Below are 282,406 nucleotides of genomic sequence, written 5' to 3' on the forward strand. Positions count from 1 at the left end.
CTTCTGACAGAGCTGGTGTAACTGAGTCAGTTTTGTAGGCCTGCTTGCACGCACATGCTTTTTCAGTTCTGCCCACAAATTTTCTATGGGATTGAGGTCAGGGCTTTGTGATGGCCACTCCAATACCTTGACTTTGTTGTCCTTAAGCCATTTTGCCACAACTTTGGAAGTATGCTTGTGGTCATTGTCCATTTGGAAGACTAATTTGCGACCAAGCTTTAACTTCCTGACTGATGTCTTGAGATGATGCTTCATTATATCCACATCATTTTCTTTCCTTATGATGCCATCCCTCCTGCAGCAAAGCACCCCCACAACATGATGCTGCCACCCCTGTGATTCATGTTTGGGATGGTGTTCTTCTGCTTGCAAGCATCCCCCTTTTTCCTCCAAACATAACGATGGTCATTATGGCCAAACAGTTCTATTTTTGTTTCAATAGATCAGAGGACATTTGTCCAAACAGTACAATCTTGGTCCCCATGTGCAGTTGCAAACCGTAGTCTGGCTTTTTTATGGTGGTTTTGGAGCAGTGGCTTCTTCCTTGCTGATTGGCCTTTCAGGTTATGTTGATATAGGACGTTTTACTGTGGATATAGATACTTTTGTACCTGTTTCCTTCAGCATCTTCACAAGGTCCTTTGCTGTTGTTCTGGGATTGATTTGCACTTTTCGCACTAAAGTACATTCATCTCTAGGAGACAGAACACATCTCCTTCCTGAGTGGTATGACGGCTGCGTGGTCCCATGGTGTTCATACTTGTGTACTATTTTTTGTACAGATGAACGTGGTACCTTCAGGTGTTTGGAAATTGCTCCCAAGGATGAACCAGACTTGTGGAGGTCTACAATTTCTTGGAAATCTTGGCTGATTTCTTTTGATTTTCCCATGATGTCAAGCAAAGAGGCACTGAGTTTGAAGGTAGGGCTTGAAATACATCCACAGGTACACCTCCAATTGACTCAAATGATGTCAATTAGCCTATCAGAAGCTTCTAAAGCCATAACGTCTTTTTATGGAATTTTCCAAGCTGTTTAAAGGCACAGTCAACTTGATGTATGTAAACTTCTGACCCACTGGAATTGTGATACAGTGAATTATAAGTGAAATAATCTGTTTGTAAACAATTGTTGGAAAAATTACTTGTGTCATGCACAAAGTAGATGTTTTAACCGACTTGCCAAAACTATAGTTTGTTAACAAGACATTTGTGGAGAGGTTGAAAAATGAGTTATAATGAATCCAACCTAAGTGTATGTAAACTTCCAACTTCAACTGTAGCTAGTTGTCCAATGGTGCAATGGAAAAAATAATAACTTGCTTATAGAAGATGAGTGTAGAATGGATAGGGGGGTTTCCATTATCCCAGCCACACATCTTCCAAAAATGTAGAGGAGTCACTTAACGCTCAGTATTTTTAGCTAGGGCGAACGCATGTCAAATCTGGCCCCCATGTCTCTCTCTTTGTCTCTCTCTCTCTCTCTCTCTCTGAGCCCTGACTGGTGGCATCTGCCCTCTCATATCCCCCTGAGCTGCCCACACCCTAGAGAGGTGGAGCCTCCATGTCCTTTTGCATTTGACCTGGGTGAGGGACCAGTAGCACGGTGAGTCTCTTTGGCCGAGGTGTCTGCTGCCCTCCATGGCCCAATGATCCAGCAACCAAACCCTTCCTAACACCTGCTGGTCTGACAAGTATCAGGTCGAAGCTACCTAGAGGCCTGGTTACCCTTTCTGCGGTTTCTACTGACCACTAAGAAAAACAAAGATTTCTAACCTCAACCCTTTCCCTTTGGATCCGAGACGAGGCGGTTGACGACACCAACCATGGCTGATAAACTGGGTCTGGCTGTGGGGGATGACACGACGTCCATCATGGCGTTATTGGAGCGTGTGGCGGGCATCATTGACAACGTGCAGACGTGTCAGACACGTATGGAGGAGAGGCAGCTAGAATTGGAGAACAGCGTCAAGACCATCCAGGAGGACGTGGTGAAGCTGACGGTAAACCACGCTGCCACCAGCAGCACAGTGGACAAGCTGCTGGAGAAGACGCGGAAGGTCAGCTGCCACATCAAGGATGTCCGGGTACGGGTGGAGAATCAGAACATCCGTGTCAAGAAGGTGGAAATAACCCAGGAGGAACTGTTGGCCAAGAACAAGTTCCGGGTTGTTATCTACCAGGTAAGCCCATTCAGCCAATGTCATTGCTGTCAGAAGCAATGGGTACTCACCATTGTCATCTTCATCCTCTAACTGGTTATTTAAGGATCATACTCTCAAGAGTTCTAGAAGGATGTGGTAAATTGTTCAAACTCATGGACTTTAGTTGAGATTTTTCTGGCAGAAACAACATGGAGACAGGGGGCCTGAAAGCATCTGTTAAAATTGAGGGTGTTAAAAGTGAAATCAACGCATGGACTCTTTTAGATGGTTGAATGGTGCAGGCTTAATTTTACTTTGGCCTTCAAAGCTAACAGCTGCAAGCCTGCCGTTGACCTGATTATTTCAGGGCCTGAGTTGCCTTGACAGGACGTAAGATAGTGCAGTCTATTAAAAGGTTAGATGCTGCACTCAAGAATACGAATCTATGTGGCAGATTGCCAATGGCGATACGGAGCAGTCACGGACGGGGTGGAGTGGATCTTGGCTGCCATTTTATTTCAGACTCGAAAAGAAAGGGGGAGGTCAAATAACAAAGAACAAAATGCTTTTTCTATAAACAAACTGGATTCACTGGCAGCTGCATAATCAATGAAAAATATGCAGTTTGGCATGCAAGTGTGTGTGTGACATACAGTACTAATGTTAAATAAAAAACTACTGCTTTGAAGGCATCCAATGAGTTGATTTAATTCATACTCTCCCTTCTATGAAAATGGATGCTGTAATGAAAGATGACTCTAAAACCGGATCAATTTTCAAACTTTTTAACACCAGTTTTTACTCAAATGCATTACAGATAATGTTTTATTTTATATTAATATTACCACTGGTGTTTATCATTTTTGTATTGTGAAATTACTACAAACAGTAGTTTCTAGAAGTTACTTCAAATATTTTGGTAACAGTACGTACTTATGCTGTTTCCCTACAGTCTTGAAGTAAATACCAGGTAATAAGTGGGCTGTAAAGTGATACCAACTTAATTATACTAATTGCTCAGTACTCAATTTTGCAATACTTCAACTAACGTTTGCCTGGTCCAGAATGGGTCATACGGTTAAGACACTTCCATTCCATTTTTATGCTAAAGGGGAAGTGAAAATGAAACATGATAGGGAGGTTTAGGAATCAAACAAGAAGTGGGGACATCTGTGGCATGGTTACAGGAATGTTGGTTGATTCTCTTGGTATACTGGGATTGACTAATTCACCACACTGTCTGCCATTCTGCGGTTGTGCCATTTAGTGACCACTAGGTGCTCTTTTTATGTCATCATTTATATGAAAATTGGTAAATGCAAATTAGAATTCAAATGTAGCATTTTTTTTTTATAAACTGCACAAACCCAACATGTACATGGTTAGTGATGATTCACTTACATTTAGATCGGTATAAGGGGATTGAAAGAAAAAGATTATGGATGGAACTAATCTTCCTAAATTTCCCTTGTAGCCTAAACCTGCAGTGGCACAGATTTATCAAATCAAATCTTATTTGTCACATGCGCCGAATACAACAGGTGTAGACTTTACTGTAAAATGCTTACTTACGAGCCCTTTCCCAACAATACAGAGCTGAAAAGTATGAACGTTTGTAAAAAAAAAATAAAAATTAAAATGAAAAGATGAAGGAAATACAGTGGTAACATAAAATAACAACAACAAGAGTACTGGTACCAAGTCAATGTGCCGAGGGTACGAGGTAGCTGAGGTGATTGAGGTAATATAATTGACAATGTTTCGTCTCAGCAAAAGAGATGGCTCTAATGTTGACAACACATTAAAGTATCTCCCAATTTCTTTAGAGAAATAAACTGTAAAACAAGTTACTTTCTTGACAGAAATCAGCTCGACGTACTGTAAGGCAGTTCATGAATATTAATAAAGAACACCCTCTTTGTTTTTCCAGCTAATGTTGGGCAAGAGAACATTAAAATGGCAAAAAAAAGACTTATTTTGAATTTAAGTCAGAATATAACACTAATAGAACAGTCTCGCTCTCTCTCTCTCTCTAATAATGAAGAGCACCTCCAGTCTTTGTAAAGGGGTCTGCTGTTATTTGCTGGGTCTAAATGACAGCTGACAACATTATTCAAAGTTATTATACAAGGTTATTCTGAGAGCCTGCTGTGCACAGGGTTCTCTTTCTGTTTTTATTCTGAGAGCCTTTTCCTGTCAAGGCCCTCACCTCCTAATAAAGTATTAGGTATGAGGCTGTGATTGTCAATAAACCTCTCTTAGAATTATATGAATGCAAGGGAATAAGTAAGACATATTATTAAGTAAGAGAAATTAGTAAGTAAGACCAATTAGTAAGTAAGTAGGTAAGTCAGTCAGACAGTATGTAAATAAGTAAGTAAATATATAACTATGTACAAAATTATATAGTTTATACAGAAAATGAGGGAGGACATTCTCAGAATGATGTCCTCGTGATAGGGCTGTTATATATTGAAATTGTATTTAATAGACTTAAAGTCATTTCTTTGGCTTCATTTCGTCGAGTTTTATTGGGCTTGGCCTATCATAAAGGTTTAGCATGTAATCCTACGTGTGTGAGGCTGTAATTTTATGAAGTCAAAGGTTTGAACTTTTAGTGTAAGTGTTTAGATCAGGTGTTCTATAATACGTAAGAGGCATATTAATGATACAGTACATTAATAGTAGTAATATTTCATATAGCAAATGGTACATGCCTCGTTAGAGTATATTGGAACAGCACTGCAACTCTGAATTCAGCATTGGAAGAAAACGTCCTCACCCATAAATGGAACTTGAATAAGTGTAAGGCTTTGGCATGATACTTTGAAATTCAAAAGTTTTCAGACCACTTGACTTTTTCCACATTTTGTTACGTTACAGCCTTATTCTAAAATGGATTAAATTACTCTTTTCCCTCTTCAATCTACACACTATATCCCATAATGACAAAGTGAAAACAGGTTTATATACATTTTTGCTAATTTATAAAAAAAAAAAAGTAAGTTAATGCTTACAGCTGACCGCCCAGCCAAACTGAGCAATTGGGGGAGAAGGGCCTTGGTCAGGGAGGTGACCAAGAACCCAATGGTGACTCTGATAGAGTTCCAGAGTTCCTCTGTGGAGATGGGAGAACCTTCCAGAAGGACAACCATCTCTGCAGCACTCCACCAATCAGGCCTTTATGGTAGTGGCCAGACGGAAGCCACTCCTCTGTAAAAGGCACATGACAGCCCGCTTGGAGTTTGCCAAAAGGCACCTAAAGGACTCTCAGACCATGAGAAACAAGATTCTCTGGTCTGATGAAACTCTTTGATCGGAATGCCAAGCGTCACGTCTGGAGGAAACCTGGCACCATCCCTACGGTGAAGAATGGTGATGGCAGCATCATGCTGTGGGGATGTTTTTCAGTACCAGGGACTCGGAGGCTAGGATCGAGAGAAAGATGAACAGATCAAAGTACAGAGAGATCCTTGATGAAAACCTGCTCCATAGCGCTCAGTATCTCAGACTGGGGCGAAGGTTCACCTTCCAACAGGACAACGACCCTGAAAATAGCAGTGCAGCAACACTCCCCAACCAACCTGACAGAGCTTGAGAGGATCTGCAGAGAAGAAAGGGAGAAACTCCCCAAATACAGGTGTGCCAAGCTTGTAGCGTCATACCCAGGAAGACTCAAGGCTGTAATCGCTGTCAAAGGTGCTTCAACAAAGTAATGCGTAACGGGTCTGAATCCTTGTGTAAATGTGATATTTCCGTTTTTTATTTTTAATACACTTGCAAACATTTCTAAAAACCTGTTTTTGCTTTGTCATTATGGGGTATAGTGTGTAGATTGATGAGGGGAAAAAACTACTTAATCCAGTTTAGAATTGAGGCGGTAATGTAACAAAATGTAGAAAAAGTGAAGGGTTCTGAATACTTTCCGAATCTATGTAACTGCCATTCAAACACATGAAACAGTTGATGTATAATGTTAAGATATGTTGTTAAGACATGGTTTTTCTCTTGTGAACATTTCTTGAAAGGATGAATGAGCTGGAGGCCCATGGAAAACGTACTGAAGCATCTCCAATTCCCAAATAACTTCAAGCAGGAGAGGGAAACGAGAGACCCAAGTGAACCAGTACACATCTGATATATGCCAAAGACTATCAAACCAGTTCTCATTAAAAGCGTTATTTAATGAACACATCTAAATGAATGGTGCTAAACTCTCAGGTGACACAATGCTGTATCAAAACCTTAGTCTTTCTACCCAACTTTTGACATGTTGTGAAATACTGTAGGCCTTTATTCTATAAAGTGCATACATTTCGAATTATGTAATAAATTATTATTTTTGAAATATCATTAAAGTCTTGTGTTTTCATAGAATATTAGAGGCCAATAACTTAATTCTGAGATGCACGTAGAACATAATTAATTTACATTTTAGAATGGAGGGTGTTTTTTTTTTAAATGCTGAAATCATACTGTTATTAAGTGATTGTAGGTGGGGAAAAAACAGCCAATTAGGGTCAATCTGTGAATTTTTGTTGACTTGTCTTATTAACCCTTTCAGTCCCGAGACCCCAGCAAAAATCTCCTTTTCATTGACTTTCATTTATCTGCATGTCCAGCCTTTATATTTAGCCTCACAGTTAAGTGTTTTACCATTTTCTTTTCAGGACAACCAGGGCTACAAGTACAACTCAAAACAATTTGACATAAACAGTTGCATTCATAAGTTTTATTGACAAATGTCAATAAGAAAAGGTCAGCCAAAGCAAAAACCTGATCATTTTGTATTTATTTATATGAATGCTGTAAGTACAGAAATTGTTTGCTAACTGGGAAATTAATATCCAACTAGTCAGAGACAACTGTGCAGAGTTTGGTGTTTAAGACAGCAACTATGTGAGCTTATTGCAGTATTATATACGCCATGTCCTGGGATTTCCTATGATCTTCTATGTAGAAGAACCCCTTACCTTCTAATGACTCTTGTGTAGCTTGTGAGCATCATAGAGCAGAACATGTTACATGTGCATGTTCGTGAGAGCCTTTCAATTATAGTTTTTAATAGCTTGTAGCTCAAGTCATTCAAAAGTCTGTAGCTCAAACATCACACTTGAAAGGGGTTAGAATTCCAATTCGCGCCGTCATCATGGTGGGACTCATTGGGTTAACAGATATACAGTCCCAAATAATGGTTTGAACCAAATTCACTGATTAACTGAAGCTCACAGTGTGGGCTGGATACAGTGTTGGGTTGCAGATACCAATTTAGCTGCCATCTATGGTAATTCATAAAATTATTTATGGTTCTTGGCAGTGTCTTTCTTCATGAGTGGCTTCTCTCATTTCAAACATTGACTTTAATGAGTGAAGTACTGTATGAAACCTGAACCCATTAAATAACTGAGTTATGGGGACACGCAGCATTAAGCGAGAGCAGTTGGTCTATGCTTCTCAGGATTGTCAAGAAGTCAGATTCTTCATTCAACAACTAAGGCAAAAACGTCAATATTATGGCGGTCATTCTCCTCCCAACATCGATCAAGACTTTTAATTTCGGTCTTTATTTTCTATGTATTCAACCTCAATACTATTGCAATCCTTCTGTCAGAGCTCAGATGTCATTAAACCTGAAACAAAGTGCTACCACTTGATATTACAGATGTATACTAGCAGGCAGACAAAAAAAAGAAATGTTTTATTGTCACACACACTGGATAGGTGCAGTGAAATGTGAGGTTTTACAGGTTACAGATGTATACTAGCAAGCAGACACACAAGCGCTTTTGTGTATCCCTTTGGTTCTTTTGAGGTGGTTCTGAGACACTCAACCTGGTTTCTGATCTCATTACAGGGTGACAGTGAGGTGCCAGCTGTGGCAGCCGGAAAGGAACCCAAAGGACCCAGTCAACCCAAGGAACCCAAACCGTCGGCGGCCGAAGTGGAGCCAGACCACTTTGAGCTCCCCCCTGAGTCTGATGAGGAGTACATGGTGGTGGAGGAAGCCTCGTCCACGGCCGCCAAGATTAAGAAATCAGGCCTGAGCCGCATCGAGAGCTTCAAATCTACCTTCTCCCGCGCGAACATGACCAAGACGAAAGAGAACATGAACAGCAAGGTTGGCCAGATGGGTGAGCTCATCGTATCGACTGAGCGCCGGGAGAAGATCCGCCAGTCCGGCGAGAGGCTCAAGCAGTCCGGCTCGCGGCTCAAGGAATCTATTGCCAGCCATGTGCCAGCCAAACTGAAGAAGGAGAGGACTGTGGCAGAGGGCCGGGAGGGGGCCGAGGGGGTCACTGAGGATGCCGCACCCATCCCACCACCCAAGGGACGCAAATCCGCAAGCCCTGACCTCGCCTACACGGAGGTGACCAAGGAGGCTGAGGATGGAGAGGGTGAGGTACCGATAAATGATGTCAAGCAGCTCTCCTAAAACAGCGGTCAAGGAAACTGAAAAACAACATACATGTTATTTTTCCTTTTTTTTATTTTTTTGGATTTGCCTGTGACCCATAGTCCCAGTAGTCCCGGTCCCAGAAACAGGCCAGTTAGGGTGTCAACACGATGAGTTTATATAATCCACACACTCCTGTAACATTTGGAAGTCATCTTTGTTTTGGGAATTCAAGGATTTATATAGAACAAGTATATATATATATTTTTTCTTAACTTTTTCCTGTTTACATTAGACATGGACATGGACATTCAAGTATGCAAAACAAATAAACTGAAAAGAATTATAGCAAGTTTGTGGGACTGGACATTTTCTACAGACTTTCAACATCTTCATAATCAACATACTTACAATATTAAGGGACATTCAATTGTCGTTAATTTGCATGTTGAAAGGCTGAATATGGGATGTTAAGGCTAAACCACTGAAATGATGGAAGTTGAAATTGAGTTTTGGTATGAATGGTTTAATTAAGGTTAATGTTACATATGCAAAAGAATAACTTGACAGAGAAATGTCTTGTGTGAAGGTATGTGAAGAGTGATGAGCTTTAGGACTGCATGATGTCAATTCATGCCCGCCGAACCAGAATTCAGTGAATAGATGAAATTTCTTGTGCAGTTTTTGCAGAGAAAAACTAAAATCAGCTGTTGTCTGAGGAGTAATGTTTATATAAACATATATAACAAGTATATATCATTTCATAGGAAAATGGGTTAATTTCTAAATTGGGCCTTGGTAGCTCAGTTGGTAGAGCATGGCACTTCTAACACCAGGGTTGTGGGTTCGATTCCCGGAACCAGACATACGTACAGTGTATGCACGTATGACTAAGATAAAAGCTTCTGCTAAATGGCATATATTATTATATTATATGAAAGGGTGGGTGAGGAAACTACTGTGCATTAAGTCAAATATCTATGGATATGACATTTAAAAATATATAAATAATTAGCTATACAAATGGCCAGTAGGAATAGACATTTTAAGTACATAATTTAACTCCCTATGGACATAAGCAGATTCCTGAATATTTGCATATTTTGCTCATTTAGTATTGTTTAATATATGAAGCCATTTCTAGATATTTTTTGCTGTTATAGTGTGAGTGATTTGGCATGACTATAGATATTATTTCATGAAGTTGAGAGGAATTCTCTTGAGTTTATGCCACTTAACATATATAGGATGAATTTTAAGCCTCTCTGCTGCTAAGGAGAGGTAACACATTGTGCATGTTATTATCTTATTCAATTGTCCAATACTCTTGTTAACTGTAGATTTTGTTTCTATTCAATGAACACAGTTTAAAAAGGTCTAAACTCGGTGCGGTACTACAGTAACTGTTGCTATGGTAATTATTTGTTACACGTCCAACATATGTTAAGATAGTAGACAAGATAGTAGTCGAAAGCTTTTGTAAATTCCCATAAAACGTGTCGTAACAGCTTATGGCAACCACACTCGTATTACAACACACATAACCCAGTCATAAGTTACAGAACTGTGAGAAAAAAATTACTGACTGGCATCCTTGTTTGCTATGCTATGATTTATTACATAATTATTAAAATGTTATAAAAGTGTTATTACTATAATGCTACATGATGCTATTCAAATGCTTTTTGACAGGGTAAAGTGTCAGAGGGGTTGATTTTAGTGGATAAATTGGAATAGGGGAAACAACTATCTTTTCTACAGCACTTCATCAAATAAAATACCAGGATATGATGAGTTATTCAAAAACAAGAATTTCTATACGACTTGTGCATTGTTTACATCTACTGGTATTCTTTGAAAATATGTTTAATAAAAATTCCAAATATAGTAATTTGGCTGCACAAAATACTAGCATTATTGATTAATCAATTAATTTGCACTACGTAGACAAATAGTAATTCTGAGAAATCACTTTGAATTAGATAAACACACACATTGTCGTCATTGTCATATTCAGTATGTGGTTGAGACACACACACACAGTCACTCATTCACACACTCACACATGCACCCCTACCTATCCACTGCCTCCCCCCACACAAACATGTTTTGCAAAACTAAAATGGCTACCACTTGAAATGAAATTTCCACTCATTTGCAGTCACAGAGCAGAGCCACTCCCCTCAGAGTCCAGTGGTCAGGGGACTGGAAGGTGCGCAGCAGCAGGGAGAAGATGAAGGTGAGGTCTGTGCGTCTGGGTTTCTTATACACGGGACAGGGGTACAGGCTTATCCCTTGCTGACGCTTGGCATCGGAAGCCAAAGTGCTGATAGCATAGACGTGGACCACAGGGAGGACTGTGAAAAGGACCTGGAAGTGAAAGACGGGGGTGAGACTCAATAGGCTGGTTTCTAACAACTTCAGACTCAATGGAAATTCATTACAGACCTGGGTCAAATACATTATGTCAAATACAATTAATCAAGGTGCACTTGAATTTAGAGTTTTCACTTTCGGGACTATTTCATTGGTATGATCGTATACATTTTGTTGTTGTTGACAGCACCCAGGTCTGGTTCATTCAAAGTTTTTACCATCGATCTTAGTGAAGCAAATAATAATGAGCATAAATATTCCCAGTGGAAAATGAGATAACACTACATGCTAACCTTTGGAGGTGACTCTGTGAGTTTGGCGTTTCTCTTGTCCCACCCTGCCCCGTCCAGGAAGAGTCCGTAGATGTAGACTCCCCCCATGTCGTCTGGCGGCGGCGCTGTGACGTCCTCCCTCATCATCCGAGTGACATCGTTGTGCAGGACGACAGTGTCCAGAGCCCAGCCTTTGGCCAGGTTCATCCTCGTGGTCTCCTGCCTCATGGCAGTCAGAAAGCCCTATAACAAACCACACACAGTTTATCATGGCATGACTTTGAAAACATTTTTGCTGGGTGCTTTAAAAGAACACTCTTCAAAATCATAACATTTATATCATAACGTAATATACATCATTCCCAGGTAATACATAAACAGTACAAGTTCCACACGAAGTACTGTAACCAGATATTCATTGGTGTGACTGCCATGTCTGCTCCACCTCTGAGCTTGTACATTTGCAGTACGTGACTCGTTTCAAGAAAGTAGGCATATGTCACGGGTCACTATTTCACAGGAGAGCCATTTGAACGTGAAGTCGTTTTCATTTTAAGTTAAAACGTGTACTGTTAGCTATCAAGCTAGCTAACGTTAGCTGGCTGGCTCACTAGCTAACATTACATGTATGATCTTATTATTTGTATCTCAGAGCCATTTGCTTTGCTAGTTATAGCCTAATGTTAGCTAGCTAACATTGAATCTGGTTGAATAGCTACCTGCAGATTCATGCAGGGTAGTAACATCATGAGTTGTGATTATGGTTAATTGTTTACCTAGCTAGCTAGCTAGCTAGCTACATGTCTTAACAAAAGACTCCACTATGCAAGTAACCATTTCAATAGAATGTCACAGCAACAACTGTTGATAGATGTAGCTGGTAAATTCACTCTGGCTAACTACTCCGATTTCAGAGCACTCTCGTCTGAGTATGCCAGAGCGCAGAATAACTGACAAATTTACAAACGCTCAACACCAGTTGAATATGTCTGGTGTCAGTAAACGTTGGCAAAAAAGCATAAATTGTTGCCAGCAGCACAGTTGCAGTCACCAACACTCTGGATAACATAAAAACAGCCTAACCAGCTCTGCTAGGGTGAGTAAAATAGTCAGTGAGCTGTTCTCTCATTTGTGTCTTGAAGTAGCTAGCCAACGTTCGCCAGTTAGCTTGGGTGCTTGACTGCCGTTGTTAGGACAGAACACTCAGATCAACCCTTAAAGAGTTGGGTGGGGCTAAAACTTAAGAGGGTGTGAACGATGCTGAAGGGGTGCAGACAAAGAAGAGCTCTCCAGTAGGTACCAAAACATTCAAAGGCCATTTTCTCAAAGTTTATCAACTTTCAAAGCAGAATTACTTTCCCATTGTTCCTCAAATGCAGTGTATGATATACCATTGTAGCTCTGTGTCTCTGCTTTTATCCAATGTAAAGAAACACAATTTCAAATATTGCTACATGAGACCGAATCAAGGCGGTCGGTCACGTATATCCTACCTGTGGGTTGAAGAAACCAGTGAGCCAGAACTGGTGGGGCCGTCCACTGGAGATCCAGGTATGAAACTGCTGGTTCCTCTCCAGTAGCTCCGTGAACCAGAAGCCCAGCGTCGCAGAGTCCCAGCTGATCTTCCGCCACAGCTTGGGGATGCGGGCGTCATATATGCTGTCCAGGGCATCCCTCAAATCCTCTGACATGATAATGGTCCCTAATGGTAGATAGTTTAGTTCAGGGACTTGAAACCTATAACCAGACACAAAAGTCTCACTTCGATTTTGGAGTAGAGAAAATTTTTAGAGACTTACCATCAATGGCCAGTTTCAGATCAGTGAGGGTACTCCGTACACAGCCTATGATTCGCTGCATCCGGTCAAGCTCCTGCCGCAGAAAGATGTTCATGGGCTGGAAAAGGCCCATTTTCTGAAGATGAGTTCTCACCTGAAGCACAAAGTAGAGGGGACCTTATTATTGATGTAGTTGTTCAGTTGATCTGTGGTACATATGGTATCTTTACAGAGCCAAGATATAACAATTGTTGACCCCAACCCCTGAATGACACAATCAACCTTGTCCATGTCTGGTTGGTTACCTCATGTGGAACGTAGTCTGGTGGCAGCTTGTCCAGCATCTCGTTGGCCAGTTTCTGGACAGTGGCCTCTCTTGTCTCCCCTCCCCCTCCTCCACTGTCCTTGGGTTGGATATTGATGATGGTGCTTAGGATCTCATTGGCCATGTTTGTCTGGTACGTAATGTCAGCATTAGGATGAAGACCGAATACCTGTTGGTCACACAACTGTGATTAGTATATGTGTTGTATGTTTGAGTAGAGGAAAATATGTTTGTTGCTCCAGTGTGAATGTAGCCTATTCAAAAAGAACCAAAACCTGTCTAACATGAACTGTCTGCTAACTGCAAGCAGAAAATAACGATGTAGCACTAATGTCACACCAATAACATCTCTCCCCCCTCTTACCTCTGGCGAGTCGACCAGCGGCAGGGTCTCAATGTGGAGCAGGTAATCCGGCACATTCTTGGCTTTGGGTATAGTATAACCCTTGTAGAAACAGAACTTGTCGGCAAATGTGCTCTCGCTGAACCACACACGGGTGAAGGTGTTGAGAAGGTGTTTGTCCAGATCGTCTGTTACCCGGCCACCATATTGGACCTCGCCCAGCATATAGCGCAGGCAGCTCCAGTTGACGCCACGCTTCACGTCCAACTCATCCAGGTGGTTCTGGACAAACTGCATGCTGGAGGTAAAGTCTGCCTGGTTGAACTCGTACGGGATGTTCCAGCCCAGGGGGCCAAACTTACGCCTCTCCTGCATGGAGAAAAACCAACACACATGAGATTGATAGAGAGATTGATGGACATCATTGATTCATCCATTAATTCATTTATTTTCACTGGGTAAAATATCATTATAAGTAATAACTGTACAGAGGTACAGAGGCAGAGCACTACTAAGAACAGAGAAATACTGAGGCAGAGCACTAGTAAGAACCAGAGAAATACAGAGGCAGAACACTAGTAAGAACCAGAGAAATACAGAGGCAGAGTACTAGTAAGAACAGAGAAATACAGAGGCAGACTACTAGTAAGAACAGAGAAATACAGAGGCGGAGTACTAGTAAGAGACAGAGAAATACAGAGGCAGAGCACTAATAAGAACCAGAGAAATAAGAGGCATATCATTAGCAAGAACCAGCAAAATACAGAGGCAGAGCACTAGTAAGAACCAGAGAAATACAGAGGCAGAGCACTAGTAAGAACCAGAGAAATACAGAGGCAGAGCACTAGTAAGAACCAGAGAAATACAGAGGCAGAGCACTAGTAAGAACCAGAGAAATACAGAGGCAGAGCACTAGTAAGAACAGAGAAATACAGAGGCAGAGTACTAGTAAGAACAGAGAAATACAGAGTCAGAGTACTAGTATCTCCACCCGGCACAGCCAGAGGACTGGCCACCCCTCATAGCCTGGTTCCTCTCTAGGTTTCTTCCTAGGTTTGGGTCTTTCTAGGGAGTTTTTCCTAGCCACCGTGCTTCTACACCTGCATTACTTGCTGTTTGGGGTTTTAGGCTGGGTTTCTGTACAGCACTGATATATCAGCTAATGTAAGAAGGGCTATATAAATATATTTGATTTGAATTTGATTTAGTAAGAGCCAGAGAAATGCAGAGGGAGAGTACTAGTAAGAACCAGAGAAAAGGGAAGGAAAACATGGAACAGTAGATGGAAAGACTGTTATTGATGTGAACGCTGAAAATGTTAGAGAAACAACAGCCATTGGGGATATGGGTATTTAATATGATGGTATGATATGCGGATATAGATGATTATGATACGGGGTTGAATCGGGTTTGAAATGATGTTGTTTAGTCAGACCTGAACAGTAGTGTGGAGGAAGGCCACAGCGTATAACAGAGGTCTCCACTGGGGCAGGTTAGTGATATCCAGCATCTCCTGAGTCACACCGTTGTAGGTCCTTTTCAACCCTGCTTTCATACCTGGACACAACATAAGACCACAAATCTGGTATGACACAAATTAATAATACGAAGATACTGTATATGCCATGTTCATCAATCCAGATTATGAAAGTTAACACAGAAGAAGTGGTTTACATATACCTTGAGGAGGCTCATTGGTGAACTTGATGGAGGACTGCAGGAAGTTGATGGGGAACTTGGGGTGGACCTCGGTGGTCAGCCACACCCTACAACTGCTGTGGATGTTTTCGGAGTTGGTAACCGACTCCAGCAGCTCGTCCAGGAAGTCCAGGCCCAGGTGGCAGTTCTGGAGGAGGAGCCAACCTCCGTCAGCCATACTGTTGGCCAATAACCTGCGAGCGTGCACTTCCTGGCCCTGCCCCATGGAGATGGGTCTGCATGGTGCTCCCTACAGGTACACGCCGCACACAACATCAGCAAAACAGTCAAATAAATACAGTAGAAAACAGGAGTAGTCTAGGAGTAGGCTTAATCTAGGTCTGAGAAACTTGCCACTCAAGTTACCTTTGCTTTTGCAAGCCTCTCTATGTTCTCTGTGGGGTCGGACCCCATAGACAGGAAGCACACCATGGGAGTCCTCTTGTCACTCTCCGCCCACATGGACTCCATGTCCAGAATGACCCCCTCGGCGTACTTAGGCCCCAGCGACTCAGCGATGTAATGCCGTGCCTGGAACAAAAACCAAAGGGATTCACCAGCTAACGTGGCGAACACAGGCTATACCACTACAGCTGAGGATTTTCAACACGGAAATGTTTCATTAGCTTTGGATAATGCTTTAGATAAATCTATGGCTTTATTGGAGGTTTTCATTTTGTCGTTATTGAAGTGGCAACATTTGGTGGATCAAACTGGGTTCTAAGATGACAGAGAACTATGAAATAAAAACCTACATGTTTGAATCCACCTATTTTTATTTGTGAGAAGTTTATATTGCAGGGTGATAATTATATGGCCAATGGGGAAATGATTTTATTCTGATCACATAGCAATAACCTAAAGCAGAATCATTGACATGTTGCACAGAGGATCTGCAGCCTAGCAGCATAGACAGCAGTACTGTACAGTGGTTCTTCCTTTAAAAGTGAGTCGCATTCTATTAATAGAGATGATTAGAAACGCGTTGGCTGAAGAGACATAGACAGGTAGTATTCAACACCACACTGCCCAAAAGGAGAAGAAACATGTCTGGAGAACAAAACATTCGTTTTCAATTGAATGTGGAAAATGTTTGTTTACAGCACAATGTATAGTACATTGAGTGCATACATTTGTGTTCAGTGTATGTGATCCCTGCAGGACTTCAACCCACAACCTTGCCATTACTATCACCACAGCCACGGTCTTACCAACTATGTCACTCCACTTCCAGGAGCATGTAGGGTGATTCCACACCAGCGTAAGTCAAAAATATATGGTATCTGAAGAGGGCATTTTAGGTCTAAAAGGGCCTAAAATGGCCACTTTCATCATGATTTTCTCAAAAATGGTTTGTGATACAAATGTAAAAAACATGTCAAACATCCTTCCGCCCTATGAAGTTTCTATGTAAGAATTTCCAGAACAATCTGAGATACAAACAATATTTTGGGGCTACGCTGGCATGGAATCACCCTGTAGGTTTGTGGAATAGTCCTTGCCAGTTGTGGAAAAAGCACCAAATTGTCATACTTGAGTAAAAGGAAAGATATGTTAATACAAAATGACTCAAGTTAAAGTGAGTCACCCAGTAAAATACTACTTGAGTAAAAGTCTAAAAGTATTTGGTTTTAAATATACTTGTCACGATTCTCGTCGGTAGAAATGGACCAAAACGCAGCAGGCATGCGGTTGTTCATTTTGAACATTTATTCACTCCAAAATGAACACAAAAATAACAAACAGAGAACGAACGATAAACTGACAGTCCTGTAATGTTGACATACACTAACACGGAACAATCTCCCACAAATGACAAACACACCCTAATATATGGGACTCTCAATCAAAGGCAAATAGACAACACCTGCCTTCAACTGAGAGTCCCAACCCCAATTAACCAAACATAGAAACAGACACACTAGACTCAACATAGAATACCTGAAAACCAAACAGTGCCCAAAAACCCCGGAATACTTAAATCAAATGCCCCTTCAACAAACACACCACCCCGAACCACATAAAACGAATACCCTCTGCCACGTCCTGACCAAACTACAATACCAATTAACCTTATACTGGCCAGGACGTGACAATACTTAAGTATCAAAGGTAAATGTAACTGTTAAAATGTACGTAAGTAAGTATACAAATTAAAAGTATAAATCATTTCAAATTCCTTATATTAAGCAAACCAGATAGCACCATTTTCTTGTTTTCTAAATTACAGATAGCCAGGGGCACACTCCAACACTTTAGTGAGTCCACCAGATCAGAGGCAGTAGATGACTAGGAATGTTCTCTTGATAAGTGCGTGAATTGGACCATTTTCCTGTCCTGCTAAGCATTCAAATGTAAGGAGTACTTTTAGGTGTCAGGGAAAATGTATGGAGTAAATAGTACATTATTTTCTTTAGGAATGTAGTGAAGCAAAAGTTGTGAAAAAATAAAAATAGTAAAGTAAAGTACAGATCCCCCCCAAAACCTACTTAAGTAGTACTTGAAAGTATTTTTACTTTAGTACTTTACACCACTGGTCCTAGCTTAGTAGATATTTGGCAAAGGGCCTCAAACTCAGTTTCCACCTGTCATGCGTGTCAAAATGTAATCAGCTGCCTCCCCTTAGTACGTACATGTGGGTAGAATTTCTAAAATGGAGACCTCAGATCAGATTTGACATGGGAATTCAGTGCCTTAGCTCCTCCGGCTGTCCAAAAGTGGGGAGAAGTGTGACATTTCACAAAAGGTGGGAAAGTACCACAGCCTAACCCTACTTCTATGCCTATTCATTTTAATAGAGTTCCTGCATACTTTGTGCCAAATTCATTTAGAACTTGTTGAAATATTATCGAAGCCATTCAATTTCGCTGATATTAAATGATGATAAAATGTATTCACTTTGGTTTACTGATGTAAAACTAGACATTGTACCATCAACAGTTCTTTGTCTTGTTTCTTCAGACAAACATAACATTTACTCAGTGTTTGAAGGATTTGGACCCACCCTACACAGTCTGGTTTGTGTAACTTGGCAATGGTTTGGTCGAGAAGGAGAGATGGTGGATTTGGTCCGCTATGCGGACTGTCAGCTGTTCGCTCATTTCAGAGAGGCTTTTTATAGTTCCCTCCCAAGTCAGAACTGAAAGGGGAGACACTTGTCTGTAACGTACGCATTTGTAAATGATTACAGTACACCTGTGCTTTTCTCTCTCTCTCACCATCTTCCCCAGAGTTTCTACGGTTACTAAATAAATGAACTTGTGAAATTACATCACTCAGCAAGTCTTAATTTAGATTTGAAAAAAAAAGGTAATTTGCTCTTGAATGGTATGACAAGTTTGAGGCCAGCACGTTTATTTGACATTTTAGTCGTTTAGCAGATGCTCTTATCCAGAGCGACTTCAGAAGCAATTAGGATGAAGTGCCTTGCTCAAGGGAACATCGATAGATTTTTCACAGAGTCGGCTCTGGGATTTGAACCAGTGACGTTTCTGTCACTGGCTCAAAGCTCTTCACTGCTAGGTTACCTGCCACCTTTATTTCTGGAGCACTGTGCTTGCATAAAAATATTAAAAGGTACCATCCAGACTCAAGGAAAGATTAATAACGTTTGGGTTGTTCTGGGTCAAAAGCTTTTGCTCTATGTGGGAAATTACATTTTATTGAAAGGGTAAATACAAACTAGTATCTTGAAAATACACGGATATGCATTTCTTCTGTTGAAACAAAAATATATTGTTGCCGATAACACAGGAAGTGTTGATTGAGCAGACACTGACCCAATTCGTACGTGAGGCCTAAATAACAACAGATAGGCACACCCACCTGTGCAATGGTCCGGTCAGGGCACCAGCTCCTGATCAACAATAACTTCCTGAATGTGTCCAGCATGCTGTCGTATCCGTCAGGCACCGGGGCCTCCTCGGGGGCAGGCTCGTCGAACCAGGCCCTCCAGGAGCGGTCGTTGTGGGTGACCTGGGTCAGCAGCTGGGTGAAGGGGTGTACGCTGGACAGCTGGACCAGGTTCAGCCACGTAATGTCCAGGATCCAGCGCCGCGGCTTGGGTTCCACAGAGTTCAGATCCAGGGCTGCACCTCCTAGGAGAGGAAGAGATATATTCCATATGTGTATAACTATACACTCATTTGAAGTTCTAAATATGTGTAAGATCTTCTGTAATGCATGGTGCACAGTTAATATCCTTACTACTCATGGTTTAATAATGATCGAATTGAATAACGGCAACAAATGTAAGAGAGAGATAGTGAGAATTATTAAGCTTCCCATATGACGACGCACTGCCGATTTGTAACAAATCTCACATCTCAATTTACACAAATCTAAGTGGGGTTGAGGGTGAAGAAGCACATTAAACTCAGAGGGTTTGCTTAGTGAATACTGGGTTCATTTTAAGATGGAAGCATGACGGATAACAATTCTCTTTACTGTAAAGGTTGAAAACTAGTCAATGTTGGAAATAAGAGGAACTGTATGCAAATACAATAAGAGCAGTACATTATACAAATACATTATAGCAGTCAAAGAAAGTCCTAATACCATTGGTGTGTGAGAGGGGGAACTCGAGGGGCTAAAATAGATCTGGATGCATGCAGTCAGCAGTGTGATGTAAGCTGAACTAGGGCTGGGGTATTCAGTTACCCCCCTTGTGGGTGGGCCAAGTCGCATGTGAGACACACTATGAGATACCCTACATGGGTGATAAGAGCAAAGTGATGGGTGTCACTCTTTTCGTTGTGAAAACACATTGATATAGGTATGTGTGATTGGTAATGACAGATATAAATTGAAGGGTTATGTTGAAATTGTCTTTTTTAAATCGCAGATAGGTGACCAGGAAAATATAGGCTCTAGGGTACAGTTAGGACTCACAATTTATCCTGGCCAGGTCATGTGGTCAGTCTTACTATAACCTAATCATAAATCATACACGGTAGTAGTCAGGTAGGGATAAAACTAGTTTCCGTTATTGGAATGCTACTGTTTAAACTCATTGCTTCTATGACAGGTTCTGAAATCTTAATCTTACAGCAATAAAAATTGGATGCAAAAACAAAAAAAAGGTGTGCTCTATTTAGCTATCAATGTCATTTCCAAGTTGGATGTCTGGGAAGTTAAAAAAACATCAGCCACATTCATAAAAACATCAGCCACATTCATAACAAATCAGGAGGTACTGAAACAATTCAACGTTAATGTGATAAAGGTCTGAAAGTTGCAATGGAAAATATGAATGTAACTGGCTGAACCTTTGATGAAGGTTTGAAAGTCGCTGTGGGAGATGTCCCTGGCCTGCAGGTCGACCTTCAGGGCCAGCAGGAGGGTGAAGAGGAACTTGTGATCCTCATACAGGCCTCTAGCTGTATATCGAAACGCCTGGTAGGTCAGAAACTCAATGATGTTGAGGATCCTTTTAGAGGTGATCTGGGACTTGGTGGATTTCTCCATGGATGAGTCGAAGATGCCCAGGAACTGGCGGAGGGAGGTCTGGTACATGATGTTGACCAGGCTCATCTCCACTATGAGGAAGTACAGGATGCTGCCCCGTGTGGCCACCGGACGGTACTCCTCCCTGGCCAGATTGATCTTCACCTCGGTATCGGCTGCCACCTTTAGCTTCTCACTCACCTGTTGGGAACATTTTAAGCACAATGTTGGACTACTGTGTCACAAATCTGAGAACATTTAAATCAATACATATAGTGGAAATACATATAGGTATTTCTAAAAATGTATTTAAAAAAAATGATGCTCTTGCATGTATTCATTTCTTTCATACTTCATAATTGGAAAGAAATCATGCACATTTGGCCAATCCAAAACACACAGATACCTCCTCTGCTGTGGTCTTGGTGACTCTCAGGACCTCGATAAGGGACTCGTCCTCCACCAGAGAGCCCTCAGTACTGGTCAGTCTGTACAGGAGGTTATCCTCCAGCTCCTGCATCTTCCTCTTGTTGGAAGTCACTTCCTCCAAGAGCTTGACACGCTCCGACTCCAGCTCCTGAGAGAGAGAGAGAGAGCGAGAGAGACAGAAACACACACACACACACACAGACAGAGAGAAATAAGCATGTCTTGTAAGAGCAAGGAGGTACTTGAATTTCTTTGAACTCTGAATAAACTCTGTGTGACTGACAGCTGTATTTGACTAGCTTTACTCAAACAATATGAATGGCAACCCCAGTTATGTACTCGATAAGTAGACTGCATAAATGGGATCCCTGTACCTGTTTCTCTATTTGGATGACCCGACCAAGCAGCTGGTCCTCCAGGCCTTTGAGAGTGACAGTGAAGTCCACCACAGCAGTCTTAGCACTGATCTCAGGAGTGTAGGCCGGGTTAGCCAGCTTAGTGGTGATATAGAGGGTGAACTCCTTCATCACATCCACCTCTTTGTCTCCTACCTTCACCTGGGGACAGGACAGGCAACAGAGGGCTGGAAGAGATACTCTATGAAATGGCAACAGAGAGCCGGAGGCTTGTTGTCATAGCACGGGCATCTTGGAGCCAATATGAAAAACGATTACGTTCATATCCCCATAGAGCTTAATAAAACAAAAGGGGGTCGAAACTAGAGCAAAAAATTACAGTTTTCCAGGCACTATTATAATTACCTATCAAATAGTATTTGCAAACTATCAGCTGTGCAAGCACAAACATGACTCCAAGATGTTTAACTCCAAGACAGCACAAACCCTATACATCTACATTGATGACAAAAAGCAGCATATTACTTTATACGTGGAGCCAGACTTGATGAAGTTCTTCTCCAAAATGTTGTCCAGGGCAGGGTCTAGCTCCTCTCCTACGTCCTCGATCAGTAGGGGGCGCCCCAGAGACATGCTGTCCTCCAGATGGGAGCGGAAGTACTTGTGGTTCAAAGACGTCACCTGAAACAGTCAGTAACAGACATGGTAATATAAACCTATGTTCACTTCATGGTTTATTTTTATTGTTTTATACAAAACAGGTAGGGTCAAGTTCATTTGGATTAAAGAAATGTTGTCTGTTTCTCCAGACATTTATCTCATACAGACTGACTTTTTATGGGTGAGATAACTGTAGCTACTCAGTCCTCGTTACCTCTAGCTCCCTGTCCTTCTCACGGTTCTTGATCCAGATCTTTCCCTGGCCTTGTGGGTCGATGAGGAGGGGGTAGCGTGAGGCCTTGGTGACGATAATGCCGTTCTGGATGGACAGGTCGTCATTGGGTAGGCCCTGAAGGTTCCACTCCCCCACAGTGGCATTGTCCACCAGCATGCTGATCACATTCAGCTCCTACAGCGGTTATGGTCAATTCAAGGTCAATTCCAGTATGGTCTCAAACAGCACAACTAATCAGCTCAATGTGATCATTTTGTCCAATGATAATATCAAATGTAGTGACTATGTACTAACATCATTGTTACAAAGTTAAGACCTTGTATCTATATGGACAAATGGGACAAGAACAGTGAAGAGTGTAGCTGAGTCTTACATCACTGTAGGGGATGTGGTGGCTGCTCATCTCCTTTCTCCAGAGCTGCAGCAGTAGGTTGCGGTATTCCTGGTTAAAGGGACCAGCGTAGGACAGGAAGCCAGTAGCCAGCAACACGTCCCCAACCAGGTGTCTGATCTGAGTCTGGAACAGGGCGCTGCTCTCGGTCCAGCGGATCTGACAGACAAACACAACAAGATAGACGCATGGAGATGTCAACAACAATAAGGCATGACAGTTTGAGGAGTTGGCTAAAGCGCCTCACCTTCTCACCACCAAGCCCGTCGATTAGTGCGGTGGCGTTGGCCATCTTGCGTCGGCAGACCGTGGCGTCGTCCATTAAGGTCTGCTTCTCCCTCATGGCGGCGTCATAGAGCGCCTGCACCTCATCCAGCTCCCGCTGCTTAGCGTCTAGCTGCTCCTGGGCTCGGGACAACTCCCCCTGGGCCACACCAAGTCGGGCCTCCTGCAGGGTCAGGTTGGCCTGGGGACATATTTAAAATAATTGGTTAGGTGAGTAACCTTGTTTGAGAACTGAGGACTTGCGTTAGCTCCCTGAGCTAATGACTAGGCTGTATGTAACTCAGTGGGCTAACACAGACTTGCACAGTAGTGTGCAGAAGACCTGGGTTTGTACCCAGCCAGTCAAGGGGGGGTGAAGTGCAATGGAAGTGGTCGCGTTCAAAAGTGTGGTGTCACTTAGAAATGTCCTTGCTTTTGAAAGAAAAGCAATTTTTTTGGTCAATTTAAAATAACCACAAATTGATCAGAAATACAGTGTAGACATTGTTAATGTCGTAAATGACTATTGTTGCTGGAAACAGCTGATTTTAATGGAATATCGACATAGACGTACAGAGGCCCATTATCAGCAACCATCACTCCTGTGTTTCAATGTCACGTTGTGTTAGCTAATCCAAGTTTATAATTTTGAAAGGCTAATTGATCATTAGAAAACCATTTTGCAAAAATGTTAGCACAGATGAAAACTGTTTTTCTGATTAAAGAAGCAGTAAAACTGCTTTAGACTAGTTGAGTATCTGGAGCATCAGCATTTGTGGGTTCGATTACAGGCTCAAATTGACCAGAAACAAATAACTTTCTTCTGAAACTCGTCTATTCTTGTTCTGAGAAATGAAGGCTATTCCATGCGAGAAATTGCCTAGAAAGTGAAGATCTCGTACAACGCTGTATACTACTCCCTTCACAGAACAGCACAAACTGTCTCTAACCAGAACAGAAAGAGGAGTGTGAGGCCCCGGTGCACAATTGAGCAAGAGGACAAGTACATTAGAGTGTCTAGTTTTAGAAACAGACCTCAACTGGGACATGTCCTCAACTGGCAGCTTCATTAAATAGTACCCGCAAAACACCAGTCTCAATGTCAACAGTGAAGAGGCCATGGATGCTCTTGGCAGAGTTGCAAAGAAAGCCAAGTCTCAGACTGGCCAATAAAAGAAAAGATTAAGATGGGCAAAAGAACACAGACACTGACAGAGGAACTCTGCCTAGAAGGCCAGCAACCCGGAGATGCCTCTTCACTGTTGACATTGAGACTGGTGTTTTGCGGGTACTATTTAATGAAGCTGCCAGCTGCCAATACTCCTCTTGCTCAGTTGTGCATCGGGGCCTCCCACTCCTCTTTCTATTCTGGTTAGCGCCAGTTTGCGCTGTTCTGTGAAGGGAGCTGTACTCAGCGTTGTACGATATCTTCAGTTTCTTGACAATTTCTCACATGGAATAGCCTTCATTTCTCAGAACAAGAATAGACTGATGAGTTTCAGAAGAAAGTTCTTTGTTTCCTGTCCATTTTGAGCCTGTAATCGAACCCACAAATGCTGATGCTCCAGATACTCAACTAGTCTAAAGAAGGCCAGATTTACTGCTTCTTTAATCAGGACAACAGTTTTCAGCTGTGCTAACATAATTGCAAAATGGTTTTCTAATGATCAATTAGCCTTTTAAAATTATAAACTTGGATTAGCTAACACAACGTGCCATTGGAACACAGGAGTGATGGTTGCTGATAATGGGCCTCTGTACGCCTATGTAGACAGTCAATTGTTTTTAAATCTGCCGTTTACAGCTACAATAGTCATTTACAGCGTTAAAAATGTCTACACTGTATTTCTGATCAATTTGATGTTACTTTAATGGACAAAAAAATGTGCTTTTCTTTCAAAAACAAGGACATTTCTAAGTGACCCCAAACTTCTGAACGGTAGTATATATAATTGTGTTAACTCCCTGAACTAATGCCTAGGCTTTGGGTCAATGGGCCAACACAGTGTTAAAGACCAGAGTAAAATCTTTCTCAACCTACTTTTGGTACATATCTATACAGTATATTCCCTTCAAAGAAGGGTCCATGGTTGTTGAGTAGTGTACCTTCAAAGGGAGGACCTCTTTGTTAATGGAAAAGAAGTCCTTCATAGCTTCAGTCCAGGAGCAGAGGCCAGCCACGTTACCACAGATCCTCTTGGCTGCCTCCAGGTTGTAGTCCTCCATGTCCAGGTATGGTGCCAACAGCTCCACTACCTCCTCAGTGATAGAATCCTGGTGACGTGAGAGTACAAGAGTAAACACATGCATTGGAAGTGATGTAGGGGCATAAGTCGTAATGGAAAGTACAGAAAACTGGAATCTGACATCCGTTATGTTGTAATTACATGTTCTATTACAGGGATATTCAACTTCAGGCAAGGAAGACAGAAAAACTGTAATTCTGATGTTCCGTCTCTTTTAAATTAGGGGCACCAGGTAAGTGGGCTATCTGGCCAATTAGTTCATTTGATAAACATCTATTAAAAGGCTCATGACAGATTGGACAGAGGAAGGTCAGTCAGTCATATCAGACGGCATGTTGTTTCACAATTCCAAAAACACCATGTTTCTCTGAGTGTTTATGGGACAAAGGGTTTGATATCAGGTTCCTTGACTTCACTGGCACCTCTGTTTCTATTTCACACTGCCACACAGTCACTATGCGGGGGCTATCCCCTGGCGTCCATATTTCACTGCCTGGACAGCTTTCCTAATCCCCTCATAAGTAAGTGATTGTGTGTGTGTGTGTGTGTGTGTGTGTGTGTGTGTGTGTGTGTGTGTGTGCAGACAGTTTGGGGAAAAAAAACTCTAGAGAGTGAATGAAAGTGCTGTATTGAAGCCACAAATACTGATAGACAGTGAATGACAGAGTTGTATTTATAACCTAGGCTAGTAATGATCTGAGAAGGGGCTTTACTTTGAAACCTGTTAGCTATACTGTAGGTGACACATTTTAGAAAGAGAGTCCCCATAGGGTTAACACGTCTCAGACTGACAGCTTTAATCAAGCTGCCCACTCAAGAAAAAGCTTCAAACTGTAAGCAGTGCCTGCAACCTGGTTCAGGTTATCAGCCAACCTACCAGGGTAGTTACAAACAGCACAGGAATGAAATCATCAACATGTATTGATGACATCTTTTCTAATGCTGCAGAAAGTTGCTTGAAAGCAGTATCCAGATCCATCGGATGTAGTGATCATAATATAGTAGCCATGTCTAGGAAAACCAAAGTTCCAAAGGCTGGGCCTATTATAGTGTATAAGAGGTCATACAAGAAGTTTTGTAATGATTCCTATGTTGTTGATGTAAGAATATCTGTTGGTCTGTGGTGTGTAATGACGAGCAAACAGAGACTGCACTTGACACATTTATGAAACTGCTTATTCCAGTTGCTAATAAGCATGCACCCATTAAGAAAATGACTGTAAAAACTGTTAAATCCCCATGTATAGTTTAGGAATTGAAAAACTGTATGGTTGAGAGGGATGAGGCAAAAGGAATGGCAAATAAGTCTGGCTGCACAAATGTGACTAAACTGAATAAAAAGAAGAAGAAACTACACTATGAAACCAAGATAAATGATATACAAAAATGATAGTAAAAAGCTTTGGACCACCTTAAACAGATGGCTCACTCATCACAAAACCAACTGATATTGCCAACTATTTTAATGATTTTTTGGCAAGATTAGCAAACTTAGGCATAGCATGCCAGCAACAAATGCTGACACTACACATCCAAGTATTTATGAACAAATTATGAAAGAGAAGCATTGTAATTTTAAATTCCATAAAGTTAGTGAGGAAGAGGTGAAAAAAGTATAGTTGTCTATCAACAAGACAAGCCACCGGGGTCTGACAACTTGGATGGAAAATTACTGAGGATGATAGCGGACGATATTGCCACGCCTATTTGCCACATCTTCAATTTAAGCCTACTAGAAAATATGTGCCCTCAGGATTGGAGGGAAGTAAAAGTCATTCCGCTACCTAAGAGTAGTATAGCCCCCTTTACTGGCTCAAATAGGCAACCAATCAGCCTGTTACCAACTCTTAGTAAACTTTTGGAAACAATTGTGTTTGACCAGATACAATGCTGTTTTACAATAAACAAATTGACAACAAACTTTCAGCATGCTTATAGAGAAGTACAGCACTTACGCAAATGACTGATGATTTGCTGAGAGAAATTGATAATACAAATATTGTGGAGGATGTTTTGTTAGACTTCAGTCTGGCCTTTGACATTATCAGTCATAGTCTGCTGCTGGCAAAACGTATGTGTTATGGCTTTACACCCCCTGCTATACTGTGGATAAAGAGTTACCTGTGTTACAGAACACAGAGGATGTTCTTTAATGGAAGCCTCTCCAACATAATCCAGGTAGAATCAGAAATTCCCCAAGGCATCTGTCTAGGCCCTTTACTTTTTTCAATCTTTACTAATGAATTGCCACTGGCTTTGAGGAAAGCCAGAGTGTCTATGTATGCGGATGACTCAACACTATACATGTCAGCTACTACATCAACTGAAATGACTACAACACTTAACAAAGAGATGCAGTTCGTTTCAGAGTGGGTGGCAAGGAATAGTTAGTCCTAAATGTTTTTAAAACTAAAAGCATTGTATTTGGGACAAATCATTCACTAAACCCTAAAACTCAACTAAAGCTTGTAATAAATCATGTGGAATTTAGCAAGTTGAGGTGACTAAACTGCTTGGAGTTACCCTGGATTGTAAACTGTCATGGTCAAAACATATTAATACAACAGTAGCTAAGATGAGGAGAAGTCTGTCCATAATAAAGCGCTACTCTGCCTTCTTAACAACACTATCAACAAGGCAGGTCCTACAGGCCCTAGTTTTGTCGGACCTGGACTACTGTTCAGTCGTGTGGTCAGGTGCCACAAAAAAGCACTTAGGAAAATTGCAATTAGTTCAGAACAGGGCAGCACGGCTGGCCCTTGGATGTACACAGAGAGCTAATATTAATAATATGCATGTCAGTCTCTCCTGGCTCAAAGTGGAGGAGAGATTGACTTCATCACTGCTTGTATTTATGAGAGGTATTGGGGTATGCATTGGACACCCATGCATACCCTACAAGACATGGCACAAGAGGTCTCTTCACAGTGTCCAAGTCCAGAACAGACTATGGAAGGTGCACAGTACTAAATAGAGCCATGACTAGATGGAAATCTATTCCACATTAAGTAACTCATTCAAACAGTAAAATTAGATTTGAAAAACAGATACAAAAACCCCTTATGAATCAGCAGGGACTGTGAAGCAACACAAACATAGGCACAGACACATGCATACACACACACATACACAAGATAGCTACGCACTATACACACACGTACACATGGATTTTGTACTGTATATATGTGGTAGTGGTGGAGTAGGGGCCTGAGGGCTCACAGTCTGAATGTATTGTAATGTTTTTAAAATTGTATAAACTGCCTTAGTTTTGCTGGACCCAAGAAAGAGTAGCTGCTGCCTTGGTAGCAGCTAATGGGGATTCATAATAAATACAAATACAAATGCCTAGGTCCATATTCAGATGTAGGATCTTAATTTTATTACCCTGTTGCAGTAGAACTTTCCTGCAATGCAGGAAATGTAAAACCTGTAGTGTATTTGAGGTTTAAAAAGGCTTCTGAAGTTTGTCATTTCCACTTTGACATTTCAAACTTTGTTTTCCCCTGACAAAAAATGTTTCGACCCCTACAAAAATGTCCATTAATTATAATCCAAATAATAATTCACAATTCCTGTTGCTGCAGGATTATTTTCCTGCTGTAGCAAACTGGCTCAAATTAAAATCCTCCATCTGTAGATACAGTACATATGACTCTGGCCATACTGTTCAAGGCAGACGTTAACCTGTTGGAGCTAGGGGGCAGTATTTGCACGGCCGGATAAAAAACGTACCCGATTTAAACTGGTTACTACTCTTGCGCAGAAACGAGAATATGCATATAATTAGTAGATAATTAGTGGCTCTCAGAAGGCGCCAGAAAGTGGAACGTCTCTCCTGCCTCTGGGCGAAAAACAGCAGGAGATTTTGTGAGTGGTCAGGCTGAGAACAGTGACACTGGAGACGCGCGTTCAGGAGAATTCTCCATTTTTTTCTTTCAGCCTTTGAATGAATACAACGTCGCCCGGTTGGAATATTATCGCTATTTTACGAGAAAAATAGCATAAAAATAGATTTTAAACAGCGTTTGACATGCTTCGAAGTACGGTAATGGAATATTTAGAATTTTTTTGGTCACGAAATCCGCTCGCGCGTCACCCTTCGGAGGTATTTCAATATAACTATGGATTATTTGAAACTAAAACAAGATTTGTTGTTGAAGTAGAAGTCCTGGGAGTGCATTCTGACGAAGAACAGCAAAGGTAATCCAATTTTTCTTATAGTAAATCTGAGTTTTGTGAGGGCCAAACTTGGTGGGTGTCAAATTAGCTAGCCGTGATGGCTGAGCTATGTACTCAGAATATTGCAAAATGTGCTTTCACCGAAAACCTATTTTAAAATCTGACACCACGTTTGCATAAAGGAGTTCTGTATCTATAATTCTTAAAATAATTGTTATGTATTTTGTGAACGTTAATCTTGAGTAATTTAGTAAATTCACCGGAAGTTTGCGGTGGGTATGCTAGTTCTGAACATCACATGCTAATGTAAAATGCTGTTTTTTGATATACAGTGGGGCAAAAAAGTATTTAGTCAGCCACCAATTTTGCAAGTTCTTCCACTTCAAAAGATGAGAGAGGCCTGTGATTTTCATCATAGGTACACTTCAACTATGACAGACAAAATGAGCATTTTTTTTCCCAGAAAATCACATTGTAGGATTTTTAATGAATTTATTTGCAAATTATGGTGTAAAATAAGTATTTGGTCACCTACAAACAAGCAAGATTTCTGGCTCTCACAGACCTGTAACTTCTTCTTTACGAGGCTCCTCTGTCCTCCACTCGTTACCTGTATTAATGGCACCTGTTTGAACTTGTTATCAGTATAAAAGACACCTGTCCACAACCTCAAACAGTCACACTCCAAACTCCACTATGGCCAAGACCAAAGAGCTGTCAAAGGACACCAGAAACAAAAATTGTAGACCTGCACCAGGCTGGGAAGACTGAATCTGCAATAGGTAAGCAGCTTGGTTTGAAGAAATCAACTGTGGGAGCAATTATTAGGAAATGGAAGACATACAAGACCACTGATAATCTCCCTCGATCTGGGGCTCCACGCAAGATCTCACACCGTGGGGTCAAAATGATCACAAGAACGGTGAGCAAAAATCCCAGAACCACACAGGGGGACCTAGTGAATGACTTGCAGAGAGCTGGGACCAAAGTAACAAAGCCTACCATCAGTAACACACTACACCGCCAGGGACTCAAATCCTGCAGTACCAGACGTGTCCCCCTGCTTAAGCCAGTACATGTCCAGGCCCGTCTGAAGTTTGCTAGAGAGCATTTGGATGATCCAGAAGAGGATTGGGAGAATGTCATATGGTCAGATGAAAACAAAATATAACTTTTTGGTAAAAACTCAACTCGTCGTGTTTGGAGGACAAAGAATGCTGAGTTGCATCCAAAGAACACCATACCTACTGTGAAGCATGGGGGTGGAAACATCATGCTTTGGGGCTGTTTTTCTGCAAAGGGACCAGGACGACTGATCCGTGTAAAGGAAAGAATGAATGGGACCATGTATCGTGAGATTTTGAGTGAAAACCTCCTTCCATCAGCAAGGGCATTGAAGATGAGACGTGGCTGGGTCTTTCAGCATGACAATGATCCCAAACACACCGCCCGGGCAACGAAGGAGTGGCTTCGTAAGAAGCATTTCAAGGTCCTGGAGTGGCCTAGCCAGTCTCCAGATCTCAACCCCATAGAAAATCTTTGGAGGGAGTTGAAAGTCCGTGTTGCCCAGCAACAGCCCCAAAACATCACTGCTCTAGAGGAGATCTGCATGGAGGAATGGGTCAAAATACCAGCAACAGTGTGTGAAAACCTTGTGAAGACTTACAGAAAACGTTTGACCTGTGTCATTGCCAACAAAGGGTATATAACAAAGTATTGAGATAAACTTTTGTTATTGACCAAATACTTATTTTCCACCATAATTTGCAAATACATTTTTAAAAAATCCTACAATGTGATTTTCTGGATTTTTTTTCTCATTTTGTCTGTCATATTTGAAGTGTACCTATGATGAAAATTACAGGCCTCTCTCATCTTTTTAAGTGGGAGAACTTGCACAGTTGGTGGCTGACTAAATACTTTTTTGCCCCACTGTAAATATGAACTTGATTGAACAAAACATGCATGTATTGTATAACATAATGTCCTAGGAGTGTCATCTGACGAAGATCAAAGGTTAGTGCTGCATTTAGCTGTGGTTTTGGTTTTTGTGACATATATGCTTGCTTTGAAAATGGCTGTGTTATTATTTTTGCCAGGGTACTCTCCTGACATAATCTAATGTTTTGCTTTCGCTGTAAAGCTTTTTTGAAATCGGACAATGTGGTTAAATTAACGAGAGTCTTATCTTTCAAATGGTGTAAAATAGTCCTATGTTTGAGAACTTTGAATTATGACATTTTGTGGTTTTAAATTTGGCGCTCTGATTTGTCACTGGCTGTTGAATAGTGTGGGACGATTTCGTCCCACGTACCCTAGAGAGGTTAAAGATTATGTCCTTGTGCCGCATGGCTGAAAATTCCCAGTTAAAGCCTTGCATGGAAAGGAAAATGGCTGGTTATATCGAGCCTATATAGTTGGTGTAAATCAATGGTTGCCAACCGGATCGATTGCGATCTACTGGTCGAGCTTCAAGGCATTCCTAGTCGATCACCAAATATTTCTGTAGAAAAGCCAACAAACAATAAAGGCTTGCGCTCCTTTTTTTAAATCGTGTTGAGCTGTAGGTGCACTTGATTCAAAAGCTCTGCGCACCGAATAAGCAAAGTGTTCCCATGAGACAAACGCCGGCTACCCAGCGGACCGGCAAATCTGTGACTGAATCGAGTGCACCAACTGCGCTGCCCAATTGGTTAGCTCACATCACCGTGGCTACAGAGCTTCCATGACCCTGGCCACAGCCAAGTTTAATAGGCTACTAGTCTACGTAAGATTTAATACCTTTTAAAACCATGACCACAGAGAGACTGTCAGTGAATTCAGCAAAGAGCTGGTGTTTTTATGAGTGAGTTCATGTTTAAGTTGATATTCAACACTGTCACAGTTTTTATTAAACACTATTACAAAACGTGCTTCTCCGTACTTCCGCTCGGGCTGCAGCTGCAATGAATGAGTAGCCAAGTATCGTTGTGTCGATTTTGATATGAAGGAATATTTAACTTTCTCTGGTCATAGGAACAACATGAATTTGTGCATGAAGCAGATTCGGTGCGACTCAAGTTTCGCCATCAGGTGGAAGACGGTGTCCCTTCTCTCTGGTCAGTCTCACCGGAGGAAAGGAAGGAGAGAGCAGGGACCATGAGAGGCGGTCATCCAACTCGGAACTCCAAGTCGGAAACTCTGGCATCTTTCTAGAGCTCCGACTTTTCGACCTGAAGATCATTGACGTTTTGATTTGACCTTGTTGACCATCAGATGCAGGTACCATCAGTCCAGTAAAATAAAAAAGCGAATTATTTCAATTCATGCTCACAGTGCCTCAACAGTGCTAAACCAACTGATCTATTTTGTTATCAAAGCTCGAATTTTTCAATATAATATGGTCTGATTAACAATATTGGCAGGCCAATCATATAGCCAATATGCTGTGATAATGTATTAGGCCTACTGCCCAAACCTCATTCCTACAAAACTGTTTGTGTGAGGTTAATGTAAAAAAAAATCAGAGCTGGAGATCTCAGCTGCTTTTTGACTGCAAAAGTGATCTTGAGGTTGGTGACCACTGGTGTAAGTCTATGTGACGTCTTAAGACTTTTATAACCACTCGAGAATGCACTTGGACAACTTGAATTTGATCATTTAAGACTGATTAAATATGCCCATACATCTTGGAACCTCTTCACCCTTTTGTATGGCTTACCTTACTAAAGTTGACCAGCATGCTGACGAAGCCAGACTGCTGCATTAGTTTGAGGGCCTCGCTCCACGAGGGCCGGGGGCAGGGTCTCTCTGGGTCCTGGGTGACAGGGTCCACCCTGCGCTGGAACAGCAGCAGCACGGCATCCATGATGCGCATGATCAGGTGTGGGGGCTTGCCCAGTTTCCTCACTGTGGCGATGTCCGCAGGCTTGATGGTCTGGGGAAAACAGGACATTGAAAAAATAATTCTGATTTCCCTTTTCAAATGGCTTTCATTTTAGTCACTTGAAACACTCAGTTAGCTTGGGGTTGGTGGCCCCATAATGGTGCGGGACCTTTACTGTACTAATGGTGCGGGATCAGTACTGTACTAATGGTGCAGGATCATTACTGTACTAATGGTGCAGGGACATTACTATACTAATGGTGCGGGGACATTACTATACTAATGGTGCGGGATCACTACTGTACTAATGGTGCGGGATCATTACTGTACTAATGGTGCGGGATCATTACTGTACTAATGGTGCGAGATCATCACTGTACTAATGGTGCAGGGACATTACTATACTAATGGTGCGGGGACATTAGTATACTAATGGTGCGGGATCACTAATATACTAATGGTGCGGGATCACTACTGTACTAATGGTGCGGGATCATTACTGTACTAATGGTGCGGGATCATTACTGTACTAATGGTGCGGGATCATTACTGTACTAATGGTGCGGAATCACTACTGTACTAATGGTGCAGGATCACTACTGTACTAATGGTGCAGGATCACTAATGTACTAATGGTGCGGAATCATCACTGCAATAATGGTGCGGGATCATTACTGTACTAATGGTGCGGGATCATTACTGTACTAATGGTGCGGGATCATTACTGTACTAATGGTGCGGAATCACTACTGTACTAATGGTGCAGGATCACTACTGTACTAATGGTGCAGGATCACTACTGTACTAATGGTGCAGGATCACTACTGTACTAATGGTACGGAATCATCACTGCAATAATGGTGTGGGATCATTACTGTACTAATGGTGCGGGATCATTACTTTACTTCGACTGATAAGATGGACAGAAAAAGCAAACTCAACAATGTAACAAATCCTATTCTCACCTGCAATGCGGTCTCTGCGGCTGCTAATGCAGGCTTGGCTGCCTCTAGCTTCCTCTCGGCCACTTTCTTATCGGCTTCAATCTCGTCCACGATGGCCTGAGCCTTGTCCTTCACTTTCTGAACCTGCATCTTGACCTTCTCGGCCGCCTGGGCCTTGGCTGTTACTTCCTGTAAGACACCGTCAGCCTTCTTGGAGGCCACCTCCAGCTCCTGTTCCTTAACAGCCAGCTCCTTGGACAGCTGGCTCACAGACTGCTCTGCCTCCATCAGCTTGGCCAGGCCTGGGGAGAGTGAGATTATGTCAGGTGGTGAAAAAAAGCTTTAATGACGATAAACAAGGTGTTATAGCCATTCACTTATAATAAATTAATACTGTCTGTCAGTGCAAAAAGTGCAACAATGCACTTGCTACAATGTCTTCAGCTTTGCTCCAGTGGTGCCGTAGTACTATGGCTGACCCTGTAAAACAACACATTTCACTGCACCTATGTGACAATAAAACATATATTTGTTTTTGAATAGTTTTACCTTACCTGTTTTCATGCGCTCAGCAAGCATGCCCACTTGAGCGATCTTCTCTGAGTAGATGATCTTATAGCCATCGATGAAGGACAGGTAGGACCTGGGCGTGACGTAGGTCTGACGGCGGAACCGTTCAAAGTACTCTGTGCACTTCTCGGCCACCAGGTCCTGAAAGGTCCCCATGGTGTGGACTACACTCTGCTTAACTTCCTCAGAGCATTGGAACGTATACTGGGACAGAAAGTGATGTGCGACTGCCACTAGTGCGTCCCGTGGCCAACGCTGGAACCAGTCAATAGTACAGCCCGATATCAGACCTGGGAACTTGAGGGCTCTTGTTCGGAACTTCTCCCCCACCGGCGAGAAGCACAACACCACGTGCAGGTTGCTCCTCACACGCGACAGGAAGTAGTCATAGAGGTTTTCGGCGGTAGGTGGGCGGCGAGGGTGCTCGCGTTTCATGGCTGGGATGAGGTCCTGGGTGATTTCATCGACTTCGTCACGGGCGAACAGGTTGGAGACTTCGCCCGAGGCCAGCACATTGTTCATGTACTCCAGGAAGGACTCCTCCTTGATGTCGTTGTCGGTGAAGATGAAGGTGACCCCTTTGCCCTGTTGTCCGGCGATGCGGTACAAAGACTTCAGGTCCTCCATGAGGTTGTTGGTGTTGTACGTCCTGTCGAATGAATGAGATAAACAGAATTTTCTTCACACCAACTCCAGTTAACAAGATTAAATCAAATGGTAATCCACTATTTCATCTTCTAAAATCTACTATGGTACTGTCATTAGCCTATCGAAAAAGGTACACGGTTTACCGCATGTTCCACTGATCTATTTAGATCTGTGATTATCAATTCATTTACCTGTGATTATCCATGAATTAGATCTGTGATGATCAATTATGTGATTAGTAACCCAATCTCTCTGTAACTGAATACAGAGTACAGAACACAGGATCCAGACCAGGGTTGGGAACCACTGGTTAGGATGTCTTTATGATGATGATTAGGGTTTGGGTGTCTTTATGATGATGATTAGGCTAGTATCTAGAAGGCCAACCTGGTCAGGATGATTTGAAAGCTCTGGTATCCAGCGATGAAGGAAGCCAGGCGGGTGAGGCTCTGCTTCCCTGAGCCACCCACCCCCACTAAGAGGGCGTTCCCTTGAGGGGTGCGGACGATACGACTGATCTTCATCAGGTGGATCATGGCATCCTGCAGGGCGATAAAGAGAAGGAGCATCAGCCAATAGGAATACAGAGCTACTGCAGAATACTACTACATGTTGTTGAGTGAAAACATGGTAGTGTATTTGTGTGTAATAACGTGTCAGTCAATAATGACAATGGCTGAAGCTACCGAAAGATAGGGGAGTATGCCAACTGGTAAATCCCATAATACGGGATACTTAAGCAATAAGGCGCCTCGGGGGTTTGTGGTAGATGGCCAATATACCACGGCTAAGAGCTTGTTTTATATACAACTCAAAGTGGAGTGCCTGGATACAGCCCTTAGCTGTGGTATATTGGCCACATACCACAAACCCTAGACGTGCCTTATTGCTATTATAACTGGTTACCAATGCAATTATAGCAGTAAAATAAATATTTTGTCATACCCGTGGTATACAGTCTGATATACCACGGCTGTCAGCCAATCAGCATTCAGTGCTCGAACCACCCAGTTTATAATTTAGAATAGAACGCTAAATTCACTGTTATCCTTTTCACACTGTCAAGCCAACCAGAACAGTACTGTACAGTGTCACTGACCAGGTTACTGATGGATTGGTTGGCTCGTTTCGGTAGTGTGAAAGGGTTAATACTGTAGTTTGTTTTTACCTTGAAGAAGACCAGGTCCATGGCACTGCCTCTGACTGCCTCGTTGTACTGCAGTTGGAACGTGGCGAGGCGCTCCGACAGGGCCTGCAAGGACGGGATGGGCTCATAGACCTTGGGGGCCTCCAGCTCCATGTCCTCCGGCTCCTCCCCTGTGGTCTCGGGGGCATCCTTCAGGAAGTCCACAAAGTAGGCCTCCCACTGGGGGTGCTCTATCATGGCTGTTCCATGCTCCTCCACTGTAACCTAAGGGAGACAGCTCTCTGTGGTTGGTAACCAGTTTGATAATGTGTTTAACAATGCGAGTAAGATTGATGTTTAAATATAAATATGTTTTCAGAAATATAGTGAGAAAGATGTAGTGTTATTAAAAGTAAAATATGAAATCAAAACACGTGTTATTCTATAATGAAACTAAGCCAATTTCAAAAAATATATAATTCTAAAATGTGATATTCAAATGCCTAAGTATATGTCCATCTTTTATAAAGTAACACCTGTTGAGAACAGGACACCAATTCAAACCGCATAGCAGAGGATATATGAACAGAATCCACACTCCATACCCACCTTCTCCAGCATGCTGTCAAAGCTCTGTCTGTCCTTGTGGTCAATGAAACGGTCAGCAATGACCCGGGTACACTCGTGGTGGAAGAGTGACGCCAGCACCTCTGGCCCCTGGCACACCTCGGTCCTCACCGTTAGAATACCCTGCCAGATACGACTGAGGTCCCGCAGGTTGAAGATGTAGTGGAACTTGGCTGGGGAGGGCAGCATCTGAGGATGTTACATAAATGGATGAATGAATTAATCATTCATTTTTTTGCAACACGGCCTACACCCCCGAAGCACAAGCAGCAGCACAGTGGCAAGGAAAAACTAATCTCAAGAGGAACCAGACTCCCTCCATCCTCCTCTGGCTGTGTTAGGTATGTCACAGTACTGCACCTTGGCTTTGACAGCTTGCCACACCCTCCTAGTTGTTGGCACCAGGGCGCTGGCCAGGGTGCACACCTCCTCAGGGAAGCCCCTCTCGGGGCAGAAGTAGCCCTGTGCTACAGTGCAGAAGATCTTGTCGATGGAGGAGTTGGAGGGCAGAGTGCAGTTGAAGGTGCTGAACTGCCTCTTGAGGCGCTGAGGCACGTCGTTGCGCCCGCCTCCGGGGTGGATCATGGCCGCCACCAGCTGAACATCCACCACGCTGGTGAACTCCCCTGGTCTCTCCAGGCTGTAGAAACCACCCTGCTCCATCAGCTGACGCACTATCTCATTGGTTATCTGTTGGATGGACACACAATCTCATTGGTTATCTGTTGGATGGACGCACAATCTCATTGGTTATCTGTTGGATGGATGCACAATCTCATTGGTTATCTGTTGGATGGGTGCACAATCTCATTGGTTATCTGTTGGATGGGTGCACAATCTCATTGGTTATCTGTGTGCAAGCGACAGGGAGATGAGATTACAATTTCTTAAGAGAAATAATACAATATTTTGGTAAAGTGTAAATAAAGCCAGGCTCATGTTGATAGCTACGATCAAAATTAACATCTGGATTCATGTTACAAAATGGCACTAACCTGGTCACCCCACTCGTTGATAACGGGCATGTTGATGTCATCCACAAACACAGTCATCTTCTTGCCTGCCGGCGGCCCGTAGGTGGAGCCCATCCTCTTGTCAATGTAGCTCTCTATGGTCCTCTGGAACATACTGGGCAGGGTTGCCGAGGAGAAGTTTAAGCTCTTGCTCAGCTGAGTTTCAGGATCAAACTTACTGGTATAGCCCTGCAATGGAACGACTAGGATTGAGATCCTATAAAGAGGTATTATGGTCATAGATAGTCATAAAACCCACATCTACATTCACAAATCTATATCTCAGACCTTGATCATGACGGTCTTAGCGGTCCCCTGTTCCCCGATGAGCAACACGGCTTTGCCTTGTTTCATGATGGTCTGCATCAGGAAGTCTGTCCTCACGTTGTCCACGTTGGGCACCAGGATAGATGAGTAGTCCGGGACAGAGTCTGTGGGATACTTGTACTCTGGCACCTGGAGGTGACGTCATCATGCAGGGAGAGAGTAAGGATTAGTGGAGTGATTGATTGATCAATTAACAGCAACAGCACAAGCCATACCTTCTTGGACCAGTGCTCCCACTGGCCACGTTCATTGACCATGAACTCAAAGATGGTCTGGTCTCCTTGGGTCTGGGGCAGGTCCAGAGTGGCAGGATGTGCCTCTAAGAAGGCCTCCATCTTGGATCTGTCCTCCAGCTCCAGCAGAGCCCCCACTGACCACATGACAGCAAACACAAAGAGCCGTGATACATCCCCCTGAGTCTGCTTTTCCTCCACTGCAGGAAGTAGACCCTGGAAAAAGGTTCCACATTGAGCTTTGGCTTTTAAATCAACACTTCAGCCATTGGGGTGGACATGTCTATTGAATTCAATGTTATTGTCATAATAGAGGTATTATGACTAGTTCAGTTTGATTAAAATTACATATATTTCTAAGAATAAATAGGTAAAATATTTGAATTTCAAGTGTGCCTTTTACAGGATTTCAGTGTGGCTATTCTGCTTACCTGCAGAAGGTCAATGGTCTGCTTGATGTACATACACTCCAGGATGGGCATTTTGGGAGACACAGCAGTCAAGACAAAGTTGATCAAATCCTGTACAGGGAATAAGGTAGAGAGACTCAGCAGATTCAGGAAGACCACAGAGGATTATTCTCATGGGAACAAATGTCAGCAAAGTGTGTGTATGCCTCCATACTGCATGTGTTTGTGTCTCTTTCTGGGTTTGACCTTACAGTAGGAAAAGAGAATGGAAGTACAGTATGATATTCAGACAGACCTGGAAAACACTATGGAAGCAGCCCAGGAGCACCTCTGCTTGCTGTGGTGGCACCCTCTGGAGCCAGGCCTGAAGGATAGGCTTCCAGTCCAGCACAGAGGAGCTCATGAACACCATGCCATTGCGGGACACTGTGGCCGGGGAGGCGTTGTCGATGTTGTGGGGCTCAAACACCACCTTACAGTTAGGCGCCATAGGGATGCGGTCACCATTAGCCAGGGTCAGGGTCTTGTTGTCGTCCAGGACTGAGTTGAGGTTTTCAATCCAGATGGCGTCCACAGGGCCGTCCAGCACGATCCAGATGTGCTCCCCCTTGGGGAGAGAAACAGTTAAATAGAATAAAAATGAGAACTAGTACGACAACCATCTGGCACAGATAGTCATAACTCATAACTAATTGTGAGGGGCATAATTGGAGGAGCCTAATGGGAGGGATATGTAACCTGAAAACTAGCTGTTTTTGGCAGAGGAGGGCGATCCAAAAACCCCACCCATGCAAACAAGCGGAAATTTCAAACCGCTCTTACAGTAAAATGGCATTATCATAATTTTCACAATTTCACAGTATTATTCCATACTCATAGTGTGGACATATATATAAAATACAGGAAAATCACATTTGACTGCACTGCCCCTTTAACTTCAGAGTACACCTAACTACAGTGAGCGCCAAAGGTATTCGGACAGTAACACTTTTGTGTGTCTAACTTTCTCACTCATCATTATTCACGATTCATTCAGGATTATCCATAATCATGGTACCATCCATATTTATGTAGAAGTGTTTAGAAACATATTCTATTCTTATTTACAATAAAAGTGACTCCTAAATGACACAATACATTATTTACCATTCATTTCTATTGGGCACAAAATAATCTGAAACACAACCAAAACAAAAAACAGTAAATGCATCCAACAATTTTGTAGAGTCACAAGCTTGATGTAGTCACTGTGTGCTATAAATATGGGATCAAATACTTCATTTTTTGACTAGTTTGATACACATAACTGAATTTGACCAAATACTTTTGGTCCCCTAAAATGGGGGGACTATGTACAAAAAGTTCTGTAATTTCTAAATGGTTCACCTGATATGGATGAAAATACCATCAAATTAAAGCTGACAGTGTGCACTTTAACTTCATAGTCCTCATTGTATCATTTCAAATCCAAAGTGCTGGAGTACAGAGCCAAAAACGACAAACAATGTGTCACTGTCCCAATACTTTTGGAGCACACTGTAACTAGTACAGCATACTGAAGGCACTACCTTCCATCCCAACTCTATTGACCTTGCTGACCTTCTTGGCTTTAAGCGTTTTCCTCCACAGGGTTGAGAAGACCCCATCAGTCCAGTCGTTGGTGGCTACATCCAGGGTACCAAACATCTGGGAGGCAGTAATGGCCTTGGGGTTCATCCTCATCTCTCGGTGAGGGGTGCCACAATCCAACATGGCCCTCATCAGTGTGTGGATGCACGTGGTTTTTCCAGCTCCGCTGGGGCCTAGTGTCATCATACCTACAGGCGAGAGAATGAGATCAACACAGAATGAGAGAAAGAGAAGGGGCTGTGGCCTGCAGAGGAATATCAGTGTGTAGAGCAAATGGTTCAACCTAGTTTGCACTACCTGTTACAACTGCTTATGGCACGTGTTATGACATGCATTAGTCTAATGCATGCTTTACAATAGAGGGCTGTGGTAAAGCAGGGATAGCCAGCTCCAAGACCATAAAATGCCAGGTTTTTATTATTTCCTCCTAATCAGAGACTGATTTAGACCTGGGACACCAGGTGAGTGCAATTAACTAACTGGTAGAAGAAAAAAAACAGAATGGTTTCGGCCCTCCAGGACAGGAGTTGCCAAACCCTGTAGTGAAGAGTCACTGACCATGGCAAACACCAAACTATCTCCATTACAGCTTTAAAACAGAAGGTTCCAGTGCACATTGACTGACTGACTGTGGCGAACACCAAACCATCTCCACTACAGCTGTAAAACAGGTTTCAGTGCACATTGACTGACCGTGCCCGAACACCAAACCATCTCCACTACAACTGTAAAACAGAAGGTTCCAGTGCACGTTGACTAACTGTGACGAACACCAAACCATCTCCACTACAACTGTAAAACAGAAGGTTCCAGTGCACGTTGACTGACCGTGGTGAACACCAAACCATCTCCACTACAACTGTAAAACAGAAGGTTCCAGTGCACGTTGACTAACTGTGACGAACACCAAACCATCTCCACTACAACTGTAAAACAGAAGGTTCCAGTGCACGTTGACTGACCGTGGTGAACACCAAACCATCTCCACTACAACTGTAAAACAGAAGGTTCCAGTGCACGTTGACTGACCGTGGTGAACACCAAACCATCTCCACTACAGCTTTAAAACAGGTTTCAGTGTACATTGACTAACCGTGACGAACACCAAACCATCTCCACTACAGCTTTAAAACAGAAGGTTCCAGTGCACGTTGACTGACCGTGGTGAACACCAAACCATCTCCACTACAGCTTTAAAACAGGTTTCAGTGCACATTGACTGACCGTGCCCGAACACCAAACCATTTCCACTACAGCTTTAAAACAGACGGTTCAAATGCACGTTGACTGACCGTGGCAAACACCAAACCATCTCCACTACAGCTTTAAAACAGAAGGTTCGAGTGCTCGTTGACTGACCGTGGCGAACCCGCTGGGTCTCGTAGAGCTGCACCAGTTTGAGGACCCAGGGCTGGTGAGGTATGAGGCCAGCCTGCTGAGTCTGGGTGTGGATGGCAGCCTCCAGGTCGGGGTAGCCTGCTTTGTCCAGAATGATCCCAGGGAACAGGTCGTTGATCAGACTCATGAACAGAGGCTCGTCCTCATCCACCTGGTCAGAGACACAGGGATTTTGTTCATTTTTTTACCATAACAAATGTAAATCATTCATGTGAATTCATAAAATCATTGAGGATGACACAAATTCAGATACTTCTAGTTTCAGTGTGAAGGATAAAGGTGAAGTACCACTTGGATTGTAGGGTAGAAGAAAACTTGACTGTACCAGTTTGGAGAGGTTCATGTCGCGCAGCACCCGCATCACTACCGTTTTCTCTGGCTCAGTGGGGTTGGACCTCTTCACTGAACCCAGTGTCCTCAACACTGACAAGATGTTCCTTAGCCCAAAGTCATAGTGGACCTTGAAGAGCATGTGAGAGGAGACATTTATAATCAATCTGACTGGTGACCAAAGTTTTTGATAAGGATTGATTACAAGTGTGTACTGTCTATGGTGCTACTGTGACATTTTGACCTTTTTTTATTTTATTTTATTTCACCTTTATTTGACCAGGTAGGATAGTTAAGAACAAGTTCTCAATTTACAACTGCGACCTGGCCAAGATAAAGTAAAACAGTGCGACACAAACAACAACACAGAGTTACACATGGAATAAACAAGTCAATAATTCAATAGAAAAAGTCTATATACAGTGTGTGCAAATGAGGTAGGATAAGGGAGGTAAGGCAATAAATAGGCCATAGTGGCGAAATAATTACAATATAGCAATTAAACACTGGAGTAATAGATGTGCAGAAGATGAATGTGCAAGTAGAGATACTGGGGTGCAAAGGAACAAAATAAATAAATAAAAGTATGGGGATGGGATTGTTGGATGGGCTATTTACAGATGGGCTATGTACAGGTGAAGTGATCTGTGAGCTGCTCTGACAGCTGGTGCTTAAAGTTAATGAGGGAGATATGAGTCTCCAGCTTCAGTGATTTTTGCAGTTTGTTCCAGTCATAGGCAGCAGAGAACTGGAAGGAAAGGCGGCCAAAGTAGGAATTGGCTTTGGGGGTGACCAGTGAAATATACCTGCTGGAGTGCGTGCTATGGGTGGGTGCTGCTATGGTGACCAGTGAGCTGAGATAAGGCGGGGCTTTACCTAGCAAAGACTTATAGATGACCTGGAGCCAGTGGGTTTGGCGGCGAATATGAAGCGAGGGCCAGCCAACGAGAGCATACAGGTTGCAGTGGTAGGTAGATATGGGGCTTTGGTGACAAAACGGATGGCACTGTGATAGACTGCATCCAATTTGCTGAGTAGAGTGTTGGAGGCTATTTTGTAAATGACATCGCGAATCGGTAGGATAGTCAGTTTTACGAGGGTATGTTTGGCAGCATGAGTGAAGGATGCTTTTGTTGCGAAATAGGAAGCCGATTCTAGATTTAATTTTGGATTGGAGATGCTTAATGTGAGTCTGGAAGGAGAGTTTACAGTCTAACCAGACACCTAGGTATTTGTAGTTGTCCACATATTCTAAGTCAGAACCGTCCAGAGTAGTGAAGCTGGACGGGCGGGCTGATGCGGGCAGCGATCAGTTGAAGAGCATGCATTTAGTTTTACTAGCATTTAAGAGCAGTTGGAGGCCACGGAAGGAGAGATGTATGGCTTTGAAGCTCGTCTGGAGGTTAGTTAACACAGTGTCCAAAGAAGGGCCAGAAGTATACAGAATGGTGTCGTCTGCGTAGAGGTGGATCAGAGAATCACCAGCAGCAAGAGCGACATCATTGATGTATACAGAGAAGAGAGTCGGCCGAGAATTGAACCCTGTGGCACCCCCATAGGGACTACCAGAGGTCCGGACAACATGCCCTCCGATTTGACACGCTGAACTCTGTCTGAGAAGTAGTTGGTGAACCAGGCGAGGCAGTCATTTGAGAAACCAACCACCTTGATATTACCTGCTTGGAGAGCTGCTCTTCACACAGCTTGTACAGGGTGTAGAACTTGCGGCTGAGGACTTGGTTGTCACGGAAACCAGCGCTGGCTAGCTTCACCCTCATGATGATGGCTCTGTCTGGAACCATCATGGCCACCGTACGGAACTGGATCTTCAGGTTTTCTGGAAGCTCCTGGCGGCCAGCATATCCAGGGTTCTGCCATTTGAGAAGACCAGTAGAACAGAGATAATAGGAGACATAACATTGACAATTGACTCAAGAAGGGATTAAGTAAACCAAGGGGCCTCCCGAGTGGTGCAGCAGTCTAAGGCACTGCATTGAAGACCTGGGTTCGATCCCTGGCTGTATCACAACCGACTGTGATCGGAAGTCCCATAGGGCGCCTCACAATTGGTCCAGCGTCGCCCGGGTTAGGGGAGGGTTTGGCAGGGGGGGGCTTTACTTGGCTCATCGCGCTCTAGCAACTCCTTGTGGTGGGCCGGGGGCCTGCAGGCTGACCTCAGTCGTCAGGTGAACAGTGTTTTCTCCTACACATTGGTGCGGCTGGCTTCCGGGTTAAGCGGGCGGGTATTAGGAAGCGGGGTTTGGCGGGTCATGTTTCGGAGGATGCATGACTCAACCTTCACCTCCCGAGCACATTGGGGAGTTGCAGCGATGAGACAAGATCGAAATTGGGGTGAAAAATGTTATTTAAAAAAATAAGAGTGTACAAACCACACTAAATCATGTCTAGTAAATCTTCCTTTCACAGTTGGTATTTGAACCTTACATGCATGTAGCACAATGTTAGTGAAAATGTGAAATGTGATATTCTCTCACCATGGTTAAGAAGATGCCAAACTCTCTGTCCATTTCCACCAAGTCCCCATCCGTGAAGATAAACTGTGTCTTCTTGTTCTTTTTGCACTGCAACACTATATAGATCTGCTGGGCTGCTACTGACAGGACAGGGAGCTCGATGCGGTTGAACTCATCGAAGCAGCCCCACGCACCTGACTGAGCCAAACCTACAGATAACGTTTGCTCTCCGTTTATACCCTTTATGTACTCTGCATAATTCCATATGCTATGGTGGTTATTTTTAGGAAATGCTTCATTTAAAGGGGCCGTACAATACATATGTCTTTGTGACACATTTAGTAAAACCCTCATAACCTCTTCATGTGTGTCAGAGCAACATTCATAACAATGTTTTATGAGTATTGACAGATCATATTTAGCTTTGATTAATTGTCAAGTCAGAGACCTTTCCATGTTATCTCCCCATGGACAAGCTTTAGTACCTTTATAGATTCGTCCTAGCCCTCTATAGTCCATCTGGTCAGAGCAGTTGAAGACGACAACGTACTTCCCCAGGCAACGGCCCATGTCTTTGGTGGTCTCGGTCTTACCAGTGCCAGCCGGCCCTGCCGGGGCTCCGCCCATACTCATACCCAGGGCCTGGGACAGGGTGATGTAACACCTAGTGGAGTCCGAACATGTCAGTCATCATTGTGCTGATGGTCAAATCAAATCAAACTTCATTAGTCACATGCGCAGAATACAACAAGTGTAGACTACCGTGAAATGCTTACTTATAAGCCCTTAACCCAACAGTGCATTTCAAGAAGAGTTAAGAAAATATTTACCAAGTACACTAAAATAAAAAGTAATAATAAAAAGTAACACAATAAGAATAACAATAACGAGGCTATATACAGGGGGCACCGGTACCGAGTCAGTGTGTGAGGGCACAGGTTAGTTGAGGTAATTTGTACATGTAGGTGGGGGTGAAGTGACTATGCATAGATAATAAACAGCGAGTAGCAGCAATGTACAAAAGGGGGGGGGGGGGGGGTCAATATAAATTGTCCGGTGGCGATTTTATTAATTGTTCAACAGTCTAATGGCTTGGGGGTAGAAGCTGTTGAGGAGCCTTTTGGTCTTAAACTTGGCACTCCAGTACCGCTTGCCGTGCGGTAGCAGAGAAAACAGTCTGGAGTCTCTGACAATTTTATGGGCTTTCCTCTGACACTGCCTATTGTATATGTCCTGGATGGCAGGAAGCTTGGCACCAGTGATGTAGTGGGCCGTACGCACTACCCTCTGTAGCGCCTTATGGTCAGATGCCGAGCTGTTGCCATACCAGGCGATGATGCAACCGGTCAGGGAGCTCTCAATGGTGCAGCTGTAGAACCTTTTGAGGATCTGGGGACCCATTCCAAATCTTTTCAGTCTCCTGAGGGGGAAAAAGTTTTGTCGTGCCCTCTTCACGACTGCTGTGGTATGTTTGGACCATGATTGATTGTTGGTGATGTGGACACCAAGGAACTTGAAACTCGACCTGCTCCACTACAGCCCCGATCCAGATGTTAATGGGGGCCTGTTCGGCCCACCTTTTCCTGTAGTCCACGATCAACTCCTTTGTCTTGCTCACATTGAGGGAGAGGTTGTTGTCCTGGCACCACACTGCCAGTTCTCTGACCTCCTCCCTATAGGCTGTCTCATCGTTGTCAGTGATCAGGCCTACCACTGTTGTGTCGTCAGCAAACTTAATGACGGTGTTGGAGTCGTGTTTGGCTACGCAGTCGTGGGTGAACAGGGAATACAGGAGGGGACTAAGTACAGTGTTAAGAATCAGTGTGGCAGACGTGTTGTTACCTACTCTTACCACATGGGGGCGGCCCGTCAGGAAGTCCAGGATCCAGTTGCAGAGGAAGGTGTTTAGTCCCAGAGTCCTTAGCTTAGTGATGAGCTTCGTAGGCACTATAGTGTTGAACGCTGAGCTGTAGTCAATGAACAGCTTTCTCACATAGGTGTTCCTTTCGTCCAGGTGAGAAAGGGCAGTGTGGAGTGCAATTTAGATTGCGTCATCTGTGGATCTGTTGGGGTGGTATGCGAATTGGAGTGGGTCTAGGGTGTCCGGGAGGATGCTGTTGATGTGAGCCATGACCAGCCTTTCAAAGCACTTCATGGCTACCGACGCCTTGAAAGCGGCTGCTCTAGCCTTTAGCTCGATGCGGATGTTGCCTATAATCCATGGCTTCTGGTTGGGATATGTACGTACAGTCGCTGTAGGGACGATGTCGTCGATGCACTTATTGATGAACCCGATGACTGAGGTGGTGTCCTCCTCAATGCCATTGGATGAATCCCGGAACATATTCCAGTCTGTGCTAGCAAAACAGTCCTGTAGTGTAGCATCTGCGTCATCTTACCACTTCTGTATCAAGCGAGTCACTGGTACTTCCTGCTTTAGTTTTTGCTTGTAAGCAGGAATCAGGAGGATAGAATTATGGTCAGATTTGCCAAATGGAGGGCGAGGGAGAGCTTTGTATGCATCTCTGTGTGTGGAGTAAAGGTGGTCTAGGATTTTTTTTCTCTGGTTGCACATGTAACATACTGGTAAAAATGTGGTAAAACTGATTTAAGTTTGCTTAGTTGTTGCAACAAACCCATACTTGCAATGGGATAAGATCTTTTCAGCCGTATTGTCTGCGCCGGTATGCATTACAGTAGATATCTTAGATCTGGTTTCCCAGAGATTTCTCCTGAATCATCATTGAATATGCTTTTTTGACCAGACTCGGCTTAATCTGTGCTTTGGGAATCTGCCCATAATATGTCCCAGTAAGACAATAACACTATAATACAAGCAGGAGTTTCAGAGTAGATAGAATACCATTAGTGTAATTATTAAAGACCTGTCAGTGAGAGGGGTGATGACCAGTCTGTCGGTACAGCCCAGGTATTCATTGCAGTAGCTAAACTCCACGTCAGTGATCTGGATTATGCATCTGTCCTTGTCCTCGATGAAGTAGAAGCGGGATTGCTTCTGCCACTCAAAGTCTAATGTCGATCGGATGTTCATTCGCACCTGAGTGATATTGGGATGTGGATTTAGTCATGGATTACGTTTATATAGTATAACCAGAGGGAGACTCATGCAAAGCTTAATAAGATACCTTATGAAATGCCCAGTGAATATTCTAGAGGTTGTTCATGGAAAATGTGCCCCCTTTCTTACTGAAAAATAGGTTGTATAAATGTTGCATTGAAAAGAAAATATGGCATTCCAATATCTTACTATTGCGGGGCTTTTGCAAAAAACACTATAAGGCTTCTAAGATAATGAATACATCAACTTGTATGTGGTTGGGGTTAAGTCTTATCAAAAATATGCAGGGTTCTTTGAAAAAATGGAAAAGGGACGCTCACCAGGTCGTCGAATATGTCTTTCTGATGCACATGGATGGTGATCAGAGTCTCATACTTGGTGCGTTCATTCCTGGTCAATTCTCGAGTGGTCATATCAATCAGCTCGTTCAGGATATCCCCAAACTTTTGATTGGTAGTTTGCATGATCTGTGCAATCAAGTCAAGAAGTAAGAAGAAGAGATTATTCAACAACGTATCCACACAATCAAATTTTAGAAATAAAGCTACTTCTTGTCTAGAGGTGAAGATTCTGGCTCCCGAGTGGTGCAATGGCCTAAGGCACTGCATCTCAGTGCTAGAGGCGTCACTACAGACCCTGGTTGGATTCCAGGCTGTATTACAACCGGCCTTGATTGGGAGTCCCATAGGGCGGCGCACAATTGGCCCAGCGTCGTTCGGGTTAAGGTTCGGCCAGGGTAGGCCGTCATTGTAAATAAGAATTTGTTCTTAACTGACTTGCCTAGTTAAATAAAGGTTAAAAATAATAATAATGCAATTCCCTTTCAGGTACAGTATAACCACATTCTACAATATATACTTTGCCCAGTATAATAGCACCAATGGAATGGTCCCAAAAGTGGATGCTCCAAGCTAAATCAAGCACACCTCAAATACTTGCAAGTATCTTACATGTACAGTAGTTGAATGCCCAGATTGTTACCTTTTTGTCTCCCTTGCTGAACCCCAGGGCTTCCTCTGCATCCCTGGTCCAGATCATCTGGATGCCCAGCAGACCCACTTGGGCTGGGAACACAGACTGGAACTCCACCAGCTTTAGTCCTGCGTCACTGATGGACATGTGAGCCTGACGGATAATGCCATGGATGGTCTTCCTCACTCTGTCCAGCAAGAGCCCCAGCCAGGCTTCCACATTTCCCTATCGGACACCATCAGAGGACAATGTTCAGTAATGGATCTGGGCCTCATGATTAGTCTACCAATGAACATATAAAATAGATGGATGATCAGGAATCAAAGCAGAATGGCTTTTTATTATGGGAATAAGAAACGTTCATTTTGTATTGAAACGTATCTGAACAGCAATGCCAAATGTGAGTCACGCATTGAGGAGCATTGCCTTCAACTCAGCAGTGTGTACAGTAGGTTAAGTGTACCTGAGCTAAAACAGGTTCAGACAAGTCTACTGTCTCTCCCTCCTGGGACTGGAAGCTTAGGATCTGGTCATAGTTCTTATCATGGAAAACCACACAGTTCACATTGTCGAAAAGACTCAGCAGATGAGCCTGTACCCAAAGGAGAAGACAAGTTACAGTTTGAGAGAGGTTTAATTTGTGATAATGACAAATGATAGAACTAGAACCTCACTACATTTGATTGATTTTGATTGATTTCATTTTATGCAGTCAAAAAACATCATGCAGACTGCACAGTTACACATTGAAACAATAGTTAAAACACCAAGCAATTAATACATGTGGACACCCCTTCAAATTAGTGGTTTCGGCTATAGCAGCCACACCCGTTGCTGCAGGTGCTTAAGCTTAACTTTCTGAACATTCGAGACGTGTAGTCCACTTGTCATTCCAATCTCCTTTGCAATCTCCTTTGCATTAGCGTAGCCTCTTCTGTAGCCTGTCAACTATGTGTCTGTCTATCCCTGTTCTCTCCCCTCTGCACAGGCCACACAAACGCTTCACACCGCGTGGCCGCTGCCACTCTAACCTGGTGGTCCCAGCGGCACGACCCACGTGGAGTTCCAGGTCTCCGGCAGCCTCTGGAACTGCCGGCCTGCGGCCAACAAGGCAGAGTTCATCTCAGCCTATGCTACTCTCCAGTCCCTCGACTTCTTGGCACTGACAGAAACATGGATTACCACAGATAACACTGCTACTCCTACTGCTCTCTCCTCGTCTGCCCACGTGTTCTCGCATACCCCGAGAGCATCTAGCCAGCGGGGTGGTGGCACTGGAATCCTCATCTCTCCCAAGTGGACATTCTCTCTTTCTCCCCTGACCCATCTGTCTATCTCCTCATTTGAATTCCATGCTGTCACAGTTACCAGCCCTTTCAAGCTTAACATCCTTATCATTTATCGCCCTCCAGGTTCCCTTGGAGAGTTCATCAATGAGCTTGACGTCTTGATAAGTTCCTTTCCTGAGGATGGCTCACCTCTCACAGTTCTGGGTGACTTTAACCTCCCCACGTCTACCTTTGACTCATTCCTCTCTGCCTCCTTCTTTCCACTCCTCTCCTCTTTTGACCTCACCCTCTCACCTTCCCCCCTACTCACAAGGCAGGCAATACGCTTGACCTCATCTTTACTAGATTCTGTTCGTCCACTAATCTCATTGCAACTCCCCTCCAAGTCTCCGACCACTACCTTGTATCCTTTTCCCTCTCGCTCTCATCCAACACCTCTCACTCTGCCCCTACTCGGATGGTATTGTGCCGTCCCAACCTTCGCTCTCTCTCTCCCGCTACTCTCTCCTCTTCCATCCTATCATCTCTTCCCTCTGCTCAAACCTTCTCCAACCTATCCCCTGATTCTGCCTCCTCAACCCTCCTCTCCTCCCTTTCTGCATCCTTTGATTCTCTATGTCCCCTATCCTCCAGGCCGGCTCGGTCCTCCCCTCCTGCTCCGTGGCTCGACGACTCATTGCGAGCTCACAGAACATGTCTCCGGGCAGCCGAGCGGAAATGGAGGAAAACTCGCCTCCCTGCGGACCTGGCATCCTTTCACTCCCTCCTCTCTACATTTTCCTCTTCTGTCTCTGCTACCACTCTAAATTCCAAGCATCTGCCTCTAACCCTAGGAAGCTCTTTGCCACCTTCTCCTCCCTCCTGAATCCTCCTCCCCCTCCCCCCCCCCTCCTCCCTCTCTGCTGATGACTTCGTCAACCATTTTGAAAAGAAGGTCGACGACATCCGATCCTCGTTAGCTAAGTCAAACGACACCGCTGGTCCTGCTCACACTGCCCTACCCTGTGCTTTGACCTCTTTCTCCCCTCTCTCTCCAGATGAAATCTCGCGTCTTGTGACGGCCGGCCGCCCAACAACCTGCCCGCTTGACCCTCCTCCTCCTCCTCCTCTCTTCTCCAGACCATTTCCGGAGACCTTCTCCCTTACCTCACCTCGCTCATCAACTCATCCTTGACCGCTGGCTACGTCCCTTCCGTCTTCAAGAGAGCGAGAGTTGCACCCCTTCTGAAAAAACCTACACTCGATCCCTCCGATGTCAACAACTACAGACCAGTATCCCTTCTTTCTTTTCTCTCCAAAACTCTTGAACGTGCCGTCCTTGGCCAGCTCTCCTGCTATCTCTCTCAGAATGACCTTCTTGATTCAAATCAGTCAGGTTTCAAGACTGGTCATTCAACTGAGACTGCTCTTCTCTGTGTCACGGAGGCTCTCCGCACTGCTAAAGCTAACTCTCTCTCCTCTGCTCTCATCCTCCTAGACCTATCTGCTGCCTTTGATACTGTGAACCATCAGATCCTCCTCTCCACCCTCTCCGAGTTGGGCATCTCCGGCGCGGCCCACGCTTGGATTGCGTCCTACCTGACAGGTCGCTCCTACCAGGTGGCGTGGCGAGAATCTGTCTCCACACCACGTGCTCTCACCACTGGTGTCCCCCAGGGCTCTGTTCTAGGCCCTCTCCTATTCTCGCTATACACCAAGTCACTTGGCTCTGTCATATTCTCACATGGTCTCTCCTATCATTGCTATGCAGATGACACACAATTAATCTTCTCCTTTCCCCCTTCTGATAACCAGGTGGCGAATCGCATCTCTGCATGTCTGGCAGACATATTAGTGTGGATGACGGATCACCACCTCAAGCTGAACCTCGGCAAGACGGAGCTGCTCTTCCTCCCGGGGAAGGACTGCCTGTTCCATGATCTCGCCATCACGGTTGACAACTCCATTGTGTCCTCCTCCCAGAGTGCTAAGAACCTTGGCGTGACCCTGGACAACACCCTGTCGTTCTCTACTAACATCAAGGTGGTGACCCGATCCTGTAGGTTCATGCTCTACAACATTCGCAGAGTACGACCCTGCCTCACACAGGAAGTGGCGCAGGTCCTAATCCAGGCACTTGTCATCTCCCGTCTGGATTACTGCAACTCGCTGTTGGCTGGGCTCCCTGCCTGTGCCATTAAACCCCTACAACTCATCCAGAACGCCGCAGCCCGTCTGGTGTTCAACCTTCCCAAGTTCTCTCACGTCACCCCGCTCCTCCGCTCTCTCCACTGGCTTCCAGTTGAAGCTCGCATCAGCTACAAGACCATGGTGCTTGCCTACGGAGCTGTGAGGGGAACGGCACCTCCGTACCTTCAGGCTCTGATCAGGCCCTACACCCAAACAAGGGCACTGCGTTCATCCACCTCTGGCCTGCTCGCCTCCCTACCTCTGAAGAAGCACAGTTCCCGCTCAGCCCAGTCAAAACTGTTCGCTGCTCTGGCACCCCAATGGTGGAACAAGCTCCCTCACGACGCCAGGACAGCGGAGTCAATCACCACCTTCCGGAGACACCTGAAACCCCACCTCTTTAAGGAATACCTAGGATAGGATAAAGTAATCCTTCTAACCCCCCCTCCCCTTAAAAGATTTAGATGCACTATTGTAAAGTGGTTGTTCCACTGGATATCATAAGGTGAATGCACCAATTTGTAAGTCACTCTGGATAAGAGCGTCTGCTAAATGACTTAAATGTAAAAATGTAAATGTTAATGTATAAAATCGAGCACACAGCCATGCAATCTCCATAGACAAACATTGACAGCAGAATGGCCTTACTGAAGAAGGAAAGGGATACCTAGTCAGTTATACAACTGAATGAATTCCACTGAAATGTGTCTTCCGCATTTAACCCAACCCGTCTGAATCAGAGAGGTGCGGGGGGCTGCCTTACTCAACATCCATGTCATCAGTGCCTGTGGAACAGTGGGTTAACTACACTGGGGTAGGAGGCAGATTCGGAATTTTGGATGAAATGCGTGCCCAAATTAAACTGCCTGCTACTCAGGCCCAGAAGCTAGGATATGCATATACTTGGTAGATTTGAAAAGAAAACACTCTACAGTTTCCAAAACTGTTAAAATAATGTCTGTGAGTATAACAGAACTGATATGGCAAGCGAAAACCTGAGGAAAATCCATCCAGGAAGTACTATTATTTTGAAAGGCTGTTTTTCCATTGAAAGCCTATCCACCATACAAAGACTTAGGACCCAGTTCACGATCTCTATGGCTTTTTCTACATGTGACCAGTCTTTAGGCATTGTTTCAGGCTTTTACTCTGAAAAATGAGGGAGATACAGCACTTTCAATGAGTGGACAGTGGAAATTTCCAGACACGAGTCCTGCGCGTGATTGGGAGCGCACCTTTCTTGTTTTTCCTTTTCTATTGACGAAGCTTTTGTCCGGTTTAAATATTATTGATTATTTATGACAAAAACAACCTGAGGATTGATTTTAAACATCGTTTGACATGTTTCTATGAACTTTTATTGTACTTTTTTGACTTTTTGTCTGGGTGTTGAGAGTGCGCTTTGTGCCTTTGGATTACTGAGGTTTTTGGACATAAAGAGGGACATTATTATGACCAGGTGTCCACATACTTTTGGCATGGTAGTGTATCTATGGTATCTATGGCCATACCAGACATGGAGAAACAGTAGAAGAAAATGTTGCCCTAACGTAACCCAGCCATAGAATGTTTTTAGTTTGTCCAGTCCAGTACCTGTATGGTGTGGGAGTCTGAGGCCTGTCCCAGGATCTCCAGTAGAGCAGGGTCGGAGACAAAGAAGAACCGAGGGAACACAAGCCTCTTCTTCTCCAGATAGCCGCTCAGAGACTTCTGACACACCTCCAGCTGCTCCAGAAGATGGGGCAACAGCTGGCTGAGGGTCTCATCCCCCACACAGCACTGCACCACACCTGTCACCTCGTGGGCTCGCTGCATGATCTTCTGCCAGGACTTGTCAATGTTCTGGAACCTCTTGGCTTCCTATATGGGACAGATTTAGTGGCCATATCCTTACTTGAGTAGCCTGGAATCCACACTAAGTTCCAATTGAATCCACATTCAAGTGAAACAATAGTGAATCAACAGGTAAACAGGGCATGGTTCAGCTTGTTCTGACCTGGGGCAGCTGCTTAGCGATATCCCCTCCGACAAATACGGCCTCCAGGTAGATCCACAGGTTCTGAACCGTCAACCATTTCTCTATGACCTCAGTGGTGTTAGACAGCTTCAGCACCCACTGCTGGATGGAAGGCTTGAATGGGGCATTATACCTGGGAAAGTATAATTTCACACATGTACAGTGGGTATTAATGCACGTGTGAATTGGAAATGTGTTTTTTGTTGCATATCCCTGAGACACCCTTGGAGAGTGGGGTCACGGCCAGAGTCTGCCATTATTAACAGTGACCTTGGAGCAATTAGGGTTAAATGCCTTGCTCAAGGGCACAGATAGATTTTTCACCTTGTCGGGTCAGGGATTCGAAATAGCAACCTTTCGGTTATTGGCCCAATTCTCAAACCGCTACGCTACCTGCCGCTCAACCGCTATGCTACCTGCCGCCATCGACAACTATCTGTATGGTCACCTAGAAGAGATACAGTAAACATTGAATTTAATTCTGAATTAATGTCTGATTACTAATAATATGGTACCTGGGTTCGAAACCCAGTTGATCAAATCAGACATGAGGGTGTGGTGGTACCTACCGGTTGCTCATGAGCGAGGCCAGCACCATCAGACTGTCCTCCATGAGGGCCACCTTCTCTGCAGTGTCAGTACCCTTCAGTAGCAGTTCCCCCCGGTTCCTGAAGGGGGCGAAGGTGAGCGTGTGACTGCTCCACTCTGCCACTACGTCTTTCAGTTTGGCCTCAATGTCCCTCTCCTTCACCGCGCTGATGCACACATCCTGTCCAGATAAACACAGTACGCCTAATTCTATTTTACAAGTATATTGTTTGCCCATTTTGGTGAGGTGATTTGGTGACATAGTACCTCAATATCCTCTTTGTATTTGAGCAGTGGTGCCTCCATGATGTTTCTGAGGGCAAAGCTCTCCGACTCCACCTCAAAGATATGACCTGTGAGGTCACTCAGGCGGCTCCAATGCCTGGACATCATCGCCTGAAAGGGAGAGGGGATTGAAAGGGACAAACTTCAGGAAAAGCAATATGAGTTGTAGATGATTAAATTAAAGGTATTGTTTCACCTTGTTAGCCATCATGTAAAGTAGGGGGCACGTCTCGTTGAAGTCATCGATTGTCTTCTTCAGGTCACTAAAGGCTTGCCACTCCTTCAACGCCTTGGGAAGTTTCCGGATTCTTATGGAAAGTGGAAAAATAGAGTAATCACAATGTTCACAAGGATTAGTCAGCAACTCAATTTGAACTGTTATCTATCGTTTAGATTATTTTCCAATACAGCATATTGACATGTACATATCACAGTCCATGGGATTCTACCTGTTCTGGAAATCCTGCAGTTCATTGTTGATCTTGTCTATGTTTAGGTCAGCCCATTGGATATCATAGTAACTAGTGACACTTTCAGTGACAGAGTTGTAGAGCGTGTAAAGTTTCGACAAAAGACCCAGCTCTCTTTTAATTCTCTGAAGATCGGGATATTCTGTTAATGAGAGATATTAGCCATATTAGCCTAGTCCTGAATCTCCATTGAATGTGTTTTGAAGTCCAAGGATATGTAAAATATGGGTCCAGGAAACAGTGTATTTCAATATGGATATGAATGTGAGAATAGTCACCGTTAACTGAGAGGCCGAATAGCTCCTCCCCTCCAGAGTAGGTAACATATTTTCTCCACAGCTCATTGAACTGGGCCTGGAAGCTCTGCAGTCTGTCGCTGGCTTCATCTGGGGTCAACCCCTCCACTCCAGGGCCACTTGATGAACATAAAACATGTGGATTACAGGAATCTATCAACTATTGAGCAAAATGTCTGAATGGAAAAGATAACTGTATTCTACCTTTTGTCATAATCTGAGTAGTAGATCTGGACAGAGTTCTGGAAGGTCTCCACCCCTGACAGTAGGTCTGCCTTCATGGCAGGTTGAATCTTCACCAGGGTGTTTTGGGTTTCCATCACCTTTTGATGGACAGTGAGTGAGACATCTCACTTGCTCCTTTTTTCTGATTAATTTACAGTTAATGAACTAAGCAGACCAGACCAAGCTGCTAAATCATTGGTGCCTATGGGAGAGCCAGCCCTTAAAGGTCCAATGCAGCCGTTATATATCTCAATATCAAATAAATTCTGGGTAACAATTAAATACCTTACTGTGATTGTTTTCAATTAAAATGGTCAAGCTGGCAGAGAGGTTTGGAACTCTTTATCTTTAGTCTAACTAATTTACTGCCTGGTGATGACACCAGGCAGGCCAAAAATCCATCCTACTTAAAGATGTGGACGTTTCAGGCGGTCTTATCAAACAGCTCTTACACTAAAGGGCATTATCATAATTCTCACCATTTCACAGTATTATTCCAACTGCATGGTGTGTAAATATATAAATATAAAACCAAGGAAAATCATGTTTTTGAATGCACTGGGCCTTACAGCAGACAGGAACCGTGACATAAATAAAAATGGTAAACGGCCTTCATTTATCCACCATCATTGACTCATACTCGAGAGAGAGAGAGCAAGAAGGGCATGTTCATCACATACTCAGTGGTTTGCTGCCCTCTACTGCCACATGTACAGAATATATATCTTGGTTGGCTGCAACAACTACCACAGTCGATGTATGTGAGTCTTAAACTTTGTCAAATTCCAAATTCCTTTTCTTATATTTTGCCTCAGTGGATTACAAGATGAATGACAAGCCATGCAGAAATCAAGAGAATGTTTGGCATCAGAAACCACACTCCACACAGGACAAGTGAATAGAGGAACAATAAAATGTCAGGTGAGAAAACGTGACATGTGAAATACATGACAGGTTTCATTTTCCACCCACCAGTGCATTGAGGTTCCTCCAGGCGTACGTCAGCCCGTCCACCTTCTCAGCATTCCCGTCGCTGAAGATCAACTCGTGGCGGTTGAGCAGGGCAAATGACTCCTCCACGGGGCCGATGGTGGCATCTATCCGGATCTCTGCCTCTCTGACCTCTCGGAGAGAGGCCATGGCTCCCCTAACGTCCTCCAGGTCTTCGACAGGCCTCTGGAGCCTCTTGGTCAGGCCGTCCACAAAGGAGTAGATGTCGGCCATGTCGGCTGAGGCCTGGCTGTTCAGCGCAGCTCCAAAGGCCCGTTTCCAGGCACGGCACTCCTGGGTCAGGGAGAGCTTAAGGTGGTCTGTGTGGAACAGGACTGAACCCACAGTGCAGGAGGCTGGCAAGTCTTCAATCTGAGCTTCCATTTTCTGCATGAGGTGAGCAAGTAACACATCAAACAGATCAAAATCTAATGACACCCATCCAATATGTAAAACAATGAGTGAATGTCACTAACAGAGTAGGAGGAAATCTGAGTGCTGAACGCTGGGAGGGATGGACTGGTCTCCAGGAAGGTTTTCACTTCCTCCTCTGGGTCCTGGGGAGAACAATACGAGTCATGTTATATAAATCCGAACGGTCGAATATGATCAAATCATATCAAATCATTGTATACAGTACATCAATTCATCGACATTGTGTCTCTCTCTTTCACTCTTGGCTTCGTACATCCTGGCTCTGGTAGAACTTGAATACTAACGGATCATTCAAAGATGATGCCACCAGCATTCTTTTATGTATCGCTAACATTTCCAGCCCAGCAGACCTGATTCCACAGGGTGGAGAAGTGATGGAACTCCTGCAGTACGTCCTCGGCCTCGGTCCTGAGGGAGGACACGATGGAACCCAGCTGGATGACGGCCTTGGTGACGTCCTTGTGCTCGGCCAGCTGCCGGTCCAGGGGCTTGAGGACCAGCTGCTTGGTCAGGGGGCCGTCGTCCCCAGCGTCCCTCACTGCAGCCTGCTCTGCCTGGGGAGGGGCACAGGGAAAGACCCCAATTTGGATCACTTCTTACATTCAATTTCTGAACAATATTTAAGGTAGGAATAATTATAAGAAAACAATATGATAGTAATACCATTCAGGAATCTTTAGTTGAATTATTTTATTTATTTATTCCACCTTTATTTAACCAGATAAGTCAATTGAGAACCAATTCTCATTTACAAGACGACCCGGCCAACAGTGAATATGACAACACACAATACCACTAAAAATAAATAAAACACACTATATGGAGAAAAGGTACAAATTCATCAAATATACAACAATAAGAAATATTCACAGTGGGTTAGAGCAGAAAAGTCCAAGGCAACACCGCAGACGTAATAAGCAGCAGATACATCGACCAGATAGCAAGCATACCTGAAGCTGCTTGTGATGTAGATGGGAAAATGTCCATAGTGGGATTTCTGTAGCCATTGACAGCACAATGCTCACAACTTTGTTGACAGTACTCTGTGAGACACAAGCAAGGGACAAAAACAGAGGACAATGCCACCATACTATGTGATTTATCAGTGGAAAATAATTGAATATTGAAGAGATAGCAATAAACACACTAATGTGTATATTCACAACATAAAATAGACTTAAATATATATATTTTCCATTAATCTTTTCTATCCAATTTGCCAACAAACTTTGATTGTGGACTATTTCTTTAAATGTGTCAAGGAGTACCTGGATATCCTCCAGACTGGGCTTGAGGACGATGTTGGGAATGGCCAGCTGAATAGAGGCCTTGAAGAGAGGAACCTGGACCTGTGGTCGACTCAGGTACGAGGATGACTGGTACTTGGAACTCGCCACATGAAGCCTTCGCCTCAGAGAATCAAGGGATGACCTTGTAGCTATGAAAATGTAAATGATTATAGGAAAACATACGTCAGTTTAGGGCAGTTTTGGTACTCAGTCAAAAGCAACTAACTATTATTACCAATGTGTATTGTTTTCATTAAATTGTTGCATTTGAATTAATGTCTTGGTTTGATTAAAACAGAGTTGATCCCAACCCCGACGACCTCACATAGGTAAAAGAACAATCGGAAATCTCACCTTTGACCAGGGCCTCTGTGTTCCTCTGGCACAGTTGAGCCATCAGGTTGTAAAAGCAACAGGCTAGACATGACTGACAGCGTGTCTTCTGTTTAGCATCCGGGTGTAGACACTGGAGAGACCCCTGGATCAGAGAACACTGAGGCGTTATACAAATGCTCTATCATTGTTGACAGGTGTAGTTGTGCGTTTACTGCTAATGTAACAGAGGTGGTTTCTTGAACCACACTTGTGTGAAAAGTAACTTTGTCCCGAGACCTGAAAACTTGCGCTGTTCCCCCGAGTCAGTCACACTAACCCACCTCTAGGTTGACTACTTCTGCTGGCGTCATCCTCTTTTTCAGCTCATCAGTCATCTCGTACATAGACATTTCCACTTGTTTACTTTGGCTGCAGTGAAACCAAGATAAACAGCTGAAGTGAAACTGAGCAAACGTTTCAAACAATGATACCCTGTTGATTTGATCAATGATGCTGTTGTTGGTAATGGTAATAGAGAGACGATTACTCTGAAAACACCAATCATTTATTTTCCTTTGTCTGTTGGTCACTTGTTGCAAGTCCATATCAAACCATGTAATGACACTAAGATTTCACATATTGGACTAACCCAACATCGGCATAATTGACCTTTCTGTATAATTTGTAGAGCTCAGTCAGCACTCACACGCTCAGTGCCTTCCCAGCAGACCTCACAGTGTCCTCAGCTTGGCTATGAAAGTTTTGGGATGAAACGGGCATATCCTCGGGCAGCACCAGCAGGGCAGTGGATGACATGGCCTGTAGGATTCTCTCAATGCGACACTCCAGTGTATCCATGGCAACCTTTGCAACTTGCTCCAGTTCTTGCAGTACTCCATATACATTCTCTATGACTACAAGAAAATGACAGTCTGTTTGGTTAAGTCTGAATATTACTGAAAGAACACAATCCCGAATTCAATGCTTCAATCCAGCCCTGCAGTAACACACCTGATTCAGATATTTAACCCAATCATAATCCTCCTTATGGGTTATGATTAGCTAAATCAGGTGTATTACCTCAGGGTTGGAACAAACGCCTGCACACATACTGTACAAACGTCCCCAGGACTGGAATAGGAGAACCCTGTCGAATTTTACCAGTAAACTACAGAGTGTTTCTCTCACATCTGTCAGTGTTGAGTGATGTCCAGGAGAGAGTAGTGAGCCCTGGGGAGAGAGAGTTCTCCACGTGTCTGATGAAGGGCTGCATCAGGGGGAGGAGGATGGGAGGGATCCTGGATAAGACTGCTTCAAAGTCCTGCAGCATTTCCTGTAGCCTGGGACAAAGGGATTTCACTATTAAAACATCCTCTGTGATACCAAGGGCATTTTTGCTTCAACTTTTTTGCTTCAACTTCAAATAGACATGTATTGTACATTAGACCCATAGTCAACACCTGATCACCAAACCTGGTCCTGGGAGATACAGAGTGTTTTGGTTAAGTTCAACACTTGATTACTGAAGCACTTGATTCAATCAGTAATATCTCACCTGTTTTGCTGGGCCTTCAGCTCGACTTCTTTGGCACACATATTCAGGATCACCGTTGGGACGGCGATGCCAAGCTTATGCATGCACTTAGCCTCATGCAGAACCTCCAGGACCAAGGAGTCAAGATTAACATATATTGTCTGGGCAGACAAGAATCACAATATTGAAGGGTGAGTTAACAGAGAGAAATTGGAGAGGGTAGGCATGGCGGTTAAGAACGTTGGGCCAATAACGTAAAGGTTGCGGGTTCGAATCCACGAGCCAACTATGTGAAAAATCTGCTGATGAGTCCTTGAGCAAGGCACTTAACCCTCATTGCTCCTGTAAGTTGCTAAGGATAAGAGCGTCTGCTAAATTACAAAAATGTTAATGTAAATCTCAAATTTACGCTTATATAATGTTGACATTATGAAAAATAATGCAAGGTGTTGCCTAGTTCTATAGCTTTGGCCTCTAAGTAAAAGGCCATTGTCTGAATATAATGTCGACATTAGTGGCACTTTGGAATGGGCAGAACCTTTGTTTCTGGGTCTCTGACGAGCAGCGATGCATTCAGGCCGTGACGGCCCATCTCCACGGCTTGGCTCCAGCCTCTGTGGTACAGGAGCTCGTACTCAAGGAGAACGGCGGCCATCTTGTTATAGCTTCTGATCACCTTCCTCATCTCAGGGGTCTGCCAGACAAAAAGAGAAGCATGAGTCTCTGTAACAATATCTACACTAGCATAATGCTCAAAATGAAGCAATGTACTGGGCATGCATTCTAAACATAATGAGAGTATAGATGAAACTGTCTTTTTCTTTGGGGACCATACAAATTAGGTACTGTAGATATCACATTTCATTGATGTCACATTACATTTAATTTCCTTTGATTTGCTTCCCACACAAAAGTATGAATCCAAAAGACAAAAAAAGTGTCAACCCAAAGTATCACCCAAAGTATCACATCTACCTAATTTAAGGTTACATATGAAACAAAACAATTGAGGAAATGTTATTGAAATTGGAAAACACTACCTTTAGAATGTCCATTTTGTTTTTCAGGATAGACATAGGTAACTCAATCTTTCGGAATAGTTGCTGCGACCACATAATCTTCCCTGCAACCTGCCAGAGAGAGAAGCATTTTAAAACCTATGAAGACCAAAAATACTCTTGACATTCTGCATGTGCTGTCCGTGTTCTTCACACTGTATTTGTTAAGTATGCCTTAAATGTCTGAAAAGGGATAAATGCATTAGATCAGGGCTCTCCAACCCTGTTCCTGGAGAGCGACCCTCCTGTAGGTTTTCACTCCATCCCGGATTGTATCTAACCGGATTCATCTCATCAACCAGCTAATTATTATAATCAGATGTGAAAAAAATACAGGAGGGTTGCTCTCCAGGAACATGGTTGTAGAGCCCTGCATTAGATCCTATTTCATACAGGCTTTGACATTAACACCATAGTCACCCCACATCAAATATAACTGAGGAAGTGCTGCATAGCTCTATGGGCAGCCAGCAAATGTGTGAAATGTATTTTGCAGTAGCCACAGAGGTCTGAGTACATTATACTATAACAAAACAGTGAATGTGTAAGTTGAATGCTGGAAGAAAAACACATAATTCATCATGCTTTTATCATGAAATGCTACCAATTTGCTATGTGCAGCACATTTACGAAAAGTTGGACTACATGGACTCACAGGAGGCATGTTTCGAGGAATGGGAGGATTGTCCTTCTGCTTTTGATAGAGCTTCCTGACAAGCTCCAGGTCTCGGCTATAGCGCTGCAGTACTGCCATGTATTTGTCTGTGAGATCCAGCTGCTTACCGACGCCATTCTCAAACTTAGAGAGGAGGTCAAGCATTCGCTCAGTCTAATGGTAGAGAAAGAATTCAGCAAAGTGAAAGGTGACGAATCATCATAGAAACATGCTTTACATTTCGAGATTAGTTGGTACCCGTCGATGTCATAGAGACTTTTGGATCAGTGAGAACTCACGGTTAGTGACTGCTCAAACCAGGTCACTAGCAATGACTGGAGAGACTGGAAGAGGCCTTGGATCTGCAACTTGAACTCTGTGTAGTCACTGTCAAACTGAGCAAAGAGCAGGATCTGTAGCACTCGTACAATTCAGAGACAATTTAATACAACGCTTTTGATCAACTTAAAACCCTCACAGAAACCATTATATTACAATTTCATGGAGTTATGGCAGTTGTAATAGCCAGATTGATCAATTGGTATTATCGTCTGTTTTTACAACCAGCACTTCATCATACATTTGATATTAAGGACTCAATCATGGACACTCTCACTCTGTTTTCTGACTGGCTGCTTGCGCTGCTATTATTTGTTGCCTCTATCTGTCCATTTGGCTATTTAGTAGTGCTCTGCTACTTGTATTGTGGTCTGACACTTTGTCGTTTTCTCTTGTTCTGTTGTCTGCCCCTAACATTGTTTGTGCCATGGTGTTTGTTGCCATAGGACTCTCTTCATGTAGTGCGGCGATGCCTCTCTTGTCGTTATGTGCTTTGCTTCCATTGTCTGTCTGGTGATGTATCTGTACTGTTGCCAAGTGTCTTCCGTCTGTGTTTTATTTTTATCCCCGCCCCCTGCCCCACAGTAGGCGTTATGTCTCTTGCCAGGCAATCGTTGTAAATGCAATGTTTCTCTTAATTGACCTGCCTGGTAAAATATAGGTCAAATAAATAAATAAAATAAAATAGTACCTCCAACTTGCGGTGGTCAAGCACATTGTAGGTCTTGGACTTGGTGGTGGTCACAATGGTCTGATAGCGAACAAAGATCTTCTCGATCCCCTCCACTTTCATGTGTTGCAGAGATGCAAGGTCCTCCAAAATGGAGGCCATGTCTGCAATCTTCTCCAATCGCTTGCAGAATGTGTCAAATTTGCCAAAGATGTAATTCTCACTGCAGTGACACAGATGAAGTGTTTATTTGAGGTGCGCTCAATTAGTTTTTGAACTATTTTATTGGTAAAAAAAAAAAATGTTTTTACATGTCACTGAGAATAGGAAAAGATAAGCATAGGTAATTAACCCGGATCTAATTTCTCCAGCAAGCCTGCTTTTTAGTTTTGTTTACCTGAACTCAAACTGCTTGTCGCTGGGGTTGTCCCGAAGCTTCTCTCGCACCCTCTGGAAGCACAGCTGATACTCCTGGTTGAGCTGTGTGCATTCTCTGATCCTCCTCAACATCTCGTTTCTGAGAGGAGACATGCCGTAGACGTCCTTCAATAACACTGTTTCATATGCTAACAAATAAGGCATAGAAATCCTTCCAAAGTGTGAATAATATAATTATACTATAATGTTTATTTCGCAATAGTTGCTTGGCACAGTCGTAGGTTTACTTTACTTAAGCACAATGTTTTTAAACATACCCTCACGTGCATCACCATAATTGTTGATTAGTTGGAAGCTAAAATGTAAAATGAACTGCTTTCATTTGAATTTCCTCTAGAATAGACAAATGTACTTATGAATGAAGCAACATTTTTCAGAGTAGATTTGTCCTGAAATATGAGCATAGTACTGCAGTTTACAGAGTCTTGAGTTGGAAAGCAGGGCCACTTTCTGCAAGAAGTTATTGGGTGACTTGTAATATTGCTTGCATACCATGACTGTGCTGAAAAATTGCCTGCATCCCTAATTCAATCTCAGAGGCTTACTTACTTTACGGAAATAGGTCGAAACGGTTTTATAGCTGCAGTTTGTTAGATTGCAAAATAAATCAATATTTTTCATTCAGGGTTTAATTTGTCTCACATGGAGATCGATTAATATGGGGTATATTTATGTGTATAATGTGGTATAATTATGGCATACAGTATATATACAGTGGCAAGAAAAGATATGTGAACCCTTTGGAATTTCCTGGATTTCTGCATAAATTGGTCATAAAATTTGATCTGATCTTCATCTAAGTCACAACAATAGACAAACACAGTGTGCTTAAACTAATAACACACAAATTATTGTATTTTTCTTGTCTATATTGAATACATAATTTCAACTTTCACAGTGTAGGTTGGAAAAAGTATGTGAACCCTTGGATTTAATAACTGGTTGACCCTCCTTTTTGCAGCAATAACCTCAACCGAACATACAGTTTTCTTGCCACCGTGTGTGTGTGTGTGTGTGTATATATATATATATACACAGTTGAAGTCGGAAGTTTACATACACCTTAGCCAAATACATTTAAACTCAGTTTCACAATTCCTGACATTTAATCCTAGTAAAGATTCCCTGTCTTAGGTCAGTTAGGATCACCACTTTATTTTAAGAATGTGAAACGTCAGAATAATAGTAGATGATTTATTTCAGCTTTAATCTCTTTCATCACATTCCCAGTGGTTCAGAAGTTTACATACACTCAATTAGTATTTGGTAGCATTGCCTTTAAATTGTTTAACTTGGGTCAAACGTTTTGGGTAGCCTTCCACAAGCTTCCCACAATAAGTTGGGTGAATTTTGGCCCATTCCTTCTGACAGGGCTTGTGTAACTGAATTAGGTTTGTAGGCCTCCTTGCTCGCATACACTTTCACTTCTGCCCACAAATGTTCTAACAGGATTGAGGTCAGGGCTTTGTGATGGCCACTTCAATACCTTGACTTTGTTGTCCTTAATCCATTTTGCCACAACTTTGGAAGTATGCTTGAGGTCATTGTTCATTTGGAAGACCCATTTGTGACCAAGCTTTACCTTCCTAACTGATGTCTTGAGATGTTGCTTCAATATATCAACATAATTTTCTTGCCTCATGATGCCATCTATTTTGTGAAGTGCACCAGTCCCTCCTGCAGCAAAGCACCCCCACAACATGATGCTGCCACCCCCATGCTTCACAGTTGGGATGGTGTTCTTTCGGCTTGCAAGCCTCCCCCTTTTTCCTCCAAAGATAACAATGGTCATTATTGCCAAACAGTTCTATTTTTGTTTCATCAGACCAGAGTACATTTCTCCAAAAAGTACGATCTTTGTCCCCATATGCAGTTGCAAACCGTAGTCTGGCTTTTTAATGGCGGTTTTGGAGCAGTGGCTTCTTCCTGTCACATGGGTCGTGAAATGGAGACCAAGACGCAGCGTGGATAGTGCTCATTTTCAATACTTTAATGACACTTGACAAAATAACAAAACGACCAACACAGTCCCGTCAGGTACACTTAGACTAAACGGAAAACAACTACCCACAACCCCAAAGGAAAAACAGGCTGCCTAAGTATGGCTTCCAATCAGAGACAACGAACGACACCTGCCTTTGATTGGAAACCATACCCAGCCAAACATGAAAACCAACACATAGAAATAGATAACTAGAACAAACCCACATCGAAACAGAAAACCCAAAATACATACAAAACAAACCCCCCCCTGCCACGCCCTGACCATCTACTATGGCAAATGACCTCTTTCACTGGTCAGGACATGACAGTACCCCCCCCCCCCCCGAAGGTGCAGACCCCGACTGCACACCAACCAAAACCCCACAAAAACAACCCTAAACAAAAAGGGAGGGAAGGGAGGGTGGCCACCGTCCATGACGGTTCCTGTGCTATACCCAGACCCTCCGCCAATCCTCCAGCTACGGAGGTGGCTCCGGCTCCAGCCGTAGCCCCAGTTCTGCCCGCAGATCTCTCTGCTTCTGGAACCCTGACCTGTGGATCATTACCAGAGGTTCTGCGCTGCCGACCCCGCTGAAGGCTCTGGGTTGCAGACCACCGCTAAAGGCTCTGGGCTGCAGACCACCGCTGAAGGCTCTGGGCTGCAGACCACCGCTGAAGGCTCTGGGCTGCAGACCACCGCTGAAGGCTCTGGGCTGCAGACCACCGCTGAAGGCTCTGGGTTACAGACCACCGCTGAAGGCTCTGGGCTGCAGACCACCACTGAAGGCTCTGGGTTGCAGACCACCGCCGCAGGCTCCGGACTGAGAGGCGTCGCCGGAGGCTCCGGACTGGGAGGCGTTGCCGGAGGCTCCGGGCTGAGGAACGTCGCTGGAGGCTCCGGGCTGAGGAGCATAGCTGGAGGCTCCGGGCTGAGGAGCGTCGCTGGAGGCTCCGGGCTGAGGAGCGTCGCTGGAGGCTCCGGGCTGAGGAGCGTCGCTGGAGGCTCCGGGCTGAGGACCGTCGCTGGAGGCTCCGGGCTGAGGAGCGTCGCTGGAGGCTCCGGGCTGAGGAGTGGAGGGCGCACTGGGAGATGAGTGCGCGGAGCCGGCACCGGACGTGCTGGGCCATGGAGGCTTACTGGAGGTCTGGTGCTTGCGGCTAGCACAACCCGTCCTGGCTCAATGCTGACACTAGCCCGGCAAGGGCGGAGTGCCGGCACAGGACAAACTGGGCTGTGCTGGGGAATGCGAGGTACCGTGCGTGGAGCAGGCGTAGGATATACTGGGCCATGGATTTTCACTGGAGGTCTGACGCTTACAGCTTGCATAACCGGTCCTGGCTCGAGGCTAGCCTTAGCCCGGCCAGGGCAAAGCGCTGGCACAGGACGAACTGGGCTGTGCTGGAGAATGCGGGGTATCGTGCGTGGAGCAGGCGTAGGATATATTGGGCCGAGGAGCCACACTGGAGGCCAGATACGTTGAGCCAGCGCACTTTTACCTGGCTGCTGGCTAACTGTCACACGACAACGTTGAGGAGCCTGTATCGACCGCACCGGGCTGTGAGTGCGTATGGGCGACATAGTGCGCATTACTCCATACTGCAGAGCTCTTCCCTCTGTGCGTCTGCTCCGTCGTGCCCTTTCCACCAGTCCCTCTCTCCGGAATCTAGCTTCGTAATCCGCTCTTGATTCCCCGACTGGCTCTGGTTTACTCCATGGCTCCCTCTGAAATGCCTGGGAAGTTAGGTCAGGGTTCCCCCCTGACCAAGCCAAACTCCCCTTATGCCCCCCCCCCAATGTTTTTGGGGGCTGCCTCTTCACCTCCTCAATTGGAGGATACAACGCCTCGTAATACCATCGTTCCCTCTTAGCTTCTTCCAGTTCCTCCTTCAGGCGCTGGTACTCACCAGCCTGGCTCCATGGTCCCTTTCCATCAAGGATCTCCTCCCATGTCCATGACTCCAGGTACCTCCTCTCACGCTGCTTGGTCCTTTTATGGTGGGTAGTTCTGTCACATGGGTCGTGAAATGGAGACCAAGATGCAGCGTGGATAGTGCTCATTTTCAATACTTTAATGAAGACACTTGACAAAATAACAAAACGACCAACCCCAAAGGAAAAACAGGCTGCCTAAGTATGGCTTCCAATCAGAGACAACGAAAGACACCTGCCTCTGATTGGAAACCATACCCAGCCAAACATGAAAACCAGCACATAGAAATAGATAACTAGAACAAACCCACATAGAAACAGAAAACCCAAAATACATACAAAACAAACCCCCCTGCCATGCCCTGACCATCTACTATGGCAAATGACCTCTTTCACTGGTCAGGACGTGACACTTCCTTGCTGAATGGCCTTTCGGGTTATGTCGATATAGGACTCATTTTACTGTGGATATAGATACTTTGTACCTGTTTCCTCCAGCATCTTCACAAGGTCCTTTGCTGTTGTTCTGGGATTGACTTGCACTTTCACACCAAAGTACATTCATCTCTAGGAGACAGAACGCGTCTCCTTCCTGAGCGGTATGACAGCTGCATGGTCCCATGGTGTTCATACTTGCGTACTATTGTTTGTACAGATGAATGTGGTACCTTCAGGTGTTTGGAAATTGCTCCCAAGGATGAACCAGACTTGTGGAGGTCTACAATTTTTTTCTGAGGTCTTGGCTGATTTCTTTTGATTTTCCTATGATGTCAAGCAAAGAGGCACTGAGTTTGAAGGTAGGCCTTGAAATACATCCACAGGTACACCTCCAATAGACTCAAATGATGTCAATTAGCCTATCAGAAGCTTCTAAAGCCATGACATCATTTTCTGGAATTGTCCAAGCTGTTTAAAGGCACAGTCAACAAAGTGTATGTAAACTTCTGACCCACTGGAATTGTGATACAGTGAGTTTTAAGCGAAATAATCGATCTGTAAACAATTGTTGGAAAAATTACTTGTGTCATGCACAAAGTAGATGTCCTAACCGACTTGCCAAAACTATAGTTTGTTAACAAGACATTTGTGGAGTGGTTGAAAAACGAGTTTTAATGACTCCAACCTAAGTGTATGTGAACTTCTGACTTTAACTGTGTATATATATATATATATATAAATAACACACACACACACACACACACACAGTACCAGTCAAAAGTTTGGACACACCTACTTATTCAGGGGTTTTTCTATATTTTTACTATTTTCTACATTGTAGAATAATAGTGAAGACATCAAAACTATGAAATAGCAAGTGACCTGTTTCACGGGTCACTACTAATGTAAACTTTTTTTTATAAAAATGCGTATTTTGGCAGAAATGCCTTCTCAAACATGTGAACTTTTATATGCCTTAATAACAAACTTGTGTGCCACCTGGAAATACGAATACAATTGTTAAATACAAGCCTAGTTGGTTTAGCCATGGAAAAAGTGAGCAACCTTCCCGCTAGCCATGATTGGTTGAGATAATGAGTTGGCTGGACATGCCGAGAGATGAGTTTGGATTGGTCTGCCATATAGAACGCTTCTGTCGATTTCAGCTGGTTAGTATGTCTAGGTAATCCTGTCTAACACTGCTTTTTTAAATGCATCTCTTTTTGGAGGACTGAGTTTTGAAATCAGTGGAATTCGAGTATGATAGCTAAGGAGATGGAGAAAACACCTGTCTCTGGATTACGTCTTCAAACTAAGGGCAACCATCGCATCCGACAGGAGACGTGTCCAACAATGAATGATGTATACGGGTAAGATAGTCTAGCTAGATACATTTTCAGATATTACACGTTTCTAATTTTGACAGAAAGAGCTATTTGCTTGGTTAGATATAGTTTATCAAGTTTATCAACTTCCAAAGCCAAATTTCTTTCCCATTGTTCCTCAACTGTAGTGTATGATATACCATTTTGTAGCGCTGCGTCTCTACTTTCATCCAATGTAAAAAACACAATTTCATATTTTGCTACATAAGACCAATTTGAAACCGTCAGTCACACACATATGGAATCATGTCGTAATCAAAGAAGAGTTAAACAAATCAGAATATATTTTAGATTTTATATTCTTCAAATTAGCCACCCTTTGCCTTGACGACAGCCTTGCACACTCTTGGCATTCTCTCAACCAGCTTCATGAGGAATGCTTTTCCAACAGTCTTCAAGGAGTTTCCACATATGCTGAGCACTTGATGGCTGCTTTTCCTTCACTCTGCAGTCCAACTCATCCCAAACCATCTCAATTGGGTTGAGGTCGGGTGATTGTGGAGGCAAGGTCATCTGGTGCAGCACTCAAATAGCCCTCAAAAAGACCTTGGTCAAATAGCCCTAACACAGACTGGAGGTGTGTTGGGTCATTGTCCTGTTGAAAACAAATTATAGTCCCACTAAGAGTAAACCACATGGGATGGTGTATCACTGCAGAATGCTGTGGTAGCCATGCTGGTTAAGTGTGCCTTGAATTCTAAATAAATCACTCACTGTGTCACCAGCAAAGCACTCCCACACCATCACACCTCCACCTCCAGGCTGTGTAAGGGCTATTTGAACAAGAAGGAGAGTGATGGAGTGCTGCATCAGATGACCTGGCCTCCACAATCACCTGACCTCAACCCAGTTGAGATGGTTTGGGATGAGTTGGACCGCAGAGTGAAGGAAAAGCAGCCAACAAGTGCTCAACATATGTGGGAACTCCTTCAAGATTGTTTGAAAAGCATTCCAGGTGAAGCTGGTTGAGAGAATGCCAAGAGTGTGGAAAGCTGTCATCAAGTCAAAGGGTGGCTACTTTGAAGAATATCAAATATATTTGGATTAATTTAAAACTTTTTTGGTTACAACATGATTCCATATGTGATATTTCATAGTTTTGATGTCTTCACTATTATTCTACAATGTAGAAAACAGTAAAAATAAAGAAAAAACCTTGAATGAGTAGATGTGTCCAAACTGTTGACTCGTACTGTATATATATATATATATATATATATATATACAGTGAGGGAAAAAGGTATTTGATCCCCTGCTGATTTTGTACATTTGCCCACTGACAAAGAAATGATCAGTCTATATTTTTAATGGTAGGTTTATTTAAACAGTGAGAGACAGAATAACAACAAAAAATACCAGAAAAACGCATGGCAAAAATGTTATAAATTGATTTGCATTTTAATGAGGGAAATAAGTATTTGGCCCCCTCTCAATCAGAAAGATTTCTGGCTCCCAGGTGTCTTTTATACAGGTAACGAGCTGAGATTAGGAGCACACTCTTAAAGGGAGTGCTCCTAATCTCAGCTTGTTACCTGTATAAAGGACACCTGTCCACAGAAGCAATCAATCAATCAGATTCCAAACTCTCCACCATGGCCAAGACCAAAGAGCTCTCCAAGGATGTCAGGGACAAGATTGTAGACCTACACAAGGCTGGAATGGGCTACAAGACCATCGCCAAGCAGCTTGGTGAGAAGGTGACACCAGTTGGTGCAATTATTCGCAAATGGAAGAAACACAAAAGAACTGTCAATCTCCCTCGGCCTGGGGCTCCATGCAAGATCTCACCTCGTGGAGTTGCAATGATCATGAGAACAGTGAGGAATCAGCCCAGAACTACACGGGAGGATCTTGTCAATGATCTCAAGGCAGCTGGGACCATAGTCACCAAGAAAACAATTGGTAACACACTACGCCGTGAAGGACTGAAATCCTGCAGTGCCCGCAAGGTCCCCCTGCTCAAGAAAGGACATATACATGCCCGTCTGAAGTTTGCCAATGAACATCTGAATGATTCAGAGGACAACTGGGTGAAAGTGTTGTGGTCAGATGAGACCAAAATGGAGCTCTTTGGCATCAACTCAACTCGCCATGTTTGGAGGAGGAGGAATGCTGCCTATGACCCCAAGAACACCATCCCCACCGTCAAACATGGAGGTGGAAACATTATGCTTTGGGGGTATTTTTCTGCTAAGGGGACTGGACAACTTCACCGCATCAAAGGGACGATGGACGGGGCCATGTACCGTCAAATCTTGGGTGAGAACCTCCTTCCCTCAGCCAGGGCATTGAACATGGGTCGTGGATGGGTATTCCAGCTTGACAATGACCCAAAACACACGGCCAAGGCAACAAAGGAGTGGCTCAAGAAGAAGCACATTAAGGTCCTGGAGTGGCCTAGCCAGTCTCCAGACCTTAATCCCATAGAAAATCTGTGGAGGGAGCTGAAGGTTCGACTTGCCAAACGTCAGCCTCGAAACCTTAATGACTTGGAGAAGATCTGCAAAGAGGAGTGGGACAAAATCCCTCCTGAGATGTGTGCAAACCTGGTGGCCAGCTACAAGAAACGTCTGACCTCTGTGATTGACAACAAGGGTTTTGCCACCAAGTACTAAGTCATGTTTTGCAGAGGGGTCAAATACTTATTTCCCTCATTAAAATGCAAATCATTTTATAACATTTTTGACATGCGTTTTTCTGGATTTTGTTGTTGTCACGTCCTGACCAGTAAAGATATTATTTTGTTATTATAATATGGTCAGGGCGTAGCAGGGGGGTGTTTGTTTTGTGTGTTTTGGGATTTTGGGTTTGATCTATGTTAGCTATTTCTAATTTTTTCCTTTCTAGTTCTTCTATTTCTATGTTGTGTATGTTTGGGTTGATCTCCAATTGGAGGCAGCTGATCCTCGTTGCCTCTGATTAGAGATCATGTTTAAGTAGGGGTTTTTCTTCATGGGTTTTGTGGGTAGTTGTTTCCTTGTATAGTCTGAGCACCTTACGGGACTGTTTTCGTCGTTTGTTTTGTGTAAGTGTTTTGTTTTTCCTTCGAATAAAAGAAGATGTTCAATATACCCGCTGCATATTGGTCCGATGATTCTCCTCCTCAGACAACAAAGATTATGACAGAACTACCCACCAACCAGGGACCAAGCAGCGGAAGAGGGAGCAGCGAGAGAGGTATCTGGAGTCGTGGACATGGGAGGAAATACTAGATAGGAAAGGACCCCGGAGGCAGGCTGGGGTGTACCAGAGACCGAAGGTGGAACTGGAGGCAGCAAAAGCGGAGCGGCGACATTACGAGGCGTTATACATACCGATTGGCAAGTGCGAGAGGCAGCCCCCCAAAACATTTGGGGGGGGGGGGGGCACATGGGGAGTGTGGCTAAGTCAGGTCGGAGTCCTGAGCCAACTTCCCGTGCTTATTATGGGGAGCGACGGATCAAGAAAGCACCGAGCTATGCGGAAATGCGCACTGTATTGCCCAGACGCATTCAAAGCCCGGTGCGATCGGTGAAAGCTCCTCAGCGTTGCCAGGCTAGGTTGAGCACTCAGCCAAGAAGGGTTGTGCAGGCCGTATGCTCCAGACCTCCAGTGCATCTCCAGGACCCAGTGTACCCTGTTCCTGCTTCCCGCACTAGTCCTGAGGTGCGTGTTACTAGGCTGGCGCCTCCAAAACCAGCCCCACGCATCAGGCCTCTAGTACGCCTGCCCAGTCCAGTACGTCCTGTTCCTGCTCCTCGCACTAGCCCTGAGGTGCGTGTCACTAGTCTGGCACCCCCAAAGCCAGCCCCACGCATCAGGCCTCTAGTGTGCCTACCCAGTCCAGTACGTCCTGTTCTTGCTCCTCGCACTAGCCCTGACGTGCATGTCACTAGTCTGGCGCCTCCAAAGCCAGCCCCACGCATCAGGCCTCTAGTGCACCTGCCCAGTCCAGTACGTGCTATTCCTGCTCCTCGCACTAGCCCTGTGGTGCGTGTTACGGTTCTGGCGCCTCCAAAGCCAGCCCCAGGCACCAGGCCTTTAGTGCGCCTGCCCAGTCTAGTACATCCTGTTCCTGCTCCTCGCACTAGCCCTGTGGTGTGTGTCACTAGTCTGGCGCCTCCAAAGCCAGTCCCACGCATCAGGCCCTCAGTGCGCAGTCCCCGTCCAGAGCTTCCGGCGACAGTTCCCCGTCCAGAGCTTCCGACGACAGTTCCCCGTCCAGAGCTTCCGGCGACAGTTTCCCGTCCAGAGCTTCCGGCGACAGTGCCCCGTCTAGAGCTTCCGGCGACAGTTCCCCGTCCAGTGCTTCCGGCGACGTCCTACAGTCCGGAGCCGACAGAGACGGCCCACAGTCCGGAGCTGCCAGAGTCGCCCTCCAGTCCGGAGCTGCCAGAGTCGCCCTCCAGTCCGGAGCTGCCAGAGTCGCCCTCCAGTCCGGAGCTGCCAGAGTCGCCCTCCAGTCCGGAGCTGCCAGAGTCGCCTACTGTCCGGAGCTGCCAGAGTTGCCCTGCGACCCAGAGCCTACAGAAGTGCTATGCAACCCAGAGTCTTCTGCGGGGGTGGGCAGGTTAGTTTGGGGACTAAGCCCGGAGCCAGAGCCACCTCCATAGGGGGGAGTATTGGGAAGGGGGGGTGTAGCACAAGAACCGTCGGTGACAGTGGCCACCCTCCCTTCCCTCCCTTTATGTCTGGGTTTCTTTTTGTGGGTTGTTTTTGAGGTGCATTCGGGGTCTGCACCTTTGGGGGGGGGGGTACTGTCACATCCTGACCAGTAAAGAGGTAATTTTGTTATTATAGTATGGTCAGGGCGTGGCAGGGGGAGTGTTTGTTTTGTGTGTTTGATCTATGTTAGCTATTTTTATGTTTTCCTTTCTAGTTCTTCTATTTCTATGTTGTGTATATTTGGGTTGATCTCTAATTGGAGGCAGCTGATCCTCATTGCCTCTGATTAGAGATCATATTTAAGTAGGGGTATACTGAAGATGTTCAGTATACCCGCTGCAGTTTGGTCCACTCCATACGACGAATGTTACAGTTGTTGTTATTCTGTCTCTCACTGTTCAAATAAACCTACCATTAAAATGATAGACTGATCATTTCTTTGTCAGTGGGCAAACGTACAAAATCAGCAGGGGATCAAATACTTTTTTCCCTCACTATATATATATATATATATATATATATATATATATATATATATATATATATATATATATATATATATATATTGAGCCTGTAATCGAACCCACAAGTGCTGATGCTCCAGATACTCAACTAGTCTAAAGAAGGACCGTTTCATTGCTTCTTTAATCACAACAGTTTGCAGCTGTGCAAACATAATTGGAAAAGTGTTATCTAATGATCAATTAGTCTTTTAAAATGATAAACTTGGATTAGCTAACACAGCGTGCCATTGGAACACAGGATTGATGGTTGCTGATAATGTGCCTATGTATGCCTACGTAGATATTCCATTAAAAAATCTGCCGTTTCCAGCTACAATAGTCATTTACAACAATAACAATGTTTACGCTGTATTTCTGACCAAAAATGTGCTTTTCTTTCAAAAACAAGGACATTTCTAAGTGACCCCAATATATATATACATACACACACAGTGCATTCGGGAAGTATTTCGGGGGGCATTTTCTTATGTTAAGAATGCAACAAGTCTGACAATACAGGTTTAAAACATTAATAATGTCCGCTCGTGTTTCTGTAGCAACCAGGCAGGAACACTGCTAAGGACATATAATACATGTTTACTTAAGCAGACCAGAAAAATTGCAGAGCATCATTGATTTTGTACCAGGGCGGATGAAAGCCAGCTGTGTGGCTCATTTGCTAAGACTGTGCTGCTAGCAATGCCTAGGTTGTGGCTTCAATTCCTTCAGTGATCACATATATTATTATATCTGGATAAATACCTGTCATGATCCCAGACCTTGGCCACATCCTGGCATAGGTAGGCCTTGCAGGTTGTAATCATCTGGTTGGTGACCTTGACAAAGAGAGAGGTCATTCTCTCTGAGGTGTTGTAGTACTGGGAGATGCTGTGGATCATACGGATGCTGTTCATCAGGCTGGGGATGTGTTCCAACATGGTTGTCTAGAAGAGGTAATAAACAGTGACATGTTTTGTCTAATTGGTCGTACACATACAGGTGCAGTGTTTTAATATTGTCGTCTTATATCTTATGTCTGTTTGTGGCATGCACAGTTCCAAGGATCTGCATATAAACATACATGAGCTAAGGCTGTGAGGACATTTTGCACTTTGCAAAAGCATTAATCCGAATGGCTAAAGTCATAAGCATTAGAATTTCTAGCCTTAGAAGCCCTCAGAATATACAGTCTTAGAATATTATTTGGCAGAATTTTCATCAATCTATTGCATATTTCCACCCACCCTGATATTACTGAAAAACAGATTTTATCTCAAAGCCATTAGACTGTTAAATAGCTATCACTAGCCAGCCTCCACACAGTACCCTGCCCTACTGAACTTAGTCACTGTCACTAGCCGGCTACTCTACCATGCATCTTAGAGGCTGTTGCCCTATGTACATAAACATGAAACACCGGTCACTTTAATAATGTTTACATACTGTTTTACCTATTTCACATGTATACTGTATTCTAGTCAAGGCCACCCTATTTAACTATTGCTGTACATATACTATTCCTCAGATATACTACACATTCTATCCACATACTGTCCATAATGTCTGTACATCCCATCACATACTGTCCATAATGTCTGTACATCCCATCACATACTGTCCATAATGTCTGTACATCCCATCACATACTGTCCATAATGTCTGTTTATCCCATCACACACTGTCCATAATGTCTGTGCATCCCATCACATACTGTCCATAATGTCTGTGCATCCCATCACATACTGTCCATAATGTCTGTTTATCCCATCACATACTGTCCATAATGTCTGTTTATCCCATCACATACTGTCCATAATGTCTGTGCATCCCATCACATACTGTCCATAATGTCTGTTTATCCCATCACATACTGTCCATAATGTCTGTACATCCCATCACATACTGTCCATAATGTCTGTCCATCCCATCACATACTGTCCATAATGTCTGTTTATCCCATCACATACTGTCCATAATGTCTGTACATCCCATCACATACTGTCTATATAATGTCTATATGTATGTATTAAAATGTAATACACACACAGTATATATATAATACACACACACACACACACACTCCGGACTCCGACATTGCTCGTCCTAATATTTCTATATTTATTAATTCCATTCTTTTACTTTTAGATTTGTGTGTGTTGTTGTGTATTGTTAGATATTACTGCACTGTTGGAGCTAGGAACACAAGCACTTCGCTGCACCTGCAATAACATCTGCTAAATATGTTTATGCAACCAATAAAATGTTGTTTGATGTCAACGTTCTTACCGGAGTGCACTTTCCAAGTGGGCCAAAGAACTTCTCCAATGTGTAGAGGTATTTCACATTGTCTTTTGCTTCATTTGCCACAACAGTGATGTTTCCATCCTACAGCAGATAAGATTTATGTTATGTTTCTACAGGGCTTGATTTTACTTCCACACAACCCCACTGAACTGTGTGAAATGCACAATAAAAATCACTGTACTCTGTAGCGGGATATCAAATCAAACTTCATTTGTCACGTGTGCCGAGAAATGCTTACTTACTGGCCCTTAACCAACGGTGCAGTTCAAGCATTATATGCATATATATTATAAGCATATATGAGCATTAGTCCGAAAGGTAACACTTGAATTCAAAATATCCATGATAAATTTGACTGAATGCAACTGATAATAAATGCCTGCCTTTACATATACAGTATATAGAAAATAGAGGCCTTTACATATACAGTATATAGAAAATAGAGGCCTTTACATATACAGTATATAGAAAATAGAGAGAGTGAAACTGACCAGCTCTCTCCAAGTCCTTAGTGTCTTTGACTTGGCTACCTGCAGCACTCCAATAACCTTCTTCACATGAGGTCGTTTGATCTCATCCATTAGGCTGAGAAAACATAGATCACATTCAATATAGACTAGTGTGCACTCAACCAACACACCAACCAAGACATGCAGCATTCAAAAAAAATATTGGCCAGCATAACAGAACAATTCATTGGAATAGGCAGGAAACCTAGCAGTTAAGAGCGTTACCTGTTAAAAGTGGTCATGCGGCTTTTCCAATGCTCCAGTTCAGCAGAGGGCCCTATATCATCGGCCTCCTTCCTCATTTGCTCGCCCTCTGTCAGCACCTGTTCGATCTGGTGGGCCCAGTGAAGAAGAACTCCCTCCAGCTCCTCCACCAGCTCGGAGTTATTGGCTGGAGGGAAGAGACAAACTGTCTATGCTACAGACTTTGAGCATTTCTTTTCTCATATGCAGTATGAGTTTAGCAGTACTGCTGACGTTGACGTTTCTCTATGATGCTTGTTCATGTCCAGTATCTGCCCTTGTAGGATGTACTCACAGGAGGTTGGTGGCATCTTTATTGAGGAGGACGGGCTTGTGGTAATGGCTGGAGCGGAATCAGGGGAACGGTATCAAATACATCAAACGCATGGTTTCCATGTGTTTGATGCCATTCCGTTTGTGCCATTCCAGCCATTATTTTGAGCCGTCCTCCCCTCAGCAGCCTCCTGTGGATGTGCTGTACTATACATCGTCTATTCTACTCAAATAGATTTTTCAGAGGGTCTTTGCACAGGACTACCAATTAAATTAAATTAAATCAACTGTATTAATCCCTAAGGGGGAATAATTGCTCGGCATAACAGTGACAGGCAAATAAGTAAGAATGAATAGAAATACCACAACATACAACAGAGTGGACAGTCGCTAATCACACACAAAAACCTAAACTTCAAAACCATAACTTAGGTAACTTCTATACCTGCAACTGTGTAGTCTGCTGGGCCTAGCAGGCTGCCTAGGCTCTGTCCAGTGTCCACTCTGTGGAGTTGGAACCTTCCCTCCATATTCAGTCTGGCAGAGGAGAGGTTGCTAATGAACTTGTCCACTGAACTCAGGAAGTCCTGAATCTGAGCATTCTGAAGTCCATCCTTAATGGAGCCCCAATTCTGGTGAGGATTGAACAAAACATTTACTGGGGTTGAAGTAGAGGAGATATAGGAGAGTTTAAATCAAATTGTATTTGTCACATGCGCTGAATACAACAGGTGTAGACCTTATCATACTAGCCCTTAACATACAAGCCCTTAACAAACAATGCAGTTTAAGAAACAGAGTTAAGAAAATATTTACTAAATAAAAAGTAACACAATAACATAACAATAACGAGGCTATATACAGGGGGTACTGGTACCGAGTAAATGTGCAGGGGTACAGGTTATTCGAGGTCATTTGTACATGTAGGTAGGGGTAAAGTGATTATGCATGGATAAACACAGAGTAGCAGTAGTGTAAAAACAAAGGGGTGTGGGTGGGGGGGTCAATGTAAATTGTCCCGTGCGGTAGCAGTGATAACAGTCTATGACTTGGGTGACTGGAGTCTGTGACAATTTTTGGAGTCTTCCTCTGACACCGCCAAGTATATAGGTCTTTGATGGCAGAAAGTTGCCATACCAGGTGGCCCCAGTTGCCATACCAGGTGGTGATGCAACCGGTCAAGATGCTCTCGATGGTGCAGCTGCAGAACTTTTTGAGGATCTGGGGACCCATACCAAATCTTTTCAGTCTCCTGAGGGGGAAACTGTGTTGTCGTGCCCTCTTCATGACTGACTTGGTGTGTTTGGACCATGATAGTTTGTTGGTGATGTGGACACCAAGGAACTTGAAACTCTTGACCCGCTCCACTACAGCGCCCTGTTATGTTGTGTTTGATTATTCTGTCTACTTTTGAACAACTTAGCATGCATGTTGATAGGGCATTATACTCAATAGGGAATTACCTCTTGAGACTTGAGTGCAGGCAGCATAATTTGTGAGAACAGTTTCTCCAAACTGTACAAAATGCTCCCATTAGTGCAGTCTAGCATTCCGAAATTCACTTCCTGGAAGAAACAAGCAGTACACGAGCAATAGCACAACAATGAAGCAATCCATAAACAGTGCCACTAAAGTGGTGGCCAGAAACGCTAGGCTTACTGACCTGAGAAACATTGGCAGTCGTTATGGCCTTGTCTGTCGTTCTCAAGAAAAACAAACACTTTTCAAGTAAGGCCTGAAACATAAGAGCCAACACAGCACATGGTCTGGTGATGAGACTGAATGAGAGAAACAAAGAAAGCGTCTTGTTTTTTACTGATACCATGGAAATCAACACTTAAGAAGTGGCAGAGGCTCTGTCTCCAATACCAACATAATACAAACATTACCAAACTAGTAATTATGAGGTAATTCTGATACGCTTGTTTGGAGAAGGATGGCTCTGGTATATTTCACGAAGAGTGTTCTTCCCCATTACTATGCCTGCAAGGTGTTGAGTGCAGGACTGTATACTTTAAAGAAAGAATGTGAAAGCCATGAAGCCTGTGTCTTGGAAAGCCATGATGGCATTCAAGTCCCCTTGTCACGTTCTGACCAGTAAAGGGGTTATTTGTTAATGTAGTTTGGTCAGGACGTGGCAGGAGGTGTTTGTTTTATGTGGTTCGGGGTTTGTTGGGATATGTGTTTATGTAGAGGGGTGTTTGTTTAGAGTGTTCCGGGGTTTTGGTTAATGTTCTGTTAGTATATTTCTCGGTTCTAGTCTAGTCTTTCTATTTCTATGTTTAGTTGATGGGGTTGACCTTCAGTTGGAAGCAGCTGCTCTTCATTGCTTCTAATTGAAGGTCTTATTTAAGAGGGGTGTTTTTGTCATGGGATTTGTGGGAAGTTGTTGTTGCACTGCTGTGTTAGCCTGCAATACTGTTCGTTTGTACGTTTTCTTGTTTTGTTAATTAAGTGTTCTAAATAAAAGATAAAATGAGCACTCAACCCGCTGCGCCTTGGTCCAGTATATACGACGACCGTTACAGAACTTCCCACCACAAACGGACCAAGCAGAGGGGGAAGGAGCAGCAAGAGGACTGGACATGGGAAGACACCCTGGACGGCAAGTGATCCTACAGTTGGGAAGAGATCCTGGCCGGAAGGGGTCGCCTCCCATGGGAACAGGTGGAGGCAGCCAGGAGAGCGGAGATAAGAGAGGCTAAAGAAGGCCGGGAACGCTACAGGGGAACACGGCTGGCAAGGAAGCCATAGAGGCAGCCCCAATCATTTTTGTTGGGGGGGCACACGGGTAGTTTGGCTAGGGCAGGCAGTAGACCTAAGCCAACTCCCCGTGCTTATTATGGGGAGTGTATGGAGTGGAGAGCGCCGGAGTATGCAGAAGTGCGCACGATCTCGCCCATGCGCACGCACAGTCCGATGCGAGCGATCCCAGCCCCTCGCAAGTGCCGTGCTAGAGTGGACATCCAGCCTGGAAGGAGGAGGCCTGCGCAGCGCATCTGGCCACCGGTGCGCCTCCTAGGCCCAGGCTACCCTACGCCTGCTCTACGCATGGCAACCATCAGGCCTCTGCACAGCCCAGTTCTCCCTGTGCCAGCACTCCGCTCATGCAGGGCTGCTATTACCATCCAGCCAGGACGGGTTGTGCAGGAGGTACGCTCCAGACCTCCAGTGCCTACTCATGGCCCGGTGTATCCAGTTCTCGCTCCTCGCACTAGCCCTGAGGTGCGTGTCTCCAGTCTGGCGTGTCCAAAGCCAACACCACGCACCAGGCCTCCAGTGCGTCAGCCCAGTCCAGCTCGTCCTGCTCCTGCTCCTCGCACTAGCCCTGTGGTGCGTGTCCCTAGTCTGGTGCGTCCTAAGCCAGCCCCACGCATCAGGCCTTCAGTGCGCAGTCCCCGTCCAGAGCTTCCGACAACAGTGCCTCGTCCAGAGCTTCCGACGACAGTGCCTCGTCCAGAGCTTCCGACGACAGTGCCTCGTCCAGAGCTTCCGGCAACAGTGCCTCATCCAGAGCTTCCGGCAACAGTGCCCCGTCCAGAGTGTTCGACGACAGTGCCCCGTCCAGAGTGTTCGACGACAGTGCCCCGTCCAGAGTGTTCGACGACAGTGCCCCGTCCAGAGCTTCCGGCGACAGTGCCCCGTAGAGAGACGGCCCACAGTCCGGAGCCGAGAGAGACGGCCCACAGTCCGGAGCCGAGAGAGACGGCCCACAGTCCGGAGCCGAGAGAGACGGTCCACAGTCAGGAACCGAGAGAGACGACCCACAGTCAGGAACCGAGAGAGACGACCCACAGTCAGGAACCGAGAGAGACGGCCCACAGTCAGGAACCGAGAGAGACGGCCCACAGTCAGGAGCCGAGAGAGATGGCCCACAGTCAGGAGCCGAGAGAGACGGCCCACAGTCAGGAGCGGAGAGAGACGGCCCACAGTCAGGAACCGAGACAGATGGCGCACAGTCAGGAGCCGAGAGAGACGGTCCACAGTCCGGAGCCGAGAGAGACGGCCTACAGTCCGGAGTCGGTGCAGCGAGAGTCGCCCTACAATCTGGAATCGGCGCAGCGAGAGTCGCCTTACAGTCCGGAACCAGCGCAGCGAGAGTCGCCCTACAGTCCAGAATCGGCGCAGCCAGAGTCGCCCTACAGCCCGAGGTCTCCAGCGACGCGCATCAGTCTGAGGTCTCCAGCAACGCACATCAGCCCGAGGTCTTCAGCGATGCGCCATAGCACAGAGACTTCGGGAAGGGTAACATTCAATAATTATTTAGCGGGGGTGGACAGGTTAGGTGGGGGAGTAAGGCCGGAACCTGAGCCACCTCCATAGTAGGTGGGTTGGGGAGGGGGGGGTGTAGCACAACAACCGTCGGTGACGGTGGCCACCCTCCCTTCCCTCCCTTTAGTTTGGGCTAATTTTTTTTGGGGGGGGGGTTATTTTTTGTGTTTTTTTTTGTTTAGGTGCATCCAGGGTCTGCACCTTTGGGGGGGGGGGTACTGTCACGTTCTGACCAGTAAAGGGGTTATTTGTTATTGTAGTTTGGTCAGGACATGGCAGGGGGTGTTTGTTTTATGTGGTTCGGGGTTTGTTGGGATATGTGTTTATGTAGAGGGGTGTTTGTTTAGAGTGTTCCGGGGTTTTGGTTAATGTTCTGTTAGTATATTTCTATGTTCTAGTCTAGTCTTTCTATTTCTATGTTTAGTTGATGGGGTTGACCTTCAATTGGAAGCAGCTGCTCTTCATTGCTTCTAATTGAAGGTCTTATTTAAGAGGGGTGTTTTTGTCATGGGATTTGTGGGAAGTTGTTGTTGCACTGCTGTGTTAGCCTGCAATACTGTTTGTTCGTACGTTTTCTTGTTTTGTTAATTAAGTGTTCTAAATAAAAGATAAAATGAGCACTCAGCCCGCTGCGCCTTGGTCCAGTATATACGACGACCGTTACACCCCTTTTAGGGCTAGAAACTTTTGTCAGAGATAATTATCAAATGGAAGAAGTTCCGGATGAGGATTTCAAATAAAAGTAGAACCAACACAGACTTAAATCAGTTCTGCAGCAAAACGTTACCTCTGAAGTTCCAGTGGTGACAAAGAGCTTTTTCTGCCCGGGGGTAGAACTGACTGTGTCTGCCCAGGTTGGGTGGTTTGATGAAGGCTGAAAAAAGGGAGATGGGGAATGTACCATCATGTAATATTATAGGACTGATGTTCTTCACTCCATTTTTTTCATGATGACAATGAAGAGAAAGATCAGTTTACCACTTTTATGTCTTGATAGAAGAATATCAACCTCTTTGATCCATTAGGCGCAAAAAATTCCTCTATCAAATTGAACTAGAGCAGAGTTTATGACAGTTAGTATTATTGGAGTTTGGATGCATTTTGTGAATGTCTGACCAAACCCCCCACCCCCCCCCCTTACCTTGTCATCCGATATAAAGGCCTCCTCCACCTCAGTCTCCCCCAGGCTCACACTGTCCACAAGCTTGGCTATGAGGTACTTGTGGCGGGCGTCTAGCATGGCCCGACGCTCATCCTTGGCAGCCCTGGCCTGCTTGGCCATCTCTTTCCTGGCTTCGTTGGAGAGTACCATCGTCCGTTTCCCTGAAACCTAATCACATCCAGACAGAATGAGAGTGAAAGAAAACACAACCTGGCGGAGCTACTGTGACATTCGTTTAGGGAGACAGGGTTTAGGGTTTTCCACATTAAGAAACTTCACCCATATTGTGAGATATGAGTAACTGATCAGTTGTTGCCCATCAAAAGTTAAAATGACTGAGGGGTTAACGCCCTTTGTACCCTTTCAGCTGTCTTGACTTCGTAAATACTCACAGTTGTACTGGCGGTTGAGGAAGGAAGAGCAGCCGATGCCGTGTGATTGGTGCTTTTAGGGTTGTGACCTCCTATTCGCCTGTGTCCACTCACACCCACGTCTGTTGATATGGCAAAACATGACTGTCTATTTTCATGGCCAATAAAATCAAAGCTTCACATCTATATGTACTGTATGGCATTGTCTGTGTTTGTACTTCCTGTATGTCTATAGTTCTACCCATATACAGTGCCTTGCAAAAGTATTCAACCCCATTGGCAGTTTTCCTATTTTGTTGCATTACAAGCTGTAATTTAAATGTATTTTTATTTGGATTTCATGTAATGGACATACACAAAATAGTCCAAATTGGTGAAGTGAAATGAAAAAAATTACTTGTTTCAAAAAATGTAAGAAATTGGAAAAGTGGTGCGTGCATATGTATTCACCCCCTTTGCTATGAAGCCCCTAAATAAGACCTGTTGCAACCAATTAACTTCAGAAGTCACATAATTAGATAAATAAAGTCCACCTGTGTGCAATCTAAGTGTCACATGATCTGTCACATGATCTCAGGATATATACATCTGTTCTGAAAGGCCCCCGAGTCTGCAACACCACTAAGCAAGGGGCACCATCAAGCATGCGGCACCTTGAAGACCAAGGAGCTATCCAAACAGGTCAGGGACAAAGTTGTGGAGAAGTACAGATCAGGGTTGGGTTATAAAAAAATATCCCAAACGTTGAACATCCCACGGAGCAACATTAAATCCATTATTTAAAAATGGAAAGAATATGGCAACACAATAAACCTGCCAAGATAGGGCCGCCCACCAAAACTCACAGACCAGGCAAGAAGGGCATTAATCAGAGAGGCAACAAAGAGACCATGGATAACCCTGAAGGAGCTGCAAAGCTCCACAGCAGAGATTGGAGTATCTGTCCATAGGACCACTTTAAGCTATACTCTCCACAGAGCTGGGCTTTACGGAAGTGTGGCCAGAAAAAAAGCCATTGCTTAAAGAAATAAATAATCAAACACGTTTGGTGTTCGACAAAAGGCATGTGGGAGACACCCCAAACATATGGAAGAAGGTACCCTGGCCAGATGAGACAAAAATTGAGCTTTTTGGCCATCAAGGAAAACGCTATGTCTGGTGCAAACCCAACACCTCTCATCACCCCGAGAACACCATACCCACAGTGAAGCATGGTGGTGGCAGCATCATGCTGTGGGGATGTTTTTCATCAGCAGGGACTGGGAAACTGGTCAGAATTGAAGGAATGATGGATGGCGCTAAATACAAGGAAATTCTTGAGGGAAACCTGTTTCAGTCTTCCAGAGATTTCAGACTGGGACGGAGGTTTACCTTCCAGCAGGACAATAACGCTAAGCATACTGCTAAAGCAACACTCAAGTGGTTTAAGGGGAAACATTTAAATGTCTTGGAATGGCCTAGTTAAGGCACAGACCTCAATCCAATTGAGAATCTGTGGTATGACTTAAATATTTTGTACACAGGAACCCATCCAACTTGAAGGAGCTGGAGCAGTTTTTCCTTGAAGAATGGGCAAAAATCCCAGTAGCTAGATGTGCCAAGCTTATAAAGGCATACCCCTAGAGACTTGCAGCTGTAATTGTGGCAAAAGGTGGCTCTGCAAGGTATTGACTTTGTGGGGGTGAATAGTTATGCACGCTCAAGTTTTCTGTTTTTTTTGTCTTATTTCTTGTTTGTTTCACAATCAAAAATATTTTGCATCTTCAAAGTGGTAGGCATGTTGTGTAAATCAAATGATACAACCCTCCCCCCAAAATCTATTTTAATACCAGGTTGTAAGACAACAAAATAGGAAAAATGCCAAGGGGGGTGAATACTTTTGCAAGCCACTGCACTTGCACTGTACCTTTTCGTATACTAACAAGTGGAGGTTTTAACTCATTTGAATGGTCGGGTGCAGTTGTCTGGCTTAGCTCTCCCTCGGCCTTGTTCTCTGGTTCCCTCTTTGCTTCCTCAGGGCTGTCCTGCATCGTCTCCCCAGCATCAAGGCTTTCCTCTGGGGGAGGATTGGACACTTCCTCCCCTGGATCCACCTTATCCACTGGGGGGATGCCGGACCCCTCATCCACCTCAGGGTCCACTACTTCAACTGGCTGGAGATTCTGAGTGTCACACATCTTAAAGCGCAGAGGAGTTAGTTAATAGTCACTTTTGGGTTTTAGACTATTAGACGACATGGTTAAAATCATATCACCATGTAGGCCTCCAACTTGGAGTCCTACAAGTGTAGGATCTTAAGTTGATCCAGATTGCTAAAATTATCTTACACCTTTACATGATCTACGCATAACTTTATTGCAGTATTGAACAACATAATCTTAACAAATAAACCCATTTGTCCATTGGAAATTATTATTATAATAACTTATATTGTGCAATTGTCTAATGCTCCATGCCAGGTATAGTGATAATATGAAATCAAACTATGCGCTGCACTGTCTATAGATACTGTAGTTCAAGTGTTTCCATAACATTCATTATGCGCATCCACACAAATGGAAAAGAACACAGGATAAATAATCCAACAATTTCTAAATTAAATGTTGAATATACCAGACCTTCCCCTCAGTTTCTTCCTGCTCTCCTGCCGGGATGTGTGGTAAAAGAGCCTCTAGGGTCAGCTCAGCTAGCTGACGCTAAAGGAACTCAATGGGTGAATTGCTCTGACAAAGTTTGACTGTTGTCATGGCAACCCTAAACACGTTAGCCCTGGCCAGGATGACTAATCCAGTGAAAACCAGCAGAGGAGTAAGTCAAACAAATGCATGCCCACATATGAGTACACCAGAGGTCCCTAAAGCCTGGCAATGCTAAAGATACTTGAATTATGTCTGTCGGTGTGTGTGTGTGTGTGTGTGTGTGTGTGTATTTTTTAGGTTTGGTGAGGCTTAATAGATGTATTGGAGCATGCCCTTTGGAAGAGAAACAAACATAGATATTGCAATAAGGTATTATTTCAAGTGGTAGATATCATCTTCTATTATGAGAAGTATGTTAAATCACAGTGTGTTTGTGTACTTAACGTGATTGATTAATCATTGTCTTGGTAACTTCCGTTATGACATCCATATCATATATCTACCCGGGGGTAGACTATTTCTAGATAGTAGCTACAGCTTAAACAAAGCCACAGAGAATTGAATGTACATCATTTAGCAGACACTCTTATCCAGAGTGATTTACCGGTGCAATTATGGCACAGACAGATTTTTCACCTAGTCTGCTCGGTGGTTCGAACCAGTGACCTTTCAGTTACTAGCCCATTGCTCTTAACCGCTAGGCTACCTGCCACCAACGTCTCAATGTATTATTGTGCAGTATGGGATGATTGTAGGCAGCATTGTATGCAGGGGATACATTTCAGCAAGGTTTATTATTAAGCAATAAAGCCCGAGGGGGTGTTGTATATGGCCAATATAGCATGGCTAAGGGCTGTTATTAAGCACGGCACAACACGGAGTGCCTGGACACAGCCCTTAGCCGTGGTACAGTATCAGTCAAAAGTTTGGACACACCTACTCATTCAAGGGTTTTTCTTTATTTTGATCATTTTCTACATTGTACAATAATAGTGAAGACATCAAAACTATCAAATAACACATATGGAGTCATGTGCCAAAATGCACCAAAAGACTATCAGACCATGAGAAACAAGATTCTCTGGTCTATATAAAAGTCAGTGTGCGATTACGTAGCACACAAAAAGTATGTTCAATGTGTTTCCATTGATAGATTAGTCACAAAAAACGGTTTGCGTTAAATAGAATATGTGCCTACTGTAGTCTTGGCACGTGCACTCTAGCCAACAGCTCACAGATACAGTGGGGGTAGGCTGTGCGGGTAGACTAGTCTACATGGGATTATATTTTTATTTGTCAAATGGCAGTCAAGCATCAATCAACATGTCACCAGAAAAAGACCCTTCATATTTATTGGAAAGTAGCATCAAGATCACTGTGCACTTTCACCACCCTGTGAAGATCTTCATCATCATAATAATAATAATAATAATAATCTGTAGCCTAATAAACTTTCCGAGTCGTAGTGGGTGGACCACACGTGATCATCACATGCTCCAAGTTTACTTTGGATATGATGGTTATTATATCAATATTTGCGCATAAAGGCGTTTCCACCACCATTTATCGCATAATTAATTTTACCGACACAAAGATTTCCCACCATGTCAAACGAACAAATGATCTGTCGGCATTTATAATATTTTACCAAAACGACCTGTTTCCATCACAGCTGTGGTGATTCTTTTTCAGATTACTAGCTTGTGTTGCTTTTCTGTATTTCCGGTTTAAAACCCTGCTTTACTTCAGATTAAATTGGCTGTGAAGAGAAGATGTCAAGATCCTTTCTTTTATTCAGCTGGGGCTATGGATTTAAGGGGTGTCAGACAAACTATAATGACCCCACCACTATCTGGTGTAGGAGTCAGAACATTGTGAATGTGTCGGATGCTATACAGACCATCCCCAAAAATGCCACCAAGATCAATCTGTCCAAGAACAAAATTCAAAACAGTCCACCTGAGACATTTCTCAAGTTCCGTAATTTGGGTGTACTAACCCTGGACCAGAACAAACTCGCATCTCTAAGTGGAGGTGAATTCAAAGGACTACACATTCAGACTTTTCTAAACATCTCCAGAAACAACTCAGTGATCAAGGTTGACGTATTCCACAACCTGAAACAGTTAAGGGTTCCCGATTTGTAAAAAAAAACGAATTAACAAAATTTCCTATGAAATTCTTTAGTTCCTTCCTAACATTGAATCGGCTGACATTTCTATGAATAAACTACAAAGTGTACAGAATCGGGTGTACAACACCACCTCTTTGTCCTGGCTTAGTCTTTAGGGCAACGAAATTGACCATTTGAACGTCAGTGGCTTTCCTGCTCTTGCCTACATAAACCTTTCAAACAACTCCTTATGGGGATAGAAACATAATTCCTGGCTGGAATTCCAATGGAGACAAAGAAAACTCTTTCAATGGTGGCATTATTATTTTTTGTTTGAAAGATCTAATTTCACTATTTGCGGCCTCCTGGATGTAACGGACAACATTTCAAGAGTAGAGATCAATCTTGGAAGATCCAAATTACCTCCAAATGTCTCTGTCCTGTTAGAATTCTCCACACCAAATATGGTAGTCTTCGAAAAAGTGAATCTTGGGGATTTGGGAGAATCCCAGCTCGTGAAGGATGGGAGCAAAATTAAAATACTTTATCTAGTTGACTGTGGTTTAAAGGAAATCTCTCACACCACCTTCCAAAGCCTTGAGGGTCTTGAAACTTTACAACTTAATGATAACTAGCTGAACATTCAAATGGATACGTTTGCTGGCCTCAGAAATTAGACGTTCCTAACATGCTGACCACAGCGCTCATGTCGCGTGTGCAAGCGATGCAAAATAAATGTACACATACATGTTATTCAATCATTGCACCCACACTGCTCGCGAGCATCTGCGTAGCCGGGCACTAAAAGCGCTGCAAGTCCTGCCTCTCAAATCTCTTTGGTTTTTAGGAGAAATTACCCACGTGCCATCTCCTCATTGGTTTTTAGGAGTATATACCCACAAGGGTGAACTGAGGTCCACACTCCAGTCGGTTGTAGTAATGCACCGTAAATTTGTTTGCCAACCGCCTTATCAAGTCCAAAGAAGAAAAAGAAGCCTGAAGGAAGGAGGAGAGATTGACAAGAAACAAATTTGGTTTACCGTTTTGTCTGTGGATTAATTGTCGGAGTAGAGGACCTTGTTCATTTCATGTAAAATAACAACCCAATGTTTATATCCCAGGACAAATTAGCTAGCAACAGCATGCTAGCTAGCTAAGTTGCTATAAATGTTTAATGATTTTCGACCTGTCCCCAAATTAATATAATTGGTTCAGAGTTTGTTTTGATATTTCAACCTGCATGTCCTGATCGCGTCTGGTGTGGAGGAACAAAATCAACATGCGTACAATGGTGATCGCACACGCGCCTGCTGTCTGGTCAGCATGTAAGTCTAGATAGAAGCAAGATTCGAGAACTCAACCCTCGCTGGTTCCTCTAAGGAACCTTAGATGCTTGTCCATTATCGAAATGAAATCATTGAGATCATAAAAAATACTTTCAGTGACCTACAGATCCTTGAAGAGTTTTACATGCTATACAGTGTCATTAGATACATCCCCATTCAACCTTTCAGCAAACTCAGCAGACTTGTGAAGCTGGACCTTCCAAGACCTGGAAAATCTTGATTACCTGGACCTGGGAAGCATATCAAAAGATTAACTCCTGCCATCTTACAAGGTCTTGTGAAACTGAAACAGCCAGTGTTGTATAACAACTGCCTTTATTTTGATAAGGACAACACTCTGCCCTAGAGTATGTGGAGTTACGCTACCAAGGCCCTTGTGGAGATGGAGTTGAACATCTTGGACCGGGCTTCTTTAAGGAGTAAGTGTGCATAAGAAGTTTATCCATAGGAAGCACAATTTTGAGCACTTTCCATCCAAATACCTTTGTCCCCCTTGTCAACTTTAGACAGAATTTTGGGGCCGGCATCACTTTCAGTAACACCAATCTGAGTACTGTCCTTCATCCACTTAAAACACTGGAAATACTGACCTTTTACAAAACAGACCTGGATACTCTACCCGACAACTTACTGCCTCCAGGGAATTCCTTGAAGGTTTCACTAATTCAGTCCAACCATTTACACGTTTTGGAGAAATCTTTGTTCGATAACCTCCCTATGTTGCGATTCCTTGATATCAGCGACAACCCACTGTACTGTACCCGCCCAAATGCCTGGTTCAAAAGCTTTAAATGATCCTACTGTGCACATAGCCCATATCTATGACCGCCACTGTGACAATATGGGGACAGCTCACTACATGCGGGAATTAGATGACAAAGCATGCTCTTATGACCAGTTCAACCCACAGCCTTTTCTTGTCCACCTTCCTCCAGGACTTGGTGACTGTGACCATGTGCCTAATCTGGCACAATCAGAAATTTGCCATCCATTACCTACTCCGCCTCCTGCGGACTCGCCTTCGAAGGCATAAGGCAGTGGGGAAAGGTTGCTACAGCTCCAGAGATGAGCCGTGAGTGAGCTGGTAGCCCTTCTAGAAAGGACTAGGATTAGGATCAGCTCCGTTCCGACTGTGCTTGCAACACCGTGACTTCCGTCAGGGCACGGAAGTTGCTAGAGAACATTGAAACAGCCATCTACAATGCCAGACGCACACTCTGCGTGGTGACCCGTGACTTTCTTCGCAGTGAGTGGTGTGCCCTGGAGTTCCAGGTGGCCAGTCAGACTTCTGTGTGAGGGAAGTGATGTTCTTCTGATGGTGTTTCTCGAAGAGATCCCACACTACTGTCTCTCTCCTTACATTCGGTTATGAAAGATGGTGCATCGGAAAAAATACTTGTTGTGGCCCACAGACAAGCGTGACCAGGAGGTGATCTGGATCAGACTTGAGAATGCCTTGAGGGAAAGCACATAGGAGGAAGATGATGTTGATGAGCTTGCCATGCTCACTGGCTAGACCTGGGATATTTTCAAATTAAGAAGCTTGAACAGCTGACGGAAACTCCTGTAGCATTGTACATACAGTTGAAGTCAGAAGTTTACATACACTTAGGTTGGAGTCATTAAAACTTGTCTTTCAACCACTCCACAAATCTCTTGTTAACAAACTATAGTTTGGGCAAGTCGGTTAGGACATCTACTTTGTGCATGACACAAGTAATTTTTCCAACAATTGTTTACAGACAGATTATTTCACTTATAATTCACTGTATCACAATTCCAGTGGGTCAGAAGTTTACATACACTAAGTTGACTGTGCCTTTAAACAGCTTGGAAAATTCCATAAAATGGTGTCATGGCTTTTGAAGCTTCTGATAGGCTAATTGACATCATTTGAGTCAATTGGAGGTGTACCTGTGGATGTATTTCAAGGCCTACCTTCAAACTCACTGCCTCTTTGCTTGACATCAGGTGAAAATCAAAAGAAATCAGCCAAGACCTCAGAAAATAAATTGTAGACCTCCACAAGTCTGGTTCATCCTTGGGAGCAATTTCCAAATGCCTGAACGTACCACGTTCATCTGTATAAACAATAGTACACAAGTATAAACACCATGGGACCACGCAGCCGTCATACCGCTCAGGAAGGAGACGCGTTCTGTGTCCTAGAGATGAATGTACTTTAGTGCAAAAAGTGAGTCAGTCAGGAAATTAAAGCTTGGTCGCAAATGGGTCTTCCAAATGGACAATGACCCCAAGCATACTTCCAAAGTTGTGGCAAAATGGCTTAAGGACAACAAAGTCAAGGTATTGGAGTGGCCATCACAAAGCCATGACCTCAATCCTATAGAAAATGTGCGTGTGCGAGCAAGGAGGCCTACAAACCTGACTCTGTTACACCAGCTCTGTCAGGAGGAATGGGCCAAAATTCACCCAACTTATTGTGGGAAGCTTGTGGAAGGCCACACAACGTTTGACCCAAGTTAAACAATTTAAAGGCAATGCTACCAAATACTAATTGAGTGTATGTAAACTTCTGAGCCACTGGGAATGTGACGAAATAAATAAAAGCTGAAATAAATCATTCTCTCTACTATTTTTCTGACATTTCACATTCTTAAAATAAAGTGGTGATCCTAACCGACCTAAGACAGGGAATTTTTACTAGGATTAAATGTCAGGAATTGTGAAAAATTGAGTTTAAATGTATTTGGCTAAGGTGTATGTAAACTTCCGACTTCAACTGTATGTGGTTGTATAATGCAATTGTATATGTTGTAAGACTTGAAAAATTACAGCATCGAAAAACAATATAATATAAAGCTTAACGCTGTTATAAATGTTTATACTGCTTATACATGCTTATTACAAGTAATCATACAGTATACATGTTGGCTCTAAGTTAATCTTTCACTCAAACAATAAATGGGGACGTGTCCAGCAAACATGACCAAGAATTGTTGTTGACTGGCAGCAAATAGCCAGCAGATGGAGACAGAGCCTAATCTTTGTTAAACAGTTCAATATTCATTCAACATCCACTCAAGGCTCAGTGAAAAGTTTTGGTGCAGTCACCCTATGTCACCTCACAAAAACGATTTTGTTATGTCAATAAATACTTTGCTCAGAGTTAGAATGCTGTTGTGTTTGATTCAATTCATGTAACAGTTAGAATCACTCATCAAGGGAGACCAAATACACAAATAGTCTGAATCATTGAGACCATAACAAAAGCAGTCTTAGATTTGAGGCAGTCTTTTTTTTTATTTAACTAGGCAAGTCAGTTAAGAACAAATTATTATTTACAATGACAGCCTTGGAACAGTGGGTTAACTGCCTTGTTCAGGGGCAGAACAACAGATTTTTACCTTGTCGATTTATGGATTCGATCAGAGGCCCAACACTCTAACCACTGGGCTACCTGCCTCCCACTTTTGATCTTGTGGCATATAAAGCTTTATACGAAGTTAACCTGTTTTATCTCACATACACTAATTCAATTCTGTCCCCACTAACACAATTTAAATGTGATGAGAAGTATAAGGAAAATGGCATTTCTGGAGCAAACCGAAAAATGCACAATAGTACATGGGTTACCTTTCTGCTATTTCCTCAGTCTCTCTCTTTCTCTGCCAAATCCACTGATTTTTCAATGCAGTGTTTTGATTATATCTTTCTTTGGAGTTCTCTCCAGACACAGCCACTAGTTGACCTGACTTATTCATTGCCATTCAGACATGAAACAACATGTATATCTTTATCAGTATAAAGACTTGTTATTCAGTTCATTCATGATGTCTGGGGTTTAGGGCAGATATAGCAACAAGTGCACCTTGTTGTGTTTGTGGACACGTTCATTTTAAACACAGTGAGAAAGAGGAACACACACATTTGAAAGAAAACTGTAAAAATGCAACTGAAATTGTGAGGTAAGTGTGAAACAAATTCAAGTAATGTTTCAACAGTCAAACTGAAGAAAAAAACAACGGAACCCTTAAAGCTGGAATCTTTAATGGTGAAACAGACATGTCAGTTTGCAATATTACACCAACTAAGATGTTACTGCAAACAATAAACAGAGTTCTCCGCCACAGACATCATTGCACGAGCAATAGAAGAGCACAATAATGTATTTCTTCTTTTGTTTTGCTGGGCGAGCAGCGCGACGCTCCTCAGCTCTGCTACAAAAAACATTAACGTAGTGGGGCACAGTGGCACTGTTTCCCTGTACTGCGGATTCCATCTTTAAGTTGATGTTCTCTCCGCATAGCATTCACAAGCACTACATATGACAACAACAAATGTAGGTTTACATTGTTTATCAAAATCATGTTTACAGTAGAAAATACTAAAACGTTTATGACTAACTTCACCTATAAATGACCCAATTTCCAATCAAGCGGTTTGCTCTACTGTCTGTTCTGTTAAGTTAAAACATGAACACAGAGAACACGCTACCAGTATTCCAAGAGAACAGCTGTGGTGCTGTCGTGTGTTTTGTGGCAGTGCTTTTATACATTGTTAATGCAATGTTTTTCTGTAGAGAATAATTATACATAATGGGTGATTGAATGTGACCTTGGTATGCCCTCAGCTATGCCTCATGTGGCGCTCAACTCCAGCAGATTTCCCCCCGGGTTAAACCTGGCCAGCTGTTGCCATTTGTTTGCCTGGCTCTGCAGGGACAGGGAGGGCATGATAGTCCAAAAACCCTCTCCGTTTCCACTGCCGCTTGTTCAAACCCTACACAACTCTACACAATCTCAAAACGTTTCCTGATTTCCGTTTCCTGACTTTGTGCAGACGACACGCAACGCATTCATCTGCGGATTATTAATTTAAGTTTAAGCGTCAACTTACCTTGGCAATGTGTCTGCCTGTCAAAATGGTGAAATGCCAGAGTGATTGTCTGCTATGCCTCTTACTTGGAAGATGTTTTAACTCAGATTTTTTTCTCTCCATCTGGCCACAATTTAGGTGGACATCATTCATAAAGGGAATTACTTCTGTGTTGATCAAATGAAATGGGCTATGTTACTATTGAAAACATGTCATAGAGATGCTACCATGATATGAATTAGCAGCCTCATCCTTTTCATTGTGAGTCATTGATGAGGTAATTTGTGTGTGAACTGAAACAACCAATACTTACTTACTCTACCCTCTTCATCCCCTATGGGACATGACCACAATGTGCTCCCATGTCCTTCAGTCCTTGGCAACATAGTGTGGCTCGCTCCAAGAGAGGTTGATCTCAGAGCAGTTTTTTAGCATTCTGCCATTCTGAGTACAAATGATGCTACCCGGAGTACAAGGAATAGGAGCAGAGACTGAAATACAAAGGAATATTTTTTTTTTTTTATTGTTGAATAGAAGATCCAATCTGCATGAAGAACAGAAATACTCACAGTAATAATACAATATGGGTAAAACCGACCGGAGACTTTGTTTACAAATGTCCTACATCACTCAATTCTCACTCACTCAGTCTTGTTTAACTAACCTTGTGGGGACACACAAACACACATAAAATCTTATTTTCCCTAACCCTAAACTTAACCCTTTTCCCTAATCTTAACCGTAACTCGTAACCGTAAACTTTAACCCCTAATTTGAATCTTAACCCCCTAGAAATATCCCTTTTTCTTGTGGGGACTAACAAAATGTCCCCAGTTGGTCAAAATGTTGTTTGTTTACTATTCTTGTGGGGACTTCTGGTCCCCACAAGTATAGTTAAACATGTCCACCCACACACACACACACACACACACACACACACACACACACACACACACACACACACACACACACACACACACACACACACAATTTGTAACCAATCCTCCCCAAAACGATCTTTCCCAAATAAGATAAAAAATACTTTGCATCAGCGAAATCTTCTTGACCCTCCGGAGAGGGTCAAATCAAATCAAATGTTATTTTGTCACATGCACCGAATACAACTGGTGTAGACTTTACCGTGAAATGGTTGCTTATGAGCCCTGGGACACAAGTATAAGTCACTCAAACAAACATTCTGCTATTGAGACAAGACTATGAGTCATTTGCAGGATCTGCACACACTGGTCCACATTTCCTTAATAATAATAATCATTCCTTAGCATCTTAACACTCCCAAAACATTCAGATGTGGACCTGTTTTTAGCACTGGCCATGCCTGTGAGATCACAGTATTTGCAGTTGGATTGGAGACTTTATGAGCAGAATTATAAATAGGACAAATATGGAGGTTCCATATACAGCAGTATTTAATGATAATGGTTATATCATGTCCATACCCATTGTGTTTGAATTTTAATTAAACACACCGTTCTCCAGGGGATCATTCTATTTTAAAAAATGTTTAAGATTATTAACAAAAAGAGTTTGTGGTTGGCAAGAGGCTGTCCATTCTTCAACTTTAATATTTTACCTGTTGCACTTTTAGACATTTAAATATGCATTATTAAAAATAAAACATCTTGTGGAGCATGGCAACCTCGACTAATAATCCATCCATTACACATGTTCATTGTATTCTGGTTTTAAATGACACACTTGATCCCAAACAGAGAAGGGAAATGTATTGAGCATGAAAGCACAGAAACAAAAGCGCGGCGCGCACACACACACACACAACTTTGTACAAGTAATAAGAACGACAGTGTTTCCTGTTTTTAGTGTCTCCCTTCAGTATGAGACCCTCGGTCCGTCTCCTGTTGAGCATGTATGTAGATTATGTGGTCGAAAATGTTCCTAGACAATCACATGACAAACCTTCATGTCAATCATTTACCTTCTCATTCATGTACATCTCCTTTAGTGTACAGATCACAATCCAACGGGTGAATTAAAATACATTGGAACCAAAGAGACTGGCCTCTTCATAGACATTCAGACAAAATGGTAAAAACATACAAGTGTAAAAAAAAAAAAAATCTGTTTATCCGTCATTTATATTAAGATATAGCTCTAAACTTTGATACATGTTAGTAAACTTTCAGCAAATTGATGAGTATGTTATGACAATCATGACTTTATATCACTTACAAGTGCCATACTGTATATCGAGGTGGGCCAAATAGTCTCTCACATTGGAAAAATATCTATTTCAAATGATCAGAAAGCAATTGAATAAATAAAAAGATAGCTTGTCGGAAATGTCCTTTGCTTAGACACTATTGAAATAATTTTGGCCCAAAGTACAGGTAATTTCTCATCTCACTGCTTTGAAACTCCTCAAACAACTTATTAAGCACATAGGTTATTCTTGTGGGCTAAGACATAGAACGGCAAGTAAAACAAGTTTGTTTACTTTGTAAAGGAAAATCTGAGGAGTGTAGAGACAGTTGCTGCTTCTAGAACTCCAGAGGGTCACTCAGGTTTATCATCGGCTTCCAATAACAAATATCTGACCTCACCACATAGTCTAAGAAGACCAAAACGTCTATGTCATCCAGGAGCTAGAAGGGATATCGTCTGGTCTGAAACCCACAGCTTGGCTCATGCAAAGTCCATAGGTAAGTCACCCAATCCTCTGCAACTGTCTCCTTCCCAAACCACAAGTGCCAAATTTCAACTGTCCTAAACATTCACTCTGATGCAACCTCACCATACCAGACAATGGGGAGGTCAGGAAAGTGGGTGTCTAGGTGGGTGGCTGGGATGGGGGCTACCACCTGTTGATGATGTGGTTCATGTAGTCCTCTGTGGGCAGCCTGGCTGTCCCTTCGCCCCCCATACCGCCCTCATCTCTGAGAAAATCCCGGGGGTCGAGACCGCGACCCCGAAGCGCCAAGCGGTGCGCGCGTCTCTCCAGCTGCCGAGTGTACTGATAGCGCTGCTGGAAGAGGTCGCGAGCGTAGTCATACAGCTGCATGTCCAGGTCGTTGAGCTCCTCGATGCGCGCCACCGTGTCATTGTCCAGGTCCACGCCGGCCGCCCGCGTGCTGTTGTACTGCACAAAGGGGCGGATGAAGCGCAGACGGAAGGTGCGCTCGAACAGGAACTGCGTCTTGCGCTGATACTCAGTCAGACCGAAGAAGGCCATGTCGCGCAGGTTCTTCTTGGCCGACTCGAGGAGAAGTTGCGAGCGCCGCTTATCGGGCACGGTGGAGAGGTTGTAGCAGCCCACCAGGCTGAGGTCGGCGAGCATGCGCACCTGCCGATTGTTGGCCAGGTTGTAGGGGCAGTCCATGAACTGCTGCAGGGTGCAGCCGGACCAGTCCGTACCCTCATAGCAGGGCGGCAGCTCCTCGGGCGTGGGCGTGCGCCCGTCACACATGTGAAGGGAAGTCTTCCAGGTGGCGCCGCGCTGCACATGGCGCCACTCACTCAGGTAGCGCGACACAGGGTCCCTCAGCAGGGTGATGTAGTAGAACTTCCTGCAAAACACAACAGAGGAAAACACACTTACTGACTGAAAACAAAATCGACACAGTGATATTTCAAGAAAAAACGAACGAGTGACGACTGACTCAGTGACGACTGAAGTCAGCAGGATCAAATCTGGTTTCGCTATGACCTTCTCAACACGCCTTCCCTGTGGCTCAGTTGGTAGAGCATGGTGTTTGCAACGCCAGCATGGTGTGTGCAACGCCAGGGTTGTGGGTTTGATTCCCACGGGGGGCCAGTACAAAAAAATAAAAATAAATAATGCATGAAATGAAAATGAAATGTATGTATTCACTACTGTAAGTCACTCTGGATAAGAGTGTCTGCTAAATGACTAAAATGAGATGAACTACGGAAGCCTTCAAGGATCAACAGTGACCATGTAAAGATTTCCATGCACATTCTACTTGAAGATTTGTCAAAAACTGAAGTGAATTATGAAGAGCACACCTGTGAAATGTATAAATGTACTCAAATGGGGGGGGGAGGCAGTCTGAAGAATCAGGGGTGCTTCGTGTCATCACAAATCACTGCAGCGAATGTTGACATTGACTTCGGTTTTGATATATTGGGGAAGTTATCGTTGGCGCTTAACCAGATAGCAAAAATTCCAGACCTCAAGGGCTACGGGGTCCAACCCAGAGACCTGGAGTGACGCACATCTTGAAACAATCATCTCCAGAGGATAAAAGATGGGGAGAGCGAGAGAGAAAAAACAGGGGCGGAACATTCCTCTGCATCTGTGTAATCAGAAATACCTGTCGTGCAATGGCGAGAGGCCTGACCTTGGTGTGGTATTCTACTGCTCTGCAGCGGGAGCCAGACATTCACAGACACAGAGACAACAGTAAATACATTCCAACTCCGGGGGGCAGTGTGTGTGGATTGTGTGTGTGTGTGTGGATTGTGGTTGACCAACCCTGACCCCAACATCCATAGCCCCCGCCTACACAACCCTGTTCTCCTTTACACGCCAGATGAACAAACTGTTCGCTATTCCTCCCATTAAACTCCACTGTCTGGCCTGCACTTATGTCATAACAACATTAAGATTCAATCTGACTGTAGAGAAACAGCCAAGGGTCACTGCCTTAGCAAAACAGACAGACCATGGTAATAGGATTTGGGTTAGAAAGCTGGAGACGGGGTCTGATAATGATTCAGAGTGATCCCTATACTCTTATCTACATTTGCCGGGTCATAACACAACCTTTAAAACAGAGACAGTGGGCACAGTAATGCCAAGTTCAATTCAATCAACAATAGAGCCAACTGCTACTTAGTTTACACCCCTGGCTGGAAAAGAGAGACAGCGACGCAACAAGGCGGCCATTTTGTGCCAGGTAACAGAGGGGCAGGTGCAGGTGAAAAGGTCAGACTTTCAGGTCTTCGAATGGGTACACAGGGGTTGACAACTACTCTTCTTATCGTCTCTCATTCCGTGTCCAATCACGACCACCTCTGTCTAGTACCAGTGTAGTAGTCATGGTTCAATACTTTTTGAGTTTGGAATTCTAGGCCTTTGGGGTTTTCGCAATTCTCAGGAAAATTCTAGGGGACTTGACCGCATTAGCGAGTTATTGTATAATTGGAGAGAATTGGGTGTGGAAAAGACGACACATTCTCACGTTGAGAAACAAAACAACTGTTCACTTTTTTAAAAGTAGTTTTTCCCCTTTAGCATACAGATGCAAAAAACAAAAGTAGAATAGAGTATCACACCTCAACTCCCTGCCATGCCCCCTGGTATGACTAGAGAAGATAAGAGGGGGAACTAATGCGAGAGAGGGGAAAAAAATGAGCATTTCTTGATGAATGGCTGAGCTGGATTGGGGAGACCTGGAGTCTGGAGGTGGGTTACAAGTGGGAGTTCTGATCTCATTACAAATTAGCGCTCTGCTCAGTCAACATTGCGAGCGAATCAGAGTGTACGACACGGCAGGATCCCCCCCCCCCCCCCCCCGGCGGCCTTCACTACACCAGAACACCTGGTAGAATGAGATATGATGGGATTGGAATTGGAGGGTAGAGGGGGAGAGATAAAGACAGAAAGAGACAAAGAGAAAGAGAGAGACACAGAGAGCGAGTGAGAGAGAGAGACAGACAGACACAGAGAGAGAGGGAGAGACACACAGACAGACACAGAGAGAGAGGGAGAGACACACAAAGAAAGAGACAGAGAGAGAAGACACAGAGAGAGAAGACACAGAGAGAGAAGACACAGAGAGAGAAGACACAGAGAGAGAGAAACAGAGACAGAGAGAGAGAGATATTGTTATTCTTCAATGGTTATTTTGACCCTTGATTATTGTTGTTACTGTTGTCCTGTTGACAATTTTGATTATTCTTATTTTAATATTGTAAAGATCCAAAGTAAGCTTTGGAAATATGTACTTTGTTACATCATGCCAATAAAGCAAACTGAATTGAAAAAAAACAAACAATTGAGAGACAGATACACAGAGAGAGAGACGCACAGAAAGAGAGAAACGCACAGAGAGAGAGAGAGAGAGAGAGAGAGAGAGAGAGAGAGAGAGAGAGACTGTGTGTCTGCTCTCTCTCTGCGTTTTTGCTAGACACCATGCTGTTGTATTTGAGTGTGCATGTGTCTTTCTCTTGCATACACACACAGACCATCTAGTTCACACTCACATTCACGCACAAGCAACCACACAGCAGGCGATGAAGTCGCACTCCTGCAGCCACCCACAGCGGAGCAACTCTGCACCACTGTTGATGGATGGGCCCAATACTGGTAGTATCTATCAGCCAAAACTGCTGACTGCGCTATTCTAATGGGATAGCAATAATGATACAATTTGCCACAAGATAGATATTTCAGAAACATGACAGCGTCTCACAAGATGGATAGAGTGTTATAACACACACATGTTATTTGTGTAGTAGACCAGCCATGACTGATGTTGGATTTGATTAGGATCCCCATTAGCCAACGCCAACATTGACAGCTAGTCTTACTGGGGTCTGACACATAAAGAAAAAGACATTACACACAAAATACTTTACAATTTACATACATTTAAAAACAGACACTTGGATGCAGCACAGTATTAGGTAGGATGTAATTCACAACAATGCCACTTGATGGCAGTATGCACAAAATATTCCTTGAATCACTGAGAACATGTTGATTTACAATTACTGTATAGTAAATTAAGTCACACGCATTAAGGCGGCACAATTAATTGAATTCACATCAATTCACATGTCCAATATCCATATCGCAAGAGATATCCATAGAACAATATTTTGAAACGCCACTCAGCCGCGTGACGTCCGTTTTTACAGTGTTCTCTAAACAGATAAGTGAGGCCATGTTTTCTTATGTTCACAACATTGAGTGAGATAGATGGACAGAGTAGTGTTTCTCAAACAATTAGGTAACACTAAACGCAATAGAGTCTCAAGTGGTAGTTTAAAAACCAACCAGTTCTCTAATTAACAACCTAAAGACGATAGGTCGGCCGCCTTTGGTTGAAAAGATGAAAGACAAACCGAGATTAAGAGAAGTAGAACAAGCAATGTTGATGTTAAGATATGCACAGTAGGAGGCAACAGCTACACGAAGAGGAAGTTAAGGAGAAAGAGTGGGAAGAGAACCGAGAGAGAGCGGGAAAGGGGGTGGGGGGGTAAATAGAGGACAGCTTCAAAAAAGGAAGAAAGAGAAAACGTTAAATATAACCATGACAAAAGAGACAGAGGAGAATGAGAGAATGAAAAGGGAAATTAAACAGCACGAGGTGAAATGAGAAAGATTGAAAATGGCAAAGAGGAGGAAGGAGAGTGACCGGGGCCGGTGCTGCTGCTGCTGTGCAAGCCTCTGAATAATGCTAGCATAGGCACCCTTTTACAATGGTGCCTGTTCCTCACACGGCGTGACACCACATTACACAGAGCCATTACGATGACATATCCTCCCATTCACCTGCCATCCGCGCAGGCACACACACGCCACCGCCCCGGCCATATCTGGACCAGAACCAAAGGCACTTCAGCCAAAGTCCCAATGCAGGGAGGGCGGGAGAGGTGCACTGCAGTGATACAGAGGAGAGAAGAGGGAGAATTAGGAGTATTTTCCTTCTAACCCGTCTCACTTCCAAAATATCTCTCTCTTTCTTCTTCTCTTTTTTTGTCTGTCGCCCAAATGTTTTCTTCACCTTCCCCCAAATCATTCACACTCCTCTCTTTCCCCTTTGTCCACTTACCACCAATCTTCCCTTTCTCTTTCTCTCATTCTTTTCTAATCTCACTCTGTCACCCCTCTTTCTCCATCTCCTGCTTATCTTCCCATCTCTCTTGCTGCCAAGGGGAGAGGCCTTGTTCCATTCCTCTCTCCTATGAGGTCATTATGGTGTTGCAGGCCCCTGGAGCCCATTGGTGCGAGGCCGAGTCCTGACTACTGATAGACCCCCCCCCTTTTTAATCACCCAACTCCCCCTGTTTCCACAGTGATTAAACTGGGCAGCCGTGTGCATGCCCCGACAGCATTAGAGGATGGCTGCATGAGCCAATAACCTGGTAATTACCTACCTGCCCGCTTTACGCGCGGCCAGTCAATACTAATACTGGCCAAGGCTTTAGCCTTATTACTGAGGCGTAGCAGGCTGGTCATACGGCTCAGGATTTAGCTCTGTTGACTGACACTTTGCTGAAGTAGTGCTGCTTCATTATCTCTCTAGAAGTCACCATTTTGCTTTCTCGAGCACTTTGGCGCGTGGCTCAAATGGGTGAAAAGTATAAGATACTGCAGGTAAACATGGGGTTAGGAGAGAGGGCTGGGGGAAAGTCGAGATTCAGTGGCATCCTGTTAGCATTAGCTTTGAGGATGTGTGTCCCTTCTATGGCCATGTGACTTTTTTTAGGCTAGTGGCAAGGCCTCCAAAAAATGTGATACCCCTACCCGAGGTAGAACAAAACACAACCATGTCTCCTCACCTCTAATGTCTCCCCTTTATGAAATGGATGGTTGTGTAAAAATATTTTACTGCAAAAGTGGGTAAATGTGATAGATATATTTTTAGAAGGGTTTCATACGTCTCTTGGTATAAGAAGTGTGAGTGGCACTGCCATGCCTCCGCTGTGTATGGAAAGCTGAAGCCAACTAGATGGTGTTCATGTTTTTCACAACACAGGTACATAGTAGCATAACCAAGTAACAGGAAAGCAACCTGTAATACAACAGTCAGTCACTCTAGTAGCGTATATGTACAGCTGGAACATGTCCCCTCTTTTCCCCTCTGAAACTAAGTGTGCAAGGTGGATTCAACGTCTTTGAGGTTACAGGACACGAGTGTGTCCTAACAGGGTGAGTAGACAAAGTAGCCAGTAGTGGTTGTAGTTCTGGGGCCTGACCAGCTTGCACAGCTAACTGGTCATTCTGGGCAAGCTGCAGCGACAAGGTTAGTATCCTTCCTGTATGGCTGGCAGGGTATTCAGGGCTGCGAGGTGATCAGTTTCCATTTCTACAACAGTTGGATTCAGGCAGATGCCGCTTCAATGCCAACGAGACCCATGAACTAACTGGAATGTTATCTCAGCCTGAATGTATAACAGTAATGCATGTATAAGGGAAGCAGGTAGCCTAGTGGTTAGTGTTGGACTAGTAACTGAAAGGTTGCTAGATCGAATCCCCGAGCTGACAAGGTAAAAATCTGTCATTCTGCCCCTGAACAAGGCAGTTAACCCACTGTTCCTAGGCCGTCATTGTAAATAAGAACTTGTTCTTAACTGACTTGCCTAGTTAAATTTAAAAAAAATAACTATAACGTGTAAGTCTTACTATACGTGTAAGTCTTTGATAATGTTTTTAAAATGTAAATTGTAAAGTATTTTTTTCTGCATTGTCTTTTTCGTTATGTGTCAGACCCCAGGAAAACTAGCTGTAGTCATTGGCGTTGGCTAATGGGGGTCCCAGTAACATCTAAATCTACTCCAGTAGCGGAATGGTTGGTTGTCCACTTGTTTAAGAGAGAGTCTGTGAAAGAGCTGTCAGAATCAGATCTTCCCTTAGATCTTTCCAACACCTAATTGACGTGTGGTTGGAGTTTTGGTAACAGGTTATTTGGTTAGTCCATCTGTAGATGCTCTACAGACTAATCAGAAACATTTAAACTAACCATCCACTAACCCTAGCTCTAACCTTAACCTTATTCTGAACCTAACACTAACCGTAACTTTTGCAAGCAGTTGCAGATAGTATGAACATCTGTAGAGCAGATGGACTATCCAAATAAAGAGTGACCAGAGTTTGTTATGTTGAATGTGGCAAAAGTCCTGGAGGTAAAGTCCTACATTTTCCTTTATATTCCTTTGGAAGTCATGTAGGATGATTATTTGGCCAATATTTACTATGAGTAGTTGGCTGTGATTAGGGTCTGGGGTCAGGACCGTAGGACATGAGGAGAGTGACAGAACCTGAGGGTGACCTCAGGTTTCCTAGAGGTTACTTAGAGTGTAGGTCATAGACTATGAAGCGTTGGTTATGAGCACAGTTCCAGCCACATATATATTTGAAAATGATTCCTTTGATGAAAATTAAAAAGGGGTTGCAGAGGTGGTAGAGCTGATCAAGCACGGGGCATAAAGACCACTATCCCCCAGTCAATCCCCAGCCACCATACACAATGACATACAGCATCTTTCTATAAGTCCCACCATCCTAAGTGGCCTCTTGTTTGCCAAAGATGACATTATGTCCTTATAGGGGTGTTGGGATTAGTGCACAGTTTCCCAGATCAATGCATGAGTCACCCCGGCATGAGAACTCATTCTTCAGGTGTCACATGTGCTGGCCAGCCATGGGTGGTAACAAAATAGGTGCATATAAGGGCAATGCACAGCAGCACTTTCCAGATGGCATCTTGGCTGGTGAATGGCCTTCTGACATGTCTCTGTCTCTAGTAACTGCCAGAGGGGAGGACTGATGGTGGCACGGGCCTATCGAGGACAGGGCAGACAGCTCAACCAAAACAGCATAAGAGTGCACGACAATGTCCCAATGCGCATCACAAATGCAGCGAGCCAGTGGAAGGTCATGTTGGATTCAGGCAGCCTTTTTCCGGACTAGCAATGAATCAAAGCTCACTTCTAAATAATAACGAGGTGACTTAAGAGCCCAATCCTGGAGGTACAGGTTATAACACAGATGGTGCCCAGGGTTCTCCTTCCTTCCGTTGGAGCCTCCCAGTTGCCTCATTGATCTTCGAATAGACTCGTGACTTGGAATACTTGGTGTTGCCATGCCAAGCAGTCAGCTGCCTTTTCTATATCCAGACAATGGTGTTTGAGTGTCATTATGGTCAGGCCTACTGGATACCCAACATAGCTGTATTGGACAAAAATATTATTGAGTACAGGTCATAAGTAGAGTACACAAATTTGAAAGATGTCTCATTTAAAACATGTAAATACAGGTGATTAAACCACCATTTAATGGTATTGTGGCAGTCAAATCTAGGGGGGCCTCCTAACGTAATTGCAAGAAGCTTAACATAACATCTACAGAGGAACCTTTGACTGAAAATAAATGACAGTTTTCGCTGTCACAGCCCACTTGTTTTCCTTAAAGCCCATTAGATTACAATAACTACATCATCAAAAAACATGGAACTAAATGTATTTTTGTCTAGCAGGCCCAACAAGCACTGAATGTCAGCACATTTGACTTGGAAAGTTGTCTATTTATCAGCTACCCAAAAGTAAAGCTTACATTCATCATAAATCATTTGTAGTTGATATTTCCACCTATTGCATCTCTGTGTTTACAGGTCTATATTTCCAAGAAGCATTAAGATCTCCTAATGCGGTTTGTTTGTGTATGTAGGGCAGACAACTGACTACTTGTATTCCAATTTCTGCAATACTAGAGCTTGCAATATTAGGTTACATGAGTTTATGTTGCCCACCCCCATCCAGCCAGACATGTCACAATATCTATCAATTTAACCACTTTTGCAGTAAAATATTTTCCCCACAACCATCCATTTCATAAAATGGGAGACATTAAAGATGTGAAATTGTTGTGTTTTGTTATCAAAAACTAAATGCAAAAACTAGGGGTATCAAAAACTAAAGGCCTTTTTGAGGATTGGCCACTAGCCTATTTGATGTGTAGTCTATATGTGTGACTACGGTTTCAGTATGTTGTTTAACGCGTCTGTGTGTGTAAATCTGTGGATATAAATGTATGTGTGTGTTTCTCAAAGAGTAGGTCATTGACAGACTATATTACGGAGTGTGTGCGAGGCGAAGTGGGATGTCTCTTAAGCCTCCCATCTGATATTTAGTAGTCACTCCTCACTTCTGTAGTCACTCCTCACTTCTGTAGTCACTCCTCACTTCTGTAGTCACTCCTCACTTCTGTAGTCACTCCTCACTTCTGTAGTCACTCCTCACTTCTTTTCTTTCTCTGCAGAAAAACAAGCTCTCTCTGGGTAAGGAGGATTACCCATTCTCCACTCCGGTTCCATAGGGACTAGATTTTAAACTAATTATTTTCTACACGACAAACAGGAAACAGGGGAAGCACTACATTTCTAAGCGGGACGTCAGCGCCAAAAGGGACAGCAAGAAAGTAATGAAGTCCTTGGTTGTCCACCTTGAATTGCCTTGATGTCGTCTTCAATTGGCATGACGTCAACACCTGAATATATTGTTCCGAGGTAAAGAGTTTGGCGGATACAACGGCAAGGGAACAAAATAAATGCACCTACTACAACATCCTAATGAAGTTGGTTACTATTAAGTGTGACACCTTTGACTAACCTCAGCATCACCCAGCTGCAGTCTCATCCCCAGTTCATTTCTCCAGGCCACATGCAAAGGCCTCTGTGGCAACATCCAGGGCCTCTGACACCAACAGTGCAATCCTTTAGGTGGGGGGCAAGAGATCTAGCAGGGGAGCTCGCCCTGCCTATACAATGGCAGGGGAAACACTGTCCAGCTGGTAATATTCTCAGAAGGATGGGCAGATGAGAGGTCTGTGGGGCTGTGGCTAGTAAAGTCCTAGAGCAAGTGTGTATTTCAATAGTCTAAATTAGCTTCTTCTCCTCAATTTTCTTTCATCTGCAGTGATCTGGAAACTGTCACTGAGTCGACAAAACATTAGGAACACCTGCTCTTTCCATGACATAGACTGAACAGATGAAAGCTATGATCCCTGATGTTAAATCTACTTCAATCAGTGTAAAGGAAGGGGAGGAGACAGGTTAAATAAGGATTTTTAAGCCTTGAGACAATTGAGACATGGATTGTGTATGAGTGTCATGTCCTTTCCCCTGTCAGGTTCTTCCACATCAGTGCAAATGGAAGAGAGGAGATGAGCCAGCTTAGATTATTGCGATGCACCCGCAGAGAGAGAGAGAGAGAGAGAGAGAGAGAGAGAGAGAGAGAGAGAGAGAGAAAGAGAGGCCCTGTCGTACTGATAGGAGAGATGACAGTCTAAGGGATTTGAGTGGGGCTTCAGTGCTGAAGAGGACTCTGGGGGCCCGGGGCCAGATGTTAAAGGCACTCAACACACATTTCAGATTGAAGAAGGAAAGAAAGAAAGGAGAAAGGAAAAACACAGATGGAGAGATGAGAGATAGTCGAAACAGACAGGAGGTAGACTAGATTCGGACTGGTTCTGGACACGTAGCATCGTCCAATCCACACGTGCACTTTCCTTGTATTTGCTGGGTCTTCATGGTATTTCAATTAGTATGCAGCCTGGTGTCGCCAGACAGGGACTTAGTGGTGAAGAAGGCCACCTCATAGGCACATATGCAGGCAGTGAGGCACACCCACACACAATTCTCCATCTCTATTCGTCTTCCACTAAGAACACCCCGCTGGCATTTTGAAACTGTGAAAATAGAGCAGCGCTGAATAATTCAACACTGGGGGAAGAGACACTTCGTGGAGCACCACTGGGTTAGTTACACCTAAACCTGCCACCGCCGCAACCGTGAGGCGTCTAATTCCAACCTCACATTAAAACCCATTAAAAGACCCTTTGAAGATTCCCGGGAACACAGGATTTCAAAGGAAAACACATCAATAACACTGGTAGTGGGATACACGGCAAGTAACACCGTGGTTTTTAGGCTACAGCGAGAGGCTGCACAGACTGGCTTCAGGGCGTCTAACCAAGCATTCAGCCGCAACAGCAAACAACTCAAAACGCAGTCTCTTTTCAGCTTTTCGGGGGCCAGAAGTACTTGACTTGAACGTGGGGGATATAGAGCAAGGATTTACATAGCCTTTCAGAGGCCTTGTCGAACACAACAGCGTTGTTGACTCTCAACGGAAAGTTTCTCTCAAAGAAAGCGCTTTAGATTTTCGGGAGTGCATTAAGTAAGTGAGAGGGAGTGAAGTGTCTGTATCCCGAGGCCATTTGAATTACTATTGCTTCATCAGTGTCCATTTTGAGAAAGAGATAAAAAGGCATCTATAGGAATCGAAGACAAATGGTATTGGATGTGCATTTTAAGTAGATCCTTAAAAGATGGCTCATTTTGTGCTTCTCTGGGATTATCAGTGTGAACTGCGAAACTTGACTCGTCTTGAACATTGCGATTCTTTTTATTCTGTGTTTATCAATGATAATACCATTGTGAGGTATTTGGACAGCAACCTCTCAACACAGAAATACGATACCAAAGAATCTCCATTAGAACATCAATAGGCCCATAGCCTAAATAATGGGTTGGGTGATATTGATATCACGGAGAGCATTAATACATTTACCACAACTTGCCTGTGCACTTCACCAAGATGGCCGCATATCATTAACACAGTAACATCTTCCAGGTTGCTGTTCTTTCTACTCTGCGTTCCAGTGGAACATGTCATCTTAGATTAGGCTCAAATGAGCCTCCTCTACAGCCATAATATAATACTGTAGATATGGAGATGCAGAGGGGCACAATGACAGATAGGGAGGGGAGTATTTCCGTTAAATAGTCTTTCCTGATCATAGATACTAAATAGAGAATGAACATTAACATTCAAAGATAAATACAAAATAGAAATGATGATCCTTCTCTACAGCCTTAATACTGTAGATATGAAGGGGGGAGTACTTCCTTTAAATAGACAGTCTTGATCTTAGATTCTAAATAGACAAGAGATTGAACATGTAGCCTGGGGTTTGGTATTACACTTTTACTTAGAAACTATATTGAGTCATTGACTTTATTACAAAAGATGCAGTTATGTTCAGTGCCTTTCTCTTTTTGCATGAGTGTTGTGACATGCTAGTTATTATTTAAAAAAAATAATCATGTACTGTTTACAATTCAGTTTGTTGAGCAAACTGTTAATTCTATGGTATACAGCCTAAGCAAATTATAATTATATTTAAGTGCCTGAAACGGGGGACATTTATTCTGCGGCAGGAGACGACTGTAGCCTACGTTTTTGTAATTATACTTTAATTCTAAAACTACACTGAACAAAAATATAAAAAAACGCAACGAGCAATAATTTCAAAGATCTTACTGAGTTACAGTTCATATAAGGAAATCAGTCAATTGAAATAAATTCATTAGGCCCTAATCTATGGATTTCACATGACTGGGAATACAGATATGCATCGGTTGGTCACAGATACCTTACAAAAAAAAGGTAGAGGCATGGATCAGAAAACCACTGTGCCTCGTGCAGCATGACACCTCCTTCACATAGAGTTGAACAGGGAGTGAATTGTGGCCTGTGGAATGCTGTCCCACTCCTCTTCAATGGCTGTGCGAAGTTCCTGGATATTGGAGGGAACTGGAAGGCGGAGTCGTACATGTTGATCCAGAGCATCCCAAGCATGCTCAATGGGTGACATGTCTGGTGAGTGTGCAAGCCATGGAAGAACTGGGATATTTTCAGCTCCCAGAAATTGTGTAGAGTTCCTTGCGACATCGGGCCGTGCATTATCATGCTGAAACAGGAGGTGATGGCGACGGATGACTGGCACGACAATGGGCCTCAAGATCTCGACACGGTATCTATGTGCATTCAAATTCTCATCGATAAAATGCAATTGTGTTCATTGTCCGTAGCTTATGCCTGCCCATACCATAACCCCACCTCCACCATTGGGCACTATTGTTCACAACGTTGACATCAGCAAACCACTTGCCCACACGACGCCATACACGCTGTCTGCCATATGCCCGGCACAGTTAAACAGGAATTAATCCATGAAGAGCACACTTCTCCAGTGTGCCAGTGGCCATCAAAGGTGAGCATTTTCCCATTGAAGTCGGTTACGATGCCGAACTGCAGTCAGGTCAAGACCCTGGTGAGGACGAGGAGCACGCAGATGAGGTTCTCTGAGACGGTTTCTGACAGTTTGGGCAAACTAGGCTTGTGTGGTATACCTTATATACCGTATACTGGGGTATTTGGAAAAAGCCACAGGATGGTTTTTCAATACTGTTGAAAGTCTTAATAAATGTGAATATTTAAATGCTACTTTTTAAGTAGATACCTGCAGTCAAATTGAGCAATACGTTAGGAGATCAAGAACATTGCATTCTTCATTTCACCTGTCACATTGTTATGTAGCTTACGGTAGTCCCCCAGTCACGTGACACGTGGTGATTATTTACAAGCACACAATGACGACACCGGATTCTTGTGTCACTTACTGTCATGCAGCATACGCCGGGTGATATAATTACAGTATGGAATTCACAACTAAATGTTTGCCAGCTAGATATCTTATAAGCTAACAGTCTAATGTGGTAAATGTTCTTCAGTTGTGCATTTGGTTTGCCAATTTAGTAGCTAGTTAGCTATCTAGCTAAGTGGTTAGCTTCTTCCAAAATCAAGCATTTGCTTGGTAACCGCAGAGAATCCCCTCCTGGATCAAGAGCCTTGCTGGCTAATATTTGTTTTGTGCGGGCAGCAAACTGTGTAGCATTTTTTAGTTACTTGTATACTTTAGGTCACAAAATGTTCGCAATGCGCTCATCAGCATTTAGTTAGCAGTTCTCTGAGGATTCTTAAGTACTTGTTAAAAAGTTGTTACCATTCTGGTAAGTGCCATTTTTGGGGATTTGAATACTAGTACTTTTTAAATAAATACCTCCAGTCAACTTGTGCACTAGGTAATAGATAAAGCAGATCGCGTTCATTTCGCCCATTAGATAATTTTTCATTATGAAGCTTTCCGGTACTAGTTTCCCAAAACAGCGGTTTGAGACAGTCACGTGTGTTTGTTTACAAAGAAGTACAACAAGCAAAATGTGAGCTTCATGAGGTGAGTTACTCCTGCAGCGCAACTTAAGTGAGGTGATCAAGTTACACTTGTATGACATTCACTACTTATGCTTGTAAGGTATATATCTAAGATGTGCCAAATAAATTCTCTTCAGCTGGGTTTTGCTAATTGCTAACATTTGCTTGCAAGATCAAGCTACTTGGTAACAATCCCCTCCTGGATTAAGATCCCTGCTGCCTAATATTTGTTTTGTGCATGCTGCAAACTGCAGTTTGAGATACTTGCATAATTTTATGAGCTGGGTTGTCTGTCCTAGTAGTAAAAGTTTGCACGCACTCGTTAGCATTTACCTAGCATCCACTATGAGAATTCCGTAGTACTTGTTAGCATTCTGGTAAATTATGTTTTTTGGCCTTTTTTAGCCCCTTGTGTGCACTACCAGTAATACCATATATATCCCGGGATGCCACAGGTACGAAGGTATGGAAATCTGCATACTGCCCAACCCTAGTGTAAACCCACAGTTTCATCAGCTGCCCAGGTGGCTGGTCTCAGACAATCCCGCAGGTGAAGAACCCGGATGTGGAGGTCCTGGGCTGGAGTGGTTACACGTAGTCTGAGGTTCTAAGGCCGGTTGGACGTACTGTCAAATTCTCTAAAACGATGTTTATGATAGAAAAATTTACATTCAATTCTCTGGCAACAGCTCTGGTGGACATTCCTGCAGTCAGCATGCCATTTGCATTTTCCCTCAAAACTGTGTCATTGTGTTGTGTGACAAAACTGCACATTTTAGAGTGGCCTTTTATTGTCCCCGGCGCAAGGTGCACCTGTGTAATGAGTTTTGCTGTTTAATCAGCTTCTTGATATGCCACACCTGTCAGGTGGATGGATTATCTAGGCAAAGGAGAAATGCTCACTAACAGGGATGTAAAGATATTTGTGCACAAAATTTGAGAGAAATAAGCTTTTTGTGCATATGGGAAATTTCTAGGATCTTTTATTTTAGCTCATGGGAAACATGGGACCAACACCTTGCATGTTGTGTTTTATATTTTTGTTCAGTGTACACTACCGTTCAAAAGTTTGGGGTCACTTAGAAATGTCCTTGTTTTTGAAAGAAAAGCAAATTTTTTGTCCATTAAAATAACATCAAATTGATCAGAAATACAGTGTAGACATTGTTCATGTTGTAAATTACTATTGTAGCTGGAAACACACAGAACAGCGCAAACTGCCTATAACCAGAATAGAAAGAGGAGTGGGAGGCCCCGGTGCACAACTTCTAGGCAGAGTTGCAAAGAAAAAGCCATATCTCAGACTGGCCATTAAAAAAAAAGATTAAGACAGGCAATAGAACACAGACACTGAACAGAGGAACTCTGCCTAGAAGGCCAGCATCCTGGAGTCGCCTCTTCACTGTTGATGTTGAGACTGGTGTTTGCGGGTACTATTTAATGAAGCTGCCAGTTGAGGACTTGTGAGGCATCTGTTTCTCAAACTAGACACTAACGTACTTGTACTCTTGCTCAATTGTGCACCGGGGCTTCCCACTCCTCTTTCTATTCTGGTTAGAGCCAGTTTGCGCTGTTCTGTGAAGGGAGAAGTACACAGCGTTGTACGAGATCTTCAGTTTCTTGGCAATTTCTCACATGGAATCGCCTTCATTTCTCAGAACAAGAATAGACTGACGAGTTTCAGACGAAAGTTATTTGTTTCTGGCCATTTTGAGCCTGTAATCGAATCCACAAATGCTGATGCTCCAAATAATCAACTAGGCTAAAGAAGGCCAGTTTTATTGCTTCTTTAATAACAACAGTTTTCAGCTGTGCTGACATAATTGCAAAAGGGTTTTCTAATGATCAATTAGCCTTTTAAAATGATAAACTGGATTAGCTAACACAACGTGCCATTGGAACACAGGAGTGATGGTTGCTGATAATGGGCCTCTGTAGATATTCCATAAAAAAATCTGCCGTTTCCAGCTACAATAGTAATTTACAACGTTAACAATGTCTACACTGTATTTCTGATCCATTTGATGTTATTTTAAATGGACAAAAAAGTGTTTTTCTTTAAAAAACAAGGACATTTCTAAGTGACCCAAACTGAACGGTAGTGTATATTGAGTCATTATTACTGACAGTTCACCTTTTATTGTGAAGCACTTAATTATTCTCAGAAGGCACCTGTGCGTGTCCACAGGGAAAGAAAATAGCTTTTGATGTTGATGTGATTCCTACTTGGCTGTGTTATTGTGTTTGGAGAACGAATACAAGATATTAGTTGTAACCGTGAGTTATTTATTCTAAGACCCACAAGTCCTCCGGAGATTGAATATAATAACCATAATCAAGAAATGAAAGTTACAAACATACATTCATAGAGATAAATATAAAACAGAAATCGCCAAGGATCATAACATCCATTTCTATATTAAATAGAAACAACTGGATGGTTGTGCAGGTGGGTATTTCACTTCGATGAGAAAAGTACACAGTGATAAAGACACAGTGGCATTTTAGGACAAGCTGTAATCCCCCCACGCGGTTACATGGATAGCGGATGGTGTGCTCTGCTCTCCCACTGAACCGCTCAAAGAGCGGTGTGGGTGCAGAGTTGGTAGCGGCGGCAGCAGTAGGCGGAAATTTCACAGTGTCAGCAGCGAGGCAGTAAAGTGGGTAAAATAAAAAGAGGGAGAGGCGAGAGAGAAAGAAAGGCAGGGAGCAGAATTTCAATTAGGTTTCCCTCTACTATCAAAGAAGCTCAGAACCTTTTCTTTTTTGGGAGCCAGAATAATTTATCAGTTCAGGCTTTTCTTGGAAATGTGAACATGTCCAGGGTTTTTTCTGGTTTAAAAAACGGCTTAGGTGGTGGGTGTGGAAGGGGCGTGGCAATGGGCGCTATTGGCGTGGCTGAATTTTAGAGACCATTTTAGAAGCCCCCAACTTGTTGGGTTTTTGTGAAATGTTTGCATTTTTAAGCCACATTTCCTGTAATTCTCTGAATTTGTCCATAAAGCTAAGATTTTTTTGTTACAATTTTAGATTACATTTCCTGCAATAAGAAATAAGGTTTTTCCGACATGTTTAATACAGCCAGGGTCTCCAGTACTGGGACCATTGGTAGATAAATAACCTTTGGGTGGAAAAAAAGGAATGGCTTCTACTGTCACACCGGGGTCTCATAAACACCAGCCATATCCGATACTGGCAGATGCTCCCTTGATGCCAGAGGACCCAGTGTGGTGAAAAGAGTATACATTTTTTTGTGCAGATAGGTGTGCCGAATAGAACTGCATGGTAAATCCGGACACTGGTGGAATTCAAGATCGTCTCCCTGTCACTCGAGGGGGGGGGGGGGGGGGGGGGGGGGGGTCGTTAAATGGTCAACTATGCTCGACAGTGGCAGGTGTTCTGCAAGAGAGAGTAGGTCATAAATAACGAGGCAAAAAAAACAAATCAGGTCCCAGTCTTCCAGCTCGAAATTGTGTCGAACAACAATTGTCGTAAAATCAGTGCATGACTTTGGTTGTATTGATCATCTTAGTCTATCCAATATACAGGGAAACCAGCCCCAAAACATCCAGTATGATATGCTAGACACCTTTGATAATGGCCGGTTTACAAAAGCTCTGACTGCAGTACAGAAGGACCAGAGTACCTTTTTTTTTAATGAACGTAACCAAATACCCAACCCAGCAGTCGCCATCTTGACAACAGCATAATGACTGGCTATTAGCATTAGCAATTAAGGCTTACACTTAGCTAGCTACAGCCTTCAGGGTGAGTGCAAAAGTACAAACAAGGACAGATAAAGGCTATTGCACTTGGTATGAGCATTAGGTCTACCATAATTTACATTACACCATTGCCAATATACAAGGCCAGGGGAGAGAAGACATTTTAGTCATTTAGCAGACGCTCTTATCCAGAGCGACTTACAGTAGTGAATGCATACATTTCTTGTTTTCGTACTGGTCCCCCGTGGGAATCGAACCCACAACGCTGGCGTTGCAAACACCATGCTCTACCAACTGAGCCACACGGGACTAGAAGAGCCATAACTAAACTGCATTACACAGCCTAGTATCTTACTTAGAGTAACTGTCCAGTGTTTCCAGATTTCTATGAAATATGACCTATAATTAATTACAATATGAGTGAAACAGTTTTCCTTCCATAATGTTTTAATTAAGTATGTTAAAAAGCAGCTTTTCTGTGTTTGAATGGTGTGGCGGTGGAGGATGACATGTTCAATTAGGAAATAGCAAACATTTCTGAAACTGTCTGAGGTACAAGTTTGAGGTGGGTTTTTGAAGTGTTTTTTTTTCTCCAATGTATGCTTTGGCCACAAGTATGAGTATAGGACGAGTCAACATTATTTGTGTATGCATTAATAGAATATGAACGTTTAAAAGTGAGATTTTAACTTGACAGTTTGTTTAAAATGTATCGTCTTTCCTTCCTTTCTTCTTTTGATCTTTGCACTTACAAAAGCTACCTATCCGTAGTAATACCAGTGATTATCTAGAGTTCACAGCAAAGTATAGGTCATATCTAACCTTTCTAGCAGTTTCTGAAAGCTAAGGGCAACAAATCAGGCAACAGTTGCCGTTTAACTCTCCTTTTTGGCCACTTATTGGAGATTGCCATTTTAACTGGGTACAGTTGGGGATCCATGTGAGATTGCCATTTCAACTGGGGGAAGCTGGTGGAGGGTCTCTGTAGGAGCTAGGGAAAGTGCCGAGCTTGAGTCAAGCAGAGATATAAACGTGCACTAAACTGAACCATTTTGTCGAGATGACGTGAGTAGGTGTCATGGCGGTGAATCATGTCCAGAGCCCCGCTGAATAATATCTCCGAACTAATGAACAGGAACGCAGTAGGGAATGTGCATAGGAGAGAAAGAGAAGACATGGGGGGGGGGGAGAAGAGAACAGAGGGAGGGGGCTTGGAATTACAGTCAGACTTGATATACTGCAGAGGTATGGCTACTTAATAAAGACATTTGTTATTCTTCAAACTCGACAGACCCTGAGTGATATACAGAGAGCTTCATGGTTAGCTTTATGGTTATTTATGACTAACTCCTGCCAGGTGGAGCCTCGCGGAATAATAAAGGATAGGAAAACGAAACACTTCCATAAATCCAGGAGATAATAAGAGCGGTGGTGGGACACCTCTCGGCGACCTTTGACCCGCAATCCATGAACTTCAAGGTTTTTCATTTCGGAGATCCTGCTTGTCATGCAGGGAGAGGTGTGTGTTCTAAACAAGCTTGCAGGAAGAGACACGAGAGGAAAAGAGAAAGAGGGAAAGCCTTGGATCTCAATCGTCATATTTTACACGCATATTACCTCAGAGGTTTCTTGCAGAAGTAAAGGGATTTTGGCTTTGTACATTTTTTAAGATTACACGCTTTAGAGGCGCGCTGGCTAGCCGGCTGTGTGGAACTTTTCAGAGCCAGAATGCGTGTGCTTGTGTGTACAGCAAGTGTGTGTCTGTGTTTTAAGAGGGAAAGTGAATGAATGAATGCAAGTTAAGCATAATAGTTTAAGTATTGATGCTGTGTTACTTTGCTTGAGATCTGTAGAAATAAGAAGCTATTGCCTGAAGAGCACAGTGAGTGTCTTCGTGGGTATGAACTGCTGTGGTTTGCTGGTTCAAATTCAGGGGGGGCTGATTCACAATACATAGAGACAGCAATACAGTTGAGAAAAACTGCAAATATTTCCTGAATTTCTACATGAAGAGGTCGGGAGATGTACCTAACACGATTATATCTATCTACAGATGTAGGACTTACATTTGAGTCCCTTTGCTACAGCAGGAAAATAATCCTGCAGCAAAATAAAATGTCAATTATTATGTGGATTATAATTAATGGACATTTATGTAGGGGTTGATGCATTTGTCGTAAGGGAAAATCAAGTCAAGTGATGAAGTGGAAATGACAAGCCTTTTTAAACCTCAAATACAGTTCAAGTTTTCAATGGAAAGTTATCCTGCAACAGGGTGATCAAATTAAGATCCAACATCTGTAGGGCTTTCCACCCTCCTTTCTCTGTAATAACCTCCTCCGTACCCTGGCCTATACCATCTGTCACAGTCAACCATCTTTGCCCCAGCATTTGGCATTCCCCTTTCACCCTTAGGTCCCTTTCTATTGGCTTTCTAATAGGGTTGCCATGGAAATGTACCTCCATGTGAGGTAGCAGGCAGTTTGATAGCAGCCGTGCTGCTCCCCTTCCATCTGAAAGTAACGTGGCTCCTTTTCCCCTCTTTTTTTGAGAATCGATGAAGCGAGAAGCAGATGCCTTTCCCCCGCTTCTCTCCCCCCCTCCTCTCGCCGTCCTCCATTCTCCTTACTAGCTCTCCTTATTCTTGCCTTCTTTGGAGAACTGCCAATTTCTTTTCTCCCTCTCCTTTTCCTGGCTTGCTCGGTCGCTTAGCTCCTGTCTTGTCAGCCTAAACAATATGGAGAGAGTGGGTGGGCTGCACATGAAGAGAAGTGTGGGAGTAAAAAGGGGAAGGGGGGAAAAAATTGCTGTCAAAATGCTGTCATTTTCTTGGGGGCCAGGGCTTTCAAGCTTTAGGGTTGGTTGGGTGGTTTTGGCAGAGCTCAGCCGTGAGGGTGAGCGACAGGCACAACGGGGATCCCGCCATAGCTTTTACCGCGCCTAAGGTTTCTCTCAGACAGCCTCTCTTCCTCTCTCTGTCCATTTCGCTTTCTCCATCTCGGAGTCCCTCTTTATCAGTCGTCTATTCTTTCTCCCTCTCCCCGTCTCCCCCTCTCTGTCTGGCTGACAACAGCGTACTCTTGATGAATGACACTAATATCTCATAAGCTTCTGAGCCAAATTAGATTCTCAAACTCCGCAATAACAACAAAATGAGGAAAAATGATTATTCTAACAGTCGACCACAATTCCTGCATATCCATGTGTATTATGGGACTAGCTAGCTCTGTGCAACGCTCGGAATGACTCCCAAGTGGAGTCAGGTTAAAGCAGCCGCCTGCCGCACAGGCGAGTTATCACATAAGATGAATGTATGGTGGGTTATGTGCTTATGAGCGAATAAACTCTGTTAGGACAAGGAGCATCAAATGCACACTGCCTCTTTGACACCTCAGAGACAAATGCTGAGGCACATACTGTACACATGTGTAAACAAACACTCAGGAGGAGCGCTGAGATCCCAGCCCGCGGGGAGCCTGTCACAGTAACACAGTGATAATTGGAAGCACCAAGTTTTGCTGGGGAAAACATAATTTTTTTTCTCCCCGAGCTCATTATGCGGCAGGTTTGTTTATTGTTTCGCTCCTTGGGTAAGGTGAGAAATCTGCTAACAGAATCATTGGAGTGCTCACGTCCAGAAATAAAGGAGATTTGCATACACAGCCAATAGATATAGCCTCCAAAATCCTCCTTACTTTCACGTGTGCACACACGCACACACACACACACACATATATCAAACGCCACACACACACACCATGAGGGGCATGGTGTGTGTAAATAAAAAAAGCTGTTAAAAGGCTTTTGAGTTTGATCAATGAGCGGCCTGGGGCATGTTATGGTGTGGAGGGCCAGGTGAGATGAGCAGCGAGGCCTTACCGACTGGCCTAATGATACGTGACATGGCAAAGTAAACAGTTGGAGCTCTGCCCTCCGACATCGTCATACTTCACATCCCTTAAACATCGCCACTGGCCTTCATTGACGAGGGAGTCCAGAAGAGCAGGCCTTTTGACATTTTAATACCATACGGCTCAAATCTCACAGAGTGAGAGGGAGGGGGGGCAAGGTAAGGAGGGATGGAGCAATGGAGTGATAGATGGATGGACAGGGAAAAGGAAGAGGGTGAAAAGGAGAATGGGGGAGCAATAATGACATTGGTGGTGTATTATTTAGTGACTACTGACTGAATTGGCAACACTATCATCCTAAAAAATAAAATAAGGGTGATACGAGAATGGGTAGGTAGTAAAAAAATGACTTGAGAATGACAGTAATCTTGTTGTGTGTACATCCTTCAGTAACATTTGGCTCCTACCTTGGCTCCTACATTGCCTCACATCTTGGCTCATACATTGTCGTCCCACATACTGCGGGTGGATGAATGACGGTATTTTAGTGCTGTACGCAGCACAGCTGTTGAGCTCACTCTCCCACTAGCTGTACTCTGGCTTTGAGATGATTATCAGTTAATCTGCACATTAACTTGGGTCTTCGCATTTTGTCAGCCCTCCCTCCTCCCTAAAATCGACTTTGTTCTGCCCATTTCCAACTGGGCGTCAGGCTTGGCTGAGCACGTCTCCCACTATCACACGGTCAGATGCAAGGGGGGGGGACAGACAGATTTGGGCTTTGGATCGATAAGAGACTGTCCCTTTCAAAGAGAGGTAGTTTGTGGCTGAGTATAATAGCAATGCCTGCATTGAGAGAGAGAGAGGCCATTATGGGCCGAGCCAAGCACTAATGTTGACATTAATTACGCTGATAAGGCAGACACCACCATCACATAGATGCAGAGTGTGTGTGTGTGTGTGTGTGTGTGTGTGTGTGTGTGTGTGTGTGTGTGTGTGTGTGTGTGTGTGTGTGTGTAGAACAGTTTTCCATTTTCCCCTATAACACACTACCAACATGCCTTTTCACCAAATGTTCCCGTAAACGCTCCTTCAGACCGGGAAGAAGCCAGGGGCATTTTCTCAGAAAGATGGAGCTTCCGGAGATGTGTTCCCTTTCGACTCCGGAATTACGCAAGTGTCTGAGTCAGAGCCAGGAAATGAACAGCTGTCACTTCCCCGCAGTGGGAGCCAGCATGGGGCCAAACATGTGTAATTAGAAACGTAATTAAGCCAAATATATTATTATTAATGTCTAAATACAGGGGGTAAACACATTAGATACACACACAAGACAGTCACACAGACGCACGTAACACTGTACTACACAGAAATCAACACTCACGAGGCCGCAGGGCCAGACGGATTACCAGGACGTGCACTGCGAGCATGCGCTGACCAACTAGCAAGCGTCTTCACTGACATTTTCAACCTGTCCCTGTCCGAGTCTGTAACACCAACATGTTTTAAGCAGACCACCATAGTGCCTGTGCCCAAGAACACTAAGGTAACCTGCCTAAATGACTACCGACCCGTAGCACTCACATCTGTAGCCATGAAGTGCTTTGAAAGGCTGGTCATGGCTCACATCAACACCATTATCCCAGAAACCCTAGACCCACTCCAATTTGCATACCGCCCCAACAGATCCACAGATGATGCAATCTCTATTGCACTCCACACTGCCCTTTCCCACCTGGACAAAAGGAACACCTATGTGAGAATGCTGTTCATTGACTACAGCTCAGCATTCAACACCATAGTGCCCTCAAAGCTAAGGACCTTGGGACTAAACACCTCCCTCTGCAACTGGATCCTGGACTTCCTGACGGGCCGTCCCCAGGTGGTAAGGGTATGTAACAACACATCCGCCACGCTGATCCTCAACACAGGGGCCCCTCAGGGGTGCGTGCACAGCCCCCTCCTGTACTCCCTGTTCACTCATGACTGAACGGCCAGGCACAACTCCAACAACATCATTAAATTTGCCAATGACACAACAGTGGTAGGCCTGATCACTGACAACAACGAGACAGCCTATAGGGAGGTGGTCAGAGACCTGGCCATGTGGTGCCAGGACAACAACAACCTCTCCCTCAATGTGATCAAGACAAAGGAGATGATTGTGGACTACAGGAAACTGCACTGTAGGTTAGGGGCTCGTAAGTAAGCATTTCATTGTAAGGTCTACACCTGTTGTATTCGGCGCATGTGACTAATACATTTGATATGTGGACACACACACAGACGTACGTATGGACAGACACACACACACCATTACGTTACTCAATCATGCCCTCTCCCATACCTTTGTGGCCGGTGGGTATAAAGCTGCCTATTTATTTGACAGAAGCCAGAGATAAGTCAATCCCAGAGAAACCTATTTGCACACATGTGATAAGATCAACTAGCACAGGGACCTCTGGTGGCGCTGCCCAGCCTGTACCACGGCTCTCATGGCTGTTTTCATAGATTCATATCGGGGAACATGCTGTGCGTTTGGGAAAGGGAGATAACTAGTCAGTTGTACAACTTACAACTGAATGCCTTCAACTGAAATGTGTCTTCCGCATTTAGTTTAAGAGTGTGTGCGTGTGTGTGCGTACATGAGTGTGTTGCCCAATACCGTGAAGGATTCCCATCAAGCGGCCTAGCACTTAGAAACGACTGCCTTGTTTTAGGGAACTCTCACTACCTCTCTGCTCGCTCATCTGTGGCAATAGATGACATCCTGACTTCTCTAAAAAACTCATTCCATTCATTCAACACTGCTTATTCACCATTTCCATTCCCCTCATATTTCAGAGCATGTGAAGTTTAAAGTACAGCGTAGGGCCCCAGCTGCACTATGTGCCAACACATACCATCGTTGGGAAAAAGGTTGCTTGGCCCGGGGCATTGTCAGTCTCGTTCCTACAATACAGGGCATGTCTTGGGACATGAGGGAGTCAGTGCACGACCCTTACTTTAGATATCCACAGTGAGGTTGTCTCCGTAGCAATTATACTGAATATGAAATTATACTGAATATGACCACAAACACATTTTCAAACGACTTTTGACCCCAGGTCTGTACAGGTTTGATATATCCCGTGGTCGTGCTGCGTGGTGCGCTTGTAGAGGTGTTGGAATATGGCCCCGGGAAGGAGTGTAGAGGTGGTGAGTCATCACTTCCTGAATGGCGGTCATACACACACACATACACGCACAAAGGCTAGAATGGCATTAACAGAGGTGTCAAAGAGAATGTCAGCAGGACAAATGAGAAATTCACAGTTCCTTGACGTATTGCATTAGCCTTGTCTCAGAGCTCTACATAGCAAACTCCTATGGTCGTTGTCATGCCAACGCAATGACCATGGCAAGACAGCACAAACAGAACTGGGAAGACTTTCAGACTAGTACTGTACGGGGCAACTCTGTCAAAAGGGACTGCCGTGGACAAAGTGATGCAAGACACATGCAATGGTACACCTACTTCACACAGGTCTCAGAAAAGGTTGTCACAACTCACAGTTCAGACCTCACTGAGGAAATAAACATAGAAACTGAACGGAATTCCTTTCACCCAGCATCGTATCTCTCACACAACTGTTGTAGGAGCCACTCGTTCTAGATGGGCTCCAACACCGTCAATAGCCGGACTTTCCCTGACAGCTGATAGCCCCCACAGTCCACCAACCCTTTGCTTATTTTTCATAATACAGTCACCTTGGAAACGCCTGATGGCTGCGGCAGGCAGGTATAGTATATCATGCCTTTCTATTCCACGGAAGATTCCCGATTCCCATTGTTGTTATCCATCAAAACAAGAGACAGCGTTACTAACAATTGTCAAGCCGAGGAAAATATAGCGAGGTGGCAAGACATTTTTCTCTCCTCTTAAAACAGTCAGTAAGTTATAAACATCCCCCCTATTGGAAAGCCTGGAGTGGGTACCTGCCAAGTGTGACAGCCCCTTTCTGTTTTCATTTACACACACACTGGCTGTGGATTAACAAGTAATTATTTTGTCCTTGGGCAGCATTGACTTACTGCAGTACACTTCTCTGTGATGTTAGCAAACACACCAAGCCTATATGAACTCTTATGGGAATGATATAGCGCCTGTCACTTTCACACACCCGCCAGACGTAGTAACTGTGGCGGTATAACGTCCCTGTGCACGGTCATAACTGTTCTATGCTTTATAACAAGGTTATAACAGGGTTACGTCATGTGACTTTAGTGCTAGGTTTCGTTAACAAGAGTAATGACCTGTCTAAGCAGATATTGTCTTACGGCAGTATACAGTCTACCGCAGGTACCCCTTGACATAACTCTAATCAGAACTTCTCACTAAAAACATTATTACCTTTACATTTATAAGAGCACGCATACCAATAAAATATCATTATAAGCAACTCCCAATATAGCCTATAGCTACCAACGCCCTGGGGCAAAATGCCTTGCACACACCAACCCATACAAAAAAATAAACTATTTTTACACAAGTCTTCTTAAAATGACAGCAATACAAATTGACGCTATTAGATGAATCTGCATTATTGCTACCCGGGTTCCTTTTCTTAAGAGCAGCCCGGCAATTAAACACCTTTTAGTGGTGGCGGATTAAACTTAATGAAATTCGTCTGAAAATAAATCATCAGGCATTTGATGTCGCTTAATGCACTAAATGCCAGTTAGCGCTGGCAAAATGAGCTGTTGGCTATTTATTTACGCACCGCCGCGATGGGGTACACCATCTGGTAGTCATGTGTTGGTCTGTTTTGTTCTCTTTTGTTGTGTGTCATTAGACACATGTGAACAGGATGCTATATGCCTTGTTGATAGAAATATTCTGCCATTACTTCATCAGCCTTGTTGATAGAAATATTCTGCCATTACTGTAGCAGCCTTGTTGATAGCAATATTCTGCCATTACTGTAGCTGCCTTGTTGATATAAATATTCTGCCATTACTGTAGCTGCCTTGTTGATAGAAATATTCTGCCATTACTGTAGCTGCCTTGATGATAGAAATATTCTGCCATTACTGTAGCTGCCTTGTTGATAGAAATATTCTGCCATTACTGTAGCTGCCTTGTTGATAGCAATATTCTGCCATTACTGTAGCAGCCTTGTTGATAGAAATATTCTGCCATTACTGTAGCTGCCTTGTTGATAGAAATAGTCTGCCATTACTGTAGCAGCCTTGTATATAACACTATTCTGCCATTACTTTATCAGCCTTGTTGATAGAAATATTCTGCCATTACTGTAGCTGCCTTGTTGATAGCAATATTCTGCCATTACTTTAGCAGCCTTGTTGATAGCAATATTCTGCCATTACTTTAGCAGCCTTGTTGATATCAATATTCTGCCATTACTGTAGCTGCCTTGTTGATATCAATATTCTGCCATTACTGTAGCTGCCTTGTTGATATCAATATTCTGCCATTACTTTAGCAGCCTTGTTGATATCAATATTCTGCCATTACTTTAGCAGCCTTGTTGATAACACTATTCTGTCATTACTTTAGCAGCTGTTTGCTAAAGCAATTCAGTATAGACTATGCAGGTCTGTTTCAAATCAAACTTTTACAATTAGAAAACAAGTTAGGTGGAAATAAAAAATAAAAAATAAAAATATCCAGAATTCTTTTGATGGGATTTTAGATATTTTCAGTAGCGCCAAATGCCAACTGCTAAAGGAGTCTAGATTTGACCACACACACACACACGCACACGCACACGCACACACACACACACACACACGCACACATGCACACAGACCTGTATATAATGGTAGTATGCAAGAAAAACCTCTTTCTCCTATTTTAATTAAAGGAACAATCATCTTTCTGTTCAATGGTCATTTCAATGAATGATATAGCTTATGAATGATATACCCATTGTTTTTACAATTCACCAGCCCCATCCCTCAGCTTCCTGAACAAAGTGGCAGGGTTAGGATGTTGAACTTACAATGAACATCTATTGCCAGTAGTGGCCACTGTTTCAACGACAGGACGAAAACGAGTGGCATATTCGTCACAGTAGCTGGCTTTATGAGAGGCAGGAGATTAACAACTGACTTACGTACAGCAAACCAGGGCCAAGGACAAGGCCAGCGAGGGTGTGACAACATCCAGCAGAAAGCACACAGAGAAACAACAAACAATTATAAAATATTACAATTGTGTTAATTGCTGCAGTGCAAATGATACTAGGGCTAGGAATTGCCAGCGACCTCAGGATACAATATGATCACGTTACTTAGGTGTCGATATGCATTGCGATTCTCACAATTCTATACTGAACCATAACATATAAAGAAACATGTAAAGTGTTGGTCCCATGTTTCATGAGCTGAAATAAAAGATCTCAGAAAGGTTCCACACTCTCAAAAAGCTTATTTCTCTCAAATTTGGGGCAAAAAATGTGTCTTGACCTGACTGCAGTTCAGTGCCGTAACCGACTTCAATGGGCAAATGCTCACCTTTGATGGCCACTGGCACGCTGTAAAATTGTGCTCTTCACAGATTAATCTCGGTTTGAACTGTACTGGGCAGATGCCAGACAGCATGTATGGCGTCATGTGGGCGAGCAGGTTACTGATGTCAATGTTGTGAACAGAGTGCCCCATGGTGGCGGAGGGTAGGCATAAGCTACAGACAACGAACACAGTCACATTTTATCGATGGCAATTTGAATGCATAGAGATACCGTGACCAGATTCTGAGTCCCATTGTCGTGCCATTCATCAGCCGACATCACCTCATGTTTCAGCATGATAAGGCACAACCTCATGGCCCAAGGATCTGTACACAATTCCTGGAAGCTGAAAATGGTCCACTTCTTCCATGGCCTGCATACTCACCACTCGTCACCCATTGCGCATGCATTTACATTTTTGTTCAGTGTATATGTATTGTGATTTGATACTGCGATTTGACAATATAAACATATTGCTCTCTATACGTATTCTGCAGATAGACAAAAGCGAGCATGAGAAAACAAGTTTTGATCAGCCAGGGAAATAAAAGTGCTGAAAACACGTTGGCTCACTATTTCTTTTAAAAGAAGATGGAGAACAAGCTGTATTGTAGGATGAAAAATACTAACATTTTGGGGAAGGTACAGCCAACTAGCACAAGCTAACGCTACCTACAGTAGCAAAAACACACACACACACACACACACACACACACACACACAACCATCCAAAAATAATATTGCAATATGTTACTATCGATTTTTTTCCCCCCACAAATCAACAAAAGCTGCATGAATTTAAGGATTAAAATCATGAAGCAGCCTTGCTATAGAAATTCATTTTCTTTCTTTCACTACCACTGATAAAAGAGGGAGAGTGAACTAGATACATAGGTATTTAGAGAGAAAAGGCCTGGGTATTGCGGTCTCCTGTCAAGTGCAATCAAATCAGTGGTTGTGTAGGACAGGAAGCTAAGAGATGCTCTTTACAACCCAGTGGGAGAGAAGAGGCACAGACCTGTATGAGTTCTGGAGTGAGAGGCCAGCACCTCAGAGAGACCAAGATGAGTGGATTACCATTACACAATTACAGTGCGGCACTGAACACTGCACCAAACAAGAGGCCGGTCGTGACGTGTGTGTGTGTGTGTCAGAGAAGTGACAATCAGCCATGGGGTAATTAAGTGCTAGTTAATGGGGCTAATGATGAAACAGATGGTGCAGTCAGAGCTCCAAACGACCGTCACTCTCAAGGCCTTGTGCTGGGGATTATGGGAAAAGACAGTCTTTTGATTGGTGGGCGTGCGGTATGAAAGCGGCCTGCTCCGACGAGGCTTCCTAAGACCCGCTAAAACAACCCAGAGATTTAGTCAGCTCTTCCAGACCAGCCGAGGCAGATCCAGAGACAGAAGCCTGGGCATAAACATATCATGGCCGGACTGAAAAACAAAACGCCCCTGCCAAGTACACTGTACGCCTCGAGCGCCGACAAGACTCTTACGACGACTGAAAAAAACCTTTACATTTGTTCCTTCAATTTCCAATCCCATTCAGCGTTCTCTTTTATTTCCCTAAGAGATTGCAGCTGTGTTTCTAATCTTGAGTACCCGGTGGATTAAAAACATCTCGAACAACTCATAATCTACAAACATCTCAGAAACATCCAAATAACACCACCAAAAGCGTGTTTGAACTTGAGCGATGTATAAAAAGCTCAGACTACGTCATCATATGCTGCTCCCACTGTAATCAAACTATTGTCCTTCACTTGTCATCTACATGCTTATCTGTTTATCATTTGCCCAGCGTTCACCTATCGCCCTGCCTAGGGAAACACCGGCTGATCAAAGATCCTGAGGGCTGTTGGGGGGAACATGATTTGATCTGAGAAACCCTCGAAGATTCTCCGACCCAAACTCGACATGCCACCTCAGCTAAAGAGAGTTAATGAGACGATGGTGAGGCGTGCTCTTTGAAATTCTCCAGAAATCCTCCAGCTCTCGCTGGCTCTTCTCCCCAACCCTCCATCTCTCCTTCCCTCCATCTCCCCTGCTCAGTATGCTAATGGGTCTCATTTTTCAGTTTTACCTCCCTGTGAAGCTTTGACACAATTACCTTCCATAGCTTATGTTTAATTCAAAGTGTGTGTGTGTGTGTGTGTGTGTGTGTGTGTGTAAGTGAGAGCGTGCGACTGTTTGTGCATGTGAGGATTAAATCCCATCTCATGACACACAAAAATACATGTTTTTCCCCAACGTTTTGTTGCAGGATGCTACTGCACACTGTAAGCCAGTCAAGATGAGGTAGGGGGTAGAGAGCGAAGAGGGTTGGGGGGGGGAGAAAGACACAGCAGGAGCACTGGGGCCCAACCAGCAGCCGGGCCCCCAGGATATTGAGGTTCCTTACTGAGGCAACGCCGGATGGGTTTATGGGAGAAGATGTGTACCTAATGAGAGAATGAATCTGACAAATCTCCCTGGAAAACTCCTGGGATGAATCCACTATAGGAATGGAAAAGAAAAAAGCGCTAAAACTAAAAACTAGAATGCACACAGAAGAGATTGGGGGGAGGTTAGGTGTCTGAGCAAGAAAACCCCTAGTCTCACGGAGGCATCCGTGAAAGATTGGATGACTCAACCACACAGCCCTGTATCGATCGAGATGGATGCCGGCGTTCATTTGCAGGGGAGTACTCTCCCAAATTGCAATAGCAATCCTATAAATGACCGTTTTGGCCTTTAACGACTCAATTATGTTGCAACGGTCTTGTGTTTTGATTTATGAGCATATCGAAGAGGAGAAAAGATCACCCCCCGAAAAAAGATACAAGAAATATCACTATTCCTGGGGGAAGAGAGAGAGAGACAGACATACAGAGAATATAGTCTCTATCCTTTCTTTGCTTATTGTTGAGTCTCATGGGGCGACTTCAGCGGGGGCCATATTAACATGCAAATCAAAGTGTTGTGATATTGAACAAGATGCAGTCGAGCGTGCACGGCAAAAATCCCCCGACGTGGCCCTATTCTCATGGTAAATCTGCAAAGCCCTGTAAACATAGACTTGAGGCGCGATAGGATAAGCCGTGAAAACGCCAGAATAAAGGAATGTTGTGGCAGGTTAAAGATCCCCTGCCCTCTGCATCGCCCCTCTTTAGGGGAAGAATGGGCCCAGCAGAATGGAAATACTGTTGAATGTAAGATGGCTGACTGTGGAGAGTTTTCCTCTGAGCTCATTCAGACTGTGGCCCTGACACAACCACCCATTTCCTGGTTGGTTCTTATTCAAGGAAGTATAAAACCTTATAATGCTGTGCTAAGAAAATCAGCTCTAAGATGTATTCTTCAACAAAGGAAATCGCAATCATCTCTAAATTGTTAGGTGTTAGTACCCTTCATTATGGAATGGCCTTGCAAATAAGAGAAAACAACACTAAAATCAATTGACAACCTAAAGTGCTTTTAAGTAGGCTATTTCCCCACAGCAGAAAGCGTTCCAAAAAGTAAATAGTTTCAGTAGGTTCAAATAAATGATAAAAAAAACACTGCTTCAAGGCACTCAGTCGCTCTCATCCTTTGGGTATTATTAGGGAGCGATTTGTGTGTTTACTCGCTCTAAACAGCTTCAACATTTCTCTAACAGATCATTAGTGTAAAGTAGTGGGCCATAAACATGGAAATGTATTATCAATTCCATACTAAAATCCTTTCGATCCTCAAGGATATTCGGAAGTGTCAATGTATTAAAAAGATTATAATAAATTATTCTGTCATAAGAAGGAGAGAGTGTGGGGATGCGTAGGAAAGTGCAGTTGGATAGAAATGGGCTGAGGCCTTGGGTAAGGTCCAAGGCCATTGTTACAATATGCAGTGCACGCTGCAATGGAGACCTTGCACCATCTAGCCTACTTCTGCACACAGACACTACGTAGCAGCAGAGGATACAGGTGGAGAAAATCACTGAGGGGAGGCTTTACTCAAAACACATTTCCAAGAGAATCTGGAACTGTATCCATAAGGAATGATCACCTTGATACAGCAAACATTCCCAGACAGAAGAGAGTACGCTTCCCATACCAGCATTAAAATAACAGCTGTGTGCTACTGTAGTACAGCCAGCTCACTTTTCTTAGAATGCCGATATGGAAAGAGGTTTTCGTCACAGGGGAATGTGCATGTCGGTCTTTCTCACTTACGGAGAAAATAATTACGGGGAAAGAGCGGGGCGTAATAGATCTAGTTCCATTCCGTTGCCACTCTGTTGGCTGTGTCGTTATTCGCGGTATCCGGGGAATGCCACCGTGCCTGTCTGGCGCAGTGGATGACAGCTGGGAATGAGGGTGGAGCAGCAGGTGGAGCAACCTGCTGGGGCTGACCCTGCTCCCGTCATGTCAGTCTGTCACCTCCGCTAATGGGCAACACTTACAATGGCCAGAAGATATCTCCAGGATGCCAAAACAGCTTAGACTACTCCCACCTACCAGGCTAGTAAATCATCTCACAGAACCACTCACCATACAGAACAAAGTTATTTCAAGGAGGCCTAACAACTGAAAATAAAACCCCTAAAAAGCAGTTAATTGAAATTACTATGTGAAAGTTAAACTAATTGACTAATACTAGCCTACCAAATAACAGGCTTGGAACCTCTAACCCTAGCAATTTGACTAGTAAACTCATGGGTGCCTGGTATTGTGATGCAATAATTTCCATGGTAATGTAGACTGTTAATTGAAATGATGTTAACTGATGTGTGCTCATGCAATGGAATGTATTTCTTGTAATGTCAGTTGAGTTGAATCATTATTGGGCTTCGGAATTAGTGAAATAAGGCCCCGGGGACGGATTCACAAAACATTACTTACGAAAAAACTTAAGAAGCTGCTTAAGACAAAAAATAAGAAGTTCATAAGATAGGTCGTAAATTCAATTCCTCAAAATGTTCTTAGGAATTCGTAGTTTTCTTAGGAACTTCGTAAATATCTTCTTATGTGGCATTGACATTAGTGACATGCTTGAAACTAATAAATAAGCCTATGTGACAGGGATGATAGGATTTGGCCCACTATAATAAAGTGTTATTTACATTTTTTTACATGTATTTTTTTGCTTTATGTCTTGAGAATAGAAATGTTGTAGTTGGCTTGCAAACCCTTTATTCACACACACAAAAACCGTTATTTTTCACACATTAGAGCCAGACTAACGTTAGCTACTGTACATCAAAATCAAAAATAGATAACCAAGGAAAGCGCAATTAAAACTTCAGCAAATAAGTGCTTTAAGTGATGGTGGAGGAAATAGCAGCCAGGAAAAGGTTGCTGTTGGGCAGACTTGATAACTGCGGGGTCACTGCAGACACCAAAAAGAGAAGATGGGCGAGAGTGGCCGAGACTCTCTGCCATCGGGGGTACGCCGTAAAAAAGAAGTGGTCCGACATCAAGTCGGCTGCTAAGAAGGGAGCCGAGAGACCATTAATGTGGACCAGCTGGAGGAGAACGTGTCGTCCACGATAGGAGAGATGGTGGTAGAGGACCTGCGCAACCGGTAAGTTAGGTAGCTACCTTAGCTAGCCAACGCGTCCCGACATTATAGCTAACGACATTAACGTTAGCCAAGTTCTTCTTTGCAAATTGACGAGCTAACGCTAGCTATTTAACACTTCTCAAATATGGTTAATTACCAGCTAGCTAGATAATGCATGTTTAATTTGTTTTCTTGCTGTATTTAAATATCCGGTAGCCAACTGTGTCTGTGGTGCAAGAAACTGTTAATGTTTCCAAAAGTATCCATTCTCCCAAGACAAAGGTTTAGCTGTTCTAAAGTTATGTACATTTCAAAGAAGAAATCCTAAAGCATTATTTTCAAGAATCCCATTTCTTTTTCATTCCAACTTTTTTCTTAGGAAGAAAACGGAGGAAAAACCTTAAGAACATTTCCAACAACTTTATTGAGGAATAGCAACTTTGCTTAACTTTCTTAAGTCTATAGTTAAGGAAAAAAATGGCAGTTAAGAAGAAATTTTGTCTTAAGAAGGTTTGGTGAATCTGGCCCCAGTTTCATAGTGGAGACCATTTCCCCATTTTTAATGCAATCTTGAAACATTAAAAATAGGGTCTTCTAGTAACTCCCAAAACTGTCTATAGAATTTCATTGAATTCTCTAATTTCTTCAATTGACACAGGTGAATCGCAAACTGAGTGGAAATCATCCTCAATTACAGGGACATAATTCTGAATGTGGCAAATGTAGCTTTCACAACCATCTTCCTGAAACTGTGAATTGTAAAGGTTTTCATAAAAGGAATTGACAAATGTTGATATTGTAATGGGTTCTTTGCCTAACACATCATTAATTTTGAGTGCAGTCTTTTGTAGTTTCTCTTCTCAAGCGAAAAAAAGTAACTAGTGTTTCTTCCCCCTCTTCAGTCCATTTTGCTCTTGATCTTTGCCAGATCTGTGTAAAGCTGTTCTAATTCTAGTTGTAAAGATTTAAATACAGACTTGAGATAGTTTTCTAAAGAAAAGATAATCTGTCAAGCTTTCACATCAACTATTTTTCTTTAAGGTTCTTTAAGTGTATCAGTTCTTTGGCACATTTAATGGGTACAACTCTGACTTTATATTTTGAAAAATTCCCATCTACTGCAAAAATATCTTTGGCTAACGATTTGATGTTTCAGTTTTGCCATTTTTATTCATTTTGGTTGTGGAACTTCTATCTCTAGATATTGTAAATAATGCAGATCTGCATGGCTTAACCATTTTAACAAAGAAATAAAAATTTCCCAACTGGCTGATGATATTACTCTTTTTTTAAGAGACAAAGACCAGGTTGCCCATGCCTTTAAAGCGATCACTGCATTCTCTATTGTATCAGGATTAAAACTGAATGTTTCTAAATGTGAAATCTTATGTTTATATGATTGATGATAAAGAAATAGAAAATATTCCTGTAAAGGACTGTTAAATATTTAGGAATACATCTGTGAAAAAACCACTTAGTCAAACAACATATGAATTTCTCTCCTAAAATTAAGAAAACCAAGAATATATTCCATAATTGGCTACAAAGGGAACTTTCTATACTTGGGAGAGTGCTTCTGTCCAAGGCTGTCTCGCTTTGTGTACCCCTCATTATCTTTATTTGTAAATCCCTCTACTTGTAAAGAGATCATCAAGACCTTCATCTGGAAAAATAAGTCACAAACTAAAAAAGTCAGTCCTCTCTAATAAAAGAACTGAAGGAGGTCTGGAAGTGTTGGATTTTGTTGACATGAATAACATTTTTAAGAAGATGAATACTGAATCAATATGGTATTTCATTCCAAATAATGTGTTTAATAAGTTGGGAGGTCTTCAATTTTTACTGAAATGTAATTATATTCCTGAAAGATTACCTGCTAAATTGGCTAGGTTTCACCAACAAGCTTTAATGGCCTGGAAAATGTGTTTCCTTCCCAATTTTTCCCCACATAAAGCTCTTTTGTGGAATAATTCAGACATAACTGTAAGGAATACAGTGGGGCAAAAAAGTATTTAGTCAGCCACCAATTGTGCAAGTTCTCCCACTTAAAAATATGAGAGAGGCCTGTAATTTATCATAGGTACACTTCAACTATGGCAGACAAAATGAGAAAAAAAATCCAGAAAATCACATTGTAGGATTTTTAATGAGTTTATTTGCAAATTATGGTGGAAAATAAGTATTTGGTCAATAACAAAAGTTTCTCAATACTTTGTTATATACCCTTTGTTGGCAATGACACAGGTCAAAAGTTTTCTGTAAGTCTTCACAAGGTTTTCACACACTGTTGCTGGTATTTTGGCACATTCCTCCATGCAGATCTCCTCTAGAGCATTGTTGTTTTGGGGCTGTCGCTGGGCAACACGGACTTTCAACTCCCTCCAAAGATTTTCTATGGGGTTGAGATCTGGAGACTGCCTAGGCCACTCCAGGACCTTACGAAGCCACTCCTTCGTTGCCCGGGCGGTGTGTTTGGGATCATTGTCATGCTGAAAGACCCAGTCACGTTTCATCTTCAATGCCCTTGCTGATGGAAGGAGGTTTTCACTCAAAATCTCACGATACATGGCCCCATTCATTCTTTCCTTTACACGAATCAGTCGTCCTGGTCCCTTTGCAGAAAAACAGCCCCAAAGCATGCTTTTCCAACCCCATGCTTCACAGTAGGTATGGTGTTCTTTGGATGCAACTCAGAATTCTTTGTCCTCCAAACACGACGAGTTGAGTTTTTTCCAAAAAGTTATATTTTGTTTTCATCTGACCATATGACATTCTCCCAATCCTCTTCTGGATCATCCAAATGCTCTCTAGCAAACTTCAGACGGGCCTGGACATGTACTGGCTTAAGCAGGGGGACACGTCTGGCACTGCAGGATTTGAGTCCCTGGCGGCGTAGTGTGTTACTGATGGTAGGCTTTGTTACTTTGGTCCCAGCTCTCTGCAGGTCATTCACTAGGTCCCGCCGTGTGGTTCTGGGATTTTTGCTCACCGTTCTTGTGATCATTTGGACCACACGGGGTGAGATCTTGCGTGGAGCCCCAGATCGAGGGAGATTATCAGAGGTCTTGTATGTCTTCCATTTCCTAATAATTGCTCCCACAGTTGATTTCTTCAAACCAAGCTGCTTACCTATTGCAGATTGTCTTCCCAGCCTGGTGCAGGTCTACAATTTTGTTTCTGGTGTCCTTTGACAGCTCTTTGGTCTTGGCCATAGTGGAGTTTGGAGTATGACTGTTTGAGGTTGTGGACAGGTGTCTTTTATACTGATAACAAGTTCAAACAGGTGCCATTAATACAGGTAACGAGTGGAGGACAGAGGAGCCTCTTAAAGAAGAAGTTACAGGTCTGTGAGAGCCAGAAATCTTGCTTGTTTGTAGGTGACCAAATACTTATTTTCCACCATCATTTGCAAATAAATTCATAAAAAATCCTACAATGTGATTTTCTGGATTTTTTTTCTCATTTTGTCTGTCATAGTTGACGTGTACCTATGATGAAAAGTACAGGCCTCTCTCGTCTTTTTAAGTGGGAGAACTTGCACAATTGGTGGCTGACTAAATACTTTTTTGCCCCACTGTAAGTCATTGTTCTACCCAAGCTGGCATGAGAGGAATATTGACTTTGTTCTTGATGTTTTTGACAACAGGGGTAATATTCTTACATATGAACAACTTATAACATTGAATGAGTTTCCAATAGCTTTCAGATCATTTATTTCTGTGATCAAAGCCATCCCCACTAGTCTAACTACACTAATAAACTCATCTTAGCTTTGGTAATGATGACAAAGTGTATCCAGAACTCAGTTTGGAAGGCGTGGGCTTACTTGAGAAATCTTGTTGTAATAAATATATATGACAAATTCTCCATTCACAGAACCAACTTACGCCTAGAGGAAAAATGTTCTGGAACATGGTTATTTCTGACATTGTCTGGAAAAAAGCTTGGTTAAGTCCTTACAGATATTGTATACAAAACTAATTTAAGAAAGTGCACTTTAAAATTCTACGTAAGATATATCCATGTAATTCTACATTGTCCAAATTTGTGGCTATTGATATGAGTTTTCTGTGAAAAAGGTGAGAATCTGACTCACTTGTTCTTTAAATGTAAATTTGTCAGAATTTTGTGAAAACCTTGCAGAATACTTATTTACCATTATGAACACTACCCATGTTTTTGACATGAAGGATATAATATGTTACTATTGCAATGATAACAAGACCATTGAAATGATTGTGATGTTTTTTAATTCTTGTTGCCAAATACTTTATACAAAAAACAAATTCTAGAATTCTATACCAAAATTACACATTTTTGATTGAATTTAGTTATCTGGTTAAGACATTATCCCTAGTGAATAACAAGAATAACATCTTCCTGAATCATTATAACAAGATTTTTTCAGAGTGAATACAATTGCACTAGAAATGTTTATTCTTATTTGTATTGATATTTTTTGTACATTTTAGTTTTTTCTTGTTAATACCTTTGTTTTGTTAGACATGTTTGATGTAGCAATGTAAGTTGTTTTTTGTATTATGAATTAAAAAATATATATAAAAACAAAAAAACAGTTGCGTTGAATCAACAAATCACAGCACATATTTTATTTCCTGCTTTGCTTCTATTGATACACTCGCCTAAGTCGAAAATATACAGGTTAAGACAACATCGTCACAAATCTGGGAACAGCACCGTGGAGAACTTTTATTGAATTATTTCACCTTTATTTAACCAGGTAGGTCAGTTGAGAACAAGTTCTCATTTACAACTGCGACCTGGCCAAGATAAAGCAAAGCAGTGCAACAAAAAACACAGAGCCACATACGGGATAAACAAAAAGGTACAGTCAATAACACAATATAAAAATCTATATACAGTGTGTGCAAATAGAGTAAGGAAGTAAAGCAATAAATAGGCCATAGTGGCGAAGTAATTACAATTTAGAAAATGAACACTGGAGTGATAGATGTGCAGATAATGATGTGCAAGTAGAAATACTGGTGTGCAAAAGAGCAAAAAAGTCAATAAAAACAATATGGGGATGAGGTAGGTAGTTGGATGGGCTACTTACAGATGGGCTGTGTACAGCTGCAGCAATCGGTAAATTGCTCAGATAGCTGATGCTTAAAGTTAGTGAAGGAGATATGAGTCTCCAACTTCAGCAATTTTTAAAATTCGTTCCAGTCATTGGCAGCAGAGAACTGGAAGGAAAGGTGGCTAAAGGTCTGTTGGCTTTGGGGATGACCAGTGAGATATACCTGCTGGAGTGCGTGCTACAGGTGGGTGTTGTTATCGTAACCAGTGAGCTGAGATAAGGCGGAGCTTTACCTAGCAAAGACTTATAGGTGACCTGGAGCCAGTGGGTTCGGCGACGAATATGTAGCGAGGGCCAGCAGACGAGAGCATACAGGTCGCAGTGGTGGGTGGTATATGGGGCTTTGGTGTTGGAGGCTATTTTGTAAATGACATCGCTGAAGTCGAGGCTCAGTAGGATAGTCAGTTTTACGAGGGTCTGTTTGGCAGCGTGAGTGAAGGAGGCTTTGTTGCGAAATAGGAAGCCGATTCTAGATTTAATTTTGGATTGGAGATGCTTAATATGAGTCTGGAAGGAGAGTTTATAGTCTAGCCAGACACCTAGGTATGTGTAGTTGTCCACATATTCTAAGTCAGAACCATCGAGAGTAGTGATGCTAGTCGGGCGGACAGCGATCGGTTGAAGAGCACGCATTTAGTTTTACTAGCGTTTAAGAGCAATTGGAGGCCACGGAAGAAGTGTTGTATGGCATTGAAACTCGTTTGGACGTTTGTTAACACAGTGTCCAAAGAAGGGCCAAATGTATACAGAATGGTGTCGTCTGCATAGAGGTGGATCAAGGAATCACCCGCAGCAAGAGCGACATCATTGATATATATACAGAGAAAAGAGTCGGCCCGAGAATTGAACCCTGTGGTACCCCATAGAGACTGCCAGAGGTTCGGACAACAGGCCCTCCGATTTGACACACTGAACTCTATCTGAGAAGTAGTTGGTGAACCAGGCGAGGCAGTCATTTGAGAAACCAAGGCTGTTGAGTCTGCCGATAAGAATACGGTGATTGACAGAGTTGAAAGCCTTGGCCAGGTCGATGAAGACGCCTGCACAGTACTGTCTTTTACCGATGGTGGTTATGATATCGTTTAGTACCTTGAGCGTGGCTGAGGTGCACCCGTGACCAGCTCGGAAACCGGATTGCACAGCAGAGAAGGTACGTGGGATTCGAAATGGTCAGTGATCTGTTTGTTAACTTGGCTTTCGAAGACTTTAGAAAGGCACGGCAGGATGGATATAGGTCTGTAACAGTTTGGGTCTAGAGTGTCACCCCCTTTGAAGAGGGGGATGACCGTGGCAGCTTTCTAATCTTTAGGAATCTCGGACGATACGAAAGATAGGTTGAACAGACTAGTAACAGGGGTTGCAACAATGGCAGCGGATACTTTTAGAGAAAGAGAGGGTCCAGATTGTCTAGCCCAGCTGATTTGTACAGGTCCAGGTTTTGCAGCTCTTTCAGAACATCTGCTATCTGGATTTGGGTGAAGGAGAAGCTGGGGAGGCTTGGGAAAGTAGCTGCGGGGGCGGGATGTTGGCCGGGATTGGGGTAGCCAGGAGGAGAGCATGGCCAGCCGTAGAGAAATGCTTATTGAAATCCTCGGTTATCTTGGATTTATCAGTGGTGAGTGTTCCCTAGCCTCAGTGTAGTGAGCAGCTGGGAGGAGGTGCTCTTATACTCCATGGACTTTAGTGTCTCAGAACTTTTTGGAGTTAGAGCTACAGGATGCAAATTTCTGTTTGAAAAAGCTAGCCTTTGCTTTCCTAACTGACTGTGTGTATTGGTTCCTGACTTCCCTGAAAAGTTGTATATCGCGCAGACTATTCGATGCTAGTGCAGTACGCCACAGGATGTTTTTTTGCTGGTCGAGGGCAGTCAGGTCTGGAGTGAACCAAGGGCTATATCAGTGAGGTCAATATCCTTCCAGGATACCTGGGCCAGGTCGATTAGAAAGGCCTGCTCGCTGAAGTGTTTTAGGGAGCGTTTGACAGTGATGAGGGGTGGTCGTTTGACCGCGGACCCATAACGGATGCAGGCAACGAGGCAGTGATCGCTGAGATCCTGATTGAAAACAGCAGTGGTGTATTTAGAGGGCAAGTTGGTCAGGATAATATCTATGAGGGTGCCCATGTTTACAGATTTAGGGTTGTACCTGGTGGGTTCCTTGATGATTTGTGTGAGATTGAGGGCATCTAGCTTAGATTGTAGGACGGCCGGGGTGTTAAGCATATCCCAGTTTAGGTCACCTAACAGAATGAACTCTGAAGATAGATGGGGGGCAATCAATTCACATATGGTGTCCAGGGCACAGCTGGGAGCTGAGGGGGGTCTATAACAGGCGGCAACAGTGACAGACTTATTTCCAGCGCCATTGCGAACTAGCATAGCTGGTCCCATTGTTGCAAAGAGTTATGGGATATTAGAATCCTGTTGTCTTAAAGATGCACTATGCAGAGATCGCACTGCCATTTCCTGTTTGCCAAAATGATAGTTTACCTCATTTCAGTTTATGTAACAAAACAGGCAAGTATAGAGAATCATTGTACCATCTAAACTGCTGTAAAATATCTTCTCCATAACCAAAAATATTGTATTTTCAGCAGTTTGAAGCTGGTGTACAAAACCTACAGTAAAATACACAAAAACAAAACTTAGAAACGGGAAGCATAGAAATAGCACACATAGCACACATCTACAACTTTTTAGACTTGCTTTCAGTGAGAATGGCAGATCTATAACTCATATTTCTATGTGAATTTGGTCGAGTCATCTTTGTCATCTATAACCTAGACACTCGCAATGGCTGCCAGTACAACCATTATGCTATCATTGACTTGAATGGGGACGCATGTTCAACTTATATGGCAGCAGGTAGTCAGGACCGGTGAGAGAACATTTTCATTAAAAAAAAGAACGCTTTATTTTTATTTTGAACGGTTATTACGGTGACCGCGGTCATTTGGCTGGCCAAAATACTGTCATCCCAAATTCCATGACTGTCACAGCCCTGCTACATTACTATGAACGCCAGCCGCCGCCTCCCCCTCTCTTATACATCTCCCAAGTAGAATCACCTAGCAAAAAAAGAAAGAGACAATCCCCAGTGGGGCTGTATTTCACTACAGGTGCTGATATGATTCAATAGTTGGTTACAGTGTGTTATTACGTGAGAAAAGGGTGGGCCTAACTGTCACGCTTCAGAGTGAATACCCTCAGAAGATAAAGTCTCTTTATTCCCCATGCACAGCTCATCCCTCAGGGACAGGGACAATTCCGGTTTAATTCCGCATGCCGATAATTAATATGCCAAAGGAGTACATTATTTTCCTGTCCCTGTATGAACTGGAATGGAGAGAGATAGGAGATATCCAAAGAAGCATACATTGATTAGGAATGCTCCTTTAGAGAAGGAAAGAGGCCCGTATTGATATTGGGCATAGCTGCATGAGGGTTTGTGCCTGGCAATTGTTTGTGTAAGTTGATACAAATAGCACTCTGTATTTCTGGGGTGAGGTGAGTGTGGGGGTGATACGGTTGCTCGGACTCAAGCAACCGAGGCTGCTCGGACATACAGTACCAGTCAAAAGTTTGGACACAACTACTCATTCAAGGGTTTTTCTTTATTTTTACTATTTTCTATAATATAACAGTGAAGATATCAAAACTATGAAATGACACATATGGAATCATGTAGTAACCAAAAAAGTGTTAAACAAATCTAAATATATGTTATATTCTTCAAAGTAGCCACCCTTTACCTTGATGACAGCTTTGCACACTCTTGCCATTCTCTCAACCAGATTCACCTGGAAAGCTTTTCCAACAGTCTTGGAGTTCCCACATATGCTAAGCACTTGTTGGCTGCTTTTCCTTCACTCTGCGTTCAAACTCATCCCAAACCATCTCAATTGGGTTGAGGTCAGGTGATTGTGGAGGCCAGGTCATCTGATGCAGCACTCCATCACTCTCCTTGGTCAAATAGCCTTACCCAGCCTGGAGGTCTATTGGGTCATTGTCCTGTTGAAAACCAGATGATAGTCCCACTAAGTGCAAAAAAGATGGGAGGGCGTATCGCTGCAGAATGCTGTGCTAGCCATGCCGGTTAAGTGTGCAATGAATTCTAAATAAATCACTGACAGTGTCACCAGCAAAGCACCCCCACACCATCACCCTCCATCATGCTTCACGGTGGGAACCACACATGCGGAGATCATCGGTTCACCTACTCTGCATCTCACAAAGACACAGCGGTTGGAACCAAAAATCTCAAATTTGGCCTCATCAGACCAAAGTACAGATTTTCACCAGTCTAATGTCCATTGCTTGTGTTTCTTGGCCCAAGCAAGTCTCTTCTTCTTATTGGTGTCCTTTAGTAGTGGTTTCTATGCAGCAATTCAACCATGAAGGTCTCCTCTGAAGAGTTGATGTTGAGATGTGTCTGTTACTTGAACTCTGAAGCATTTATTTGCGGGGCTGTTAACTCTAATGAACTTATCCTCTGCAGCAGAGGTTACTCTGGGTCTTCCTTTCCTGTGGCGGTCCTCATGAGAGCCAGTTTCATCACAGCACTTGATGGTTTTTGCAACTGCACTTGAAGAAACTTTCTAAGTTCTTGAAATGTTCTGGATTGATTGACCTTCATGTCTTAAAGTAATGATGGACTGTCGTTTCTCTTTGCTTATTTTAGCTGTTCTTGCCATAATATGGACTTAGGCTATCTTCTGTATACCTTGTCACAACCCAAGTCATTGGCTCAAACGCATTAAGAAGAAAAGAAATCCCACAAATTAACGTTAAACCACACATACCTGTTAATTGAAATGCATTCCAAGTGACTACCTCATGAAGCTGGTTGAGAGAATGCCAAAAGTGTGCAAAGCTTTCAAGGTAAAGGGTGGCTACTTTGAATAATCTCAAATATAACATATATTTTGATTTGTTGAACACTTTCTTGTTTACTACATGATTCCATGTTATTTCATAGTTTTGATGTCTTCACTATTATTCTACAATGTGGAAAATAGTAAAAAAAAAGAAAAACCCTGGAATGAGTAGGTGTGTCCAAACTTTTGGCTTATACTGTATTTCAGGAGGCTTAAGGCGGTTGAAACATTTATGAACAATTTACGCCTTGGGTGAGTTGCTAGACACCCTCGTTGACAAGTGCTTACTCGCACATTGTGGTCAGGGAGTCGGATGGAGGAGAGTCAGGGTTGGTTATACTCCGGCAGGAGCGGCATGGAGCTTCAAAGCAAAGCCTGCAGCCTGTTGTCTCGTTTACAGAACGAGGTGCCACATTCCCCGGGGTTAGACAGCCCTTGCCGTTCCTGAACGGGGGACGGGGTAAAAGCGGGTATGCCAGGGCCTGACAGGCTGTGACCGCCCCCCAATTAGAGTGACGGATAGCCCAGCTAATTAAATGACAGATTAGTGCTCAGGGGCCCCCTAGATTGAAAGGCTTTCACTCTGTAGACACACCCACCCTAATCAAAAGGAACCCAACATCACATTGCACCTACGTCTAATCTGCCAGTGCCAACAATGCAACAGTGCCAAATCGTTGGCACTGGCCCAAGATCTGACCTGTGGCCACTCGGAGCCTTTTGCCATGTAAACAGACAACCTACTGTATCAGCATCTGCCAACCAGGCATCACAGGCCTATAATGGCAGAAGTGGTCACATCACTGAGGCAAAACAACCAACCAGCCATGGAGAAACCAGGGAGTTTATGAAGTGGCTAAAACTTCTTCCGAGCTTTGTCTAAGAACACCCTGAGGGCATTCATCTCCACAAATTCTATTTATAGCAGCAAAACAGTGGGGGGAAGAAACGTTGGCAAAAACAACAAGGGCCCTTATGAGACTTCGCTTTGAACTGCCCGCTCAGACTCAGACAGAATGGGCTGTGTGAGCAAACGTTGTTTCAGCAGACACACACTTATAGGCGGGTAGTAAACTCTCTCCAGAATCAATATTGGCCTCCCACGAGACCATTCCGCTGGCGCGAGATGAATCAGAAACCTATAAGCTCTAGGTGTTGTGCACTGATAACTTAAAGGTCTGTACTGTAACAGAACAATTAAAACCCGTGTAGGAACACAACTGCATTCAAGTCTGAGTCTAAGTTTAGACTGCGCCTTTGAGTTTTGTGAGTCATCGGCTTGGGCGATATACCGTTTATACCAAATACTGGGGTATTTCGAAATACCTACTAGAGGTCGACCGATTATGATCTTTCAACGCCGATACCGATACTGATTATTGGAGGACCAAAAAAAGCCGATACCGATTAATCGGACGATCTATCTATCTATATCTATACCTACCTACCTACCTACCTACCTACCTACCTACCTACATACATACGTATGTGTAATAATGACAATTACAACAATACTGAATGAACACTTATTTTAACTTAATATAATACATCAATAAAATCAATTTACTCTCAAATAAATAATGAAACATGTTCAATTTGGTTTAAATAATGCAAAAACAAAGTGTTGGAGAAGAAAGTAAAAGTGCAATATGTGCCATGTAAAAAAGCTAACGTTTAAGTTCCTTGCTCAGAACATGAAAACATATGAAAGCTGGTGGTTCCTTTTAACATGAGTCTTCAATATTCCCAGGTAAGAAGTTTTAGGTTGTAGTTATTATAGGAATTATAGTACTATTTCTCTCTATACCATTTGTATTTCAAATACCTTGGACTATTGGATGTTCTAATAGGTACTTTAGTATTGCCAGCCTAATCTCGGGAGTTGATAGGCTTGAAGTCATAAACAGCGCAATGCTTGAAGCACTGCGAAGAGCTGCTGGCAAACGCAGGAAAGTCCTGTTTGAAAGAATGCTTACGAGCCTGCTGCTGCCTAACACCGCTCAGCCAGACTGCGCTATCAAATCATAGACTTAATTATAACATACTAACACACAGAAATACGAGCCTTACTTCATTAATATGGTCAAATCCGTAAACTATCATTTCAAAAACAAAGTTTATTCTTTCAGTGAAATACGGAACCGTTCCGTATTTTATCTAATGGGTGGCATCCATAAGTCTAAATATTCCTGTTACATTGCACAACCTTCAATGTTATGTCATAATTATGTATAAATCGGGCAAATTAGTTTGCAAAAAAACAGGCGGCCCAAACTGTTGCATATACCCTGACTCTGCGTGCAATAAACGCAAGAGAAGTGACACAATTTGCCTAGTTAATATTGCCTGCTAACATGAATTTCTTTTAACTAAATATGCAGGTTTAAAAAATATACTTCTGTGTATTGATTGTAAGAAAGGCATTGATGTTTATGGTTAGGTACATTCGTGCAACGATTGTGCTTTTATCGCAAATGCGCTTTTGTTAAATCATCCCCCATTTGGCGAAGTTGGCTGTCTTTGTTAGGAAGAAATGGTCTTCACACAGTTCGAAATGAGCCAGGCGGCCCAAACTGCTGCATATACCCTGACTCTGTTGCACAGAACGCAAGAGAAGTGACACAGTTTCCCTAGTTAAAAGAAATACATGCAGGCAATATTAACTAAATATGGAGGTTTTAAAATATATACTTGTGTATTGATTCTAAGAAAGGCGTTGATGTTTATGGTTAGGTACACATTGGTGCAACGACAGTGCTTTTTTCGCGAATGCGCTTGTTAGATAAACTAGTAATATCATCAACCATGTGTAGTTAACTAGTGATTATATTAAGATTGATTGTTTTTTATAAGATAAGTTTAATGGGACGGCAGCGTAGCCTAGTGGTTAGAGCGTTGGACTAGTAACCGAAAGGTTGCAAGTTCGAATCCCCGAGCAGACATGGTACAAATCTGTCGTTTTGAACAAGGCAGTTAACCCACTGTTCCTAGCCCGTCATTGAAAATAAGAATTTGTTCTGAAAAAATATGCTAGCTAGCACCTTACCTTGGCTCCTTGCTGCACTCACAATACAGGTAGTCAGCCTGCCACGCAGTCTCCTCGTGGAGTGCAATATAATTGGTGTCCAAAAATGCCGATAACCGATTGTTATGAAATCGGCCATTCCGATTAATCGGTCGACCTCTAATACCTACAGTATGATTTTCAATACCATTGGGGGCACACCCACATCGCAGGGGTTGCGTTCTACGCCACTGCTTATAACTATAAGAAATCTAAGATGTCAAATAAATTATATCCATTTGCTTGTATAAAATAATACCGAATGTATATTTTGATTTAGAAATAGCGCCCCTTGTGTGCACTTCTGGTAATACTGTATAACCCTGTATGAAAATCTGGATACCGCCCAACACTGTACCTCACATATCACATTCAGTGCATGCTAATTGGCCTCAAGTTGATGCATAGTGATTATTATTTTTATTTTTTTTAAGAGGGTAGATCAGCTTTAGTAGTGCAGATAGATTGTGGCTTCCATCAATGTACTTGTCCGCATCATTTCCAATCCCCCATTTATCTTTCTTTGTAAATATATAGTACCAGTCAAAAGTTTGGAGACACCTATTCATTCCAGGGTTTTTCTTTATTTGTACTATTTTCTACCTTGTAGAATAATAGTGAAGACAAACTATGAAATCACACATATGGAATCATGTATTAAGCAAAAAAAGTGTTAAACAAATCAAAATATATTTTATATTTGAGATTCTTCGAAGTTGCCACCTTTTGCCTTAATGTCAGCTTTGCACACTCTTGGTATTTTCTCAACCAGCTTCACCTGCAATGATTTTCCAACAGCCAAGACAACGCATGAGTGGTTTCCGGACAAGTCTCAATGGCCTACAGTGGCCCAGCCAGAGCCCAGACTTGAACCCGATCGAACATCTCTGGAGACCTGAAAATAGCTGTGATACGACGCTCCCCAACCAACCTGACAGAGCTTGAGAGGATCTGCAGAGAAGAATGGGAGAAACTCCCCAAATACAAGTGTGCCAAGCTTGTAGCGTGATACCCAAGAAGATTTGAGGCTGTAATCGCTGCCTAAGGTGCTTCAACAAAGTACTGAGTAAAGGGTCTGAATACCTTTTAAAATGTATTTTACAATATATTACACTTGATCTTTCTTGAATAAGTTCCTCCATTTATTTTTGTTTTTCTTCTAACGTATTCTGTGCCTCTATGGCACAGTTTTTATTGCCATCTGTACTGTTAGTCCCTCTATTTCCTTTGTTAATATGAATTATTTTGACCTAAAAATTGCTTTTGCTTTAAAGACGAGTATTGAATTGCATGGCCTCTAAAGGCACATTTAAAATGCATTCGGACACCGCATTAACAAGATTATTCTTCATTCTGATTCCAAATGCATAGAATTGAGAATGTTCTGCGAAAATTGAGTCCCGAGTCCTAAAGTTCAATATCAGTCGTTCAGTCTTTTATTCTAATCTTTGGTCAGGGTTGCACAACGTCGTCCCTCAATGGATGCAGTGTCTTCTGGTGTTGTGTGGTATACCAAAACTCCTGTACTTCTGACTAAAATAAAATAAAATGTTTGTTACGTTCGGTACTTCTGTCAAATGAGTCATGTGATTGAGGATCAAGTCTGTATCAGCGCAGCCCCCTTATAGTGTGGATGCCGAGCCGTTGCCATACCAAGCGGTGATGGAACCATTCATGATACTCTCGATGGTGCAGCTGTAGAACTTTTTGAAGATGTGAGGACCCATGTTAGCTCCCCACTCATGCTGCACAGCAGTTAACACACTTGAATAATGCAACATGGCATGTAGAAATGTTGAAACTGTTCATTACTGTTAGCAAAACAATGTCCTTACAGGCTAGAACACTTCACAATGCAAGATGATATGTGTAGCTTCCAGCTTTAATTGTAGGCCAAGTTTCCTTGCTAGCTTACAGTGGAATTCACTACCCTGGTACTTTGTGGTTAAATGCAAACCATAACACAAAATGTTGATTTCAAAGCTGATTGTCACCAAAAACTTTATTAATTCACTTTGTCTCCCTCATTTTTTTGTCTCCTGTCTGGTTTCACTAGATTCCATAGCCACATTCTGCCTTGAAAACTACATCATTTGCTTTCTTAAAGAGACAACACACTTTTATAAAAGAAGAGATTGCTTCTTCCAAAGAAAATGCTGTTGATCAGTACAATAAAATGTTATCCTAGCAGTTGTCAATAAAATAAGTCCTAAATGGAAGGGATTGTTTAATCTGTAGCGCCATGAAATCAGCTAAAACAAGCTCAATAACGCAATGCATGCACACACTCCTAGTGAATAATATGCGTTCACCTGAATTGTGATTAGACCTAGGCTAGCTACATCTTGATTTACCCAGCTTATCAATATAGATTTACCTTTCAAATAAATTATTACCATTTTGTTGTTTTGTATTTAGATTGGTAAAAACAAAGTCAAATTGATTGTATTTGTATAATTGGACGCAGACCCTGGTTCGATCCCGGGCTGTATCACAACCGGTCGTAATCTGGAGTTCCATAGGGAGGCGCACAATTGGCCCAGCGTCGTCCGGGTTAAGGGAGGGTTTAGCCGGTGTAGGCCGTCATTGTAAAACAAGAATTTGTTCTTAACTGACTTGCCAATGCATACATGGCTGTCTCTAAAAAAATATTCAATTAAAATATTCAAATGTAATGACATTGAACTCAAAAGATGCCCAACGACTGAACTGAGCAGTAGCTGAATTTATCTGTGGATCAAGTGCCATTCTGTGACTTTGGTTAATATGCCTTCTTTTTTTGTTATGGTATCATTTTGGAATCGAGTATTGGGATAGTATCGAGTATCGGGACACTAAACCTGGTACCGAAGTCAAAGTTCTGGTATGGTGACAACACTAATGTCTTTGGGTCTGTTTTCATCTCTCCCCGGCACATATTAAGCCCATACATTTCTAGGTCTAAACCAGTTAATCAAATAAACTACATTTGAAGATCACATTTTTGTAGATAGTAGTAGCCTACTGTTGCCCCTTTAAGATCGGGAGTTATGTCTGGCATCCGTAACCGACCATTTAAAAAAAGAAGGACAGAGAGAGAGAGTGAAAAGGACAGGTTGAGCGAACGTCAAATCAAATTATACCTCCATAATCATTAGGAGACATCCAGCCTGCCATGTATCTTTTGTCCTGGACATGACACCCGCGTTTGTAACCTATGCTTTGTTTGGATTTCCCTAAACCTGGTACTTGTGTGTCTTTCTCATCAATTTTCCTGTTCAATTTAGCCACGATGGCCATCATTTAGATTTCTCCCTGTGTCCACCTTTGTCTGCGAAAGAACAAGTGTTTACCCGTCCCGTGTGGCTTAGTTGGTAGAGCATGGTGTTTGCAACACCAGGGTTGTGGGTTCGATTCCCACGGGGGACCAGTAAGGAGAAAAAGATTTATGCATTCACTACTGTAAGTCGCTCTGGATAAGAGCGTCTGCTAAATGACTAAAATGTTAATGTAAAATGTCTCGTGTCTGTATTGGCTCCATCTGTTAGTCAGCCTTTAGTTCTGTGGTAATATATTCACCTATTCATGTACCGTTTTCATGTAAGGCATGTTCAAGGCCATAGCCTTTTCTAGCACTATCCTTCTGCTACGCTCCTTCAGTGAAGCCCCAAAAAAAAACAGCTGACGTCTCAAGCGCTCCTGCTTCACCTTTTATATTGGAGAGGTCTCAAAGTGCGAAGGAATAAACAAATGAGTGCATGCAGAAAGATATTAGCCGAGACCCGGCGGAACCGTAGCGAAGAGCTAATCTCCATTATTGTAAATACAGGGCAGAGAAGCGCACCGCTCCGCTGAGATTAACCTCTGAGACGAAGAGGGCCTGAACCGAGCTCTAATAGCCGCTCCCCGATGACCCCTTCTCCTGTTCTCCTTTAACTTGCGAAGAGACATAAGCTAAATCCCACTAGCTAATAAGGGCCTTTACAAGCATAACCACCCTCCTCGGTAGCCTCAGCCTCTCAATCTCCATCTCGCTATCATTCCTCAGCGCCTTCTGCCTGACTTGGCCACTACACTAATAGACAAGGTTTACCGTCAAGGCCATATGCACCTTGAATAATTTTGCTTAAACATAATTGGTGCATAATAATTCTGCCGTGAATCACTGATGAAGGAATCAAAGCACCATGGAATGGATCCCCGTTGGATGCAGGTGGATCTTGGTCCAAGAGACGCAACTGCCCACAAAAACCACAAAATACTTGTAAAAAAACATGCTTATTCAGGGTTGGCTTAGGCAGGTGCAGGCTGGGAACTGTGCCTAACGCTTGCACCTGCAAGGAGGGGTTATTAGATTATGGGGCATGCCGATATCTGTGAAATGTATTCACATTCCCTCTCGTCATAGCCTTCTTGCCAACCCCCACGCACACATAAGAGAGAGTCTGATTCAGACAAGTTTCACTTTCATAAGACTGTAGAGACGGAGCATTGTCCTGCAAGATGGCGCGGCTTCTTTTATCATTATTCATGTTGTTGATTTTGGCAGACTATAACGCGGGAGCTTACGCAGTGGGTTTAGTTGATAACGGCTCACAGTACAAGGTAAAAAGTAGAACACAAATCAGTGTGATCCTAGCTGGTGTCTGTCTGCTACGCTGGGGAAGCGCACAACAATATCACAGCTGGTTTGAACCGGGAACAAAGAAGTCAATTTCAGGACAACAGACCAAACAAAATGGAATGAAAAAGAAATTACAAATCAGTTCCATCCAGGTGTTCTCCAGTCCATCGAGAGAAAAGGGGGTCAGGAAGTAATCTTTTCAAACTGGTTGTAAACAACAGAAATGTTGCTGGCCTCCATTCCCGGTTATAGGGCATTCTCTCTTATCTAGGCTACAAAGTGGGAGAAGGAGCTGACTAGTTTGAAATTAGTGGGATTCCTTCCAACTCGGCTCATCATTTTTTCATCCCCTGAAACCGCTGAATATTTCATCCATTCTGGAGGTGCTGGGGACATGTATTATGCACAGACAGCTCTTACTCAAAGAGTTCTTGCTCTGCTCTCCACATTATGTCTCAAGACATGCCCACAAGGGAGTGATGGGACCATGGGGAACGGTGGGATGAACTAAGGAGTGGGTGGGATTGTGGGGCAGGGGGTCTATTCTAAGGTTTGGGGATGTGTCGACTGACTAAGCATGTCTAAAGAATAAGTGCTTAATACATGCCAGACCTTATACTGAAAGTTGGCTTTTCTACTCATCTCAAGATATCTTTGTTTAAATGTAGACCCATCTCTGTTTTAAAGGGCAGGGTGTCAAGTTGGAAACAGGATCAGTAGCTTCTCTTACCTCTCATCAACACTCCTACACACTGTGACTCATCCTGTGGAGTTAAAGTGATGCATGATGGTCATTAAAACGGTGGCAAAATGTTCTCTCTTTATCTCAATTTACATAAAGGAGAGAGGGGCAATGGATTTTCCATGCAATACATACACCTTTGTATGAAGTTAAGCATCTATAACACCCAGGTCTGATCACCCACCTTTCATGGGCTGAGCAGTGAGCTTAGAGATGTGTCACTCGACAATAAAGCTGGGACGATAAACCGAACATGATCGACACGACCATACCGATCACTAACAGCAGGAATTTCGCTGATATCCTTCATTACGATAAATAGCCTATACTAGAGAAATGAAATAAGTTTGCTAATATAGGTGATTGTTAATGGGACAATTAATAGCTACAACCATCACACTAGTAGTAGTAGTAGTAGTATAAAAGATAATACATAAAAACATGTGGTGCACATTAATGTTAAACTTAACCTACCATTTATCATTGTCGCATCAATTCATTGCAATATGGATTTTTGTCCATATAGCCAAGCTCTACCTGACACTGCAAAAAACTGGCTTGCAAAACGTACCACCATAATTCTGCTTGTATGGCGATAGCTGGTGTTGATTTCCACTGTCAGGACCCATCCTCCTAATCACAACGCATTCAAGAGTCTGTGGGAAGGTCACTGCTGAGAGAATTCACACGTAAATGTTCAGGCGAAACACAAACGCTCAGAGCCAGCTAGGTTCTGGCCTCAGTGACGCGTCACAACACAAATGCCAGAGGGTCGCAAACTTCCTCCGGGGGTCACCGAAAGGGCACGACCTTTCAACATGTCTCTGTAAACAAAACCCTTGAGTCAAAGCTGGAGCTAAAGGAAAACTCAGAAGTAAAAACAAAACACAAAGGAGAGACAACACAAAACACACAATACTCACACATAAACCCCTTAATATTATCAAATTTGGTTTTTGCTTTCCCCCTCACATTTCCTCTATATTGAACAATTCATTCAAAGGGTTATTACCCGTTGGCTCATGACAAGAGTATAGGCCTAATCTCACATATGGATAAGGGTGGTTTTCCAATAGATACATGCTCCTTATGACATGTAAAACAGCTTAAAAAGGCATCAGCAGTCCCGAGAGATTGGAGAAAGGTGAATTTACCATACAGAATGTTACCACAGTGGTCACGACATCTATTCCTTATGATATCTGGGAGCAGCAATGGTTGTCCATAATACCATGTTCCCAATGCTAGAACAGCCATAGGGTCAGTGGCATGAATCTCTCACTGGCAAAAATAAGCATGTCTAAAAAGAAACATGGTATAGGCCAACTACAGCTTGACACCACTGAGGTACGGACCAAGAGGAAACACTAATATATATATAAATAAAAGTATGTGGACACCCCTTCAAATTAGTGGATTCGGCTATAGCAGCCACACCCGTTGCTGACAGGTGTATAAAATCGAGCACACAACCATGCAATCTCCATAGACAAACAATGGCAGTAGAATGGCCTTACTGAAGAGTGTTCTAGACTGTTATAGCAACAAAGGGGGACCAACTCCATATTAATGCCCATGATTTTGGAATGAGATGTTTGAGAGATGACGAGCAGGTGTCCACATACTTTTGGTCATGTAGTGTATTTCTTATCAGCACACCAAAGATCTATTAAACACATGAAAGCGACACTTCAGTCTCAAATTAAAAAAATTACTGTCCCATCCACTTCTTGACATTTCATCCCTTTCAACTGCTATGATACATTTAACAGTGAGGTAACTTTTTATGAGAGAAGACACACTGATGGGTGATTAACCTTTAAATGTGTTTTCCCTGATAAGACAACGTGGCAGTGTTTTCAGATCCATTCCTTGAGGCACAACTTCGATAAATAGTTTCAACCTTATTTAGCTTGTATTTTTTAACCAAGAGTTTTAAAAAAAGGATGTTATCCTGAAATATAGAATATCTATTTAGAAATACCTGGCCATGAAGGCAACTCAAAAACCTCAGAGAGATGCTAGGATAAGTATAAAAGAGGACACTGACCGGAAGATATGAAGAATAGCTTGGCTTTGCCAATATGCTTTCATCTTTGTCACGAAAACAAATTGAAATTGAAAAGTAAAATTGAGCAATGCCGTTGTCATCCTGCTTCTACATCTTTGTGCTTATTCCCTGTCCACTTCACCATTTCCTCAGCCTACACTTTCTTCTCCTGTTGTCAGCCCTGGTTTCTTTCTGATTGTGCCTCCTTCCCTCCACACAAGTAATTTGTCTTCTTCCAGTGTCCCCTTCTCCACATCAAAGAGCACCAGTTCATTCAAGGCCTCGGTGGTGCTTGCTGTCACATGTTCGCCTTATTTGGGGCCCATATGGTCAAAAGGCAGTGCCACCGAAGTGGAATGGGACACTGTTTCCCGTGGGGCATTCCTATTGGCATCCACATGAGAAAATGTTTCAAACACTGTTTCAATCAAATTGACACATCCACACCGAACTGCTGTTTAATGAAATGAGGGACGAAGGACAAGAGACAGTGATGTGGAAGTATTAGAAAAAAAGACTTGTTCTCTCTTACCTTGACCCGAGGTAGTAGGTGTTACACCACAAGGCAGGAAGCAGCCAGCGAGCAAACCAAATAGGAGAGAAAGTCAGAAAAAAAAGGGTTAGTGTCAGAGAATATGAATACAGTCACCAAAAGATGTTTACGCTTCATCAAAACATGTATTTTGAAGTCAGGGTTGCGCCAACGGATTAACTACAGAACGCATTTAAAAAAGGAACTTCGGTGTGTGTGTGTGTGTGTGTGTGTGTGTGTGTGTGTGTGTGTGTGTGTGTGTGTGTGTGCACATGCGCGTATGAAACTTCATTTTAGAGCGTGAAACAATGGCGCATTAAAGATTTAGTAAGTGCCAGACCACATTAAGCGATTCTATTCTTAGGATGTGTACAATACATCTCATTCCCATGTTCATCTGTATTCCCTCTGTACAATTCTAAGGGATTCTGAGAGAAAGGAGTCTATGCAATATGCATGGCTCGCTGTAACACAGGGCAAGCGGAGTGGTATTCTCCTGTTCTCCCGAGTGCGAGAGAGACCTTTGTCAGCTGCCCTTTGTCAGCTGCCGGTAAGAGCTGCTGTTCTGACCAGAAGGAGAGCAACATGAGGAAGGGAAAGCTGCCGTTGTAGAGAAACGGATCACATATTTTCCTGCCAAATGCACGTTTTTATTATTTTCTACCTTCCTGGCAGGAAGTGTTCACAAATGACGTCATGTTTTGGTTAGTGTTGAAAGAGGCTGCAAATCAAGCTGTACTACTGCATGTTGTAATTGGACAGAGGGGAACTGACACTGTGTTGGGGGAAGAGGGGAGAAAGGGATCAGTGAAATAGCTTATTTGAGAAATAAGCTCAGGGCAGCTTTTTTTGTGCTAATGGCAGCTTGAACTGCATTTAAAAAAATATTTCATTCATAATCCATCCGATTCCTGTTGACTAATTCCAGACCAGGTAGCAAGAGAGGGGGGAATGATGCTGGATGTTGGAGAAGTTGAAGGATAGATAGCCTATTTTAGCCTCAATCTTTACCTTTATGTGTGCTAGTGAACCCCCATTGGAGCAGTCTGTGTGCAGTACAGTATATCATCGCTTTATAGGGCCCCTAAATGCCACACAATATGCTGTGGGGGACAAATTAGTAGTGTTTACAATGTGCAACGGGGATCTCGCCGAGGGATAATCTTAACCACCAGGGACTGACAATCCACAGAAGCCCTCCTGAACTCTGGGTGTGGATTTACAAAGAGATACCCACTGAGTGGGATATCCACCCCGTCATTTGATCTAACAAATGAGCCACAATCATAATCACCATCATCATTATAGTAATATAAAACACTGTCAGTACCACAGCTGTTGTTGGCATTAACTGTCAGGAGTGGATGCACCAAACCTTGTCCTAACGATGCTAGGCACTGCTATCTGACAGGACTCTATTTGGGCTCATGGTTGATTGCATCATCACTCCCTTTGGTACCCCCACAACCACTATGATTCCTCCACTATTACGAGGTAGAGGACCAGTGGATGGGTACTTTGATCTCAAGGTCTTGCGACATTTATGACGACTGGGCACTTGACCCCTTTCTGACCCCTTTGGCTGAGTATAAAACAGGGTGATGGGGACCAGTGGGGGTCAGGCTCATGCAATGACACCCCCCTCCCTAAGAGCCAAGACACCAACCATCAATCAAGATGATTACCATAACTGTCTTTTAGTTAGATTGTCCCATCCGGATTGGATTTGTGATAACATGGACATAGTACTATGAACTGATTCAACAAGGCTACTGGTTTTTATCAAGATCCGAAGAGAGTGGTCATATACGATAAACATCAGAGGAAGGAAAAGAGCGATAAATCCCAGGCATCCTGGGACCGTGCTGGGACCGTGCTAGGCCCCTTGCCTTGTCCGGCTGGACAGTAACTCACCACCAAGGTCTTGAATAACGGCAGCGTTTGACACGAGATGCCTCCCCCTCCTGAGCGGTAATCTAATCACACCAATAAAGGAGCGCCCCTCAGAAACGTGTCCCCATGCTGACCTTTGACCTTTCTCCTTCTGTTGTCTGGCGGCAACCACTCAGGCAACCATGCTAAATGAACTGTGACCTTCTGGATAGTGTGGGGGGGGGGGGGGGCTACAGAAAGGGTCTGGCTTGATGAGTCAGTGAGTAAGTTCACACTGTACAGAACCCAAAACAAGGCTTATCCAAGACAAATAACAGCCTAACTAAATGGTAACCTGAACGACGTAGCTACGCTAACCAGGTTTTCAGCCTTCTTTGAAACAAAGAGGGAGGGCATAGTGTGTCTTGTGTGAGTAAACGCTTTAATTTAATCACTCCATGAGCTCTCTACCATAGCTATCCCATGCGCCGCAAACCTCAAACAGATGCTGGCCGAAAAAACTTCAGAGCAGACTTTCTGCCTTTTGGCAAAGACTCAACCACCAGGCGTATGATTACGAAACTTTAAGAAAAACCAGAGCAAGAGTTCAGCTGTCCTCCCTATGACATAACGTCATACAATCCCCTCTTAGCTTATTGTGGAAACAGTCACAGTGTAAAATAGCTCTATTGACGAGACAGTGGCAACGAGGCAGATATTCTCTGCACGCCAGTGTGTAAGACTTGGTGAAGTGTACATCGCAGACAGTGAGTGATAATGTCTGCTATACGTCAGATGCCTAGAAGTCAACCATACACCCGACATACAGTACATTTGGAAAGTATTCAGACCCCATGACTTTTTCCGCATTTCGTTACAGCGTTATTCTAAAATGGATTAAATCGTTTTTCCCCCTCATCAATCTGAATACAATACCCCATAATGACAAAGCAAAAACAGATTTACATTTTTTTGTTGCAAATGTATTAAAATGAGAAAATTCAATATTACGTTTGCATAAGTATTCAGACCCTTTACTCAGTACTTTGTTGAAGCACCTTTGGCAGCGATTACAGCCTCGAGTCTTATTGGGTGTGACGCTACAAGCTTAACACACCTGTGTTGGAGGAGTTTCTCCCATTCCCTGCAGATCCTCTCAAGCTCTGTCAGGTTGGATGGGGAGAGTCACTGCACAGCTATTTTCAGGTCTCTCCAGAAATGTTAGATCGGGTTCAAGTCTGGGCTCTGGCTGGGCCACATAAGGATATTGAGACTTGTCCTGAAGCCACTCCTGCGTTGTCTTGGCTGTGTGCTTAGGGTCGTTGTCCTGTTGGAAGGTGAACCTTCACTCCAGTCTGATGTTCTGAGTGCTCTGGAGCAGGTTTTCATCAAGGATCTCTTCACTTTGCTCCGTTCATCTTTCCCTTGATCATGAGTAGTCTCCCAGTCCCTGTCGCTGAAACACATCCCCACTATGATGCTGCCACCACCATGCTTCCCCGTAGGGATGGTGCCAGGTTCTCTCCAGACGTGATGCTTGGAATTCAGGCCAAAGAGTTCAATCTTGGTTCCATCAGACCAGAGAATCTTGTTTCTCATGGTCTGAGAGTCCTTTAGGTGCCTTTTGGCAAATTCCAAGCAGGTTGTCATGTGCTTTTTACTGAGGAGGGGCTTCCGTCTGGCCACTCTACCATAAAGGCCTGATTGCTGCAGAGATGGTTGTCCTTCTGGAAGGTTCTCCCTTCTCCACAGAGGAACTCTGGAGCTCTGTCAGAGTGACCATCGGGTTCTCAGTCACCTCCCTGACCAAGTCCCTTCTCCCCTAATTGCTCAGTTTGGCCAGGCAGCCAGCTCTAGGAAGAGTCTTGGTGGTTCCAAACTTCTTCCATTTAAGAATGATGGAGGCCACTGTGTTCTTCGGGACAATTAATGCTGCAGAAATGTTTGGTACCCTTCCCCAGATCTGTGCCTTGACACAATACTGTCTCGGCGCTCTAAGGACAATTCCTTCAACATCATGCATCATGGTTTCTGCTCTGACATGCAATATCAACTGGGGGACCTCATATAAACAGGTGTGGGCCTTTCCAAATCATGTCAAACAAAAGGAATTTACCACCGGTGGACTCCAAGTTGTAGAAACATCAAGAATGATCAATGGAAACAGGATGCACCCGAGCTCAATTTCAAGTCTCATAGCAAAGGGTCTGAATACTTATGTAAATAAGTTCTGTTTTTTAGTTTGAACAAAATTAGCTAAAATTTCAACAAAAAAAACTGTTTACACTTTGTCATTATGGGGTATTGTGTGTAGATTGATGAGGGAAAATATTCAAACCATTATAGAAAAAGGCTGTAACATAGCAAAATGTGGAAAAAGGAAAAGGTCTGAACACTTTCCGAATACACTGTATATGCTAAGGTACCAGAAGATTGGACTACTTAGCATGGAGAAGCAGCTTTGGCATGTTAGAGAGAGTGATCTTCCAGGAAAATAGAAAAGTCTGAGCCGTAGAATAACAAGTGTCGGTCTGTTGTGTCTCACAGACCAGCCAAGCAGTTTCTCCGAGTTGTAATTATATTGCTTTTTTACACAGGGTCAAATTAGATCAGTGAATTCAATCACTGGGCCTCATTCTTTCCCAAATGTTCTACTTGAATTTTTCCAAGTGCCATGTTACTTTAGGGATGATAAAGGTTAAGTGCAGCTGAAAGTTATGTTTTATGTCAATTGTTCCCATTGACTACACTTAAAAAATATATTTAAATCATAAACTCGGTCTTCTCTGAAAATGTATGATTATGAAAACACAATATTCAATTGAGCCAGAACAATTTTTACAATAAAAACCCAAAAGAAGGCAGAGTGATGTCGAAACGTTGGTGGTTTACCCAATAAATTACTGGGAGTTTATACATTTATATAGTGTGCGACTATTTGTTTTTATGGCTTACAGTTTATTCACCGTTAGTCAGCACCTCTACACTAAATATTTTTCTCTGGGTGTGCGGCAGCTCATGCTTTTTATTACAATAAAAACTCAAACAAAAAAAAGGGACTTAACACAATCCAAAATTGATTTCAGATGGGAGGCTATCATTAACCAATGAAAGGCTTAAACACTCTTCATAGTAGTTACTGATTACCCCAAACAGTGACCCTACTCCCTTTTCAAACAGTGTGGTCTCACCTCGTAGACCACGGACAATAATCATTGACCAAACAAGAACACACAGTATATCATTAAGTGCCCCCAAAAAAATAACAATCTGACACCATCCGGAGAAAAAAAAAATAAAAATCAACAAACGTAAGATTGATTTCTAATAGCCCTCGTGTTCCACTTAATATATATATATTTTTTATGTATTCCTGCCCACAGGAGCCCTGGCCAGGCCTCATGTAGGCTATACAGTGGTCTAAACCTTCAATACCCCAGATGTGTCTATACACAGTAGAGCAGACCATTAGCAATCAATACACTGTCCCCCAAGGCTTTGTGTTGGAAATAGCACAGCAGAATGAGCCGTTAGTATTTCTAGGAAATACATAAGCATGAATACGGTAGTAGTCAGGGTAAGGCGCAATCTCTACTGATGCATGAGCTTGTAAGTAGCCATACTGTTATCAACATGGCATTTGTCTTCTAATAAGACTCCAGGCAGCTATCCATTTGATGAAGACTACACAACCTGTGCATAGGAGATTAAAATGTCTCATAGTATCAAGGAAAACGTTTGGAAGAGAAACTCCTGAGTCAACAATCCAACACGTCTGAGCGTAAACACTACAGTCAAGATATAGCAGGTCCTCCTTCTCCTTCTACATTGTCCATATTAGGTCATAATACGTTGTCCATATTAGGACAGAATATGGACACCATAGTCCTCTTTTTCTATTTCAGAAGCCAACCTCAGGTGTATTCAGACAGAGATGGGCAGTTTTATCCATTTAAACCTTTTCAAGGAAACCGGTGCTCGTTAAAAGGTCCCATAAATTTCATGCCTATGTTAAAAGCTTTAAATTGACCTCTCACCCCCTAATTCGTTTTAAAGGCTTGAGCTGCTGTTTGTTTTTAAATGGACACATGGCAGCACGTTGAAGATTCTGGCCTTTTTGTGGTAGTGTCCAGGGTCTTACATTAACCACCCGTTGGCGCAGGGTTAACAGCTGTCATTGAAAGGCTACCTGGGTACTGTGACCCCAGTAAATGATAATGAGGTACAGCTGCGACCTTTTTGATAAGCGGAAGCGTCCATCCCCTCTGTGCGGCAACTACCCTCAGCTACCAAACATGTAATTAGCGCTTTCTAATAACGTGCCCATTTGGGAAGGGGAGCTGGTACAGAGAGTGATTGCTGCCACAATGAACCAGTGGTCGTTTCCTGTATTTAATGGCCATGGGGGTGGCAGGGGTCCTTGACCACAGTCTATAATGTCAATGTGTGTCTGTGTACCCCAAGCACACACAGACATTCATACACTGACACATGCAAACACATGCAAATGCATTTGGTCAATATTGTAACGAACACAGAAGCTAGTGTTAAACTGCTAAGAGAGCTTCATGACATTGTGTGGGGGGGTGGGGGTTTTAAAGAAAAAGGTTTTGCACCGAGGGGGATATGCTACACAGCTACACGAGCGCCATACATATTTGAACTGAGCTTTTAAGTTCACAAAACGGAGAGGATACGAAGGAATGTGGAGAGAAAAAAAATGACAGACAACCAAAGGAGATGAAGGAAAACAGAGGTTGAGAGAGAGAGAGAGAGAGAGAGAGAAAGAGGTGGATGAAATGGGACAAAAGCAAGAAGTTGTGAAGCCGGCCGACACGTGTGGTGGTAGGAGGAGAGCGGTCTGCACTACCCACTACTACGGTCCATACGGTGACCTCAGAATAACTTGAGGTCCAGTAAATCACGAAGAGAGGGATTCCCCCCTCTCTCTTTATCCTGTCCATATCCTGTTTCCTTCCCGCGCTCCTTTTCCGTGTCTCTGGCTGAATGAGGGATGAGCCTGGTGGCCCTTTGAAGTGCACGGCCTGGAACATACCAAATCCACATGGAGAGAGAGGGGGCAAGAGCGAAAGAGTAAGCAGGGGATGGTGTGGTGTTGGGGGGGATGCTGAATTGGAGAGACATACTGCATGTTGGGGATGGAGAGAGACCCGTAGGAATCTGTATGCAGTTTGGGTATGCAGGCCTGCAGAATGGCGGTGTTTCACAAATGGCAGATCAGGAGGAACGACCGGTGGAACATGGCTAATTCTTCCCAGGTTCTACTGTATATATGGACTTGAACATGGCTCCCTGGAGGCTTTTGCTTTGTTTATTGTGTGGTGCCGTGATCACTTGCACAGCTTTGGGTGGGTAATGGCCTCAACCCCAACCATTTTGGGAACCACATTATCAGGGTTTAACTGCCATTTCAACAAGTTGAAACCAATGGCGCAAATCCTGACTCAAGGAGGAAAACGTTTAACTACGATATCTATAGTCATGAAGGTATACTTCCGCATACATTACAAAGACTGAATGTGCATGTGTACTGTACCTCAAATGTGGATTTTAGCTCATGTCGCTGTAGTCTGTAATGACAGGCTCTTGCCATGGCCAGGTTCTGGCCCTGAGACTGTAAAACGCCTTTGTCCTTGAGATGAAAAATGAGTGTTCAGCACTGCAGTCTTCCTCTGACATAAAACATTTGAGGTGGGAACAAAAGCTTAAAAGATGTGCTGAAATTCACACTGCAGTAGAGATGCATCCCGCAGATAAGAGCGGGGGTAGTGAAATAGATATCCCATTTTCTTTCTCTGCCCGCATTCAACTACTGGCACATGACTTTGTCTGGTGCATGTCCACACCCTGTGCGGGTTTGCAGCATGATAAATAAATAATTTCAAGAAAAACATGCCCTGCAAACGTTTTACCCCGCCCCTCTGTTAATTACAAATGCAGACAAGACTCTGGGGGAATAAGGCATTTTTTTCCCTTCCATGGGAGACACATTTCACACCCCCGCCCCCGGGGCATTCCATTCAGGCCATGCACTGTGCATGCTCTGAGAGCGGAAGGTTCCAAGAGAGAGACATGGGGTGGGGGGTGTATTGTCTGGGTTCTATACCTCCCTATGAACTTCCTGTGCACTGTTCTTACTCGATCTGCTGAAATTTCTGTTCACTCAGTGTTTGTGTGAGAGCAACGGCAATCTGACTGGGCTTCCGCCTCACGCCTGTCCTCTCAACTCCCGCTGTAAACCGGAAACAGTGTTGAGACGGGGTTCTTGTCTCTTCCAAAGTTGAATTCATAACCTGCTGAGATGGAGAGGGAGCGAGAATACGAGACAGCAAGAGAAACAGAGCTCAGAGGAAGAGACAAAGGGAGAGCGGGATGGGGTGGGGGAAGGCCTAAGATGTATCCCTCTTCCCCTCAGGTTCTCAAGGGTTCCCATTACCGTGGGGTTATGTTGTGTGACCTGCAAATATCATCCACTAGTTATTGCTGTCACACTTCCACAGAGAATACATTTTGCAGAACCATGCCACAATAAATAGCATTATGCAGTAGGCCTACATTGCGTACAAAAGCATGTAAGGGAGTATGGGTAAGCAATGCATAAGGCTAGAATGAAGTGGTTAACAGCAGTCACAAATTTGTCAATTTCCCAGTTTTACAAATTGAAGCTCCTATTGCAATACAGAGGGGTTGGGTTCAACTCCATTACAATTCCAGCCAATTACAGGGCTAACATTGGCCACAGGAATTCAAGTATAAAAATGCCCTTCGGTAAACAGTATATAATGAATTCAAAGACCAGAACTGAATCGTCAAGCCCCATAGCTGTGTATTCAAGACATAGCTGCAGGGGAGAGTGAAACGCCTGAAATCGACTTCTCCACGACGCCACCTGCCTAGCAAGTTTGCGTGCAGCTGCTGTTGTCTGTGGTCAGTTGAAGAGAGAAAAATAATGAATGAATCAATGGGAAGGCAGTGCATCACGGTTTAAGAGCGAACCCAATACGTCCCTCGGTTTGGCATTTGCATTTTCCCACAATTCAATTAGCACGGTTGTCAGACGCCTGGGCCTGTTCACATGCCGTCCAACTAAGACTGGCACCCCGCGACTCACACTGACCCTTCTAAGCTTTTTGGGGAAATGAATGCGGCCCCTCCCACCCCTTCCAGCTTTCTCCCCACCCTAACACTCAAGTTCGCCCAACACAACACTCCGTGGGTTGCTTTGAATCCAACTTGAAACATTGACCTCTGAAGGGGCTATTTAAAAGGTGTTACCTTGTTGTGACACAAAAGAGCGTACAAAGGAGGGCACAGAATGAAAAACGCACCTCAAACACCCTCTGCAAGTACTCTTTCTTTGAATCTCTTTCAAGGAACCAGCTCTGGTAGCTGCTCAGTAGTGCACTAACAGAGGATTATGCCGGTCTCTGTTCTGTGTTCTCAAAAACATCTGTTTGGAAGGCCGCCAAGATGGCAGCTTAAAGAATTCCCTCCAACAGGGCTCCATAGGGCTAATAATTACAACGCAGTGAGAGGGAGAGGAGGTAGAGGAGTGGACTGAAGCCACTAGTCGAGTGCATGGGAGAAGAAAAAAAAGTCCCATCACATTCTTAAACGTTTTTTTTTTTTATAGGAGTCTTTTAATCTTCTATTTTAATGTTGGTCTGCCCTGAGGCAATCAATCAGACAAATCCCTCAACTTCCTATCAGACAGTTTTAATATCTTAATCTTCATATGCATTTTTTGGGGCATGGTGAAGTCTTCTCCAAAAAACATAAACAATCTGTTTTGTTGATGTTCCCTGGGAATGTTGCCGGTGAAATATTCCAGGCCAGAGCAGAACTAAGCGAAACAATGGAACCAAACGCAAGGCAATCGAGTATGGGCAATCTCAAAATCAAATTAGCTTCTCCGGCTGCAGTTTCATGTCTTTTTATACAGCCCCTACTACATCTTTTATCTCATTAATACAAAAAATGTAATCTCCTCCGAGTACGGTGGTGAGAGAGAGGGGAGTCCACCATATGGTGGTTTAAAAAAAAATGAAAGAAAAACACTGAATCACATTTCAACTCTGGAGAGATGCTGGACCAGCGCCAAAGTTTGGTATTGAAAGTAATTCAAAGCAAAATGTTTGAATATTGCAGGACATGGAGCTGCAGTATTTCGCAGATAGCGCCAACTGGACTAAAATGAAGTCGCCTGAAACCCTTGTGTCATCTTTCAGGTTCTTAAAAGCATGACATAAGATTGTTGAGTTGGAATCTCCTGATGTTATTTGCTACCTTGCTAACACATTAGCCAGCCTGTTCCATTTCCAATGAAACTCAATAGTATTACTGCTACAGCTGTAGTCCTGTGTGACCAATGTTCCCTCTAAGCTACACGCATGCAGTACCCAGAGACTGCCACGCAGCTTCCCGGGACTGCCCCACTGAGAGAAGCACAAGATTGAATTTCACTCAACTTTCTAGAGCAGTGGTCACCAACCGATCGATTGCGATCGACTGGTCAATCTCCAAGGCATTCCTAGTCGATTGCCAAACATTTCTGGAAAAAAAACCAACAAAACAACGATAAAGCCTTGTCTTCATATTTCATTTGTCTCAGGCTGTTAACGGTAGGTGCACCCGATTCAGCTGCCCTGCACGCCGGCTAGGCGAGTGGTTGCCATTTTGAACCATTTGCCCAGAGAGCAAATCAAGTGCACTATATAGGCCTACCGCTGGCCAATCGGATTGCTCAGATTAACGAGTCTGCAGTAACGTAGCAGGCATAAAAGAAAGCTACAGCAAAATTGATACTGTGAGATTTCAAAACGTTTAAAACCATGACCAGAGAGACTGTCAACACTTTGTATTCAACACTTTTATAAGCCAGTCTGCTGCTCTCTCCCTCTGCTGATACTGACCATCAGATGCAGGCACCATCAGCCCAGTAAAATAAAAAGCTAATTATTTAACCTGTTATGGCTAGGGGGCAGTATTTTCACAGCCGGATAAAAAACGTACCCGATTTAATCTGATTATTACTCCTGCCCAGAAACTAGAATATGCATATAATTATTAGCTTTGGATAGAAAACACTCCAAAGTTTCTAAAACTGTTTGAATGGTGTCTGTGAGTATAACAGAACTCATTTGGCAGGCCAAAACCTGAGAAGATTCCATGCAGGAAGTGGCCTGTCTGACAATTTCTTGCCCTTCTTGATTATCTCTATCCATTACAGAGGATCTCTGCTGTTACGTGACACTTCCTACGGCTCCCATGGGCTCTCAGAAGGCGGCAAAAAGCTGAATCGTGGCTTTGCAGGCTCTGGTTGAAAAAAAGTAGCGCGTTTGGGTAGTGGCTGGTTACAGTACTGTGAGACTCAGGCTCGTGCCCGCGTCGACAGAATGCTTTGTTTTCTTTTGTCTGTTTACCTAAACGCAGATTCCCGGTCGGAATATTATCGCTTTACGAGAAAAATTGCATAAAAATTGATTTTAAACAGCGGTTGACATGCTTCGAAGTACGGTAATGGAATATTTAGAAATCTTTTGTCACGAAATGCGCCATGCTCATGACCCTTATTTACACTTCGGATAATGTCTTGAACGCACAAACAAAACGCCGCTATTTGGATATAACAATGGATTATTTTGGACCAAACCAACATTTCTTATTGAAGTAGCAGTCCTGGGAGTGCATTCTGACGAAGACAACAAAGGTAATCAAACTTTTGTAATAGTAAATCGGATTTTGGTCAGGGCTAAACTTGGTCGGTGTCTAAATGGCTAGCCGTGATGGCTGGGCTATCTACTGAGAATATTGCAAAATGTGCTTTCACCGAAAAGCTATTTTAAAAGTGGACATATCGAGTGCATAGAGGAGTTCTGTATCTATAATTCTTAAAATAATTGTTATGTTTTTTGTGAACGTTTATCATGAGTAATTTAGTAAATTCACCGGATGTTTGCGGGGGGGTATGCTAGTTCTGAACGTCACATGCTAATGTAAAAAAGCTGGTTTTTGATATAAATATGAACTTGATTGAACAAAACATGCATGCATTGTATAACATAATGTCCTAGGGTTGTCATCTGATGAAGATCATTAAAGGTTAGTGCTGCATTTAGCTGTGGTTTTGTTTTTTGTGACATTATATGCTAGCTTGAAAAATGGGTGTCTGATTATTTCTGGCTGGGTACTCTGCTGACATAATCTAATGTTTTGCTTTCGCTGTAAAGCCTTTTTCAAATCGGACAGTGTGGTTAGATTAACGAGAGTCTTGTCTTTAAAATGCTGTAAAATAGTCATATGTTTGAAAAATGGAAGTTTTCGGATTTTAGAGGAGTTTGTATTTCGCGCCACGCCCATCATTGGATATTGGAGCAGGTGTTCCGCTAGCGGAACGTCTAGATGTAAGAGGTTAAAATGCATGCTCACTCAGCTGTATCTCACAAGTAATAAAATGGATCTATTACCGGTGTGATCATATAGCCTACCTCAAATGTGGATTTCTTTAACGGCCCAAAACAACAATGCATTGGCAGGGCAATTCAAGCAAAGTTGATATGCGGTGACAATGTATTGGGCCTATAGCTTACTGCACAAACCTCATTGCTACAGAACTGTTTTTAATTGGCTAATGTTGCACAGGCTTACACGGTAGATCTCGGCTTTCATCTTGACTCAGAAAAGGTTGGTGACCACTGTTCTCAAGTTTTCCCTGTTAACACTATCAACATTTCCCTTTACTGGGACAATTGTGATCGAATCAACGCAATATTAGCCGCTTTCAATGCAACATACCGAAACAAAACGATCTATGCAAGAGATTTTGTTGTCGGCAGAACGCATCGGAGTAGGATTCTATTGCATTGACACGCACTACTCAGCCCCTACTCTACACAGACCTGTGCGGCATAAACAATCAGAGCTGCTGTAGGTCTATATGCAGATAGACCATTGCCATATATGGATCTGTGCCATTTACTTTGAACTGGATTGTGTTTACAGCATGAGTGATCGTGAGTAGATGGGTTTGTTTTGAGATTAAAGTAAGAGCTGCATGTAGCCGTGTGCATTTTTTCCCCTATCCTTTGCTAGTTAGGTAGTTATTAGCACAGTTATAGATCATTTGTTGTCCGCAATAGGGGAGTGATTGCTTCCTACAAGAGAACAAAACATGTAGTCAGGTAACTAGCTTTTTTTTGTCCGAAAGGGGCAGGGTTGTATTTTGAGCCAGGCTTGAATAAGCTAAGTAGCCCATAGGCAGAGGGAAGCATAATTTGCCTGATTCTCTGTAATAACGGTATGAGAATAATAATGCATTTTATTTTGTAAAGTGGTTTCTTTCATCAAACACAACAGCATTTTCAGTCACCTTATCTGAAGGTCAAGTGGTTAAACAGGCTAATGTTAAGTCCTGCATGTTTTTTCAAAAGTCTCATGGAATGTTGGCCTACATTGGACACCACATATTGGCTGCTACTGTAGGCTGAATGATAGAACAGCTATTTCCATGTTAAAATGTTATGGGATGCATTTTCTCTATTGTTTTTGATGGTAGGCCACCCTGGTAGACCTACATTATGTTCAAATAGCCACAGTAGCCTACATGACCACTGTAACTTAAAGGGGTACAGACTCAGTGTTTACAGTAAAACGCACACTGGAAGTCACGTAACATTTTCACAACTATCAAGTATGTGCTCAGCAGACCTGAAATTTTCTCTATGCCGGAAAATTGTATGTGACTATCAAAATGGAATTAAGAGAGTAGTTAAAAATGAGCAATAACTTGTCAGATTTCTGCAGGTTTGAACAAAAAAGGTGACTTGATTTATGCCAGAGTTGACACGGATATCTAGCGTAGGGGAAAACACATCTGGGTTTTGATGGACAGCTCATTCACGGCGACCTATAAAGTGAAGCAGGGTGGGGGTATGGGGGAAACACACGGACTGGATTGAAGACATGATTTCCTGGAAGGCTGATGCCGACACTATCGGCCCGGCAGACAGAGTGAATAAGCTCCCCTCGGGAAGCTGGGGTATAGACGACTACGAAAGGCGGCAAGTTATTTTCCGGAGCGACGCCTTTGTGTACCCTGATGAAGAGGAGGAGATAAACGATTGTTCCCTTTTGTCATCAATTACTCTTCGGCAACAGTTTTGGAGGTCAACGTGGAGCCTACAGGACTGTACATTCGGTCTCTCTCTCCCTCTCTCACCCCCTCCCTCATTTCACCTCGTCTTCCTACTTTTTTTTTTTCTTGATCCATGATTTCTTCTAGCCTAATGTTTGGATTTTTTTTCTGCACTGATGGGCACATTTGCGAGTCATCCAATAGAACAGCTGTGGGGAGTGGAGGCTGGGTCCAAGAATAACTGCAAATAATATCGGCGGGAGGGAGGGAGGGAAATAGGATAAATGCTGCACAATTTCTGGCTTCATGCTGACTGAGTCACAAATGGGGTCCACAGATGAGCGAATGCATTCTCCGTTCGAGGGCCTACACAAAGAATACCACCACCTAGAGCATTGCATTGTTGGTAAATCGCAGTAGGTATCATGCAGAGTTCCCACCCTGACCAAGGTATATGCATTTCCAAAACACTCCATCATCACATAACTTAGCAGTGAGCAACCTTTACTGTGCTCTTCTGCAGTTATCTGCCATGAGGTTCTGACCCTTGGTCACCAGTAATATACACTCTCCGGACAGATTATTAGGTACACCACCCCATTCACAAAAATGGATTGCTCCTACAGATAGTGAATCACTTTGCCGTGGCTTGCTATATAAAGCAGGCAGACAGGTATCAAGGCATTCAGTTACTGTTCGATTGAACGTTAGAATGGGAAACACGAGTGACCTAAGTGACTGAGCGTGGTAGGATCGTCGGTGCCAGGCTCAACGTATCCAGTACGCATGGCAGTGTCTAGGGTTTCCCGAGAATGGTGCTTCAAACAAAAAATATCCAGTCCAGTGGCAGTCCTGTGGGCGAAAACAGCTCGTTGATGAGAGAGGTCGAAGGGCCATGGCAAGAATCGTGCCTGCTAACATGGAGGCCACAAACAGAGAAATAACGGCGCAGTACAACAGTGGCATGCAGAAAGACATCTCGGAACGCACAACTCGCCGAACCTTGTCACGGATGGGCTATTGCAGCAGACAACCACACCGGGTTCCAGCTAAAACAAGAAGGGTCTCTAGTGGCTACACGCTCACAAACACTGGACAATTGAGAAGTGGAAGAAAAAAAAAAACATTGCCTGGTCTGATGAATCCTGGTTCCTGGCTGGATTTGGTGTAGGAAGCATGAGTCCATGGACCCATCCAGCCTGGTGTCAATGGTACAGGCTGGTGGCGGTGGTGTACCGCCGTTCAATCTGCAGCAACTGTGTGATGCCATCGCGTCGCAGGCACGCCTGTGGATCATTTCTGACTTGTAGAATCCATGCCCCGATGAATTCAGTCTGTTCTGGAAGCAACGAGGGGGTCCGACACAGTACTAGATGGGTGTACCTAATAAACTGTCCGGTGAGTGTATATCATGCTTGGTAGAGTAATTCACCCTCTGGCAATCCCCACATATCTGCCCTTGGATCCCCCTTGTATAGCGCAATAGCACTGATATAAATAGTGGCCCACATAGATATTAATATCTTTGCTGTGGAATGCGCATCAATCTTTTCTCTAGTCCCATCTCCCACTCGTGTCACATTTCTCTGCGTACCGGGTAGGAGATCTCTCGCCTACTTGTCAGACGCTCGCTTCCCTCAGATTTCTCTCCTGGCTTTGGGTTTCTCCTTTACCATAGCATCAATGCTCTTGACAGTAAGCTGGAATTGAGTATGTAGCTTGGTGAGACAGACTTGTATCCCAAGTCAGCCATCGCACAAGGCATGAGTGAGGCATAGAACGTAACCAAAATTGCTTCCGAGTCGAGGTTGCTTGTCAAATGCTATAACCCCAGTGGTATGTGCAGTATGAGCAATGCCTCTCTAAGGACAAATTGGTTAAACTCATACAAAATCGGCCAAATCAAAATGGCTGACACTTTCTGTAGAAGTTACATGATGGATGGCTTTCATTTCCCCACATGTATGATTTAAATGGGAACCCTTGCTGTCAGAACCCACATCATTTGTTTTACTAGCCCGGGGTGGTCCCATTGAATGATGCACACTCTGAGAGGAGTGGATCTCAATATGTAACCAATGGATACACACAATTTCCTCCGTTTATTTGCATGCCACAGGTTTTAAAATGGGAGCACCTTCTTACAGAACCCACCATAGGTCTCCTCCAACCCACAGGGATTCTGTTGATGGCTGCGCTCGGTGAGGAGTGGTAGGCTAAGTCGTGGGCGTCATAAGCGGCGGTAGCAGCAGCAGCACGCAGAACTGAAGGGTAATCTCGCTCAGCTCTGAATGGGAGGCATTAGGATACAGTCGAGAGGGAATAGGCAACCAGGCCTCTCCTGTAGGTTTAGACCCTAGGAAACTAGAAGCCACTGCACTGACTTATACTCACACACTGAAGTGGGGGGAAGGAACACACAAATGGGGTGAATACAGTCAAGATGCAGCCACATTTGGAAACAATTGTGTGAATGGAGTACCATTACAAACTAAATGTGAAACCCTCTAACAACCATGCTGTAACACTGCAGCAACTGTCCCTGGCTTCACTCTCCCTCTCTTCTTCTCCCTCCCTCTCTCCTTGTCCCTCCCTCACTCTCCCTTTCCCTCTGCAGCAGATCATCTTGAGTTGTCTAACACTGCAGGGGCAATACATCACTACAGGCATTTTCTCCTTGCCTCTCCCCGTCCCCTTCTCATTCACATTGTGTGGTATTGCACGACCATCACATTACTAGAACTACAGCGGTGATATGATGAGAAGTCCATCATATCAGTGAGATGGATCAAAATAGTATTCATGCAATGTTATATATAAAGGCCAATAGGCAGTGTGCATTCATGGGTTCCAAGGGAAGCCAGGCGTCCCCCAAAAATGTAAAAAAATAAATATAAAATAATTTTTATTTAGTCTCTCTCTGTGTTTGTCCTTCATTCCACAAGTGGCTTGAGCGAAACAGCGCCCCGCTCCGATTGAGAGAAACAGCGCCCCTCTGTCTCAGTATGTGTAGCCCATCTATCTGATGCGGTCTGGCCAAAAACAGTATGACATGGTTGCCGCCAGTAGCATTGAATTCAATAGCAAGGGAAGCAAGCAAGCATTTGGCCTCCCTTTATATATTTTTATTATTAAAAGAATAGCCAATCAGCGTTGAGTTAAGCTGAGTGAGCCCAACTGTGAATGGTCCTGGCGCACCAAGAAAATAAATTGTTAAGGGAAGCCAGATTGAATTTGGCTTCACACCATTCACATCACAGGCAAAATGTCAATGACAGAAAAAACATGAATTGTTGCATCTTGTTGTGTCGTCGTCCTCTCAGGCAACCATGAATAGAGATAGGGATTTGGACTTGGTGTACCGGCCAATGATTATAATGCTGATTCAACCATAAATTCATATATTGTGCCCCTGGCCTGAGAGAATGGAAGTTCAATATGTAGCTAGATGTAGTAGGCTAACGTTAACTAGCTGGCTCATTGTTGCCAATTAAAAGATAGGCTACTAAAAAGCCTTTTAGACAGGTAGCCTTTTCTAGGACGACAAACAAAAACACATGTGCACGCACACACACACACACACAGAGAAATCAGTACCATGGACAGCCACATGATATTTAGCTTACGTTGATTGTACTACAATGTTTTTGGTATGTAAGTTGTCACTGTGTTAGCCTAAGCATAGGTGATTTAAGGATGTTGAAATGTTGCAGAAATGACGTTAGCAGAGGCAGCTCCCGTTTTTTGGCGACTTGCAGCAACTCTGTGGTTCTACAGTAAATCAATAGTTGTTTAGCAGTCTTAAAATGTCAGAAACATTAACTTGATTGACCATGCAGTAGGTCATTAGTGATGGGGGGGAAAATCGATACAGTTACATAGTCGGGATATTATTTGACGGTATATCAATGTTGCAATATTATTTTTGCGCTAGTTTGCTGTACCTGCACCAAAACTCCAATTTGTTTTTAGCTCTTCTTTCCATCACTGATCAAAACTCGTTTTCTCATGGCTCCCTCTTGTCCCTCCGCAGGAGACATATGGTGAGCAATATGTTTGGAACATCGAATCGCAATACATATAGAATCGTTAGCAACGCAATGCATATCGGCACCTAAGTATTGTTATAATATCGTACTGTGAGATCCCTGGCAAATATCAGCCCTATGGGTCATGTACAGTGCCTTCAGAAAGTATTCACACCCCTTGACTTTTTCCACATTTGGTTGTGACAGCCTGAATTTAAAAAGGATTACATTGAGATTTGTGTCACTGGCCTACACACAACAACCCATCATGTCAAAGTGGAATTATATGTTTTAAAGAAAAGTTTTAAATTAATTCAAAATGAAAAGCTGAAATGTCTTGAGTCAATAAGTATCCAACCCCTTTTATGTCAAGCCTAAATAAGTCCAGGAGTAAAAATGTGCTTAAAAAGCCACATAAGAAGTTGCATTGACTCACTCTGCAATAATAGTGTAACATGATTTTTGAATGACCTGAACCCTAAACATACAATTATCTGTAAGGTCCTGCCGGCGAGCAGTTAATTTCAAACACAGATTCAACCAAAGACCAGGAAGGTTTTCCACTGCCTAGCAAAGAACGGCACCAAAGGAAGGACACCACTCAGGGATTTCACCATGAGGCCAATTAAAACCGTCACAGTGTTTCATGGCTGTGATAGGAGGACACAGAAGATGGATCGACAACATTGTAGTTTACTCCACAATACCAACCTAAATGACAGATTGAAAATAAGGAAGCCTGTACAGAATATGCCAAAAACATGTACCCTGTTTGCAATAAGGCACTAAAAGTAAAACTGCAAAAAATGGGTCAAAGAAATTAACTTTATGTCCTAAATTTAATGCGTTATGTTTTGGGCAAATCCAATAACACATTACTGAGTACCACTTCATATTTTTCAAGCATGGTGGTGGCTGCATCATGTTATGGGTATGCTTGTCATTGGCAAGGATTAAAAGAAACAGAATATAGCTAAGCACAGGCAAAATCAGAGGAAAACCTGGTTCAAATCTGCTTTCCAACAGACACTGGGAGACTAATTCATTTTTCAGCAGGACAATAACCTAAAACACAGGGCCAAATCTACACTGGAGTTGCTTACCAAGAAGACAGTATATGTTCCTGAGTTGCTGAGTTACAGTTGACTTATATCTGCTTGAAAATCTATGGAAACACTTGAAAAAGGCTGTCTAGCAATGATCAACAACCAACTTGACAGAGCTTGAAGAATTTTAATAAGAATCATGTGCAAATATTGTACAATCCGGGTGAGCAAAGCTCTTAGAGACTTACCGAGAAAGATTCACAGTCGTAATCGCTGCCAAAGGTGATTCTAACATGTATTGACTCAGGGGTATGAACACTTAAAGCAGCAATAGGTCACTTTTTGGGCGACCGGACCAAATTCACATAGAAATGTGTGTCACATAGAAATGTGTGTTAAAGATATGTCATTCTCATTAAAAGCAAGTCTAAGAAGCAGTAGCTCTGTTCTATGTGCACTTTTTCTATGCTTCCCATTCTTAAGTTTTGTTTTTGCGTCTTTTACTTTCGGTTTTGTACACCAGCTTCAAACAGCTGAAAATACAATATTTGTAGTTATGAAAAATATACTGCTCAAAAAAATAAAGGGAACACTTAAACAACACAATGTAACTCCAAGTCAATCACGCTTCTGTGAAATCAAACTGTCCACTTAGGAAGCAACATTGATTGACAATAAATTTCACATGCTGTTGTGCAAATGGAATAGACAGCAGGTGGAAATTATAGGCAACTAGCAAGACACCCCCAATAAAGGAGTGGTTCTGCAGGTGGGGACCACAGACCACTTCTCAGTTCCTATGCTTCCTGGCTGATGTTTTGGTCAGTTTTGAATGCTGGCGGTGCTTTCACTCTAGTGGTAGCATGAGACGGAGTCTACAACCCACACAAGTGGCTCAGGTAGTGCAGCTCATCCAGGATGGCACATCAATGCGAGCTGTGGCAAGAAGGTTTGCTGTGTCTGTCAGCGTAGTGTCCAGAGCATGGAGGCGCTACCAGGAGACAGGCCAGTACATCAGGAGATGTGGAGGAGGCCGTAGGAGGGCAACAACCCAGCAGCAGGACCGCTACCTCCGCCTTTGTGCAAGGAGGAGCAGGAGGAGCACTACCAGAGCCCTGCAAAATGACCTCCAGCAGGCCACAAATGTGCATCTGTCTACTCAAACGGTCAGAAACAGACTCCATGAGGGTGGTATGAGGGCCCGACGTCCACAGGTGGGGGTTGTGCTTACAGCCCAACACCATGCAGGACGTTTGGCATTTGCCAGAGAACATCAAGATTGGCAAATTCGCCACTGGCGCCCTGTGCTCTTCACAGACGAAAGCAGGTTCACACTGAGCACATGTGACAGACGTGACAGTCTGGAGACGCTGTGGAGAACGTTCTGCTGCCTGCAACATCCTCCAGCATGACCGGTTTGGCGGTGGGTCAGTCATGGTGTGGGGTGGCATTTCTTTGGGGGGCCGCACAGCCCTCCATGTGCTCGCCAGAGGTAGCCTGACTGCCATTAGGTACCGAGATGAGATCCTCAGACCCCTTGTGAGACCATATGCTGGTGCGGTTGGCCCTGGGTTCCTCCTAATGCAAGACAATGCTAGACCTCATGTGGCTGGAGTGTGTCAGCAGTTCCTGCAAGAGGAAGGCATTGATGCTATGGACTGGCCCGCCCGTTCCCCAGACCTGAATCCAATTGAGCACATCTGGGACATCATGTCTCGCTCCATCCACCAACGCCACGTTGCACCACAGACTGTCCAGGAGTTGGCGGATGCTTTCGTCCAGGTCTGGGAGGAGATCCCTCAGGAGATCATCCGCCACCTCATCAGGAGCATGCACAGGCATTGTAGGGAGGTCATACAGGCACGTGGAGGCCACACACACTACTGAGCCTCATTTTGACTTGTTTTAAGGACATTACATCAAAGTTGGATCAGCCTGTAGTGTGGTTTTCCACTTTAATTTTGAGTGTGACTCCAAATCCAGACCTCCATGGGTTGATAAATTGGATTTCCATTGATTATTTTTGTGTGATTTTGTTGTCAGCACATTCAACTGTGTAAAGAAAAAAGTAGATCTAGGATTCAGATCTAGGATGTGTTGTTTAAGTGTTCCCTTTATTCTTTTGAGCAGTGTATAATTCTATAGCGGTTAGATAGTACAATGACTCTCTACCTGTTTTGTCACAAACTGAAATTAAGCGAACTATTAGACATCCTGCTGGCATGTGCTCAATTCCCGTCAGTGTTTCCTTGACACAGCGGTGGCCTCTGAGGACCTTACCCTTCCAGAGGAGTTGGAGGAGACACATTACCTCAGATTGATGTGATAGGCCTCTTATCTTTTATTAGACTGAACCATTTGAGGAGTCTATTCAAGTTCGGGTCACAGAAAAAAAAAGATGGGGAAGAGAGTAGAGAAAAAGCTACAAAATCAGTTGTTATTTCACTGTCAACTCATGAACACAGCCAAACCATGCGATGATCGCTCCAATGCTGTCCTTCAAACTCATACGTTAAGGCCACAAACTCCTAATTAAAGAACCCTTTTCCGGCTAATCAGTCATCTCATTGCAATTTGTCCCTTGTCGGGAGAATCAATTTAGTGCACACAAAAGATGTCCCATTTACCATGTCTTTGTGCTATAAATGACTACCGGGTGCCATTTTTCAACACAAGTTAGCCAGCGTGTGATAGAAGACAGAACGTCACTCCATCAAGGCCTGGTTCAAACATTTTCTTTTGAGAAAGACACCCCACCACCAAGGTCATGTTTATTTAGCAAAAAAAGCCAATGGGAATGACATTTTCCAAAGGCTTGCTGACATGTTGCTCTGATAAGATAGGCAATCCTATATGATATCTACTGTAATCGATGGCAGCGTTGACAGTGGAGATATCATGAGGAGGCAACATTTTCCATGAGCTGTCAATCATAGGCACATAGAGCCTATAAGGAGGCTAGAATTACTCAAGGAGATTCAATTGGGTTGAATCAGTCAATGGCTGACAGAAAATGATAACCCTCAACAGAGCTCTTAAGCCTTGTTTCTTCAAATTGCTCCAGTAGCGTCAGGTATATCTTCAATTGATAGATCTAAAAGAGGTAAAAGCGGCTTGTTTGTGCAATGGCCTGGGGAAAGTCAATGCTGCTTGCTTTTCTTCTGTCTAACTCAGCGAACAGATAAGGCAGGGATTAATTGAATGTTTCTGTTTAGCGACGTGTGTCGTCGTGTGTTTAGCGACCGAGGTCGATATCTAGCTGCATTTTCTGGGGCATTTCATGGTAACGCTATATTACAGAAGAGCTTTAACAGTAGCGCTCAGGAATGATTGCTTGGTCCATTGAAAATAGAATCAATTTCTATGGCTGGGTCATTCACGCGTCGGCATGCTCTTTCTAGATCGTTACAGATCTCTGTGGGTTAACCACACAGCGCATTTGGTAAGTATTCAGACCCCTTGACTTTCCATATTTCGTTACGTTACAGGCTTATTCTAAAATTGATTAAATCGTTTTTTTTCCCTCTTCTAATCAATCTACACACAATACCCTATGAAAACCAAGCACAAACTGTTTATTTTATTTTTGCGAGTGTATTAAAAAGAAAAAGAAACTGGGTGCATCCCAGTGCTTGAGGCATCATTACAGACCCGGTTCGATCCCAGGCTGTGTCACAGCCGGCCGTGACCGGGAGACCCATGAGGTGGCGCACAATTGGATATCACGAAACTGGAGAGAAAAGGGGTAAAGGTACAATAAAAAATGTAAAATAAAAAATATCACATGTACTTAAGTATTCAGACCCTTTACCTCAGTACTTTCCTGAAGAACATACAGCAGCGATTACAGCCTTGAGTCTTCTTGGGTATGACGCTACAAGATTGGCACACCTGTATTTGGGGAGTTTCTCCCATTCTTCTCTGCAGATCCTCTCAAGCTCTGTCAGATTGGATGGGGAGCGTCGCTGCACAGATATTTTCAGGTCTCTCAAGAGATGTTCGATCAGGTTCAAGTCCGGGCTCTGGCGGGGCCACTCAAGGACATTCAGAGACTTGTCCCGAAGCCACTCCTATGTTGTCTTGGCTGTGTGCTTAGGGTTGTTCACTTCTTGGAAGGTGAACCTTCATCCCAGTCTGAGGTTCTGAGTACACTGGAGCAGGTTTTCATCAAGGATCTTTCTGTACTTTGCTCCGTTCATCTTTCCTTCGATCCTGACTAGTCTCCCAGTCACTGCCACTGAAAAACATCCCCACAGCATGATGCTGCCACCACCATGCTTCACCGTAGGGATGGTGCCAAGTTTCCTCCAGACATGACACTTGGCATTCAGGCCAAAGAGTTCAATCTTGATTCTCAATGTCTGAGTCCTTTAGGTGCCTTTTGGCTGTCATGTGCCTTTTACTGAGGAGTGGCTTCCGTCTGGCCACTCTACCATAAAAGCCTGATTGGTGGAGTGCTGCAGAGATGGTTGTCCTTCTGGAAAGTTCTCCCATCTCAGAGGAACTCTGGAGCTCTGTCAGAGTGACCATCGGGTTCTTGGTCACCTCCCTGGCCAAGGCCCTTCTACCAAGATTGCTCAGTTTGGCCAGGCAGCCAACTCTAGGAAGTGTCTTGGTGGTTCCAATCTTCTTCCATTTAAGAATGATGGAGGCCACTGTGTTCTTCGGGACCTTAAATGCTGCAGACATTTTTTTGGTACCCTTCCCCAGATCTGTGCCTCGACACAATCCTGTTGTCTTGGAGCTCTACAGACAATTCCTTTGACTTGATGGCTTGGTTTTTGCTCTGAAAACTGTGGGACCTTTTGGCAGGTGTGTGCCTTTCCAAATCATGTCGAAGCAATTCAATTTACCACAGGTGGACTCCAATCAAGTTGTAGAAACATCTCAAGGATGATCAATGGAAACAGGATGCACTTGAGCTCAATTTCGAGTCTAATAGCAAAGGGTCTGAATACTGGTGTAAATAATGTTTATTTTTATTTTTAATACATTTCCAACAATTTCTGAAAACCTGTTTTTGCTTTGTCATTATGGGTTATGGTGTGTAGATTGATAAGATAAAAAAAATATTTTATCCATTTTAGAATAAGACACTAACATAACACAAGGTTCTGAATACTTTCCGAATGCCCTGTACTCCTCAGGCACATTTGTTGTCCTTGTCCTCCTAGTGAGTTTATGATGAACCATGTTAAAGAAAGCCTAGAATCTGTTTGCTGAGCAACATAAGACATTATAGCCTGCCTTGAGATAAGCTAACACCAGTAAAATGTTTCTCAATCAGATCATAGCAAGCATCAATGATTTGTTTAGAGGATCAAGTTCAAACAGGTGGATGTAAGCCCAGTGTCTTCTCATGTTATTATTAGTGTATCGCTTATGCTGTAATATTCCCCAACTCTATGATCAAAAGAAATCCTCCTCCTTAGGCATGTACTGGATTTACTGCCTAAAAAATAAAATACTAACTTGTCTTGTATACAGTATAGGCCTACATGTACACAGCAACAGAGCATTGAACACTGTACAATCCTTGCCCAGCCAAACACAGCTGAAGGATTTGCAAAGCCGCAGAGCCTTCTTTGGTGCCGACGGCCTTTAATCCCCACTGATCTGATAGGATTAACACGAGGACTATGCTGGCGCTGGCTCAGAAAGCCATGGCTTTGCTCCGGTGCCTTGGGCTCGCCTAAAAGTCAGGTCAGACGGATTCGACGGGGAGAAATTATTTAGGCGAAACTCGGGTGACCTAAAGACTGTCAACTGGTATCCAATTCGCAGGTTATCGTGAGGTAGGCTAATACTGGCCTTTGGTTAGCAGGTTATCGTAAGACGAGAAAAACCATTGCAGACAGATTGACCGCACACAAATAGGGCACAAAGGGCGCTATCTGATATGAAATCCCATTATGCATTCCATTTCCATCTGCACTTCCATTTTGAAGCCAAACCCTCAGTTGCGCCAATAACCGTATTCGCTTGCCCCTGACTGACTAACTCACTAACTGAAGGTTTGGCAACAGATGCACGGCAAGAAGACCCGCACTCTCCAATACATAACGACAGAAATCAAATATAATCTTGAAATAGATTGTCAAGATGCCGTGGCACAGACCCCTCTCTCCACTCTGCTCAGAGACAGAGCAAAACAAGGTTCAGAGGAGAAGCTAAATTAAATCCAGAGGAGTCAGACCTAAAATAGTTTGGGTCTAACCTTCTTCTGCTTATTGGCAGTGGCGAAGTGGGCTTCTTCAATAATTTAGTTCAATTAAGCCATCCTCCCTCTCCTAACTTCTCCCCTTTTTAGCCACTTTAAGCAGTTTCTCCTCAAAGCTAATGGTGTTATAGCAGGCAGGCCATACTTGACTGAACAGTTCATGCACAGTTGCCAAAGGGGATTGGGTGGGAGTGAGAGTGACTAAGACTCCCAATTACTTGGAATGTGTGGCTGGGGTGGCCGTCCTCATGGATGGAGGCTAATGCGGATAGCCCACTGGATTTATTTTTTCAGCAGAGGTGGCAAATTCAGCGCAGATTGTGCTGCGAAGAGACAGAATAATTAGATCATTTGTTTTGGTCCTGTCCATATGTAGCTTGTTTTTTGGTTCCAGCAGGTTCAGGAATGGCTGAAGAATTTGAACTTTTGCCTGGAGCTAATTCTGCAAATAGCACTGCTGGGTGATTTGAAAAGTCAGTCAATCGATCAATAATATAATACTTTTAGCAAAAAATAAAATAATTTACAATCTGTAGAAACTATGAGAATAGAAAGGTTCAGAAATTGTAAACATCACTGCACAGTTGAAAAATATTTTGCAAATAGAAACCAAGAGATATATGGGAGAGGTTGAGGGTAGCTGAAGGACGGGATTGAAAACAAACAAAAGATAACTACCGTAAAATATACTGTGTCCATAAAAAGTATATAGTATGTACACGCTGGAAGTAGCAGCCTAAGTGTTGGTGTCCATTAGTTTACTCCAATTAGGGGAGGTGTGGTAGGATTAGGGGAAAATAGTAGTGGGCAAGATAAATTGTTGTCTACACGTAGCACAGGGTTAGGATAACACACTCTGGGTCAAGTTCCCAGAGTAAAGAAATTACTCATAAAATATGGTTGGGTTCAAACCAGTCGCTCGCACGCTCGCACGCACGCACGCACACACTTTCCACTAGGATTTGTGCGGTTTTAGAGGCCCTCCTCTTGGCGGCAGAGCCAAAATATTGCTGTTTTAAAGCACATTTTCCACATTTCTACTCATTTTGCAATGGGGCAGATGTAACATATATTTTACTGTTTTAATACAGTTTGTATGCTTAATCTGGTGTACAGTGCATTCGGAAAGTATTAAGTCCCCTTCACTTTTTCCACATTACAGTCTTATCCTAATATTCATAAAATAAATGCTTTTCCTCAATCTACACACAATACCACAAAGTGAAAACACGTTTTTAGAAATTTGTGAAAATGTATGAAAAAACAGAAATATCTTATTTACATAAATATTAAAACCCTTTGCTACGAGACTTGAAATTGAGCCCAGGTGCATCCTGTTTACATTGATCATCCTTGAGATGTTTCTACAACTTCACTGGAGTCCACCTGTGGTAAAGTCATGGCTTGGTTTTTGCTCAGACATGCAGCACTGTCAACTGTGGGACCTTATATAGACGGGTGTGTACCTTTTTTCCAAATCATGTCCAATTAATTGACTTTACCACAGGTGGACTCCATCGTCATTAAAATGGAAGAAATTTCCTAGCGCTGGCCGCCTGGCCAACCTAAGCAATCGGGGTAGAAGGACCTTGGTCAGGGAGGTGACCAATAACCTGATGGTCACTCTGACAGAGCTCTAGAGTTCCTCTGAGGAGATGGGAGAACCTTCCAGAAGGACAACCATCTCTGCAGCACTCCACCAATCAGGCGTTTATGGTAGAGTGACCAGACGGAAGCCACTCCTCAGTAAAAGGCACATGATCAAACCAAGATTGAACTCTTTGGCCTGAATGCCAAACTGCATGGTGGTGGCAGCATCATGCTGTAGACATGTTTTTCAGCGGCAGGGAATGGGAGATTAGTCAGGATCGGGGGAAAGATGAACAGAGAAAAGTACAAAGAGATCCTTGATGAAAACCTGCTCCAGAGCACTCAGCAACTCACACTGGGGTGAAGGTTCACCTTCCAACAGGAAACTGACACTAAGCACACAGCCAAGACAACGCAGGAGTGGCTTCGAGACAAGTCTCTGAATGTCCTTAAGTGGCCCAGCCAGAGCCCGGACTTGAACCTGATCAAACATCTCTGGAGAGACCTGAACATTGCTGTGCAGTGTCGCTCCCCATCCAACCTGACAGAGCTTGAAAGGATCTGCAGAGAAGAATGGGAGAAGCTTCCCAAATACAGGTGTGCCAACCTTGTAGCGTCATACCAAAGAAGATTTGAGGCTGTAATCGCTGCCAAAGGTGCTTCAACAAAGTGCTGAGTAAAGGGTCTGAATAGTTATGTAAATGTGATATTTCAGTTTTTATACATTTTCAAAAATGTCTAAAAGCCTATTTTTGATTAGTCATTATGGGGTATTGTGTGTAGATTGATGAGGGAAAAAAAATAATTGAATCCATTTTAGAATAATGCTGCAACGTAACAAAATGTGGAATCTGAGGGGTCTGAATACTTTCCGAATGTACTGTAAACTAATGTATAGAAGTTATTTTACAAGAGACAAAATTCACAAATTCTACAGCAAAACGGAGTCATGTCTCAAGTGTAAAACTAATAATGACTCACTAAATGCTTTTTGGTAACACTACAAAGTTCTTAAGTTGTAGGCGGAGCTAGAAAGTTGGCTGTCAGAACAATTACAGTATAAACTTACTTTTAATCCATCTGTCTGCATATTTCAAGACATGACATATAGGTGTGTAGTGAGATACTCAATGGGCTGGACGATTCTTTTTTGTCATCGCTCATTTTGAAAACAAAGTAAAGTCAATCAATCCACCATCATTGACACAATGGAAATATCAAATTATTTATTATTGAAATAGCACGGGCGACTGAGAAAAACTAAATTGGTACAATTTAAGACCAGGTGGCAAACAATAACGCAGGCACTAGGGATGGGGGGGGGGGGGGGGGGGGTGAGCAGGCGGGGCTGAGGAGATCAGATATAGTCGTTGTTTTTATGTGTCTATAAGTTGTCGTTGAAATGTATAAAAGTTTGTTTTCAAATGTAAAAAAATAAATAAAAAATATAAGAAAAGGAAAAATACCATTATATACAGTTGAAGTGGGAAGTTTACATACACGGGTTGGAGTCATCACAACTCATTTTTCAACCACTCCACAAATTTCTTGTTAACAAACTATAGTTTTGGCAAGTCGGTTAGGACATCTACTTTGTGCATGACACAAGTAATTTTCCAACAATTGTTTACAAACAAATTATTTCACTTATCATTCACTGTATCACAATTCCAGTGGGTCAGAAGTTTACATACACTAAGTTGACTGTGCCTTTAAACAGCTTGGAAAATTCCAGAAAATTATGTCATGGCTTTAGAAGCTTATGATAGGCTAATTGACATCATTTGAGTCAATTGGAGGTGTAGCTGTGGATGTATTTCAAGGCCTACTTTCAAACTCAGTGCCTCTTTGCTTGACATCATGGGAAAATCAAAAGAAATCAGCCAAGGCCTCAGAATTTTTTTTTTTAGGCGTCAACAAGTCTGGTTCATCCTTGGGAGCAATTTCCAAACGCCTGAAGGTACCACGTTCATCTGTACAGTACAAAAGTAAGTATAAACACCATGAGACCACACAGCCGTCATACCGAACAGGCAGGAGACGCGTTCTGTCTCCTAGAGATGAACATACGTTGGTGCGAAAAGTGCAAATCAATCCCAGAACAACAGCAAAGGACCTTGTGAAGATGCTGGAGGAAACAGGTATAAAAGTATCTATATCCACAGTAAAACGAGTCATATATCGACATAACCTGAAAGGCCGTTCAGCAAGAAAGAAGCCACTGCTCCAAAACCGCCATAAAAAAGCCAGACTACGGTTTGCAACTGCACATGGGACAAAGATTGTACTTTTTGGAGAAATGTCCTCTGGTCTGATGAAACAAAAATAAAACTGTTTGGTCATAATGACCATCATTATGTTTGGAAGAAAAATGGGGAGGCTTGCAAGCCGAAGAACACCATCCCAACTGTGAAGCACAGGGGTGGCAGCATCATATTGTGGGAGTGTTTTGCTGCAGGAGGGACTGGTGCACTTCACAAAATAGATAGTCTCATGAGGAAAGAAAATTATGTGAATATATTGAAGCAACATCTCAAGACATCAGTCAGGAGGTTAAAGCTTGGTCGCAAATCGGTCTTCCAAATGGACAATGACCCCAAGCATACTTCCAAAGTTGTGGCAAAATGGCCTAAGGACAACAAAGTCAAGGTATTGGAGTTGCCATCACAAAGCCCTGACCTCAATCCCATAGAAAATGTGTGTGCGAGCAAGGAGGCCTACAAACCTGACTCGGTTACACCAGCTCTGTCAGGAGGAATGGGCCAAGATTCACCCAACTTATTGTGGGAAGGTTGTGGAAGGCTACCCGAAGCATTTGACCCAAGTTAAACAATTTAAAGGCAATGCAACCAAATACTAATTGAGTGCATGTAAACTTCTGACCCACTGGGAATGTGATGAAAGAAACAAAAGCTGAAATAAATCCTTCTCTCTACTATTATTCTGACATTTCACATTCTTAAAATATAGTGGTGATCATAAATGACCTAAAACAGGGAATTTTTACTAGGATTAAATGTCAGGAATTGTGAAAAACTGAGTTTAAGTGTATTTGGATAAGGTGTATGTAAAACTTCCAACTTCAACTGTGTGTGTGTGTGTGTGTGTGTGTGTGTAGGTGATAGGTGATATATATATATATATATATATAACACACACATATTTAAATAAAGCTATTCTACACATTTTGTCATGGGGCTGAGAGAAAAATGTCAGTTTCAAAGCTAATTTCCTTCAATTATACACATTTTTGACATAGCATAAGAACAAGGCATAAGCCATCGAAATGGAATTTCACATTTTTGGAATTTTATATTCTCCCGGACAGTGAATGTTAGTTCTCAAAGATAATGTTATTAAAAAATATAATACTCCATCATCTTTTTACATGCTTTATATCTCGTTTTAGTCATTTTAGTTTACACTGAAAACCTGTTTACTATTTATATTTGACAACTTTTACTCCCTTACATTCCTAAATAAATGTACTTTTTAAACCCTATACATTTTTCATGACACCCAAAAGTACTCGTTACATTTTGAATGCTTAGCAGGACAGGAAAATAGTCCCATTCACGTACCTATCAAGAGAACATCCCTGGTCATCCCTACTTCCTCTGATATGGGAGACTCACAAATCATTTACAATGATGCATTTGTGATCTCTAAGTGTTGGAGTGTGCTACTGGCAATCTGTAAATTCTTAATATTTGGAATTTTTAATGATTTATACTTTTGATACTTAAGTAGATTTTTGCAATAACATTTATTTTTGATACTTAAGTATATTTAAAACCAAATAATTTGACTTTTACTCAAGTAGTATTTTTACTGGGTGACTTTCACTTGAGTCCTTTTCTATTAAAGGCATCTTTATTTTTACTCAAGTATGACAATTGGGTACTTTTTCCACCATTGCTGAAAACCTTTTACCATCCCGAAAATTATTATTTGCGCCGCTGCTAAATGCATATAGGGGAAACACTGCACACAGAGGGAAAGCAAGCCAGAGAGGCTTTGGCGTTTCATTTGTCTCCACAGACAGCCAGTTAGTAGCTTAGCCATGGCCCCCATACCCTGGCCGGGCCCTGTCCCACAGCCATGCACTAAATCACATTCGTAAACCACCGGTGCTATTATTACCTCTAAGGAACACCTTTCAACAGGATTACATGGGTAGGAGGATTCCCCAATTGACAGGTTATTTATATCTGCTCATCCCCCGTGCCCTCCTGACCCCGTTTGAAAAATCAGCCCAAGTCCATTGCTCAAGCTAGCCTATATTTTAATACACCAAGCACGTCATCCCACCGAGCCTCTATAGGTGATATTGAGTAGTTACTAGCTCACCACATTGTCCTTCATCTAGAATAGGCTACTGAATTTATTTTCTATTAAGAGGATTGTAGAATATTCTATTCAAAATATCTAGGGTCTCTCTTTATATTTGCATCAATTAAGCATCTGTCACCTAATGATAATAAATACAAGATGATTAGTCAGTTTGATTATTATTAATTATTATTGTTACCAGCATTCAAATCTGAGGTGGTAAGTGTGGTACATCCAATAAAATGTCCAACCTCCCAAATGGGCATCCCCACAACCACTTACTAATAATCAGATCTGGGGGATATACAGTGTCCTTTACTAGATGAAATAGACCACCTTCAGTTCCAAGAAAAGCTACAGTGGCAAATCTGGAACAATGCCATCACTTGTGCAAATGGCAAGCTGCTATTGTGGCAGTAGTTACACTGAACACCAATGTTGTTGCGCAGTCTGGGCTGCTGGACTAGTAGACGACATTTTCCTTTGCAGGAATACCAGCGCATTAGCGAATTGTTGTTCATACAAGACATTCTTAGGGACATTACATTGTTCTATGCATTATAATTAGGCCTAATTTGTAAATGCACGCGGCAGACAAAGTTATGCAGAAATGTTTCAGCAAACTGATCCTCTTCAGTGTGCAGGTTGAGTAGGTAAACTCCACAAACTGTAAGTCTTCACTTCAATTTCTAGGGGGAAGAATTGTTGATGTCTGTCTAAATGACAAAGCAAGAGACTAGACTGACAATTTTAAAAACAGCCACACCAGTAGAAAGCTTAAAGATGATGGCCAGATCTTATCCATGATGTTGCTCAACGATTTACGTCAATAAATCATAGTTTTATTCAAAGTATGATATATTTCGGCTTGAAGTGACAAATCGGAACTGCCCACTTTGTGAAAATCTGTGTAAATGCAGTGTCTTTTCCTATATGACATTCAAATTATTTTCAGCCTACATTTAGTTTCAGAGATCGGTTTTATTTGAATGTTACCACCCACTAGCCTGGCATTGTATATTAATCAGAAACAGATGCAACATCAGTCCTCTTCGCAACTGAGATGAGCCAAACAGCCTTGTGTCCACTTGGCCACCTGAACAATGGAGCACATTAAAATGGGGGGTGCAAATTGTGTTTTTGCACCTCTGCTTTTTTTTTACGTGAAAATTACCATAATCCATTGGATAATTTGTAAATTTTCCCTTATTTTTTAGCTAGTCTGTATTAAAAATTCATATACAGTATCTGACCATTTTGCAAAATTGTATAATTGCATGATATGATAGCATTTTTCAAACATGCTCTCCCAGTCCCCCCAAGATTAATGGTTTTTGACCACTAAAGATTTGCTTCACTAAATGCTCCACTGCTTTCGTTGGTGTATTGTTAGCTAGAAACCAGATAATGAAAAGGCACCCACAAAATAAAATTCAAAGGTCATTGTAGCCTATCATTTCACTTCCCCTGTGAGAACCATGAGCATGGATTGACTTGGCTTTTCTGTGCCACAGCCGGCAAACGTTGCACAGTGTCCATTACAATGTAGAAAAACGCATATCAGACTTCAAAGATAGGCCAGTGGTTTCTATCGGTGGCAAAGATTTCCGTAAATCAATGCGTTTGACAAATCCAGCTCCAGAATCAGCCAGAGCCAGCTGGCTAATCTTTTGAATACGGTGTAGTAAAAAGAAGACAAAAAAATGCAACAGATAACATTAGCTCGCTAGATAAAAATGTGCAAAATAGCGAGATTAGGTTAGCATGCTTGCTAGCTACACCGAAAGCCGTCAGTGCCCTATTTGTTGATGTTTATCAACTCCACCTGGAAATTCCCACACCCAATTTGTATAAGTAGCCTTTGTCATTCTTCGGAGCTGGAACCTAAACGTGCATTTTCTCTCTAGGACGGGGAATTAAGTTGAAATAGAGTCGGCAACATCCTCGGGGAGAGTCCTTTAAAACCCAAAGGCTATAGGGTAATTGTACCTATTTTCTAAATATTATGTTTTCTGTTGTTGGCAGACAAAGGACAAGACAGTCAGTCCCACAGGGAATCCAAATAGTCTGTTGCGGGACACTTAAGAGATTAGTGCTCAAATAATCAACCATTGAAGTGAATCTGGTTGAGTAGAGACACAAACTTGTTTCTAGGTCAGGAATGTTTTCCAGGAACTAATCTTTTGTGCTGTGGGGGGAGAAAATGTTTTTGAATGCATTTTGAAGGACATACTTCACATATTAGACAATATACTGTAAAATTGATATAACAACTGTCCTGACCCAGTCCCACGCAAATACAGACACAGCCGTTCTAGAAAAAACATATTGCAGAATCTGAGAGAATGTGAAAGAAACTCGGTCTGCCAAAGTTCACATACCCATGCAAGCAAAAGCGTTGACACACCTGGGCAAATCTGTCTTCATTCTTGAGGGACTCTATAATTAATCATGCAAGCTGATTAGAAAATGGGCCCATTTCTGCTTAAGGCAGCAAGGAGGTTAGGAAAACATGAGGGTTGTTCCATATAATTTAAGCAAGCCATGACACCCACCATCTCAGATTGTTCTGAAATCGTTTCTGTAGTTAGAAACAGATAAGATAAATGCAACATTATTTTGTTGAAATATGATTTGATCTCTGAGAAATTAAGCTAATTGGGTGGCTTTTGACCATTTCTTTGGATGCCTACTTACTGTTAGAAAAAAGTCTAAATCGGATGTTAGGTACTATATATTTTTTGAATATTATATGAATCCTATAAATAAAAAATTGCCAATTTGCATACAATCAATTAGCTTAATTTCTCAAGAGCTCAAAATAAATTTCAACAAAATAATGTTCCAGGAATGCTAATCCAATCGGTTTCTAACTGAAACATTTTCAGAACAATCCGAGATGGTGGGTGTCAAAATCCTCTTTCTTGTGGTTTGAGGTGGAATGACCCATGACATATGGAAGAGATTAACATGGGTGATATGAGCATACTTGTGACGAGATAGGGTGATGGTCCATGCCTCAGTTAGTTTGAGGTACTTGTTGGCTGGCAAGACCTCATTCACTGCAGCTGTTATTGCCACGACGGTGATGAAGCTTGACTTCGGGAAAAAGACACCAGTACTTGAGGGAAGCACATTTGATATTTCATGAGTACCCTGAGAATCCTACTCCCCAGAGAGGTTTTGCTGTGAGAACACTCAGGGATATTTTTTCATGTTTTCATTCCAAGCCTTCAAGACCTTAATGCAACAGACTGTTCTTTCATCAAGGGAGATTAACTCCAAAGCACCCATTCATCACCTTCTTCCCCCCTGCCACGTGTGTGTACAGTACACGTGTTTATGTAATATATGCATGAGTGAGTGTGATAACATATAGGCCAGGGGTCCCCAATTACATTCAACTGATTTTTCCTTGAGCGGATGGTCGGGGGGCCGGAACATAGTTCTAAATCATTTGTACACTGCAAATTGACCACTAGAATCCCAAACAGACATAGCATTTGACAAAACCAGAAAAATGGCAAACATTGATTACATTACAATCACATATGCCTCTCTATTTATGCGTGGGAATACTTGGGAACAGATTTCCTAATTTACTTCGAGGTGATGCCCTGGTGACTTTACATTCTTATGACCAACAACAACGAGGTTTGCTTTTGCACAGACAACGTGGGGGTGGGGGGGCCCCCCGCCGGCCACCTATTGGGGAACCCGTGGGTCGATAATGAGCCTTTACTGTGGACTTTATGATGGCCATAATGAGTTACTGCCCCCTCCATGAAATCCATTAAAGGCGGATATTAAAAAAAGTCTGAGCTCTGCACTGAATTACACCAGTATCATATGACCACATTACCCGCATATAACTAACAAGGAGGACTAATCAGAGACATACACACAGTCTACTGGAGCCACTTTCAAAACTGCAAAAAAGGGTCATTATAGTGATCAAAACAACAGACAGGTTTCAAATGCCCCGAATGATGTGATTTCTTTCCTTTCAAATACACAATTTAAATGGCATTGATGTCATCACTCTTATCAGCTATTTGATTGAAGTACTTGCATTACTTTTCTAGAGGTTCTGAATTGGATGTGCAAACAAACACATGAACATCACGCCCTGGCTGTGACCAGTCCCTCAAACCCAGCAATGATGAGGTTGAGGTACCTAAACATCATGCTCATGTTTACTTCACATTACCACACAGATAATCATGTGTCTATTTTGAACCGAAATGTAATGTGCATCTAGCATATTCACTATCAGACAGATGCCATGCCATGCTGTGTAGAATATAATACAAAATATGAGCTGCTGGAGGGGACCGTAATCAGGTTTCTAAAACGTGGTGCATTCATTAAGTCAAATGGTAAGCCAACTCACTCACACAATCCATGTTGTTCAAAACAGAGGTGGGTGGGAGGGATACTTGTTGATGTGGATCATTCGGTCAGAGCTGCAGGTTGTGATGCACATCTGTAATAACTATGAGGCTTTGCTGGCAGCAGAACCAGATTAGACCCGCGCTTCAGGACATAATTGATGCGCTCAGCCAGCAGTGTGCAGCAATAGACCACTTGAGCTTGTATTTTTACCCCCTTCTCAGCCAGTGATTGGACATAATCATCCATGAAATGCCCAATTTCCATCAGTATAGCCTGTGGTGGACCATCCGTGATGGTCGGCCATTGTGCCGCATTCTAAAAAGGCCCCTTTTCGTGTGTTTTGGGGCGCTCACAATCCAGGGCTTTGTTTTTCACAGTGGTTGGGAATGGAGGGATATAGTCGTTATTAAAATGCTTCCGTGATACAGGCACATCAGGGACTAGAACGACAACAGCCAGTGGTATCCAGAGCTCATATAAGGGAAAGAGGCAAATCACTCACAATGAATGGTCAACGGTAGAGATGAAAACACCCCCAGGAAATAGAGCTCCAAAAAATGTTGCCATACACATATAATAAGCACTTCTAAGATATGAATGTCACAATATACAAGGAAATGTACATAGAAAAAAAACAGTAAACCAATATAAACCTCATAAAACCAATCTCAGATGTTGGCTCCGTCTACCACGACAAAATAAAACTAACCAAATGTATTACTGTTCACCACCATGCATATTTGACAGCATGTCAGGAGACCTTGAATCAGGGCAACTAACACTGGCCATGGAAACACGGGTATGCAACATGCATGCGGCATGCTTTTTGAATAATTACCCCAGGCACAATTCTATGTTCCAAACCACTGCTCTCCTAAAACTGTGGCTCAACTTTCATAATATTGCATGAGGGCAATTTCACGGTAACATAGTGATGCCGAGACTCAAGATTTTTCACTTTAAAATGTAGGTATGCCAAACAAAAACCAATGATTGCAAAGATAAAGTGGCACTGCAGTCTGCTTTCACCTCATTTACTTAACACAAGGCACATCTCAATAGGTGGTCCAGATAAGTCATGACATAGCACAAGTGGGAGGGAGGGCTTTCCTCTTTTGTTCTCTATTGTTCCTCAAGGATGGGGAAAGCCGATGACATCAAGCATTACCATCAGACAAACTCCTTCAATTCCCTACTCCTAGAAGTTTGCAGTTATGTCTAAAAAACAACACTATTTTGTTAAAAACTAACTTGTTTTACCCTTTAGTGTGTGTACTTTACTGTATTTATACTTGGGATATCGCTTTTCAATACTAAAAGTTCAAAAATCGCTGTGCATACAACTTTAAATTGAACAAAAACACATTTACTTAAAGAACAGCGCAGATGTCAAGTTTCGCTACAGAATGACCGTTTGTGCCATCATTCTGTTACCAAACTTTGTATGATGATTTGATAGTAGCATAACGGACAGGTGGGTTAAAAAAAAACAACCTTTATTTAACTAGGTTATTAGTGGTTGTTAAGCCCCAATGTGGAACTTGGTTTTCCCCAGGCTAAAAGAAACCAGCATTGGGATTCTCTGGCCATTAAAACTACATAGGGAATGAATAAAACAAAGATGACCCTGGAAGCATAGTGATAGGTGAAACTACACCCATAATAGTGTGGTCCACAGCTAGGGAGCATGCTGATTATTGAAAACGTCAAGTGTGAAGCGCCTGGTTTACTGTGGTACCATGTGCCAGGAGTGCCGGACTCAAAGAGGGAAACCCTCGCACCACCCAAATGAATGGGAAGAATTCTGCAGAGGGTCTTGTTGTCTAGGTTGTCAAAATAGCATTGGAAGTTGCTAGAGTGTAACGAAGCCTAAAAAAAAAACTGCAAAGTTTGCACTGCAGCCAGGCCTGTACCACACATCTCATCAACACTTTGAGGTGAAAACTGGCATTTATGAAGCATAGGGTGGGCCCCATCTGATCCAAACCCAGAATGTGTGAATTAATGGTATGCGTGTGCTTTTTTGCAGCACTCCATGAACAACAAAGGTTTGAAGTCAAGTGAATTCATGAGGTAGGCTACAGCAATGTGATAAAACAGAGAATCATTATATTGTTCAGTGTGATAAATAATGTAGTCATAGAAATAGACACATTTAAGTAGCCTATAATGTCATGATAAAAAGGTGGCAAAAGTGTACTTTCTACTCCAGAGGACACCAATGTGAACATGTACCCTGGTGTGATATTGCAACCACTTAAAACAGAACAGGAATCCCATCGGTGTTTACAAGAGCTGTTGATAACACAGTAATTTTCCACTTTCACTTCACAGTTAGGAGCAGATTGCCAGTGTTTACACCGCCCGCCTGGGTTGAGTGGGGCATAGGGTCAACAGCATAGGCTGTAGTTCTGTGGCTCTTTATTCTAATATAGCCTACGGCACAACTGATGAGATGGCAAACGGAATGTCAAAACAACATACCTCAGTTTTTTCGATTTGTTTTCCTTCTTGTTGAGCACTCCAGGAACGCAGTTTGTGAGCTCCGTCCAATCTGCATGTAACCCGCAACTCCAGCCAGTGGAGAACCTCGAAAACAGCCAGGTTTCCTTTCTGTTGGGACGGTAGCATGTACACTTTTTCTGCCCTGGTCTGCAATCACAGGGGACTTCTAGTCTAACATTTTGCACCAGATGCCTGCCAAAAGTGGTTCCGCCAGTTTTCTGTATGTGAAGAAACACTATCACGTCTTCACCCTTGATCTCGAAATCAACGGTGCGTTCCAAGTCTCTGACAGGGAAGTAGTACTTTTTTACATAATGGGGATCCGGAGTAGGGAAAATATCCATATTGTCCTCGGCGAGGTACCCCTGTGGAGACCCGAAGTTCATCACCCCAGGAGCCACGTACTGATATAAAATCATCATGAAGAAGACGGATCCGACGACGATCAACAAAAATTTGCTGGTCCTCTCAACCATGTTCCCTCCAGTGCCGTTCATTTGTTACCATCTCCCAGATAACCGAAATGGGGGTACTTGGTACCTGAGCGTTGCGCTCTTCGTTTGTCCCTCCATAGACAGTGGGGTTTTAGCTCGTCAGAGGACCACGGAGCAATAAGAGAGCAGGCTTGGATACATTGTATCTCTCCCGCTTTCACAGAGCAACCTCAATCCGAGTTGGCAAAAATCCAAAGCTGCGGATCAGAAGCAATTTTGAACCCTGCTACGCCGACAGTCACAGCACTCTCAGCTCCTGAAGAAGAACTGTTCGCTTCTTACCAAAGTAAGCAGCATTCGAATCGTCTTCCCCCTCTACACTGTTGTTCGGTCGTCATTAGTTACCACAGCCACAAAGTCCTAAATCCCGCCCATTTCTACAATTTATCTTCTTAAAATCTGATTTTCAAATCTTAACCTAACCCCAATCCTAACTTTAAACACACTGCTAACTTTATGCCTAACCTCAAATTAAGACCAACATTTTTTTTAAATAATATAACCAATTATCACTTTGTGGCTGTGGTAACCAGTGAAAACCCGGTTGTTCTGTTGCTCTAGGACCAGCATGCACAGCGACACCCACTTCTCAACACACATTTACGTTCATCTCACACACGCAAGAAAATAAAACCTACCTATAGGCCTACACGTGTAATTTGTTTGCAATACAACGCCCACAGTGGAATTCCTTGTCTCTAAAACCATATTAAATTACTATTATAAACTGAATTAACAACATATTCTATAGCATATATGGTATCTACAATGTGTTTTATAATTAGTGTCTAATTTATCCTAAGGAATGAATACAATGAGTGTGATTACATCCACACAATAATACGATGTGAATAGTAATAGTTCGATTTAAACGTTTACATGCTTTGCAAGAAGAATGATTGCCCTAATAATCCTGTTTGCATCGACACATCTCAAATCAGGCCACTTGATGCAGAAAATTGCCAATCAGAATAAACGTGCCACAGCAACCATGTTATTTTTGTGATGCCTATTTGGTGCGGAGTTCAGACATTTATGGTTTGTATGTGAAAACTATTTCTTAAATGCATACTTTCAGTTTCTCCGAACTAATTTCACTCGCGCAAAAGAAGGAAACTCGCGCTGTTCGTGCGCAGATTAAATGTATCGCTCTAACTCTGATTAAGGTGTTTACATGTCCTAATAATTCAAAAGATTGCTCAGAAAACCAGGTGTTTTAAGAAGCGTATTCGATTATGAGTTTACACGGATTAAGATAAGAAGAGTAAGGTGTTTACATGACTAATGCCATACTCGGACTACTGCCATAATCAGTTTATTAATATCAAATTATTAGTGTTCATGTGAACGTACTCAATGAAAGGCACTGTGACAAAATATGTAATTATCATCATCAAACAACAAGCATTTGTAGGTCTAATGTCAGTGAAACACTTCACAGTGAAAAACAGTGGTATCATGCACCACAACATTTTGAGGGTGCATTTATGGCCAAATCCCCGGATTTGCATAATTTCAGTGTATTGTATAATTGTATCCCAAAAATTGTCCCCTCAGTTTCAACGGGCATGGTGAAATTTGTTTTAACAAGGTATAATGTTTACCTCGATACACTGCAATAATCTCTCTGAAATTACAGTATCAGGCAACAAAAATGTAACCAAAATGAGAGTAATGATTATCAATACAGTAGGAGAATGTTAACCAGAAGATCAAACCTGTAGAAAACCTTGGAAACTTCAGGTATGTAAAAGGTAGGTGTTTTACATGGCATCAGTAGGGGGCGATACTTCTTTTACCTCGACACACAAAACAGTGTGCTATATTACTCCCAGGGCTATGTATAGGGTTGCACAATTCCTGGAATGTTCAATAAATTCCCTGGTTTTCCTGAAATCCTGGTTGGATTATTCCCGGAGTCAGGAGTGACTAAGCATTAAATCCGCAATCCTCCGAACAGTATTTCGGGTAAACCAAGTAATTTATTGAAAGTTCCAGGAATTTTAACACCATTTAAATAGTCCTTGCCGTCATAATCATGCAGTTCCTATGTATCAAGAATGTAACACATCCATAGATTGTCCAGAATAGGCCTATAGTATTCTTACTTCTTCTAATTCAAATGCAAATTGCTACACATTCTTGATGTGATACGGATTACATTGGTTAAATGTACTCTACTTATGATTATGGTATGGGCATGTAGCTTATCATAGAGAAGAAATATACACACTTTTGGCCCAGATATATTGATACCTGTACCTTACCCTGGTGGTTTGTGTTTAGGCTACACCACTTGAAATGGCTATACATCACACACTAAAGCTGCAACTGTTTGTATTTTTTAAATATTCAAAAGCTCCAATAAGTCGCTAGTGGTCATCCAATGTGATGCAACAGGCTGCTGAGTGGCGCAGCGGTCTAAGGCACTGCATCTCAGTGCTAGAGGCGTCACTATAGACCCTGGTTCGATTGTATCACAACCGGCCGTGATTGGGAGTCCCATAGGGCAGCGCACAATTGGCCCAGCGTTGTCCGGGTTTGGCCTGGGTAAGCCATCATTGTAAATAAGAATTTGTTCTTAACTGACTTGCCTGGATAGTTCTTAACTGACTTGCCTAGTTAAATAAATGTTAAATAAAACAGCTACCTCATTTGCAACTGTGACCTGGCCAAGATAAAGCAAAGCAGTTCGACACATACAACAACACAGAGTTACACATGAAATAAACAAACATACAGTCAATAATACAGTTTAAGAAAATCTATATACAGCATGTGCAAATGAGGTAGGATAAGAGAGGTAAGGCAATAAATAGGCCGTGGTGCCGAAGTAATTACAATATAGCAATTAAACACTGGAATGATAGAATGTGCAGAAGATGAATGTGCAAGTAGAGATACTGGGGTGCAAAGGAGCCAGATAAATAAATAAATACAGTATGGGGATGAGGTAGATTGGATGGGCTATTTACAAATGAGCTATGTACAGGTGCAGTGATCTGTGAGCTGCTCTGACAGCTGGTGCTTAAAGCTAGTGAGGGAGGTAAGAGTCTCCAGCTTCAGAGATTTTTGCAGTTTGTTCCAGTCATTGGCAGCAGAGAACTGGAAGGAGAGGCGGCCAAAGGAAGAATTGGCTTTGGGGGTGACCAGTGAGATATACCTGCTGGAGCGCGTGCTTCAGGTGGGTGCTGCTATGGTGACCAGTGAGCTGAGATAAGGCGGGGCTTTACCTAGCAGAGACTTGTAGATGACCTGGAGCCAGTGGGTTTGGCGACGAGTATAAAGCGAGGGCCAGCCAACGAGAGCATACAGGTCGCAGTGGTGGGTAGTATATGGGGCTTTGGTGACAAAACGGATGGTACTGTGATAGACTGCATCCAATTTGCTGAGTAGAGTGTTGGAGGCTATTTTGCAAATGACATCGCCGAAGTCGAAGATCAGTAGGATGGTCAGTTTTACGAGGGTATGTTTGGCAGCATGAGTGAAGGATGCTTTGTTGTGAATTAGGAAGCCGATTCTAGATTTAATTTTGGATTGGACATGTTTAATGTGAGTCTGGAAGGAAAGTTTACAATCTAACCAGACACCTAGGTATTTGTAGTTGTCCACATATTCACAAGTCAGAACCGTCCAGAGTTGTGATGCTGGACGGGCGGGCAGGTGCGGGCAGCGATCGGTTGAAGAGCATGCATTTAGTTTTACTAGCATTTAAGAGCAGTTGGAGGCCACGGAAGGAGAGTTGTATGGCATTGAAGCTCATTTCGAGGTTATTTAACACAGTGTCAAAAGAAGGGCCAGAGGTATACAGAATGGTAGCTGACATTATTAACGTCAGCTACCTTTCTGGCTGACAACGTAAATATAACATGTATAACTTTTTTAGTATCGGTTCTGACGACATTGTTGCTCAAATTGAATCGGGTTATCTTCAATCTTGTATGTAACTGTTATGCATGTCTTTGTCCTGTCGTGTCCCTTGTATATATCGTTTTACATCTTTTTCTTCGCATATCTTTTACAAATATTTTCCTAAACCTCAACTTCTAAATTCTCTACTGCCACCCGCCTCACCCAATGTGGCGTGGATCTGGTTTTTTTTCTGAAGTATTTCTATTTACTTCGGATCTGGAATCCCTTAAATGAAGCTAGCCAGGCACGGAACCCCGCCGATCCTCTACGACTGGAATACCGACATAATCTGCCCGAGGAGTCCAACAGGCCCCTCAGGCGCGACATCCGCTGAAGGCCCATTCTGCTAACCGCGGCCTGCTAGCTACCTAGAGCTACTTGGAACCCTACTAATCCACGACTGGTTTATCGACGTCACCGCACGAAGAGGCAAAAACAGACTTACCTCCATCACGATGTCCCCCAAAGGCCCTTCTGCTAACTTGCTAGCCCCGGTCTGCTAACTGCTAGCTTGCTTGCCCCGGTCTGCTAACTGCTAGCTTGCTTGCCCCGGTCTGCTAACTGCTAGCTTGCGTGCCCCGGTCTGTTAACTGCTTGCTTGCTAACCCGGTCTGCTAACTGCTAGCTTGCTAGCCCCGGTCTGCTAACTGCTAGCTTGTTTAGCCCCGGTCTGCTAACTGCTAGCTTGTTTAGCCCCGGCCTGCTAACTGCTAGCTTGTTTAGCCCCGGCCTACTAACTGCTAGCTTGTTAGCCCCGGCCTGCTAACTGTCTGAATCGCCATGTCCCCAGCCAGCCCAACCACTCACTGGACCCATATGTTCACTTGGCTATGCATGCCTCTCTCTAATATCAATATGCCTCGTCCATTACTGTCCTGGTTAGTGATTACTGTCTAATTTCACTGTAGAGCCTCTAGCCCTGCTCAATATGCCTTAACCAACCATGTTGTTCCACCTCCTACATATGCGATGACATCACCTGGTTTAAACGTCTCTAGAGACTATATCTCTCTCATCATTACTCAATGCCTAGGTTTACCTTCAATGTACTCACATCCTACCTTACCTTTGTCTGTACACTATGCCTTGAATCTATCGTGCCAAGAAACCTGCTCCTTTTACTCTCTGTTCCGAACATGCTAGATGGCCAGTTCGTATAGCCTTTAGCTGTACCCTTATCCTACTTCTCCTCGGTTCCTCTGGTGATGTAGAGGCTAATCCAGGTCCTGCCGTGCCGAGGTCCACTCCCACTCCCCAGGTGCTCTCATTTGTTGACTTCTGTAACTGTAAAATCCTTGGCTTCATGCATGTCAACATTAGAAGCCTACTCCCTAAGTTTGTTTTACTCACTGCTTTAGCACACTCTACCAACCCGGATGTCTTAGCTGTGTCTGAATCCTGGCTTAGGAAAACCACCCAAATCCCTGAAATCTCCATCCCTAACTATAACATTTTCCGCCAAGATAGAACTGCCAAAGGGGGCGGTGTTGCAATCTACTGCAAAGATAGCCTGCAGAGTTCTGTATTACTATCCAAGTCTACCCAAACAATTCGAGATTCTACTCCTAAAAATTCACCTTTCCCGGAAACAAGTCTCTCACTGTTGCCACTTGCTATGGACCACCCTCTCCCCCCAGCTGTGCCCTCGACACCATATGTGAATTGATTGCCCCATCTATCTTCTGAGCTAGTGCTACTAGGTGACCTAAACTGGGACATGCTTAACACCCCGGCCATCCCACAATCTAAACTTGATGCCCTCAATCTCACACAAATTATCAATGAACCTACCAGGTACAACCACAAATCCATAAACACGGGCACCCTCATAGATATCATCCTAACTAACTCACCCTCCAAATACACCTCTGCTGTTTTCAATCAAGATCTCAGCGATCACTGCCTCATTGCCTGCATCCGTAATGGGTCTGCGACCAAACGACCACCCCTCATCACTGTCAAACGCTCCCTAAAACACTTCTGCGAGCAGGCCTTTCTAATCGAGCTGGCCGGGGTGTCCTGGAATGACATTGACCTCATCCCGTCAGTAGATGATGCCTGGTTATTCTTTAAAAGTGCCTTCCTCACCATCATAAATAAGTATGCCCCATTCAAAAAATGTAGAACTAGGAATAGATATAGTCCTTGGTTCACTCCAGACCTGTCTGCCCTTGACCAGCACAAAAACATCCTGTGGCGTTCTGCATTAGCATCGAATAGCCCCCGTGATATGCAACTTTTTAGGGAAGTTAGGAACAAATATACACCGGCAGTTAGGAAAGCTAAGGCTAGCTTTTTCAAACAGAAATTTGCATCCTGTAGTACAAACTGGGACATCGTTCTGGGACACTGTAAAATCCATGGAGAATAAGAGCACCTCCTCCCAGCTGCCCACTGCTCTGAGGCTAGGAAACACTGTTACCACCGATAAATCCACTATAATTGAGAATTTCAATAAGCATTTCTCTACGGCTGGCCATGCTTTCCACCTGGCTACCCCTACACTGGTCAACTGCACGGCACCCTCACAGCAACCCGCCCAAGCCCCCACCATTTCTCCTTCACCCAAATCCAGATAGCTGATGTTCTGAATGAGCTGCAAAATCTGGACCCCTACAAATCAGCCTGGCTAGACAATCTGGACCCTCTCTTTCTAAAATTATCTGCTGAAATTGTTGCATCCCCTATCACTAGCCTGTTCAACCTCTCTTTCGTATCGTCTGAGATTCCCAAAGATTGGAAAGCTGCTGCAGTCATCCCCCTCTTCAAAGGGGGTGACACTCTAGACCCAAACTGCTACAGACCTATATCTATCCTACCCTGTCTTTCTAAGGTCTTCGAAAGCCAAGTTAACAAACAGATTACCGACCATTTCGAATCCCACTGTACCTTCTCCGCTATGCAATCCGTTTTCAGAGCTGGTCATGGGTGCACCTCAGCCACGCTCAAGGTCCTAAACGTCATCATAACCGCCATCGATAAGAGACAATACTGTGCAGCCGTATTCATCGACCTGGCCAAGGCTTTCGACTCTGTCAATCACCACAGACTCGATGGCCTTGGTTTCTCAAATGATTGCCTCGCCTGGTTTACCAACTACTTCTCTGATAGAGTTCAGTGTGTCAAATCGGAGGGCCTGTTGTCCGGACCTCTGGCAGTGTCTATGGGGGTGCCACAGGGTTCAATTCTCGGGCCGACTCTCTTCTCTCTGTACATCAATGATGTCGCTCTTGTTGCTGGTGATTCTCTGATCCACCTCTACGCAGACGACACCATTCTGTATACTTCTGGCCCCTCTTTGGACACTGTGTTAACTAACCTCCAGACGATCTTCAATGCCATACAACTCTCCTTCCATGGCCCCCAACTGCTCTTAAATGCAAGTAAAACTAAATGCATGCTATTCAATTGATCACTGCCCGCACCTGCCCGCCCGTCCAGCATCACTACTCTGGACGGCTCTGACTTAGAATACGTGGACAACTACAAATACCTAGGTGTCTGGTTAGACTGTAAACTCTCCTTCCAGACTCACATTAAGCATCTCCAATCCAACCGATCCTTGACTTTGGCGATGTCATCTATTAAATAGCCTCCAACACTCTACTCAACAAATTGGATGCAGTCTATCACAGTACCATCCGTTTTGTCACCAAAGCCCCATATACTACCCACCACTGCGACATGTACGCTCTTGTTGGTTGGCCCTCGCTTCATACTCGTTGCCAAACCCACTGGCTACAGGTCATCTACAAGTCTCTGCTAGGTAAAGCCCTGCCTTATTTCAGCTCACTGGTCACCATAGCAGCACCCACTCGTAGCACACACTTGTCAGGGAAATTGCAAGATTATGTTATAATGCTTGTATTGCATTATAATGGTTGTGTTATTCGATAGAATCGAGTATTCTGTTAACTATTGTGTGTGTGTGTTCTACTGAGGATGGGCCTCTATGAGAACACTGACAGAGGAGATTTACGATGTCTTTGGGTGATAAAACCTAAAGATCATTCCAGAGAACATGAGTTAATGTTTCTGTTCTGTTTAGATCTTTAAATCTAGTTCTAAAAGTGTGCAAGCCTTCATTGAAAACAGAGAGAGACAGTCCCAATTTGTAAGTCGCTCTGGATAAGAGCGTCTGCTAAATGACGTAAATGTAAATGTATACCGTACCAGGGAGAGATGGTTCCAGTTTGGAGTAGGAGGACCAGACACTGGTCTGTACTATGAAAACTGTTGACACAGCAGTTGCTGTCTGCTATGTATTATAGATATCTTTCATACAAATCTTAACCTTGTGACCATTTTATGTATCTGTTGTTCGTCATGTAGGTTGAAAGGGGTGTATCTTGGCTATAAAAGACCTTTGTACTTTTGTTTTAACACTCTCAACGGTTCATTAGAAAGTGGTGAATCGTTGACAAGTCAATGCTATTGCAAAGCTCTTATTATTAAAGATTTAGTTTAAGTATAACTCTGACTTGTGTGATAAGTTTGTCTCTCCTTATTTGATAGTAAAGAAATTAACCACCACATGCTCCAGCAGGTATATCTCACTAGTCACCCCCAAAGCCAATTCCTCCTTTGGTCGCCTCTCCTTCCAGTTCTCTGCTGCCAATGACTGGAACGAACTGCAAAAATCACTGAAGCTGGAGACTCATATCTCCCTCACTAGCTTTAAGCACCAGCTGTCAGAGCAGCTCACAGATCACTGCACCTGAACATAGCCCATCTGTAAACAGCCCATCTATCTACCTCATCCCCATACTGTATTTATTTATTTATCTTGCTCCTTTGCACCTCAGTATCTCTACTTGCACATTCATCTTCTACACATCTATCATTCCCGTGTTTAATTGCTATATTGTAATTACTTCGCCACCATGGCCTATTTATTGCCTTAACTCCCTTATCTTACCTCATTTGCACTCACTGTATATAGACTTTTGTTTTGTTTTTTTCTACTTTCTTTGTTTATTCCATGTGTAACTCTGTGTTGTTGTATGTGTCGAATTGCTATGCTTTATCTTGGCCAGGTCGCAGTTGCAAATGAGAACTTGTTCTCAACTAGCCTACCTGGTTAAATAAAGGTGAAATAAAAAAATAAGAAATGTCCAGACTCTGTTGAGTTGTCACTAGTTACCTCAGCCACAAAGTAAAAATGGTCTACACTGAGTTTCAGTTAGATAACACAGCAACAAAGTCTCAGAACAGATGTTGATGCTACATCATCCCAGCAGCGACTACCAATGAAAGATGGGGTTTCTGGCATATCGTGTTCAAATATAGAAAAAATACTATATTCTTGCCAGAAGGGTCTCCAAAAACAGCTGTACAAACGTAGTTACACAGTGCAGGTTTAATCAAACCATGAACATTTTTCTTCTATGTATGTTTTTGTTTAATCATATGCTAAACGCTGGCCAGTCTACAGACCATGAACCATAGAAACGGCTGGTGGCAGACCGTGTGTAGCATGATCACAGCAGTGCCATGACAAAATGCAACACACTTATCAGGGAAATCAACTGAAATCTGCAACATAATCTCTGATTGAGTGCTGGTGCTCTATTAGGAACATGCTCTCTTCTGTGCCGGCACTGTAAGAGTACTTGTGTGCAGTCATTTATTCATGCTTTAACCCCATTTGTTTAGCAGTCACTAGTGGGAGGCTTGACTCTGCTCCCTTTTAGCACACACAATGATGGTTATTTTGCAGCTTGAAACGTACTAAGAGGCGGCATTATAGCTCTTTTAACGTTTAAGAATGCAAATAAATTATGTTTATGCAATGATGCCTTCAAATGTCGTGCCTGAACCTTGTGCCTATTTGTTCCCAAAATGGCAGCCCACGCATTTACACTCATTATTTATGATCAGATTGTGTTCCGCAACATGTCTAATTGAACTATGCAAATCTATTGGTGCGTATCTGGATTGCATTATTAGGATGCTATGTGCCTCACAGTGCTGCAGTATTACAATGCATCCAGAGCTGTACATGAACTCCTATCTGCCTCCTATCTTTTATGCAAATATTAACTATTTGGTGCAGAGAGGGCATCAAGTTCAGTTTTTGATAATTTTATGTTTAGTAGTTCAATGTCACAGGTCAATATCAAACCTCATTTGGCACGATCTCTGACTGTTCGGATAATTTGGGTACTTTTCTTACAATCTATGGCTGTTTAAGTGATCATAATAATAATAGCCTGCTGAAAATACATGTTTTACCTCAAGTAGCCTAGGGAAACTGTCATTGCACTGTATCCATGCATAAATGTAAGAATAATAAACATGAAATTGACCATATTCAAGGAGAAAAATATGAATGAAAAAATAACAAATACCATTAACGTTATGTGATGTTCAGAGCAGATTCCTACAGGTTCATATCTTCCCAAGATAATGAGTTATATCGATTTTGTACACCATATGGTTTTCTAATCTGGAGAAAGGAAATAGCTGTTAATTGAAAGACCAGGCCCAGTGTGAAACTGGACTGACTTATATCCTGGGATAATTTCCCTATCTCCAATGTGCAAATTATGTTTCCTGACTGCTGGGAAACTTTTATTTTTATACTGTGATATGGCATTTTCTTTAAAGGGCATCGAGAGGACAGACCGAAAAGAAGCCTAGGCTATCATAGCCCTTTCATTAGAATGGGATCAATTCAAAACACCATTGTATTATAACGCAGTGAGCCTAGCATATAAAGCATTTGCGTGTGTTGGTCTGTGAGATAGGCTGCCACAGTGAATATACTGTTGCAGTAAGGAGGCACAAAAGGATAGTATTGTTTTTCTGCCCAAGGTGAGGTCTTTTATTTTGCAAAGTGCAAATAAACTAGCACCAAATACTTACAATATTTACAAAATAATAAACAGAACAAAGAGCAACATACTGTAAGTCAGAGCACTAGCCTGACCCAGGCCTCAATAAGGCCTGATAGCACTTAGCACAAGCAATGATAGAGATACAGTTTGACTTCCCCCTCACAGTCAGATAGATCATTCAGTTGTCAGGATAGATTAGGCCTATGTGTATTTTGCAGTTTCGTAAACAGACATTTTACTTGTTTGCTTTAATTGAAGCTATGTCAAACAGAGCTAACTGACTTTCTATCAAAAAACATGTTAATTGTACTCAGCAAATGTATAGAAGTAAAAGCCACTATTTGACTTACTAAACATGTCATTCAATGATAATTCGCTAGGCCAGTCATTCTCTATGGAGGGTTGATTAATAAATACTCCACATGCACATGGGGCTTTATTGCTAATGAATGACCATTGGTGCAAATGACCTCGTCGCACAGAACTGTCCTCAGTTTTGTGCATTGGTGGACTGTTTTGACATTAACCTTAGCTATTTGCCTGTAGGGATTGAAGGCAGCGGAGCATGTTAGCTAGTACCTTAAGTTCCTATAATGTGCTAGGACAGAGCACCCAGCCTGCTCCAACCCCTCCGTAATTGCATTTAATTAGTTATCTTGTTGACCAAAGATCTGTAGTCAGCTTCCTCGATGGAGAGGAGACATACAATAAATCAACATACAATAAATCAACGACAGGGGTAAAAAAAGTATCCTAAAGTTCACTGGAAGGGCATGGAGCAATACCAACACACACACACACACACACACACACACACACACACACACACACACACACACACACACACACAGGCACGCGTGCTCTCTCTCTCTCTCTCTCTCTCTCTCTCTCTCTCTCTCTCTCGCTCATTAACCATATTATACTTTGTGAATTTCATTCACATTCTATTAACATCTTTCACTGTATTTAAGATGCAGTCCGGGATCTTAAGCACCACAAATTCTTAACATATTGACAATACTATGTCAAGAGTGCTCTTGTGAAATCCGGATGGTCCGGTGCTGATGTGTTAAAGTGCCGTTATTGTATGTTTGCCGTGTAACTGTAGCCTAGTGGTTAAAAGCGTTGGGCCAGTATGCAAAAGGTTGCTGGTTCGTTTCCCCCGAGACGACTAGGTGAAAAATCTGTCGATGTGATCTTGAGCAAGGCACTAAACCCTTGTTGCTCTGGACAAGTGTCTTCTAAATTACGTAAATGTAATATAATTTTTGGGGCATTTTGGTGCCACTTGTTTACAGCCTACACAGAATGAAACTGAAAAATGTCCTAAAAGCGAAGTCAACAGGGTAACAGGGTAGAGGTGCCTATATTAGAGTAAAATGTGTATGCTTTTGTATTGGCCTGTTTGAATTCATTTATTGTGTGGTCTGATTGGTTGCAGGACTGACTGGAGAATGCATCGCCACCTGTTTACGCCAAAATTGTGGTCTCCGTGTCCAACATCTGCTTTTCCTGTTTGAACCAAAATTCAGCCATGGTTGACAATCTTCTGGATTGGAAAGAGCAAATACTTCATTGTGTTATACACATCTGATTCATGAACATTTACCTAATAGGAACTACTTAGCATTTTTCCTATCCAAATCCCTTCCTCCAGTATTCGGAAGGCTTGAAGCCACATCACACGGCTAGGGTGAGAAATGACTCATCAGATTTTGGCAGTATTGAAGCATGATGGACAAGGGACTGCTGAGGGCATTTTTAATCGGTATGTTAAGCCACTCAGTGAAGGCCTTATTTCAACATAATTCCATCGGTTTCCACTGTGGCAGGCAGGTATAGCCCCAAATCCCCACAGAGCACATTCCTCTCTAGTTCATCCCATTTTTCTAAATAGACACAGATCCATATACCCCAGACATACTCGTTAGCCTTGTATCTGCCCCCCCCCCCCCCTCCTCCTCCTTCCTCCTTCCTCCTTCCTCCTTCCTCCTTCCTTCCTTCCTTCCTTCCTTCCTTCCTTCCTTCCTTCCTTCCTTCCTTCCTTCCTTCCTTCCTTCCTTCCTTCCTAACTTCCTTCCTTCCTTCCTTCCTTCCTTCCTTCCTTTTTATTTTTATTTCACCTTTATTTAACCAGGTAGGCCAGTTGAGAACAAGTTCTCATTTACAACTGCGACCTGGCCAAGATAAAGCAAAGTGCAACAAAAACAACAACATAGAGTTACACATGGGATACACAATAGAGCAATCTGTATACAGTGTGTGCAAATGTAGTAAGATTAGGGAGGTAAGGCAATAAATAGGACATAGTGGCAAAATAATTACAATTTAGCATTAACACTGGAGTAATAGATGTGCAGATGCACCTCTACCCCTCCTTCCTTCCTTCCTTCACTTCCTTCCTTCCTGTAATTTGAGATAGTTTACTGACATTCATTTTTAGATTTTTAAATCTAGTTCTAAAAGTGTGCAAGCCTTCATTGAAAACAGAGAGAGACAGTCCCTTATGAAATGAACCTAGTGGTGGATAGGTGTGTTTACTAGGACATGCATTTTCTTTCCTCCCCTGAATGATTTCAGTTGTCCAGAGCCGATGTGCTAATTGAATTAGCAGTATGGGACGCACCACCCAAACCAATGCCTTTTCCCCCCCTAAATCACTCTTTGAATTTTGTCCTAGCCACATTGCATGTTATTTGGCAGGAAAGCCGCTTGGGAACACATTCAATTGATTGTGTGATTTTATTTTTGGCACAGCATGTTATGTCGTGGAGCACATCTGGGCCAGACAAATGCTGTATTGAACATTAACGTGTCTCTATCCCCTCTGGGAGATGTGAAACGCCGGAATATGACATCACTATGGTGCCTGGAAACTGATCTAGGCTGAGCTATGTTCAAATACTGTAGTTAAATTAGTTAATAGAGCAATAAGAAATTTAGTTCCAAACCGCTCTTCCAATAACAGCTAGTTTTCAGTTTTCCCCTCCCTACTACCAGACAGTCGTAGCTAAATTCTTATTTGGAAAATTGCTATTTGCTAAGAAGCTCTTTTTGACCATTTTAATTTAAAACAATCACAGTAAGGTACTTAATTGTTACCCAGAAATGATTTGATATTGAGATAAGAACAGCTGCACTGGACCTTTAAGTATTTCCATTTATTTCACTCCTTCCTTGTTCCGTCTCCTCAACCTCCTATTGGAGAATTGAAGGTGCCACATAAGGTGCACTTTAGGTCTTAAAACCATAGTCAATAGGCTGCATGAGGTCATAATGGAAAGGGTTTTGAGCTGTGATACATTTGTTTCCAAAAAGCTTCTCGGAAATACACAGCGCTTCTCAGGGTGGCGTTCATCTCTTACTAATTACATTTTCTGTGCAGCTGCTCCAGTCACTGACGTAATCTGCCCTTTAAAGTGACGTAAACTTTTGCAAGAAAAACAAGTATCTGAATCTCTGCCGCAAAGAAAAAAACATGGGCCAAATGGGAAAATCTCGTTTTTCAGATGTGTATGTGTCGGTATTTCTGGGTTTACTTTCCCCCATGTAGATGGTTATTCTTGCTGTCACTTTTGTCAGTATGAGACGAGAGGAAACCAATCATGTGATATCCCGCTAGGCAAAAACTGGTTGAATCAACGATGTTTCCACGTAATTTCAACCCAAAAAAATCTATGCGATGACATTGAATCAATGTGGAAAACTGATTGGATTTGCAAAAGTCATCAAAGTAAGGGCATTTCATATTATTTCCACCCAACTTTTAACATTAATCCAATGACATGGTGACATTTGTTGTTGATTTCACATTATTTGACAATTCCACCCTCAATCAATGATACTGTGATTTTTCCCTTTCAAGTTCTGTCACCTTGTTATGCTCCAAGGTGGGAAAGGGGATACCTAGTCAGTTCCACAACTGAATGCATTCAACCAAAATGTGACTGCCGCATTTAACCGAATCAGAGAGGTGAGGCTACCTTAATCTACGTCCACATCATCCGTGCCCCTGTAGCAGTTGTTGTTGGGAGTTAACGGCCGTGCTCAAGGGCAGTACAGCTGATTTTTCCACCTTGCTGGCTCAGGGATTCGAACCAGAGACCTTTCGGTTGCTTGCCCAACGTTCTTAACTGCTAGGCTACCTGCCGCACCGTACAACAACGTATAACATGACAATATAACAATAGCGAGTATCACTTTTGCTGGTGTTGTCATATTTCTCAGCTAACAATGAATATTAGTGAAGCTGAAGAATATGCTGTATAGGGTCCTCTGCTGATTAGCAAAGGGAAGGAATTATGAAACATAAAAGGTATTCTAGCTTAAACTGTTGCTATGTTTTCTGTCTTTTACTCTCCTCTGAAAAAAATAAACATGTAGTAAATGTGGCCATATAATTGCTTGTTCCCGAGATAATTTCAAATTCACTCTTAACTGAAGAGTTTACACAATTAACTTCCAGTCCACACAAATGGACTAACACCTGCACAAAGAGACACACATCTGAGGGTAAATACCCCTCTGTTCTACGAGCGGCTTACTGAGGCGAACACATGGGTCATTGGATTTTAGCTAATGAGCAGATAAGTTCAACCAATCTAAGGCTGTAAAATTTCACCAATCTCCGGCCATAAAACACACAGCATGATGGGCTGTCCAATTAAAACTGAAGTGTTGCAACAGTAATGCCTCAATCATTGACTTGTTAAACCTAATGGTTATGGCCTTTGACCTGTATAGGTTTTGTTAGACTTAGTCTAGGAGGTTATTTGACCTGTTTCAACGATATTACTTGAATGGGTATCTGTGTGTCTTGTTGAGGATGTCAAGTGAAAAGGTATAGAATATGATCGATTTAGAGTCAAGTGTTTTCTGGGTAAATATTATGACACTAAATCCAATCACCACTGAAAATGATTAATATGTTGAAAAGAAAAAGTTTGTCAACGAGAGACGAATAGATCTGTAACATTAAAATACAACTGAAATTGTACACATCAATTCCATTCAAGTGTGACACTTTTCACAAATCATCGGAAAAATGTATTTATAGAAGCTCTAGAACAGAAATTTTCAAGAAATCACTCACTATCTTCATTCTTCTCAAAGCCCATTGTAAACAGTTATGTTAACCACTAGACTTCTATCCTTAAAAACAACATTTCACTTCAGATGTTTTGTATATACACTGAACAGAACTATAAACGCAACAAGTAGATGAATAGCTGCCATAGCTCAATTATTTATCAAATATGATTGCGTAGTACAGATCTTGATTGCATCGAACCGGGAGAAGCTAGTAAAGCTAGCGAGCTAGGCCAATTGTGGCTGCAGTGCTTGCGCTTTCTCATCCTATACTTACAAATAACCATTCATATAGTCGTGGTCGTTGTAGCCTATCCTTCTCCTTTAACTTTTAATTCCATTAATTAGATATCTGCTAACTTTTGCTACACACTGAGGCTCTATGACTAGCCTACTGCGGCTTTGATAACTTATGATTGGCCAACAACAACAAGCGTCACTCTCCGCTCTCGTGAAATGCAAGAGCAGCAGCATAAATTGTTAAATTTCTCTCTATTGTAGCAGTCGCGTTCGGATCTGTAGGGGTTCTTTCGGACATGTAAGTTAAAATTACATATAGTGGGCCCATGTTTCATGAGCTGAGATTAAAGATCCCAGAAATTGTCCATATGCACAAAAAGCTTACTTCTCTCAAATCAAATAACATTTATTTATATAGCCCTTCTTACATCAGCTGATATATCAAAGTTCTGTACAGAAACCCAGCCTAAAACCCCAAACAGCAAGCAATGCAGGTGTAGAAGCACAGTGGTTAGGAAAAACTCCCTAGAAAGGCCAAAACCTAGGAAGAAACCTAGAGAGGAACCAGGCTATGAGGGGTGGCCAGTCCTCTTCTGGCTGTGCTGGGTGGAGATTATAACAGAACATGGCCAAGATGTTCAAATGTTCATAAATGACCAGCAGGGTAAATTAATAATAACCCAGTGGTTGTAGAGGGTGCAACAGGTCAGCACCTCAGGAGTAAATGTCAGTTGGCTTTTCATAGCCGATCATTGAGAGTATCTCTACCGCTCCTGCTGTCTCTAGAGAGTTGAAAACAGCAGGTCTGGGACAGGTAGCACATCCGGTGAACAGGTCAGGGTTCCATAGCCGCAGGCAGAACAGTTGAAACCGGAGCAGCAGCACGGCCAAGTGGACTGGGGACAGCAAGGAGTCATCATGCCAGGTAGTCCTGAGGCATGATCCTAGGGCTCAGGTCCTCCAAGAGAGAGAAAGAAAGAAAGAAAGAAAGAAAGAGAAGAAAGAAAGAGAAAGAAAGAAAGAAAGAAAGAAAGAGAAGAAGAAAGAAAGAAAGAGAAGAAAGAAAGAAAGAAAGAAAGAGAGAATTAGAGAGAGCATACTTAAGTTCACATAGGACACCGGATAAGACAGGAGAAATACTCCAGATATAACAGACTGACCCTAGCCCCCCCGACACATAAACTACTGCAGCATAAATACTGGAGGCTGAGACAGGAGGGGTCAGGAGACACTGTGGCCCCATCCGATGACACCCCCGGACTGGGCCAAACAGGCAAGATATAACCCCACCCACTTTGCCAAAGCACAGCCCCCACACCACTAGAGGGATATCTTCAAACACCAACTTACCATCCTGAGACAAGGCCGAGTATAGCCCACAAAGATCTCCGCCACGGCACAACCCAAGGGGGGGCGCCAACCCAGACAAGAAGACCACGTCAGCGACTCAACCCACTCAAGTGACGCACCCCTCCTCTCCTAGGGACGGCATGGAAGAGCACCAGTAAGCCAGTGACTCAGCCCCTGTAATAGGGTTAGAGGCAGAGAATCCCAGTGGAGAGAGAGGAACAGGCCAGGCAGAGACAGCAAGGACGGTTCGTTGCTCCAGAGCCTTTCCGTTCACCTTCACACTCCTGGGCCAGACTACACTCAATCATATGACCTACTGAAGAGATGAGTCTTCAGTAAAGACTTAAAGGTTGAGACCGAGTCTGCGTCTCTCACATGGGTAGGCAGACCATTCCATAAAAATGGAGCTCTATAGGAGAAAGCCCTGCCTCCAGCTGTTGGCTTAGAAATTCTAGGGTCAATTAGGAGGCCTGTGTCTTGTGACCGTAGCGTACGTGTAGGTATGTACGGCAGGACCAAATCGGAAAGATAGGTAGGAGCAAGCCCATGTAATGCTTTGTAGGTTAGCAGTAAAACCTTGAAATCAGCCCTTGCCTTAACAGGAAGCCAGTGTAGGGATGCTAGCACTGGAGTAATATGATCACATTTTTTGGTTCTAGTCAGGATTCTAGCAGCCGTATTTAGCACCAACTGAAGTTTATTTAGTGCTTTATCCGGGTAGCCGGAAAGTAGAGCATTGCAGTAGTCTAACCTAGAAGTAACAAAAGCATGGATGAATTTTTCTGCATAATTTTTGGACAGAAAGTTTCTGATTTTTGCAATGTTATGTAGATGGAAAAAAGCTGTCCTTGAAACAGTCTTGATATGTTCGTCAAAAGAGAGATCAGGGTCCAGAGTAACGCCGAGGACCTTCACAGTTTTATTTGAGACGACTGTACAACCATCAAGATTAATTGTCAGATTCAACAGAAGATCTCTTTGTTTCTTGGGACCTAGAACAAGCATCTCTGTTTTGTCCGAGTTTAAAAGTAGAAAGTTTGCGGCCATCCTTTTCCTTATGTCTGAAACATAAGCTTCTAGCGAGGGCAATTTTGGGGCTTCGCCATATTTCATTGAAATGTACAGCTGTATGTCATCCGCATAGCGGTGAAAGTTAACATTATGATTTTGAATGACATCCCCAAGAGGTAAAATATATAGTGAAAACAATAGTGGTCCTAAAACGGAACCTTGAGGAACACCGAAATGTACAGTTGATTTGTCAGAGGACAAACCATTCACAGAGACAAACTGTTATCTTTCCGACAGCTAAGAGCTAAACCAGGCCAGAACTTGTCCGTGTAGACTAATTTGGGTTTCCAATCTCTCCAAAAGAATGTGGTGATCGATGGTATCAAAAGCAGCACTAAGGTCTAGGAGCACGAGGACAGATGCAGAGCCTCGGTCTGACGCCATTAAAAGGTCATTCACCACCTTCACAAGTGCAGTCTCAGTGCTATGATGGGGTCTAAAACCAGACTGAAGCATTTCGTATACATTGTTTGTCTTCAGGAAGGCAGTGAGTTGCTGCGCAACAGATTTTTCTACAATTTTAGAGAGGAATGGAAGATTAGATATAGGCCGATAGTTTTTTATATTTTCTGGGTCAAGGTTTGGCTTTTTCAAGAGAGGCTTTATTACTGCCACTTTTAGTGAGTTTGGTACACATCCGGTGGATAGAGAGCCGTTTATTATATTCAACATAGGAGGGCCAAGCACAGGAAGCAGCTCTTTCAGTAGTTTAGTTGGAATAGGGTCCAGTATGCAGCTTGAAGGTTTAGAGGCCATGATTATTTTCATCATTGTGTCAAGAGATATAGTACTAAAACACTTGTGTCTCCCTTGATCCTAGGTCCTGGCAGAGTTGTGCAGACTCAGGACAACTGAGCTTTGGGGGAATACGCAGATTTAAAGAGGAGTCCGTAATTTGCTTTCTAATGATCATGATCTAATGATCATGATGAGTATAAATTGTTCTTATTTTCCTCAATTAAGTTGGAAAAATAGGATGATCGAGCAGCAGTGAGGGCTCTTCGATAATGCACGGTACTGTCTTTCCAAGCTAGTCGGAAGACTTCCAGTTTGGTGTGGCGCCATTTCCATTCCAATTTTCTGGAAGCTTGCTTCGGAGCTCGGGTATTTTCTGTATACCAGGGAGCTAGTTTCTTATGACAAATGTTTTTAGTTTTTAGGGGTGCAACTGCATCTAGGGTATTGCACAAGATTAAATTGAGTTCCTCAGTTAGGTGGTTAACTGATTTTTGTCCTTTGACGTCCTTGGGTAGACAGAGGGAGTCTGGAAGGGCGTCAAGGAATCTTTGGGTTTTCTGAGAATTTATAGCACGACTTTTGATACTCCTTGGTTGGGGTCTGAGCAGATTATTTGTTGCGATTGCAAATGTAATAAAATGGTGGTCCGATAGTCCAGGATTATGAGGAAAAACATTAAGATCCACAACATTTATTCCATGGGACAAAACTAGGTCCAAAGTATGACTGTGGCAGTGAGTAGGTCCAGAGACATGTTGGACAAAACCCACTGAGTCGATGATGGCTCCGAAAGCCTGTGGACTTTTCCATGTGAATATTAAAGTCACCAAAAATTTGAATATTATCTGCTATGACTACAATGTCTGACAGGAATTCAGGGAACTCAGTGAGGAACACTGTATTTGGCCCAGGAGGCCTGTAAACAGTAGCTATAAAAAGTGATTGGGTAGGCTGCATAGATTTCCTGACTAGAAGCTCAAAAGATGAAAACGTATTTTTTTTTGTAAATTGAAATTTGGTATCGTAAATGTTAGCAACACCTTCGCTTTTGCAGGATGCACGGGGGATATGGTCACTAGTGTAACCAGGAGGTGAGGCCTCATTTAACACAGTAAATTCATCAGGCTTAAGCCATGTTTCAGTCAGGCCAATCACATCAAGATTATGATCAGTGATTAGTTCATTGACTATAACTGCCTTTGAAGTGAGGGTTCTTACATTAAGTAGCCCAATTTTGAGATGTGAGGTATCACAATCTCTTTCAATAATGGCAGGAATGGAGGAGGTCTTTATTCTAGTGAGATTGCTAAGGCGAACACCGCCATGTTTAGTTTTGCCCAACCTAGGTTGAGGCACAGACACGGTCTCAATGGGGATAGCTGAGCTGACTACACTGACTGTGCTACTGGCAGACTCCACTAAGCTGGCAGGCTGGCTAACAACCTGCTGCCTGGCCTGCACCCTATTTCATTGTGGAGCTAGGGGAGTTAGAGCCCTGTCTATGTTTGTAGATAAGATGAGAGCACCCCTCCAGCTAGGATGGAGTCCGTTTCTCCTCAACAGGCCAGGCTTGGTCCTGTTTGTGGGTGAGTCCCAGAAAGAGGGCCAATTATCTACAAATTCTATCTTTTGGGAGGGGCAGAAAACAGTTTTCAACCAGCGATTGAGTTGTGAGACTCTGCTGTAGAGCTCATCACTCCCCCTAACTGGGAGGGGGCCAGAGACAATTACTCGATGCCGACACATCTTTCTAGCTGATTTACACGCTGAAGCTATGTTGCGCTTGGTGACCTCTGACTGTTTCATCCTAACATCGTTGGTGCCGACGTGGATAACAATATCTCTATACTCTCTACACTCACCAGTTTTAGCTTTAGCCAGCACCATTTTCAGATTAGCCTTAACGTCGGTAGCCCTGCCCCCTGGTAAACAGTGTATGATCGCTGGATGATTCGTTTTAAGTCAAATATTGCGGGTAATGGAGTCGCCAATGACTAGGGTTTTCAATTTGTCAGAGCTAATGGTGGGAGCCTTCGGCGTCTCAGACCCCGTAACGGGAGGAGTAGAGACCAGAGAAGGCTCGGCCTCTGAGTCCGACTCGCTGCTTAATGGCGAGAACCGGTTGAAAGTTTCTGTCGGCTGAATGAGCGACATTGGTTGAGCATTCCTACAGCATTTCCCTCCAGAAGCCATGAGAAAGTTGTCCGGCTGCGGGGACCGTGCGAGGGGATTTATACTAACATCACTATCTGTTCTTACTGGTGGCATAGATGCTGTTTCCTCCTTTCCTACACTGAAAATACCCTCGCCTAATGATTGCGTCTGAAGCTGGGCTTGCAGCACAGCTATCCTCGCCGTAAGGCGATCGTTCTCCTGTATATTATGAGTACAGCGACTGCAATTAGAAGGCATCATGTTAATGTTACTACTTAGCTTCGGCTGTTGGAGGTCTTGACGAACCATGTCCAGATAAAACGTCCGGAGTGGAAAAAGTTGAATGAAAAAAAGTTGAGTGAGGGAAAAACTAAAAATATAAACGGTAATTAAAAAGTAAAAACTGTAAAGTTGTCAAGTAGCAAAGTAAGGTTGGCAACAAAATGCACAGCAGCACGTAAACTGTTGTGGACAAATTTGTTTACAACACTGTTAGTGAGCATTTCTCCTTTGCCAAGATAATCCATCCACCTGACAGGTGTGGCATATCAAGAAGCTGATTAAACAGCATAATAAATACACAGGTGCACCTTGTGCTGGGGACAATAAAAGGCCACTCTAAAATGTGCACACAACACAATGCCACAGATGTCTCAAGTTGAGGGAGTGTGCAATTGACATGCTGACTGCGGGAATGTCCAAAATGTTCATTTCTCTACCATAAGCCGCTTCCAATGTCATTTTAGAGAATTGGCAGTATGTGCCTCACGACCGCAGACCACATGTAACCATGCCAGCCCAGGACCTCTACATCCAGCTTTTTCACCAGTGGGATCGTCTGAGACCAGTCATCCGGACAGCTGATGAAACTGTGGGTTTGCACAACCGAAGAATTTCTGCACAAACTGTCAGAAACCGTCTCAGGCAAGCTCATCTGCGTGCTCGTCGTCCTCACCAGGGTCTTGACCTGACTACAGTTTGGCGTCGTAATTGACTTCAGTGTGCTAATGCACAAACTTCAATGGCCACTGGCAAGCTGGAGAAGTGTGCTCTTCATGGATTAGTTCCTGTTTCAACTGTACCGGGAAGATGGCAGTCAGCGTGTATGGCGTTGTGTGGGCGAGCGGTTTGCTGATGTCAACATTGTGAACAGAGTGCCACATGGTGGCAGTGGGGTTATGGTATGGGCAGGCATAAGCTACGGACAACGAAAACAATTGCATTTTATCAATGGAAATTTGAATGCACAGAGATACCGTGACGAGATCTTGAGGCTCATTATTGTGCCATTCATCCGCCGTCATCTCATGTTTCAGCATGGAAAAATGTCCCAGTTCTTCTGTGGCCTGCATACTTACCAGATATGTCCATTGAGCATGTTTGAGCATGTTTGGGATACTCTGGATCGACGTGTACGATAGCTAGTTCCAGTTCCCGCCAATATCCAGAAACTTCGCACAGCCATTGAAGAGGAGTGGGACAACATTCCACAGGCCACAATCAACAGCCGGATCAACTCTATGCGAAGGAGATGTGCCTCGCTGCATGAGTCAAAGGGTGGTCACACCAGATACTGACTGGTTTTCTGATCCACGCCCTACTTTTTTTTTAAGGTATCTGTGACCAACAGATGCATATCGGTATTCCCAGTCATGTGAAATCTATAGATTTAGGGCGTCATTTATTTATTTCAAGTACTGATTTCCTTATATGAACTGTAACTTGTGTTTATATTTTTGTACATTGTATAAAACAATGGAAAATCACGTTTTTGACTAAACCGGGCCTTTTAAGATAGTCAAAAACAAAAAATGCATATGGTTAATCTAAATATTTTTTGTAAATAATATGCTTCCTAAGAGAGTACATTGAAACACCATGGTTGAAGAAATTCATCGACATCCTGAAAAAACCTTGTATCTCAGGTGTTGAGTCATTAGGCCCACATGCCAATAGATTTTCAATTCCTGAATGTTTTGGAGATACTAGGTTTATCTAGGACACAGACAAAATGCTGCTTGCATCTCCACCGTGTGTAGGCCTACACTGTTACGTATTAGGCTTAACACATCCAGTTACCCTTTCACGCACAGTCTGCTCTTGGTGAGTGGGAGGTGGAGGTTACAGACAGAGATTGTTTGCATCCGTTGAAATAGATTCAGTCTTCCTAGAAGAATACTAACATTCTATTGATTTTCAGTTACTTTTCTCCTGAGGAATGAAACTGTAATGACAGAGATATTTTCTATTGTCAAGGGTACTACTCACAGGCCCGTTCTATAGGCGAGCGCTCCCATAAGGCTCCCAAAAGGCTTGCTCTATCTGTGGCGCCACCTGCCCACTTTACACTTTTGTCAGTAAACATTGCTTCAACATTACATCAATGGTTTTTATAACGAAGTGTATAATGACAGCAGGGTACTCTGTCTATTATTCGTAAACCCCATAACCTTGAATAACTTTGACCCTGTGGTCTATTCTGTGACTAAGGAATGGGTGATGAATAGCGCCTACTGTATTCTCCCGTTGCAGCTCCCCCTCAAACTGTACAGTCAATGGTGCACTGAAACGGTTTTAATCATCTTCATTGTACTGAGTGAGGTCATACACACACCAATGTCCCGAGAGCCATGAGAAATAATGCACCACTTCTAAAGTGAGGGTGCTAATTTTCACTTCTATTTACCATGAGGTTGGGTTTTGATTTGTGTAATAAATCATGATGTGTTGGGCACCGTAACATGCATGCCTTCCTGTCGCTCTTTCTTTGCATCCACACATACAGGCTGTAAGAGGAATTGATTCACGCTCAAAGGTCACAATCAGTATATCTGGGTTGTGTTCAGTAGGCATCAAACGAATGAAAGTTGACAGAAATGGAGAAGGACTACCTGGGTCGTATTCATTAGTGCACACCGCTACGGAAAATGAAATAAGATTTTCTTATTGGACAAGTTTAGGTAGTCCCTCCCCCTTTCAGTCTGTTTTCTGCCATTTGTTGGCTAGTGTATATGACACTGGACTTGACCAATAAGAAACGCTCATTTTTGTTTTCCATTGTATAACATTTTAAACCAGTTTCCACCATGTCCCCTAATGAACACGACCCCGCTGCCTGCGTCACATATCAGCTGGCTATACCATTCAAGATGGCACAGTCGAATGATATCATCCTTTACAATTCCAAGGTTAAAGTGGAACCGTCTGGACTGTGTGCCTGAAGTCCATGTCCGTGCCAGCCTCCAGGTTGAAGTGCATGGACGCTTTGACAAGAAACCTCATTACTCGAATGATGTTTTTCCATTTCATGCGGCCAGCAACATATGCTCTGCAACGTTGGGGCATATGGTACTTTGTGCAAGTACTCTTTGTCTCTTTGAGATGGGGAGGCAATCATGCCAGTAGAAAATGCATAACCACAGCCATCTGCTCTTTACCTGGTTGGGCGTAGAGAAACACAGCCATCTGCTCTTTACCGGGTTGGGCTGCTCTTTACCGGGTTGGGCTGCTCTTTACCGGGTTGGGCTGCTCTTTACCGGGTTGGGCTGCTCTTTACCGGGTTGGGCTGTTCTTTACCGGGTTGGGCTGCTCTTTACCGGGTTGGGCTGCTCTTTACCGGGTTGGGCTGTTCTTTACCGGGTTGGGCTGCTCTTTACCGGGTTGGGCTGCTCTTTACCGGGTTGAGGTGGTCTTTACTGGGTTGGGCTGCTCTTTACTGGGTTGGGCTGCTCTTTACTGGGTTGGGCTGCTCTTTACTGGGTTGGGCTGCTCTTTACTGGGTTGGGCTGCTCTTTACCGGGTTGAGGTGGTCTTTACTGGGTTGGGCTGCTCTTTACTGGGTTGGGCTGCTCTTTACTGGGTTGGGCTGCTCTTTACCGGGTTGGGCTGCTCTTTACCGGGTTGGGCTGCTCTTTACCGGGTTGGGCTGCTCTTTACATGGTTGGGCGTAGAGAAACATTACACATAAGATACTAATCTTGTGTTGTGATTGGTGAACAGTTATTATGAGGTTCTCATTTAGAATGCATTGATCTCTGTCTGTTGTTTGTCTGACTCAACAGATGGTCATTACAACTGGTGCAGTCCTCTGTACTGGCAAAAGCAGTAACTGGATTGGTCTTTAGGATTGATAAGATATTCAAAAGAGAAGCAACAAAGCTAGAAGTATAGTATAGGATCACCTTGATGTAGTAAGGCTCCTGTTCTAATTGCAGGCATTCTGTAGATTTGTGGTCAGCAAAAACCGTCCCGCAAGTAATTTTTTTTATATACATTCACCGGACAGTTTATTAGGTACACACATCTAGTGCCGGGTTAGATCTCCAGAACAGCCTGAAATCTTCTGGGCATTCTAGAAAGTGTCAGAAATTTTCCACAGGGAGGTTGGTCCATGCTGACGCGATGGCATCAAGCTGTTGCTGCAGATTGAATGGCGGTATGCTGCGAACAGCCTGTTCCATCTCATCCCGAAGATACTCTATTGGGCTGAGGTCTGGGGACTGCGCAGGCCACTCAGGAACTCGCTGTCATGTTCCAGGCAATGTTTTTCCACTCCTCAATTGTCCAGTGTTAGTTATCACGTGCCCACTAGAGACGCTTCTTCTTGTTTTTAGCTGATAAGAGTGGAACCCAGTGTGGCCGTCTGCTGCAATAGCCCATCCGTGAAAGGATTGACGAGTTGTGCAGTCCGAGATGTCATTCTGCCCCCCCGCTGTTGTACTGTGCCGTTATTTGTCTGTTTGTGGCTCGCCTGTTAGCTTGCACGACTCTTGCCATTCTCCTTCAACCTCTCTCATCAATGAGCTATTTTCGCCCACAGGACTGCAGCTGACTGCAGCTGACTGACTCACTGTTTGTAGAATTGATCCATACCTAATAGACTGTCCAGTGAATGTATATTTAGGAAATCTATTCCCAAGTATTTCCATGAATAAAAAAATTGACGCGATGGTGTCTCAATGTAATCAAAGCATAACTTTTTGGGGCTTAGTTGTGCTCAATTTGCAGTGTTCCGGCCCCACAACATCGCTTTCGACGGAAATTGGCCCGCGGTGGAATCTAGTTGCCAATCCCTGCTGTAGATCCTGACCATAGCCACCAAGAGCAGTTGTTGGTCTTGTCAGAGGAATGAAGGGTTCTTTGAGTGCACAAGTTGATCATGAGGGTATGCCGGTGATGGAAAATGGCCGGTCTTCTGGCTTTCCACCCTGTTCAAGAGGGCTCTTTTCTCTGTGATTGCCATTCACAAAGCCATTCACATCCAAATTGCATGAGCAGAGGTGCATTGAGATTGCTCGTCGTATTCAACTCATGTGATTGCGCCATCGCCATAATTTCAACTGTGTTATCACAACACCTCTATAGTATTGCTGGTCCCTGATAATATGCCTATGGGGCACACTGAGTGCAGTGTGATATTATTACAATCAGTTGCGACATGAAAAAGCCCAGAGTGACATCCTCATTGGTTTGCATCCATTAGGTGTACGGATGGGGCTGTCACTTCAAAGTTTATTACCGGTGAGACGGCGGACCAATGACAGGCTTCAGAAGCCTGATAAGGCAGATCACAGGCGTTTCTGACAGGGCAAAGACAGAGACGAACCCGGACGCACGACGAGAACGAACAAACAATGCATGGAACATGTCTCCACACCAGGCAGTTCAATGTAATTATCTGCCTGACATCAAACAGTCCGAATGTAATCAACAGTTCAAACAGCGAGAGAGAGAGAGAGAGAGAGAGAGAGAGAGAGAGAGAGAGAGAGAGAGAGAGAGAGAGAAGAACAGGAATCAAAGAGCAATGCATGTCAGACAAAACTGCATGTCAGACAAAACACGTTGATTAGGTACTGTATATACGACATAAGAGAGGTTATGGGTGTAAATGTGAGTCAGTCACACAACCACCATTGCCAACCTGGTCTCAGAACATTTTGTATTATTCTGTATGTAAATCCGAGACACTCCATTTAATATGATATTTTGTGTTTCGAATGGCTCGATTAATTTCTGGATGTCCTTCATCAATTTAGTATGATATGTTACAAATTACAATTCATTGATATGTTACGAATTTGAAAAACGTACAATGTTACGATTTTGCAAAACGTACAATATGTTATGATTTTGCTAAACATATCATATGTTACGAATTCTAATTTGTTTTGTCTAATGTTGCCTAGGTGGGTAAACACTAACATTAGCTAGCTGGTTAACATTAGCTAGGCTAGAGGTTAGGGTTAGCAGTTAGGATTAATCTTAGGATTTAGGTTAAAGGTCTAAAGTTTAGGGTTAGCTAGCATGCAGTTTCAAAGTAGCTAACAAGTTGTAAATAGTTGAAAAGTTGCTAATTAGCTAAAGTGCTAAAGTTTCCGTGATGAGATTCAAACACACAAACTTTGGCTGCTAGTCGTTTGCGTTATGTGCCTACCATCCACCCCGACCAACAACCCTTGTTTTTGCCTTAAATAACCTTCTGTCTTACGTAACCATACTAAACATAACATATAATACTAATTTGAGTGTCCCGGATTTACGTTTACTTTGTTACAGCTAGTCTATGAGACCAGGCTGCCATTCTGCACACCTCCACTATCTCATATTTCATTGGAAATGAATTTGCATTATTAGCCTGTGTAACTACAATCATACCCACAGAGGAATAAAATATCACATCCAAATATATATATACCTACTCATTCATGTTTTTTTTTCTTCTTTTTACTATTTTACTATTTTATACATTGTAGAATAATAGTGAAGACATCAAACTATGACATAACACATATGGAATCATGTAGTAACCAAAAAAGTGTCAAACAAATCCAAATATATTTCATATTTGAGATTCTTCAAAGTAGCCACCCTTTGCCTTGATGACAGCTTTGTACACTCCTGGCATTCTCTCAACCAGCTTCATGAGGTAGTCACCTAGAATGCATTTCAATTAACAGGTGTGCATTGTTTAAAGCTAATTTGTGGAATTTCTTTCCTTCTTAATGCGTTTGAGCCAATCAGTTGTGTTGTGACAAGGTAGGGGTGGTATACAGAAGATAGCCCTATTTGGTAAAAGACCAAGTCCATATTATGGCAACAACAGCTTAAATAAGCAAATAGAAATGACAGTCCACCATTACTTTAAGACATGAAGGTCAGTCAATGCAGAAAATGTCAAGAACTTTCAAAGTTTCTTCAAGTGCAGTTGCAAAAAGCATCAAACGCTATGATGAAACTAGCTGTCATCAGGACCGCCACAGGAAAGGAAGACCCAGAGTCACCTCTGCTGCAGAGGATACGTTCATTAGAGTTACCAGCCTCAGAAATCGGCAATTAACTGTACCTCAGATTGCAGCCCAAATAAATTCTTCACAGAGTTCAAGTAACAGACACATCTCAACATCAACTGTTCAGAGGAGACTGCATGAATCTGGCCTTCATGGTCGAATTTCTGCAAAGAAAACCACTACTAAAGGACACCAATGATAAGAAGAGACTTGCTTGGGCCAAGAAACACAAGCAATGGACATTAGACTGGTGGAAATATGTACTTTGGTCTGATGAGTCCAAATTTGAGATTTTGGTTCCAATCGCCGTGTCTTTGTGTGACGCAGAGTAGGTGAATGGATGATCTCCGCCTGTGTGGTTTCCACCGTAAACATGGAGGAGGAGGTGTGATGGTGTGGGGGTGCTTTGCAGGTGACACTGTCTGTGATTTATTTAGAATTCAAGGCACACTTAACCAGCATGACTACCGCAGCATTCTGCAGCGATACACCATCCCATCTGGTTTGCGCTTAGAGGGACTATCATTTGTTTTTCAACAGGACAATGACCCAACACACCTCCAGGCTGTGTAAGGGCTATTTGACCAAGAAGGAGAGTGATGGAGTGCTGCATCAGATGACTGGCCTTCACAATCACCCGATCTCAACCCAATTAAGATGGCTTGGAATGAGTTGCTCAGCATATGTGGGAACTCCTTCAAGACTGTTGGAAAAGCGTTCCAGGTGACTACCTCATTGTCACGTCCTGACCCTAGTAAGATGTCATTTTCTATAGTAGAGTAGGTCAGGGCGTGACAGGGGGTGTTTTGTGTTTTTCTATGTTTTCTATTTCTATGTTTGTGTTCTAGGTTTTCTATTTCTATGTTGTTTTTTTTGGTTGATCTCCAATTGGAGGCAGCTGGTCCTCGTTGCCTCTGATTGGAGATCATATTTAAGTAGGGGTTTTTCTTCCTGGGTTTTTGTGGGTAGTTGTTTTCCGTTTTGTCAAAGTGTACCTTACGGAACTGTTGTCGGTCGTTTTGTTGTTTTGTTCAAGTGTCTTCATTAAAAGTCAAATATGAGCACTATACATGCTGCGCCTTGGTCTCCTTTAGACGACCCACGTTACACTCATGAAGCTGGTTGAGAGAATGCCAAGAGTGTGCAAATCTCTCATCAAGGAAAAGGGTGGCTACTTTGAAGAATCTCATATATAAAATATATTTTGATTTGTTGAACACTTTGTTGGTTACTACACGACTCCATATGTGTTATTTCATAGTTTTGATGTTTTTGCTATTATTCTACAATGTACAAAATAGTGAAAATACAGAAAAACCCTTGAATGAGTAAGTGTGTCAAAACGTTTGACGTGTACTATATATTATATATATATATATATATATATATATATATATATATATATATATATATTAGATACATAGAAGAAAATCACACTTTTTAAAGATGCATTCTGACACAAGCTTTTGCAATGACACAGGTGATAGTGCTGGGCCTAAAATGACATTTCCCTCATTCCCCTGCAGCTATGTGCTAATTCGTTCCAGATGCTGTGATTACAGGGCTAATTAAATGCTGAATTCCGAGTCTCCTGTCACAGAACGGGATTTCCTGATTACTGCAGCAGAAATTAGCAAATGAACGCCTCTTTTGCATCCAACCATCAAGCTTTAAGAAACCCCAGAAGATGGCAACAACCAAAGAAAAGAAAAGGGCATAAAAAAGAAACAATAGGTTTTAGTGAGCAAAGCAGCGTGGGATGTGGATGGTCCTCCAGCCAGCCACATCTGTGTGTCTGGGCCCACGTCCAGCCCTCTCGGGGGGGTCAGAGGTGACCGTGTGCATTTTGCTGGGGCTATATTTGGACGCGGCCAGGCTGCGTCTGGTCGACAGAAGCCAACTGCACGAGTGGCTTTACAAACATCAGCCTAAACACACTGACCATCTGTGTGTATTTATAGGCAGCATATCTCTTGCATGTCAATGCATCTGTATTTTGATGGTGTCTTTATAATAAACGTAGTGATTGTTCAGGACTCAGAAGCAGTCACCAGTAGGACTATGAGTCCTCAGAAAGAGAGACATTTCTATGAGAGTTACTGTAGATTTCACTAATGTGATTTGAGAGCCTTCCCTTTGTTCAGGTTTAGAACACATCTACATGTTATAGGCAACACATGCATTTTAACTGGCTGTTGGCGTTTTGATCATTTCCACTCTTATTAAGGAATGATAACATTTGGGCCTCGGAAATTGGTGGTTGTCAGGATGGCAAGATGCATCATGTGAAATGATTCATGGAATGGTTAACTGCTTTTGTCCCAATTCAAGTACTGACATCATTCAATTACCAACCATTCCATTCCACACAATTCAAATTACTTTCTAGAATGAGTCATATTTGTATATGTATCATAAAATACCTCAGGGTGAATAATAGACACAATTTTGGATACTGGGATCAGCAGTAGTGACAAAGTAACAACACACACAGCCTGTTAATAAGATGCTATTAACAACTTTGAGACTCCCCATCAACCATCAGTGACACCTCACCACTTTCTATGTGTACTAAAGTGTACCTGTTCTGTGTCTACTGTATGTTTGCAGCAATGATTCTGTAAATATGTGTAGATGGGTAGTATAGACTCTGTAAGTGGACGTTCAAATCAAATAAAAGTTTATTGGTATATTTATTGATTTATTGAATGTCAACATCTCTTCAAGCCCCGTCCAAAACTCTCACTCCCTATGACACTGTAGTACTCACAGCTCCGGGGGCTGTATACTGTAGCATGTTGACGTTAATAAATCCTCTTAAATGTAAAGTCCCCATATTTGGGGACCCTATTTGATTTTTCTTATTCAATTCAGTCTGATATGAGCACGGTAGCCCCTATCTGCAAAAGCAGGAAGTCTGCGGAAAGCTGAGTATCTTGGCTATTGATCAGTGCCTTCAAATCTTTGGTATGGCTTACTACCATATATGGGCATACACATTTGAATGGGCAGTCCAAGCTGATGACCTCATTTCAAGATGGCTGCTACCTACATTACGGTTAGCGTTGTGAAGCGTAAACTAAATAAACACGGGGTACTTTGATACACACCGAAAGCCGTGTCTCCACAGATCATGAGGATATCTTATTTGTCTGTCTGTGACCTACCATTATTGATCACCAGCCCCGAGAGTCAACATTTTTATTTTACGCAACGTTTTCACCAAACATCTTACAAGGTAAGCTTTGATTTGGTCTGTGTTTGAGCTATAGCTACATGGGGGGTATCAAATTCATCCTTAGGTAGGTAGGAACCACTCTGCCAATGTTATCTGATGATGTACTGTATGACGTAACATCAAATGTCCACCGATTGCGCATCAAAAATATGATGTTGCCTGCTTACGCGCTGTAGGCATCCATATCCCCTGTATGTCCCCCGACACAACCACAATGTCTGAGAGAGGTTGGTGTTGTAGAAATTTAGTTTTTATAGTTTTTATAATAACTTTTAGGCACATCCAGTGTGCAAAAACAGTGCAATTACCACATTCGGATACTTTGGAGAGATTGAAAGGACACTTGAATGTACCCTAGATAGCCCATAACACCACCACAATGTTTGAGCGAGGTTGAGATGGTAGAAATTGTGTTTCTATACTGAACAAATAGCTTTTAGGGATTGCACATACAGTATGTAATAGCACTGGAACTATCTAATTTACAGACATATGCCGCTTTGGAGAGGTTTAGGGACACTTGGAAACGTTCAGGAAACACATGACACCACTTACTAAAACATCTGTCCATTTCTAGTTGTTAGGTCTGTCATGACGTTGGCCTCTTTGAGTACAGGGAGGACAGTTGACCCCCTCCCCCTTGCACCATCCCCCAACCTACCTCCCCCCACCCAGGCCCTGTGTGAAGGGGTGGTAAAATTCCAGAGGAGAATCTCTTGCCACATGGCCCATAGAGAGACACAGGAAATTCTTCCAACTCACAGAATTGGGGAGCCAAGCGACATTTGTGTTCTGGAGAAGGTATGGAAGACTGGTGAAGAATCCAGCTACGAACTGGTCCGCTTGGTACAATTTTGTGATACTCAGAAGAGACAATATAGCCATATTACCATAAAACTGTTTATATAATAGCCTCAGCGATGGGACTTGCATCCAAATGGTTGTATAGAATGTATTAATAAGGATAAAGCTATTTGTAATACATTGAGATGCTATGTACTGATGTTAATGTGATAGAATTGTATTTCTGTACCAAGCTTAACTCAGTCATCGGCACGCCCCCAGGGACACAGACAGGACCAGGCGTCATGTGACAAGCCTGTTCTAAGTTCACTATAAAACCCCACCCTGATTTACTTTCTTCAGACCAGGCCTCCACTCCATTGCGAGCTGGCTAATAGGTTGGACCATCCAATTCCTATACTGAAAGTGAACTATACCACGTGGTTAACTTTTAGACTATTGATATCGACAGAATAAGAACAAGTCTTTGATATTAATTAATAGTCTGCGAAGACCGACGAAACATCCATTCTATGACGACATTAATGAATGTCGCTTTGAAAGATCCATTCTAACCGAGAGAGAGAGAGAGAGAACGCGGACAAAACTCTCCAACAGAACGACGCTCCAACAAGGATCCCGACGACACACTGAGCGTAAATATATATTGATTGCAGTTGTTCCCGAATGAGTGAGCGTTCATGTGCAAAGGATTAGCATATCAATTGTTAATATTAATGAACTCTGTGTGCCTCCTCAGCTGAACTTTTTATGACCCTTTGTCTAACAGACCAGCCATGCCTGTTTAGCCCACTAGGGCACATTACTCTACCAATTCTTTGTGATGATAATTACTGTTGTATACTTTCTGTGAATTACTTAGTTTAGTAAATAAATGATTTTAAGACAATTGATGTATGGATGACTCTTAGTAAAGACTGGGTTCGTGCAGATACAACAATTTACGACGTTTGGAATGAGACTGGACGCGAGGTAAAACACACCATTTAAACCAGAAGATAATCGGCCTATACTATAATAGAATATAATATATAATGTTATAATATAGGAAAGTTATATTAGGAAAATTATAACTTTGTAATCTGAATATTTTCCTTGGTGCCCCGATCTCCTAGTTAATTACAATTAAACGATTAATCAGTTTGATCGCGTGATAATAATTACAGGGAGTTAATTGATAAACATGTCTTCAGTTTAATGGTACCCCAAAGACACGACAGGTCTATCAATCAAATTTTTTTCTGATATTGTTCACGTTGTGGATGCCGTCTGATGTGTTTTCAGCTCTAGTCATCAATAATTCACTTATAGCTTGTCAATGAAAGATGACTTTCTAAATAAAAAAAATAACTTTTTTTTTGGTGTGTGTGCTTGATCTTGTGTATTCTGAACTATGTAACTCCTATCTATCTTCTGATTATTTCCTCATCATCTCCCAGGTGTCTTCTGTTTAAATATACCACGTTTTTGCATGTCAGAATCATGTAATTACACATGAATAATTGTTACTTTTGGGTATATCTATTTAGGCGGAAATCTACAATTTGCCAGTACATTTAAGAGGTCATGAATCTTGCACTGGAGGCAGAACTGAGTGATTTTTGCTAGATGGGCCAGCTGCAAAGTCCAAATTAGTATATATGGTAACAATTCATGGAAACAAAAATGTGCTTTTTGGTTTTAATTTCAGGTTAGGTTTAGGCATCAGGGTTAGCAGCGTGGTTACGGTTAGGGTCAAGGTTAGAGGTTTTAAATCAGGTTTTATGACTTTGTGGCTGTGCCAACACAGGCACATCAGAATTGTTAATACATTTCAGCAGGAATCCATGAATACACGTGATGCAGTCTGTGAGAGCTGTAAACATAACCAGTAACCCCCTGAAGAGTATTCCCCATGTGTAAAGAGACCTGTTGAATGCAGTCTTCACTGCATTGCATGTTAAAACTAACCAAGTGGGCAAAATTGGTTGTAAAGATTTTCAGGCTCTTTTGTGGCATCGTAGTCCAGTTGTGTACTGTTTGAAAAGTAATGTTATTATTAGATGCTGACATCTTTCTCAGACATCTTGATGTAGTCATCAAAATATGTCTTCACCTGATTTGACCTGATGTGCTTAGGAAATATCACCTTAACCAGAAAACCAGTTACCAACCAGATAATTACATCACTATGACGTCGCATGCCAAATGTGACGGTGATCATAACGTGGACCTGTTCCGTGGTTAGGTTCCGTGGTTCCCATGGTGCTGTGAGGTCGCCAAGGCAGAGAGCTCCTGTACATTTTGTAAATATTTAATCATTTGTAAGTGTTTTTTTGTAAAAATATTTTTGTTGATAAATCTCAGTTTAGATCACATAGATAGATAGGGTGGTCTTCAATGTCAAAGTCAACCGCAAGGCTCTCCAGAGGGTGGTGCGGTCTGCACAACGCATCACTGGGGGCAAACTACCTACCCTCCGTGACACCAATAGCACCCGATGTCACAGGAAGGCCAAAAAGATCATCAAGGACAACAACCACCTGAGCCACTGCCTGTTCACCCCGCTATCATCCAGAAGGCGAGGTCAGTACAGGTGCATCAAAGCTGGGACCGAGAGACTGAAAAACCGCTTCTATCTCAAGGCCATCAGATTGTTAAATAGCAATCACTAACTCAGAGGCTGCTGCCTACACTGAGACCCAATCACTGGACACTTTAATAAATGGATCACTAGTCACTTTAAACAATGCCACTTTAAATAATGTCACTTTAATAATGTTTACATATCTTACATTACTCATATCACATGTATATACTGTATTTTATACCATCTACTGCACCTTGCCTATGCCGCTTTGCCATCGCTCATCCATATATTTATTTACATATTCTCATTCACCCCTTTTAGATTTGTGTGTATTAGGTAGCTGTTGGGGAATTGTTATATTACTTGTTAGATATTACTGCACTTTCGGAACTAGAAGCACAAGCATTTCGCTACACTCGCATTAACATGTCCTAACCATGTGTGTGTGACCGATTTGATTTACAAGACTGCTGATGAATCCATTTATTTGCACTGGCTAGCTAGCTAGCTGGATGGCTCGTTTAAATAATCTAGCAGTAGCTCCGGCTTTTCAGTTTTACCTGCCGGTTGAAAGGTGGAGACTGCTGTGTCTGAGATGTCAGAGAGGCAGAGGGACTGTTCCTGACCACTGCTGATGTGTGGTTGAATTTCTGGCACTTTACTGCAGCCGATGCATCACCCAGTTGGTACACTGTCGTCAATGGAGGATCAGCTACCTACGTAGGAGGAGCAGCTGCTATGGAGGAACTGGCAACGTCGGACAAAGCGAGGGCCCCGATGAAGAGCTCCTGGCTTGTCTGACAGACTGACTTTCTCCCTGGCTGTACTGTACCATCGATGCGCCCTCCGCTCAAGCCATACTGACTTTTCCAAACTGCCACAACTCCATTTGTTTTCCATATTCAATTTGTTATTCATTGATGAATAATGCATTTTGTTAACAATAGGACCACAATGGAAATACGTTTCAAAACTTTTTTGTGTTATCCTCTATGATTTCTAAATGCATCGTATCCACGTGTGGTTGTTTTTTTTTCTTTCTTCAAATACATCATGTCATATGACCTCCCATCAAAAGTGAGACACGTTGTTTGAGGTATACATAAATCAGTAGAGTCCATCTCATGTAGAGAGGGACACAACAAAAGGATGAAAAAGGTTCAACTGGCAGCACTAATTAAAACGAGGGTAAATAGGCATGCTTACCACGTCTTGTTGCCGGTGAAGTTTTAATTAACACTGACCTGATTGAAACAGAATTGCATTAGTGGAAACATTCCTTGATTGACATGCAAAAAAAATATATAACCCTGTGTTCAAATAAAAGCTGCCAAAAATATTTACTAGATATTTACCACTGCATTTTTGTTATTTCGCAGTTACTCCTGTCCCAAGCTACCTACAATTACTTCAAAGGAGTTAGCACAGTTTATAAGCAGACAAATGAATATCTACCAAAACATTTTTAAAGGCACATCATTACATGTTTGATATGCTATACTCTTGCCTTGTCTGGTATTGTTTTAACTGAGTCTTTTCAGCCTCTTGTGCTATCTTTGGAAATGAGATCAGGTTCTCAATTGACTTGCCTGCTTAAATGAATAAATTAATAATCACTTACTATCTAACGCTATGTATAAACATTCCATCTAAGGGGATTCTAAGATGTCTATTAACAATCAACCTCTGTTAGCCCAAGGCTTTAATGGCTGCAATCGCAAGAGAGGCTCTAAATTTCTCATCTGGTATATATTGCACAGGGAATCAACTGATCACATAGGTTTACCTGCGAGTTATTTTGTGTTGCAATAACATGCAACTGAGTGAGAGTTATCTACTGCAAATAATGTATATTGGCAAGCGCATGACTATATCATGACTGAAGAGGCAGATCTGTTATCAGGCAGACAAATCCAAGACACAGAGCATTTATTATGCCATTACTTAAAAATGTTTAAAAAAAAATCTCAACAAACGGGAAGCCATTGTATGAGGGAAGAGTGATTCTGTTCTTGTGCATTTGTCATAATAACACTCAATCTGTGTAGTCTGAAGCCCCCACAGGCCAGCTTGATTACCTCTGCTGAACCAACACAAACACAAGCACCACCACTGAGCTGCTGTTGAAGGGCTTTTTTCTCCTTCGTCTTTGGGAAACCGCCGAAGACTGATACTGAATTGGAGGTTATTATTTTCTATCATACATGTTTTATGTAACACTTAATTTTTTTTTCTCGAATTTCTACGAATTTTCTACAATTTACCCAGAAATTGCATGATAATTACCTTATGTATGTATATATTTTTCATTCACTGACATACTGTAAGTACCACTATGTGCCATTTGCTACCTAGTTTTCAACCGTGTTGAATGCTGTGTATTATGTACTAGAAAGTGCCCATTTTCTTAACTATTACCAGGTAAGATCCCATTGAAACAGGACTGTAAGACAATTAAGTGTTACAGAGTTGAGGCTGCCATTCATGATATCTAATCACAATATAATAACTTTGGTACAGCATCACAGACAGCATAAGTTGGAAAGGCAGACCTATTCACATAGTGGACACAATGTTAAGGTAACCGCTTGGAATTATTAAGTCCGTCTATATATCACACAGAGTGTGTGAAGAATGAGTCAAAACATGTTTGTTGCTCCTCAATGGAGCTGGAGCTTAGTTTCCTATAAAAATAAGTGATCACCTCAATGGGAGATTCTCAATTGGGCCAAAATATGTCTTCACCTCAACTCCTCCGTCCTCCTCTCCTCCGTGACCAAGTGGTCGCCATAAGGAGAGTGTAATTTTGTTAGTAGGTGAATGTAGGATTTTACCCTCCTCCTGTGTAGGATGCTCAAGTGTATCCTACACGAGAGATTTAAAATCTGCCACACCTCTTTTGAATCAGCTGTTGTTTTCTCGGAGGACAAAAACATGCAGACATTTAAAAACCATGTGCTACGTTTCCTTTAAACAATAAATAGTCTAGCACAACTAGCAAATATTTTGACCACTTTACACATGTATTTTGGGATTCCGCCTCTGTAAACGTAACTTGCCTGATGAGACGCATTTGTTTCCACGTTTTCTCTTCTCACCTTCCCTCTCCTCGCTTACCTTTTGACCTTTTTCAAAAGGATGTGAGGGGAGGACAGAGGAGAGGATGCAAGGAATCAAGCTAACTCAATTGAGATTCTCCCAATGTCCTTGTCTCTATAGTGACAATGGCAGGATTAAGGTACCACGTCTTATAGGCAGAACAACCTTCCTCTCTCTCTCTTACCAATTCCATTCAATCATTTTTCTTGGTGCATAATGTAGTCCTATCAGGTGACTCCCATAATGCTGATGTTCGTCTTTTAAAGATGGAAGTGGTGTGCTCTTTTTTTACCAGCGTCATAGGCGGCACAAAGTTGGAACTACTGAGATGAGGTGGGCACACATTGAACACACAGACACACACACTCATGTATGCATACACACACCTAACATACACACAAACCTTCCCAGCTCATTAAATTGTCACTGCAGCACATGTGCTTTCTCTGCATTTTAAAGGTCACTCTTATAGCCCCCCCCCGCCTTTGCCCTCAATTTGTTGAGTGGAAAGTGTTCCACAGGGATGCTGGCCCATGCTTATTCCAATGCTTCCCACAGTTGTGTCAAGTTGGCTGGATGTCCTGGGTGGTGGACCATTCTTGATCCACACGGGAAACTGATCTTGACACAAACCGGTACGCCTGGTTTGCCCATTCACCCTCTGAATGGCACACATACACAATCCATGTCTCAAATGTCTCAAGGCTTAAAAATCCTGATTTAACCTGTCTCCTCCCCTTCATCTACATTGATTGAAGTGGATTTAACAAGTGACATCAGTAAGGGATCATAGCTTTCACCTGGATTCACCTGGTCAGTCTATGTCATGGAAAGAGCAGGTGTTCTTAATGTTTTGTACACTCAGTGTATATACTTTATTTGTTATATGCAATACCACTTTTATTAATTTACAAGTGTATAGTGGATGAGTTACAGTATATCGTATCAGTGGCTAAATTAATAGATGAAAAATGTCCCAGGCAAGGGTGAAAGATGTCTGTGGTTGGGAAAGAGGTCAATGGAGCTACAGCAGCGGTCCCTGGTCTACTTCCAATCATCGCCTCACTGCCATCGTGAAGCCAATACCCTGTGGAGGGGTGCCCAAATTAGACGGCCCCGGTCAGATCAAACTATGGGCAGGGTTATTGCCCTGTTATGGTGGTTTTACAGAGGCTAGATATGTGTGTTGTGAACGGAGGCTGTCACAGTGTGAGAGGTGTCACTATGTTGTGAATGCTGAGGAATAAAGCTGCTTAATTAAGCAGGGGACAAATGGCTTGTGACAGCCACAGGGAGCCTGGAGGTAGAGACGCAGAGGGGTCTCACAAATTAAGTCCGCTGCTCTGATCCTCGTTTCAGGTTAGTTGGACTCCCCAGCTAGTGAGGAAGAACTGCTAATTACAATTTGTAAACTGTATATTATGGAAATGTGTTTAGTATGCAGAAGAGGTGTTAGGGAGGGAGGGAAGGAAAGAAGGAAGGAACGAGGAAGGAAGGGAAAGAGAGAAATAGAGAGAGAGGGTTGTTACGATTATGATTTTTTTCAGTTGTTACATACTAGATGGTAGATGAAGATAGAGTACTAGTACACAAATATAATCAGTATACCAATGTCAATGATTGACATTGCAGATAGAAGATTACTGTAGAAGGTCAGTAACAGTTTGTTTGAAGGGGGGTATGTATACTAATTCATAACACCTTAGGTAAATACTTCATGACACCTCTATGAGTGTTGAAATATCCTTCAAAACACCCTTCTTAGTACATTTTCCCAACATTTCTGACATAGCGCCTAGAGATAGAATGTCATAATAACACTTGAACTTCCATTACAGTACTCAATGTCATTTTTCATCAAATTATGAATACATATTTATTTAGATATAATGACAGAAAATGAGTTATCAAATTTGTTATAAAGGATACTACAGCACTCAGAACTTTTTTAGTTTGTACAATTATGTCAGCTGTTTTGAATGCCAATGTACACCCCCTTCAAGTAGTGTTACCAGAAAATAGTGGTGGTGATAGTCAAGCAGGACAAATGTTGTAGTAAGTCCCCAGACTCATGTATACACATGTATCCACATTCTGACCCCTAATATCAAAGCTATGCTTATGAAATATATCTATATATTTTTTATTTATTTAACCTTTATTTAACTAGGCAAGTCAGTTAACAACACATTCTTATTTACAATGAGGGCCTACCAAAAGGCAAAAGGCCTCTTGTGGGGACAGGGGCCTAGGATTAAAATAAATAAATAAATATTGACAGAGAATCTGTGGAACGTGAACTATAGTTCCACTATTCACAAGCATAGAAAAAAGGCTGATAGACTAAATTGAACAGCCATCTTTGTGAAATTCCAAAAGTATGGTTATTGCACTCTTTTTTTTCTCTTTCACACGAAATGGCAATTTAATAACCAAGGTGTCCCACACACACACACACACACACACACACACACACACACACACACACACACACACACACACACACACACACACACACACACACACACACACACACACACACACACACACACACACACACAACACTGTGCCGTTAAAAGTAAAAGGTGGATGTGTTCACGTTCAGAATAGCTGTGACTTGCGGAGAAATAGAGAAAACAGATCAAAGGTCAAATGTGAGATGTCTTTATTACCCAGTCTACTGAAGCTCTTGATATTCAGTTCCCCACTCGCTCACCCAACAATTAAACTGCCGCAGTAGTTTAGGCATGCAAATAACAAAACAAATACAGGCAAAGGGAGGGAGTGATGAATTTTGAAGGATTGCGGTGATTTCCATCGACTCACATAGTCTTGATTATAGTTTTTCCCAATTGTTAACACACATTTGCTGAAACTACATCTCAGGTACTCAAAACTCTGAACACAAAACACAAAACAGTTAGCCAATTTCCCCAAACCCCACAGACATCTTGCAAATTAAAACACATTAATCAAAATCATGTACTCCCTGCTCAAAATTAAACTCTGCACACAAATGAGACACACACACACACACATCAAATGAATCTAACTTAGTGACAACCGAGATCACACTAATGTGACATATTCAAAACACTACTATCAGAACCTATTTCAATGTAAAGATTAAGATGTGTTGTTATACTTTATATTGTTTGTGTGTACTCAAACAAGAACGGAACACAAATGCAAAAATGTATGTTTTATATTTCAACATGACTCAATACATGTCAAACAGCAAACTGTAAGCGCACATACAGTAAAAATGCAAACATTCAGTAAATATATTTTGCATATGCAAAGGAAGAAAAATAGTCCTATTTGTACTACTGTACTGTATGTTAGATCAATCGTACGGAATAGATAAAGAAACTGTCCAATCTAAACCATCTAAACCATAAAATACAAAATCCGTCATGTCTGTTGTTTTGGTCCGTCCACAGATTTTCATCAACATCACAGGTGATATTCTCCTTGGCCAGACAGCGGGGGAAATATCTTCTGGCATGACGCATTCCACCCCTGACAGGATTCTGCTGGAATGTCACCACAGGCCTCGTCCATTGCCTGGAGAAGGGCCATACGTTCATGGGGTTTGAGATCATACGCCTACCATCGCCATGCTGAAAATAACTCCTCAATGGGGTTGAGAAATGGGGAATATGGTGGGAGATAGAGAATTGTAAACCTAGGATGGTCATGGAACCAGTTGCGGACCTGAGCAGCCCAATAGAAACTCACGTTGTCCCAAATTCTGGCTGAAAAAGATTGTTGTGTAAGATGTTCAGGAAATTAGGGAGATGGTGTTGTAGGATCCCAAGGGTGGCATGGCGATGGAGGACTCTATTGTGGCTCATAGCTGCACATATGGTGACATTTAACCCGCGCTGACCAGGTACCTCAATGATGGCGTGTTGACCAATGATGTTCCTTCCTCTACTCCTCGTCTTCACTAAATTGAATCCAGCCTCATCTATGAATATGATTTCCTGGGGCATGGGTCTTCAAGTCAAATAAAACAAAATACAACAACACAGAGTTACACGTGGGATAAACAAAAGTACAGTCAATAACACAATAGAAAAATCTATATACAGTGTGTGCAAATGGCGTAAGGAGGTAAGGCAATAAATAGGCCATAGTAGCGAAGCAATTACAATTTAGCAAATTAACACTGGAGTGATAGATGTGCAGATGATGATGTGCAAGTAGAAATACTGGTGTGCAAAAGAGCAAAACAAATAAAAACAATATGGGGATGAGGTAGGTAGTTGGATGAGCTATTTACAGATGGGCTGTGTACAGCTGCAGCGATCGGTTTGCTGCTCAGATAGTTGATGCTTAAAGTTAGTGAAGGAGATATAAGTCTCCAACTCCAATTTTTGCAATTCTTTCCAGTCATTGACAGCAGAGAACTGGAAGGAAAGGCGGCCAAAGGAAGTGTTGGCATGTGGTACAGGTGGGTGTTGTTATGGTGACCAGTGAGCTGAGATAAGGCAGAGCTTTACCTAGCAAAGACATAGATGACCTGGAGCCAGTGGGTCTGGTGACGAATATGTAGCGAGGGCCAGCCGACGAGAGCATACAGGTCGCAGTGGTGGTGGCTTGGGGCTTTGGTAACAAAACGGTGGCACTGTGATAGACTGCATCCAGTTTGCTGAGTAGAGTGTTGAAGGCTATTTTGTAAATGACATCGCCAAAGTCAAGGATCGGTAGGATAGTCAGTTTTGCAAGGGTATGTTTGGCAGCGTGAGTGAAGGAGGCTTTGTTGTGAAATAGGAAGCCGATTCTAGATTTAATTTTGGATTGGAAATGCTTAATATGAGTCTGGAAGGAGAGTTTACAGACTAGCCAGACACCTAGGTATTTGTAGTTGTCCACATATTCTAAGTCAGAACTGTCCAGAGTAGTGATGCTGGACAGGCGGATGTGTGCGGGCAGCGATCGGTTGAAAAGCAAGCATTTAGTTTTACTAGTGTTTAAGAGCAGTTAGAGGCCACATAAGGAGTGTTGTATGGCATTGAAGCTGGTTTGGAGGTTTGTTAACACAGTGTCCAAAGAAGGGCCAGATGTATACAGAATGGTGTTGTCTGCGTAGAGGTGGATCAAGGAATCACCAGCAGCAAGAGTGACATCGTTGATATATACAGAGAAAAGAGTCAGCCCGAACAATGAACCCTGTGGCACCCCCATAGAGACTTACAGGGGTCCGAACAACAGGCCCTCCAATTTGACACACTGAACTCTATCTGAGAAGTAGTTGGTGAACCAGGCGAGGCAGTCATTTGAAAAACCAAGGCTGTTGAGTCTGCCGATAAGAATACGGTGATTGACAGAGTTGAAAGCCTTGGCCAGGTCGATGAAGACGGCTACACAGTACTGTCTTTTATCGATTTTATCGTTTAGTACCTTGAGCGTGGCTGAGGTGCACCCGTGACCTGCTCGGAAACCAGATTGCACAGCGGAGAAGGTACGGTGGGATTCGAAATGGTCAGTGATCTGTTTCTTAACTTGGCTTTCGAATACTTTGGATAGGCAGGGCAGGATGGAAATAGGTCTGTAACAGTTTGGGTCTAGGGTGTCACCCCCTTTGAAGAGGGGGATGACCGCGGCAGCTTTCCAATCTTTAGGAATCTCGGACGATACAAAAGAGAGGTTAAACAGACTAGTAATGGGGTTGCAACAATGGCGGTGGATAATTTTAGAAAGAGAAGGTCCAGATTGTCATTCCCAGCTGATTTGTACGTGTCCAGGTTTTGCAGCTCTTTCAGAACATCTTCTATCTGGATTTGGGTGAAAGAGAAGCTGGGGAGGCTTGGGCAAGTAGCTGCGGGGGGTATGGAGCTGTTGGCTGGGGTTGGGGTAGCCATGAGGAAAGCATGGCCAGCCGTGGAGAAATGCTTCTTGAAATTCTCGATTATCGTAGATTTATCGGTAGTGACAATTTTTGTCTGATTGCTTAAGCACTATCTTTGAAACTATAGGCTATTTTTGCAAAACTCTACACACTAACCACAAAACCATACACTAAACCAGCAAAACATTATGTATCTCTTGCAAAAGCAAACAATTCTTGCAAAAATCTTCAAACTTTTAAAAGAATTGTGTTTTTGCGTCAATACAGTACAGACAAACCATTATTTGAATAAGCACACGAAGCACCAACTACACACTGATAGTATGAATGAAAAACACTTTTTCTGGGAGCAGGGCATAACAGTTTGGAATAAAGTTTTGTCATACATGTAGTAAACACACATACACACAGGTATCCAAATGTGTAAAGTATGGATGTGTATTCTGAACATAACACACTATCAATACAAATAAGGGGAAAGAGTTATATTTTTATTCTAAAAATGTTCTAACACTCCTCAAACAACAAAAGCACAGTAGAAGAAAACCAAAACATTTGTGCTAGAAAAAAAAGAACAGAAAAAAATAAGACTTCATCCACATCACATGCCATGTTGTCTTGAGCTAGGCAGTGTGGAAAGTATCGCCTGGAGTGCCGTATCCAGGTCTGGCCTGACCCCTGATCGATGTCTCCACAAGCCTCCTCCATTGCCTGTAGAAGGGGTATGTGTTGGTGGGGCTGGCGATCATACACCTTCCAACGCCATGCAGAGAAGAATTCTTCAGTAGGATTCAAGAACGGAGAGTATGGGGGGAGATTGAGTGCGATGAAAAGTGGGTGACCTGTGAACCAATTGCGGACCACAGCAGCCCTGTGGAAACTAACATTGTCCCAGATGATAACGTACCTGGGCTGCTCTGGCCCCTGGTCATTAGGGATTAGTCTGTTGTGGAGGGTGTCCATATATGTGATAATGTGTGCAGTGTTGTATGGGCCTAGGATTGCATGATGGTGAAGGACGCTGTTTTGACTAATAGCCGCACACATTGTTATGTTGCCACCACGTTGTCCTGGGATGTTGATGATGGCCTGGTGTCCGATGATATTTCTGCCGCGGCCCCTTGTTTTTGCAAGGTTGAAACCTGCCTCGTCCACATATATTAGCTCATGATGCACTGCATCTGTTTCTAGCTCCATGACTCTCTGAAAGAGACAAGACCAAAAAAAAATTGCACATCACAAAAGACAGGGATCAGTCAATATGATGTAGCACCATACACTTCCAGATCCAGTATCAATGATAGGATAGTATAGCTTACCTGCACATATTCATATCGCAGTTGTTTTACACGGTCTGAGTTTCTTTCGAAAGGGACTCTGTACAGCTGCTTCATCCTAATTCTATTGTGTTTCAGTAGACGAGACAGTGCAGAGAGACTCACTCTGTTGATGTTTTGGAATATGGTGTTATCTGCCATTATGTGGTCCTGCAGTTCTGAGTCTGATGGAGTTATTTGCAATGATCATATTTACAATGTGGGTCTCCCGCTCTGGGGTGAACAGTCGACCTCTTCCACCAGATGCTGGATTTCTTGCAGTTCTATAAAAACATTTGAATGGTTTTAGTGATATATCCTTCTCATTATGAAAGTACAGTACATATTACTGTACCAGTAAGACTACAGCACTTACAGTTACTTGCCGGTTCTCATTTCGAAATATCCGGATGATACCTGCAACAGTATAGCGGCTCAGATTTGGTTGAACCTGTTGCCCAGCCTCCCTCATGCTCATCCCATGGTTGACAACATGGTCAACCACAGTCGCTCTGATTTCATCAGTTATTGTGTTCCTGACTCCCCTTCCTCTTCCTCTTCCCCGTCTTCTCCTTCTCCCTGTCCTACTTCACCTCTTCCTTCTCCTCCTTCTCCTTCTCCTCCTCTTATTTCTTCACCTACTCGTCCTCCTCTTCATCCTCCTCATCGTCCTCTAGTTCTCACCCCTCTTACTCTCTGTCCAATATTGGCCTCCATTGTTGTCCAAACCAAATGTTTACCTGTGGCCTATTTATAGTTCTCAAGCTCTGATTTGTAAGTGAACTCATTATCTAAAAGTGTTTTCACATGTGTCAATGTGGAAAGGCAATTGGAGAAATAGTGTAGCAATGTAGAGACCAATGTTTATAGTTTTGCTAGAAGTGTGTTCTTAAATTGCAAACTGAATGTAAAGCAGTGAATTTTGTTTACAGGTTCACAAATAGTGTGTTATAAAATTACAAACTGAGTGTAAAGCTGAGAACGTGCATTCAGTTTGGCACACTTGGTAAATGCATTGGCTACAAGTGTTAATGGTTTCAGAAATAGTGCATCAAGAATCACTGTTAGTGTTTAAGCATTCATAAAAAAACTGTAACAAACACCATCCCCGAATGAAGCAAATCTACAGAGTCCGATTTGAAAGGAATTCCCAAAGAGTGAAGAATAAGCGGTACAAATATGTACAAGTAAGTAATGTGCTAGTATTACACACTTTAAACATTGATGTTGCCAGTGAACTTTACTAAACAGCAATTAAAGTATTTACTGTCATTTCAGAGAATCATGGATTTGGATGTAAGTCCACCTGGACTAAAGGAACACCTAAAGTTGAAGTCGGAAGTTTACATACACTTAGGTTGGAGTCATTAAAACTGTACAATGTTCATCTGTACAAACAATAGTACGCAAGTAGAAACACCATGGGACCACGCAGCCGTCATACTGCTCACTTTTTGGACAAATGTCCTCTGGTCTGATGAAACAAAAATATAACTGTTTGGCCATAATGACCATCGTTATGTTTGGAGGAAAAAGGGGGATGCTTGCAAGCCAAAGAACACCATCCCAACTGTGAAGCACAGGGGTGGCAGCATCATGTTGTGGGGGTGCTTTGCTGCAGAAGGTACTGGTGCACTTCACAAAATAGATGGCATCATGAGGTGGGAAAATTATGTGGATATAGGGAAGCAACATCTCAAGACATCAGTCAGGAAGTTAAAGCTTGGTCGCAAATGGGTCTTCCAAATGGACAATGACCCCAAGCATGATTCTCTTCCAAAGTTGTGGCAAAATGGCTTAAGGACAACAAAGTCAAGGTATTGGAGTGGCCATCACAAAGCCCTGACCTCAATCCTATAGAACATTTGTGGGCAGAACTGAAAAAGTGTGTGTGATCAAGGAGGCCTACAAACCTGACTCAGTTACACCAGCTCTGTCAGGAGGAATGGACCAAAATTCACCCAACTTATTGTGGGAAGCTTGTGGAAGGCTACCCGAAACATTTGACCCAAGTTATACCATTTAAAGGCAATGCTACCAAATACTAATTGAGTGTATGTAAACTTCTGACCCACTGGGAATGTGATAAAATAAATAAAAGCTGAAATATATCATTCTCTCTACTATTATTCTGACATTTCACATTCTTAAAATAAAGTGGTGATCCTAACTGACCTAAGACATGACGTTTTTACTAGGATTAAATGTCAAGAATTGTGAAAAACTGAGTTTAAATGTATTTGGCTAAGGTGTATGTAAACTTCCAACTTCAACTGTATATATACTGTAGATATATTTTTTAAACCTTTTTTAACTAGGCAAGTCAGTTGAGAACAAATTCTTATTTACAATGACGACCTAGGAACGAGCAGTGGGTTAACTGCCTTGTTCAGGGGCAGAACGACAAATGTTTACCTCGGGGATTCGATCTAGCCACCTTTCGGTTACTTACATTTACGTCATTTAGCAGACGCTCTTATCCAGAGCGACTTACTTGCCCAATACTCTAACCACTAGGCTACCTGCCGCCCCGTGCGGGTGGCTACCTGCCGCCCACATTTGCACAATGGCAGCCTCCTGTTAGTCTGTAAATAAACACGTTCGACCTCCAAATGGTGGTCGTCTTTCATTTCTACAAAAACAAACTAGCATACAGTACAGTGAACACTACAGTAATACAGTATAAAATATAAATATGTTACAAAGTAGTATAGCTCCCAATTTCAGACATACAGTAATACATGAAACCTTTACTTTGTTTCGCCTTACAGTACGTATTGAAATCTACAGTCTTTACTGTGCTTTACATTGTTCTACTGTCAAGTAGTAAAGTAGTAGATAGGTCCAATGTCTGCAGTACATACCTATTATCATTTTGGAATGTCCAGATGATGGACGCTACGCTGAAGCGGCTCAGATTGGGCTGCACTCTCTGCCCAACCTCTCTCAATGTCAAACCATGGTTGATCACATGGTCCACCACAGTTGCCCCAATTTCATCAGAGATTACTCTCCTTGTTCTTGGTCTACCTCTACCTTCACCCCCACCCCCACCCCCACCTTCACCTCCAGCTCGATCTCTTTCTGCCAAGTTTCCTTCCATTCTTCTCGAAACACAGAAGTACTTACCTGTGGCCTTTTTGTCCATACCAAAGGTCTGATTGCAAAGTGAACACTTACGCAATTAGTGTTTGCACGTGTTAAGAGTGAACGTGATCAATTGTTAATTGAGCTTAGCTTGTTGAAGAGTGTTGCTTTTCATTTGCACACAATTGATTTTAGTTGTGAAGGTTGTGCCAAAAGTTGAGAATTGTGTGTTGTGTTTTGACAAATGTTTGTTATAGAATTGCAATCTGAGTGTAAAGCAAAACATGTGCCAGTAGTATTGCAGATTTGGTTTATGGTTCTGCTAAATTAGTTACTGGTTTGGGTCATTGTGCCTCATGGGCCAGCTTTAGTGTAAATAATTGGGAAAAACTGTTATTCCACTGTTGATTACCTGAGTGATCAAATAAATTGTGCTTGAATGTTACATGTTTTGTTTTACACATTCATTGATATATTTACTGGGGATGTAATGACACGTTGCCCTCAATGTGAGGGAGAAGAGGGTTCCTTTTAATAATACATGTGGAATAAGGTTTGCTGTACAGTATGTTAATACAGTGCTCATTAAACTGTGTGAATTGAAGAATTACAACTTAGGGAAGGGTAAAGAACTTCAGTAATATTGTGTGTAAGCTTCGAGGGCAGAAAACCAGATAGGTGCAGTGAAATGTGTTGTTTTGCAGGGTCTGCCATAGTAGTACAAGGCCCCAGGAGAAAATTTGGGTAAATGCCTTGCTCAAGGGCACATCAACATATTTTTCAGCTTATCGGCTCAGGTATACAAACAAGCAACTTTTCAGTTACTGGCCTAACGCTCTAACCGCTAGGCTACCTGCTGCCCTTGGCTATTTCTCTTCTTTTCTTTTGATGACTCATTTGAAAGCATTAAGTATTTTGAGGTTACTCAAGGAACTAGATATCTGTTTGTTCAAATGAGGCACGATCAGTTTTCAGTTTATCAAAGGGAAGAGATACAGCAATCTAATGACAACGTAATCTGAAGACACTTTATGTGAAGGGTAACTCGATAAGAACTTTACGTTACATTAGCCTTTCATAACTTGCAATATACCTGACATATCAACTTGCGAATGTTGACAATAATTTATGAAGCTCTGCTTATTTATTTATTTATATTTTTTATTTTACCTTTATTTAACTAGGCAAGTCAGTTAAGAACAAATGATTATTTACAATGACGGCCTACTTTATGTATGGTTACGAATTTGTTATGAAGTCCTTATGTAGGCAGCCTTTAAATAAAGTCTTAGTAATACGCTGTTTGTCCATGTGGGAACTGTACATGTTTATCACCATAGTACAGTCACGCAGTTGATAGCATTAATGTCAATCACCCCATGTGCCGGTCCCTCTGTGCAAAAATGACACATGGCTTGTCGCCTTAAATAGGGCTACCAGCTGGAATGATTTGTCGTATTGAGATAGTTGACAGCTCCAGCTTGAGGCGAAAGTGAATTTCATCAATCTCTGACTCACTTGGAATATTGAGAAATAACCCAAAGCATGTCGACAAATAGGCGGCGGTTCACCCTTTAGTTCATTACGTTGGCAGCGTTTCATATGTTGGGACAGTATATAAGACCAGGGTTGTGATTTCTGTAATAAATATTTGTTTCCTTAAGCAATCTCTGTGATCTCGAAAGGAAATGTATATTGAACTTTAAATCAGTCATGAATCGAGGTAATCGAAACCAGGGTCAATTCCGTATGACCCTTAGTAAATTATTCCGTATGACCCTTAGTAAATTATTCCGTATGACCCTTAGTAAATTATTCCGTATGACCCTTAGTAAATTATTCCGTATGACCCTTAGTAAATTGAAAAACCCCTCATTGAAAATGGGTAAATTAAGTTCTAACTTGTGAGTTTCTACTTTGTGAGACTCCAATCCTTTTGGTGGTAGTGTGGATGAGAGGCTGTGTGACCTTTGACCTAATTTCTGAGAATGGGCCTGGGTCGTGTTCATTAGGCACTAAACATATGAAAATGCACTGAACCTGGAATAATAGCAAATAGCAAACATTCATTTTCATATTCTGTTGTGAAACAGTGTAAAATATTTTCTGTTGCGTGCCCTGATAAACAGGATCCTGATGTAAGCAGACAGAAAGTACAAGGTACATGTGATCTGCTGCTCCAGCTACCTACACCAGTGAGTCACCATCTCCCCAGGCCAATACCTCTGTCCCCTGTTCAACTTTTTGCTAAAACAACCAAGCTACAATTTTAGCTAAACGTAAATTCGTGAAGCATGAACGCAATGTGGACAAGAGGCAATTTGTTTTGACATATTCAATCACAGAATGACATGCAACTTGATGTTTATTGCCAAAATAGTGGATGCCAGAATGACATGAATGTGTTCACCTGGGTTGCAGTTTAGAATTTTGGCAAAGACCTCTTTTCTCAGGTTTAACATGTGATCTGTATCACAGACTAATGGTATTACGCTAAGATAAACACATCGATCATGTTACCAAAGTTGCTGTGTACCTGGCTAACAAATATGTAATGTCAACATTCCCAGGCAGGCAAACCTGTTTACAGTGTGGGAAAAAAGTATTTGATCCCCTGCTGATTTTGTACGTTTGCCCACTGATAAAGAAAGGATCAGTCTATAATTTTAATGGTAGGTTTATTTGAACCGTAAGAGACAGAATAACAACAAAAATATCCAGAAAAACACATGTCAAAAATGTTAGAAATTGATTTGCATTTTAATGAGGGAAATAAGTATTTCACCCCCTGTCAGTCAGAAAGATTTCTGGCTCCCAGGTGTCTTTTATACAGGTAACGAGCTGAGATTAGGAGCACATTCATAAAGGGAGTGCTCCTAACCGCAGCTTGTTACCTGTAAAAAAGACATCTGTCCACAGAAGCAATCAATCAGATTCCAAACTCTCCACCATGGCCAAGACCAAAGAGCTGTCCATGGATGTCAGGGACAAGATTGTAGACCTACACAAGGCTGGAATGGGCTACAAGACCATCGCCAAGCAGCTTGGTGAGAAGGTGACAATAGTTGGTGCGATTATTCGCAAATGGAAGAAACACAAAAGAACTGTCAATATCCCTCGGCCTGGGGCTCCATGCAAGATCTCACCTCGTGGGGTTGCAATGATCATAAGAACGGTGAGGAATCAGCCCAGAACTACACGGGAGGATCTTGTCAATGATCTCAAGGCAGCTGGGACCATAGTCACCAAGAAAACAATTGGTAACACACTACGCCGTGAAGGACTGAAATCCTGCAGCGCCGCAAGGTCCCCCTGCTCAAGAATACATATACATGCCCGTCTGAAGTTTGCCAATGAACATCTGAATGATTCAGAGGACAACTGGTGAAAGTGTTGTGGTCAGATGAGACCAAAATGGAGCTCTTTGGCATCAACTCAACTCGCCGTGTTTGGAGGAGGAGGAATGTTGCCTAAGAACACCCTCTCCACCGTCAAACATGGAGGTGGAAACATTATGCTTTGGAGGTGTTTTTCTGCTAAGGGGACAGGACAACTTCACCGCATCAAAGGGACGATGGACGGGGCCATGTACCGTCAAATCTTGGGTGAGAACATCCTTCCCTCAGCCAGGGCATTGAAAATGGGTCGTGGATGGGTATTCCAGCATGACAATGACCCAAAACACACAGCCAAGGCAACAAAGGAGTGGCTCAAGAAGAAGCACATTAAGGTCCTGAAGTGGCCTAGCCAGTCTCCAGACCTTAATCCCATAGAAAATCTGTGGAGGGAGCTGAAGGTTCGAGTTGCCAAACGTCAGCCTCGAAACCTTAATGACTTGGAGAAAATCTGCAAAGAGGAGTGGGACAAAATCCCTCCTGAGATGTGTGCAAACCTGGTGGCCAACTACAAGAAACGTCTGACCTCTGTGATTGCCAACAAGGGTTTTGCCACCAAGTACTAAGTCATGTTTTGCAGAGGGGTCAAATACTTATTTCCCCTCATTAAAATGCAAATCATTTTATAACATTTTTGACATGCGTTTTTCAGGATTTTTGTTGTTGTTATTCTGTCTCTCACTGTTCAAATAAACCTACCATTAAAATGATAGACTCATCATTTCTTTGTAAGTGGGCAAACGTACAAAATCAGCAGGGGATCAAATACTTTTTTCCCCCACTGTATATGCACTCAGAATATATATATATATATATATATATATATATATATATATATATATATATACTGCTCAAAAAAATAAAGGGAACACTTAAACAACACATCCTAGATCTGAATGAAAGAAATAATCTTATTAAATACTTTTTTCTTTACATAGTTGAATGTGCTGACAACAAAATCACACAAAAATAATCAATGGAAATCCAATTTATCAACCCATGGAGGTCTGGATTTGGAGTCACACTCAAAATGAAAGTGGAAAACCACACTACAGGCTGATCCAACTTTGATGTAATGTCCTTAAAACAAGTCAAAATGAGGCTCAGTAGTGTGTGTGGCCTCCACGTGCCTGTATGACCTCCCTACAATGCCTGGGCATGCTCCTGATGAGTTGGCGGATGGTCTCCTGAGGGATCTCCTCCCAAACCTGGACTAAAGCATCCGCCAACTCCTGGACAATCTGTGGTGCAACGTGGCGTTGGTGGATGGAGCGAGACATGATGTCCCAGATGTGCTCAATTGGATTCAGGTCTGGGGAACGGGCGGGCCAGTCCATAGCATCAATGCCTTCCTCTTGCAGGAACTGCTGACACACTTCAGCCACATGAGGTCTAGCATTGTCTTGCATTAGGAGGAACCCAGGGCCAACCGCACCAGCATATGGTCTCACAAGGGGTCTGAGGATCTCATCTCGGTACCTAATGGCAGTCAGGCTACCTCTGGCGAGCACATGGAGGGCTGTGCGGCCCCCCAAAGAAATGCCACCCCACACCATGACTGACCCACCGCCAAACCGGTCATGCTGGAGGATGTTGCAGGCAGCAGAACGTTCTCCACGGCATCTCCAGACTCTGTCACGTCTGTCACGTGCTCAGTGTGAACCTGCTTTCATCTGTGAAGAACACAGGGCGCCAGTGGCGAATTTGACAATCTTGGTGTTCTCTGGCAAATGCCAAACGTCCTGCATGGTGTTGGGCTGTAAGCACAACCCCCACATGTGGACGTCGGGCCCTCATACCACCCTCATGGAGTCTGTTTCTGACCGTTTGAGCAGACACATGCACATTTGTGGCCTGCTGGAGGTCATTTTGCAGGGCTCTGGCAGTGCTTCTCCTGCTCCTTCTGGCACAAAGGCAGAGGTAGCGGTCCTGCTGCTGGGTTGTTGCCCTCCTACGGCCTCCTCCACGTCTCCTGATGTACTGGCCTGTCTCCTGGTAGCGCCTCCATGCTCTGGACACTACGCTGACAGACACAGCAAACCTTCTTGCCACAGCTCGCATTGATGTGCCATCCTGGATGAGCTGCACTACCTGAGCCACTTGTGTGGGTTGTAGACTCCGTCTCATGCTACCACTAGAGTGAAAGCACCGCCAGCATTCAAAACTGACCAAAACATCAGCCAGGAAGCATAGGAACTGAGAAGTGGTCTGTGGTCCCCACCTGCAGAACCACTCCTTTATTGGGGGTGTCTTGCTAATTGCCTATAATTACCACCTGTTGTCTATTCCATTTGCACAACAGCATGTGAAATGTATTGTCAATCAGTGTTGCTTCCTAAGTGGACAGTTTGATTTCACAGAAGTGTGATTGACTTGGAGTTACATTGTGTTGTTTGAGTGTTCCCTTTATTTTTTGGAATAGTATATATATATATATATATATATGAAGAGCAGGCAGGCAGGCAGGCAGGCAAGCAGACAGACAGACAGACAGAACTAAGCAACAGTCTTAACAGAAATAACCAAAATAGAACCAAAACAGGAAGATGTGTCATGCATGTCAGAGGCTGTGTTGTGTTGACGTGGCCTGTTTGTCATATTTGTTGAAAGGAGAGAAAAAAATCAGTTGTTTTACCACAGGCAAAACCTAAACATTTATAATATTTCTGGCAGTCTTTACCATATGCTATGAATTTGATATGGACGATCCACAGATTCTGTTTTCCCTCCAACTTCCTCTTCCTCGCTATGGCCTCAAAGCAACATTCAATGTGTTTATTATTACGATCATCTGTATTTTGTTCTACAATTACAACCACGGGTTGTTCTTGGAAACTCGTCGATTGAAGCCAACAGTGCCATGAATGTATTTACATGGAATTCAATGTATACGCCGTGTGCCTTCAATGCTTGGTGCACACCTAGGAAGTCTGTCGTAATTTTTAATTTGCAAAAACACATATGGATACAATTTCATCAAGATGTGGTATCAATTGTTTTCGTTACGGTTTACTTAAGGGGTTATTCAAGGTCAAAGGTTGACTAAGGTGATTATACTCACTCCAGAGCTCAGAATAAAAACAGTATTCCATTATTGTGTAGTCAGGGAGATGCCTGGCAACAACTTAAATGTACTTTTGAAAACAAAAGTCAAGTTGAAAACATTATTGGCATTTTTTCATTCGATTTTTATCATTTGTATTTGTATTTATTAAGGATCCCCATTAGCTGCTGCCAAGGCAGCAGATACTCTTCCTGGGGCCCAGATAGCAAGCTAGGACTGATGCTTTGTTTAGCTAAACTAGCGAGTCTGTTTGTTTGGTTACCAAGGCAACTACTGTAGCTATCTAGTAAACTTGCAAGCTACTTCAGTGGATGTTGAACACATTTCTACCTGCATTTCTACCACATTTCTACCACATTTCTAGCGGCGAATGTGTTAAAATACTGTATATCCATGGTATAAAAGGGATCATAAACTCCGGGCTCTATGCATTCACTGGAAAGTAATGCAACTCCATGGAAGGTCAGTTCCACTCCTCTAGCGCGTCGTGGAACACAACTTCCATGTCGTTCATTATTTTCCAAAGAATCACAGCCCCTCGTTGATTATCCCTTACGTAAATAATAAAATATTTATTCCAGAGAGCAAACACATAAATCCAAAGTGTGCATAGTAAATAGCTGATTCGTGTGTGACAAACCCATCCAAGAAATTAGAGTTTGTACATTTTTGGCTTATTGCATTTGCATTAAGTATAACAAAGGGAAAATGCTGTAATTTTCACGCTGTGTAGTCCAAAATATGGCTCCTAACATTCTGTCTCTTTATTTACACTCTCCAATTTCCCACAAAAGAACAATCAAAACAAACAACATTTACCACGGCATGGAACATTTGTATAGGATTTGTTCATCCACTACGTAGCGACGGTGGATTACGTTATGGTTGGATTCAGGGTTTGTCGTTTCAAAATAGTAGTCTGGGCCTAATCTATTTCGTACATCCAAGGCACTGGGACCAGAAATCGTCCCTGGAATTTCTAACATACCAGCCCATTTTTTTCCTTGAGGCCCCCAGTAGCCAGATAATGATCATTTTTAGCAAAAAAATCTAACTTAGTCAGGCCCATGGGGCTGTAAATGGACCAGCCCATCTGTCATTTGCTCGAAATGCCAGATGGCCAGTCCACACATGCTTTCATCACTGACCTGGACCAGACAAGGCATACAATGGTATGTACTTGTGTTATAATGTATTATTTTGCATAATCAATCAAATAAATATTAAGCTGATGACGCTGATAAATACATGTATTCTCTAAAAATCATTATAACCAGCTTATGTGAAGACATTTGGGAGATGTTTAGCTTTCAGTGGGGTCTGAGAGGTCTAGGAAAAAGTCAATGTTCTCATTGACTAAAATGTGTCACTTTACTATAGTTCCCTCTAACTGCGCAAGTAAAAGTATTTCCCATTGCCTTGTTTTAGAATGGCTTACAGTGCACATCAGGTAACTAACTGCCTGTTTGGAGCACAGCCCAAACCTCCAAGAGAATTCCTTTGACATTCTCCTGTCTCCGTAAAGACCAATGTACATGTCAATCAATATCGCTTTACCACGGGTACAAACAATACAGACAATAACAGACAATACAAACAAACCAAAAACAACAGATCTCATTATCTTCGCTTTGCTTCTTCATCCTTGACAAGCGGAGCGTTACTAATTCACTCAAAGGAGAGAAGAGCAAAAAACAAGTTTAAAAAAGAAAGAGGCAGCAATCTCATCAGCCTTTAATGTTGAATAAGAGAGATGTGAGCTTTCGACAATGCAATTACTGTAGTCCATAGATCCAGGGTACCTCGTCCATATAGTGCACCAGGCAACAAGATAACACTAGCTTTGTGAAGGAGTATACAAAGAGAGTGGCGCTGTAATCACTCCAGAGGCTACAGACCATATATTTTAGTATCAGGGTGACTGACAACATACAGAGGTGTATTTGTTCAATTAATATCTTGGCAGGTACACATTGTATTGGCACTAAGACTATGAGAACAAACATGAGAGGATGTTTAAAATGTTTTACATTTGGGTAACTGAGGTGTTGTTGTGTGCTTTAGGGGTGTTAGGTCACAGCATATTGCTGAGCCATTTTATGCTTGAGAGGATCTGCAGTATTGACACTTGTGACAATACGATATTAGCTGGCTCCGACTCATCGACAATTGCTAGTATTCTCAGAGTCAATGGGCCAACTTGGAATCTCCATAGATAATCGACGCATACGGCTAAAACTAATGTGTAAAGGAGCTCCTACTCACCGTAAGACTGTGTTAGCCCACTGAGCAATAGGCATTAGTTTTGGGAGCTAACACAAGTCTTCAGGTCTCAGGCATGGTTACTCGTCGCGTAATGGTTCACCAAACCATCTCCGTTATTTTCCTGGTTAAATAAAGATTAAATAAATAAAAAAATATTAAGGTTACATAGAGGTATACAACGTAGTATGTTTACACCATTAGGGCCTTCAACTAATAGTAATACATACTTTAGCTTGGTGGAGTTTCACCATCCATTCATTTTTAGTTAGATGCTCTCAGAGAAGAAAGAGATTTTGAATCTATGGCATGTAGCAAAAGACAGATGTGGTAACACCTCGCCAACAGCCAGATTTCACACATTTTCTTGTGTGTGACCTTTTTTTTGCCTGTTGAGATACATTGGAAAACATTCTACCAGAGAACCTATTTAAAGAGTGTAGAAAAGTTAAGCTGTATATTATTTAACTGCTAATTGGCACAGATGTTTTATTTGGATTTGATGAGATTCTCAGAGCTGCACTATTAGGTCAATGTTGTTTTAAGAAGCAGACCATACAAAATAGAACCATTACGCTCTCCCAAAAGTTTGGTTGGTGTGTTAAACCCCGTAAATTCAGACAAGCAAAAAAGTGTGATGGGTCCACAATGAAAAATATGTTGCATAAATAAAGTTTACTTCAGAAGCAGGCTAAAACAAATTTACCAAATGTATCTGAATACTCTACATATTGTTTTGCAGCATCAGTGTGGAAATTATTATTCTTTGTAATTTCTTGGGAGAATAGATTCCAAAGACTCATGTGACGTTGAAGAGGCAGGATGGTTGAAGTCCTTTATATTGTTGTAATAACACCTGACAGCATTGGAGTAAGTCAAATGAAAAATGTTCAGTTCGTCTTGGAAGATATCCGCTCGACAATTAGGAAATAACACGTCTTCGAGAAGCTATGTGTTCACAGAGAAGAGATGGCATTCCATGCAGCAAATCACATTTAATTAAACAAACCACAATAAAACTGTTTGGATAGAGAAGCAAATAGCGGAATTACAAAACCCAACACTTCTATAATTTGCTCCTGTTTGCTTTTGTGTTTTATCAGTATGACACAATGTTCCCAATTTATCAGGCCTCAGAGGTTTTTCCCCTTCAACTGCGTTCACATTTAGCTGTGTTTTCAGCCCTAAATGGCATGGAACAAATTCAATTGAAGTTTTGAAACTTTGAATAAAGCAATTAAAGCCTCTTGAAGCATGAAGATGAATGCACATCTGAGGATGAAGTGGAAGAAGTCTTCCTGGGACTTCGAGCAGGAATATAATAGCCTGCTTCCAGATCTGTTTAAGTTATTATTGCCAACATGACAAACGGCACAAACCAATCTGGAACCAGGCTAGGAATATAATACAAATACTCAGCCGTGCACAAAAACATAGCCCTGCTTCCTTTGTCATAGCTCCTTGTCAATCTGAAAGGAATGGGTAAGGGAAATTGTTTCCACCAGCTTTCACCTATCCATGTCTTACAAATCTAGGAAGAGTAAGCCACTGAAAGTATTAGATCCAGTGATGTATTGGAGGGTAAACGCACGTAAACATGTTTACACAACTTTTTTATTTTGCAGAAGCGTTGACCCACCTATTGCACATTTTTTCATCTAAAGTATAGGCAGCGTTAATTTATTCACTGGGATTTGCGATCAGCATTAACCCACTTATTTTTATCCCTACAACACCGGACGTGCTTGTTGCACCCTCGACAACTACTATGATTATTATTATTTGACCATGCTGGTCATTTATGAACATTTTAACATCTTGACCATGTTCTGTTATAATATCCACCCTGCACAGCCAGAAGAGGACTGGCCACCCCTCATAGCCTGGTTCCTCTCTAGGTTTCTTCCTAGGTTTTTGGCCTTTCTAGGGAATTTTTCCTAGGGAGTTTTTCCTAGCCACCGTGCTTCTTTCACATGCATTGCTTGCTGTTTGGGGTTTTAGGCTGGGTTTCTGTACAGCACTTTGAGATATCAGCTGATGTACGAAGGGCTATATAAATACATTTGATTTGATTTGATTTGATTAGCTCATTGCATATTGTAGCCCTGTGTCACGTCCTGACCAGTGAAAGAGGTCATTTGTCATAGTAGTATGGTCAGGGCGTGGCAGGGGGGTTTGTTTTGTATGTATTTGGGGTTTTCTGTTTCTATGTGGGTTTGTTCTAGTTGTCTATTTCTATGTGTTGGTTTTCATGTTTGGCCGGGTATGGTTTCCAATCAGAGGCAGGTGTCTTTCGTTGTCTCTGATTGGAAGCCATACTTAGGCAGCCTGTTTTTCCTTTGAGGTTGTGGGTAGTTGTTTTCCGTTTTGTCAGTGTACCTTACGGAACTGTTGGCTGTCGTTTTGTTATTTTGTTTAAGTGTTCTCATAAAATAAAGGAAATATGAGCACTATCCACGCTGCGTCTTGGTTTCCATTTCACGACCCCTGTGACAGAACTACCCACCACCAACGGACCAAGCAGCGTGCATTCTCCAGGAGGAAGAGCAGGACCAAGCAGTATGGTTCAGAGGAGTGGACCTGGGAGGAGATCCTGGATGGCAAAGGATCCTGGTCGTGGGAGGAGATCCAGGCCGGAAGGGATCGCCTCCCATGGGAACAGGTATAGGCGGCGAGGGGGGAACGGTGATACTGGGAGGAATGGCTTGGCAAGCAACTGGAGGTCGAGATGCAGCGGCAAAATTATATTTTGGGGGGGCACATGGGTAGATTGGCGAAGGCGAGGTTAAGACCTGAGCAAACTCCCTGTGCTTACCGTGGGGAGCGAGTGACGGTAGAAGCACCGTGTTATGCGGTGGTGCACACGGTGTCGCCCATGCGCACTCACAGCCCGGTGCGCTCGGTGCAAGCTCCTCACCGTTGCCGTGCTAGAGTTGGCCGGCAGCCAGGGAGAAGTGCACCGGTTCAACGTACCTGGTCTCCAGTGTGTCTCTTCGGTCCAGGTTATCCTGCACCTGCTCTACGCACGGTACCCCCATTCACCAGCACGGCCCAGTTCATCCTGTACCAGCGCTCCGCCCTTGCCGGGCTATAATCAACATCGAGCCAGGACGGGTTGTGCCAGCCCTAAGCGCCAGACCTCCAGTGCGTCTCCAAGGCCCAGTGTACCCTGTGCCTGCTCCGCACACTCTCCCTCCAGTACGCCACCATAGCCCAGTACGTCCTGTGCCTGCTCCTCGCACTCTCCCTCCAGTGCGCCACCATAGCCCAGTGCGTCCTGTGCCTGCTTCTTGCACTCTTCCTCCAGTACACCTCCATAGCCCAGTACGGCCGGTGCCTGCTTTGAGCATGCAGTCCTCAGTGCGTCTCCCCAGTCTGGTGAGACCAGTTCCAGCTCCCCGTAGGAAGCCTCCTGTGATGATCAATGGCCCGAAGCCTCCAGCGATAATCCATGGCACGAAGCCTCCAGTGATGATCCATGGCCCGGAGCCTGTAGTGTTAATCCATGGCACGAAGCCTCCAGTGATGATCCATGGCCCGGAGCCTGTAGGGATGATCCATGGCACGAAGCCTCCAGTGATGATCCATGGCTCGGAGCCTTTAGGGATGATCCATGGCACGAAGCCTCCAGTGATAATCCATGGCCCGGAGCCTCCAGTGATGATCCATGGCACAAAGCCTCCAGTGATGATCCATGGCGCGGAACCAGTAGTGATGATCCATGGCACAAAGCCTGCAGTGAAGGACCCCGGTCCGGAACCTACAGAGACGCTCTCCAGTCCGGAGCCTCCAGCGACGCTCTCCAGTCCGGAGCCTCCAGCGACGCTCCCCAGTCCGGAGCCTCCAGCGACGCTCCTCAGCCCGGAGCCTCCAGCGACGCTCCTCAGCCCGGAGCCTCCAGCGACGCTCTTCAGCCCGGAGCCGCCAGCGACGCTCCTCAGCCCGGAGCCTCCAGCGACGCCTCCCAGTCCGGAGCCTCCAGCGGTGGTCTGCAGCCCAGAGCCTGCAGCGGTGGTCTGCAACTCAAAGCCTGCAGCGGTGGTCTGCAACCCAGAGCCTTCAGCGGTGGTCTGCAGCCCAGAGCCTTCAGCGGTGGTCTGCAACCCAGAGCCTTCAGTGGTGGTCTGCAACCCAGAGCCTTCAGCGGTGGTCTGCAACCCAGAGGCTTCAGCGGTGGTCGGCAGCACAGAACCTCTGGTAATGATCCACAGGTCAGGGTTCCAGAAGCAGAGGGATCTGCGGGCAGAACGGGGGCTACTCCCGGAGCCGGAGCAACTTCCAGAGCTGGAGGATTGGCGGAAGGTCTGGGTGTAGCGCAGGAGCCGTCATTGACGGTGGCCACCCTCCCTTCCCTCCCTTTTTGTTTAGGGTTGTTTTTGTGGGTTTTTGGTTTGGTGTGCAGTCGGGGTCTGCACCTTCGGGGGGGGGGGGGTACTGTCATGTCCTGACCAGTGAAAGAGGTCATTTGCCATAGTAGTATGGTCAGGGCATGGCAGGGGGGGTTGTTTTGTATGTATTTTGGGTTTTCTGTTTCTATGTGGGTTTGTTCTAGTTGTCTATTTCTATGTGTTGGTTTTCATGTTTGGCCGGGCATGGTTTCCAATCAGAGGCAGGTGTCTTTCGTTGTCTCTGATTGGAAGCCATACTTAGGCAGCCTGTTTTTCCTTTGGGGTTGTGGGTAGTTGTTTTCCGTTTTGTCAGTGTACCTTACGGAACTGTTGGCTGTCGTTTTGTTATTTTGTTTGTGTTCTCATAGAATAAAGGAAATATGAGCACTATCCACACTGCGTCTTGGTCTCCATTTCACGACCCCTGTGACACCCTGATATGCCTGCTAGCTTATATCAGCCTGCGCAGTATGACCACAATCAAATTACCCCTGTTTTATATACTCACTTTTCTATGACGGAATCCATACACAGTAAAATTGCAAAAGTCAAATTCAACACTATTTTGGGGTTTACAGTAAATGGTCCCACCCCAAATTTTGAGTTGAAACTACTCTGGTCATGGTCTGTATATTGCCAATCCATATTTTTGTTAAAACGACACTAAACGAAGTTAACATCTAACGCTCAGACTTGATTAAATGTGCGTAACTCCAATGACCATTTTACTCTTTTCAGTGTTGTTTTAATCAACTCCCTTTTCAGGGAAGACCCAGATGCAGACAGTGTCGAGCAACAAAGTTTATTACTAGAACAGGGGGCAGGCAAAACGACAGGTCAGAGGTTGGTAATCCAGATCAGAGTCCAAAATGTACAGAACGGCAGGCAGTCTCGGGGTCAAGGCAGGCAGAGGTCAGTAATCCAGTGTGGTGTAACAAGGTACAGAACGACAGGCAGGCTCAGGGTCAGGGCAGGCAGAATGGTCAAAACCGGGAAAACTAGAAAACAGGAACTATAGCAAAGACAAGTGCAAGGGGAAAACCGCTGGTAGGCTTGATGAACAAAACAATCTGGCCACAGACAAACAGAGAACACAGGTATAAATACGCTGGGGATAATGGGGAAGATGGGCAACACCTGGAGCAGGGTGGAGACAAGCACAAAGACAGGTGAAACAGATCAGGGTGTGACAATGTAACTTTCTTCAGTGTCTTTTTAATCAACTCCCTTGCCGTTTTACACTTTTCTGTTGTTTTGAATTAACAATCAACTCCTTCAGTACATTTTACCTTATTGGTGCACTACCTTTGAAGTGTAAGGGGGTTAAGCTTTATTTAGATGTTTCTTAATGTTTCACATTATGGTTGCTTGCAAAAACACAGATATTCAAATACAACATTTCATAAAATCAACCAGTAACAGAGCATGCTGGGAAATATCACAATGAGACCTCTCCCACATCTATGGATACTCCATGTCCCCGTCTCTGTTTACTCTTAATGGAGTTAAAAGTACTCAGTCCTAATTAACTCCAGTTATCAACAGGAAGCGTATCACTCTGTTGAGGGTTAAGATAACTCCAGTAGTCAATTTAATCCAAACATTTTTTAACACTGTGATTTCAACTCTCCTTGATTTATTGTGTAGCATGGAACATAGCCTGCTGAGGTCTTTGTCTCACACATCATATCATTTTGGATTGAAGGGAAAGCTTGAGAGAGGAGAGGTAGAACAAGGACAAGAGAGAGTGACAGAGAGAGAAGCGAGTACCAATTAGTTGGATTCTAGAGCCATGAGGGTGAGGAAAGAGTGTTATAGCTCAGGTAAAAAGCAGAACTTGTCTAGTCAGGTCATGCTTTGCCAGGGTGGGATAGTATTATTTTCTGAGAGAGTATGGTGCTATGAAATATTAATTAGAATTCTATAAAATTAAGATTAGAACACAAAATCCCATTGGTAGAGACATCCAAGATAGCATGCAATGTGCCATCTGTGTGGAGGAAAAAATAGAACAGAAGTAGTCTGTTCCATTTTTTCAGTTTTGTCTCACAACATGAGACAGGCCGAGAGCGAGGGAGAGAGCGAGAGAGAGAGAGACAAAGAGAGAGAGAAGGGGAGAGCAATATAGAGAGAGGAAGAGAACAACACATAGCAATAGAGAGAGTGGTTTTGTGCCTGCAGCTATTCTTCAGTCAGAAATATTTACTGTGACATGTATCCACAAATTAATTAGTGATGTGAAAGGCACATTTCTGAGGATCTTGTTTATACTTCTTCCCTAACAACAACATATGTGCTTTATCAAGAGAAACAACTGGAAAAAATAAACCACTGAAAACAACGGGAGCAGGTCTTAAGAAACAGCTTTCAACGCCATCATTATTTGTGCATTAAAATTACCTCGTCAGAACTACAACAAAATATGTATTCCGATTTCTCCCTAAAGACCAAAACTGAGAACCCCCCCCCCCCCCCCCTTTATGCAAGAAATGCTTCCTGACAAGATCAAGCAGAATAAAAGCCATTACTTTTTAATTTGACCACAGTTAAATATTCTCCAAAACATAATGTTAACTCATGCAAATACAAGGGGAAAACAGCAGCTGTACACTTTCCTAATCTCTTCCTGATTTGGAAACCGCATTAGTATTAATCGTTCAATGAATGTTCATTGAGTATCTGTTTGTTAAGCACGTTCTATGACCATGTCAACAAGAACGCAAATACGCAATGATGAATAATTAAAGATTGTCCACACAGCATGGGTCAGTTCATTACCAACTTCAACTGGGGGAGAAGAAGAAGGAGAAACAAAATATTGGCCTGGGTTTGTTGTTTACTACCCAACTGTATATATTATTCGTTTTAAACCGGGCCTTTTCCAGGTACCGCAAATATAGCATTTTTGACCTCCTGATTGCATTTCCCCGATCTCCGTCAAGCACTGGCTTTTTTCATAATTTGCGCTCATGATATCCCTCTGTAGCGGAGGAGTTAAGGTCACAGCAGACCTGGGTTCAAATAGTATTTCTTTACTTTCAAATGCCTTGAGCATTTGATTAAGCTTGTCTGGAGTGCCAGATGGGTGGGCTTTACACTTTCGGGACTATTCCATTGGTACCATTTCGCCAGACAAGATTAATCAAGAACAGATAAAGTATTTGAAAGGAAACAAATACTGTTTGATCCCAGATCTGCATCACACAAATACATCTCTCTACCAAGTATGCATGGAGAAGTCAGTCCATATATCCATAAATCTATACATACATCAGTGCAGAATGTATCCGTAGAAGCCAGAAAAGCAACACCATCTCAATACCTCTCATTGATTGTATTGGTAGGGAATGGTCTGTGAAAAAAAACTACTTTAAATAATATATGAAAGTTGAAAATGTCATCTGCGCCTAGAAATCCCCAGGTGTCAAGAAATTGTTTCAGTCCGGGTTTTGTCAGAATTGAATAGAATATACAGGTTGCAAAATAGTTAGGAAGAGATGTTCCATGTGCCGATTCAGTGGCACATGGTTTATTAAATGATACGCAAAACAATGATTGATTCAAAACTTAAAGTTTTTCAATTTGAATTATTATTTAAAATTCTTGCCACAAACAGAATGTTAGGTACATGGGACATGCAAGCATCTCAGCTCTGCAGATTTTGCTACGATAAGACAGAATCATGAGATCACTTATTTTGGAATTGCCCCTACATACTGGAGCTTGTTTCTGGTCAGAGATTCAGGAATGGCTGGAAAATCACAACATTAATCTCAAATTAACCCTACAAATAGCACTGTTGGGAGATTTGGAAAACCATAGTCATTCAATCAACAAAATAATAATCATTTTAGTAAAGATATTTATCTTTAACTTACAATCTGTAGATTTTTATTTTATTTTATTTATTTAATCTTTATTTTAACTAGGCAAGTCAGTTAAGAACAAATTCTTATTTACAATGATGTGTTAACTGCCTTGAACAGTGGGTTAACTGCCTTGTTCAGGGGCAGAATGACAGATCTTTACCTTGTCAGCTCGGGGATTCGATCCAGCAACCTTTCGGTTAACTGGACCAACGCTCTAACCACTAGGCTACCTGCCGCCCCAAAATAGATACTATGCATTTAGACAGGTTCAGAAGTTATGTGAAACATTACAGCACAGTTGAAAAATATATGGCACATGGAAATCGTAAGAGGGCGGTTTACGGAGATAGGTGAGATGGGACTGAGAGTAGCTGAGGGGTGGGTTTAAAAGCTCACGTTCTATCATATTTATGACTTGAAAACATGATGTATAATGTATAAGTACTATCCATCTAGATGTAATGTATAGCCAAACATCAAGTTACTTTGTTCTTATGATGTAACTACAAAATATGTAAAATGTGTGTAGAATATACATGTAACAAAAGAAAAAGCTGTATTTTATATTGTTATTTTGTCCGCCGAAGGGTGGGGGTGGGGGATGGGCCAAAAAAATAAAAAATAATAATAATATAAACTCAGCAAAAAAAGAAACATCCCTTTTTCAGGACCCTGTCTTTCAAAGATAATTAGAAAAAATCCAAATAACTTCAGAAATCTTCATTGTAAAGGGTTAAAAAAATGTTTCCCATGCCAATGAGCCATAAACAATTAATGAACATGCACCTGTGGAACGGTCGTTAAGACACTAACAGCTTACAGACGGTAGGCAATTAAGGTCACAGATATGAAACTTAGGACACTAAAGAGGCCTTTCTACTGACTCTGAAAAACACCAAAAGAAAGATGCCCAGGGTCCCTGCTCATCTGAGTGAATGTGCCTTAGGCATGCTGCAAGGAGGAATGAGGACTGCAGATGTGGCCAGGCAATAAATTGCAATGTCCGTACTGTGAGACGCCTAAGACAGCGCTACAGGGAGACAGGACGGACAGCTGATCGTCCTCGCAGTGGCAGACCACGTGTAACAACACCTACACAGGATCGGTACAGCCGAACATCGCACCTGCGGGACAGGTACAGGATGGCAACAACAACTGCCCGAGTTACACCAGGAATGCACAATCCCTCCGTCAGTGCTCAGACTGTCCGCAATAGGCTGACAGAGGCTGGACTGAGGGCTTGTAGGCCTGTTATAAGGCTGGTCCTCACCAGACATCACCGGCAACAGCGTTGCCTATGGGCACAAACCCACCGTCACTGGACCAGACAGGACTGGCAAAAACTGCTCTTCACTGACGAGTCGTGGTTTTGTCTCACCAGGGGTGATGGTCGGATTCGCGCTTATCATCGAATGAGCATTACACCGAGGCCTGTACTCTGGAGCGGGATCGATTTGGAGGTGGAGGGTCCGTCATGGTCTGGGGCGGTGTGTCACAGCATCATCGGACTGAGCTTGTTGTCATTGCAGACATTCTCAATGCTGTGCGTTACAGAGAAGACATCCTCCTCCCTCATGTTGTACCCGTCCTGCAGGCTCATCTTGACATGACCCTCCAGCATGACAATGCCACCAGCCATACTGCTCGTTCTGTGTGTGATTTCCTGCAAGACAGGAATGTCAGTGTTCTGCCATGGCCAGCGAAGAGCCCGGATCTCAATCCCATTGAGCACGTCTGGGACCTGTTGGATCGGAAGGGTGAGGGCTAGGGCCATTCCCCCCAGAAATGTCTGGGAACTTGCAGGTGCCTTGATGGAAGAGTGGGGTAACATCTCACAGCAAGAACTGTCAAATCTGGTGCAGTCCGTGAGGAGGAGATGCACTGCAGTACTTAATGCAGCTGGTGGCCACACCAGATACTGACTGTTACTTTAGATTTTGACCCCTCTTTTGTTCAGGGACACATTATTCCATTTCTGTTAGTCACATGTCTGTGGAACTTGTTCAGTTTATGTCTCAGTTGTTGAATCTTGTTATGTTCATACAAATATTTGCACATGTTAAGTTTGCTGAAAATAAATGCAGTTGACAGTGAGAGGACATTTCTTTTTATGCTGAGTTTACATTTTGAAGTAATTTAGATGGGATACATGTTTTTATTCAAGGCCTTCCACCATGGATGTCAATCTCCAGTGTTTTTGAGAATACGGTGCAATTTATAGACAAGGTCAGAGACCTACTGTAATGGCCTCTGCTGCAGCCTCAGAGTGCACTGCTATTTCTGAGACTGGGTGACCCATTGGAAATTTTGTAATACAGAAAAAACATAAATACCCCTTACATAAATGATGTGAAAACATGTTTTTAGAACACTTCACATGTTGCTTTACATGTTGTCACTTGTTATCCCATTAACTTCACATACGATCATATGTGATCACATGAAAATTGTTTTTTGGAACACTTCATGTGTTCAGATGTGAAATTCATGTGGTTTTTCCGTAAGGGACAATCTTCTAGGGAGGTTCATATCAGCCAGTTGCTTTGGTAAACAATGCCTTCATGGTAACATTGTGCAGCTTAGATGCTCCATTTATATATGATAATTTAATTGGAAATAACTGTGTGATTCTCTTGACCTTGTTGCACTCACTATTTGTTTGAGAAGCCTATCGAAGAAGTGGTGGGTGGTTTATCAGACAACTTTTTGCTTATAGCTTCTATTTCACTCAAGCAACTTGCCCAAGCTTACGTGAACAAAATAACTTTGCTCATTAGTATTTAGCATGCTGCAAATTATCATAGCTCCTGATTTAATTGTGCTTCAAATAGTGTTTGGCGTGACTCAATTACAAATATATGACACTTTGATCCCTACCATCTGCTTGATGTAAATCAATCTTTCTTGTAAATACTACACAGCATGATATTTTTACCGTCACAGATGAGATTCATTATAAGTATTCATCAATACAATACACAATCGAGAAGTTTGATGTGCATCTAGATGTTGTGTGCAGGTGTGAGGTATGAAATGAGTGAAGCCTACTTTTCCAGGGCGTCGAGATTTCACAATGACAGAATCGGTATTTTTATTTTTTTCTTCTTCTCAATCTTCTCACCTCATGTTCACAGATTCGCCCGGACCTCTGTCTTATCCCAAAGGGAAGTAGAAACTGCCACTCTCTTCCTCCCATGCCGGGGACATTTTGAAGAATGAAACAGATAGATAGTGATGGTTGAAGATGTGGCCGGCCTCAGGAATGACTAAACACGTGCAGGATTTGACAGTCGGCCAGAGGGGGATCATTGGGATTCTGTCACACAACGCTTTCATCAGAAAGTAAATGTCACACAGTGGAGCAATAAGTACTAGGCCATCCTTTATATAGTCTCCCCACAGTCAGCCACACCTAGCTCTACTGTATGTCATGTACTGCCTAGTAAGTCTAGCTTAAAGTGACGCTCCATAACTTTTGTATAATTTCAGCCAGTAGTTTTGAAAGTAGTGATCACAAGCCAAAATGGGTCCCGGCTTTTTGTGTACTACGTCATCCATTTCAGCCCAGTGGGACTGGGCTGACTGACTAACTATGGGGAATTTCACATAATTTATCTTTAAAAAGATACTTATTTTAATACAAATATTTGGTTCATAAATATTTGGTTCACAAACTGAGATTCAGTTTGGCTCATAAAGCTTGAATTCTAGGCAGTATTTGATTGGTCCTCTTAGCCTATTTTGCACATAGTACTTAAACATCGTTGGGCCACCCTGAAGGTCTGGTGCTTGGCCTCTGTATTTGCCCATGCTTGAGCAATTGAGAGTTCTTGCAGGTCTGGGCTTGTGTGGATGTTTGCTGGTGCCCAGGGACCAAACTAAGCATCGGTCCGGAGCTGTCCCTTAATGACTATGACTAGGAGCTTAATCATTCTGATGCTAATTGCATTTGCATCTCGTCCAAGTTCCATGTAGTGAGAAAACTCTAGCGTCCTCCCCCCTCCCTCCCAGCCTTCAGGACCTGAACAGAGAGGGGGAGAGAGAGAACAGAATGAGACGAAAATGAGAGCATCTTAACCGCGAGGCAGCAGAGACTAAACCCCAGGAGTTTGGGAAAACCAAAACAGAACAAACAAGACTAAAACATTTATGGGTCTTATGCCCCAAACACGGCAGCGTGCAGCGAAGCAGTGGTTTCCAAGCCGCTCAGCCCCATACACACCCAGCGTGATTGCATTCTTTTGTTCCACTCTCACGGTTGGAGAGTGCTCCACTCCGCTTCTCTGCTCATCATCTGTCACTCAGGCCACAGCAGTCCAGGGGGATATTTTGGCGGTATGGAGAAAATTTAGAAAAGTGCAACATTCCTCCCATGCAGTAGTCTGTCTGATTCACTGAGCACCTGAATAAAAAAAAGACAAGCAAAGCTCCCTGGGAAACAATCGCTCGGCGGAGCGCTGGCGGCTGCAGGTCAGCACCATGCAGCTGACCTTTGACCTCTGTGAGTCGTCCACAGCAACGAGGTCGTCTGCTGACCCCTATAACTCTGCAGGCGAGGGCAGACTCCAGATTAATCTACCACTCCCACCAAAACCCTCATCCCGCCGTTTCCCTATAGCAGAACAGAGTAAATAGCTGACTACTCAGTTTTGATGCCCGAATGAGACCCAATACCCTTCCAATCCCCCTTAACCTCTCCTCCCTCTGCCCATTCTGAAAGTGACATTCCATCAGACAACTGACCCCTGCCTTTCTTCTAGGCACAGCTTTTGCCTGTTAATTAGAAGGCATGCAAATACAAGTCAGAGAGAGAGAGAGAGGAGAGAGAGAGAGAGAGAGAGAGAGAGAGAGAGAGAGAGAGAGAGAGACTACTATTAGCACTGATATAGCAAATGTCACATTCAGTCAAACACAAAATGGACATAGATGCTATATAACCAACTGATGGCTTGAAAAGTATGGTTTGATGTTCATCTGACAAGAAGGGTCATAGTGGCCAGGTCACCCGTAGCCGCAACAGTATAGCAAGTAGCATGAATCAGCCTTTGTGCCTAGCGGTGGCACTGCAAACTGGCTAACTCATATGGTTGGCCTGCCTGCCTGGGTCATTTCTTCTACCCAATGGCTTGTGACTAATCTGTTTATACAGTTGAGTCGTAGCCATCAGTGGAGCAGTGGCCATGCCAGGGCAATGAGGTGATGCCAGACTTACAGTATGCAGCAGCAGACTGTTACTCAGGTAGCTAGTACTCTATGGCGCACCGCACGGTTGGAATTTGCTTACACACACACACACACACACACTAACACACACACGCATGTACACACTCACAAACACACACACACGCAGCCATTGGTGTAGGCTCCAGTGCTATGTTTTCCCGCAGAAGTCATTACGACTTTCTATACAACATACACACTGGAAAGCATTCAAAAACTCTCTCCCTCTCCTACGTCAAACAATGTCACAGAGACATTTCAAAGATTTCTTTCTGGCTCTGATAAATTTAAAACAGTGGGGTCAAACAGGGGCAGGTGACAGGCATATATTTGTGTATTTTATATAATCTCACAGACAGGATGACGTGATCCCCACCCTGTACAGTGGCACATAATGAAAGATGAAATCATACCTACATCAAATTGATGAATCACTCAGAGCCATTTCAATGAGGTGGGAATAAAGCAGTGTAAACCTGAGACGCCATTGTTAACAGATGTAAAGCCTGTCGCACTAATTCATTGTGAAAACCCATTTAAACCATGACAGATTAAGCCCTAATTGAAGCTGATGTATGCATGGCTTCAGAAGCATGTGGACACCACTTGCCCTTCCATTCACAGTTTATGATCTCCAGAGAGGAGAAATGGAAGTGAAAAGATGTGACTTCCAGGAAGGTTTGTCTGCGTTGTTGACACAGCCAACGTTACTTCTCTCGTCTAATTACGAGACGACGAAGGCAAAGTCAATGTTGCAGAGTGCATTTTAGCATCTGTTGTGGTTTTACCCGATGTACTTATGGCTCCTGGTGATTTTAATTGGGTTGAAGACCCAGCATTTTGTTGTATGACATGACCTGCTCAGCATGCATCCAGTTATCATGTTAATTAAACCTTATTTTGCCTAAAATTCTAAAATATTTTTCAGGAACAGAATGTGGGCTGTCCAATATTTCTTCCTCTAATTAATTCCAACAGTAAATTAGACAGAACGGCAAAGAGTAAGACTAAGTATTAGTCATCCTGTCAGATCAAACTCTTAAGCTGCACTATACTGAGCTTATATAGCGCAACGGAACCAATGGAATAGTCCCAAAGGTGCAAACTCCACCCCCCACCCATTTGGCATTCCAGGCCGTCTCAATAAAATTCTCAAAGTGAGAGAAAACAGGAGACAAAGGCCTGTGAAACATGGGTTTAACTCTGGCCACATGAATGGTGGGATGTATACGAAGGGTACGGGGCAATAGAAGACGAACAGCAGAGGGGATAATCATTTGAGATGGGAAACGGGCCAATAAACTGGGGGGAGAGTTTGCGGGATTCCACCCGGAGGGGCAGATCCCGGGGGATTGCCATACCTTCTGCCCGAGACGATGGCGATCCACTTGTCATTGATACCTGGAGGTGGTCTTGAGGAGGACCGACCGGGCTCTCCTCTAGGTACGACGACAGTGGTGGACAAACATCTGGGCAGAAGGTATGCCGACCTCTTCTTCTTGCTCGGGGAAGAGCGGGGGCTGATACCACAGGGAACACTCAAATGGCGATAGGCCCGTGGCAGAGCAGAGAAGGGTGTTGCGGGCGTATTACACCCACACAAGCTGCTGGCTCCAGGTGGTGGGGTTGGCGGAGACCAGGTAGTGCAGAGTAGTCTCAAGGTCCTGGTTGGCTCGCTCCGACTGGCCATTGGACTGGGGGTGGAACCCAGAGGACAGGCTGGCCGACGACCCAATGAGGGTGCAGAACGCCTTCCAGAACCGGGACGAGAACTGAGGACCCCGGTCGGAGACCAGATCCACGGGCAGTCCATGGATCTGGAAGACGTGCTGCACCATGAGCTGGGTTGTCTCCTTGGCCGAGGGTAGTTTAGGGAGAGGAATGAAGTGGGCGGCTTTGGAAAACCGGTCGGCCACAGTCAGGATGGCAGTGTTGCCCTCAGACGGGGAGAGACCTGTAACGAAATCCAAGGATATGTGGGACCAGGGATGGTGAGGGACAGGTAGTGGTTGCAGAAGACCAGCCGAAACTTGCCGAGGACTCTTGTTCTGAGCACAGACCGTGCAGTTGGCAACAAATGCGGTGACATCCGGAACCATAGTAGGCCACCAAAAACGTTGTTAGATGAAGGCTAGGGTCAGACGGGAGCCCCGGCGGCAGGCAAGCCTGGAGGAATGGGCCCACTCCAGGACCATGGAGCGGAGAGCGTCAGGCAAAAACATCCGGTTATCTGCCCCCACCCTCCAGGGTTGGACTGGGACCGCTGCGCCTCCCGGACCCGTTTCCCTATACCCCAGCTGAGTGCCGTCACCAGGCACGAGGTGGAAAGGATGGTCTCGGGCTCCGGGGTGGTAACCATGGGGCTATAGCGGCGAGACAGGGCATCTGACTTGATGTTCTTAGACCCCGGCCGGAAAGAGAGAGAAAAGTTGAACTGGGTAAACAGCAGGGCCCAGCTCGCTTGCCTGGAGTTGAGGCGCTTGGTGGTCCGGAGATACTCCAGGTTTTTGTGGTCGGTCCACACAAAGAATGGTTGTCCCGCCCATTCTAGTCAGTGCCTCCATTCCTCCAACGCCATCTTCACCGCGAGAAGCTCTCGATTCCCCACATCATAGTTCCTCTCTGTGGCATTGAGGTGGTGGGAGAAGAAGGTGCAGGGATGCAGCTTAAGGTCCAGGTCAGAATGTTGGGACAGGACAGCCCCGACTCCGACATCCGAAGCATCGGCCTCCACCATGAACTGACAGGAAGGGTCAGGATGAACCAAGATAGGAGCAGTGGTGAAGCGGTGTTTGAGGTCCCGGTACGCCCGGTCAGTGGCAGAAGACCACATGAATGGAACCTTGGTAAAGGTGAGTGTAGACGGGGGAAGTTGGCAAAAGTTGGCAAACCCCAGGAAACATTGCAGCTGCACCCTGGATGTAGGCTGAGGCCAATCCACCACCACTCTCACCTTCCCGGGATCCATCTGGACACTCCCAGCAGAGATGCTGTAACCCAGAAAGGGGATGGTGGAGCAATGGAACTTGCACTTCTCCGCCTTCACAAACAGCTGATTCTCCAGAAAACATTGAAGAACCTGCCAGACATGGAGCACGTGTTCTTGGGGAAAGCGGGAGAAGACGAGGATGTCATCAATGTAGATGAAGACGAACCGGTTCAACATGTCACGGAGAACATCATTTACCAGAGCCTGGAACACAGCAGGGGCGTTGGTAAGGACAAAAAGCATGATCAGTTACTCGTAGTGGCCGCTGGTCATGCTGAAGGTGGTCTTCCACTCGTCCACCCTCTCGTATCCGCACCAGGTGGTAGGCGTTCCATAGATACAGCTTGGAAAACACAGTGACCCCTGGGAGCGGCTCGAAGGCCGAGGAAATTAGTGGTAGCGGGTAACTTTTCTTAACAGTAATGTCATTGAGTCCCCGGTAGTTAATGCACGGGCAGGATTTATCCGTCCCTCTTACTCTCCCGCTGGCGCAGGGTACTTCTTCGTGGAGAAAAAGGACAAGACCCTGCGCCGGCGGGAGAGGAAGAGGGATGGATAAATCCTGTAGCTAGGGAGTCCCATAATGAGAGTACAGATGTCCCCGGGGCGGCGTGGTGCTAGGGAGAAGGTCAATCGGTGCAGCGGAAGCGAAGTGGCCCGAGCCTTGCTGAACACCTCCCGGAGGTCCTAGTACCCCGCGGGGATGACGGAGAGGGCAGGTTGCGCTGACTTCAGACAATGGGCATGGCAGAACGGACTCCAGCCCATGATGGCGCCCGTAGACCAGTTGATGAGGGGATTGTGTCGCTTGAGCCAGGAGAATCCCAAAACCACAAGAATCTGAGGAGACTTGACGAGCAGAAATGGAATAGTCTCGCTGTGATTCCCTGACACCAGTAGGTTGATGGGAGTGGTATTATAAGTGACCCGGCCTATAGCGTGCCTGTCCAGTGCTCTAACATAAATGGGAATGGAGAGGGGCTGAGTGGGGATGTTCAGCCTGGAAGCCAGGGTAGCGTCCAAAAAGCTCTCATCGGCCCCTGAGTCAATGAGGACCCGGAGAGATTTAGACTGGTTTCCCCACAGCAGAATGGCATGAAAAGGGGTGCAAGCAAGGGAAGCAGAACAGTTTTCCATATGGCCCACCAGAGTACTCACTCCTACCGGTGAGCCTGGTCTTTTTAAAGGACAAGAGGACACAAAATGACCAAGAGTCCTGCAATACAGACAACTCTTCGTGTTGATCCTGTATTGCCATTCCGCTGGCGACAGCCCAGCTCTGCTTAGTGGTATAGGCTCTGGAAGCGGTGACTCGGCCGTCTTCGGCGACTCACGGGGGAGGTCAGGAAGCCTCGGGTTCTCTCGGCAATGGGACCGTCGGGGACTTCTGGGATGACTCGGAGGCAAGGTGGAATTCCTGGACGTGCCAACGAAATTGAATTTCCTCTCCCTCTGTCGTTGAGGGTATCAAGCAGCAAGCTCGTCCTTGACCTCCTCTGAGACGCTGCACAGGAACATATCGAACTGCGCTTCCTGGTTCCAACCACTCTCTGCTGCCAACGTGCGGAAATCCAACGCATAGTCTGCCACACTGCGGGAGTCCTGCCGAAGCTGGATTAGCCTCCGGGCAGCTTCTCTCCCAGAGAACGGGGCATCAAAAACCTTCTTCACCTCTCCTACAACGCCCCTCCAGACCAATGCATATGTTGTTCCCATACAGCAGTAGCCCAGGTGAGAGCCCTCCCGGACATCAGCGAGATGAGGTAGGCTATCTTGGAGCGATCCGAGGGGAAGGAGGAGGGCTGAAGCTCGAAGACGAGGGCACACTGAGCTAGAACTACCCGACAGGTGCTCGGCTCTCCATTGAAGCGTTTCGGGGGAGGTAAGCGGGGCTCCCAAGAAGGTGGAGTGACCCGTGAGACAGCGCTGCTAACTGCTGAGTTACTGAGGGGCTGTGGGTTTACCACCGTGGTAGGCTGCCTCCCAGACAACCCGCGGAATTGCTCCAGCAAAATGTCCAACGCCCGGTCATGGCGTTCAGCCAACATTTGCACCCCCTCCATAAGGCCCACGAATCAATTCCTCGTGCCTACCGATAGTGGTTTCTTTGGACGAGATTGCATTGCGCAGCTGGCCCGGGTCTGCTGGGTCAGTCATGGCCAGTTCATACTATCACGTTTCAGGTAAGACCCAGTTGCAGACAACTTCGAATTAACAACAGTTTATTAATCCAACAGGGGCAGGCAAAAGACCAGTCAAGACAGACAGGGGTCAGTAATCCAGATAGGTGGGGCAAAGGTACAGGACGGCAGGCAGGCAGGCTCAGGGTCAGGGCAAGCAGAAAAGGTCAAAACCGGGAAAACTGGAAAACAGGAACAATGAGAGACAGGAACAGAAGGAAAAACACTGGTAGTCTTGACGAAACAAACGAACTGGCAGCAGACAAACAGAGAACACAGGTTTAAATACACAGGGGATAGTGGGGAAGGTGGGCAACACCTGGAGGGGGGTGGAGACAATCACAAAGACAGGTGAAACAGATCAAGGTGCGACAGAAAACAAATACTATTTGACCCTGGATCTGAAAAAATACAATAGTCATGCTATACATTTCACCAAGAACAACAGATTTATTCCAATATACTGTTTATTTAACCGTATATACTGTGTATTTAACCCTCTATGGTTTGTATTTAACCCCCTATACTGTGTATTTAACCCTCTATGGTGTGTATTTAACCCTTTATACTGTGTATTTAACCCTCTATACTGTCTATTTACCCTTCTATGCTGTGTATTTAACCCTCTATCCTGTGTATTTAACCCTCTATACTGTGTATTTAACCCTCTATACTGTGTATTTAACCCTCTGTTCAGTTGTGTTTAACCCTATATTCTGTGTATTTAACCATCTATACTGTGTATTTAACCATGTATTCTGTGTATTTAACCCTCTGCATTGTGTATTTAACCCTCTATGTTGTGTATTTAGCGCTTTATTCTGTGTATTTAACTCTCTATTGTGTGTATTTAACCCTCTATTCTGTGTATTTAACCCTATAGTCTGTATATTTAACACTCTACATGGTGTATTTAACGCTATATTCTGTGTATGTACAGTGAGGGAAAAAAGTATTTGATCCCCTGCTGATTTTGTACGTTTGTCAACTGACAAAGAAATGATCAGTCTATAATTTTAATGGTAGGGTTATTTGAACAGTGAGAGACAGAATAACAACCAAAAAATCCAGAAAAACGCATGTCAAAAATGTTATAAAATGATTTGCATTTTAATGAGGGAAATAAATATTTGACCCCCTCTGCAAAACATGACTTAGTACTTGGTGGCAAACCCCTTGTTGGCAATCACAGAGGTCAGATGTTTCTTGTAGTTGGCCACCAGATTTGCACACATCTCAGGAGGGATTTTGTCCCACTCCTCTTTGCAGATCTTCTCCAAGTCATTAAGGTTTCGAGGCTGACGTTTGGCAACTCGAACCTTCAGCTCCCTCCACAGATTTTCTATGGGATTAAGGTCTGGAGACTGGCTAGGCCACTCCAGGACCTTAATGTGCTTCTTCTTGAGCCACTCCTTTGTTGCCTTCGCCATGTGTTTTGGGTCATTGTCATGCTTGAATACCCATCCACGACCCATTTTCAATGCCCTGGCTGAGTGAAGGAGGTTCTCACCCAAGATTTGACGGTACATGGCCCCGTCCATCGTCCCTTTGATGCAGTGAAGTTGTCCTGTCCCCTTAGCAGAAAAACACCTCCAAAGCATAATGTTTCCACCTCCATGTTTGATGGTGGGGATGGTGTTCTTGGGGTCATAGGCAGCATTCCTCCTCCTCCAAACACGGCGAGTTGAGTTGATGCCAAAAAGCTCAATTTTGGTCTCATCTGACCACAACACTTTCACCCAGTTGTCCTCTGAATCATTCAGATGTTCATTGGCAAACTTCAGACGGGCATGTATATGTGCTTTCTTGAGCAGGGGGACCTTGCGGGCGCTGCAGGATTTCAGTCCTTCACGGCGTAGTGTGTTACCAATTGTTTTCTTGGTGACTATGGTCCCAGCTGCCTTGAGATCATTGACAAGATCCTCCTCATGATCATTGCAACTCCACGAGGTGAGATCTTTTTTTATTTTTTTATTTCACCTTTATTTAGCCAGGTAGGCAAGTTGAGAACAAGTTCTCATTTACAATTGCGACCTGGCCAAGATAAAGCAAAGCAGTTCGACACATACAACAACACAGAGTTACACATGGAGTAAAACAAACATACAGTCAATAATACAGAGCGCATGCTACAGGTAGGTGCTGCTATGGTGACCAGTGAGCAGAGATAAGGGGGGACTTTACCTAGCAGGGTCTTGTAGATGACCTGGAGACAGTGGATTTGGCGACGAGTATGAAGCGAGGGCCAGCCAATGAAAGCGTACAGGTCGCAGTGGATTTACTAAATTACTGAATTTACTAAATTACTCATGATAAACGTTGACAAAATACACAACAATTATTTTAAGAATTATAGATACAGAACTCCTTTATGCAATCGCTATGTCCGATTTTAAAATAGCTTTTCGGCGAAAGCACATTTTGCAATATTCTGAGTACATAGCTCGGCCATCACGGCTAGCTATTTTGACATCCGCCAACTTCGGGTTCACCTAAACTCAGAATTACTATTACAAAAATTGGATTACCTTTGCTGTTCTTCGTTAGAATGCACTCCCAGGACTTCTACTTCAACAACAAATGTTGTTTTGGTTCCAAATAATCCATAGTTATATCCAAATACCTCCGTTTTGTTCGTGCGTTCAGATCACTATCCGAAAGGTAACGCCCGAGTGCATTTCGTGACAAAAAAATTCAAAATATTCCATTACCATACTTAGAAGCATGTCAAACGCTGTTTAAAATCAATTTTTATGCTATTTTTCTTGTAAAATAGCAATAATATTCCAACCGGGCAACGTTGTATTCATTCAAAGACTGAAAGAAAAAAATTGAGAAGTCTCGTGAATGCGCATCTCCAGTCTCACTGTCCCCAGGCTGACCACTTACAAACTCTGCTCCTATACTTTGCCCAGAGACAGCAGACACCCCATTCCACTTTCTGGCGGCTTTAGAGAGCCAATGGAAGCCTTAGAAAGTGTCACGTTACAGCACAGATGCTGTAATTTCGATAGAGATGCAACAGAAGGACAACAAATTGTCAGACAGGGCACTGTCCTGCATGGAATCTTCTCAGGTTTTGGCCTGCCATATGAGTTCTGTTATACTCACAGACACCATTCAAACAGTTTTAGAAACTTTAGAGTGTTTTCTATCCAAATCGACTAATTATATGCATATTCTAGTAACCAGATTAAATCGGGTACGTTTTTTATCCGGCCGTGAAAATACTGCCCCCTATCCCAAAGAAGTTAAGAGTGTCCTCCTAATCTCAGCTCGTTACCTGTATAAAATGTCAAGGTTTTACTGCTAACCTACAAAGCATTACATCGGCTTGCTCCTACCTATCTTTCCGATTTGGTCCTACCGTACATACCTACACGTACGCTACGGTCACAAGACGCAGGCCTCCTAATTGTCCCTAGAATTTCTAAGCAAACAGCTGGAGGCAGGGCTTTCTCCTATAGAGCTCCATTTTTATGGAATAGTCTGCCTACCCATGTGAGAGATGCAGACTCGGTCTCAACCTTTAAGTCTTTACTGAAGACTCATCTCTTCAGTGGGTCCTATGATTGAGTGTAGTCTGGCCCAGGAGTGTGAAGGTGAACGGAAAGGCTCTGGAGCAACGAACCGCCCTTGCTGTCTCTGCCTGGCCGGTACCCCTCTCTCCACTGGGATTCTCTGCCTCTAACCCTATTACAGGGGCTGAGTCACTGGCTTATTGGTGTTCTTCCATGCCGTCCCTAGGTGGGCTGCGTCACTTGAGTGGGTTGAGTCACTGACGTGGTCTTCCTGTCTGGGTTGGCGCCCCCCTTTGGGTTGTGCCGTGGCGGAGATCTTTGTGGGCTATACTCGGCCTTGTCTCAGGATGGTAAGTTGGTGTTTGAAAATATCCCTCTAGTGGTGTGGGGGCTGTGCTTTGGCAAAGTGGGTGGGGTTATATCCTTCCTGTTTGGTACCGTCGGATGGGGCCACAGTGTCTCCTGACCCCTCCTGTCTCAGCCTCCAGTATCTATGCTGCAGTAGTTTATATGTCGGGGGGCTAGGGTCAGTCTGTTATATCTGGAGTATTTCTCCTGTCTTATCCGGTGTCCTGGGTGAATTTAATTATGCTCTCTCTAATTCTCTCTTTCTCTCTTTCTTTCTCTCTCTCGGAGGACCTGAGCCCTAGGATCATGCCTCAGGACTACCTGACATGAATCCTTGCTGTCATCAGTCCACCTGGTTGTACTGCTGCTCCAGTTTCATCTGTTCTGCCTGCAGCTATGGAACCCTGACCTGTTCACCGGATGTGCTACCTGTCCCAGACCTGCTGTTTTCAACTCCCTAGAGACAGCAGGAGCGGTAGAGATACTCTCAATGATCGGCTATGAAAAGCCAACTGACATTTACTCCTGAGGTGCTGACTTGTTGCACCCTCGACAACTGTGATTATTATTAATTGACCATGCTGGTCATTTATGAACATTTGAACATCTTGGCCATGTTCTGTTATAATCTCCACCCGGCACAGCCAGAAGAGGACTGGCCACCCCTCATAGCCTGGTTCCTCTCTAGGTTTCTTCCTAGGTTTTGGCCTTTCTAGGGAGTTTTTCCTAGCCACCGTGCTTCTACACCTGCATTGCTTGCTGTTTGGGGTTTTAGGCTGGGTTTCTGTACAGCACTTCGAGGTATCAGCTGATGTAAGAAGGGCTATATAAATACATTTGATTTGATTTGATTAAAGACACCTGGGAGCCAGAAATCTTTCTGATTGAAAGGGGGTCAAATACTTATTTCCCTCATTAAAATGCAAATCAATTTATAACATTTTTGACATGCGTTTTTCTGGAATTTATTGTTGTTATTCTCTCTCTCACTGTTCAAATAAACCTACCATTAAAATTATAGACTGATCATTTCTTTGTCAGTGGGCAAACGTACAAAATCAGCAGGGGATCAAATACTTTTTTCCCTCACTGTAACTCTTTACTGTGTGTATTTAACCCTCTATTTTGTGTATTTATTCTTCTATAATGTGTATTTAACACTCTATGGTGTGGTTTTAACCCTCTATTCCGTGTATTTAACCCTCTACACTGTGTATTTAACCCTCTGTCCTGTCTATTTAACCCTCTACGGTGTGCATTTCACCCTATATTCTGTTTATTTAACCCTCTATGCTGTGTATATAACCCTCTACACTGTGTATTTAACCCTCTATGGTGTGTATTTAACCCTCTATGGTGTGTATTTAACACTCTGTGGTGTGTATTTAACTCTCTCTGGTGTGTATTTAACCCTCTATTCTGTGTATTTAACCCTCTATGGTGTGTATTTATCCCTCTATTATGTGTATTTAACCCTCTATGTTACATTTGTAGATGTTAGTTGTATATTTCTTAATTGATGATGAGATACGTCAGGAAAACCATTAGAGGCAGATCAGTTGGACAGCTCACAGACTGAAAATAGATATGATTACGCAGCCGCCCTCCCCCTTAATTGCTGGACGAAGCCAAGCTCTCACATATCAGAAGTAACACAACACAAACCAGGAACAATTTCATGCCTGAGGGATTTAGAATACGTTAGGACAAGAGAATGAACATCTCTAGTACAAAGATGTCCGGCCAAATACAATGAGAGACGAAAATACTCAGGAATTAATATTAATATGCCATAATCCTTTTTCTCTCCCAAGGGAATGGTCACCATGTACTGCAAGCTGGGAGGATTGGAAAAAGCATTTTCTTAAAACACAAATCCTTTCAGTTCAAATAGTCAGCGACAATTTGTCATCTTTATCCATGCACAATTTTGTTTATGATCCTCAACTAATTACAGGACTGATGCATCTTGAAAGTAAGTTCAAACACAATGATAAGCGACAAAAATGCGACAAAAATGCGACAAAAATGCAACAAAAATGTATGTCTGAGTATATTACATAAGAAAACAAAACAAGCTTGTGTTCTCTCTTTACTATACATATGCACTGAGTATACAAAACATTAAGAAAATTAAGAACACCTGCTCTTTCCATGACATGGACTAACCAGCTGAATCCAGGTGAAAGATATGATGATGATGATGATAATGTTTATTATACTCAGTGTACTTCTTATTATAAACTGTTATGGATATCAAGTTGTGCTTGTTGGGTAGGTTACTTTCTAAATGTAATCCATTACATTACCTGTCCAAAATTGTAATTATCATGTGATTTTGGATTACCCAAACTCTGCAATGTAATCTGATTACTTTCAGTTAAAGGAGCCATCAAATACATTTCATGTGTTATCATAGTGGTCACTGACTCGTCCTCAGACTTGCTCAGACTTAAAGTTGTGCCTTTTTTCAATGCTGAATTGAATGTCATTGAGAAAACAGATATCCTTTCTGAATTTAAAAGTAATCCAAGAAGTAATCATCTCGTTTTTCAAAAGTATTTGTAATGTAATTACAATGTTTTAGCTGGTAACGTAACTGATTACATATAATCAGTTACTTCCCAACCCTGCTTGTGATAATAGACCAAAATATGTGTTCAGAATACATGACATTGACACAGTATCCAACTTAGCAACTTTATATCCTACTCTATATGTACATACTTTGTCATTTCATGCCATATATGCGCAATAAAGGTTAAATAAAATACAAAAATTAAATAGGACCACATATACTATCAATCCACTGTGTGACTTCTCCCCGTCAGATAGAAAGGCCTTGACACTCTCTGTGTCCTGTGATATTTGAACACAAAAGGTATTTCTTTTTTTACATTTCACATTTTCATTTGCGTCATTTAGCAGACCCTCTTATACAGAGCGACTTAAAATGTGTGCATTCATCTTAAGATAGCTAGGTGAGACAACAACACAACCGTATCGTGTACATTTTCAACAAAGTACTTGTCAGCAAAGTCAGTGCTAGTGGGAAAAGAGAAGTGGCATGAGAGTTATTTAAGATACTCTTCAAAGAGGTAGCGTTTCAGACGTTTTCGAAAGATGGGCTGTCGTGACTTTAGGGGGAAGCTTCTTCCACCATTGGGGTGCCAGGACAGAGAAGAGCTTTGACTGGGCTAAGCGGGAGCTGCCTTCCCGTAGAGGTGGAGTGATCGGGTTGGGACGTAGGGTTTGAGCATAGCCTGAAAGTAAGGAGAGGCTGTTCCCCATGCTGTTCCTTAGGCAAGCACCAGAGTCTTGAATAGGGCAATGGCGGTCATGACATTTTATCAGCCGGTTCTTGTCATGCAAAAGACTGCCGGTCTCATGGTAACTGACCATTAATTAACATAAACACATTTAGTATCTCCAGGCATCCATACATACAAGCTGCATTCAAGCCACTGATTCGTGCATTTGTAACATTACATTTTAAAAAGTCTAATAATTCAATTTAATATACACCATCACAATAAATCCATTATTTATTTTAGGTAGGTCTAAAGAAACATTATGATATGAAGAAAATGTATTTCAGATTAACAGAATATGAGTTGTCCTACTGCATGTTATCTGGCAATACGGCATGCCATAGGCTGTAGACTAGTTCATTTAGCAGACAAGACATGATTACAGTGCATTCCGAAAGTATTCAGTCCCCTTGACTTTTTCCACATTTTGTTACGTTACAGTCTTATTCTAAAATGTATTAGATTACATTTTTTCCTCATCAATCTACACACAAAACCCCATAAGGACAAAGTGAAAACAGGTTTTTAGAAATGTAGCACATTTATAAAAAATGTAAATCAGAAATACCTTATTTACATAAGTATTCAGACCCTTTGCTATGAGACCTGAAATTTAGCCCAGGTGCATTCTGTTTCCATCGATCATCCTTGAGATGTTTCTACAACTTGATTGGAGTCCACCTGTGGTAAATTCAGTTAATTGGACATGATTTGGAAAGGCACACACCTGTCTATATTAAAAAAAACAAGCCATGATTTCGAAAGAATTGTCTGTAGAGCGGAATTGTCCGTAGAAAGGATTGTGTCGAGGCACAGATCTGGAGAAAGGTGTCAAAAAAATTCTGCAGCATTGAAGGTCCCCAAGAACACAGTGGCCTCCATCATTCTTAAATGGAAGAAGTTTGGAACCACTGTCGTGAAATTATTGTAATCAAAAGGAGAGACTTTTAGATTTATTCCAAACAATTTAATTACTGCAGTAATGGCGCTTGTCAACAACCCCCCCTCCCCCCAGGTGATTCGTGAGAGCCCAACGACAAAAGATACCATGGCCTTTTATAGCAAAGACACACCCCCTTCAGTCTACATGACAAACAAAAGATGTATGGAATGGGTCACAAGGTTACTAATAATTCACAGCAAACAGTCTCTGCTGTAAATACTGTTCTCATTGTGTAGAGACCAGGATCTGGCCCCGAGCCATCTCTCCTTGGTACCTTCCAGTCAGGCACACAGACACTAATCATGCTATGGAATGCGGTCTTATTCACCAATCCATTGTAAATCAACTGTCAGTACTAAATCTCCCAGAGGCCCACTTTCAGTAGAACACACACAGATGAGTGTTCTAACAACCCCTTATTCTGTTGCATAAAACAACCATTTGATGCAATTACAGTATTATAACATAATCTTGCAATTTTGCTCTCACACCACCAAGACTCTTCCTAGACCTAGCCGCCTGGCCAAATTGAGCAATTGGGGGAGAAGGGTCTTGGTCAGGGAGGTGAACAAGTACCCAATGGTCACACTAACAGAGCTCCAAAGTTCCTCTGTGGAGAAGGGAGAACCTTCCAGAAGCACAACCATCTCGGCAGCACTCCAACAATTAGGCCTTTATGGTAGTGGCCAGATGGAAGACACTCCTCAGTAAAGGGCACATGACAACCCGCTTGGAGTTTGCCAAAATGTACCCAAAGGACTTTCAGACCATGAGAAACAAGATTCTCTGGTCTGAAGAAAACCAAGATTGAACTCTTTGGCCTGAATGCCATGCGTCATGTCTGGAGGAAACCTGGCACCAGCCCTACGGTGAAGCATGGTGGTGGCAGCATCATGCTGCAGGGATGTTTTTCAGTGGCAGGGATTGGGAGACTACTCAGGATCAAGGGAATAATGAATGGAGCAAAGTACAGAGAGATCCTTGATGAAAACCTGCTCCAGAGCGCTCAGGACCTCTGAGGCGAAGGTTCACCTTCCAACAGGACAATGACCCTAAGCACACAGCCAAGACAACGCAGGCGTGGCTTCGGGATAAGTCTCTGAATGTCCTTGAGTTGCCCAGCCAGAGCCCGGACTTGAACCCGATCTAACATGTCTGGAGAGACCTGAAAATAGCTGTGCTGCGCCGCTCCCCATATAACCTGACAGAGCTTGAGAGGATCTGCAGAGAAGAATGGGAGAAACTCCCCAAATACAGAGGTGTGCCAAGCTTGTAGCGTCATACCCAAGAAGATTTGAGGCTGTAATCGCTGCCAAAGGTGCTTCAACAAAGTGCTGAATAAAGGGTCTGAATACTTATGTAAATGTGATATTTCTGTTGTTTTTTTTTATATACATTTGCTAAATGTTGCTTTTTCATTATGGGATATTGTGTCTAGATTGATGATGGGGAAAAAATGATTTAATCCCTTTTAGAATAAGGCTGTAACGTAACAAGACGTGGAAAAAGTGAAGGGGGCTGAATACTTTCTGAATCCACTGTAAAAGTCCTGTGTCATTATTTTAAATGTTATGATTTTATATTAAGAAGAATATAATTGAACTTGAGCTGAATAAAATAAAAATTATGTGATGTGGTTATGTTGAGAGTAAAAGTGATCATTTGAAACAGGTCCTATACACTAGATTTTGAGTTATTTGGCAACTTTAGTTGTTAATGATACAAACCTTAGAATGTCTTAGAAATCGAAACACAAATGGGCTGCATGATGTGACTTAAGACTATTGATGATTTGAGAAAGTCACAAAAAAAGCTTGCGCTCTGTTGCCTCAGGCTGCATTCAATGTTCTCTCATCAAGTGATCATATTTTCACCCATCTGGCTATTCTCAATTTAATATTTTCTTTAATATTATGTTAAATTAATTTTGATTTAGAATAGCCCATTATCAAATGGGCAGGAACAGGGTCAGGGGGAAAAAGACATGTCATCCGCCTATGCACTTGATTAGCGAATGGAGGCCGCTATCCCGCCTGTTCTTCAGATATTGAATTGAATTGAATTTATTTTGGGCAACAGACATATACAACAAAATGCACAATGTGGACCCAGAGGATATCACTTGAAAGTATTAATTAAAATGCTTATTTCCAAAGTGATCCTTGATGGTAAAAACAATAACACATAATGATTAAAAGACAAGACAAAATTACAAACAACCATAAATACATTTATTTATATTGACATCCTAAAGAGTGGCACTATTCACTGCACTTCTCCCTAACCTTAAAAATCAACCATATTCATTTTACATTAAAACAATCTATTAATTGCACATCATACCGATCCTTCGAATAAATACACCTGACCAGCAGTTGGGGCCACAAGGGGCAGTGGAGTGGTTTCTCTTACTTAGACAACCTTGTCAAAACGAAAAACTTTGCCTGCTTTTTAAAGCTATTTTTACTTTTTATTTGCTTGATCTCGAAGGGAAAGCTATTCCATAGATAAATGACTGTATGGAAAAATGTGCTCCTCGCAGTACTGTTTACTCTTGGGATTTTACAAGACATAACACTAGCTCTGGTATTGTGACTGTGTTGGTTATAGACCATATTAATGTGGTTTTTAATGTAACCTGGGGCACGATCATTTAAGATGTCAAACATATGATTAAGTTTAAGTTGGTCCACTCTGGACTCCAAAGGCAACAAACCCACCTCCCAACTCCTGTACCCTTATGTGGGTCCTAGGGGGGACATTCAGCATATACCTGATAACATTATTTTGCTTGACCTGCATTCTCTTTTTCAGCTTTTTTGATAGCCCACTATACCATGCAGCCATAATCAAAATTACACTTAATCAAGGTTGAGACAACCCGTTTCTTAACTTTAATGTTAAAATATCTAGTGTTACGATATAAACATTTCAATTTGTTTGCCATTTTAGAAATAATTTTAGCAGCAATCAGGTCTCCAGAAAGGGATTGATCTAGGGACACACCAAGATAAGATACACTTGTTATAGATTCAATCTCCTTGCCTGCACAGTTTACCGTTATCTTGTCAGCCCTAAGCAATCTACGTTTTGTTCCAAACAAAATCAATTCAGTTTTTCCCAAATGTTGTAACAATTTGTTGCCAGACAACCAATCTCTAACAAAATGCAATACTCAGGGTCTCCTCTATTTAAATTGTATCCTTACCTGATACCAGTATGGCTGAATAATCAGCATAAAGCAAGAGTTTGCACTTTACTGCATCTGGCATATCATTAACGTATATAAGAAATAAGAGCAGCCCTAAAATTGATCCCTGTGGTACTCCACGGGATATATCTTTGGCCTCTGACAGAACATCACCAACATTACATACTTGTGTTCTGTTGGTCAGATAAGACCTAAACCAATTCACTGCTACATAATTTAGACCCATGCATTTCAGTTTCATCAGGAGAATATCAATGTCCACAGTGTCAAAAGCTTTCTGCAAGTCTAACATGACCATACCTGTATAGTTCCCCTTCTCACTTTCCTGCTTAATGTGGTAAAAAAGGTGGACAAGGCAAGTATCAGTGGAATGAGCTGTTCTAATGCCAGATTGGAGTTCATAAAAAAGTTGGTGCTCAGTAAGGTATCCCTCCTCATAGGTAGGCTACCCCGGTTATTTCACTCCATGCATCAATCACTGTTAGAGGAGCATGCATCCTTTCACTGCATTACTCTGTATGCCATGGGCTCCCCAACCCTGTTCCTGCAGCTACCAAGTGCTTAATTTGGGAAACCAAGTGAAAATCTGTTCTGGAACATCGATAGTAACATGTTTTCTCAACTAAACATATTTCATTAAACTGTTGACAGCTCCTCTCTCTGCGGGCTTGAGAAAGGAATGAAGGAGAGAGGGGAGGAGATGGAAATGCATGGTGGTGAGATATTCTGTAGCTAAAGGTAATGTGTCAGCCTATTAATGATGAAAATATAAATATTCCCTATTACTAGAATATTCAAAATCAAATATAAATTCACTATAATTGTAGGCTAACTGTACAACTGAATGCATTCAACTGAAATGTGTATTCCGTATTTAACCCAACCCCTCTGAATCAGAGAGGTGCGAGGGGCTGCCATAATCAACATCCACGTCTTTGGTGCCCGGGGAACAGTGGGTTAACTGCTTTGCTCAGGGGCAGAACGACAGATTTTTACCTTGTCAGCTCAGGGATTCGATCCAGCAACCTTTTGGTTACTGGTGCAATTTCTGTTAGACCAATTAAAGACATCTTAAAACTTTTTAAAATGTTTTTCTACGGCAGGTAATATGCGGTAGGCTATGTATTGTATAACGAACAGCTCAATCACTATTTTAATTCAGTTTTTTTCAGGCTTGGGCTCATATATAGACCTATGTATATGCAGCAGCTCCAATATGCATATGGGTGTTTTGAATGAATCATGCACTATCCATTTAGTTGTTAGTCTTTGAAACAACATCCACAATAACCATGTTTTCCACTCAGTTTCAACCTGTTGTTGAACTTCCTTCTTCAAATTGATTGATCAAATGAGGTGAGTTTTAAAGCACACTACTGTTTTGATGATAAGTGTTTGATGTTATTTTCATTTGCATTGATGTCAGAGTGGTTAAAAGGACAGTAGAGCCCTGAATACCAGGCCATTAGGACCTGAAGGTCCTTAGCAAGTTGGGTTCTACCAACGCATGTCCTGGGTGCATAAGAGGAGATTACCGTGGAATTTTACTACAGCCATGACTCATGTGGCATTTATACAGTCACTGCAACAGCCCTAGTCTTGAAGATGATGTGAGCTTCAACTGGAAGCCAGTGGAGTGTGCGGAGTAGCGGGATGACATGGGAGAATTTAGGAAGGTTGAACACCAGGCGGGCTGTGGCATTCTGGATAAATTGCAGGGATTTGATGGCACAAGTGGGGATCCCAGCCAACAGAGAGTTGCAGTAGTGTAGACGGGAGATGACAAGTGCCTGGATTAAGACCTGCTCCGCTTCCTGCGTTAGGAAAGGTCGTACTCTACAGATGTTGTACAGATTTTCATTTTTCTGCCTTGGAATGAGGAGAAGAGGGAAGAAAAATGACTTCCCCATGTAAGAATCTAATATTTATAACGACATGCGTTTCCAGAGCTCAAGCATGCTTATGCCGTATCATTATATCATCCCGGTCATGTCTTCACAGGCCATTTATCTTGTGCTAACTGTATAAAAATCACCTTCTCAGCTCACTGACACAACCTCCCGTATTCATCATTTATAAAAGCAACATTACTGCCCCTTTGCCCACACTCCATTATTGGATTTTGGACTGTAGTCTCATCGTAGGAGACCAAATGCATGTTGAGAACAGGCTGTTGTATTGAGGGAATTAGTTACACTACCGGTCGAAAGTTTTAGAACACCTTCTCATTCAAGGGTTTTTCTTTATTTTTACTATTTTCTACATTGTAGAATAATAGTGAAGACAACAAAGCTATGAAATTACACATATGGAATCATGTAGTAGACAAAAAAGTGAAAACAAATCAAAATATATTTGATATTTCAGATTCTTCAAATAGCCACCCTTTGCCTTGATGACAGCTTCACACACTCTTGGCATTCTCTCAACCAGCTTCATGCAGAAGGTAGCCCTATTTGGTCAAAACCAAGTCCATATTATGGCAAGAACAGCTCAAATAAGCAAACAGAAATGGCAGTCCATCATTACTTTAAGACATGAAGGTCAGTCAATACGGAAAATGTCAAGAACTTTGAAAGTTTCTTCAAGTGCAGTCGCAGAAACCATCAAGCGCTATGATGAAACTGGCTCTCATGAGGACCGCCACAGGAATGGAAGACCAAGAGTTACCTCTGCTGCAGAGGATAAGTTCATTAGAGTTACCAGCCACAGAAATTGCAGCCCAAATAAATGCTTCACAGAGTTCAAGTAACAGGCACATCGCAACATCAACTGTTCAGAGGAGACTGTGAATCAGGCCTTCATGGTTGAATTGCTGCAAATAAACCACTACTAAAGGACACCAATAATAAGAAGAGACTTGCTTGGGCCAAGAAGCACGAGCAATGGACATTAGACGGGTAAAAATGTGTCCTTTGGTCTGGAGTCCAAATTTGAGTTTTTTGGTTCCAACCACCGTGTCTTTGTGAGATGCGGTGTGGGTGAATGGATGATCTCTGCATGTGTATTTCCCAACAGAAAGCATGGAGGAGGAGGTGTTATGGTGTGGGGGTGCTTTGCTGGTGACACTGTCACAAGTGTGATTTATTTAGAATTCAAGGCACACTTAACCAGCATTTTCTACCACAGCATTCTGCAATGATACGCCATCCCATCTGGTTTGGGCTTAGTGGGACTATCATTTGTTTTTCAACAGGACAATGACACAACACACCTTCAGGCTGTGTAAGGGCTATTTTACCAAGAAGGAGAGTGATGGAGTGCTGCATCAGATGACCTGGCCTCCACATCCCCCGACCTCAACCAAATTGAGATGGTTTGGGATGAGTCGAACCGCAGAGTGAAGGAAAAACAGCCAACAAGTGCTCAGCGTATGTGGGAACTCCTTCAAGACTATTGGAAAAGCATTCCAGGTGAAGCTGGTTGAGAGAATGCCAACAGTGTGCAAAGCTCTCATCAAAGCAAAGGGTTGCTATTTAAAAAATCTCAAATATGAAATATATTTTGATTTGTTTAACACTTTTTTGGTTACTACATGATTCCATATGTGTTATTTCATAGTTCTGATGTCTTCCCTATTTTTCTAAAATATAGAAAATAGTACAAATAAAGAAAAACCCTTGAATGAGAAGGTGTTCTAAAACTTCTTACCGGTAGTGTATATTGGGAGGATGAAGTTGTATTGGGAGGAGGGAGTTAGTTGTATTGGGAGGAGGTAGTTAGCTGTGTAAGGGAGCAAGTTCAGTTGTCTAATGCTTAAGGCCAGTCTTTTCAGAGTTACCTTGGCTGCCTTATGGTCAATACTAGAGACCATGTTGAAGGGATCAGATCCATTTTGCTGCTTTCTGTCTCCCC

The 282,406-nt window shown here is 43.0% G+C and overlaps 3 protein-coding genes and 1 pseudogene across 3 annotated transcripts; 2 read left to right on the forward strand and 2 right to left on the reverse strand.

The window, feature by feature from the left end:
• Nucleotides 1-1,517: 1,517 nt before the first annotated feature.
• On the forward strand, nucleotides 1,518-10,428 carry LOC106590360 (caveolae-associated protein 4a). The gene is made up of 2 exons (XM_014181299.3): nucleotides 1,518-2,182; nucleotides 7,998-10,428. Exons 1-2 carry the CDS (start codon nucleotides 1,826-1,828, stop codon nucleotides 8,574-8,576), a joined length of 936 nt encoding a protein of 311 aa, XP_014036774.1. The 5' UTR covers nucleotides 1,518-1,825; the 3' UTR covers nucleotides 8,577-10,428.
• dnah5l (dynein, axonemal, heavy chain 5 like) lies at nucleotides 10,131-86,435 on the reverse strand. Its single transcript, XM_082970631.1, has 76 exons — nucleotides 86,165-86,435; nucleotides 84,280-84,380; nucleotides 83,867-84,055; nucleotides 83,714-83,778; nucleotides 83,513-83,561; nucleotides 80,117-80,188; nucleotides 79,917-80,018; nucleotides 78,899-79,085; nucleotides 78,163-78,328; nucleotides 77,920-78,013; nucleotides 77,411-77,509; nucleotides 75,887-76,068; nucleotides 64,201-64,320; nucleotides 63,825-64,026; nucleotides 63,094-63,189; nucleotides 62,795-62,968; nucleotides 62,122-62,211; nucleotides 61,620-61,775; nucleotides 61,103-61,242; nucleotides 60,736-60,887; nucleotides 60,254-60,461; nucleotides 59,889-59,976; nucleotides 59,587-59,710; nucleotides 59,212-59,381; nucleotides 58,894-58,986; nucleotides 58,294-58,497; nucleotides 57,985-58,065; nucleotides 57,491-57,895; nucleotides 56,498-56,616; nucleotides 56,276-56,412; nucleotides 55,977-56,139; nucleotides 55,724-55,835; nucleotides 55,510-55,638; nucleotides 55,224-55,423; nucleotides 54,634-54,787; nucleotides 54,231-54,497; nucleotides 49,643-49,771; nucleotides 49,189-49,404; nucleotides 48,528-48,674; nucleotides 48,014-48,186; nucleotides 45,614-45,792; nucleotides 45,150-45,337; nucleotides 44,331-44,525; nucleotides 42,650-42,784; nucleotides 42,286-42,475; nucleotides 40,897-41,114; nucleotides 39,593-39,904; nucleotides 39,319-39,408; nucleotides 38,870-39,103; nucleotides 38,616-38,783; nucleotides 38,310-38,516; nucleotides 37,675-38,004; nucleotides 37,297-37,503; nucleotides 36,730-36,972; nucleotides 35,949-36,103; nucleotides 34,898-35,562; nucleotides 34,365-34,645; nucleotides 33,235-33,450; nucleotides 25,216-25,383; nucleotides 23,093-23,311; nucleotides 22,828-23,004; nucleotides 22,434-22,628; nucleotides 22,085-22,240; nucleotides 21,578-21,760; nucleotides 21,181-21,351; nucleotides 20,597-20,975; nucleotides 19,155-19,426; nucleotides 15,696-15,860; nucleotides 15,312-15,579; nucleotides 15,067-15,188; nucleotides 13,653-14,000; nucleotides 13,269-13,457; nucleotides 12,985-13,117; nucleotides 12,679-12,887; nucleotides 11,207-11,428; nucleotides 10,131-10,907 (listed from the first exon to the last, which is right to left on the reverse strand). The coding sequence occupies exons 1-76, from the start codon at nucleotides 86,433-86,435 to the stop codon at nucleotides 10,689-10,691; spliced, it is 14,034 nt and encodes a 4,677-aa protein (XP_082826757.1). The 3' UTR covers nucleotides 10,131-10,688.
• A 3,964-nt stretch (nucleotides 86,436-90,399) lies between these two features.
• LOC123731528 (toll-like receptor 13) lies at nucleotides 90,400-91,872 on the forward strand (annotated as a pseudogene).
• Nucleotides 91,873-95,692: 3,820 nt separating this feature from the next.
• On the reverse strand, nucleotides 95,693-191,543 carry LOC106590359 (heparan-sulfate 6-O-sulfotransferase 1-B). Its single transcript, XM_014181297.3, has 2 exons — nucleotides 190,688-191,543; nucleotides 95,693-98,740 (listed from the first exon to the last, which is right to left on the reverse strand). Exons 1-2 carry the CDS (start codon nucleotides 191,203-191,205, stop codon nucleotides 98,029-98,031), a joined length of 1,230 nt encoding a protein of 409 aa, XP_014036772.1. The 5' UTR covers nucleotides 191,206-191,543; the 3' UTR covers nucleotides 95,693-98,028.
• Nucleotides 191,544-282,406: the final 90,863 nt, after the last annotated feature.

The sequence above is a fragment of the Salmo salar genome, chromosome 29 (genome assembly GCF_965601325.2).
Source record: "Salmo salar chromosome 29, fSalSal1, whole genome shotgun sequence".
In the NCBI taxonomy this organism is placed as follows: domain Eukaryota; kingdom Metazoa; phylum Chordata; class Actinopteri; order Salmoniformes; family Salmonidae; genus Salmo; species Salmo salar.

Bases quoted from the DNA above. Each gene is read 5' to 3' on its own strand.
- LOC106590360 (XM_014181299.3), top strand. From the start codon at position 1,826: ATGGCTGATAAACTGGGTCTGGCTGTGGGGGATGACACGACGTCCATC. The intron at 2,183-7,997 runs GTAAGCCCATTC...ATCTCATTACAG, and splicing joins TCCGGGTTGTTATCTACCAG to GGTGACAGTGAGGTGCCAGC.
- LOC106590359 (XM_014181297.3), bottom strand. From the start codon at position 191,205: ATGAACGGCACTGGAGGGAACATGGTTGAGAGGACCAGCAAATTTTTG. The intron at 98,741-190,687 runs GTATGTTGTTTT...TGTGTTTTGCAG, and splicing joins AACAAATCGAAAAAACTGAG to GAAGTTCTACTACATCACCC.
- dnah5l (XM_082970631.1), bottom strand. From the start codon at position 86,435: ATGTGTGACACTCAGAATCTCCAGCCAGTTGAAGTAGTGGACCCTGAG. The intron at 48,675-49,188 runs GTAACAATCTGG...TTGATTGCACAG, and splicing joins TCAGCAAGGGAGACAAAAAG to ATCATGCAAACTACCAATCA. The intron at 45,793-48,013 runs GTCTTTAATAAT...GGACTCCACTAG, and splicing joins ATCACCCCTCTCACTGACAG to GTGTTACATCACCCTGTCCC.